This window comes from Pelobates fuscus, chromosome 6, assembly GCF_036172605.1.
Source record: "Pelobates fuscus isolate aPelFus1 chromosome 6, aPelFus1.pri, whole genome shotgun sequence".
NCBI lineage: Eukaryota > Metazoa > Chordata > Amphibia > Anura > Pelobatidae > Pelobates > Pelobates fuscus.
The window spans coordinates 251,734,033-252,013,648 of NC_086322.1; the positions used below are offsets into that span (position 1 = coordinate 251,734,033).

Genomic DNA, 279,616 nt, shown 5'->3' on the forward strand with positions numbered 1-279,616 from the left:
ATTGCATGTTTAGCCTGATAGGAAAAGCTAAGCTTTCTGATTGATTACATGTCACTTCGCTCCAGAGATTCTAGTCTTTAAGACTATACAAACACACATCAGAATTTTCTTCTAAGTGCTCAATGGGAGACGACTGCCACTTTCACAAATACAATTATTTTACGAAAAAAATCTCACTACCTACCCACTTTAACAAACCTCATGGGCGATGGCTTTTATAAATAATCTATTTGTAGTAGTTTGCATAAAAATTGAAGTCTTATTGCTAAAAAGCAAATTACTTAGTCTCATATTTAACAACAGTACTTAGTACGGAAGGCAACTTAAAAATAAAAAGAACATTGTATGGAAAACCATCACATTTCTGTGAGATATTTATACTGTGAGGGGAAAAAGTATTTGATCCCCTGCTGATTTTGAACATTTGCCCACTGACAAAGAAATGATCAGTCTATAATTTTAATGGCATGTGTATTTTAACAGTGAGAGACAGAATAATTTTTTTTTTTTAAATCCAGAAAAACGCATGTCAAAAAAGTTATACATTGATTTGCATGTCTATAAGTAAAATAAGTATTTGACCCCTTCGACTTACTTGGTGGCAAAACCCTTGTTGGCAATCAGAGAAACATCTCAGGAGGGATTTTGTCCCACTCCTCTTTGCAGATCCTCTCCAAGCTATTAAGGTTTCGAGGCTGACGTTTGGCAATTTGAACCTTCAGCTCCCTCCACAGATTTTCTATGGGATTATGGACTGGAGACTAGCTAGGCCACTCCAGGACCTTAATGTGCTTCTTCTTGAGCTGCTCCATTGTTGCCGTGGCTGTGTGTTTTGGGCCATTGTCATGCTGGAATGCCCATCCACGACACATTTTCAATGCCATGGCTGAGGGAAGGAGGTTCTCACCCAAGATTCGACAGTAGATAGCCCCGTCCATCGTCCCTTTGATGCGGTGCAGTTGTCCTGTCCCCTTAGCAGAAAAACACCCCAAAGCATAATGTTTCCACCTCCATGTTAGATAATGGGGATGGTGTTCTTGGGGTCATAGGCAGCATTCCTCCTCCTCCTCCAAACACGGCAAGTTGAGTTGATGCCAAAGAGCTCGATTTTGGTCTCATCTGACCACAAAATTTTCTCCCTGTTCTCCTCTGAATCATTCAGATGTTTATTGACAAACTTCAAATGGGCCTGTACATGTGCTTACTTGAGCAGGGGAACCTTGCCCGTACTGCAGGTTTTCAGTCCTTCACGGCGTAGTTTGTTACCAATTGCTTCTTGGCGACTATGGTCCCAGCTGCCTTGAGATCATTAACAAGATCCTCCCATGTAGTGCTGGGCTGATTCCTCACCATTCTCATGATCATTGAAACTCCACGAGGTGAGATCTTGCATGGAGTACCAGACCAAGGGAGACTGACAGTTATTTTGAGTTTCTTCCATTTGCGAATAACCGCACCAACTGTTTTCACCTTCTCACCAAGCTGCTTGGCGATGGTCTTGTAGCCCATTCCAGCCTTGTGTAGGTCTACAATTTTGTCCCTGACATCCTTGGACAGCTCTTTGGTCTTGGCCATGGTGGAGAGTTTGGAATCTGATTGATTGCTTCTGTGGACAGGTGTCTTTTATACAGTTAACGAGCTGAGATTAGGAGCACTCCCTTTAAGAGAGTGCTCCTAATATCAGCTTGTTACCTATATAAAAGACACCTGGGAGCCAGAAATCTTGCTGACTGATAGGGGATCAAATACTTATTTCACTCATTGATATGCAAATCAAATTATAACTTTTTTGACATGCATTTTCTGGATTTTTTTTGTTTTTTTGTTATTCTGTCTCTCACTGTTAAAATACACCTACCATTAAAATTATAGACTTATCATTCTTTGTCAGTGGACAAACGTTCAAAATCAAATACTTTTTTCCCTCACTGTATATCACACACAGTCATTGGAAAAATAAAGTACACCCTGTTTGAATGCTATGGTTTTACAGATCAAGACAATCACAATCATCTGTTTTTTTTAGCAGGTTTTAAAATAAGGTAAATTCAACATAAAAAAAAACACATAACATATTACACCGTGTCATGATTTATTTAACAAAAATAAAGCCAAAATTGAGAAGCTATGTGTGATAATCCAAGTACACCTTATGATTCAATAGCTTTTTAGAACCACCTTTAGCAGCAATAACTTGAAGTAATTATTTATTTTCTGTATGTTTATTTTCTGTATGACTTAATCAGTCTATCACATCATTGTGGAGGAATTTTGGCCCACTCTTCTTTACAAAGTTGCTTCAGTACACTGAGGTTTGCGGATGTATGTTTATGCACAGCTCTCTTAAGATCCTGCCACGGGTTGAGGTCTGGACCTTAACTGAGCCATTGCAACAGCTTGATTCTTTTCTTTTATAGCCATTCTGTTGTTGTTTTGCTGGTGTCCTTGGGATCATTGTCCTGTTGCACGACCAAATTTTGCTCAGACCTTTGGTTGAATTTGCTGCGACGTCCACTCTTGGGAAGATTGGCAACGGTCTTGAATTTTTTCCACTTTTTAATAATCTTTCCAACTCTAGAATGATTGACTTTAAATTGTTTAGAAATGACCTTATAACCCTTCCCAATTTGATGGGCAACAATTGCTTCTCTAAGATCATTGCTGATGTCTTTCCTCCTGGGCATTGTGTTAACACACACTTGAATGCTCCAGACCAGCACACTGCAAAACCTTTGGCTTTTATAGAGGTGGCCACACTTGATGATGATTAATTAATCAAGTGCATTTGATTATCATCACCAGTCTGCTAATTAGCCTCTTAATTTCAATGGAAGCATTACAGGTGTACTTTGTTTTTCACACATGGCTTCTCCATTTTGGCTTCATGACATCTGAGGTTGTATTTACCTACATTTTAAGACCTGCTAAGGAACAGATTATTGTAACTATGTTCTGATATGTAAAACCATAGAATTCAAAAAGGATTGACTTTATTTTTCCAATGACTGCATACAAGGTAGTATACTTTGTAAAGGCCGGTGCTACTCCGCAATGAATATAAGCCAGCTTTGTATGATAGCACTCCAAGGACTTCTGGTAGTAGTTAAAAATAAAACCTTTTATTTAATGTTTGCACAAAATAAAAATATCGACGTTTCAGTTCACACAGTGAACTTTCATCAGGATAAACCAACAACATTGACCACAGTGAATATGCTGTATAACCAAATAGTATTGTATGAAAAAATTTTTTTTACATAAGTTATATGTAATTTTCTATTTCCTTCTCTTTCCCATCATTTGAAATTTATTAAATTTGCCTTTTCAAACCCTTCTCTGCTAACATTGCCGTTATTTATTGTCCCTCTGGCTCCCCTTCCTTGACCACTTTGCTGCCTGGCTACCCTACTTCCTCTCTTCTAATATTCCATCACTAATTCTCGGGGACTTCAATAATCCCATTAACCCATCTTTGACCTCAGCAGCTTCTAAACTACTTTCAATTACTTCCTCCATCGGTCTATCGCACCCTGGAACAAAGGCAGGACGCAACCTTTATAGCACACAATGAGGTAACCAGCCACGTGAACAACCTCACCACGCAGCTGATTGCAGCAGAAACAGCCCTGGAAGACTTAGCCAACCGCTCCCACAGAAACAATATCAGGCTGAGAGGCCTACCAGAAAAGGAGGGTGAGGGAAGCCTGTCCGACACAGTAATGGTGATCCTGAAGCCCCTCGCACCAGACATCCCAGACAACCAGTGGCATCTTGACCGGGTTCATAGAGCCCTGGGCACAAGGAAAGCAGATGCCAAACAGCCGAGAGATATCATCATGCGCTTCCAACACTTCCAGACAAAAGAAACCATAATGAAGCTCAGCAGGGAAGGCCCCATCACCTACAAAGGGGCGACTATCCTCCTCTTTCAAGACCTGGTCCCAGCGACACTCCAGAGGCGCAGGGAATGGCGACCGATCACAGACATCCTCAGGAATCACAATATAAAATATGCCTGGGGACACCCCTTCAAGCTCATAGCGTTTAAGGACGGCAGACCGAAGATACTATCACCTGAGGGGAATGCAGCGGCCTTTCTTCAGACATCCAGGCCCCGCCAGGCCTGCAATGGCAGACAGCAAATCCAGCGGACCTGCAGCTGCTAACCAGGGAGTGGTACACAGCGGGAGAGTAAAGACACGAACCGCAGTGCAGACACACCGAACAGTTTTCAATGGACCACCTCGCATAGACAGACAAACCCGAAAGGGATAGATATACGGGGTCGCTATGGGCAAGTATAGATCCCCCCCCCTAGATGCAACACGTAAGAAGCTCGGGTTAACCCAAAAAAGGAGAGAAAAACTTGTATAATACCAACAGTCTAAAGCACAAAAACAAACAAACAAAAAAATAACAATTAATGCCAATTTAAAAAAAAAATAAAAAAATTATAAAATAAAAATAATAATAAAAAAAGAGGAGGAAAGCTTAAGCAGGGGGCAACAACACTACGTTTCCAACCTGAGGAGGCAAAACGCCACTAGGGCACTAGATTCAAGATAGCTTTGGGTGGGAGGACCGGGAAGAGCCCCAGAGACACGGGGGGGGGCAGATCCACGAACTGTCCCGACCTACCAAATGCGGAGGTACCGAATCAGGACACATGCATAACGGGGCAGGGAGGATAATTGCGCACGATCCGACTTTGGGCGACTCCTGGGTACAGGGAAGCCTGATAGAACAGTCCCTAAGAACCCGCCGGATTGACAAAGTCAAAGCCTCCTAGGAGACACATTGGCCGACGGGCAAGACAGCCAGGGCACAGGGACAATCTCGCAGGCGTGCTCACGCATTAACCATAGGGCCACAGACTGGAGAGAAATATGGGACGCGAATAAAGCTCTCAGTGTGTGTCACCCAACAAGAGCAGGCCTACAAGACCATGCTGAGATGGTATACAACCCCGGTAAAATTATACCGTATGCAAAAAAAACACAAACAGACGACTTGTGCTGGAGAGGCTGCGGACATAAAGGGACGTACATCCATATGTGCTGGGACTGCCCGAAAGCACAGACCTTCTGGAGGGAAATTGGGAACCTACTTGATAAGGTATTCCACAGGAAAGTAAAAGTAGACCCATGGGTGTTTCTGCTCTCTAGAACACTAGACGATTGGCCGACGAAGGAACAAAACTCTTACACAAAATCACGCTCGCGGCCAGACTTACCATGGCACAGGCGTGGCTTAAACCAGCAATCCCCCAGGTAAACACAGTAATCCACAAAATACAAGACATACAGGTTATGGATCACCTCACGGCACTAGTGAGAGGCAACATGAAAACCTATGAAAAAATCTGGGAACTATGGATGGCTGGGGGTTGGGGGATATAAAAGGAGAACACACTAGGGCCACCCCGCAGACCCAATACCCCAAGCTGACACCAAGAGAACCTCCCACCACGGCGCTCCAAACTCCACCATGGGGACCCCCCCCCCTCTATCCTACTACCTCCCCCTCTTTCCCCCGACACACCCTAACACCGTTGCTGGAGGACAGACCATGTCTATCCATCCACAACCACAAGAGGTCATGGTCCTTACACATCGGGCCACTCCGCAACTTTCGAAGTTTCCTAATTCAGTAATCTGACTCCGGAGTAAGATTTTAGCCATCAGACATGACTCTCTTAGTATGTTGTTAATATGTTTTACTATGTTTCTACTATGTTATTTTTATGAAATGTATAAATAATGACACCAAATAGCAAATGTATGCAGCCTGAGTAACTACATGCAAACCGAAAACGCGATATAGTCAGATGCAAACTGAAACATGATCTGTTTACAAACCAATGTCGACTGATGAATATACCATGTAACATATGCTTTAACACACCAGTATACAATAATGTCATACCAAAAATAAAGATTTTTTTTTAAAAAAAAGGGTCTCTCAGAGACTATACTAGATGAGATAGCCGCTAAAGAATTACCAAAGAGTCTTAACGAATTTATTACATTTGTCATGCATATTGATAATAGGTTAAGACTCAGAGAAGTCACCAGAAGCAAGACCAGACGTACGGTTATGTCCCTAGCACCTCGATTCTCTAAACCTGTTTTGTCTAACCTCCCTGTACAGTCTGAACCCAAACCTATGCAGTTGGGGGTCACTAGACTGTCGGAGGCTGAAAAACAGTATAGGAGAAGGGAGGGATTATGCCTATATTGCGGTAGAAAGGGACATATGATAACTAATTGCCCAGTGCGTCCAGAAAACTTCCGCACCTAAGAGCCTTAAGGGGACAGATCTTAGGTGTGATGGAGTTGTCCTCTAACAAAAACAAAAGTAGATTCCTCCTTGAGTATCTATTTCCATTGATAACAAGTTTTCTTGCAGTGCCCTAATGGACTCAGGTGCTGCTGGAAATTTTACTGATGTCCAGTTTATTAGGGGTAATGAGATACCAGTCAGGGAGAGAACTACGCCGCTAGCTGTAGAGGCTATTGATGGTAGACCACTCACACAACCACTTATAACCCACAAAACTGACCCTATTACGATCTCTATTGGGGCCTCCCATAGGGAGTAGATGACGTTTCAGGTTATTACTTCTCCATCATGTCCTATCATATTAGGGCTTCCGTGGCTGAGTAAGCACAATCCCTATATTGACTGGGCTAATGGGGAGATATTAAAATGGGGTAAAGAGTGTATGGGGAGATGTATAAAACCAGTACTAAAGAGATTGGGTACTATTGACCTTCCCATACAATACCGAGAACTTCAGGAGGTGTTTAACAAGGCTAAATCCAATGTATTGCCTCCCCACAGAGCATATGACTGTGCCATTAACCTGTTTCCAGGCGCTATGCCACCTAAGGGGGCAGTTTATGCCTTATCTCTCCAGGAGAGTAAAATAATGGAGGAATACATCAAAGAATCCTTGAGCAAAGGGCACATAACAAAGTCATCCTCACCAGCTGGCCATTACCCTCTGGTTTAAAAGCCATTCAAAGGTTTATTGTTTTTGCCAACTATTACAAAAGATTCATCAAGGGATTTTCTTCTGTAATAGCCCCATCACTCGCAAAGGGGTTAGTAGCACGGTATGGTCCATAGAGGCTGTGAATGCTTTTGAGACAAAGATTTGCCTCTGCGGACATACTAAAACATCCCGACACCAGTAAACCTTTTATATTGGAGGTTGATGCATCCAAGACAGGGGTAGGGGCTGTTCTCTCTCAGAGAGAAAGCCAGGGAGCACCATTGCATCATTGTGGCTACTTCTCCAGAAAGATGTCTCCTGCTGAGCGCAAATACGATATTGGCAATAGAGAACTATTGGCCATTATTCTTGCCCTCAAAAACCTGGCATATATAGGGGATGCCAAATGTTTGTCTTCCAGACAGGCTAGATGGTCACTGTTCCTTTCACGTTTTAACTTCCTCATTACTTATAGACCTGGTTCTAAAAATACCAAGGCTGATGCCTTTTCCAGGCAATTTGATAATGAGTCAGCTCCGGAACAGGTGACATCGCCGATTATTCCACCAGAGTTATTATTGCTACTACTGCCCTCTCACTGTCTTCTCCACTGCTTGGCACCATACTGGAGGCCCTGCCTCAGGCGCCCAGTGGTAAACCGTGTGATAAACTGTTCGTTCCCCTATGTGAAAGGATTAATATCATGAAAGTGTTCCATGACAATATAACTGCTGGACACCCGGGCATCAATAAGTCCACTGCCGCGATCACTAGATCATTTTGGTGGGATTCACTCAGGAAAGATGTAAAGGAGTATGTGCAGGCATGTTCTGTGTGTGCAGTTTCTAAGGTGACTCATGCACTTCCTTGTAGCCTGTTGCAACCTCTTCCTGTTCCTGAGATTCCATGGTCCCACTTATCCATGGACTTTATTGTTGAGCTTCCTAGCTCTGCTGGGTTCACTACTATTCTCATGGTTGTAGACCGATTTTCTAAGATGTCTCACTTCATTCCTCTCAAGAAGTTGCCATCTTCGCAAGAATTGGTCTTAATTTTCATACGTGAAATTGTCCGTTTGCATGGCATCCCTCACAATATTGTGTCTGATAGGGGCTCTCAGATTGTGTCCAGGTTCTGGAGGGCGTTCAGTAAACAATTGGGGATTGATCTCTACTTCTCCTCCTCCTACCATCCACAGACCAATGGTACAGCTGAGAGGGCTAACCAGTCATTAGAAGTTTATTTGCGTTGTTTTATTAATAGCACACAGGACAATTGGTCAGAACTACTCCCGTGGGCCGAGTTCGCTAGAAACAATGAAGTTCATGACTCCTCTGGGCACAGTCCATTTTTTTGTCAATAATGGTAGGCATCCTACGGTTCTCCCTGCGGTATTTTCTGATACTGCCATTCCTGCTCTGGATGAGCATCTGGCCTCCATTCGGGATACCTGGGTTAATGTTCAAACTGCTCTAGGGGCTGCTGCTGAACGCTTCAAACATTTTGCTGATAAGCGTAGGAGTGCCAACCCGGTGTACCAAGTGGGAACCGGGTTTGGTTGTCATCTCGCAACATCAAGCTTAAGGTCCCTAGCATGAAGTTTGCCCCCAGATTCCTTGGTCCCTATAAAGTGCTTCGTAGGATCAATCCAGTGTCTTACTCTCTGGCTCTTCGTGCATCTTTAAGGTTTCCCAACACTTTTCATGTGTCCTTACTCAAACCTCTTGTCTGCAATAGATATACTGTTCCTTGTGTTCCTTTGTGGTTGTCCGAGAGCGCGTTCCTGTTTATAGTTTTCAACCTGTTTTTTTTTTTACTTAGGCTTTGTTTATTGACTTCTCTATATTCTGGTATCCTGACTCCTGGCTTTCCTCAACGCTGCGTCCCTTTCTGTGTTCCCTGACCTCGGCTAGTATTTTGACTATTCTAAGTACGTTAAATCCGGCCATTCTAAGGACCGGTAGTACGTTACTTATTTGTCATCCGTGCTATACAGTTCTACGTGCTGGATCATACAGTAATCCTGACATCCTCCCCCTCTAACTCTCGTCTCATATCCCTGCTCCCTTTTTCGTCAAAGCTTCTGGAAAGACTTTACCCGTGTGTTTCACTTCCAACTCTCTCCTTGACCCTCTTCAATCTGGCTTCCGCCCTCATCACTCTACTGAGACTGCTCCTATCAAAGTTACTAACGACCTAGTCACAGCTAAATCCAAAGGCCACTACTCCATACTAATTCTTCTTGACCTCTCTGCTGCCTTTGACACCGTTGATCATGCTCTCCTTCAAACTCTTCAATCACTCTGTCTCTGTCCTCTTGTGGTTTTCCTCTTATCTCTCCCAAAACTCATTCAGCGTCTCCTTCTCTAATGACACCTCCTCCCCTCGTCCTGTCTCAGTTGGAGACCCTCAAGTCTCTGGCCTTGGTCCCCTTCTATTTTTTTGTTATACTGCCTCTCTTGGCAAACTCATTACCTCTTTTGGATTCCACTACCACCTGTACGCTGATGACACCCAGATATATCTCTCCTCCAGAGGCGGCTCTAGACTTTATGAGGCCTTAGGCGAAACGCAAACATGAGGCCCCACTAACAAAAAAGTGTCACATATACACATTGACGCACTGTCTACCTGTGTATGTGCCTGAGAGTGTGTCTGACAGAGAGTATCCTTGTGTGTGCGAATGTATGTCTCTGTGAGCATGTTTGTGTTTTTGTCTGAGACCCTATGTGTATGGGGTAGCTGATGGTGAGAGGGAGCGGGGGGTGTGATGGTGAGAGGGAGTGGACGGTGATGGTGAAAGGGAGCGGGGGGTTGATGGTAATGTGAGAGGGAGCAGGGGGTGATAGTAATGTGAGAGTGAGAGGGGGTGATAGTAATGTGAGAGTGAGAGGGGGTAATGTGAGAGTGAGGGGGTTAATGTGAGAGTGAGGGGGTTAATGTGAGAGTGAGAGGGGGTAATGTGAGAGTGAGAGGGGGTAATGTGAGAGTGAGAGGGGGTAATGTGAGAGTGAGAGGGGGTAATGTGAGAGTGAGAGGGGGTAATGTGAGAGTGAGAGGGGGTAATGTGAGAGTGAGAGGGGGTAATGTGAGAGTGAGAGGGGGTAATGTGAGAGTGAGAGGGGGGTAATGTGAGAGTGAGAGGGGGGTAATGTGAGAGTGGGGCGCGTAATGTAAGAGTGGGGGGGTAATGTGAGAGTGGGGGGGGGGTAATGTGAGAGTGGGGGGGGTAATGTGAGAGGGGGGGGGTAATGTGAGAGTGAGAGGGGGTAATGTGAGAGTGAGAAGGGGGTGATGTGAGAAGGAGGGGGTGATGGTGAGTGGGGGGAAGCTGAGGGTGGTGACGGAGGGTTATGCTGAGGGTGGTGATGCTGAGGGTGGTGGGGGGTAATGCTGAGGGTGGTGAGGGGTGATGCTGAGGGTGGTGATGCTGAGGGTGGCGGGGGTGATGCTGAGGGGGGTGATGCTGAAGGTGGTGGGGGGAGTGATGCTGAGGGGTGGTGAAGCTGAGGGTGGGGTGAGGCTGAGGGTGGTGGGGGGTGAGGCTGAGGGTGAAGGGGTAATGGTGAGGGTGGTGGGGGTGAGGCTGAGGGTGGGCGGGGGTGAAGCTGAGGGTGGTGGGGGGTGAAGCTGAGGGTGGTGGGGGGTGAAGCTGAGGGTGGTGGGGGGTGATGGTGGTGGGGTGATGGTGACGGTGGTGGTGGGTGTAGCTGAGGGTGGTGGGGGTGAGGCTGAGGGTGGTGGGGGTGATGGTGGTGGGGGTGATGGTGGTGGGGGTTAAGCTGAGGGTGGTGGGGGGTGAGGCTGAGGGTGGTGATGGTGGATGATGGTGGTAGGGAATGAGGCTGAGGTTGGTGGGGGGTGATGGTGACGGTGGTGGGGGGGTGAAGCTGAGGGTGGTGGTGGGTGTAGCTGAGGGTGGTGGGGGTGAGGCTGAGGGTGGTGGGGGTGATGGTAGGGAGGGGTGATGGTGAGGGTGGTGGGGGTGATGGTGGTGGGTGGTGAGGCTGAGGGTGGTGGGGGTGAGGCTGAGGGTGGAGAGATGGTGGTGGGGGTGAGGCTGAGGGTGGGGTGATGGTGGTGGGGTGAGGCTGAGGGTGGTGGGGGGTGAGGCTGAGGGTGGTGATGGTGGGGGGGAATGAGGCTGAGGTTGGTGGGGGTGATGGTGGTGGGGGGGTGAAGCTGATGGTGGTGGTGGGTGTACCTGAGGGTGGTGGGGGTGATGGTGGTGGGGGTGAGGCTGAGGGTGGTGGGGTTGATGGTGGTGGGGGGTGAAGCTGAGGGTGGTGATGGTGGTGGGGGGTGAGGCTGAGGGTGGTGGGGGGTGATGGTGAGGGTGGGGGTGAGGCTGATGGTGGTGGGGGGTGAAGCTGAGGGTGGTGGGGGTGATGGTGGTGGGGGTGAGGCTGATGGTGGTGGGGGGTGAGGCTGAGGGTGGTGGGGGGTGAGGCTGAGGGTGGTGGGGGGTGAGGCTGAGGGTGGTGGGGGTGATGGTGGTGGGGGTGAGGCTGAGGGTGGTGATGGTGGTGGTGAGGCTGAGGGTGGGGTGGTGGGGGTGAGGCTGAGGGTGGTGGGGGTTGAAGCTGAGGGTGGTGGGGGGTGATGGTGATGGGGGGTGAAGCTGAGGGTGGTGGGGGGTGATGGTGGTGGTGTGAAGCTGAGGGTGGTGGGGGTGAGGCTGAGGGTGTTGGGGGGGTGAAGCTGAGGGTGTTGGGGGTGATGGTGGTGGGGGGTGAAGCTAAGGGTGGTGGGGGTGATGGTGGTGGGTGAGCCTACCTTTCCCTGGTGGTCCGGTGGCCCCTGCTCCCGGTCTGCAGCTCCACAGAGCTGCAGACCGTGTAATCTCGCGAGATTCAGAGCGTTGCCGAGGTAACCCGCGGCAACGCTCTGATTGGCCAATTCTCGCGAGTCACATGGTCTGCAGCTCTGCACACTGCGGAGCTGCAGACCAGTGTCTGCGGTGGCCGGCCTGGCAGCAAGGAGGGGCCTCGCACCCGGCGGCATACTGGGCAAGCCGCCGGGCCCCCTCCTGGTGTCAGGTCCTCGGTCACTGACCGAGGACCTGACACACTCTGCCAACAGGCGGTTTAGGCGGCCGCGAGGCCCCAGCCAGCGCGAGGCCTTAGGCGGCCGCCTAAACCGCCTAATTAGAGAGCCGCCTCTGCTCTCCTCCCCAGACCTCTCCCCTGCCGTCACTGCTTGCCTATCTTCCATCTATGACTGGATGTCCTCCTGCTTTCTGAAACACAATCTCTCTAAAACTGAGCTCTTTGTCTTTCCTCCTCCTAATACAGATCCTCCTCTTTCGCTCTCCCTTCAAGTTAGTGGTATCCACTTAAGTCCATCCTTGCAAGCGCGCTGTCTTGGATTCATACGGGACTCCGGCCTCAACTTTGAGCCTCACATCCAGTATGTAAAATTCCATCTTAAAAACATAGCCTGCATCCGGCCCTTTCTTACGCAAGATGCTACCAAGGAGCTTGTCCATGCTCTAGTAATTTCCCGCATGGATTATTGTAACCCTCTCCTGATTGGTCTTCCCAAAAGCCGTGTTGCCCCTCTACAGTCTGTAATAAATGCTGCCGCCAGACTGATTTTCCTCTGTAGTCGGTCCTCTCACACCTCACCCCTCTGTAAGTCCTTACATTGACTTCCTGTATCCTATAGGAGTCAATTCAAAGTATTAACCCATACCTATAAAGCACAGAACAATTCTAGCCCCTCTTATCGCTTCACAGATCCAGAGGTATGCCCCTTCTCAGTCTCTCCGCTGCTCGCACCCGTATGGCCAACTTTTCGCTTGCAGGACTTCTCGCGGACGGCTTTCTTCCTATGGAATAGCCTGCCTACCACCATCAGACTCTCCCCTAGTCTTCAATCATTTAAGAAGTGCCTTAAAACCCATCTCTTTAGGAAAGCTTATGGCCTCCCAGACTAACCTCTACCTCACATACATGTCTCTTGCTCTTTCCTAAAGGGCAGCACTCTACTCTCTCCTACTGCTCTGCTTCACTCCCACCTTATTTGATTGCTATTTCCTGTCCTAATGTGTTTTATACTCCACCTCCTATAGAGTGTAAGCTTGTTTGAGCAGGGCCCTCTTAGACCTATCATTCCTATAAGTTTTCTTGTAATTGTCCTATTTATAGTTAAACCCCCCTCTGATAATAATGTAAAGCGCTACGGAATCTCTTGGCGCTATATAAATGGAGATAATATATGATGGTGTAATTTCCAGAGAAGTGACAGTAACCCTTTAAATCTGATATAATATACCTGCCTGAATATCAAAACATAAGATTCCATTGGAAGAAGAAGACAAAGAAAAACGAAATCCTCAGTAAATAGAAGAACAGTGAAAATGTGGGCCATTATATGTGGAGTTTATGCTCTAGTGAGCTCGGATACCACTGAAAATTGGATCAACTTGATTCTGTTGGGTGTTTAGTAAATAGGGTGCTGTGTTGGTTAGGCAAACAAGTGAAATTGTAAAAAATCTGTATAGTTTTGCTTTTTTTTTTTAAATCTGGTCTCATCTAGTTTAACCTAGTAAATTTTAACTTGAGTAGATTTGACAAAGCTTTGAAACTGTACAACTTGTATTTCAAGTTGTGGAGTAAAGATTGGAATCTTCTATATATTAATTTTATAGTCCACTTAGTGGCATATAATTACAGCAGGTCATTTGGACCATGCCGATATAGTTTGAGTTAATTTATTTCACTCTAGAAACATTTTAGGACCGTTTAGATGTGAAAACACACACACACGCAAATGATACAATTTAATGAAGGCAACACACACCAGTTTATATCAATAATATTTAATGTTACAAATGCCAATTGTGTGAGAAGGCCAATGTCTGAAAGTATGATTACCTCCAAACATGTCACAAAATAAGCAATGGTATATATACATACACACACACAATACTTGGGCAACGTACTAACCATCAATAGCTTGTAAGCGCCCTAGTGCTTATCTATAGGTACCTTGAAAGAGAGTAGTAGTGGAACTTTCTTAGCATACAAAGGCAATAATAATGTTCAACATTTCTGTCCAACAGACTTTCCTATAATGCACAGCAAGTGGAGGTTTAAATAAAGGCAGAATTACAAATTATGTTGTCACCAGTGGAGATTAAGTGCAGTTATTGTGGAGGTCTGTTGTCCTCTGCACACAACCTGGTTCATAAAACTGTGAATCAGGTTGTGTATAGAGTGATAGCTGCTGCAACATGACTCCTATCACCTTATCTTATGCTATAAATTGAAGTTGGGGAATGGGTTACGCATCCTATTAACCTCAAGCAAAAAGGTGGAACCTCTTCCTGGTGAGTGAGGAATCGGTCTGTATCTGCACACAAACACTCAGTGATGGGGAGGATGGGACACTAACTCCATTAGAAAGAATAGCATATCTAAAGATACAATCAAGCAAAAATAAAAATAATTATATATGTGTGTGTGTATATATATATATATATATACACATACACACACATATATATAATTATTTCAGTGTGTGTGTGTGTGTAATAAATAGCCCAATGGGTTTATTTCTAGCACTCCTAGGGGAAACTTATTAAGAGTACAGATTCAAAACACTGGGATGCTCCAGTGATAAAGCCGGTGAAATGTGGTGAAGTAATGTACTCACTACTTCCAGAAAATGCTATGCTGTAATGTAAGAAGTTCTGTCCCAGTAAATAGTTTGTAGGGCAAAATGGTACTCCCATATTCTCTGTTTATGGCTCCAGTGTTTCTCTTCATAGAAGTGCAGTGTGTCATTCTGAAACATTAACATATTACATCTGTCTGCTAACAAATAAGGCAACTTTATACTCACCATCAAGTCCCATGAGGGTTTTCTTTCAAGGTACATTGTATAAAAATAGTCTACAGGGTATGCATTATTACTCGAAACAAATACAATACTCCTGCCCCCTGGAAGGAAACCTATGAAACCACTTATTCGGTCATGCACTGCGAGGAACACAAATACAGGTGCCTGAAACTAAATCTGAAAGTGAGGTCTGGATAAATTGAATTTTTCAAGCTTGAGAACATTGGAGAGGTGTAATGGATATTTTTCATCAAGCCATAAGTGTTGTAACATGGCTGTTTCTGGTCAATGGTACAGATTCCTAACAGGACAACACGTGGCCACGTAAGTTTTAGACGGCAACTCCTTACTTAGAAGTATTCAGGATAAAGACTAGAGAAGTGAACTTCGGTCTGGAACTAATTCGGTCAAACAGTTTGAGAGGATATCAGTCTACTTATGGCAAATGTTCTGGCTCCAGCTTTGCATCAGTACAGTTCAGTAGAGTTCTTTGACTTTCTGGATTTAGAAAGAACCTAGCATCCATTTTTTTTATTGGTGGGCACCTGGCTTCCGTCCCATGTTTTCCCTCCCACCCTACTTTATTTATCCTGGGTTCCCCATGAGATATAATCTGGGCGGGTGGCTGCATGATATTCATCAATTAGTTGTTGCACTATCTCCCTGGAGTTGTCCAACTCATCAAAGTTGTCCTTGAATATATCTTCCTTGCGGAACTGCTCCAGAAAAGCCTCACGCTTACGCAGCTTGTCATACTGTCGGCAGGTCCTCTCGAATAGCTGAAACGTAGAGAAAAGACACTAGTTGGTAAGCATTAAATAAATCATGATGTACGTCAGTAAGAAAATATAACAAGCATCCTAACGAAAATATAGAACTACCAGCTCAGGCATTTAATCAGCAGTGCCAAGCTCCTGGCACTGCGGGGGTTAAACCCGGTATGACCAGTACAGCATGCAAAGTAAAAACAAAACTAGTGAAAACTGTTAAAGATTAAACCGCATAATCAATAGTCAACTTTTAATTAGCTATTCAGGTGTGCAAACGTTTACAGTTGAAAAGGTTTCTTCAAAAGTAGAAAAAAAAAAAAACAACATTAGAGGACAGTGTAATACAAGTCTGCAGCCATAAACAGAGGTGGACATTCCGTTTTGGAAAAAGATCAATAAAGAACAGACTGTTATGATGTTATGGAGGAAAAAAACCCTAAGGGGTTAAATAAAGGATTTTCAACACTATTCTAGGCTATGTGCCTAACGGTTAGTTTGTCAGATTTTGAAAATTTGCAACAAACGGAGTTCTGATGTGCCAGATTATACTTTGTGTTGTTTTATCTGGTCTTGTATAATCAAGATGACTGCATTTTACTTATTGCTCAGTGACTGATAGCTTACTGGAACAATGCTGAACCAGGTCCAATAAGATCCTGCAAGTTTGAACTAGAGGCCCTGACTACAAGAACAGGGAATGAAGCCAGACTCTATTAAGTTCAAGTATTCACAACAAATCTTTCAGTTTGGGGCAAAGGTGGTTAAGAAAGAAGAGAGACAGAAAAAAAAAAAAAAAGCAAGCTAACAAAAAATACATTTGAAAATTTGCCTTAAAAATGGCTAATAATTAGGGCAGCATTACAAGTGTGTGTTCTCATAGAGAAATCAATCTAATAAACTATGTAAAGCGATATATAAAGTGAAAACATAGATTATTAAGATGGCCTTCTCTGACTAAACTGTATTTCATAGACTAGAAATACAGTTTAGTTAGAGAAGGCAATTTTCTTCTTATATAGCAATAGATGCATCAATTGCTATACAAGAAGAAAAGGAGAGAAAAAAAGGCAGGATATTTTTATTTCCTAAGTATAAGTCATCCATGCTATATTACACGCAAATAAAGAACTGTAAGGAAGACATTGATAAACCTGTCATTACCATCACTGGGCTCATTTAGTCAATCCCTTAAGTACCAAACCTCTGGAATAAAAGGGAATCATGACATGTCACACATGTCATGTGTCCTTAAGGGGTTAATACATATCTGTTAGATGGACATATTATATATTACTCTAACTGCAGAACAAGATCTCAAATTAACAGATTGAAAATTCTAAAAATACTATCTTGAGGCAGTTGCACCATCTAGTGTCCAATTAAAGAAATACAATTAAAAATAAAGGTTGGGAGTTAAAAGGACACTATAGTCACCAGAACAACTACAGTTTATTGAAATTGATTTGTTCTGGTGAATAGAATCATTACCTTTAGGCTTCTGGCTGTAAACACTGTCTTTTCAGAGAAAATGCAGTGTTTACATTGCAGCCTATTGATAACTTCACTGGCCACTCCTCAGATGGATGTTAGAGATCCTTCCTGGGTCATGGCTGCCTAAAATGCATCCAAACATTCAGTGTCTCCCCCCTCTGAATGCAGACACTGAACTTTCCACATAGAGATTCATTGATTCAGTTAATCTCTATGAGGAGATGCTGATTGGCCGGGGCTGTGTTTGAATCATGCTGGCTCTGCCCCTGATCTGCCTCCTTGACAGTCTCAGCCAATCCTATGAGGAAGCACTGTGATAGGATCAGGCTACCACTTCTGACGATGTCAGCAGACTGCTTTTTTTATTTTTTTGAGGCAACAGCATGCAGATCTACAGCTTCTGGCTTGAATACAGTAAGATGTTGCTATATTTAGGGAGGCATGAGGGGCCCAGGGGGACTAGATGGTGGTTTTAACACTATAGGGTCAGGAATACATGTTTGTGTTCCTGACCCTATAGTGATCCTTTAAATGAGCCAAACACAAAGTGATTATTATTGCCATTTATATAGCGCCAACAGATTCCGTAGTGCTTGACACTATTATAAGAGGGGTATTTAACCATAAATAGGACAACTACAAAAAAAAACTTACAGGAACGATAGGTTGAAGAGGACCCTGCTCAAACGAGCTTACAGTCTATTGGAGGTGGGGTACAAAACACAATAGGGGAAGGCATATTTTACTCTCATAATGCATGTTCCCCTATTTTACACACATCCATACATATATATTTCTCAAATACTGAATTGCAACAATCTGCATATCATAATGCTAAACTTTTTGTGCTACAGATTTCTTTTAGAAAGGTCAGTTTTTATGCAGTCTTACTGGAAATGTCATAGAAAAAAAGGGCGCATTGGAGGCACAACCGGAACATGCATTTTACAGCAGTAATGCTGCCGTAAAGTCCATCATTTATACGAAATACAGATTAAGGAACAGCGCACACACTGCAAATGTCAGACAGACTATGAGTAAAATAACTCCATTGCTCATAATCTTTTATAACAAAAGTTGCTCTCTCTCTTTTGTTTGATATTTCCTTAATATTTACTTTACAAAAGACTCCCGCAGCTCACATAAGCAAATCACCTAGGTGAGCTACTAGCTTAAGTAGACATGGAAGTACATACCGAGGAGATGTTTGTATGATTGGCCATCATTAGCCCACTGACTCTGTGTGCAGATGGGAGGTAGGGAGATTTTCTGGATAGAGCAACCTGTATACTTGCAGGACCCCATGGAATAAAGTTAGCCAGCTTCCTCTCTCTGATCCTTTGCAGGCTCTTGTGTACCTAGAAAGAGAATATAAATATTCAGTAAATCCAGTACAATTCATGAAGGAATTTGGCTCAATCTTACGGTTTTAAAATATTTTACCAATAACATGTTTTCACATGGCGAAATTTTTATTACTCATCATACTATAGTGGACAAATGGAAAAATTCCATCTTAGATTATGGTGACGTGAACTTTGCAGCATATAAAATACAGACATTTATACTGACAAAAGAATATTCTAGAATAGCATTTTCAGGAACTGCATAATTTACAAGAATGGTACATTATACAGAATGCACTGTGCAGACCTGATTCAGGGACACTTAAATATACAAAATGTGTACAAACAGATAAAACGGGATTCCGCTGTATATTCTACAATATAGCATTACCAATGTATACTGAAGTAATTGTCAAACATCACAGAAGATGACAGTTATACATGGCACTCACAAGATGCGGTGTATACAATCGCCTTAAAGATAAATATGCACCTGTGTTGGATCCACTTCGCCTTGGATGATGTTTAGTATAGCTATGTAGCAGTGGTTTGTTTGACGGTCTCGGCCCGTGGACACCATAACATTTTTGGGCTGCAATAATCTCCTCATGACGTCCAGAACTGTGGTCTTGCGCACACTGGCCACCTAAAAAAAACAGCAAACATTATTAGGAGTTTTCACATTGAATGTTTAAAGGCTTAGCAAAATTTTGCTACTATGCCAAAAAGTGAAACAGTAAGATTTTGTAGTTTCAAACAAAGGCACTTCACTTCCAAACCATGGAAAATACAAGTTTCCAACCCACAAATCAACTAGAAGAAACACTCTGGTCGTCCGTATACCCAAGTGCATTTGATAGTTTTTCCATTTCATATACATATTATGTTTTTCTTCCTGTTTAAATCTTTCTAGTTACGCTGAAAAAAAAAAAAAAAAACCTAAAAAGGTAAAGAGCAAAGAGAACAATCGAAAATAAAAAAAGAGGTCAATGATTGGCTGTGGTGCAAAGTTATGCCAGCAACTCAGAAAGACAGCCACTAAAACACAGGTTTCATTAGAAACCAAAGAAAGGCACAAGAGGGGAGGGGGAAACTGAAGAAGGGCACAGGTGGGGGAAACTGAAGAAGGACACAGGTGGGGGAAACTGAAGAAGGACACAGGTGGGGGAAACTGAAGAAGGACACAGGTGGGGGAAACTGAAGAAGGACACAGGTGGGGAGGGTGGGACTGAAGAAGGGCACAGGCGGGATAAACTGAAGAAGGGTGGGGAGGGTGGGACTGAAGAAGGGCACATGGGGGGTGGTGGAACGGAAGAGGGGTGCAGGAGGGGAGGGTGGAACTGAAGAGGGCACAGGAGGGGAGAGGGAAACTGAAAAAGGGCATGGGAGAGGAGGGGCAAGTGAAGAAAGGCCCAAGAGGGTAGAGGGAAATTGAATAAGTGCACAGAAGGGTAAGGGGAGGGGGGGGGGGGGAGAAACAGAGGAAGGGCAGAGGAGAGGGGGACGACAAAGGAAGGGCGCAGGAGAGGAGAGGACGACGACAAAGGAAGGGCACAGGAGAGGAGAGGACGACGACAAAGGAATGGCACAGGAGAGGAGAGGGGGACAGAGGAATGGCACAGGAGAGGAGAGGGGGACAGAGGAATGGCACAGGAGAGAGGGGGACAGAGGAATGGCACAGGAGAGAGGGGGACAGAGGAATGGCACAGGAGAGGAGAGGGGGACAGAGGAAGGGCACAGGAGAGGAGAGGGGGACAGAGGAAGGGCACAGGAGAGGAGAGGGGGGACATAGGAAGGGCACAGGAGAGGAGAGGGGGACATAGGAAGGGCACAGGAGAGGAGAGGGGACATAGGAAGGGCACAGGAGAGGGGGAACATAGGAAGGGCACAGGAGAGGGGGGGAGAGGAAGGGCACAGGAGAGGGGGGGTAAGAGGAAGGGCACAGGAGAGGGGGGAAAGAGGAAGGGCACAGGAGAGGGGGGAAAGAGGAAGGGCACAGGAGAGGGGGCACAAAGAGGGGCCGAGGGGGCACAAAGATACACACAGAGGGGCCGAGGGGCCACAAAGATACACACAGAGGGGCCGAGGGGCCACAAAGATACACACAGAGGGGCCGAGGGGCCACAAAGATACACACAGAGGGACTGACAGGGCACAAAGTTACACACAGAGGGGCCGACGGGTCACAAAGTTACACACAGAGGGGATGAGGGGGCACAAAGGGACAAACAGAGGGGATGAGAGGGCACAAAGGGACAAACAGAGGGGCTGGGGGAAGAGACACGCAGAGGGGAAGTGTGAAAAAAAGATATGCAGAAAGGAAGTGGAAAAAGAGACACACAAAGGTGTTGGGGGAGAAACAGATGCACAAAGGGACTGAGGGAAGAAAGAGGCATGCCAACCAGCCACGCCAATTACAATTGCCAACCACAGCCAGCCATCTGATACAAACACAAAGATAAAGCACCGCGCTTACATCATCAGTAGCTTAGTATCCAACAGCTCAAAATACATAGTAAAAACAAAGAGAACGTTATCTGCACTCTTGCCAAAATCCCTATGTACATTTAAACAAAATGGAGGCTCTTTAGTTTTATTCCAATGGCCATTTGAATATAAGCTCACCTGCCGTGGCAAGGCAAGCCCCAAAAGGTGCACATCGCCAACTAATGCTGCCACCCCTATCCCAGACAAATGTATTATTTTTTTTCACCCTTCTCTTCTCCCCCTCTACTTCTCCTCCTACATGCCTCCCTCTTCCTACCTCCTCTACACACCTGCTCTTCTCCCCCTTAATTCTACCCTCTAACTAAGCAGGCTCTCTTCATTCGGTTGGGGGCCTGCCGGGCGTGTTGGCCGGAGAGAGACAGGACCGCTGGATTCAGGATTTTCTTTTCTTTCTTAACAAGCATAAAACGTGATAGGCACTGAATTACACACTGTTGGCGTCATATGGTGTACACTGCTGTCACACACAAGAGACCAGCGATTACGTAAGCCACAACCCCATACCTCCAACAATACGTATTCAAAGTAATGCACATTGCTAACCCCTCCAAAGATTTACATGGTTACATATTGCATTTCATGCCACACGCATTGCTTGTATGTTGCTCTTCTGAAGGCAACTCGAAATGCTAAACCATTTCCAGCACCTCTTCGAAATGTCACATTTGGGAAACTTTGTTTTCGATATTAATTGACTAATTATTGTTGTTTGTAATGATTCACCCATAATCTGTTTCCCCACTATCTGAGCCTTCTATATACCAAGGTTCACTACTGTATAACTGTGACATGACTTACTCTATTGCTCAAGTTGATACTGACATTGAAAACACTAAAAGTAAAAGATAAAAAAAAAAAAAAAAGAACACGTCTGTATTCATTCCTAATGCGATTGTGTTCCTTTAAAAGGAACATGGATCACTACTTTGATACAACTGTATCTTTCATAGGCTTTAACTTTGAATGAGACAGTTATTTCAATCTGCAGGCACAAAAAAAAAAAATTTCCCACCCAAGGATCAATCTACCCAAATCCTCAGTTACTGGAGAATCTTCCCTACCTAGGACCTGACACATGTAACCTTCACACAGATATTGTGTAGCTCTATCTGTAGATACCTACAACATATAGCATGTTGCCTCTTACTATTTCCCTGAGCACATCGTGTACCCTGTACCTATAGGGTTCTTTTTATTATTCTAGTCCCCTAGCAATTCTATAATTAGATTTTCTCTATGCAAGTCACCTACTTACACTGACCAGATTACCATAGTATCATTTGAATAGTGATTAGACATGCTGTTTTTTTCAGTTGCCAACCTATTTTTATTTCTTTATTTTTTCAAATTCTTTATTTTGGGTGTGCAAAATATAGTTTACAACGGAGCGAGTAGAGCCACAACAGCATCTGCCCACCCGGAACATTGACATAGGTTCATTAACATTAGCGCTTTGTTGTGTTTTTTTTTTTTTTATACGACAAAATAAACATTTAACATAACATCTACAGCTACTAAGGAAGCTCATAGAAGAGTGAAACACGTTTAGCTTGATTTTGGACTTTTATACTTGGACTTTTCTTACTTTATTTGTTTTTTATAGATCAAGTATTGTTTTTATTTTAATTATATACACCAATAAATTACTTTTTAATATCTATTCATACAAGTCCAAAAAGTCCTTTCTAGCCTCCAGAAACAAAATTAGCATACTGCCAATCAACCTCCGGGAATCCAAGGCTCTGCTTAAGGTGAGCACAACCATTATCACCAATATTATATCCAAAGGGGTGTGTTGCTGCCTTAAAAGCAAAAAGGAGTTACTTACGTATCCAATACCATATAGGCTCCAGCCCATGTGAGTGGTTCTAGCCATTTGTTACTATCACTCACCTTTATTCTGTAAACCATCTGCACTATATTTACTTTTTGCTGTTTGGTATGTACATTCGTATATATATTTTCAAGATTGTCACTGTACTGGAGAGGTGAGTGTACCCCCTTACCATTTATACCTATTATAGCGCTCCACCTGTAGGTATATAGTCTATACCTCTCTTTTCTGGAATAACATCGTTCAAGTGGTCTACAAACTTGCAGGTAATGTGGAGAAAGGACACCCCCACTCGCACCTGCAACTATACCTGCACCACGGCGGCACCCAGAGGCATGCAGAACGCAGCTAGGGATCGGTGGAGCAACCTGCTCAAGTCTGCTGGCACCCAATTACCGAGGGACTGTGCCTCACCTCCTGAGGGCATCAGCTGAGTGAGCTAAACGCAACCTCTACAGCGACACTTGTGCTACTACTTTTGCTTTGTTGTAGCCTGTAAACTTAATTACATACAATGTGTGCTGAAGCCAAATTTAATCCCACTAGTGGCAATAATAGTCTGATAATCCCATCATGCCTTAAACGCTGCTGAGGTTACCTTCCGCTGCAAACCCCACTAGTACATAGAACAAGCCTTATAGCTACTAGTCACCATTTCCATGCACCGTGCCACATTCATTTTCACTTTCATTATAATTCATCCTTGCTAGGCACCATACCCTGCTATCTCCTATCATAATTATAAAAAATTGTGCAGTACCTCAGACAGGCATAATGTAATCTTGTTAATATTCACTCATGTCTTACTATGCAATGTCTTGATTACTCTGTGAATTCTGCTATGCACATCAAAAATAAAGAATTACAAAAAACAAAAAATCACTTTGTTTATACAGCCCTAGTCACACCTCCCTGCATTTGACTTACATAGCCGTTCTAAACACTTCCTGCAAAGTGAAATCTTATGTTTAAACATACTTTATTGTACAGTCTGTTTAATTTATAATTCATCTCCTGCACGGTTAATAGCCTGCTAGACCTTGTAGGATCCTCCTGTGTGTGACTAAACTTAAATTTAGAGAGCAGGAGATAACTTCTAAAGCAAGTTAACATCTGATTGAAAACCATGTTTTCATACAGGCTGTGTCAGTCACAGCCAGAGGCAGTGTGGCTAGGACAGAAACAAGAGCGATTTAACTCTTAAATGGCAGGGAATCGAGCAGTGATAGTGCAAGGGCATGATCCATACATCAAAACTGCCTCATTAAGCTAAACTTGTTTTGCTGGCAATATTGTCCCGTTAATGTTAACCCCAACTCAAACCCATTTAAAGTATAATTGGATTGAGGGTTTGGTATTTCAAAATGCATGACCTTAAATTTATCTGTATTGAATCTCATCTGCTACTTACTTGCCTAGACCCCCAAATGCATCCATATCCCTCTGTACAGAAATTATATTATGTTCAGACTGTATTATCTTACCTAGCTTTGTGTTATTTGCAAACAGACAAATGTCTTTTCTCCTCATAATACTGATCCCCTCTTACATTGGCTTCCTGTATCCTATAAGAGTCAATTCAAGGTACTAAACCACACCTATAAAGCACTGACCAATTGTAGCCCCTCCTATATTTCTTCATTGATCCGCAGGTATGCCCCTTCTCGGTCTCTCCGCTTTGCCCATGACCTTCTTCTGTCTGCGGCTCGCACCCGTGCAGCCAACTCACGCTTGCAGGACTTCTTGTGGGTGGCTCCTTTTCTTTGGAATAGCCTGCCTACGACCATCAAGCTCTCCACTAGTCTTCAATAATTTAAAAAGTGCCTCAAAACCCATCTCTTTAGGAAAGCTTATGGCCTCCCAGAGTAACCTCTCTCTCAAATACCTGTCCCTTGCTCTTTCCTAAAGGGCAGCACTCTATTCTCTCCTCCAGCTCTGCTTTACTCCACCTTGTTTGAATGCTACCTCCTGCCCTGTGCAGCTGCTCGCTGACAGGCCTTGTCCAAGAGTCACTAATGGCCTGACTGCTCTGCAGTGCATTCGTAAGCGGAGACACAACCGACACAGAAGCAAACCTCTTCGTAGCTCCTCACGTTACCCTCTGAGGTAACAACCAACGTGTTTCAGGAGAGGTGAAGTCGGTCCTTGCGTGTGTCTGGAGGGGAAGAAGCGAGCAACACAAACATCAGCCTGTAGACATGCTTGCAGAGGACTGCCTTGCAGATTTCCTGTGCTTCAGGAGTCGGTTGAACGTTTACTTACCTCCCCCTGTAGACGTCATGCCTAAGTTACCAGACCTACTAGACACCCATATATGCTACCTTACCTGAATATGCATATGGTTATGTGTTTTAACTTTTGATTCATCTTTTTATCTTTACTTTTACTCTACTATACTCACCTTAGCCTTAGAATGGCGATGTTGGTGCCAGTGGTATATTAACCTATTCTTGCCTAGTAAATGTGTTATACTACGTTAGCTGTTTCTATAATTAATGCACAAGTTTTATAGCACATATCGGACCACTCCTGTACTAACAAAATAATCTAAACAGTCAGTTCAGATTATTCAGCCTACTGTTCTTGAATTCTCTATCCTGACATATCTATAGAGAGCATGTTCAAAGTCTTAACTATATCATCCCATCCATCCGTACCACTACATGTCTGCCTAGCTCAATTGTTAATTATTCAAACAATAAAAAAATGCAGAATCTTGGAATGCCACACTGTTTTATGTCATGATTAAGCTTGTTGATGCAGTTGTGGCAAGGCAAGCTTGTATTGTTATATGTGCACAATAGAAGTGAAGAATTTTAAAAATAAATACAAAAAATAGTAATGGCCAATCTTGGCATCGCACATGTTTGTGAAGTATGTTTGCAATGTTCAACTACCCTACAGAATGGCTCAGCATTACATGAAATGTAAGATCCCAATCACCTGCAATTTCGAAGTTAGCCATCACTGCCTTACACTTATAAATACAATATGAAACAGCAAAAAGAGCACACTTAAAAACCAGGGGGGGGGGGGGGAAGAAAGAAAGGAAAAAAATTCGAAAACTTAAAGACTACATAGATCTAGCAGATCAGAAACTGAAGCACACAGAGGTACCCGCTTATAATCCATGAGGCTCTTAGATCTGCTTCTCCTGGGAATATCCTTTGTGAAGGCAAAACGTAAAATAAAACATTGCATAAATCATCAACCATCCATAAACACTGAACTTGTTGGTAAATCCTGACAGTTTCATAAAAGGTCTTAAAGTGTATGCTTGCTGCAAAAAAACTATAAGCAATGTTTGGAGCACTGGCAGAAGCAACATCTGACAAAGAAAAAAAAATGTATGCTTTTGGCTGTGGAGTTGCAACTCTGTCATGTTTCATTGCCCCAATTCAAAATAAATCGCTATATAGTCGATATACCTCAAATGAAAACACACATGCATTGAATTATGCATTTTTTTCCATTGGAGGTATATATAAAAATAGCTTGCAAAAGCTGCCGTTCTCTTGTCTGCTGCCTGTGCAAACCCACCTCTTCCCCAGACTTTCTGTTGTCCAATTCCCTATGAATGAGAAGTCTTTGCAAGGCAGGTAATCTCCGGTGTGTGGAGGGATATGTCAGAGGGCCATAGGAAAATCTGCATACTGATCAACCAGTAAAGACTTTGTCAATTTCATATAAGGAAATGCAGAATAATTGTTAATTTCATCTTGGTGAATATCAGAATATTGTGCAAACTTGGCATTTGGACTTTTTCCTTGTGCAGTCACATCCACCTCTCCTTGACAGAAGCCTGCTAATAACATGTACTGGTTCCTACATTGTCTGCATAATGTCAGGCATTTGGTTTTAGAAAATGCACATTAGTCCTTCCTCTTGTCCCTCACTTGGTAAAGCAAATTAAAATAAATAAAAAAAAAAAGCACAAATACAAGTGAAAATGTGAAATGTTAACCCTCCTACACATTTTGTTTGGGTGTGTATGGCAAATCACGCAGGCATGCAAGCCAATTAAACTAAGGTGCAAGTGTTTTTTTTTTTTTGTAAATATATTTTTATTGTCATTTTCATATATTCAATGTGAGACTCGCAGGTCTCAAGCGTTGTAAACAATATATAAATCGAGACTCGCAGGTCTCTTTGAGGTAAGCAAACAAAGCACAACGTGTGCTATAAAGTATAGGTTGGAAGTGGAGCACGCAGGCCCCCGACAGTGGTGGACACGCAGGTCCTATCAAAAGTGAACCTTGGTTAGGTTTTTGGTAAAACATTCGTGCGTCCCTCTGGGTTTAACTGCATATTAGGTTAACCCTAGTAGTTGTCATAGTGTTTAAATACAAAACGAATGTATCTGCGGTTCATAGGGTGAGGGGGTTAGGTAACCAAATGTTCAAAACATCTCTCAGTCATTGTAGGTGAGCTTTGTGTGTCTGCGTGGCTGCCTGAGCCGTCGTGCAGTGATCATACGTGACTCTGTGTTGTCGGGGCAGTTGCCTACGGCCTTAATGGAGGATGTGGGAATTGTTAGAGGGGGGGGGGGAAGCAGGGGATGGGGGGGGATTCTGAGGGTGGGAGGGGTATGAGGCTCCGTGGTAGGTTGGGTGGGTGGGGTGGTAGAGTCAGTCCGTCCCGTCGTGTGAGTCTCCCGTCTCCAGATGAGTGGTGAAGTCTGTCTGTATTGTGGTTACTATCCAGTGCGTCCAGGTCTCCATATATTTCCCAGTGGTATTGGTGGCTCCTGAGTGGAGTTCTTCTATAGCCCTGAGGTCCTCCATTTGGTTGAACCAGGCTTTTAGGGGTGGGGGTCTGTCCTGTCTCCAGTATTGAGGGATGATCTGCTTTGCTACGTTGAGGATCCTAATTGTCAGGGATTTTTTATACCTAGATCTGGGTGTTGTCGTGTGGTGTAACAGCATCGCCGCTGGGTCCAGCGGAGGTGGTGCATCTGACAACCTTGACAAGATATCGTGAATAGACTTCCAGAATGGTGTTATCTTACGGCAGTCCCACCATAGATGTAGTGTGGTGCCTGTAGCCTCTCCACATCTCCAACACAGGTCGGAGTGTGAGGGGTCTATGGCATGTAATCTGTGTGGTGTGCGGTACCAATGGCTCAATAGTTTAAATGCCGTCTCTTGCGTCTTCGAAAAGGTGGAGCAGTGGTGTGTTAGATAGCAAATTTTGTCCCATTCTGTCTCTGTAAATGTCTTCCCCAGGATCGTTTCCCATGTTCCCTTAAAGGCTGGAGTCTCTGTGGGGGTCTCCCTCTGTAGCAGTGAGTACAGGATTGATATGCTGTGGGGAAGGGGGTCAGGTTGGATACAGTAGTCCTCGAAGGTGGTCGGTTCCCTAGCGTGGTTCTGTCCTCCGGGCAGTGAGTTAATGTAATTCGAAAGTTGTTTGTATTTAAAAGTTTGCATGAATGTGGGGTGTGTGCGTTCCGTCAGTTGTGTGAGTGTTTTCCGTCCGTTATGTGTGTGTATGTGGTGTAGTCTGGGGATTGGGTTATGTATGAGGTCTCTAAAGGCCTTTGGGTCCAGCCCGGGTGGAAAGTCTCGGTCATGGATAAGTGGTAGCAAGGGTGAGGGGTGTCGGGTGAGGCCATGTACCCGGGACGCTCTGTGCCATACCCGTAGGGTATGTTGCGCCAGAGAGGAGCATCCCCGACCCAGGCCCCCTCCGGAGCACCATGGTAGGGTCGACACCGGCCCCGCTGTCTCAGTCTCTTCCACCGTTTTCCACTGTTTGTGGACGTTGGTCTTGGTCCAGTCTAGGACCCTCCGCAGGTGGCCAGCCGTGTAATATAGGTAGAAGTCGGGGATGGCCAGCCCCCCCCTCTCCTTGGGTAGAGTGAGGGTCTGGTACTTGAGACGTGGTCTTTTCCCGTTCCATATGTACACGCTAGTCAGTGTGCGTAAGGCGGTGAAGAATCTTTTAGGGATTGTTATGGGGAGTGTCTGGAATAGGTAGAGTAATCGTGGGAGAAGGTTCATTTTAATTACCTGAACCCTTCCCAGCCACGATATATGTGGGTGAGACCATTCGGCTAGTTCCCTTTTGAAAGTGTTCAGTATAGGGGGGAAGTTTTCTCTGTATATGTCTTCTTTCTGTCTGGTTAACCATGTGCCTAGGTAACGTATTTTGTGTTCTGCCCATTGGAATGGGAAGCTGGAGCGGATGGGGGTAATTCTGTTGTCAGGTAAGTCTACATTCAGTATGTGGGATTTGGAGTAATTTATTCTGAGGTTGGAGATGTGTCCGAATGTCTTGAAGGATTGCAGGATGTTGGGGAGAGATATCTCCGGTTTCGTAACGTAAAAGAGGAGATCATCCGCGTATGCGGCCACTTTGTGATGTGTGTCTCTTGTGCGTATGCCCGTTATGTCGTGGTGTTCTCTGATGGCTATCATAAAGGGTTCCAGGGCAAGGACGAAGAGCAGCGGGGAAAGTGGGCAACCCTGACGGGTGCCGTTGTGTATCGGGAATTCTTCCGTCAGTGCCCCGTTTACTATGACATGAGCCGTGGGCCCATCATACATGGCTGTGATCCAGTCCTGCATGTGGGGTCCCAGACCTATTTGGCCCAGGATCTGGAATAGGTAATCCCATCCCACTCTGTCGAAGGCCTTCTCCGCGTCCGTGGACAGAAGGAGAAGGCCTCCGGCGTCGCAGGTCTTGTTGTGCATAAGGGCAAGGGTTCGGATGGTATTGTCTCGCGCTTCACGGTCTGTGACAAAACCGACTTGGTCGGGGTGCACTAGTGTGGGAATGTGTGGCTGCAGGCGACCGGCAAGCATCTTCGCCATCAATTTAATGTCACAGTTGATGAGGGAGATGGGCCTGTAGTTCCCGCAGTGCTCCGCGTCCTTGCCCTCCTTTGGAATGATAGTAATGTGCGCTGTCAACGCCTGTTTGGGGAAATGGTGACCTTCTCCAATCGAGTTAAAGGAGGCCAGCATGGGTTGGTATAATTTGTCTGCGAAGTGCTTGTAGTAGCAAAGAGGCAGGCCGTCGGGGCCCGGACTCTTGCCAGGTTTAGTTCCTTTAATCGCCCTCGACAGTTCCTCAACTGAGAAAGGTTCATCGAGCTGGTCGGCCACCTGTTGGTCTAGTACGGGTAGTTTATGGGTCGTCAGATATTGTCGGATGGAGTCTTTTAGGTGGGCGGCCGCCGTCTCCGACTTCGGTCGGGGAAGCGAGTAGAGTTCTGAGTAGTAAGTCTTTATCGTTTGCATGATTTCGGATGGTAGGCGGCGCGTCACTCCCTGTTTGTCTCGTATTTTATTGATGTAAGTCATTTGGCGTCGTTTCGCCAGCATCCTGGCTAAGAGCTTGCCGCTCTTATTGCCGTGTAGGGAGAAAAAGGCTCTATGTCTGAGGGCTTCTCTATGGTGTTTGGACTGGATCAGGAAGGTCAGGTCTCGTCGCAGTTGTAGGAGTTGTGTGTGAAGGGCCGGGGATTGGTTTTGTTTGTGGAGCGTGTCGTGTTGATGTATGTCTGTTATGAGTTCCGTGATTCGGGCTTCCCGTTGTTTCTTGAGTTCTGCGCCCTTTTGTATGAAGTGTCCCCGTATGACGCTTTTGTGTGCTTCCCATCTAATTGTCGGTGAGGTGTCCTCTGGTGCGTTGTCCTGAAAGTATTCGGTCAAAACTCTGTCAAAGTGCGTGGTCATGTCTTGGCGTGATAGTAGGTATTCGTTCAGTCTCCATTTGGTCATTGCGGGTCTAAGGAGCGGGGATCGGAGGGTGATAAGGACTGGAGCGTGGTCTGACCAGGTCGCTACTCCAATCTTTGCGTCTCGTATTAAGGAGAGGTGGTAGTGTGTGGTGAGAAAGTAGTCTATGCGAGTGTATGTCCGGTGGGGGTGGGAGTAGAATGTATAGTCCCGTTCGTCCGGGTGGTGTGCCCTCCAGCAGTCAATTAGTCTGTGTCTATTCAGTAGGGAGGTTATTGCTCTAAGGTGTTGTCTGGGGAGGTGGGAGGTGCCCGTGGAGCTGTCCCAGGTTGGGTCTATGGCAACGTTTAAGTCGCCCCCTATTATGAGGACCCCCTCTGTGAAAGCGTGAAGCTTCCGCAGAGTGCTTTTAAGGTAGTGGTGGTGTTTGTAGTTTGGTGCGTACAAAGTGGCAAAGGTGTAGAGGTGGTCGGATATTGTGCCTTTTACAAAAAGGAATCTCCCTTCCCTGTCGGTCATGTTTGCCTTCTCCACAAACGGTATTTTCTTATTAAATAGTATCGCCACCCCCCTGGATTTTCCTTCGTGGAAGTCACTGTAGTATCCTGTTGGGAAGTGATGGTTAGTCAGCTTGGGCCTGTCCCCATCTCTAAAGTGGGTCTCCTGTATCATCACTACAGATGCTTTCTGCGAGTGGAAGTCCCGCAGTGCCCCAGACCTCTTCTCCGGTTTGTTAAGCCCTTTGGCGTTTATGGAGAGGACAGTGAGGTCGCACGGCAGTAGTGGTCTGTCGGTCATCGTGGGATGTGTGTACTTGTCTGTGTCGGGTCCGGTCAGTGTGTGTAGTGGGTCAGTAGGGTCGTCCGGTTGAGGAGGGGAAGGAGGGAGGGGGATGGGGGGGGGGGAGGACAGGTATGGGGCGGGAAGGGAAAGGGGATCTAGGCGGGGAAACTATGTACAGTGAACCAAGCAGCCACTCGGTGGTGGCTGTTTAAGGGTCGAGCGTCGGGGGACAAGGAGTGGTGGGGTCCACCAGTGGTCCACCAAGTCCCGTCCACCTGTCTGTGGGCGCTCTCTTCCTATTGGGGAAAACGGAGGAGGTCGAGGGTCTCCGTGTGAGTCCCGCCCGGGAATCCCGGGGTTGTGTGGCCTCCCGTGCCCTCACACCCCTGGCTCTCGTGTGTCGGGTCTCACCTGGAACCTCCAGCCCCCCTACGGCTTCAAGTGTATGTGGTGGGTGAGTGGGTGTTAGATTCATCCTCGTCCTAAACTCGCATTGGCCTGAGGCCCTCAGTGGGTAGGGTTTGTTTCTTTGGGCGTTTGGTATTGGTGTGGCGTGTGGCCCGGTGGGTAGATCAGTGAGCATCAACAAACAATAATAGTTGAAATAACATATTAAGCAATTATAACAGTTTAAATGAACTTATTAGACAAGCATATATTGAACAGTTTATCTACCTAAGAAAAAGTCCCGTTTCCCCATTCCTCAGGATTGGTTTCGGTTTTCCCATGCAACTCTACGGGTGTAAGTCCTATTCTGTTCCCTTGTTTTGTGAGGAGGTTAGGACAGTATGCGACTCTCATGGTGTGGGTGGGAGGGGGTACCCCGTTCGTGATTTTAGCGGTTGTCGGGGGTGGGTTCAGATTCCAAGTTAGCATACTTTAGCGTCTCGCACCCATCCCTAGTTCGAGGTAGGCCCTGTACTCGTCCTCCGCCCTCTGGTTTTGGTGTTGAGTTAACTCCCCTGTTGCTATCGAGAAGGGGGGTCGTGCCCCGGGTGAACCGCACCAGCATCGGCCCCCGCCTCTGCTCCCCCACCGGTTCCTTGCAGGGCGGTATCACCTCCGCGGCGCGGTCCAGCCAGGGACGCCCCCCTCGCCCCTCCGCTAGGGGGGGTTCGCTAAAGTCGTCTCAGGACGTGTGTCTGGGCTAGGGGGTAGTGATGGTGGGCCGGTTAAGATTTGCTCGGGTGTGAGCTACCTGTCTCTATCTCTAGCGGGGTCCTAGGCTGTTACAGGGCGAACCTTCTGGTGTTAGTGTTGAATTAATTCCCCTGTTGCTGTCCAGGAGGGGGGTCGTGCCCCGGGTGTGCCGCACCTGCATCGGCCCCCACCTCTGCTCCCCCACCGGTTCCTCGCAGGGCGGTGTCGCCTCTGCGGTACGGTCCAGCCCGGGACGTCCCCCTCACCCCTCCACCAGGGGGGGGGGTTCGTTAAAGTCGACTTAGGTCGTGCGTCTGGACTAGGGGGTGGTGATGGTGGGCCGGTTAAGGCTTACTCGGGTGTGAGCTACCTGTCTCACACGGAATTGTATCTCTAGCGGGGTCCCAGGCTGCCTCCGGGCATGTAGCTTCCCTCCCCCCATCCCCCCCCCCCCGCCCCCCCCCCCCCCCTCCCCCCCTCCCCCCCCTCCCCCCTCCCCCCTCCCCCCCCCCCTCCCCCCTCCCCCCCCTCCCCCCTCCCCCCCCCCCTCCCCCCTCCCCCCCCCCGTTACTTGTTGTAATGAATCAAGTGGAGTCTAGTGGAACAAAAGGGAAAAGTCTCGTATGTGGTGCATGGGTGGTCTTAGTCTCTGAGTTCATGGAGCGTAGTAAATACTTGCAGTTAGGATCAGAGGTAGAAATGTCTCTCGGCTTAAGAGGTTGCTCCTGATTGGCGTATGGTCTGGGCTCTGGTTCTCCGTTGTCTGCGGGTTGTGAGACCGTTCCTGGGTGGAGGGAGTAGAATGACATCGGGTCTGGCCATGTGAGCTGAATAGGCGGTAGTTGCAGTTCAGTAGTCAGGTCTGCTAGGTCCTCTGGGGTTCTCACCACAAATAAGCCGTTGGGAGTGGAAGCTTGTAGTCCTGAGGGATAAGTCCATCGGTAGCGTATTTTGTTAGATTGTAGGACACGAGTCAGGGGTTTAAGTGTCCTTCTGTAGGCCAGAGTTGCTGGCGACAGGTCAGGGTACAGTTGTAGGGGTGTGCCGTTCAACAGGACCCGGTCTGATTCTCGGGCCTGTCTCAGGATGTCCTCCTTTAGTTGGTAGCTCGCTAGGCAGCAGATTGTGTCTCTGGGAGGGGACTCCGGGGGGCCCCTAGGTCTCAGGGCCCTGTGTGCCCGCACAAATTCGATGTGCGTGGTTTCAGGCCTTCCAAGGAGCCTGTTGAATAGCCCCATTAGTGTTACGCGGATCGGGGTAGTTTGATCCAGTTCTTCCGGGATCCCCCTCACCCTGATATTTTGTCTGCGTCCCCTATTATCTAGGTCTTCGAGGTGTAGGGCCATCTGGCGTAGTTGTGCCTCATGTACCTTCAGGGTATTTGTAGTGGCGTTTTGTGTGGCAGTCAGATGGTCACTATCCGCTTCCAGCTGGGATACCTTTTGGTGCAGGCCCTGTAGTTCTTCTCGGAGGGAGTGGAGCTCTGCCGTGATGGAGTTTCGGAGCTCAGAGTTCGCCTCCTTGAGGTCTGCCTTGGTTGGTAGTGCCCGGATTAAAGTCACCCAGTCCGGTGTATGCTCTGGGTGGGGGTTGGTGTCGGTGATGTCCGTGCAGGGATCTGCGGTTGGGGAATGAGGGCGCGAGGCCCACGAGGTCCCGGAATCCGTCGAGGCCTGCGAAGCCAGGTCCGCCGGGGTTTTCAGGTATTTGTGCAGTGTGGACGCCGGGGTGCCCTTGGTTGTGTCTGCGGGCTTACCAGCGTGTGATGAGCGATGTGTTTTGCCCATTTTGTATTTGTAGGGAGTGGATGGACGAGGATTTAAGATAAGCCTGCGGGGAGCTCTCAGATTAAGCTGCCATTCCTCTCGGCCTCCAAGCCACGCCCCCGCAAGTGTTTTTTTGTTTTGTTTTTTTTTAAGGGGGAGGAGGGTATGTGCATGTGTAATTTGTGTGCAAACTCTGTATTCTTTTAGTTTAATGTTAAATTATGCATTACTAAAATGGAGAAAAAAAAAAACTGCCCTGGAAAGACTCCTAAAACACCTGCAGTTTAGTTTTCTATTTAATAGTGAAGGCAGAGTCTCGAGCCTCCACTCTGCACCAGTTTAGTTCATGGACGCACGCAGTGAAGAAAGTCAAACAGATGGGTTTTACAGCAGCCGCAGGTAAAACCTAAATCGTAATTTGATTTTTCTGGAAAAGAATGGTCAAGAGGAAGGATAGAACAAAACCAAAACACGAATAATTGCAGTTGGTCCCTTTAAACATTCCACCTATGTAAGCAAGTCTCATGCACTTGTGCGAATACACATTGCTTCTTATCATATACATGCACTACAAACGAATAAGGTCATTATGTGATTACTTACGGATTGGTCAGTTGTCAGGGGTGTATATCCAGTCATTAGAAAGTGCAGACGAGGTGTGGGGATTAAGGATGCAATAAGACCAATCAGGTCGTTGTTCATGTAGCCTGGGTATCTTAACGTAGTGGTGCTAGCGGACATAATAGTGGACACCTGACAAAGAAAACTGCATTGTTAAAACACAAAGACCGTAAATAATGGTTCAAAAATGCTATGCAAGAGGACTTCTAACATCCCTGTAATCCCCATAGGAAAGCATTAAATAATGCTTTCCTAAGGGGAAATCCTAATGTGAGTGCAGCCATTGCCGCACATGCGCATTAGGTCTCTCACACCGATGGGAGAGAAGGCAGGCCTGAGCCAGCACCGAGGGACATCAACACTGGACCCAGGTAAGTGACAGAAGGGGTGTTTAAACCATTCTGCACCGTGCGGAGGGCCTTGACAGAGGGGGAAGCTGAAGTGCCAGAGCAACTACAGAGTGAATAGAGCAAGAACTGAAATATTCTGTCAATGATAGTGAGCTTCGCATTTGAAAATCTTACAGGGTAATTTAACCAACCTGAAAAAAATCTACAACAATTGGTGGGTACGTTTGTTGTCCAGTTTAAAATTAGTGCTATGCAAAGTATACAAAGTATAGGATATAATATTTACAAAGCACTGATTGATTTAAAAAAAAAAAATAACACACACACACACACACACGTTCGGGTGGGGGCTCTAATTAAAAGTGCAAATGAAGGGTTGTACATGCCATTGTCTACCCTTCAAATTGTAATTAAGTCCCACCAAACGCCCATGAGGAGACAAGACAACCTCCTTATCTCTCCTCATCCAAATAATCAGATGCCTTCTTTCCTTTAAATCTTTTTTTATTCGGCTCAAAAAAGGCACACAAAAAAAAAATCCTGAAGCAACTAATGAAATAAAAAAAAAAAAAAAAAGGCACAAATTACAAAAAAGGATAATAAAATAAAAAAAAAATGATGGATGAGAGAAAAAAGAAAAAAAAAAAAAAATAGGAACTCAAAAGATTTATGTGAGCCCATCAAGGGCTCTGCACAGAATGAGTATATAAAGACTTTCCCATGCTTCGAATGCACAGTCAGCGCTCAGATTGGAAGGTTTGTAAACCAACGTGCTCCGACAGGCAAGTTTCACTTCTTTTGAGACTTGCCATGAGCCTCACTCGCCCATTATTTCACAGGCCCCCTTCCTTCCCATGGCTGCCTAGTCTCTAATTATTTTATGTTTAATTAGTGTGCCCCCACCTGCCACATGGCAGAGGTAGAATAAGGAAGGTCTACAAACTCCCTTGCAGAAATATGGGGGGGTCATATTGACAACCATTGGCTCCCCCCCCCTCCTGCCGCCCCACCACATTTGAATGTGCCAGTGGTGAGCAAAAGTGCGACTATTTAAGGTGGAATCTCACAATTTGTTTTATATTCACCACAGCTTGATGTAGTAGTTATGGTGCCAATAGTGCTCGGACACCGTTCCATGGTAAGTAGTCAAAGTGTTTAAGTACAGTTTGACAACTTACCTGGGCCCAGCCAGGTGCCTGCATTTAGTCATGGCTTGCAGGAGCATCCAGATTGCTGTGTAGAGCAAAGCTGAGCCATGCAGCTGAGCCCTCTCAGCCAATGAGCGTGGTCTTGCATCAGACTACTTACTATGGGACAGCGCCACAACATTCCTGGCACCAAAAACACTACAGCAGACTGTAGTGCTTATGCTGCTTGGAGTATTCCTTTAATGGGAGACTTGTTTTCTGAGAAACTGTGAAAAGAGCAGAGCCCTTGTTTACCGAGAAACAATTAATGTAGCAAACTGGATTACTGGTATTTGTACATGAAGTACTGCATATCGAATGTTATTTGTCAACATTTATACAATTACAAGCTTACCAACTGGTTAATCTGAGAGAAGGATGGATTTTGTATGTGAAGTCTGTCAGTAGCAATTCTATTCAGAGCCGTGTTATCTAAAACAACCTTGAAAAGACAGAAATAAAAATGAAATGGCAGATATTAGAAATCAGTACATTAAATGCCAAAAACACAAAAGCTCGGCCACAAAGTGTTCCCTTACCACACAATCTGCATTCTGTGTCAGCCGCTTAAGCGTTAGAAGTGAATTGTAAGGCTGCACCACCACATCACTCATTTCATCTTGATTTGGGAACACCGAGTACGTCTGCACCAGTTTCTTTGGGTATCTGGTTTATACATAAAGAAGTTGCTATGTTAAAGAGCAAATGTAGTGGTGTACAATATTGGTATACAAGATTTTTGGATATCATAACCCAAAGAAAATCATAACTCAGCAACTTCCAAAATGAAATCCTTGGTAAATTACTATGCAAATAATTTTAAGACAGCGTCACAGTGAACCATTCGCTAGACAGAAGGGGTTTATTCACTAAACAGTGAATTGAGCTGACATTCTTCAGTTCAGTCTTCAATTCATTGTTTAGGAAATAAACCCCAGAGAGTTGTAGCAATTAGTCTAAATTTAACAGAGAGCAAGTTAAGAAATAGATCTCACATTCTGCAGATGTGGAATTTTTCCATTCCCACCCACCATATGTGCTATTTTGTTCTTTATTTTGCACGCCGGGTGTCATGTCACCACATCTTAAACCTACATCAGAGATTTGCCAGAGATTTATTTACGTTTAACGAAAGCCTTTAATATTGTTCATCACCAAAGATTACAAAACAAATAAATAAAACGGGATTAAAAGAAAATCTTCAGATTGAAAACTGGATTAACCCCTTAAGGACACATGACATGTGTGACATGTCATGATTCCCTTTTATTCCAGAAGTTTGGTCCTTAAGGGGTTAAAGAATGCGGTGCCTTGTTAACAATGAAAAAAAAAGTCAAATTAGTGAAAAAATGTTAAGCTTAGTAAAAAATACCAAATTGTTGTAACCCACGAAGAGGAAAAATAAAAATGCCAAAAATAAATGTATAACCAGCCATTCTTCTCTTTATATAATATCCATATTAATATTCAAACATACAAATAACAGCAGATCAGCAGCAAAAGAAACATCAAAGTGCTTACTGTGCATAGGTGGGTGGGGAGACATACCATTTGCCAAGTGAAACTGTTTCACATTATGTAACTGAAGAAAGTGCAGAGTACTACAAAATTAGGATGTGATATGGAATAACATTTGAACAGAGGCTAAAAAGACTGAAAATGTTAACAATGAGAGAAAATAAAAATAAAAAAAGTCTAAAGGGATATAACTTTATTTAGACACTTGCCATTTATTCTTTCCAAAATGTAGGATCCCAACCTAGAACCTGACAATGTACTTGTGGGCCTTCTCTTCAGGTGGAAGCTCCTGCAACGATCTCAACTAAGAATGGTTTGATAACTTACCCATGGTTCTCCAGGTGCCTACCACCCCTCCTGTTCAGACAGATGCCCCCTGCACTGAGCTACGCCCTGCAGTGCAGGACTGCGCTCACTGGCTGAGAGTACTCAGCAGTTGTCAATAAGCACATGTAACTAAAAATATGCAGCAGCTACTACAAAATCAATATGGAGTAACATGTGAAGATGGGCTATAATGGCTGAAAATTTTTCACAGTGAAAAAGTGTGTATAACATTACATATACCTGTCATTTAATCTTTCCAAAAGGTAGGATCCTAATCCAGAACCTGTTCCTCCAGCTATCGAATGGCATAGAACAAATCCCTGTTAAAAATAGAAGCACTCAAGTTGAGGATTAAAATGGAATTATATCATATTTATGAATGGTCAATCAATATACCACACTTTGGCAGAGTGTCTCATTGTAAAGTAACTGTTGAAAAATAGAAATACCAACCCTGCATCTACATCAGCTGCCTCTCTTAGAATCACATCGAAAGTTATTCACTAAAGTGTCAGTCTTTGGGTATTCAAAGGGAATTTTTAATTTTAGGCCAAAATAACTCATCGTAATAGCTGGATGGAGAATTATTCCAGTTTGGCCTGATGTTAGCAATTCACTTTATTAATTAACCCTTACTGGTTTAAGAAGGGCTTTCAACCAGTCAAAAAAAGCCCACTCGTCTGATACCTCACAAACACCACAAGTCACAGACCTCCACTCACTGTAGTATGATAGGGTATTTTCTGAATTTAAAAATGGTCAATTTGCAGTGTATTTTTCTTTGTTCTTTATCTTCTGAATAATTGCTCTGACTGCATGGATTCCACATACTGAACTTAGATTTAAAATGGACATCCTAAAGGCTAAAATGATATCACCTTATTAAAGTGATTTTGCATGTGAAAAACGTCCCGAATCTGAGAAACTACACCACTTACATTTTGCAATTTTTACACCTACTATTGACTGTCAGATATGTCAGTCCCACCAGGAACTTTGTACTAAACTAGATCCCAAAAAATTCATTTGACTCCACTGTGTTTGTTCAATGATTCTCTGTTAGAAGTGTTGGACGCAGAGCACCTCTATGAGAAACATTAGACTGGTGGATTTTAGCGATTGCCTTGCATTTTTGTTTAAATTAAAAGTGCTCTTTAAATGCAAACCCTACCTGCCTGAAAGACTCAAAGGCTAAAAGGGTTCATTACCTCAAGACTGTCGCTTCCATCTGCCTCGCGGTCAATAATATCAAAGATATCTTCATGGATTTTTTCACCCTACATGATGAAGATAGTGACATGTCAGTGACACATTTCCAAATCACAAAAGTTGCAGAATATGAATTAAGGGTAACAAACTAATAATAATAAAAATGCATAAAAAATTTAATACATAAAAATGTATAAACAAAAGCACAACCAAAACACGAACCATAGTTCCCAAAATGGGTTCTGTAATTCTGCATGGACCACCAAAGTTGGGAACACCACCTGATGGATACTTTTACCAATAAACACAAATGTTTTATAGCGTTCTGAATCTGAACCTTGCCTCTCCTATTCTACAGTACAATACAATTTTGTTGGCTACTGTACCTGCATGCAATTTTGCAGATCCCTTTCAGCACCTCCCTCTATAGCCAGCAGTTTCCAGTAACATTTGAACAAGCCATTGGGAAGCACAGGAATAGTGTCTTTAAATTGTAGGTCAACTAATAGATTTAATAAGTAGAAAATGGTTAATTAAACTACATTTCCAGACATCCCTGGTCTGTGCAGAACTGAGGCTGTACACAGTTTTGAGTTTAAATTCATGTTGCCCCAAAGAAATCCACTTGGTGTCTGCATTTGTTCGGATCATCACTGTCAAAGGTTCCAAAGCAAAGATGAATATCGCTGCCTTGTTCTATATGTGATAGGGATTGGGTTACATAAAAATCCTGTGTTAGAGACTTTGGCACTTGGGTTGCTATATAGTGCTTTATATGCTGATAAAGTCTGACAAAAGCTACATTTAAGGACTGCTTGGAGGAGAGACCAGTGGAGACTGACGAAAGCCTTTTCAGTGTCAAGTGCTAATAGCATGCTGCTTTCTTTTTGTCCATGCATGCTGTTTAGTAAAAATCCATCCTTCTTTATATCGTCTGTGCTTGGTCTACTTCTGATGAAGCCTACTTGGTCAGTATGTATAATGTTAGGGAGGATGGAAACAAATCTATTTGCGATTAATTTAGCAAAAAGTCTCAGCTTAATAAGGACATTGGTGTAAAGTTTGGGCACTTTGTTGTGGATTTTCCTGGTTTGTACAGAGCTACAACAATGGTCAGAGCGTAGAGAAGCATCAGCGATTGCAGACGGAAATACTTTAAAACTATCTGAGGAGACGGTATGGAGGAGAACCTTTTATAAAGTATTAGGTTTGTGAAACCGTCTGGTGCGTTATTGGAAGGCAGAGACGCAATGCTCTTATCGATTTGTGCTGGTGTAATAAGGACTTCCACTTTCTCACACGGAGCCAGTGATAAACTAGGTAGGGTGATGCGGGACAAAAATTCATTGCAGTTGCGGATGGTTGGTGTATAGATGAATCCCCTTTTAGGTTATATAGGGTGCTATAGAATTTAGCACATTCGTTGCAGATGTCCTGTGGTTTATTGATTATTTTTGCCCTGTATCAGAGAGTAAATAGCGTATTTTTGTTTGTGAATTTTTTCTTGTAGGTTGGCTGAAAGAAGTTTATTCACTTTATTACTATGAGTAAAGTATCTAGTTTCAGTTTATGTATTATTTATCTCATTTAACTTTGTTTTCAGGAAAGCTACGTGTGGATTTCGAGTGTCTAAGGGTGCAAGAAAGTGAGCTGTGGTAGTATCACCTAAATTTTTAAGGAGTATTGGCATGTCCTTTTTAGATATTACGCTCTGCTTATAAACTGCCCTCTCATAACTGCTTTATAAGCTTGTATTGCACAGTATCATTGGTTTTTAGATCATAACATTGAATTCTTCAAGTTCTTTCTGTGTTTGGGATATGAAGGTATTTTTATTCAACAATGTGTCATTAAGTCTCCATGGGTTGCAGGCTTTAAATTTGAATTGGGAGGTTTGGTGGTGCGATTTTGCAACGGCACAGATAAGGCAGCGTTGCTGGCTGCACTTAAGGGGACTTCTCCATACACATTTAAAAAATATGGCTCTTGCATTCTATGCAGAGCTCTTAGGGGATACCCTGCAATGGAGAAGATCAATGCGGCCTTTCATCACTGCTCCAGGACCGCGGCCTCCGCTACAGATGGTGCTCACCGTTGACTCTACAAGTCCACAAGGTTAATATCTCTGCAAATTATCAAACTACGGCAAACTTAACAAGATTATGAATCTACCCTTGGGGTCTGCTATTTTTTTTTATAATTCGAATGCAACTGATCGATGGATGAGGAATGAAAGTCCTTTCGATTTATATTTATAAAATATTTTACCAGGAAAGATACACTGAGATTTCTATGTAGCCCTTGACGAGTGTTTCTTGTATATGGAGTATGTCAGCTGCCATTTTCTGTGCATTTATGTGTAATGTGTCTTTTTTTTTTTTTTTTGGCAGTGCACATAATAACATACATGCCTTCAGTGCCACGACAGCAGCAGCAAGCATAATAAAACAAAGTTAAACATAGGCATGACATTTGAGGTAACTGCACATTTTTAGACGTTTTAGAGATCAAGAGTAATACATAGATGTGTAGGACAGTGCCGAGGCATATATGATTTCTACAATCTATAGACAAGTATATAAGTGTAAAGAAATCACCACAATAAATAATATATAAGTGACAAAATATATACTTATCTCAGTATTTCAAATGAGACAGCCTCCCAGGTCATCACCCAGATCGGATGACCTTTACACAGCAAAATATAGAACAACAGGAATATTTGGGATACGGCTGAGAAATCTATAATTGAAAAATAAAAGTGTACATAGTGTAAATCTACATAAAGTAATTAGTAAGTGATCATGAAATGCACTCACGAGATGTAGATGAAAATATAGCATTTCAAAGGTGCCTCCCCCCGGTAGTAATGGGGGGCTGATGCCTTTCTCCACTTGCTCCAGACAATAGATGAGAAAAACAGGACTTCCAGGTGGTGGAAAAGATAAAACAATTTATTAAGGATGAAAAAAATCACCCAGCAATAAAAATAGAAATACAGGCTTTAAAAAGAGGTCCTACGCGTTTCGTTCACAAATTGGAACTTCCTCAGGGACCAAATGAATTAAAATTACATGTAGAAATCACAGAAATGAAAAAATACAGCCTACTCCCACCCTCCCACCAGTCCTGTTTTATAGGGCTAGCCCCTGAGTTAATTGATGATCATCTGGGCGTTCTCCTTTCTTTCCTCCCTCATTGGTGGAACAATGGGTCATCTCCAGCTGATTTCTTTCAGTATTAGTTGAATTTCCCGGGTTCTGTATCGGCCGAAAACCGGAACCAGAAGTGGACCTTCACTTCCGCGTTCCACTGAATCATGCGTTCCAGCAGTGGAATTCAAAGAGGTTAGGATATATAATGGTGTGGCCATCTAGTGGTCGCCAGAAGAACAGTCCCAGAGAATAGGATTTTTAAATAAATATGAATCTAACAAGAAAAAACATAATGATATCGGCAGCAAAAAGTGGAAAATAGATTTATGCAACATACATCGCTTATACACCATGAAAATCAGTACAAAACACAATTCATATATAATTTCATATTGGAATATATAAATTTGAGAGAATAGTACTACATCTATGTAGATAATATTTGCTAAAGTGCCCTGTTTGTGCTCAAATATATTAGATTTTGTTTAGGATTGTTTAAAGTTATAAGATATACAATTTGAACAATAATATATGTGAATTTGGAAGATAATATTGGTGATATACATATCTACCCTCAGGATACTCTTTATATATAAACGTGTATTAGTCCCAGTGAGACACCTTTAATTGGGAAATAAAAAAATAAAAAATAGTGATGATAACGGATATCTCCTTATTTAAGGAAATATATGTAGAGTTATAATGTAGGGGCTTAAATCAGATGCCCCCTAGATATCAATACAGATTTAATAAGAATAGCCCAGAGATATACTATATATAAATGAAAAACATATTGAATGCATCTACCTTAAGTGTGTCTTTCACACTAATAATATGTCCTTAACTAGATAGTTAGGACAAATTATGGATTAAGAGAGATAAACAGATATTAATCTATGAACCACAAAACCACTGTACTTTATAGGAAACAGATAAGATCTATGTCTACGTTCAATCCCATAGGCTCTAATGTTTGTAGTTGATGAATCCAAAAGGTTTCCCTTTGGGATAAGTTCTTGATCCTATCGCCCCCACGCCAATGGGGCATGACTCTCTCAATACCCATACATCTGAACTGTTTCCATGAAAAGGAAGGGCATGTACTGCAATGAGCAGAGACCGAATGGGTGGTTAACCCCTTCCTGATGTTATTCAGGTGCTCAAGAATACGAACTTTCAAGATTCTCGTAGTAAGACCCACATACTGTCTGCCACACGGACACTGCAGTAAATAAACCACAAAGTCCGTGTGGCAGCTGATATCTGATTTGATGTGGTATATCCTCCCAGTGGTGTAACTGGAAAAGGTGTCAGATCTCACAATGGACACAGTTCTGCAAGCTTTGCATACATTACATCCCCTGCAAGATCCCGTATTGGTGTTGATAAGGGAAGTTTTAATAGTGTAGCTAGGGGCCAGCATATTCTTCAAATTCTGATTCTTTTTAAAGATCACTTGGGGGTGTTGGGATAGATGTTTTCCCAGCACTGGATCTTGCAATAATATTGACCAATGATTTTGTATTCCCTTTTTAATCTTCCTATGGTCAGTGTTGTATTGAGTAAGAAAAGCAGATCTAAATCGATTATCTGTAGTGTCAGGGGTGAGTTTGTCCTCCAATAACTTATTCCTTTTAGTTTGTGTTAGATGACGAATTTCTTTTTCCAAGGCATTTCTCTTATATCCCTTTTCTAATAATTTCCTTTTAATGTGGTGTGATTGGGTATGAAAATCATGATCATGTGAACAATTGCGTCTGAGTCTTGTGAATTGACTCTTGGCTATCCCATTGAGCCACGGCTTATGGTGACAGTTATCCTGATGTACAAAACCATTGCCGTCTGTTGGCTTGAAATAGCATTTGGTGCGTATCTGACCAGCTTCACTGAACAATGTAAGATCCAGAAAATGTATTATGTCTTTACTCCAAACTGGGGTAAAGACCAGATTATATTGATTAGAATTCAAAAATTCAACAAACTCAAAAAATAAGCAAGAAGACCCCTTCCAAATAATAATCACATCGTCGATATAATGCCGCCAGAGCACCAGGTTTTCCCTCCAGCTATGCCCAGGCCTACCTTGGACGTCACATCCCTATATACAATTATTAGTCATTCATTAGGGCTAGAAGCGATTGATCACTTCATGGCCCAAGATCCCGATTTACCACAGGACCTAAAAACTTTTATTTTATTTGCTGTTAAATTTATTTTAGAGCACAATTATTTCTTTTTTAATGGTAATTTTTATTTACAGATCACGGGGAACGCCATGGGCACCAGGTTTGCCCCCAGTTATGCCAACACCTATGTTCGCAGATGGGAAGAGCTATTTGTGTGGTCTGGGCATAGCTGGAGGGAAAACCTGGTGCTCTGGCGGCGTTATATCGACGATGTGATTATTATTTGGAAGGGGTCTTCTTGCTTATTTTTTGAGTTTGTTGAATTTTTGAATTCTAATCAATATAATCTGGTCTTTACCCCAGTTTGGAGTAAAGACATAATAAATTTTCTGGATCTTACATTGTTCAGTGAAGCTGGTCAGATACGCACCAAATGCTATTTCAAGCCAACAGACGGCAATGGTTTTGTACATCAGGATAGCTGTCACCATAAGCCGTGGCTCAATGGGATAACCAAGAGTCAATTCACAAGACTCAGACGCAATTGTTCACATGATCATGATTTTCATACCCAATCACACCACATTAAAAGGAAATTATTAGAAAAGGGATATAAGAGAAATGCCTTGGAAAAAGAAATTCGTCATCTAACACAAACTAAAAGGAATAAGTTATTGGAGGACAAACTCACCCCTGACACTACAGATAATCGATTTAGATCTGCTTTTCTTACTCAATACAACACTGACCATAGGAAGATTAAAAAGGGAATACAAAATCATTGGTCAATATTATTGCAAGATCCAGTGCTGGGAAAACATCTATCCCAACACCCCCAAGTGATCTTTAAAAAGAATCCGAATTTGAAGAATATGCTGGCCCCTAGCTACGCTATTAAAACTTCCCTTATCAACACCAATACGGGATCTTGCAGGGGATGTAATGTATGCAAAGCTTGCAGAACTGTGTCCATTGTAAGATCTGACACCTTTTCCAGTTACACCACTGGGAGGATATACCACATCAAATCAGATATCAGCTGCCACACGGACTTTGTGGTTTATTTACTGCAGTGTCCGTGTGGCAGACAGTATGTGGGTCGTACTACGAGAATCTTGAAAGTTCGTATTCTTGAGCACCTGAATAACATTAGGAAGGGGTTAACCACCCATTCGGTCTCTGCTCATTGCAGTACATGCCCTTCCTTTTCATGGAAACAGTTCAGATGTATGGGTATTGAGAGAGTCATGCCCCATTGGCGTGGGGGCGATAGGATCAAGAACTTATCCCAAAGGGAAACCTTTTGGATTCATCAACTACAAACATTAGAGCCTATGGGATTGAACGTAGACATAGATCTTATCTGTTTCCTATAAAGTACAGTGGTTTTGTGGTTCATAGATTAATATCTGTTTATCTCTCTTAATCCATAATTTGTCCTAACTATCTAGTTAAGGACATATTATTAGTGTGAAAGACACACTTAAGGTAGATGCATTCAATATGTTTTTCATTTATATATAGTATATCTCTGGGCTATTCTTATTAAATCTGTATTAAATCTGTATTGATATCTAGGGGGCATCTGATTTAAGCCCCTACATTATAACTCTACATATATTTCCTTAAATAAGGAGATATCCGTTATCATCACTATTTTTTATTTTTTTATTTCCCAATTAAAGGTGTCTCACTGGGACTAATACACGTTTATATATAAAGAGTATCCTGAGGGTAGATATGTATATCACCAATATTATCTTCCAAATTCACATATATTATTGTTCAAATTGTATATCTTATAACTTTAAACAATCCTAAACAAAATCTAAAATATTTGAGCACAAACAGGGCACTTTAGCAAATATTATCTACATAGATGTAGTACTATTCTCTCAAATTTATATATTCCAATATGAAATTATATATGAATTGTGTTTTGTACTGATTTTCATGGTGTATAAGCGATGTATGTTGCATAAATCTATTTTCCACTTTTTGCTGCCGATATCATTATGTTTTTTCTTGTTAGATTCATATTTATTTAAAAATCCTATTCTCTGGGACTGTTCTTCTGGCGACCACTAGATGGCCACACCATTATATATCCTAACCTCTTTGAATTCCACTGCTGGAACGCATGATTCAGTGGAACGCGGAAGTGAAGGTCCACTTCCGGTTCTCGGCCGATACAGAACCCGGGAAATTCAACTAATACTGAAAGAAATCAGCTGGAGATGACCCATTGTTCTACCAATGAGGGAGGAAAGAAAGGAGAACGCCCAGATGATCATCAATTAACTCAGGGGCTAGCCCTATAAAACAGGACTGGTGGGAGGGTGGGAGTAGGCTGTATTTTTTCATTTCTGTGATTTCTACATGTAATTTTAATTCATTTGGTCCCTGAGGAAGTTCCAATTTGTGAACGAAACGCGTAGGACCTCTTTTTAAAGCCTGTATTTCTATTTTTATTGCTGGGTGATTTTTTTCATCCTTAATAAATTGTTTTATCTTTTCCACCACCTGGAAGTCCTGTTTTTCTCATCTATTGTCTGGAGCAAGTGGAGAAAGGCATCAGCCCCCCATTACTACCGGGGGAGGCACCTTTGAAACGCTATCTTTTCATCTACATCTCGTGAGTGCATTTCATGATCACTTACTAATTACTTTATGTAGATTTACACTATGTACACTTTTATTTTTCAATTATAGATTTCTCAGCCGTATCCCAAATATTCCTGTTGTTCTATATATGATTTCTATCAAGATCAATTTCAAGTGAGTGACTATATGCTGTCCTAAAAAGGTGTCAGCTATAGATGGCATTTCTAAGAGAGTTACAGGTTGTGTCTATATGCCTAAAACACTGTTGAAAGGTAAGGTAACCACTGGGCACAAACCATTAACAAAATTAGCTGAAACTAACTAAACATGAATGCACATATAAATTGTAGGCTGCCAGGATTGAGATGCCATGTCCAGCATTGTTCACCCCACTCCACACGCTGGCCATGAGTAAAAGTCCCCGATGTTGCCAGCAATCTTCTTTCCTCTCCCTGTCAGCAGACAGTGCAGGCTCTGTGGGGTGTGCTGCTCCAGCTCCACATAAACTTGACACCATACTTTAGTGGGAGCTATTGCCCAGTGTCCGTGGCTTTCCCCTGAGTGAATGTCACAGTCACTGGCTCTCAGGTTGTCCATATTCTGGGCTTCCCTCTAAAATGTCTTTTGCTGGTCTGTACGTGACTCCAATGTATCCACCAGCCCTGGTGTTTCTCAAGAGTTACAAGCTGCTTCTTGGATCACCTGTGCGTCAGGAGTGGTAAGGTCGCTGGTTCGACTGGCAGGTCGCTGCCAGAACTTCTGGCAGATAGCGTTGAATTTTGTCTCAAATGCTTTCTTCCAGTTCTGATCCCCTGTGTGCCCTTGGTCTTGCAGAGGTTCCAGCTTGGCGGCCATCTTGGTTGCAACACGCGGCTTTTAAGGCGCCAGGGAAGTAAGATTTTATTGTGGTCTAATGCTGACCCAGTGGAGACTGGGATGACCCCCGCCAGTCCAAAGGGGGTGAGATTGACGTGGCTGCAAGAGGTAGGCTTCGAGATGCGTTTGCGGCTTCGGGAGATCGGCCGCTTCTCCCTTCCGCCAACACTGCGGTCCCAGTAGGCCTCAAGAACGAATAGGTTGCTGCTCGGCTAGGCGTCCCTTTCCAGACGTGTTTAACTTCATAAATGGATGCTGCTTATTTGCTTGCGGTTTTGGACCTCCCGGAGCGTATTTAACCCTTAGGTTTGGTACATTTTTGTTTGGTTCGCCGGGAGCTCCAGAGTTATATGTCCGGCCATGTTGGATGTCAGGCCCCGCCCCTGTGTAACCTGCCTTTAAGGTTTTTTAGTTTTTTGTTAAAGGTTGGTGTGTTTAAGATAAATAACCCAAAAACCACAAGATGAGCATCGATGTTGCAAACATAAGCTTTGGTTTGGTTAAATCTCTTTAAAATTCACTACTTTGGGGGGCGGGGCTTGACCGCCATGAGGAGAAGTCGCAGGCACCCAGAGCTCCCACCAAACGGCGGACTTAGTGCTTCCCTGGTCATAACCCACCTAAGTTAAACGGGTCCTTCGCCCATCCACACCACGGAGCATCAGCGGGAATGAGACAGGGGCACTGCGGACACCCCGGAGGCGCTAGCCATGGCAGGTCCGACATGCGGCCTAGCGGTTGATGCGGGGCTGGGGATGCGGCCGGTCCTCCAGTCCCGAAGTCCTGCAGACGCAGAACCTCCCCCCCTTAGGACCGTTGGGGGTCATCACGGTCCACCAGGGTAATTCTGCAGGCCCGAGTGTTGGTACGAGAGCCCCATTGGACGGGCGCGGTTGGAGACGACGGCACCCTGCTCACCAAACATGGCGGCGGACAGCGTCAAAATCACCACTCACGCTGACCAGCAAACCCTCGAGGAGTACACAAGATGGCAGCCTTTTCTGTTGTCCTGCAATCATCAAGGGAAGCCGGACTGTACACATCCTGCAAGCTTGGGCAGAGTAACGCGAGGACCCACAGATGCATCGCCGACCCACAACCACTGTCACACCAAGAGGCTCACTGTCAGGTGGATAGACAAATAAGCTGCGGCAAGAACACAGCGGAGAACTCACCCAGCGCCCTAGCGATTGACAGCAGACCTGACACCCAGGCACAACAACTCAGAGGCTGAAGGGGTTATCCCTCATCTCTAGTGGGACTCCTAACTACTAAGACTGTAGTGCCTCCAGCAATCTCACTCCTGGGGACTCTGTACTATTATCACCTGGGTGATCTGTTCTACTAGGTAGTATACTAGGTCTTAGCTTGCTCACAGGTCACCTTCAAAGCCAGAGTACTTATATTGTTAATTTTAATCAGCCTGTCCAGAGTTACCAGCCATCTACTAACTTGTTAAAAGCATGACAATTTTTATTTTGTTCTCTTAACGCATACAGTGCATATTTTGACTAGGCATACTCCACGCATCTTGTTAATATGACGCAACTAATGTACGACTTAACATAAACTGACATACTCAGCATCAGCATGTGAATCATTTAAAAATGAAAAATGCTTAGTTTAACCCATCTACTTTAACTATAAAATGTGCAGTAATGTTTAAAACAGCCATGACAATCTACAATATGTATTCTTGTTTGTGCTGCCGTGGCACACCATGCATGTTTGTAATCCCCTGCACGCTATAAATAAAGAATTAAAAAAAAAAAAAAAATTCACTACTTTGATGGACTATTTTTACCTGTGAAAAACCACTGGCCCAGTTGTTCCCAGCTCCTCCTCCATGTTCAGACAGATAAATGTTTTCCGGGTTGTAGAGATTGGCATATGGAGAATTTAAAATGGAATGGATAACCCGAGGTTCCAAGTCCAAAAGTACAGCTCGCGGAATGTAATGCTCATCATCAGCCTAAAACCATATAATAAAAAGAGATAAACTATTAATCTGCATAATAGCAAAAGGGAAAAGTTAAAGGGACAAGGAAAGCACCCCACCACTGCAGCCTGTTGTAATGTTTCGAAAAACTGGTGAGTACAAGTGCTCAATATCTATAATTGGCAGCAAATCATCAACAAGGGGTAGTTAAGAGGGTCTTTTGGGCTTGTTTTCAGGATGGAGTAGGTATATGTGAAAAAAGACAAAATAGGAAATCCAATAGTATCTACAAACAATTGGTATTGATGGAGGAAAATAGCCTACTTACGTCACCCAGAGCAATGTCCTGCTCTGGTATGAAGAACTTGAGGGCAGAGGAGAATTTGTTTTTACTTGTATAGTTGTTGTTTCCAGCTTTTTATTTAATAAGCCTGCTATTTTATACATCATCACCTGTGGAATACATCCTTCATACAGCCCTCAGCATCCTTCCGGTTCCAGCACATATCTCTAGGTGGGGATTGTTCCACCTCAAGTTCTTCATACCAGAGCTGGACATTGCTCTGGGTGACGTAAGTAGGATATCTTCCTCCATCAATACCAATTGTTCGTATATACTATACAATTGGATATCCGATTTTGTCTTTTTTTCAAATACATCTACTCCATCCTGAAAACAAGCTCCAAAGACCCTCCACTTATATCCAAAGACGGGGATTATTCCGTCCAGGCCTTCATAATAGAGCTGAAACAGCTCTAAAAAGTGTGAGTGTGCACTTTTGCCCATTTGTACTCCCTTCACAAACATCTACTGTACTGCACCATAATCTGTTTCTTGCTTTGTACTTATAGATTCATTTACTAAGAATATAATCTGTATTGTATGTATATATAATCTTAAGCGCTGATCACCTCCTGTCTGTTATGTTTACTGTTGTAATGTTTATAATACTAGTAGGCTACAAGCACTGTATACCAGTTCTGTGCTAACCGGTTTTTGAGCAGTTGAACACAGAGCTAGGGGACACTGTTTGTAGCATTATAACTACAAAAGGCTGTAGTGGTTATGGTGCTTATATTGCACCATCAACTCCCAGAAGGCAGTCTGTTTAAACTAGCATGTGCATTGGACAAGGAAAGTCAAAAGTCATGCACCCTCCAAATGCCTGTATGTTATTTAATGTTAAATTAACGTCATCATTATTTGACAGTTAAGAGTCTTATGAGCACTTCTTTTTTGACATTTCACTCACACTACATCTATTACATATTGTGGTTGCACTAAACAGAAAAAGTGAATTACAAAATGTAGGCAACAATACTTGATCTCGAATAAAAAATTCCAACTCGGCTATAGTCAAAACCTGGCTGCTTTAACATAAATCATGCACTTAAAGTATTTGTCTCAATACAATTCACCACCTAGTGCAAAACCATATATCTAAATTCACACGACGTCAGGAAAGAAGTAGGCAATTATTTTTGACTTATGAGTTTTCCTGCTTCCATAAAAGCATTAAAAAAATCATCCAAATGATTGGAATAACACAAGGCAACTGTTTTGAGGCCATTTTTCCATGAAATACGCAAACAAGTAAAAGCTAAAATTATATTAAGATCTATACAGAGACACATGTGAGTAACTTGCCAAGAGCTAATGGCTGCAGAGCAGACGCGTTTAAGCTCCACGCGAACCCATCTCAGCGTTGGCCTTTGGACACCAACTCAAGCTCTCACTGCCAGCACCCCGACAAATTAAGGCCTGTAGACATAGCAGCCCGCACCTAGGTCCTTAACTGCAATACCAGAGGGGTGAGAGTGCACCCTGGGTCCAGGGCTGGTATAACCATGAGCATGCTGAATGCCATTTTGACAACTCAGAGGGGAGAGAAACCCTTAACCAGCTTACCACACGCTTCCGAGTAGCAGGTCCACCGTGAATTAAGTACTTCGTTAAAAGTAGGCCAAGCCCTCACTCCATTACAGACACAAGGCCTAACTCAATCACGAAGAGGTTTCCCCCTCTCAAGTGAATCTGCTCATTACCAGCTAGCCCTGACTAATTACATCTTTGGCACAACATCGAAGGAAGCCACTGTGGTTAGTCCAATATATCACACTGGAACATGGCTGTGCCTACATACCAGATCACCTACTCAACATAGCTCTGTTGTGATAAGTCTAGCCGGTTAGACTGTACATACTTTGTCCTTTTTATACTTTACGTTCTATTTTGTGACGAATATCACAATAACATGCTATTATACTACCCATATTCCTCTTATGAGGATTCCTAAACAACAAGAGATACCAATACAAATTCCATGGAAGATCACAAAATACCCTACTATAGGCGCAATGATATAAAAGCTATTGGCTCAACGTTGGATGCTTGAGACTTTGAAGGAATTGCCTATACCCACACTTCGCTACTCACCCAATAAGGGAGAAATGTGTAGAACCCTGAAGGAATAAAACAAAAACACAATCAAATCTACTTAATTATATTTTATAAAAGTTCTTCTTACCTGATAAAAAAACACATCTTTACGATCTGTTCCTTCGGTTGCAAACTCCTCAACAATCCCTTCTGGACTGATTCCATGCTCGGCACAGAGTTGCTTCCAGAATTCAAACCCAACTGTATGGAAACAGTGGACCATGAGGTTAAAGGATATTAGAAAACAAAGGTAGTTGTGAATAGTAGCTTAAAGCGGCTCTGCCACTATCTGAGGTCTCTGAATAATTTGTGCATGCGCATGAGTACAACACTGAGGTGTTTCTCAAAGGCAGAGCTTTTTGTCAGTAGTGACAACTAAGGGTAAGGCCGTCACTATTAAAAAAAAGGTTGCTGTGCCTTTTTATCAAGCATGGGAAAAATATCAAGTATTTTTTTTTTATACAACGGTTTCTGTACTCTTACTGACATGTTATAAATATATATTTACAACATTAGTGTGTCCCTGGTACCATCTAGATCTCAGTCAAACAAATGGTTTTCCACAGAGAAGCGGTGACTGTTCTACTCTGCATTAATGGCACCAATATGATTCTCCTCAAAGAGCAGTATTACAATACAAGGTGAGACTTCCTTGTGAATGTGAAGATTGTCTGATTGAGAGCCACTCGAGGTACACAAACTGACAAATGTAATTATTAGCCTCCGGTGACTGCATCTACGCACCAAGACCATTATAATAATCTGTAGTTGTTTTGGTGTTAATGGGATTATTTAATAAAGAGAGATTTGTCAGGAATTATATATGTATTTTACATTTACAGCCAAAGTAGCCAAACCGGAAGAATTCTCCATCAACTATGCTTCCAAGTTCCAATTAGACTACTTTAGCCTTAAATTTATTTTGAATTCCCGACAATTCTCACTATAGCAAAAAACTCTGTCAGAGGATACAAATGTGTTTCCTAACGCTATAATGTATTTCACTTGCGTTTTATTTTCATCCCACGTCATACTTCAATTCTTTCTCTCTGCGGCTGGCCCCGCCACTTTGGCTGAGAAAAGTTTGAAGACCTAAGCCAAACTAAATCTTTCCTATAGAAAAGCATTGGGATACTAATACGCATGCACGGCAAAATGCAGTGCCTCACCAGATAGTCTCTATCTAACATCTGATTGAAATAGCTGAGTTTCCCTCTGCTAATTCTGTGGAAGCACCTCTAGTGGTTGACAGCATGACAAACAAGAGGGACATGGCACCCATAACACTTCACTTAGATTAAATGGTCTGTGTCCCTATAGTGTAGCTTTAATATCTATTCCCTTATGATATTTGGTGAAAGTAAATAAAACAGGTGAGGATCAATCAACATGTGCAAATGAACTACCCATGAATTGCACTGGGATCAACATGGAGCCCGTCCAAACATTATCCATGTTGGCTGCATATTGAAAGCTTAACTATTCAATCCTCCACCTGTTGTCAAAACAGCACAGACAAATATAACTCCATCCGGGACTATAAACTGCCAATGATGAACAATACGTTTGTGAAGAAAGGATGTACTCAGCTTAAATTATAAATAAGGAGTCTAAATTGCAGATATCATAGAGACACCCATTGTACCAGAACAGGTGTAGACTGTCTGAATAAAGGAACACACGCTTAACAGGAATATCAAAAGGAAATTTAGGCTAACAGATCCCAACTGTATAGATGAGCAGCTGTTTTGAGAGAATATTTTTCATCAACTCTTGTTCTGGCATTGGCAACATAACTAACTGCATATGGAAATACTGCTATGTCTACCTGCCTCTGCTTGCTTTGTGTTCAAAACAAAACAGAAAGTAGGGGTAAGACAAACATAGAACTTTGGCAGTACAATTGTATGAATGGGTTGATCTTGTTGCTATGCACTAAGAGCAAGGCAATCAAATTAAGCCTGTTTTGCTTGCATTGTTTTGCCAAGGAGAAATTATTATTTCCTTGTTAGTAGGCTTGCCTTAGATATGCAGTTGATGTACTACAGTAAATTTAAAGTGTTTTAATCTGCCCATTATTTCAATGGGAAGATCATGTTTCCAAATCCTGTACTGCATGATTGGTTACATCATCTGTGCATTATTCTCCATAACACACTGTTTGACTGACAGCAGAGCAGTATAATGGTGAGATTACTTGGAGAAAGGTTACTGTCAGCGGGTACCTCCATTGTAATGCAGCCATCTCACTAATATTGCCAGACAGTGACTGAAGTAATGGTGGCACCTCCTATCAGAGGATGGTACGGTACAGTCATATGTGTGTGTGTGTGTGTGTGTGTGTGTGTGTGTGTGTGTGTGTGTGTGTGTGTGTATGTATGTATGTATGTATGTATGTATGTATGTATGTATATATATATATATATATATATATATATATATATATATAGTCATGCTATCAGTGAATTACTATTGCATTTAATTTTATTTTTCACACCTCACTATATTTGTTAAAGGGACACTCCAGGCACCCAGACCACTTCTGCCCATTGGAGTGGTCTTAGTGCCAACTCCCACTACTTTTAACCCTGCAACTGTAATTATTGCAGTTTTTTTTTATAAACTGCAATAATTACATTGCAGGGTTAACTCCTCCTCTAGTGGCTGTCTACAACGCTGTGTGAGGACCTCCAGAGTCGCTCAATTCCCCATAGGAAAGCACTGAAAATCTTTTTCAATGCTTTCCTATGGGGAGACCTAATGCGCGTGCGCGGCATTGCCGCGCATGCACATTATGTTTCCTCAGCCGGCGGGTGGGATCAGTCTCGCATCCTGCTTTGCTCTTAAGTAACATCTGACTTTTCCTGTTGGAGAAGACAGGATGCTGTCCATGCTCCCACGTCGGTTGTCAAATGGTGCTAAAATGTTTTTACGTTTTACCATGGGACTGCGCCAGGGCACTCCTGGTACCATAACCACTACAAAAAAAGAGCAATGTTTAATGTGTTCAGAACTTGATGGACATATACACAAACATATTAAGATACAATGTAAACACATAGTATACAGACATACATCATATATATAATTTTGTTACAGTACACACAATACATAAATCATACATTCTGCAAGACAGGAAATCTACATCACATGATTGACACGAGCACCCCTTTATAAGTATACAAAGCACACGAGTGATACATACACTAAATAGTGCATGTATGGCTCACTGTGTAATATAAATGGAAGATGCAGAATGAGATTAAACACATATAATCCCGGCATACTGACTCTGATTGCCGCACTGGCCGAGCTGCAGGGTGATGATCTCCCGAGGCATGGCTGTCTCTGCCGGGTTACCTCTCCCGCCTCACCGGCCGCGCTCTGTCACCAAAACAGCGAACGACGTCACTGTACGGAAACCTGGGCCGCCATGTTCGGCCCGCGGCACGTGACTACCATTGGAACCCCTTAGGCATGCGAGTGACGTCATCGTACGGAATTCACAGCCAGTCCCCACTTCTCCGCCTACTTCGCAACCGCCGGTGTGAGTGGGAGGGGCTTCTGCCTTTCTGACGTCACATGAAAGAAGCCCATCTGTGATAAATTGAATAGTATTTTATCGGTTTCCACAGGAGGAGACTTTCCATTCGGTTATCCGTACATTACAACTCCGCCTGTGGTGGTTTGTTTACGTTAGTGAAAGTGCTCATTGTGAGCGGAGCAGGCTGTTAGAACTTCGCTGATTGGTTCCCTCACGGCGGACGTGATTCGGAGCGGCGTTTCTGATTGGCTCCCGTGTGGAAAGCCCCTGCAGTGAGAGGATTGGGAGAAAGAAACACAAACAGACTGCCTGGTCTCCTGTGCAGGGGGTCGCCATGATGCTGGCTGACAGCTGAGCGCATGCGCACTCTGTACCCGGAGAGGCTGGGAACGAGCAGCACCGTCCCTGTCTCTACCATAGACACACAAACACACACAGTGCCCACCGGGCTCAGCGGACTCCCGGCCTTAGAGCTCTGCCCCTGACGTCACTGGTCCCAGTGTTACCCCAATGGTGAGAGCCTGGTGAGTGCGGATCAGTAGCAGCCGGCGGCGGGGGGGCACCGAGGGGAACATGGCACAGAGAGCAGAGGAGGAGAACAGCTCCGGGCTGAGGAGCAGGAGGAGCGGGACCCGCTCACTGGCCGCCCGGGAGAGGGACGAGCAGGTCCGGGCCGTGCAGGACACCTTGCTGCAGAGACTGGGCAGCTACGAGCCGGTGCTGAGCTACCTGCAGGCGGTGCTGGTGTGGGAGAGGCCTCGGCACAGTGCTCTGCTCCATCTGGGCCTCAATGCTGCCTTCTGGTGAGATCTGGGGGAATATTTCTTCTGGTATTGGGGGATACTGAGAGGGGCAGCATGCGGTGTTAGAGTGCTCCTGGCATGGTGGTCTTGGAAGGGGCAGCATATAAGGTGTATAAGCATTGGATGTGTGAAAGGGCAGGTAGAGTGGTTCAGGCAGGGGCAGTAAGAGATACTTGAAAGGGGTAACATGGGATGCTTGAAAGGGGCATGTAGAGTGGTCCAAGCAGGGGAAGCATTGGATGTTTGAAAGGGGCTACAATGGGTAGACATGGTTGGTGGTCTTGGAAGGGGCAGGGGACATCAGTGTGCTGCTATCACTTCTAGTCTTTGGCACTCAAGCTGCTGTGAACGATGTTTTCCACTATGAGCATGGTGGGAAACTGAATCTATATGCACTTGTAATGCAAACATCAGCCACGTTAAGGTCTCTGACCCCAGTATTTGTGGTGATGGGCTGTCAATGCAAGAGGTGTGACCAGGCACATGATTCTGGACAACTGGTGTGACAGTCTCACACAGGCTGAGCAAATCGCATTGACATGTTACACTGAGCTGTGTCAAGTAAAGGGTTACACCTGTAATTTCTGCATTGCATAAACAGAATCCGTGAAGTGTGAGGTTGATGAAATGGAGGCAATCTTTAAGTCACCTGTTTTGCCCTAAAAATATAAATTACAGACAATCACGCTTCAGCACTAGGGTAGACAATCTTAAAGGACCACTATAGTGTCAGGAAAACACTATAGTGTCCTTAGGTATCCCCCACCCTCAGGGCCTCCTTCCCTTTAAAAAAAAAAAAACCTTCAGCCACTTAAAGGGACACTCCAGGCACCCAGACCACTTCTGCTCATTGGAGTGGTCTGGGTGCCAACTCCCACTACCCTTAACCCTGCAAGTGTAATTATTGCAGTTTTTCATAAACTGCAATAATTACCTTGCAGGGTTAACTCCACCTCTAGTGACTGTCTATTAGACAGCCACTAGAGGTCACTTCCTGGGTTCTAAGCGTCGCTGGACGTCCTCACACTGTGTGAGGACCTCCAGCGTCGCTCAAAACCCCATAGGAAAGCATTGAAATGATTTTTCAATGCTTTCCTATGGGGAGACGTAATGCGCATGCGCGGCAATTCTGCGCATTAGGTCTCCTCGGCCGGTGGGCGAGATTAGTCTCACCCACCGGCCGACGTAATCACAAGGAGGAGCGTCGCAGAGGCGGAGACAGCGGCGAGGGACATCGCCGCTGTCCCAGGTAAGTGACTGAAGGGGTTTTCACCCCTTCAGTACCTGGGGATTGGTGGGAGGGAGAGGGACCCTCCAGTGCCAGAAAAACGGATAGTTTTTCTGGCACTGGAGTTTCCCTTTAACTTTATCCAGTGCCGGGCTATCTTGGCGCTGATGACCTCTCTGTGGCGGAACCAGCCTCGCCACTGGGCATTGGAGAAGACTGACTGCCAGCCTTCTGCAATGTGACTATGGCCCCTGGGATGTATTGCCTGCTCTCCTGTACTGCTGAGGTTTGCTACCAACTAGTTGGATTTGGCTATGGAGCTTGTCTAGTGCCCTCTGTTGGTAGCAACAGCAATATGCACTACCTGAATAGCAAGACTGGTTCATTTGCATATTGCTCTTCAGGCATGTGAGATATTTTCTGTTAATTATTGTCTCCCCCACCTCTTTTAAAATATGCCATTGTTGCCTGCTATGATTTGACTGTTTGTAATTTTATTGAATTTTCACAGCAATGTTAATGTAACGACCATATGGTAGAGTCCCAAGGAAAATAAAGTTTTAGACAGTTCTTCTTCACCCTCAATCTAGAGTCACAAGGGATTGCTATGTTCTGCATACTCCCTTGAGCTTTAATCACTTAGCTCTTTTAAGAGCTTGTTCCTGATACGCTCTCCTGGAGGAGAGGTCTTCCCCACACGGTCCTGGAGGACAGAAGCTGATCCGGGGTGGACAGAAGATGTCGAGACTCCAGTTAAGCTACGGCGGTTGTGGAGTCTGTGGTTGTTGTGGTGTCCGGTGTGGTGCTTGTGGTCCTCGGTGCAGGCTACAGCCACTAGAGGCTGGATTAACCCTGCAATGTAAACATAGCAGTTTCTCTGAAACTGTTATGTTTACAGCTGCAGGGTTAAAACCTTGGGGATCTGGCACACAGAACACATCATTGAGCTGAAGTGGTCTGGGTGACTATAGTGGTATTTTCAGCACTACATTATGCTCTTACAGCGATAGTGCTGGCAAAGCATTTTGAGTGTCCAGTACATTCTCATAACGAAAAAAAGACACATTAAAAGATAGAACATCATGAAATTGTACGCTGTGTTCTCACTTTTGAAAAATATTCTAGGCTTTGCTGTCTTTACACCAATAAAACACAAAACCTAAACATTTTGTGTTTATAATTGTTTTTGTTAAAGTTTTTTTTACACTTTATAATATTTGATATTGATGTGTAAATAGTCACTAGCATTTTAGGGACATTTTACTTTATATTGTTATGCAAATAAACATACCTGGCATACAGTTTGCATCTATGCATTTCAAGTAATAAGGCATAAAGCAGTCTCAAACCATGTACATACTGTTATTTCCAGATGTCCAGGCTTGATCTTCAACTGCAACATTCTTTTTCCAAAGTATCTTTTGACAAACATATTGAAGGGGGGGGGGGGGGGGAGGCTTGGTTTAGCCTAGCTAACCGATGTATTAAAGAGACCTATTCATCAGACTGGTTTTCTTGCAATTTTTGTCTCCTCATACTTCCTATACTATTATATATTGTATACAAGTCTTGTGAATCATTGTTAGTTGTTAAAGATGTTGCAGCATAAGGCACTGTATTGCTTATATTTAGCTTTAACGTTGTTGAGTAAAAAGAGTAAACATTATTTTTGGGCATACAAAATGGCCTCATGTCCTCGCCTATATTAAATTCTCACGTTCAAATTCTTTAGCTTTAGTTGGTGCAAAACTGCGAGTGATGTATCTGATCTGTTTTATTTGTGTGTGTGTTTATGTATGGATAAAGTCTCACTCTGCTGCGCTCCTACAGTTTGACTCTCTCCTCTGCAAAAGAAAACTACTTCATTACACTTATGTTCACACTCTCCCACGAACCCAAACGCCTATTTCACACTTTTAACTCTCTTCTTCGCCCTGTTGCAAATCCTCATTCAAACTTGACTGCCACAAACTTTGCAACTCACTTCACTGAGAAGATTTCTACAATCAGGGTAGAGATCTATTTCTCTCCTTCCCCTACCAATACTTTCCCCAAACCCACTCCCTCCACTGTTCTATGCCCATTAGCACCTGATACTGCAGAAGAGGTCTCTGCTTTGCTCCGGTCCTCCCTCCCCACCACCAATTCCCTTGACCATATTCTCTTGTATCTCATCTGCACTCTGTCTCCTCTTGCTCTGCCTCTTACTATAACATTCAATCTCTCCTTCTCCTCTGGCATATTTCCTTCACCCTTCAAACATGCAACTGTAACCCTGATTATGAAAGCCCAACCTTGACCTTAAGAACCCATCTAACTACATCCCTATCTCGCTGCTGCGTTTGCCTCCAGATTTTTGAGAGAGTTGTGTATCTGAGACTGACAGACATCCTTGAATCCAACTCTCTGCTTGACCCACTCCAGTATAGAGTCCACACTCGTCACTCTGTCGAAGCGGCTGTGAACATATCCGGTGATTTAATCGCTGCTAAATCTTGTGGTCACTATTTGATTCTAATTCTTCTTGACCTTTCTGTTGCTTTTGACACCGTTGATCATCAACAGCTTCTTCTCTTCCTCTATATCTCGGTCCTCTCGGTCTTTGAGATACTGCTCCTCCACCTCAGTGTTTTTGTTTTTTTTATCTCTGGCTCTTCTCGCCAACCTCTCTGTTGGTGTTCCCCAAGGTTCTGTCTTGGTCCCCTGCTGTTCTTGATCTAGACTGTCTCCCTTGACTTCCAATATAATTTCTATGCAGATGACACACAAGTCTATCTGTCCTCTCTTGATCTCTCGACGCCCCTCTTGAACGGCTTCCTGTGGAACTCCCTTCCCTTCTCCGTCAGACTCTCACCCAGTCTTAATTTCTTTAAAAAAAAAATACAAAAAATTTTATTCACTTTTTCAGGAAAGCATATCAATTAAACTAATAACCGCTTTCCCTTCCCGCACCCTGATTCCTCTCTTGCAACTATCATAAAAATAAAATAAAAATAAAAAACAAAGCACTAAGCCCTTAGTGAATCTAGATTTCTACCTTCTTGGTTCACTATACCCCACTGCCTCTTCCTGTGCGTCCAACTTGTCTGGTCACATAGACTTGTTTGTTAGTCCACCCATTGTACAGCGCTGCGGAATTTTTTAGCTTTATAAGTAATAATATATATATATATATATATATATATATATATATATTGTGTGTGTAAAAAAAAAAAAAAAAAACATAACATTTGTATCTTGTAATACTTTTTTTTTATTGGACTACCGTATTTTTCGCTCCATAAGACGCACTTTTTCCCCCTCAAAAGTGAGGGGAAATGTCTGTGCGTCTTATGGAGCGAATGTGAAGCTTTACTTACCTGTCTTGTAGCGTGGGCCGGCAGCACAGCGCGCACCGCGGTACAGGAACTTCAATTTCATGTTCCGGTTTCCGGCGGGACTGAAAGGAAGTGTGCACTCAGTGTGCGCACTTCCTTTCAGTCCCGCCGGAAACCGGAACCTGAAATTGAAGTTCCAGTACCGCGGTGCGCGCTGTAAGGCCAGCCCACGCTACAAGACAGGTAAGTAATTATGGAACAAGGGGAGGAGGACAGTATGGGAGAGGAGAGAAGACTATGGGAGAGAGGAGAAGACGAGGAGGGGGAGAAGACGAGGAGGGGGAGAAGACTATGGGAGAGGAGGGGGAGAAGACTATGGGAGAGGAGGGGGAGAAGACTATGGGAGAGGAGGGGGAGAAGACTATGGGAGAGGAGGGGGAGAAGACTATGGGAGAGGAGGGGGAGAAGACTATGGGAGAGGAGGGGGAGAAGACTATGGGAGAGGAGGGGGAGAAGACTATGGGAGAGGAGGGGGAGAAGACTATATGGGAGAGGAGGGGGAGAAGACTATATGGGAGAGGAGGGGGAGAAGACTATATGGGAGAGGAGGGGGAGAAGACTATATGGGAGAGGGGGGGGGAGAAGACTATATGGGAGGGGGGGGGGAGAAGACTATATGGGAGGGGGGGGGGAGAAGACTATATGGGAGGGGGGGGGGGAGAAGACTATATGGGGGGGGGAGAAGACTATATGGGAGAGGGGGGGGAGAAGACTATATGGGAGAGGGGGGGGGAGAAGACTATATGGGAGAGGGGGGGGGAGAAGACTATATGGGAGAGGGGGGGGGAGAAGACTATATGGGAGAGGGGGGGGGAGAAGACTATATGGGAGAGGGGGGGGGAGAAGACTATATGGGAGAGGGGGGGGGAGAAGACTATATGGGGGGGGGGAGAAGACTATATGGGAGAGGGGGGGGAGAAGACTATATGGGAGAGGGGGGGGAGAAGACTATATGGGAGAGGGGGGGAGAAGACTATATGGGAGAGGGGGGGGAGAAGACTATATGGGAGAGGGGGGGGGAGAAGACTATATGGGAGAGGGGGGGGAGAAGACTATATGGGAGAGGGGGGGGAGAAGACTATATGGGAGAGGGGGGGGAGAAGACTATATGGGAGAGGGGGGGGGAGAAGACTATATGGGAGAGGGGGGGGGAGAAGACTATATGGGAGAGGGGGGGGGAGAAGACTATATGGGAGAGGGGGGGGGAGAAGACTATATGGGAGAGGGGGGGGGAGAAGACTATATGGGAGAGGGGGGGGGAGAAGACTATATGGGAGAGGGGGGGGGAGAAGACTATATGGGAGAGGGGGGGGAGAAGACTATATGGGAGAGGGGGGGGAGAAGACTATATGGGAGAGGGGGGGGAGAAGACTATATGGGAGAGGGGGGGGGGAGAAGACTATATGGGAGAGGGGGGGGGGAGAAGACTATATGGGAGAGGGGGGGGGGAGAAGACTATATGGGAGAGGGGGGGGGGGAGAAGACTATATGGGAGAGGGGGGGGGGAGAAGACTATATGGGAGAGGGGGGGGAGAAGACTATATGGGAGAGGGGGGGGGGAGAAGACTATATGGGAGAGGGGGGGGGAGAAGACTATATGGGAGAGGGGGGGGGGAGAAGACTATATGGGAGAGGGGGGGGGGAGAAGACTATATGGGAGAGGGGGGGGGAGAAGACTATATGGGAGAGGGGGGGGGAGAAGACTATATGGGAGAGGGGGGGGGGAGAAGACTATATGGGAGAGAGGAGAACACTATGGGACAGGGGAGAAAAAAAAATATTCTGAACAAACTGTCCCATAGTAAGAAACACTATGGGACAGTTTGTTCAGAATCTTTTTTTTTTTTCTGGGTTTCTTCCTCTAAAAACTAGGTGCGTCTAATGGTGTGGTGCGTCTTATGGAGCGAAAAATACGGTAACAGAACTTTTTAATGACAAGCTTTCAGGAGAACCTCCCTTTCTCAAGTCTAAAGCATTTTTGAGCAAGACGACACAGAATTCAAAGATGAGTTGTGATACAAGAGGTTAAAGCGTGATGAGTGCACTTAACCCACAGGTTTGATAGAAAATAGACACCATTCTTGCAGAGGGTTGTAAATATCTTGGGTGGAGAGAGAGGGGGGAAAAAACAAGCAAATACTAGTGCAGAAGATGGTGCTAGAAGGGGGGAGTGAAAATAAAGACATAATAATTATATTAAGAATGCATGAATTCCCATCCAAGAGTTACAGGGTATGCATGAAGGCCTATATCCAGCTTACACATACTCACACACATGTACATATACACAAGTAGGGTATACACACTACACAAGTACATACAACAATATAAATATAAATACAACCAAATGCTGAAATATATGTACACCTACACATACATAGACCCATATATATGTATACATACATGCATGTATAGAAACACTTTATACATACACACACACAAATATATATATATTATATTATATATATATATATACCCATACACATATACATACATGCACATGGACTCATACACAAATATAAATGCACAGTCACATATATAAACATACATGCATAAGAGTATGGGAAAGCATAGGTCTACACATAGTACTTTGTATATTGCTAGAATAAACATATTGGAATGCATTTTAAAATGTTGATAAATTACAACAGTAAGATAATGCTGGGGGAGTGTTCATGTAAAGTGTTTCTTAGTGGGACAGGAAACCCAAATCAATATTTAGTCCTCTATTCTTGCTGTTAAACAATTTGATCATTCTGGCTTCAAAAGTTTTTCTTTCTTGGGTATTTTTTAAAAACCCCCTTTCAGTACTTTGATTTTTAGGTCCTTCATTGAGTGGCCAGGCTGGGTAAAGTGGTGTCCCACAGGAGTGCAGTACAATCCTTCTTTGTGGTGTTTAATGGAGTGTCTGTGCATTTTCTTTCTGCCATTTAATTGCTGGGTGGCTTCCCCTATGTAGCATTCTAGGTGACATTTGGTGCATTGAATCATGTACCACATTGCTGGATGTGTACGAGTATGAACCTTTAATGCTGTAGGTTTCATTGTTCCTTAGTACTAGGATGGGGAACCTTCGGCTCTCCAGATGTTTTGGACTACACCTCCCATGATGATTTGCCAGCATTATGTGTGTAAGAGCATTATGGGGGATGTAGTCCACAACATCTGGAGAGCCGAAGGTTGCCTATCCCTGCTTTAGTAGCATGTTGTGTATGCAAGGGGCAGATGTGGGCAATGTTTTTACGGTGGAATTGATGATTAGGCAATAGACGGGATTTGAGATGTGAAGGTGAGGCCAGAATCAAAGACCAAGGCAGCGTGCTTGGAAGGACAGGCTGATGTAAATACAATCAACATGCAGGGACAAGGGGATAAGTATTACGAGGTGGTAAAATAAGCCCAATTTTAGAAAGATTGGAAGCGGAAGGACATCTAATCAGAGACACACCAGTGACACATTGTAGGTCAGCGGACGAGAGATCAGAGGAGGTGTTTATCTGGTTGTCATTGGCCAACAGGTGTTCGCAGAATCCAAAAGAATAATACATTTGCCAAGAGAGACAGTATAAAGAGAAAACAGAATTGGGACCAAGGGACTCCAACCATGACAGAATGAGGGGACTCCAACCATGACAGAATGAGGGGAGAAGGTGTTACTAGAAGGAGACATTGAAGGACTGTTGGGAGAGGTGAGATGAGTACCACAAAAGGATAGTAACACAAAGGCTAATGGTGGGAGAGTGTGATCAGCAGTTTCAAAGGCAGCAGAAAGATTTAGAAAATTAGTATGTAAGTAGGCATTAGTGGCCTTTGGATTTAGCCGCAATTAGATTATTAGTTACTTTAATCAGAGCAGTCTCAGTAGAATGAAGGGGGCTGACGACAGATTGAAGAGGGTCGAGGAGGGAGTTTTAGTATTGAGAGCAATGATTTGTTCTTTGCATAAGTGAAATTGGTGTGATTTTATTATTTAATGTTGGAGAATAGAACACATGGCTGATAGGCGAATGTATTCTGCATGCCATCATATCGGACTTTGACATCTTTATTATCAACCTTTGCACACGTCATGTGATTATTAAATGTGGTAAATAATTTCCCTTTAATGTATGAAATAATAATGTAGGTTTGTGACACCAAATATGCCATTACTTCTTTATATAGATTGCACAAGGAACACACAATTATTTGCATTTTAAACCTAGCAACATGTGCTGTATGTTTAAAAAGTATTTCCACAATCTTAGAAATGTGTATTGTATGGTTTTGTATTTCTGTGGTCTGTTGTCTACAATGACCACTGAATGAAATGCGAAAACGTTCATGTTCACAGACCCTCCAGAAGCTGTGTCAGGCTAAATGAACACTACATTGTTAGGAATATGCATTTGCATTCCTAACACTATAGTACCCTAATCACCGTTTTACGTGACCAGGCCCCCATTGCCAGGTTTAGGAAGGTGGTTTTACTTTCTTTTTCTCTCACAGCACTTATCTCTGGTGTTCCACACCTTTATGGCTGAAATGATCTCTGCCAATCCAATTCTTCAGAGGCTAGTGTGCTTGCGCTGCAAAATGCTGTGCCAATAAGATGGTGTCTCAGAGAGGCAGGTTAACCCTACACCAATGTTTTCAGCTGCAGGATTGGTGGGGCAGAGCACCCAGACTACTTCACTGAGATGAAGTGGTCTCTGTGCCTGTAGTGTTTCTTTTAACCCAAGATTCTCCACAATCTGTCCCTCCAGATCTGGAAGGATAGAGTTTGGAGAACCTTGCTTAACACCAGCAATCGTCAGGGCCTCCCCCCTTACCTTTATTGAAAAAGACACGCACCATAACAATTTGTTTATTGCGTAGATGATGATGCTAGATATCACTTGTGCCTTTATATTTGCACACAATTCCCCTCCTCCTCCCCAGGTCAAAGAGGACAAAGCCACAGTTACTCGTTTGATCATACAAAATTATATTTTCACTACTTTTTCTTATTATTTGCTGCATATTGTTTTAGGAACCAACCGTTATGGGTTTATAGAGGTAGCTTATTAACATTTTGTAAACTATATAAAGTTATGAATACAGACAGGAATGTCTCTGAAAAAGCTAGCTGTAAAGCAATCAGGATGTGCAGACTCTGGGGGATCTATAATGTTTCACATGATTGCACTGGTGTGTTTTACTTCTGCTGATGCAGAATTTTTACATGTGGAGTTAGTTGGTAATGATGTTTAGAAGCGATGCCTCAAGCACTGCATCAGTACTGTAAGATTGTTGCCATACCGATTGACATGACTCTTTCCCAGAAATCACTGCAACAGTATTTGCTCTTCCATTTAGCAGACAGTGAAAGTCAATTGCTTTTAAAATGTTTACCTTTGAAATCATTTTAATATTTAAATAGACTCCTTCCCATATTGAAAATCCATGTGAGAGGGTTGGTGTGTGTGTGTAGAGTGTCTTATTCTTCTCTCATTAAGGGGGTCATGCTCTCCACAAAACATAGGTATAACGAACTAGATTATGCCAGCAAAACTGTCAAGTGTGCATTAAGTCATACTTACCTGAAGATTCTTCATTAATCGAACAAGATGGCATCGTGAAATGGATGACAGCACCTGCAGCCTTATGTCACACTGCTTGCACTCGTTTCTTGCCAAGAATGTTGACTCAGTGTTAGAATATGTGAAAAAACTTCATATACACTTGTTACCTCTTTACTGATATCAGTGTATGTGTATTAAGGCCAGAGTAGCCAAATTGACTCTTCCAGCTGGAATTTTTTCAGTTTGGCTATTTTGACCTCTTTGAAATCATCTTGAATTCTCACTTTAGTGAATAACCCTGTATGTTAACACACACACAAAAAAAGAGCGAAACCATACTATTAGTATATGATAGGATCCTTTGTCCATATACATGCTCTTTGGATCAGAGTGTGTTTGATAGTTGGTCACTCTGGTCTTCCCTGATTCAGTGCAGGGAGTGAAGCAGGGAATATCATGGAGACTGTCAGTTTGCGAACACTATCTGACCCAAGGTACATGTGTATGGCGTAAAGAAACAATTCACTGTCCAAATAGCAAAAACAATAAAAATCACTATCTAGTAGATATACATGCATATAGTCACTGGAGGTATATCTTGAGAAAATTAGCAAAAGCTCCAGTTCTTATGAACTGCAGACTTGGCAAGCCCTTTTCTCTTCACAGGGAAGTAACCACTTAGAGGACTCTCATTAGCTCAGGGGATTTCATTATAAAAGTGCCTTTGAAATGGGATTCTCCTAACGCATAAAAAAATGGGTGTGGAGTGGTCCTTTAAAGAAACACTCCTCTGCCAATATTGTGGGGAGGGGAGACTAAAAATAACTGTTTAGTAGATACACACCAGTATATGCATGCATTTTCATGTATTTTTTCATTGGGGGTATTTCTTAAAACAGTTTGCAAAAGCTACAGTTTGTACATTCCTTTTTTTTTTCCCTGAAGAGACTTATATTCTCTTCATGGGGAAATACCCAATCAGAGGCTTCTTACTGAAAAGCCTCTAAAGGGCTCACTCTGTGGACAAGCGACATCCTGATGTGAGGTCTGGACGCTGGTCTGAGGTATGCATGGGGGAAGTTCGAGGTGCCCTCAAGTAGAGCGTACCTGTCCCTTCTATTAATTCAGGGGTGCTAATGGAAGCAGTAAGAATACTCCCCTGTCTGTTTGATGGGGGGAGGGGGGTAATAATTTATTTAGAAAATAAATGGCTAATAATAATAAAAATCGGCACTTTCATAAAGTGTCATTATTATAGAATACACCTCACCCATGAAGTGCTTTATGGGTGTGGAGTGGTCCTTTAAGGATTCTGTCATACACTAAAGGTAGTGATGAGTTTGTTTTTTTTTGTTGTTTTTTTTTAAGTGAAGTATATTTCAAAAGTTGATGAAAGGATTATTTATTTTATTAAAAATATATTTCCCTAGAGCTAAACACTTTCTAACTGCTGCTGGAACAATTCTACAGCTACTGACTTTTTTTTTCTATTTTTCTCCCTTCTGACAGTTCTGACACATGTTTAAATCTCTTATTACCTTCTCCTTAACACTGTAGGCAACATTGATTAGCTAGGTCTCTGACGCAATTTGGAATGCTTTTGAGAACATTGGATGCTAGATGCATTTTAATTTTTATATATATATATATATATCATAAAAAACAGTTACACCTAACTACCTGCATGTGTCCTGTCTGTTGATAAATTATATGTATTATTATTATTATTATTATTATTATTATTATTGATATAGCGCCAACTAATTCCACAGCGCTTTACAATATTATGAAAGGGGGAAATTTTACAATAAATGAGACATTTACGCAATGACACCGGAACAATTGGTAGAAGAGGATCCTGCTCAAACAAGCTTACAGTCTAGAGGAGGTGAGGTACAAAAACATAATAGGGCAGCAAGGGTGACAGCCACCAAACAAGGTGGGAAAATGGCAGAGCTGGAGGTGAGATTGGAGTGTGACTATTCAGGAGAGGTAGAGACAGATATGGTTAAGTATAGATGGGTTACTCGGGGGGTGAGGGGGGGCATAAGAATTTCTGAACTTTGTGTTTTGAGGAACTTCTTAAACAATTGAAGACTAGGGGAGAGTCTTTTGGGGGTAGGCAGGCTGTTCCAAAGGAAGGGAGCCGCTCACGAGAAGTCCTGCAAGTGCAAGTTAGCAGTAAGGGTGCGAGCAGCAGACAGGTGAAGGTCACCGGCAGAGCGGAGAGACCGAGAAGGGGCATATCTATGAATCAGTGAAGAAATGTAACAGAGGCTAGAGTTGTTTAAATCTTTAGGGTTAGTATTTTGAATTGACACCTATAGGACACAGGAAACCAGTGTAAAGTTCAACAGAAGGACGTGGTATGGGAGGAGCGACAGGTGAGAGTATCTAACCACCCTGTTATTTTACACCAGGTTTTCATTGGTCGGAGGTGCAAAAGATGCCAAAAAGAGACTAGTAGTATGTTCCACATTTGAGCGACTACCCAAGAGTACAACCTTTTAGAGCAAGGGTTCCCAAACCAAGTCCTAAAGTACCCCCTACCAGGCCAGGATTTTTCTTTCTAAAAACACCTTGGACACAAATCCCTAAATTTCAGAGTGTTAAGGGGTACTTGAGGACTGGGTTGGAAACCACTGTTTTAGAGGAAGTTCACAAAGGTCCCCTTCCTCCCATTATCTGCTCTTACACCATATCCAAAATCCAAGTTAAAGTCTATAATATTGCACCTCCTGTTTCGGTCTTTTTTTCCCCTTAACATTGCAATCGGAGTTGGCCCTTGTGACGGACTACCTGGTACCCCAACTATGTGTACCTACGCCAAGCATGCTTCCTAGATATCACCTGGATGCCTGTAAGGGCTTCAGCCCCCAACTGCCTCAGCTTGGCTGGGGTCTCTCCATAGCTTCCTTCCCTGGAACAGGGTCCTGGGTACAGCCCCAAGTGATTATGCTCTCCTGCGGAGGGTATAGCTGTATAGTTTGTCCACCCAAACACTAGTCGAGAACTGCTTTATTCAGGCAAGGCACACAGAATTTATACGCAGACCCCCAGCATTAGGTCTCCATTGTATTTCACATAACCCCGCCCAGGCGTCTCTATGTCCAGGAGATAATTGAGTTGATAACCAGTGTTTTTACTCACCTTTTTTCCTGCTTGTCTCTCCGCTGCTGGCTCCACTTCCATGGCTGAGTTAATAAATCTTGACGATCTCAGCCAATCCAATGCTTCTCCCCCCCTTATAGGAAAGCATTGAGAGACTATTGTGCATGCGTGGCAAAACACACCAATCAACATCTCCTCATAGAGATGCATTGAATCAACGCATCCCTGTGGGCATCATTCAGTGCCTCCATGCAGAGCATGGAGACACTGAATGTAGGTGGTGTACATTGTGCAACACTTGGCCAGAAAGTGCCTCTAGAGGCCGCCTGAGTGACTGAAACTAGAGGTGTTACTAGGCAGCAATGTAAACATTGTCTTTTGTCTGAAAATACAGTGTTTAAATTGACAAACGTGCACAGACAAGTCCCTTTAAGAATTGGATGTTTGACAGTGGAAAACCTGGCTCCTAACTTTTTTAGCTGGCTCCTATATTCGAAGCAAATTTGTCAAGCCTTGGCCTAGATAAAATAAAAAAATAAAAAAACAGGCCAGCTTAATATAATTGTTCTGGTGAGTATAGTCGGTCCCTACAAGCCTTTTGCTGTAAACACTGCCTTAGAAAAGGCAGTGTTTATATTGCTGCCTAGGGACACTTCCAGTGGCAGTCACTCAGAACGGCACTGACGTGGCTTTCTCACATGTTTTGAGATTTGTGAGCCTCTTCAGCCCCTGAGGTGACCGGCTGCCTGAGATTGTAGGCGAGCAGCCGGCTCACGCAGGGCTGAGGTGGGCAGGCATGCGGACGTCCAGCTCATTGAGTGCTGATGGATGGAGGCAGGCAGCTGCATGAGCGCGGTGGCGAGGGAGGGAGCTGTAATCTCCCTGCTCTGCTCCCTCGCGCGCCTTCCAATAATGCCGGGCGCCGGAATGTGATGTAATTCTGGCACAGCATCACTAAACAGCGCTTTAGGGAGCAGAGAGATACCAGCAGCCCCACTGGACCCCATGGAAAGCTGATCCACTCCAGTTCTCTCAAAGGTAGGTGTGTGTGTGTGTGTGAGACAAATCATTCAAAGGGTCTGTGTCTGTCAGTGAATGTTTAGGTGACCTTCCCCCCCCTCCAATCACAGGGAAAGGTGTTTTTACTCACCCTTTTCCCAAGCTCAGCTGGTGACGCCACGGCTGGCCCCACCTCCATGGCTGAGATCATCAATCTTGACGATCTTAGCCAATCAAATGCTTCCCCATAGAAAAACATTGGGAGACTATTGCACATGCGTGGCAAAACGCCATGCTGCGCAATCAACTTCTCATAGAGATGCATTAAGTCAATGCATCCCTATTGCACCAGGTCGCTATGGCGACTAGAAATTTCGCCCTGGCGCCTGGGATTTGTCAGCCCTTTACTGACCGTGCAAACAATGGGTCCGGCCGGCTCATGGAGCATTGTAGCTGGCCAGCCGCCCGCCCTGAGAAGCATGGAGGCAGTAGCTCGGGCAGCTACAAGGGAGCAGTAATCTACCTGCTGCTTCCTCCTGCTATATAGTGGAGCCAGGATATGACATCATTCTGGCCCCGGCATCACTACAGACAGTGCGAGTGAGCAGAGAGGAGTTGCAGGTAGATTACTGCTCCCTCGCATGCAGAATGAGAGAGCAGCCTCACTGGACCCCAGGCAAAGATCCACTCAGCTCTCCCAAAGGTAGGCAAGCTGGGTGGATTAAAATTAAAAATATAAATTTGTGACAGCGTGAGAAAATTTTTCTGTGACTGTGTGTGTCAGTGTATGTTTGCCTCTGTCAGTGTGTGTGTGTGTGTGTGTGTGTGTATGTCTGTCAGTGTGTGCCTGTCAGATTGTGTGTGTATCCCTTGAAGAATTGTATTTTTGACGTTGAAAATTCTGGCTCCTAGATTTCATGCGAATTTAACGAGCCCTGTCATATGCACCATCTATAGGCAAAGAAAGTAAATTACACGCTAATATTTTTCTTGTATACTTTTAAACTCTGACCATCTTATTAATTGTATAATTAAACTATATACAGCAAAATACAGTACAAAAAAATTTATAATTTGGTATCAAACAGGACTATGTGTTCACTTGAGCTGCCTCCTTCATGGTTTAAGAAACAGGCTGTCTTACCCAGAGTCAGATTATTCTCACGAAGAAGCCTCTGTGCTCTTGCCACAGGCACGGCTTTCCAATGCTTCTAAGTTGGGAAAAGCACATGTGCTCTAGCCCAGCGTGCCTCTTACTTCCGTTAGCTCTGTGGCAAAGTAGCTGTAGTAGTGTCACGCTCAGACATGCTGCACAACGTTCAGAATAAACTCTGGTCTTATCTGCAAAGAAAGTACGTAGGGGGATGCAAGGGTGCTTAAGTAGAGTACGCCTGCCACTTCCGTTGGCTCAGGCGAGCTAATGGAAGCTGGAAGAAACCTCCCTGACTGTTTAACAACCAGGGTGTATTTCATTGTTTATGAAAGCATTGATTTCTCATAAAAATTGGTACTTTATAAAGTGCCTTTTTAATGGGATACTCCTTTATGGGTGTGGAGTGGTCCTTAAGTATTTAAGCCTCTCTTCTCGAACTAACATGTTACTTACTTTTTGTGGGTGTGGGATAAAACTTATGGACACCGTGCACATGAATATGAATTATGTTGCCTTTTACAAGAATCTGCGTTCGTGTCAATATGTTCATATCACCTTTTAATTTTCCGGAAAAATCACGAGATATTTTTCTACAATATGTAAAAATTTTAAATGGTTAATATATTGTATTTAAAACTGGCATGCAATATGTCTGAATAAAAAAAAAAAAAAGGGCCATGTAAGGGGTGGGGGGGGGGGGAGAGACATACCTATGTGAAAATATAAAGTTAAAGGTCAACTTTAATTTCATACATATTATACCGTTATTCCTGCATGTAGCAGTCTGTAGTAGATCTCCATTTTAGAACAATACATTGATTTTAAAAGTACACAATTTCTTCTTCAGGTTTTTTGCCCTGACCTCTCTTCGAATATTATTTCTGGTTGCATTTGGATTGATGATTATCATTTGTGTGGACCAGTGGAAGAACAAAATATGGCCTGAACTTGGAGGTAAGAGTCTAGAGAAGAATGCATGTATAGTGCAAAGTTTGATAATTACTTTGTCATTTAAAGGGACGCTGTAGGCGCTAACTGCTTCATCCAATTGAAGTGGTTATAATGTCTAGAGTTCCATGGCAGTATACTTCCATTCAGCATTAAACTGTTTTAATGCTAAACAGGAGTTCCTAGTAACTCATCCCCTCTTTTCTGCTTGGGCTAATTAGGATGCATTAACCTAAGCAGCCATGGGTGGCTGTGATTGGTTGGTTGAGTGTGTTAGCTGACCACACTCAGCCTGTCACAGTGCCATTGCAGGTATGAATCGGTACGGCTACAAGGAAATGTGTAATCTATGCCTTAGCAGGGTGCCGCTGTGCATCCTTCCAATCTCAAAGGAAATTCTGAAGGGTGTTACGGAGAGAGTAACTCATTAACATTGTGTACGTGCAACTAGATGACATGCTGGTGTGTTTGGCTGCAGATAAACCAATAGGGACTCCTTTAGTTTAAATAAGCAGAACTGAGCTGTTCTGAATGTGCGCTAAATTACTCAGTCGCAAATATCCCGGGGTTGCTGAAAATAGTGCTTTAACAAAAATAAGCATGTTGAATAACATAATGCATTGCCTCATGTTACATGTATGATTCTAGGAGATATTTCCCAGTGTCCTTCTAATCGCTAATAGAGTAAAATATTGCAAAAAAAATGTTTTTCTTTCATAATCCACTGACTCTTCACTTTTTCATCCCTTTAGCTGCAAGACCCAATGAGCTGGATAATGAAAGGTAAAAAAAAATCTGTACAGTTCATCTTGAAGTGTGATCTACTGCTTGGCATCTTTGCTGCCAGAGATGTTTAAAATCCATTTCGGGAAAAAAAACATTGCTGGTAGAGCTTTTTTCTTTGTCTTATTTGCTGTTTTTGGTTAGCTAAAGAGTTAGATATTCACTAAAAAGTCTGATTGGCCCCATGTTGTATGGAGCAAACCATTCCATTTTGACATCTGTCTGAATTTTGCATAGAAGACTCAGCCTGAATCAACACTGAAATCTAGGCCTGGATTTAGATTGGTTTAAAACCGTTGACGCTATGAGGGTTATTAATGTCCAGAGATTGCTAGGCAGCCAACAACATTAAAAAGGTAAAAAGAAATAAACAAGCCTATGGGGATCAATAAGACCCTCATATTAAGGTAAGGGAGGTTTTAAACTTTCTTATTCCCACACCCGCCATCTGGTAGGTAGGGGCACAATGATAAATAATTAAAATGAATGACTAGACACCCAGACACCAAGATTTTTACAAATCTGTCTGTTTTTTATTTTATTTTTTAAATATATTTTGAAGCATTGCATTGCATAGTAAGTAGTTTAATTTGTCATTTTTGTATTTTTGTGTCTGAAAATAAGATGTACAAAAAAAGACTTCTGATGCCAAGTATATATTTTGACATGTCATGATTACCTTTTATTCCAGAAGTTTGGTCCTTAAGGGGTTACATTTATATTAATAGGGCTAAATGGTAGGTAGGGGTAATTTAATTTAAAGGGTGGCTATAGGCTTTGGGAACCCTGGCCCCCTCCCTAGGTCCACTCCCTTCCGTGAAAGAGATGGACAGTGACTTGACCATCCATCATTATTTAAAATCCTCAACCTGATGACCACTGGTGGGGAAGTTCTTTGTCATTGCCTTGCCCCCCGTGTTATTGTACAGAAGCATTCTCCATGGGATGGGGCATTTTATAATATCTGGCCAACAATGGCTGACCTCTTGCTAGTTTTTGATCAGGGCTGGTGGAAGCTTAAGGATGTTAAAAACCTCCTTTATAGTAACATGGAGGTCATTATTGACAAACATAGCCCCATAGGCTTTTTAAAATGTATTTATTTATTTATATATATTTTTTTATGTGGCGACTGGCTAACAAGTATTGGCTAGCCGCCAAAAGTTAACCCTTAAATAGTTAATAGTTAACCCTTAAATAGTTATTAAATAAGCAAATAGTTATTCAAATAGTTATTTACTTGCAAAAAGCAATTGATCAACAGCAAAAACAAATGTGTGAAAGGCTGAACTTGATGGACACATGTCTCTTTTAAGCTATGTAACAATAATTTTCAAATGTGCCTCCTGCCGAATACATTCTTTAAAAAAAAAAAAAAAAAACCTGAGATTTGCATCCGTGGCGATTGCTGCAATTCCAGTCAGAACAAATTCCAACTGAATTTGGCATAAGTAGATATGAGAATTGCCATTCCAGTTGTACTTCTGCCATTTTCACTGAATTTTGTGCATTTGGACAAAATCCGGCGTTTAGTTAATAACCCTGTTAATATGGTCTTATATCTGAACAAAACTAGCCTCCATACTGTTTTTGCTTGTCATATTCACAATAGTAAAAAAAATAGTCCAAAGCATTACTACGTATGATAAAGTTACTTTTGTCCAGCTGGGACAACATGAATTGGCTGGACTATTCTAAACCCAGTACTCTAAGCCAATCAGTGTTCTCTAGGTTGGGCACAAGAAGAATTGATTTATATCAAACTTAAACCGTTTGATATTAAAATGAGGATGGCACCAGGGGAGTCTATGAAACCTAATCACTACAGCTTGCTTTTGTGGTGCAAATGTGGATAACCGTACTCTTACTGGATTTTTACTTGTTTATAAAAAAATAAATTAACTAAGGTGTTTCCTACCACAATATACCTTATGTGTATTGGCCTGATTCAAACAGACAGTGGATGCACCTACAGGTGTTTTCTTTGATTTTTTTTTTTCCAAATGTTTCTTACAGCTGGGGCTTTGTACACCCAAGACTGCTCAGTGTCCCAGAGTTGTGTCATTATGCTGCTGAAGCCTGGGTTACCTTTATTAGCTTTCTTCATAACCTCCTCTTCTTCAAGACTGAAAACCCTGGCAAGGTAATGTGCTTAAATGTTATTGAAATATGTGAATTGCTTCCTGTTTGAAGTCAAACTCATGATAATCAGCAAGTAACAACCTTCAGATGAGGCTTTCTTTAAAACAATGTTCTGTATAAATTATGTTGCAATCTCTAAGACAATACATGCTCTATTTGGTCATATTTTTAAAATTGTTTTCAATTGTACCATATGAGTAAATATGTTTAAATTGGTTTTATGCAGGAGAACACAATGTTTTATTTAAAATGTACTGATAACACCAAATAAATAGGGGAGGTGATCTAAAAAAAAATAAAAATAATCTAAAAATATATAGTGATGTAAAAAAAATAGCACTCTTTTGCTCTACTAATTACTACTCTATTTTGCTGACGCAAGCACATAAGCACATACACTGATTCTGATATGATTTTTTTTTCTGAAAAACACTGAATAATTCTGTTTTCTTAAAAGGACACTACAGTCACCAAAACAACTTTAGCTTAATTAAGCTGTTTGGGTGTATAGATCATGGAGTTAAATCACTTTTGTTTGTGTTCATGCAGCTCTTGGCATACCTCCCCTGTCTGAAACTCACACATCCGTTTTATCTCTTGCTCTGTAAAGTACACTTTAGTCTCACATGGGAGGCTCCTGTAAGGTTTAGAAGGCTATTAACAGAGCGGGAGATAAGACGTTCTAAATTAAGCAGACTGTGCAATAAAGGAAGTATAAACATTAGATGACTCTTTACAGGAAGTGTTTAGGAAGGCTGTGCAAGGTAAATGCAGGGAGGTGTGACAAGACTGTATAAACAAAGTGATTTAACTTGTAAATGACAGAAAATTGCACTGTAGGTGCATGAGCTATACAGCAAAACTGCTTCATTAAACTAACATTGTTTTGGTGACTATAGTGCCCCTTTATGGGTACAGTAGCAAGCAGTTTTAGATAAAATTGTCTTCTTTATTTGTTTCCTTTTGGTTTATGAGTATTTAATCTTAATGGTTCATCCATTTATTTACTTGGAGAAAACTCAGATTATGAATTATAAATGTATTAATTTGATGAACCACATCTGTGCTCTCTGCCCACCCGCAGTTCTGTCTCTTAATTTGCGGATTCCTGACTTTCCTGACTGTGCTTGGTGGATACATTCCTGGTCTTGTGCTGTCATACCTGCTGTGTAAGTGAATCTCATTATTTTTGTAATGGAAGCAGTCAGAATAAAAATAAAATGTTACATTTATTAATAAGGCGTAATTGGTTGTTTTGTTAGACTTTTATTTTGTAAAACTGTACATTACAAACTAAAATAGTCAACCAGTAAAATATTACGTGGACATTCTCATATCTTTACTTTTTGACAGAAATATTTCCTGAATAATATCAACAGGAAATTCTATTAAAAATGCCTTAAAACACACCCACCACAATGTATTCCATATTTAAATATACCCAAATGTGTACACACACACCTATACCTCACATTTAGCTGCATCATTCGTTTCTGTTTACTGATATCAGGGAAGGTTCTGTTTGCCTTTGTGCACATAATTAATTTTATCAGTTTCTTTTCAGTCAAAGCACCATCACCACTACGTTGCACGGTAGCGGTTATGGTGCAAGGATTCTCTTGGCACTATGGGTGAGAGTGAAATCACTGATAGTTCGATGGTTTGAGCTGGTAATCACAGCCATTCTACTCCCATTTATCTAAAGCAACAACTCCCCTTCTGCAACAGATATATCCATTTTGTCCTTATTTGGACCGAATTTATTGGCTGAGGGCTTTAGGTGTGTCAAGGGCTGCATAAACAAAGTGATTTCACTCCTAAATGACATAGAATTGAGCAGTAAAACTATGGGAGCATTATCTATACACCAAAAACTGCCAAAACCTGATGCTCTTAGCCAATATGTTTTGCCCAAACATAGGCTGCATTGTTTTTACTAAGTGCCAGTGGGAACCATGTAAGAGTCGAAGACAGTTTAACACTTACCCAAGGGATGGTGCCAAGGGACAAATGACATCATAACCACCACAGCTCACTGTAGTGGTTATGATGCTTAGACTATCCATTTGTTCAAGAAGATGTGTATTAAATTGCTATTTAAGTGCATTTGTCACATGCGTAGACAAAATGCCTGAATGTTCGGTCATTTTTTCCCCCCACTCTATTATAAGCCTATAATATAACTCATTGTGCAGTGCATTGGTCCGTGCATGGTATAATTTACATGTCAAAAGAGAATGAATGAGGAGCACACCTCATAAAAAGTAACAACATTTTATAAGATAAATCTATTTCCATACATTAATATACACATATTTGCATGCTGCCGAATGGATAAATAAACAAGAGTAAAACACTATACATAAATTAAAGCCACAACAGATGCAATGAACACACAGAAAAAATAAATAATAAAGGTGTTCATAACAGTCTGAATGCATACCAAAAAAAAAGACCTGATAAATAAAAAAAAAACCTGTTTGAGAGGCAACGGATACCAAACCAATAAAAAAAAAAAAATTGACTGCAAGGGAGCATGACAAAGGCAGTCTTGCCGAATCCTTGGTATTGCAGCCATTTGTTTTTGCTCTGTTATCCCTTGCCTCTCTCACTGTTTTCCTGTGTTATCTTTCTTTTATTTATTTAGACAGTTTTGAACACTTGTATTGTTCAATTCTTTCACCATTATTTCTGATTGTTTTTGTGTTTCCTTCTTTGAATTTTTGTGTTCATTGTATATGTTATGGCTTTAATTTATGTATAGTGTATTGCTCTTGTTTATTTATCCATTCGGCAACATGCAAATATGTGTACAATAATGTATGAATGTAGATTTATCTAATAACAATGTTGTTACTTTTTATGGGGTGTGCTTCTAATTCATTCTCTACAGATTGTTTTAACAGACTATATTGAGAATAGAGGCAATAAATGTGCACTCTGTCTCTTTATTATTTTGGTTTCAGATGTTTTTGTTTTACTTATAGTGTGCCCTCCCTTTTAATTATCCTTCTTCAATAATTGACATCTCAAACCATTTCATGTTATGTATGTGTACTGCAAGTGGAGTCCAACTAAATTGGGCAAGTTAATGTTCAATATTACTGTATTTAAGAGACCTTATATTTTTACTCAAATAACCAACATTATTCTGTTGATAACTAAATGGAAAAAATGAAATTAAATAAAAATGAAACTGTTACTAACAAAATAATTTTTGAAACCGACAGAAAATAAATTGAATTCTTAAACTGAACAGGAAAATAGTATTAAAATACAATACTTTTGAAAACTATAATCACCTGACATTTGCATATTTAGGATATAAGGAGGTGACAAACTGTAATGCATATATGATGTTTATTCATTAAACCACTAATTGACAAGGAATTTTATATTCTAGGGCAAAATAACAAATTTAAACAGTGTTGTAAATGTGACTATTTTGTCTTAAAAATTTACATTTCCTTGTTATTTCACCAGAGTTTCTGGTTCAATAAATAAACCTGTATAGTTCATGTTAACATAAGAACAATTTAATGTCAAGTGACAAACTCTAGAATATGTTTTGTTTACCTTCAATTGTCCTTTACATGTATTTTACATGGTGAAAGATGGCGTAAATTTTAATTCTGTATTCAACAGTGCTATTTATCCTGCTCTGGCCATTGGCAATATATCACCGTTTGGGCCAGAGAGTCTACCAAAAGCTGGAGCCAGCCCTGCAGAGGCTCGACTTCAGTGTCCGTGGTTACATGATGGCCAGACAGAAGGAGAGAGAAAGTAGGTTTTTATTATTTATTGTTTTAGACCACACTTTGTACAGTCATCTCACTGTGGCATATCTTAAAGAGACATTCCAGGTGCCAATACAACTGTAATGCATTTAATAGATTTTGGACTCATTAATATGTTGTATTTTTGTGCACCCTCAAATATTTATAGTTTTTACACAAGAAAAATAAATGTTTTGCAGAATTTTGCACCATAAGCCTGCCTCCTTAGCCATGCCCCTCATGCCAAAAATATGTCTTTATGCACACAGGCTTAGATTCAACAGCACTGAGTGAGATGCTTTTAATTCACAACCTGTTATCAGACGGTCAGTAGAACTACAAACAGTAGTGATATCCTTAGTATATGCCTCACTGGTAGTCCTCTGCTTCTAACGCACTTTTTTGATTAGGAAGTCTTTTTTAGAGTGAGGGGGTGTGGTAGAGAGGCAGGCTTATGGTGCAACATTCTACAAAACCTATAAAGATTTGAGCATGTAAAATAATACAGCATATTTTATAGTGTGTGTGTGTATATATATTGTGTGTTCGTGTTCTGAAATAAGAGGATTAATCTCATAAGAGCAGGCATTAGGTTGCTAGGATAGGACCTGCCAGGAAAGCTAAATTAGGTGCTTATTTCCTAAAAGTCTTGAGTGTAAAGGAAAACAGTTTAACATCCACCGGGCTCAAATGGACTTGTAAGCTAAACTTTACAACACACAGAACAGGATAGCTGTTGCATTTGCATTCTGTTTAAAACCAACGAGATGAAATCTAAATCAGCTTGTGAATCTACTTTTGTTTTTTCCTCTCTACCTGTAGTGCATGGCCGTGCCCTTCCTTCTAATGAAGCCAGTGATAGTGAAGAGGAGCTTGCGGCATTTTGTCCAACAGTAAGCCTATATCTACCTCTCCTAAGCTAAAAGTATATGCATGCTTTTGACTTACTAGTGATATGGAAGACTATTCAACTGTGAATTGTAGATTATGCTAACATAGTGTACCTATAATATTAATTTTAGTAATGACAGCAGGCAAATATTTGCATAACTCTTTACTGAAACTCCCAGCAGCACAGATCATAACAACCAATCAAAAAACACTTCAATGTTATACAAAACGACCTGTCACACACATCACTTCCTCTTTCTTTGTTGCAAACTAATAAAGTTCAAATTTCCGAAAGTCCAAACATAACAAAAATCAATGAATCCAAACTGTAGACAACTTGATCCCCCTCAGATGGCGACAGACAATAGAGTCCTGCCCCACCGGAATACCTTGAAGGGGAACATGAGCCGCTGAAATAGCCCAACGCACCATGTTAATCGACCGGTACGAGCGATCCATAGAAAAAATATGGGACATATAGTTCAGGACGGAAGTAATAGGTGCTGTAAAGGGATCTGAGTCCCTCTCCAAACACCAATTACTCCACATATTCCAAGCAGACCTATAGCATTGTCTGGTGCCCATAAATCCCATAAAAGTTCCCTATATGCCTGCGATAAGCCGTGGACCGACCAGGCTCCCCGGAAAGTGTCCAAGCCACGAATTCCAGCTTCCGTTCCAACACCAGTGGGTGTGGTTCTCCTCGAGGCCCCTTCAGCAGAAATGGGAACAACGGCAGGAGAAAAGGGTGATCGTGAGAGTTCCAGAAGGTCCGGAAAACACACTTAATTCTGCCAGAGGGGAGTTATTAGGAAAAGAGACACTTCATGAAGGCGTATGTAGTGGACCACTCGTGTCAGCACTGAGAAAGGTGGGAAAGCATAGGCTCCCTCATCCGGCCAAATTTGCAGGAAAGTGTCCACTGCTTTGCAATCCGGATCCGGTAGCCAGCCGAAGAACCTCGGGAGTTGTTTGTTTGTTCTGGAAGCAAACAGATCCACGTGTAGCGGTCCCCTGAGGTCCATCAGTGTGCGGAAAGTTGAGACATCCAGGCGCCAGGCGCTGTTGTCTCACCAGTGGCGTGAAAACCAGTCCGCCATAAGGTTGGTGATCCCCAGGAGGTATTCTGCCTGTAGTGTGATAATGCGGGCAAGGCAAGATTTGTATATGTCTTTTGCCGCCTCCGTCAAGGATCGGAATCTGACTCCGCCCAGGCAGTTGATGTATTGGGACGCCGAGATGTTGTCCATGTGGAGCAGGATGCAACAGTCGGAAAGTCCCTTGGCCAGGCTGCATACTGCGAACGATCCAGTGATCAGTTCCAAGCAGTTTATGTGTAAACCGGTCTGTTCTTCCAACCAGGGGCCACCTGTGGAGTTAGTTGCACAATGGGCTCCCCAACCTCAAAGGCTGGCGTCTGATTCTACTATGAAGTCCGGTGGCGGTCCAGATATTGCTCGGCCGTTCAAGGCTTGCATGTGGAGTAGCCAACGAAGTTCTGTCCGCACCTCTCCCTATAGGGCGTATGAGTGACCCAGACACAAATATTTTGCTTTCAGCCATTGCATAGCTCTGTAGTGCAGAGGCCACGGAAATATTGCCTGGATCGAGGAGGATAGAAGACCTATTATCTGGGCGAGGAGTCGGAGAGGAACCGGATCCATGCGGAGAATCCGACGAATCTCCTAGACTTTTGCCTGTTCACCATGAAGCCCAAAGACTCCCGAAAGTGAACGACAATGTTCGTCTGTGAGCGCAGTCTGGATACTGCGTAGGAGAAGATCAGCAGGTCGTCCATGTAGACAAGGCAACGGATGCCCCTGGATCGGAAATGGGCCATAACCGGAGCTGAACTGAGGATGAAAGGGAGGCACGTTAATTGACACGACCAACGACTCCATAGGAACCTTATAAAGCAACAACCCGCAGATGCCACGTGTACCGAAAGATACGCGTCCTTGAGATCGAGGAGGGTGAACCAATTGTTGGCCAGCAGGAGATCCTGGAGTAGCTGTATTCCTTCCATTTTGAAATGTAGATAGACGACATAGTCGTTGAGCCGATGGAGGTTGATTACTTTTTTCAGACCAGAAAGATGTTGCTGTAGAAGCCCCACTCGTCCTTTTCTTGGTACTCTCTTCGAGGGGTTCACCAAAGTTGTACATCAAAGCTGTACCTCTGTGATCAGCAACAAAACAGGTGTACACAGCATGTGGGATAGTTCTACATGGTGTGGTAATTGTATCTCCAGACAATCATAAAGGGACGTGGGATATCCCTGTAGGGAATATGCAGAACACCTGTGACGCTAGCTGGGGGCTCACCCCAGGTGGTGTGCCATGAGAGCCAGAGGACACCCACATATGGCAACTCATGCAATCAGAATGGCACAGTACATATGGTTGTTAGGCTCAATATATTCCCACATAACAATTACATTCCAGTGTATGTCAGTCTGTTGTCATCAAACCGCATGGATCAGCCCAGCATGTATTTGTAATAACTTGTAGTAGGTACCTTGACTGTGGATGAGAAATCAGCACTGCAGTCTCCAGTGGTGAGTGTGGAGCCTCAGGTACAGCTTGAAGGTAAGTATATTTAGTCCAGATCGCAGTAATACCGATCTGGAGTGAAAAAATAAATGGCTGACGTAAATCGCGCAGCACTCGCGAGATTCAAGATGGCCGCCGTGCGCGCAACAATCATCAAGACCCGCCGTTTTGCAGGGCCCGCCTGTTGTGGTAGAATCGCGCTGAGCATGCCCACCACCCACACACACACTCAGCTTGCCCCAAAGGAGTAGAAACAGGCGCTGAAAAGAGCATGATCGCGGCGCCGACGGTTGCGATCCGTGCGAGGGGCCAGGACAGTCCCAGGGTCTGGGAGAGAGGGAGTAGGCCCCAAGGAGAGTTGAGCAAAGCAAGTCCAAAAGGGGAAATCGAATTAGCAGAACGGTAGTGGGGACAAGTTAACAGAGCATACAAGGTAAATATATATAAATCCTGACACAGAATCACAGAATAAATCAAACCATTAGCAGTAAATGGTCACAAGGACAAAAAAGTCTGACCTGTGTGCTGTAGCAGCAAAGAAAGAGAAAGTGATGTATGTGACCGGTCCTTTTGTATAACATTGAAGTGTTTTTTGATTGGTTGTTCTCTTATGATCTGTGCTGCTGGGAGTTTCAGTAAAGAGTTATGCAAATGTTCGCCTCCTGTCATGTGATAAAATTCCATTCCTATTCTAGTCTCAGTCACAAGATGAGTATCAGGTGACCTTAATGTTGCCATTGTAACATTTATGTTCTTTTGTTGGTGCGTTCTTTTTGTAGATATTAAGCGAAAGCGAGGTTCCCTTTCCCTTTGCGCTATGGCGATTTATATGCCCTGTCCCTATACTCTGACAAATGTAAAGAATGTGGTTTGTGACATTTATCAATATTTACATCTGTCAGTTAGAATGCCTCTAGTATCTGTTAGACAGCCACTAGACCCACTTCCTCATTGAACTTTCAATAATTGAGCTGAATGCTCTTAATACCTCTCAAAGGGCATTGTTTGCTGCCCTTTTATTAAAACTGATTATCTCAGAAGAGTAGGAGTAGCTGCCACAGCAAACCAAAGTTGGCACTGGATAAAAAGTAAGTTTAACTTATATTTTTTTACAGGGCCAATGAGGGGCATAAACTAATGGGGCACAGAGAATTAATGAATAGTATCAGTGTTCCTTTTAACACAGCTCTGTCTAACTGACCGGTTTGGGGAGCAAGCTTATAGCTGCAGCGATTTTTAAAAATTGCTGTAGTTTTAACCCACTCTCAGATGAACATCACCCAAAGCTGCGATGTTACTTAAAAGGAACCTTTGAAAATAATAATTCTTTGAAAGAAATAAATAAAACCACAATCAGATATATTAAAGAAAATCAGCATTACATAGATAAGTTACCTTTTAAAAATATATTTATTGAGAGAACATCTAAATAATGTTCATTTATTTTACAGCTGGATGATTCAATGGTTGCTAAAGAATTGACTATTTCCGACTCGGAACATTCAGATGCAGAAGTTTCCTACACAGAAAATGGAACATTTAACCTATCCAGAGGCCAAACACCACTTACAGAAGGCTCTGAAGGTACACTAAAAATACATTTTGTTTATTTTTTTTTTCTTATTTTGCTTCCTATTTATGGTTAGCTAGATGTCCATGTATCTTTCAACTGATTTATTGTGTCCCTTCACGTAATGCCATGATAAAGTGCAAAAATGACCTGGAGATGCCAATAATGCCAATTTGAGTTCTGTGTGCCAACTTGGGTACCTTCACCAATAAAAAACATAAAATGGGCCATTCGTGGAAAAGAAAAATAATGTTAAATTAATACTAGACATTGTATTGACCTGGAGGGATAGCATACCCATAAGACAGACACTCTGTAATACAATCATGTATTCCTATCCTTTTAGAGGTTTTATTTCTATATTATTATATTATTGTCCTTAGCATGCAGAAAAGGCAGTGTTTACAATTGTCACCTGCACATAGTCTTTTTGTACTATAACTACTACATTAAGCTGTAGTGGTTCTGATATTTAGAGTGTCCTTTTAGAATAAATAACGAACAATAGGTACTCTATATGTTCCAAGATCTCTATCCATTGAATATATCATTTATCATAAAATATAGTGTCACATAATATTGTTACCTGGTAAAGTAGATTTTTATTTGTATGCATCTTCCCTTTAACAATGCCATGCTACACAGTCAATGCTTGATGTACTAATGTAACCCTCTGCTCTTACATATACTCTGCTTATTCTCCAATGTGACTGGCCCAATCCTATTCAATGATGCTGCCATACTTCATTGCAATCATAGCATGTCTCCGATGTATTGTTTGGACAGATGGATACTCTGACCACAACCTGTTGTGTGGACGTTCTGTCATCTGTTGCTCAAACGAACCTCCAGCAATATTGCAATTTACATGTTGTCGTTAATTTTAAGGATGGTCTTAGCTGGTGCCTGAATTACTAGCACACAAAAATAGGTCCTGCTTTCAAACTCACACTACTCCTGGGTGTCAGCAATGACCATAGTATACAGCAGCCCCAATACATACAATAAAAAAAAAAAAGTTACATGCGCACTATTCCAAATCCCTGTGCATATTTATATAAATTGGCCATTAGATGTAAACCCACCTGCCATGTCATGAATTACTGCATACTATTTCTTATGTGTCTTTATTGCTTATGCTGATTTTTAATTGCCATAACATAAGGTAAATGTATTGAATTGTAAAGCATACAGGTTTTTAAAAAGTAAACACAAATTGCATTATCTGAATGTTATTTCTCTTGTTCATTCTAATTTTCACTAGATCTGGATCGCCATAGTGACCCTGAAGAATCTTTTGCTCGTGACCTCCCTGATTTCCCATCCATTAATCCTGAAGCTTTGGGGATAGATGATGAGGATGACACCAGCATTGGAATACCAAGTACAGCAAAGCACCCACGCTTGTCTTCCACACAACTGTACGATGAGCAGGAATCAGATATGTCTTTGGGTGGTTTCCCAGGAGCTCAACAGATTACAGACAACATCGCTGGCTTGGTAACCAGAGGGATGATACAACTGGCATTGGCAGGTGCTACCCAGCAAGCCTCCACTTTTTTGGATAATCCAAGAGCCAAAACATATCAGAGAAACTCAAGCTCTGAACTGGACACTGATGCAGAAGCTGATGACTTTGAGCTACTGGATCAATCAGAGTTGAGCCAGATGGACCCAGTAAACCAACGTGGCCATCAGTGATTATGGATGACATGAAAAGGATAGTGCCTGCCACTTCCTGATTATGATTATCTCAAAAACAAACAAAAAACACATTTGATCACATCGTAGACCTGCATTGTCAAGCTGTGACTTCTTCTCAGTGTGCTCCTTTGTGAGGTTTCCATTTAATGCAGACCAACCCGGGCCGTCATTTTTATCACTGTGAAGTCTGGAGCTGTAGATTAGTGATTATAGAATGAAAGATACAGTATTTTAAAATTGATCCCTACTGGATAAATGGACTTGGTGCAATAGTGACTCCTCTTTTCCAACCCAGAAATTTAATGTGGGTTTTCCTTAACAGTCTGAATCCACCCCTCCATCCCTCCCCCTAAACTACATTTATAAAAACTACTTCTGGGTTGGTATTACTAGTAAAGGTTTTTAATATGTGGTGTCTGATGACTTGGTTGTGGGGGGGCACACATTCCATCTAAAATAAGGTGTTTACTTAAGTACTCTGGCTTCACGTTCAATCCAGAGATGGCTCTTCATGTTATGGGCTAACCCTTAATTAAATCTGTGTCTACAATCAATTTAAAGTCGTAGTTAAGTGTTACTCTTCCCATGGGTTGGTAATGTAGCTGTGAAGTGGGTTAGATGAGAGTGTGGTGGTACCCCAATTGCTTGTGGCTTTGAATTTTCTTCTTTCTGGGGTACAAATTGGACTTTGTTGTGTTAATGTACAGTGAAGCATTTCTCATGGCAACCTTTTATTCTATCGTCTCCTCTTCTTCTCTGGTTTACCCATTATTTCTGTCTCGACAAAAGCACTTTTAATTTTGAATACATTTTGATCTACATTGTTTGTGACTGCTTTTTTTTTTTTTTTAAATAACAACATAAAAGATAAGTGAACTACACTAAATTACAAACTTCAAAACTGCTGCTACCCTTGCAGAGGTGAATAATAGCCTAAAAATATTATGTCTTTTTTTTTTTTATACCTACTTATACCCTACAGCAGTGCTCCTTAACCCTCTACTCAAGGAACACCTAACAATCCAGGATTTAGGGATTTACCCAGGTTGTCTAATGGGTTTTAAAAAAAATAAATAAAAATAAAAACACCCAGATGTTGCTGAACTACAACTCCCATAATTCTTTCAATGAAACAGCCAGGGAATCATGGGAGTTGTAGTTCAGCAACATCTGGGGAGCCGCAGGTTGGACAGTCCTGCTCTGTGTGGGGGGGGGGGGGGGGGTTCTGAATACCTTAGACACACCTGGTAATCCCTAAATTCTGGACTGTTAAGTGTTCATTGAGGAGAGGATGTGGTAGCACTGCACCACAGGACATGGCATTTATTTCATTTTATGAATGCAAACTTTAGGCAGCAGCAACATAAAGGAAAGCTATTTTTTTTGTAAGTTTAAATGAAGATTGTGGTACATGGCACTCTAAGATACTCCTAATGTGTTGCTTGTGCCACAGGATAAGGTTCCAGTTCCACCGAACCCCCTTGTATATAATCAAACGAAATAATCCTTATCACTCAGCAATGTCAACATAGGCTGGTTCATTGTGACATGCAACGTTTCCATACTAAATTTGTCTTGATCAAGCCGTAATTCAAAGCTTTAGAATGCGTTCTATAGATTCATGCCATATGCTTACATCAGTTAGAGGACAACAATTAGGAAAATCATGGTGGTTAACCCTATAATCCCCAAATTACATCAAGTGACAATCTTATATATAATATACTTTATCACAATTTCCTTGTTCAAATATACAAATTCTTAATACCATGTGTACTCTTTTCCACATATGAGCTAAAATATTACATGATTAAATGCCTTATCACCACACAGTTTGCTATTCCACATCTTAAAAAGTATTTAAAGGGATAGTGTATCTTAAATTCACTTAAGGTAATAACATACCATATAGTTAAAATAACCTATCCCTTTATATACTTGTTTTTAAGATGTGGAATAGCATATTGTGTGGTGATAGTGAAGGCATTTAATAACTGAATATTGTAGATCATACGTGGCAATGAGTACACATGTTTAAATGTATATAAGATTGTGGACATAGTCCTTGCCTACTCCAAATATATGAAAGTATAGCCAGGTACAATATGGTAGGGAGAATGGACATTGTAATTGAGCAAACTTTGCATTGTCAGCAAGGTCTGCCCTTCTGTTAGGCAAGAAAAGGAGTCAATGAGGGGCGTCTTTAACTGCTCTTCTGGGCGTACCTATCTCATGTGAGACTAAACATGATGCAGCCTGGGCCATGATTTAGATTATGTTAGCAGGCCACAGCAATGTATGCTACCTGGCAATAAAACTGTTGACCTTTGCCTGTAATCCACCACAAAGTCTGTCCTGCTACTTACAGTTAGCCCCTCCTCCCCTCCCCCCATCCCGAATATGTAGTGGGCAAGTAACCAGTGTAAGGGAGCATCATTTGCTTGCTCCTGCCTTGTGCATGGGAGCATAGCAAGAAGTATGGTGGCTGGGACAGGCAGGGTAGCCAATAACCTATTGACAGCCAGAAATAGGAAAACAATGCAAGGGTGCACACATCTGGTCAACTGATGGTTACGAGTGTATATTGGTCAGTGAGTATGAGTGTGTGGCCATTGAGTGTAAATTTATATAGGGGATTCAGTTAGTATTAGTGTGTATGGGTAACTGAGTATATGTGTTTGTGCATGTACATGGGTCTGCACAAAAGAAAGTTCTAATTAAAAGAAAAAAATGTGACACTATAGTTACCAGAACCTCTACAGCTTAAAGTTGTGGTTCTGATGTCTATAACCTGTCCCTGCAGGCCTTGTGTTGTAAACGCTAGGTTAATATTTATATGTATGCACTGTATATACTATAAGCAGAATATAATTTGTGGTGGTTTGTGTGATGTAACACTGTGGGCGGAGTATATTGGGCAGCAAACATTGTTTTGCCTAGGGCGGCAAATCTCCTTGCACCGGCCCTGTTAGCAAGAATACCCGATATTTATCACATAAGATAAGTGTTTCTTTACTTTTATGAAGAAGGATTTGACGATTAAATTTTAATAGATTAAGTCTGGTAAGTCAAGTAGTCTTTACGCCAGCCGAAGAAGAAACTCTCTTGTAGGCTTTGATATTGCTCATTAGGGATACCAATTAATAGTGATTATTTTATTTGCTGACCCTAATTGTATAAAAAGACTCCACATCACTGCCTTATGAGCTTGCCAACTACTGTCGTGGGAGGTATCTTCTGAAGTATTGATGCAAAAGAAATCTTGTATAGCAAATCTAGTTTGGTGTGTATCGATTGGTCATTTAAGGAGTCATTAAAGTGGCAAGTTCCAGGTCAGAAAATCCAAACAGAATGTGGTAGAGAGAGGTCGGTTATCCAACCACATGACGGTGCAAGTGGCTGTTTCAGTCACTGATTGTAAGGTTTGGCTGTCTACACAACACATGTATTCTAGAATATGGACTGGGGAGAAATATGTAGGGTGTAATGTTCTCCGTAAAGATTGAATTGTAGTAGAAGTTGGCATGGTTTCATGATGAGAGTTTCAGAGTTTTAATGGGTTATCTGACATTCCAGAACATGTGTCCATCCATAGCAGAGTCAAAGATGCAATTAAAGTCCCCACATACCATCCAATTTCTGGAAACCTCTCTCCAGGAAAGCAATCTGATTTTTGTTTGAGTATAGATATTCATAATAGTTATAGGTAAAAAGTTGAGGAGGCTGGTTAAAATTAGAATGCTTCCCTCACGATCAGAATACCATTTGGAGAGAGAGAAGATTCAGTCTTTATGGACTAAGATAGAAATTCCCTTGGATTCAGTTAAGGAATGTGAATTAAAACCCACAGGAAACTTTAAAAAATGTGTTTATTGATGGCATGCGATTGTGATGGCTTTTTTCTGTAAATCCTTAAAATAATTGGTGTCGTTTGAGTGGGATATTTAACCTTTAACATTAAGGGAAAACATTTAAAATTTGCTGGCCATGAAATCTGAAACTTGTGGTAGTTTGCAGAGGAGTTATATAGATAATCTGGACCCACAGTTTTTTGGGAATTGGATATGTCCACATCCAGCCTCTCTTGAGAGGAATGTGAAGGTGACTGGAGATACTAAGGTTGTGAAATGGATAGGAGGGAGGTGACAGAAGAAAGGATAGTAAGGAGTAGAGATGAGAGAGAACATCAGGGAAAAAAAAACAAATATATATATATATATGTGTGTGTGTATATAACAATATCAAAATTCAGAAGGACTATGCGGTTAGTAACCCTGACAGGTGAGTGTAATCGCTTAGCCGACTAGGTGCATGTACCAGATATAAATGGAAACACCACACTCTGCAATGGGGGCGACATGAGAGGCTCGGAAGTAGCCCTTGAAAGAAAGCAATCAACCTAAAAACACATAGTATATACTGTAGAACAGTCAAACCACTAGCTGACCTTAATGTGGACCTGTGGTATAACATGGAGACAATTAAACACTATTACATCCATTCGGTATGAAGGTAGATAAACCGGGGTTTAGTATGTAAAACATGTGAATTATGACTTTTCATTACGTTTTCATTTTATTTATTTTTTTGCTTTGGTTTAAGTTCAGGTTTGAAAAGACACAATTTTGAATATAATCTACTACCCTGAGTAATAGGCAGCTATGCCCAGAGATACCCCAATTATTGTGAACATGCAACTTTGTCAGTCACACTTTTTAAAACATAATTGCTGTTTAATATAGTATACTAGTAGGTGAATTGACACTACAGGTATACAAAGTCAATGTGACATGGTTTCTTACACAAAGGTATGGAAAGTGATTACAGTGGCCTAAATGCCACAAAAAGGAAATGGTGGTGGTCATTGTGATCCTTTCTGATATTATTTATTTATAAAATATTTTACTAGGAAAGATACACTGCGATTTCTCTCGTTTTCAAGTATGTTCTGGGTCCACAAAACATTGCATTGATACATTAGGGTACAATAAAATACAAAATCAATATTAATACACAATATATAAAAAAATTAACATAGAATATGTAGGAAATATATAATCAACCATAACACGTGCATTCTGTTTTGAGGTATTTAGAGTTGGATCTCTTAAAGGACTTTAGGCTTGGGGAAGATTTTAAAGTGTGCGGGAGGTTGTTCCACAATTGCGGTGCTCTATAGGAGGAGGAGGAGGAGGATCGGGCCGCTTTCTTTTTGTATTGAGGTAGACTAAATAAAGTGCTGGTACTGGATCGGAGGTTATAAGAGGTGGGAACAGCCGAGGAGAGCATTCTGCTCAGGTATGGTGAGAGTTTCCCAGAAAAGCTCTTAAACACCAGGCTGAAAAGATAAAGGGTGCGTCTGGATTCCAACGACAGCCAGTTTTGTTCTTTTAGCATGTCACATATATAGGGTAAAGATATGTACATTGCAGTTCACTTATTGAGTAGGGCATAACCGACAGTACGGGTATGGCCTAAAGCCCCTGGCCCTTATTATGGAGGAATGGTGATTTAAAAAACACAAAAAAAATAAAAAATAACTGAAGGTACTTATGCCTAATATGTAAGGAGTACTGCACTGTCAGAGCCCCCTAACAGGTATGAGAGCAGCATGGATCCACTGTGTAATGTGAAACAGGCAAGCACTGATAGTCACTTGGCAGATGACACTCCGGACCAATCTGAGGATATCTTTACTGGCTATGTGCTTGGTTCTGGATACCGATGTTCCATGTAGGCAGCAACTTCAGCTCCTCTTCTGGGGATTTGATAGCTCTTATTACTACGTTGGGAAGCCCCACCAATATGCAATATCATGGATCGCAGAAGACTTATGAATGGGCCGAACTCTCACCTGCGAGCCATCGTCACTGAGGATAAGTCCAGGTGTATGGAGAGGCGAGTATAAGGAGTGGAAAACTGTTTCCACTCTTCAGACATGTGGGTTGGCTTCAAGTGAATATAGTGGATGCGTACTATGATGTCTCTTGGTGTGCCAGGCAGTCGTGGAAGATGGTGCGTCTTGTCAATGAGCCAGTCAAGTGTGGCAGATACAGGTCTAGATTCTGGAAGAACGACCTATGCTGGCAGCTCATTAGAGCCTAAAAAGTCAAGCATACCTCTAATGCGTACATTGTTCCTCCGAAATCAGTCTTCCAAGCCTGTAAGTTTCCTCAAAAAGATTTTTTTTTTCCCCTATATTTTCTTGAGCTGCCCATTATGTCACACTCCTTTCATTCATCTAGGACTGGCTTCCCCAAACTCCGGGCCTCTAGATGTTGCTGAACTACAACTCCCATGATTCTATGAATGAAATAGGCTGAGAATCATGGGAGTTGCAGTTCAGCAACATCTGGAGAGCCGGAGTTCTAGGAGGTCTCAAGCTAGGCAAAGTAAACCTTTCTTGGGGAGTTAGTGACATTAAGTTTAATGGAATTTTGAGTGTCCCTGGACAAGATCACCAAGGGGAAAAAAGAAACCTAAAACCAACTATTACACAGCCTGTGATAATCTTCCCCTTGTGCGAAGGGCCATGTGTCTGCAGGGGCCCGGCGCTGTGGCGCTTTAACAGCGCAACCAGCTCCGGGCAGGAGGTGGAGGAGGCCAGGCTGGGAGAGACTGGAGCCACTTGGAGGGAGCAAAGAGTTGGAGGTGCAGGCTGCAAGAGCCAGCTCCTAACTCCCAACATCCTCGGCAAGCGGCCTGAATACAAGGTTAGCCAACCTCCAGCACCTAAAAGGTAAGAAAACTGGAGGTTGGCTATAAAAGTGTATGTTTCGACCTGTATGTCTATCAGTGTGTTTTGTGTATCTGTATGTCTGTCCGTGTTCATGTGATAGGTGCTAAAAACCGAAAGGCAGCCCAATGTAGCTTAGCCTATTTAATTTTGGCCCCTACCTATTACCAAGTTGTGCAGGTCTGCTCTAGAGCAGGGGTTTCCAACCCAATCCTCAAGTATCCCCTACCAGTCCAGGATTTAGGGATTACCCTGTTGTGTCTAACATGTTTTTGTTTTTTTTCCTTCTAAAATCACTTTAGACACAACTGGATAATTCCTAAATCCTGGACTGTTAGTAGGTACTTGAGGACTGGGTTGGAAACCACTGCTCTAGAGGTTACAGACCTGAGAGAGAATGCAATGAATCTAGCAATTGGAAAGGAGGTCAGTCCTTCAGAGGAGTAAGACAGATTTCCTCAGGATCATTTAGGGCAGAGATAGGCAACCTTCGGCACTCCAGATGCTGTGGACAACATCCACCATAATGCTCTTACACCCATCATTAAAGCATCATGGGAGGTGTAGTCCAAAACATCTTGAGTGCCGAAGGTTGCCTATGCCTTAATTAGGGTATCAGGCAGAGTCTTCTGAAGGTCCTAAAAGTATGAGGGTGTCTCCACAAGGTCTGGAAGACCTAGGCAACGATCAATAAAGAAAGTTGGGTTCTGTCTATTTTAAAAGACAGGTACAGAATAGAAAAAAAGTTTACCAAGAGTAAATTACTTTATGAGATTAAAAATGCCAAAGAGATTTAAAAAATGTTTTCCCATATTGTGCAGGGACATTCTCCCACTCTCCATACCATGGATGCTATTGTTGCCCAATAGCTAAAAGGCCCCACCATATACAATAATTTGGCATTGGGTGAAGGCTTAAATCCAATAATAGGGGGTGGGGGTTAAGAATAGGTTTATAATTGCAAGTCCAAAACCTCCCCCTGGATTATTGTGGAGTGTCCACCTGCTGGCCACTGTGGCCTGTCGAACATCCATTATTGGATTTATGCAGTGGAGTGGAGTTTTTTCTATGAGTCAGTTTCTTTACATGCTAAGGCATAATCCTTCCACTAAAATAAATGTCTTAATGATGAGATCTTCTATTATAGCCATGACATGCGCTGCATCTTTTCCTCTCTGCATTAAGTAGCGCAGCGTAGCGCTCAAAGTCATTGCAACTGTTACAGCACCTGCTTTCCTTGTTGGATAAATGCAGAAGCTTCTTTTAGATGTTGTACGGCTGGTTTGTACTTTTCAGCAGCAAACCTTTATAAAAATAATATATTAATGGGCTGTAAGACGTGATTAGCACATACAGGCGGAAGTCAAATTTGTATCCGTCAATGAGAAGTGATGTACGACAATACCAGGAGCTATTCTTTTGTGCTTTGTAATCCAAGGAACAGGATGCCTGGAAATAATAATAAAAACTCAGAGGATTCTTTTAGGACATGTGGTAATGTTCTCTTGCCTTACACAGGCATAGCCGTCCAGTTATAGCTTTAGCTTGAAAACCTCACAACTGTTGTTTTCTGTAAACACACAGGATACAGGGGTGATCACCTTGGTGCCCTTTCTCCTTGCAGTAAGAGGTCTTCCCATTCTTATTCTGTTTTCTAGCCACGATATCTGTGTAAAAAAATAAATAAAATAATTTGCTGCTGATCTGTTAGTTTCCTGTTCAGTCTTGTGCTAAACAGTGCAATAACTTAGAAATTAGGTAGTTTGCGAAATTATCATGCAGCTCCTCTGCCACTTTAACTCTTACAGGTTTAACCCCTTAGTGACCAGACCACTTTTCAATTTTCTTACCATTACGGACCAGAGCTGTTTTTACATTTCTGCAGTGTTTGTGTTTAGCTGTAATTTGCCTCTAACTCATTTACTGTACCCACACATATTCTATACCGCTTTTCTCGCCATCAAACAGTCTTTCTAAAGATACTATTTTCATTGTATAATTTACTATAAAAATGTAAGAAATATAAAGAAACATTTTTTAAAAACACGCCTTTTCTAACTTTGACCCCCAAAATCTGTTACACATCTATAACCGCCAATAAACACCCGTGCTAAATAGTTTCTAAATTGTGTCCTGAGTTTAGAAATGCCCAATGTTAACATGTTCTTAGCTTTTTTTTGCACATTATACGGCAATAAGTACAAGTAGCACTTTGCTATTTCCAAACCATTTTTTACCAGAATTACATTGTAACACTTATATCTGTCAGGAATCCCTGAATAACCCTTCACATTTATATCTTTTTTTAAAAGAAGACAACCTAAGGTATTAAACTTGGGGTATTTTGACTTTTTTCTGACTTGATTCATGATTTTTTGGACACACATAGTAATTTAAGAATACATTTACTGAGAACTTTAAGGGTTACTGCCAATGAACACCCCAATATGTGTTCAGCAACATCTCCTGAGTACATTGATACCACCCATGTATAGGTGTGTCGGGTTCTCTGAGGGCTAAAAGACATTATTTGGATGGTGCACATTCCAGTTTTCCAACTTGGAATTTTCACAGCTGGTCATTTTTGAAGCCGGGACGTGGTTACTGGTACGTCCGAGGTCGGGAAGGGGTTAATCACTAAGTGTAAATTAAAATATGAGTTTCAGTGATTTAGTGAATGTTTTTCCACATTGGTTTAGCATTTTTAAATTAACTTATTATAGAACAAGAGCTGTTTTTTCAGTATGGACCTTGGAAATTACATATCCATCTCCAATCCAACGCCAAATTTTCTACAAGCCAGATTTGAGAAAGGGCTGAAACAACACCCTGGATGTCCAAATGTCAGCACTTTCTGCTCTCACATGTGTAAGATGGGCTCTTAATTAGGACTTTGTTCATTTTATGAGAGCTATTTTGAAGATCAGACTCCCAGTGAAATGATTCACTATGAGATTCACCATTGGTTCTGCAGTGTCTCATGGACATCCCATTTGGACCTCTGGAGCAGATTCCAATCAATATTCTGTTGGAAAGTGGTCCTTCTTAGAGCCCTAACAAACTTGTGCAGATTCTTTGAAATTCAAGCTCCATTCACTTAATTCCATTTAGGTTGAGCAGTGTCTAGTCAAGTTCCAGATTTCAAACACGAAGGTGATTTCTTCCTAACACATCAATCAAGAGATTATCCTTCCAGCATTGTTTATTCACTTAACTTTGGACAATAGATAGCTGGGACAATCAGCACTTGGTTAGAGATCTCTACTTCTATTGAGTCTTGTGTTTTTCTCCTGCACTCAGGTCTGAGGTAAAGCTGTATCTCATATTTTTTTAGTAGCCTGGTTGTCTCTGCGATCTCCAGTGCCTGTAAATCCAGGAATTGTTACGTTACAGCAGTCGTTAAGGCACATTCTACCACGGCTCTTTCCTCTTCAAGGGCGTCTGCAGCTGTGGATTTTCCTGGAGTAAAACTGCAGAGCAGGCACGTGATCCTCTAAAGACAGCTTTATACAACATTACTGTCTGAATGTGGTGGCTGCTGCAGATGATGAATGTGGACGTGGAGTTCTTTAGGCAACTTTTTCTTAATTGCCCTCATTAAACATTTTTTGGCAGTTAACTTCTTGACTCCTAATTTGAGATATATATATATATATATATATATATATATATATATATATCAATCATTTTTTATGTTTTTGCCATCCCTTGTTCTGTATCTTGGGTATTACCCATTGTAATACTGCCATGGATACAGCCAGGAATGTGGAAAATGTACTCAAACTTACTGTAATTCTAATTTCCAGATTATAGGCCAGGCAGCGTTATGGTCCTTCCCTTTTTCTTGGGAGGAGCTTGGTACTAGACAGGAGAGAATGAGAAGGGGGGATAGCTTTATTAATTTGGTTTAATTGCCTTTCTAATTGGTGACGTAGGCAAGATATACATACTTTGTAATCCTGCCATGGCCTATGACTGGGAATAGAAAATTACAGTTACTATGAATATATTATCCATAATATTTAACAATAAATTTGTTTGAGCAGGTTCCTGTTTAACCTCTTTTTCATGTTAAATCCCCTTGTAAAAGTGTTAGCGTTATACAAATGCCAATAATAATGAAGAAAAATATAATATAGGGTTGCTCACACAGAATCTCCCTTGTTTGTTCCAAATCTACACTTTATCCAATGACCAGTAACCAACCAGTCCTAACTCCTCCACCCAATAGGAAAATTAAACTGCTGTTGTTTAGGCATATTTAATTCACGATTGTAGTTTAGTTGATAAAAAAGCAAGAATGAAACCACTAAACTGTCTAATAGAAGCAGCAGGTACATTTCTATTAGTTTATTAAATCACTTTTTATAGGATTTTTTTTCATGAACAAATACTGCTGACACATTGGATTAATATTATGGTTAATAGGAGTGAAATGGTCCATTTTAGGGTTTTGAATTATGGGAGACATGGCTAATATTTTATTTTAGGGTTAGGCTAGTGTATACAGTGGTTACATTTTAGAATTTGGGTCATAGGCAACGCTTTAAGAATCAGCTTCAGTTGGCGAGGTTGCATACCTCCCAACATTTCAAAAGAACAAACAGAACACTTTTAGTTTAGGGTGTAGGGGGTTGACAAAATGTGTCAACGGGCAAAGTTTCCTCAACAAAATTCGACATGTTTAAGATTAAGGAAGGTCCTGTAGTTTAACAGATTATTTTATAGACCCCTATTTTGTATTCTTCTGTAAGAGTACACAGCAGACTTGATTACTGGAAAGTGAAACAAGTGATGAAGATAACTGAGTTTCAACATGCCTCCCACCTCACATATTCCCACAAGTGACCTTCGGCCAGGAACTGAGTAGAAGCCCAAATAGATAAGAATTCATTATTAGAAGAGTCTCTAAAAACAAGATTTATAATAATAACCTAGGGTCCCAGTGGTTATATTCTTCTGTAAGGGTGTCAGCAAATTTCACATAACATACGGTTTGGTGTTTTTCTGGGGGTGGTGAGGGGGGGAACATGAGCATCTAATCTAAGGGCTTTACTTGTATTCTCTTATAACATGTTAAATAATACGGGTTGATCGGTACAGAGTACTTATAATCATTATTAATGCATTAAAAAAAAATAAAAAATCTACCTCAGAATCATATAAAGCCGCCATTACCTGAAAACCAAACTGTCACTGGCTGCTCCTTGTGTTTGCGTATCTAGCCTCGTTTTCGAACTGAAAACTTTTGATTGGTTGTTTAAGGTCTTGTTTGCGTTTCACGCCTCTGTGTGGCTGTCTCATCATGAAGCGTGAGGGAGACTGCGCTCTGTGATTGGCTGATGAACCAGGTGGCGGGAGATTGCTCTGTCTTACCCCCCCATATCTCACTGTACCCGAACATCGCAAAGACATGAGCAAATCCAAGGATGCGGCTGGTGAGTCTCTCACATCTCTCGTGGGTGGGACACAACTAGGTCTTCTTTATATGAAATAAAAACGATATAATTAATTTTTATTTTAGATTATGTGTAAATAATAATAATAATAGATTGCATGTCTGTTATTGGATGTAATTAAACCCAGTTGAATGGACCTGTTAGGCAAAGTCCATACATTGTCCAGATCCATTATGTTTCCCAGACAAGAAGAGAGAGTAGTCCTACAGTGTGTAGGCTTCATAGACTGCAGCAGTGGAATCAGTCACCAAGAGGAACTGATCTCAGTACTGCAGCATATGAATGTTGCATACAGTGGGGCAGCACTTTTCATTAGACCCACACCAGCATTACATATACAATTATGGTGGAGCTGGCAATCGGTAACATTTACATCAAATCTGCACGAATAAATTTATCCCTCAAATTGAAATTTTGAAAAATTGAGAAGGGGGGGGGGGGGGGGGGGGGGGGGGGGGGAAGTTGAATGTTATTTTGCCTACAATCTGCAGTTCTCAACAGTATGTGGGTCCTTAAATAAACCCCTGTGTGTGTTTGTCACTAGTGACAACTTGGGGGATAAGGCTCTGTCTATGGAGGGTCTCGTGGGATCCTCCATAGACCTCATTGTTGTATTGCAGGATCCTTCATAGACCTCGCATTGGCTTCTGGCAGCTGGAGCACCAGGGTCTCAATAGAACCGGTAGGAAGAAGATGTCGACACTCGCGAGGGACAGGTTCAAGTATAACTCACGTTCCCAGCAGGTCAAAGACCTAAGATTGTGACAGTCACTTTAAAGCAGGTTTCCCCAAACTTCGATCCTCCAGATGGTGCTGATCTACCACTCCCATGATTCTATGAATGAAATAGATAAGCTGAGAATCATGGGAGTTGTAGTTCTGCAACATGTGGAGGGCCGGAGTTTTGGGAAGCCTGCTTTAACCCCTTAAGGACACATGACATGTGTGACATGTCATGATTCCCTTTTATTCCAGAAGTTTGGTCCTTAAGGGGTTAAAAGGAAACTGCAGGCACCCAGACCACTTCAGCCTATTGAAGTTGTCTGGGTGCCAACTCCCATCACCCTTAACCCTGCAAGTGTAATTATTGCAGTTTTTATAAACTGCAATAATTACCTTGCAGTGTTAAGTCCTCCTCTAGTGGCTCTCTACCAGACAGGCACTACAGGGACTTCCAGCTTCTTAGACAACTTTTGGTCGTCTAAACGACGCTGGACGTCCTCACGTTGTGCATGAGGACCTCCAGTTTCGTCGACATCCCCATAGGAAAGCAATGAATAATTGCCGCGCATGCGCATTAGGTCTCCCCTGCCTGTGGGCGAAATCCTGACCCAGCGCTGAGGAACATTGGCGCTGGATTCAGGTAAGTATCTGAAGAGGTTTTAACCCCTTAAGGACTGAGCCAAATGTACACGTTTTGATCAAAATAAAACGTAAACAAAACTTGGAATTTTACAAAATGTCTGTTCAACTGTAATTCACCTCTTTTATATTAAGTGCACCCACACTTATTATATATCATTTTATTCAGGAGAAATAGGGCTTTCATTTAACATCAACTATTTAGCTATGAAACATAATTTAATATGAAAAATTTATTTTAAAAATGTGAGTAATTAAGCCTTTCATTTTTTTTTTTAGTTCTGCATGACATTTTAACTGTGAATGTCATAATACTTGTTTGCTTTTACTGCAATTAAATACACATTTGTATTCAGCGATGTCTCACGTGTAAAACGGTACACCCTATGTACAGGATTTATGGTGTTTTGGGAAGTTACAGGGTCAAATATAGCATGTTACATTTTTCGTTTTTTTCACATTGAAATTCGCCAGAGTAATTATGTTGCCTTTGAGACCGTATGGTAGCCCAGGAATGAGAATTACCCCCATGATGGCATACCATTTGCAATAGTAGACAACCCAAGGTATTGCAAATGGGGTATGTCCAGTCTTTTTAGTAGCCACTTAGTCACAAACTGGCAAATGTTAGCGTTAATATTTGTTTCTGTGTGAAAAATGCAAAAAAACTAATTTGAATTCCAATAAAATTGTGTATAAAAGTTGGTTGCAGTTTGTCCCTTTTTGTTAGTTTACATATTGTACATTGGTATAAATATAATGTAACTAAAAGTTTTGGGGTTTTTTCCCCCCATTTATTTATTTTGTACAGCTGGAAACATTATTCTAAAATATCTAAATGACCAAAATAGACCTTACAGCACTCAAGATGTTTTTAGTAACCTGCAGCGGGAGCATGGCCTGGGAAAAACAGTGAGTAAAAATTATTTTAACCCCTTAGTGACCGCGGACGTATCAGGTACATCTGACAAAAAAAAAACTGTCACTATGGTTACTTATCAGGTACATCCACGGGGAATTAGAGCACTGGAAGCGATCATGATCGCTTCCAGCAGCTCTAATGGTATTGCAGCGATGGGTCAAGGCACTCAGTAAATATTTTTTTTTTTTTTTTTTTTTTAAATAATTTTAAACTTTTTTTTTTTTATTTAACCCCTGCCCTTGCTCCCTCTCCTCCCCATGTACTTACTGATCGCTGCCGTTCCCCAGCCGGCGACCGGTCTTCTTCTTAGGAGGGACTGTCTGGGCTGTCCAACTGTTAAAAAAAAAAAAAAAAAAATGAAATGTCTAATATTATATCATTCTCCATGCGTTCTGTCAATATGTGCATGTATACAAATGGACAACAAATCTTATTCACAGACCATCTCTGTATTCCAGGCTGTGGTCAAAGCAATGGAGCTACTTGCTCAGCAAGGAAAGATCAAAGAGAAGGTTTATGGAAAACAGAAAATTTACTTTGCAGATCAGGTAATGAGAGGATGAGGGCCAAGGCTCCTGTGTGTGTTGCAGTGTTTTTTTGTGTGTGTGTTTGTGTTTTTACAAAGGCCTACAACTTGTGGAACCCACTGTAAATGCCATGCAATTTTCAGGAGCAGTTTCCTAGTGTGAGTGATTCAGAGCTCAAGGATCTTGATTCCAAAATCACAGAACTCTCCAGCAAGCTGCAGAGTTCTCAGCAGAGTTCTCGCCAGCTGGAGTCAGGTATAAAAGCCACATCGACTTTTCACATTTCTAAATCTCTTGCCTTAATAACATTAAGCATACAGTTGAAGCATGTGTTTGTTTGTTTTCCTCTCCCCTTTGCCTGCCTTATTCACCCCAGTAAGCTCTTAAGTAGCGTTTGCATGGGGTGAGGAAACGAGAAAATGACAGTTCCTTTTTACAAAATATACTGTTCTACAACTCTTTTTTATAATGCTTTGGAATCGGTTTGGATCAATCACATCTTAACTGATCCTACAAAATAAGTTCTCAATACATTATGCACCTTTTGAGAAATATATGCTAGCTATCATTGTTATTCCTGATAAGGCCAATTATGTTTGTGTGTCCCACCCTTCTAGAGTTGAAGGATTTGGCAAGCTCCATGACCACCGAAGAGATGATGAAAGAAATGGCACAGCTAAAAGAAGAATGTGCCAGGTACCAGGAAAAACTGGTTAAAATAAAATCTGCCACCAACCATGTGACTCCAGAGGAGAAGGAGAAGGTAGGAGTATATCTTTTAGTTTAATTATCAATCTTAGAAATTAATTTTCATAACAGTGGAATAGGCACACAAATCATTTAGATAATCCCTGAAAGCAAACTGGTTGACAATGAGATTACAGATTTGTCTAATTTTCCCTATGGATAGAGGCAGTACTCACATGTGGGGTTCCAGCCACGTCTTCACAGGACAAGCAGAGCATTGTAATCCAAACCTCTTTAAAATGAGAGACCTCCTCCAGTTTTTACCCCCTATTGTATAAAACTACTTATCCCCACATGAGCCCCCATTTCTGCCTGTCCACTGATGCAGAGAAGGCCTTTGATAGTGTAAACTAGGAGTTACTGTTTGCTATTTTTATGTGTTTGGGACTAGGACCACAATTATGTAGGTGGCTTCGAGCCATATACAAAGATCACTCTGCTCGGATCTGCTTTTGCCTTCTAACCCTTTTTAAACACCATCAGAAACAATCCCAACATATATGGACTCTTAGTTGGGAACAGATGCCACAAAATTGCTGATACACAATGACTATTTTACGTTACACTTCCAGAGGTTCAGATCCTGAATATAATTGCATAGTTTCAGCTGTACAACGTCTTATCCCACCTAAATATGAATTATTCAAAGTCTACTGTCCAAAATGTCTCCCTTTTGGAGTTGCGCCCTTCCTTGATCTTTTGGGGTTTCCCCTTGCAATGGTCAGATTCTGCCATTAAATACCTGGTGGTATGAATATCAGAGCTAACAGAGACTCTCTACCATTTGAACTTCTTTCCAAAACTTACATTGTTTCATAGGGACCTTGACAACTAGGAGCTGCCATACCTCTCCCAACTTGGTAGGATTAGGGTAGTAAAAATGAATCTTATCCCCCATCTCCAGCATTTCTTCTTGCCGTTGCCTATAGCAATTCCTGGTACTTTATTCTCAACCTTGCTCTCTCCTCATTTCGTATACCTGGAGTAAGAGTAAACCCAAGCATAAATTCTTGCAGCTCAACTTGCCATAGCCCATGGGAGGTTAGGTGGTCCTACATTTTAAGATGTTTTACCAAGCTGACAACCTCTTGCAGTTGGTTGATAGAGCACTGGGAAGTCGCTGGAATTTACATATTCTCTTATTGAAGCCACCCTGTCCATTTGGCACCAGACTTAGAGGCTTCAGACCTGACCACCCTGTTCCCCCAGTCACTTCCTCAGGTTAGACACATGCTCAAATCAGATGAATATATTGTAGTAAACTCACTAATTGCTCTGAACCCACTTTCGTGAAACTGTTTAATTACCAACAGGTAACAAACTACCTTCTTAATCATCATTCCACATGCCCATGTCTTGACATCCTTCATGGGACTGTGCCTGGAGCAACACCCGATGGAACATGGAAATTACTTTCTATGTGGCACTCTCCAGCAACAGATTGGATGTCCTGCCCCTCACCCCCTTTCAAACTCTTATCACAATGGTACTCCATCCTGCAGATGCTACAATCAATGGATCCTTCCTGGGATGGAGGATTTTGAATATGCCAGACAGTCCTGAACACCATCTGCCACATATAGTGGGACTGCACTAAGATAAAACCATTTTTACAGAAGGAGTCATGACCTGCTTGAAACGTTTTTTTGATCAGCCTGCCTTCCTGCTGCATCACATTACGACTGAGGCCTCTGCCTATAAGAGAGCACAGTTCGACTACTGCAAAACAACTTATTCCTCTGTTCTGGAGATGACCGCAGCCATCTTCAGTGCAACTTTGATTTACCAGGATGAAGGAATTCATGGCAATGTAGGAATGATATTTGGCACCTTAGGCCGCACCCAGACATATACTAAGATTTGGACCCAATGTCTAGTGACGACCGCATCCGATGACTTTTTCAGACAACCTAAGTACTTGACTGACATACTGTTAACCAAACGTTCAAAATGTATTATACAACCATTCGATTCTGGTATCCCCTTATATCATTCCCCTCCCAGAAGCCTAAAAGCATCCAGATTCGCTCAGACAATACTAGAGCCATAGCCTATCTAGGCTATCGGTGGAACAAAGTCTTACTCCACCTTTGCAAGTTAATCATGGATTGGGTGAATAGGCATTTCACTGCTATTTCAGCAGTTCTGAAAAAAAGACTATAAATATAAGATGCCCTTACCAGAAATTATTTAAAATAAACGGACTGGTCGCTGTCTCCTGACATCTGCAATCATTAGCAAAGTAATTTGGGACTCCTTCCTACAATGGATCTTAGGGCTCCATTAGAAAACTGGAAAGTTGGACTTTTTGCTTCAATCAACGAAGCAGACCACCAAAATTCTGTTTGTGGTCTCAGACCAGTGGAATTTCAGTAGCTTATATTTTTTCTCCTTGGTCTCTGATCTTGAGAGTCTTCCGAAAAACAAGACTAGAGAATGCATCGGTAATGGCGATCTTTCACGTCTGGCTTCGCCAAGTTTGGTTTTCAGATCTAAAGAAAAGGAACTTATATGAAACTCCCAGTACGATCTAATTCCACTTTCAATAATAGGGACTTTACAACTTATAGCCTGTTCTCTGAGCAGCAGATTCTACAAGCAAGAGGCTTAGATTCAGGGATGGTGAACATTATGTTGAAAGCTAAGAAAGATTCTATGGGAAGTTTACTTGAGAATATTTGGAGAAGATTTTTTTTTTTTTGTGCAAATCTATTGATCCTCTGAGCATCCATTACAAACATGGTACTATTCCTACAGCTGGGTTTTAAGAAGGGGTAAGAGACTGGGAGAATTTCAAACTATATCTAACAAATTTCAATACATGTTTTTCCACATGGAAAGGATGGTCTTGAGACTACATCCAAAATTTGGACCTAAAGGTCATTAATCTAAACAAAGAAATTATCTTGCCTACTTTCTGCAGGAAAACAGATATTTCATAGATTAGATGCTACAATTCTATTTAGACAGAAAAAAAAAAAAAAAATTCTAAAACTACTCTACCCAGAAAAAAATCCTTGCCATATACTTCAGTCTGTTGGGATCCTCCTGGTCACCTATATGCATGCTTCACCCAAGCAAATTTGTAAGCTACTTGCACATTTTCATGAAGCATGATCATCTAGACATACCTGCCTCAGAAGATTCTAATATTGGGTGCAAAATGTTGAAAGCTGTTGTGAAGACCTGACACACCATTTTGATTATGTAGCTTGTTGTGAAGACCTGACACACCATTTTGATTATGTAGCTTGTTTAATCCCCATGTGTAAAACTGTCTCTGTCTGTAGGGAAAAGGCATACATTTTACTTACCACAATTTCCCCCCATAGGATTAGAGGCAGTACTTTGATGCTTCTGTAGAACTGGAGCTTGTGTGGGGAGAAGTAGTTTTATACCATAGGGGGTATAAGCGTTGTGTTTCAGTGCAGCCCAGATCCGAAATCTTCCTACCCCCCCCCTACACACCCATTGCTTAACCTGCATGTAATATGCAAAAGGCAGTAGATTAGGGAGTATTAGATTTTAAAGGGCCACCTTCACTTACCAAGATTGTTCATGTTTACTTACCCCCCTATCTTTATCAAATGTATATTGAGGTGTGAAAATATTCTAATTAATTGTAGAACTCCATATACATTTATCCTACAACTGGGCACCTCCATCTTAAGTCTTTGTCAATCATTGTTACAAACTCTGTCTTTTGAAGCTGGCAGTCCCCAATTATCCTGATGTGCAGTGTTTCCCCGACTTTGCCTTTTTTGAATTGGAATTTTCTAAACCTTCAGTAAATTAAAAAAAAAAAAAAGAGCATCTCATGAAAAGGTCAACTTGCGTTATAGTTGATTTTTCTGATTTATTTTTTCAATTTATGTAAATTCCAGAGAAGTGTCATCTTTCACATTAACCTTTTGTGATTTATTTATTTTTCCTGATACTACAGCAATGGTGAATTTAGTTGCCCATCTTTTGTTTTCCATGCAGGTGTATAGTGAAAGGAAGCAATTTGGTAAGGAATGGAGAAAAAGAAAACGAATGGTAAGATTTTATTGGTTATTGACTTATTTGTTATGATTTTGAATTCATTAAAGATTTTGACGGTTTAGTTAATGAAGACACCACATAGGAATGCATAGTCAAGGCCTAATGGTGAGGAAGGCATAATGTGTGCACGACTGTTGCTGCACATTTGAGTTTTCCCCATGCTGATGTCTGGTGACTAGGAGCCCAATCCAGCGACGAGGGTAAACTGTGCTTGAATCAGGTAAGTGTTTGTTTTAAAGGGTTATTTAACCTTTTCATGGATGGCAGAGTTGGAGTACAGAGGGAGAGGGACACTACTGTTAGGAATACAGTTTTGTATTCCTAACACTAGTGTTCCTTTAAATGATTATATATTAGGGGAAAGTCTGATGGGGGAGGCAGACTGTTCCACCAGAATTGAGCTGCCCATGTGAAGTCCTTTAAGCGCACGTTAGCAGTACGGATGAAAGCAGCAGACAGGAGAAGGTCAAAGCGGAGTGGCATAGAAGGTGTTTACCTATGGATTGGTGCAAACATTTAGCTGCAGTAGAGTTGTTGAGAGCTTTGTAGGTAAGAGTTACTATTTTGACTGAATTAAGAGAAAAATAAGTGGCAGTTATTAACTGTCCCATGACTGTATGGTTTCTGGAGAGACCAATTAGGAGAGAATTACAGTAGTCGTGAGAAATTACAGGTGCATGCACCAGCTCATTAATAAAATAGCTTAAGGCAATGTTTTTCAAGGTGCAATTGGAAGGATTTGGCAACAGATTAGATACGAGGTGTAATGGTGAGGTAAAAATCAAAGATAACACCAAGGCAGTGAGCAGGCTGATGCTCGTGAAGGAGGAGGATTACTATTATGAGGCTATAAGAAGCTCGGTTTTAGACATGGTGAGTTTTAGAAAGCAGGAGGACCTGCATTTGTAGATGGTAGAGAGACAACTGGAGGCTCTGTCTAGGAATGTGAGATCAGGGAGAAGAGGTATATCTGATTGTCAATTGAATCCATTAGAATTAATAAGTTTGCCAAGTTTCATAGTATAGAGAAAGACCAAAGGGGACTGAGAACAGAGGCGTAGGGAACTCCAACAGAGAACGCATGAAGGGAGAAGGCTATGCTAGAAAAGGAGACGCTGAAGGATCCCTGGGAGAACTAAGATGAGAACAAAGTGTCACAATGCCCAAGGGAGTGAGGAGTTTGGAGAAGTAGAATATGTTCGACATTGTCAAAGGCAACAATTGTGTGGCATAGTGGCTTTTGGATTTAGCTGCAATTAGGTCATTAATTAGTTTAGTCAGAGCTGTCTCCATAGTATAGAAAAGGCAGAAGCTAGATTGAAGAGGGTCAAGGAGGACTTTGAGAAAGTGACACTGTTCCATATTGTTGTAGAAGCATTGTAGAGAAAGGGAGCAGAGATATGGGGGATGAGGAGTCAAGAGATGTACCTCTTTGAAAAAAAAAAACCACAACAGTAGCATGTTTGGGGAGTGGGGACAATGCCAGAAGAGAGCGAGCAGTTGGACATGTGCGTTAAGGATGGGAGAAGACAAGGGGAGAAAGATCTGATAATGTTAGTGGGAATGGGATCAATGTGGGGTGAGAGGGACGGAGAAGTGTAGATACCTTTATATTTGGTAGCTGGGGGACAAGGCCTTAAAGGTCAGAAGCACAGTCCAAGTCAGATTGAGAGGGGGGAGAATTATTTCCTTAATGGATTGATATTATCCATAAAATAGTGTGCAACGTTCAGCTGTACAGTTAGCATGGGGAGTGACCACAGCAGGGCGTAGCAGATAGTTGAAGGAATCAAAGAGATACCTTGGATTGAGAGAGAGCGAGAGAGAGAGAGAGAGAGAGAGAAGAAAAGTAGCATGAATATGTAATGGAGAAGATCATTGACACGGTGCGAGACTTCCTCCAGAGTATTTTTATAGGTAGTGGCATGGTTGAAGGCATATCCAGCTTGAGTTATATGATTTGAATGGACCTGCATTGTCAAGGGCAGAAGTGAGGGTGATGCACAAGGAGAATGTAGGGATGGATTAGAGTTGAGAGTGGAGTTTAGCTGACAGTTTCTGAAGTTCAAGAGAATTAAAGTTTTTTCCTATGTTGGGGAGGATTAGGCTGAAGCTATTGGGTGAAGGGGCTCTTGAGAACAAAAGATAAGGGTGCTGATCTGAGAGAGGAAATGGAGTGGGTTATGGGTACTGCTAGCTACATGTGTGGGAGAAGTAGCCCACTTGGATAGTCTGCGAGAACAAGAAATACGTTTTGAGGCTACAGAGATCCGAGGTGGGTTCATTGAAATGTTGAGGTCCCCAAAAATTATGGGTGTGGATTTAACCCCTTCAGGATGGAGTCAATAGTACACGTTCTGATCAAAACAAAACCTGGAATTTGCGCTATAGGTCTGTTCAACTGTAATTCACCTCTTTCATATTAAGTGCACCCACACTTATTATATCTCATTTTGTTCAGGAAAAACAGGGCTTTAATTTCATATGAACTATTCATATATGAAACATAACTTATTATGAATAAAATAAAAAAGGTGAGAAATTAAGATTTGAAAAAAAAATTGTAGTTCTGTCTGACATTTTAGCGGTAAATGTCATGATATTCGCTTTTCTGCAATAAAATGCACATATTTGTATTCAGCAATGTCTCACGAGTAAATCAGTACCCCCCATTAGCAGGTTTTATGGTGTTTTGAAAAGTTACAGGGCTAAATATAGCACATTCCCTTTTTAAATTTTTTAGCCACTTAGTCACAAACACTGGCCAAAGTTAGCGTTCATTTTTTGTTTTGTGTGTGAAAAAAGTAAAAAACTAATATTTGGCCAGTGGTTGTGACTAAGTGGCTACTAAAAATGACTGGACATACCCCATTTGCAATACCTTAGGTTGTCTACGTTTGCAAATGGTATGCCATCATGGGGGTAATTCACATTCCTGGGCTACCATAAGGTCTCAAAGGCAACATTACCAAACTGGCAAATTTCAATGTGAAAAAAATGAAATGCAAGCCTTATATTTTACTCTCTAACTTTCCAAAACACCATAAAACCTGAACATGGGGGGTACTGTTATACTTGGGAGACTTCACTGAACACAAACATAAATGTTTCAAAACGGTAAAACGTATTACAACAATAATAGCGTTAGTAAAAGTGCCGTTCGTGTGTGAAAAATGCAAAACACTTCACTTTTACTGAAAATATCATCATTGTAATACGATTTATCATTTTGAAACACTCATTTTTTTTGTGTTCAGCGAAGTCTCCCGAGTAAAACAGTACCCCCCCCCCCTCCCCCCCATGAACAGGTTTTATGGTGTCTTTTGGTGTACATTCTCTGCACTGTCTGCCTGGGTTGTCAGGCACGTCAATCAAATTTTCAAGTAAATCACATAATTATGTTAAAAGATTACTTAAATATACACGTATAATTTTTTTTTCCATAGATATATTTAAATTCTACGTGTACACTTATGTAGTTATTTATGTAATTATATATATTTATTTGTGGTTATTTGTATTTTATAGATTGTCATTCTAAGTGTATTTTGTTACCAATATATATTAATAGCAAAATACAGTTGGAATGAAATTACATATATGTGTGTGTGTGTATATATAATTTTTTTATATATATATATATATATATATATATATATATATAATATTATTTATTTTTTATTTAATTATTGTAATTATACGTGTATATAAAATATATATCATGTAACGTCATTCTAAGTGTATTTTAATACATATATATATATATATATAATATATATATTAACATTAAAATACACTACTATGATGTGATATATATCTTTGAGAGCGATCACATGGCCCCTGGGGGCCTCATTTGCTGGGGGTGGGCTGTCAGGCAGTCATCCCGAAGAGGTTTGCGGCGGAGGTAAGTAGATCCTGGCTCCTGGGGGCTTAAACCGTTACAACGCAACGGCTTTAAAGCCCATTTAAATGGGGACGACCTAGAACGCCGTAACTGTGTTAAGGGGATAATAACTGGACCACTGTACCTAGACCACTTCATTAAGTTGAAGTAGCCTGGGTAACTATTGTGGTTCATTGGCCGTCTGGATTGATTGGTACCTAGTAAGCAGTCACTGAGTGAAATTTCAGAGACCTGAGTCCCACACCTATGCCATATGTTCGCATTTCCTTTCCTATATTATTACTCAGTTTCTTTGAAATGCACATAAATTGTTAACAGACCTAGGGCATTTACATTGCTAAACCCAATAGTGATAATTGTGTTCTAATACCCCATGGTCTAAGTACCTGTTAATGGTGTGAGGGAGGAACTTGATGCCTTTTTTTAATGTATGTATTTATTTATTCCCCCTCCCCCCAAGGCAACAGAGATATTTGACGCTATTCTTGAAGGATATCCAAAGAGCAAGAAACAATTCTTTGTAAGTGAATTGACCATGTTTTAGCTTTCTGTTTGTCTTTTGTTCTTTTATCTTCACATCCTCTGTATTACACACGAATTGCATTTTTAGGAGCTATATCTCACTGAGAGATTAATGTATGTTTCATATTTAATGGGAAATTTTCACTTCCCAGAATTTTATATTCTATTTACTTATTCCCTATTTCAAGGAACACTCCAAGCACTATAACAACTACAGATTGCTGTGGTTAGCTGTTCTAGAACATTTTGACTTCTTACCAGGGGTCTATTATGGGCTGATCTTCATCACATAAGCCAGAGAGACTGAAGTTCTGTCTGAGTTTAAATATAGCTGACACACTCAACTCTCTGTAGTGGTTATGATGCTTGGAGTGTTCCTTTAACAAGGTCTGAGAATTGAGGAATAATTAGCTATACTTACCGTAATTTTCTTTTCCTGCTGCTATGCATGGCAGCATGACAATAGGGTTAGCTCTGCCTACTTGGCTGTTTAGGATAGAAAAATAAAGCTATAAATACCCCTCATACTATATAAGCTTTCAAATCTTAATTCCAAGTTTCTAAAAAAAAATAATGTAGGGATGCAATGCATATATCCAGGAAAAGAAAGTTACAGTACGTATGGCAAAGTTTTCCTTAATTCTCATACCTTGTTGAAGAAACACGCCAATCATCATAACCGCTGCTTAGAGTGTCATATGGGCTTAATCTAACCAAGCTAATCATCTGATAGGAGGGATATAGAAACAAACAATTAATACGTCTTCAAACTCAGAAATCTGTTAAAAGGAATAACATCCTCTGAATTAATGGAACTTTCCTAAATGGACAATAAGGTTCTTCTCACAGAGTGTCCAAACCGTGCGATAGGTGAGCTGAGAACAAAACTTATCCGTTGCAACTATCCAGTGCACTCAAAAATAGCGAGACCATGACTGTGCAAACGGCAGGACTGCAGATCCACAACAGACATGCTCACTTACCAGCTTTAGAAATGGCAAATCACAATGGAAACTGGAGCTCTACAACACCCAGGAATACTTCAATCACCCACTCTTGGGATAGACCATAACCCTCAGTTATACAGACATGGAAGAAAACCAAGTTAGGAAATTAATAAGCAAAAATGTTATGACATGGAAATCCTCCCTCTCATTGTCTAATGCAGGAGGCACCCAAAACTTGAATTTAATAGAAAGAATGGGAGAAGAGTTAGAAAAAAAACATCAAAATACTATAATATATAATAATTTGCGATTTTATACAAACATAAGGACATAAAAGTTAGGAGTTTCTGAAGGTCAGCTTAGCGGACTGAATGCCTGATGGAAGACTTGAGTCTTTAGCTTTTTTTTTTTTTTAATTTTAAAGTCTGTAAGGACGGTGCCTCTCTGATTGCGCACAGTAAAGAGTTCCAGAAGGTTGGGGCAGCGTGGCTGAATGTCATGAAACCTGAGTCTTTCTTTATTCTTGGCACTGACCGGAAGGATTTGCTGGTTGACTGAAGTGAACGGGATGGAGTGTAGGGTATCAGGAGCTCTTTCAGGTACTGTGGGCCTTGATTGTTTAAGGCTTTGAAGGTTAGCAGGCCAATTTTAAAATATGTTCGCCATTTAATTGGAAGCCAATGCAGGAGTGGAGATCAGGTGTTATGTGGCAGGAGCGAGTTTGATTGGTCAGTAGTCTGGCTGCTGCATTTTGTACAGTCTGAAGGTGATTGAGTTCTTTTTCTGGGAGGCCCAAGTAAAGTACATTGCAGTAATCTTGCCAAGAGTATACAAATGCATGGATTCATGTTGGCATATCATCCGGTGGAATTAAGTGTTGTATCCTGGCTATGTTTTTCAGATTAAAGTAGGCGGATTTGATCACAGAGGAAATCTACTGTTTATATAGTCCAGAGTCCATAAGCACTCCGAGGTTTCGTACCTTTTGATGAACGAACGATTTCAGAGCCTCCAAGTTCCAGGCTTGGGTGATCATGGGTATTTTTTGTTGCCCGGGGTCCCCTCACCAAGAGTAAACTGTTTTGTCTGGGTTCACTTTAAGCCAACTAGCATTCATCCATTCTATGAGGTCTGCTAAGCAACTGTTGATGCAGCATGTTGGATCTGTGGTGTGTGGAGCAAAGGAGAAGTAGCGTTGTTGTCATCCGTGTAACAATGATACCTTAGGCCATGTCGCCTAATGATGTCCCCCAGTCGTAGCAAGTAAATTGCGAATAGCATGGGAGACAAGATGGATCCTTGTGGAACTCCGCAGGCCAGTTCTGTTGGTGCTGATGAGCTTGATCCTGATGTTACTCTCTGTGATCTACCAGTGAGGAAAGATTTTAACCAGTTAAGGACTGTGCCTCCTAGACCACTGATGTGCTGCAAGCGCTCTATTAAAATCCTATATTCAATGGTGTCAAATGCAGCTGAGAGATCCAAGAGGATTAGGATGGAGTAATCACCTTTGTCTTTTGACATAAGGCGATCATTTAGCACTCGGACTAGCGCTGTTTTCGTGCTGTGGTGGCATCTGAAACATGACTGGAAAGGATCAGTGATGTTCAAGCTTGATAGATGGACCTCCAGTTGAGTTGCTACTACTTTTAAAATTATTTTACCCAGAAATGGTTGGATACTGGTCTGTAATCAGCCATGCAGTCTGGGTCTAATAAAGGTTTCTTCAGGAGTGGTTTTACCACAGCTTCTTTTAGAGGATCTGGGAAGTCTCCCGTTTTTAGTGAACACGGCACCATTTTTGTGACAGCTGGGGCGAGTGTTTCAATGCATGCGGATATAAGCTGAGTTGGAGCAGGGTCTAAGTCACATGAAGTAGGGTATAACTTTTTTTTTTTTTTTTAATTCTTTATTTTTTCGTGCAAGAGTTAATATTACAAGCTTTCATGCTTTGCCACAACAGCAGTAGCATGTACCAGATTAAAACAAGATTTTACAATTGTGGCACAGGATACAGTTGCACATTTTTTTTAAGATAGTCAAGAAGGATTAAACGTTAGGGAAAGGTAGGAGTAGATAAACATGCTAAGACATCGCTTTATAGATTTGAGTCGAGAACAAATGGTTCAGTGCTTAGTGTGTTAAGACATAGTAAAAAGGAAACAGAACAGGTCTGATATACTACCAATAGTTAATACATAAGATAGGAGCAGTGGGTAAACTAATGGCATGCTTAATAAACTTGGGTCTTGTAAAATTTCGTTCTGTGACGTGATACAGGTGAAAAGGCTAGACAAAGTTTAGACCCGCTTACAGTTGTAATCAACATTAGCTAGTGTAGGCTGCTTAGAAAAATTTAACATATTTTCCCCACAATTTAGGCAGATTTAAATAGTCCAGCATGCATATGTGAGAGTTCAATTGGGGCACAGTTGGCTGTGTGACATCGGGTACCATGCCTGGTTTTGATTCCTGTTCCTCCTGGAGGACAGCCGATGCCTTGTTGGGACTGAAGTAGTCGGTGCGGCTGGTGTATTCTCATGCTGGGTGCAGGGCAGGTTCTCTGCTGTGAGGATCCAAGAGGGATTTGGGCGATGGCTTGTTTGCTTCTCCCTGTGCAGAGAAGCTCCCCGTGCAGTGGTGGTTGCGAGCTGCTGAAGCTTGTGCGTGAATTTTCGTTTCCCTGCCCTGAGGAGGGAGGAAATACCGGAACCCCGCTGGATGCTTCTGAGGGTGGCTTAACGAAGGTGGGTGGCTTGTTGGGGTTCGAGGGTGCCTGTGGGTGGAATGCTGCAGTAAGAATCTGTGCTGCAGGTGTTTGCGGTCTTCTCGATGGACTGCCGCTGCGGGTAAGAAGTCTGTGCAGGCCCTGGTCTTAGCATTATCCCACGTGGCCTCCGCCATCTTGGCGTCAGAGCTTGTAGTGCGGCTCTTGGCGGCCTAGCTGTTTTGCCTTGTTGGTTTTGCGGATCTTGAGGGTGGGGACCGGGATCACCCCCCCGGTCCATAGGGGGGGGTATGGGGCCGGTTCCCTGCGGGCCTGACTTTGAGCGCTGGACGGCAGGCGGCAGGGCAGCGGCCGTCCGCCCCGCTCACCGCCGGAGTAGGCCTCGGTAATGTCAGTGAGGGATCCTCTTCTAGGGGACTGGAGTCCGTTCGGCCAGCCTCACCCTAGGTCCAGGGCTTTCTGCCCGCTGAGGGCCCCCGTTGCCGGATGGTTTTGGGCCAGGATACATGTTTTTTTAAGCCTATTTAGACTTAGGCTGCAGGAGCTGGTCGCACTGTCGACCATCCAGCTCGGCGGTCCGGCCCCGCCCCCCGTAGGGTATAACTTTTGCATGGTTATTTTAACTCCCTCTATATCCACATTTGTAAAAGTGGACCATAAACTGGGGCAATCTGGCATTCCATTGTAGTGGTTCTGGTGTGTTACAGTTTGACCTGCTGTGATAGAGGCTCGGATTGAGGAAATCCTGTCTCTGAAGAAGATCGCAAATGCTTCACACTTATCTTGAGAGAAGTTGGTGGGGATATGCATGCCTGCTGGTTTGCAGAGCCTTTCTACCGTGCAAAACATTTGCCTGGGTCTATTGTGGGATTGTGCAATTTCACGTGATAAAAATTAAGATTTATTCTGAGTTATCTTGAATTGATATTTATTTAGATGTTTGGTAAGAGCATCTTTATCCTCTTGATCATGTCTCCTGCACCACTTTCTTTCGAGTTTACAGCCTGTTCCATTCATTTCTCTGATGGTGCTATCAAACCACCTTGCATTGTTGTAGGTTTTGACAGTGCATAAGCCTGTTGGTGCAATGATTTCTAGGATCTTTCATGGTTTTGTTGTAGAGTCGGACTAAGGAGCTGGAGTCTTCACAGGTGTCCATTAGTTCACTTGGATCCATATATGATGTTACATCCAATGGCGTCACCCCTTTTAATGAGCAGTGTTTGACCAGGTTCTGAGGCTGGGTTCTGGGTGATTGTGATACAATGGAGAAGTGAATGAAGTGGTGATCTGACGAAACAACTGGATTTACAGTTACTGGTGACACTTCTAGTCCAGACTGGAGTACTAGATCAAGTGTATGACTTCTTCTGTGGGTGGAAGTGGCGACGATTTGTGTGAAGCCACCCATCAAGCTGAGGAGATCCTGCCCAAGCAGGGATACGGTATTATCAATCTAAGTGTTGAAGTCTCCCAATATAAGCCATCTGGGGTGTTCAAGGATTAAGCCAGCCAAAAGGTCTGAGAGTCCCTGAAAACAAATCTTCCCATCTCCTGGGGGTCTGTATATTAACAGTATCTGGAATCCTCTATCTAATGAGAGGCTGGCAGCTACGCATTCAAAAGATTGGGGTTTGGATGTGGGTGGACTGATATTGGTCTGGGATTTAAAGGACCACTCTAGTGCCAGGAAAACAGGGAAATAAGGGTTAATCCTAGAGGGACCTGGCACCCAGACCACCTCATTAAGCTGAAGTGGTCTGGGTGCCTAGAGTGGTCCTTTAAGGATGATTTCACAGAGATCATAAATCCACTTCCTTTGCTATCTTGTCTCGGGCGGTGGAACAGGAATTTCCTGGAATAGCTGCCTGTAGAATTGGCCCTGCATTTTCATCTAGCCATGATTCTGTAATGCATGCTAATTTACATGTTTCAATAAGGTCAGCAATAATAGCTCTTGTTTCTTATTGATCTGGCATTGCACATGATTGATCTGATGTGACAGTCTTGGGATTCTCTGCCACGACAGCCCCTGTGAGTCCCTTTGAAGATGTCAAGTGATTTTAGGGTAACCACTGGCGAGGAATTGAGTGCAGCGACCGCTTTTTGGGGGTCTCGGGAATACAGATATGATGTAGTATCGCTGATCATTGCCTCAGCAGTAAAGGAGTTAAAATTGCTTCTAGTTTTGTAGCGATGTTAGCAGTGGGGGCAGGTTACATTGCTTTGCTCTTTAGGATTCAGGAGTGAGGTGTGAGATTTTGCACTTCAGGCTGCATTGCAGATAACCGATAAGAGAGCATGCATGCAGGTCAGATTGCAGGAGTTCAAAACCAATGTGTTTTTGTGAATAGTTTTCAACAATTAGTTTTCTTGATGTTTAGAAATGAAATCTGAGCATTGCTGAATGGATGATCAAATCCAAAACCCAATTTACACTGGGGGGTGAGTCGGTTTTTAGTTTAAATGTACCTTGTTTGTGGTGGTCAGCTGAAGGTATCTCTTCCTGGCAGTAAGATGGTCCAGTGGAAGTATATTTCAATCCGTTGTGTATCAGTTTAGTAATGCCATCTGCTCAATTTCGGTAAATCCAGTTGTTTGATATGTGGAGTCGATATTGGTTCTTGAAATATTTGTGATGAATTATGAGTGTAAGGAGGTTAAAATTAAGATAGTTCCTGGAGAGGTCAGCAGCCTGAGTAAAGGGTGGCAGCTAGCAGGTGGGCCTGAAGATAAACCTAATTACTTGATGTCAACTATCCAAAATTATTATTATTATTAATATATATATATATATATTATATACACACACACACGCACGCGATACTTGAAAAATTAGAACATTGTGCAAAAGTTCATTTATTTCAGTAATGCAACGTAAAAGGGGAAACTAATATTTGAGATAAGACTCATTACATGCAAAGCAAGAAAGTTCAAACCGTGATTTGTCATAAGTGCGATGATTATGGCTTACAGCTCATGCACCTTTTTCTTACACATAACTTTCTATTAATTTGCTTTGATACAGCACTTAGGGAACATCCAATTTCCTTCGCAATTACCTTTTTGAGGCTTCCCCTCCTTATGGATGGTTTTCTGCACAACTGTCAGGTCAGCCGTCTTCCCCATTAATGATTCCTACGGAACCAGACTAAGAGACCATTTAAAGGCTCAGAAACCCTTTGCAGGTGTTATGGCTTACTTAGCTGATTAGAGTGGGACACTGTGAGCCTAGAGTATTGCACCTTTTCACAATATTCTAATTTACTGAGATTGTAAATTTGGAGTTTTCATGAGATGTAAGCCATAATCATCGCACTTATGACAAATCACGGCTTGAACTTTCTTGCGTTGCATGTAATGCGTCTATCTCATATATTAGTTTCCCCTTTTACGTTGCATTACTGAAATAAATGAACTTTTGCACAATATTCAAATTTTTCAAGTATCACCTGTATATCTCTGAAAACAGGAGACTAAGTAATCTAACCTGTGTGTTGAGTTCAATATACAGGGAGCACATGTAAATGGGTTGTAGAGTTAGGTCACAGAACTACAGGGAGTGAGGGGATCAGATGAAACAAAGATAGATTCAAACCTCGGACCACCTATATCCGCAAGCTTTAATAAACAACTGGGACAGGCTGACTGTTATATTTAGCTATGTTTCCATAATGCTTCTTTATAACTAAACACCTAAATAACAGTTTAGGGAATATACCCATAATAATACTATTATTCACATTTATATAGCACCAACATATTAAACCGCTTTTTTTCAATTGTAGAGGTGGAGAACTCAAACAAGTTTACAAAATGTGAGGATTTTGCAGTAGGCAGATACAATGTTGCCCAGGGACACCTATTGGTGATATGGTCTGAGTGGCATTGAAACCTGGGTCTCCCAGTTCTAAGGCCATGACATTACTGTTCTAACCAGCCAATATATACATTTGTATATATTACGTGTGACCCTTAAACACTCCTAAGTATGAGTGAGTGCATCTAATGGAAACACCCTTACATTGTGTAATGATTACCCAAATTTCAGATCTGTCGGGTTAGGGAGGGTCTATAAACTTGTAGCAGTTTGGAGGCCAAGTCATAGGTTAGTGTGTAAGCGGTCTGTTGCTGATCTTTGCACTATTTGTTTGTTTATATTTATATATAAACATTTTACAGGAAGAAGTTGGGGTGGAAACAGACGAAGATTACAACGTGACTATACCAGATGTGTGACATACTGACAGTTCGTCCTACAAGAGTTGACTATCTCCACTTTTGAATGTTGTAAAATATTTTGTACAGAGAGGTTAAGTGAAACCAAAGCAGACCATGGACCTGTGGTTTTTATCATTTCCATGACCATTTTGAAAGAAATCCAGAGAAGTTCATTTCTTCTTCTGTTTAAGACTTTTTTTTGCTATGAAGATTCCAACCCATCTGGAAACACACTGAATTCAAGAGTTCCTTAATTGTTTAATCAATTTTCAACAGGGCTACTAAAATGTACAACACTCACGTACACACTTGTTATGTATCCATGACATGCTTGATTTTTAAAATCAAAAAGCAATTAAGATTTGAAATCAAAAGTAAGTAAAGTATTCCCTGCTTGAAATGTTTAGATAATAGACCAATGTACAGATGGAAAATGTGGTTTGACTGAATATTTTTACCATAAAATGACTTTGGATGAATGGATTAATTATATTGGTTTGATGTAGTCGTCACACTACCACCAGAAGCTGTTTAAATTAAAAGCTTGTTGCCCTGGAGTAAATGAAGCAGGTACCCACCCCCAAATTACAGAGTTGGCAACCTACAATACCTAGATTGCCCTTTAAACTAAATCCATACACGAGATTTTAATTTGGCCAATGTCTTCTGAAGATCAGTATCTCCCATTACAGGAACAGGGAATCTTACACGAACAAGAGACTTTGTACTGAGTTTAGTTTTGTGTTGACTGTATATATTCTCTGTAAATTTTGTACTAATCTAAACTGATTGTAAAATAAATGTTGCCTGTTGCTGCTCTAATTGAAGCATGCCTAACAATACCTCTGTACAAATAGATATGTGTTGCAAAGCACCACAGAAATGGGTTTAGGCTCTAAGCTGTAAACCGAAAAAAAACTAAAACCGTTGCACTGGAAAGTTGTTTTTTTTTCCCAATTTTAGCCTAAATTTTGCAATTCAAATTTCAGTTTTGCCCAACTCACTATTCACACCAATTTAATTCAAATGTTTTGAATACAATGAAAATACATTGAGTAAATAATTTTATTGAAAAATTCCGTACATACAAAAGCCAGAATTTTTCACTTTTTGAATAACCTTGCTTGTATAAGTCATAAGCACCATCTGTGTAATACACGTTGAGCTGAAAGAGTGCATGTATTTGCTTTCATGAGATGCACATTCGCCTTTTCAGAATAAATCCACTGCAGAACGGACGTAAAGAAACAGCAGGGTTCAGACCGTCGCCAAGATTTTATATTTCAAAAGAAAAGCAACATTTATTTGTGTTGAATATACAAGCAGTGTTTATGTCGCCACTCGTGTTTATTTTTGCATTTAAAGTTTTTTTTACTTAAATCCTTTAGGACTGTGGACGTACTAGGTATGTCTGACAAAAATATAGCTTACCCGATTGCTGCTGTTCCCCCGCCGGTGATCGGTGTTGTGCCCGGTCTGGGGGGACTGCCTGACAGTCCCCCTAGGCAAATTAGGCCCTGCGGGCCATGTGATCGTTTTGAAAGAGCGATCACATGGCTGCAATAGGCGTCCATAGTGCTGCCTGGCTAAACTGACAGGCAGTCTCCCTGCATCTGTAAAATAAAAAATAAATCAAAATATAATTGTGTGTGTGTGTATGTATGTATGTATGTGTATATATTATCATACGAAGTGTATTTTTATATTAATATAAAAATACACTTAGAATTAAATTACACACGTGTGTGTGTGTGTGTGTGAATAAATGTAAAAATTATATATACCGTATTTATTGGCGTGTAACACGCACTTTTTCTCCCTGAAAATAGGGGGCAAATGATGTGTGCGTGTTATACGCCGATATACATATTTTTTGCTCCATAAGACGCACTTTTTTTTCCCCTCAAAAGTGAGGGGGAAAGTCTGTGCGTCTTATGGAGCGAATGTGAAGGTTTACTTACCTGTCTTGAAGCGTGGGCCAGTGTTCAGCGCGCACCGCGGTACTGGAACTTCAATTTCAGGTTCCGGTTTCCGGCGGGACTGAAAGGAAGTGCGCACTCAGTGTGCACACTTCCTTTCAGTCCCGCCGGAACCTGAAATTTGTAAAGATGGTTTTTATTAGTAATATCAGTGGATATCAACAACATTGGGACTCGCAAGTCCCCTTTAGTATTTCTTATACTATGGTATGTGCACAACAGGTGCAGGAATAAGGTTTAGCAATGGTGAGTAAGCTGTTGGGCTCATCTGCCCTTATACTTGTCAATAATTTAGGATTCTGTTTGCCTTTAAGAGTACTCTACGTATCTGTAGGTAGCGTATTCCCTATAGCAAGTAATCAACCTTGAGACTCCTTAATCCCTTAAACCATAATATCCTATCTATCACTTATACCACCTGTGCGGTATTCAATTTCAACAGATGTGAGCAATTATTTGGGCTCGCAGGCCCGCATAGTTGTCGGACATTCAGGTCCCTCTTGGTATTTATTAACTGTTATGTGAGTATATTTCTCTGGTGTCGCGTGTGTGTCAGTATCTGTCTGTAGTGTGAACAGTCCGATCCCTCTCAGGTATTCTTCGGGGCGTCAGAGAGCTTGTGTATTGTGTCCCCGATTAGTCTTGTGGCAACCTATAGTCTGCTTAATAGTCTTTTCTTGTACCGCATTACTATTGTTAATCAGAGCGAATTTTGTCTGTGCCTCGTACTATCTGTGGGTTGTTAAGCAAGGTTGTTGTCCGCTGCGTCTATGTTTTACCTTAGGGCTGGTCTTTCGTATGTGTCGCACGATGTGTAGTGTGCAAGTTGAGTGTGTGATGTTGGTTAGCATGTTCGGTTTGCTGTCATCTTGTCGCTGGTGGGACGTTGTGAAATGTCACGTGTCTAGCTTGTCTCGTCTCCTTTCTTGTGTGTCGTGTGGTTCTAGGTGTTTTGTCTGTGCGTTCGTTCAGTGTCGCGGAACCTGAAATTTACGTTCCTGTACCGCGGTGCGCGCTGTGAAGCCGGCCCACGCTTCAAGACAGTAATTATGGGACACTATGGGAGGGGGGGGAGAATACTATGGAAAGGGGGGGGACACTATGGGAGGGGGGGGGGAATTTCCTTCTTAAAATGAGGTGCGTGTTATACGCCTATAAATACGGTACTTGTATATGCAATTTAATTATTCTAACTGTAAGTCCATAGAATAGCTAGCACTGTATTTAACCGTGTAACTTTCCATGACACCCTAAAACCTGTACTTGGGGGGGGGGGTACTATTTTACTCGGGAGACTTCGCTGAACACAAATATTAGTGTTTTAAAACGGTAAAACATATCACAGCGATGATATTGTCAGTGAAAATGAAGTTTGTTTGCATTTTTCCTACACAAATGGCACTTTCACTGATTATATCATTGTTGCAATAAGTTTTAATGTTTTGAAACACTAATATTTGTGTTCGGCAAAGTCTCCCAAGTATAACAGTACCCACCATGTACAGGTTTTAGCGTTTTTTTAAAGGTACAGGGTCCAATATAAGGCTTGATTTTTTTCCTTTTTACATTGAAATTTGCCAGATTGGTTATGTTGCCTTTGAGAGCGTATGGTAGCCCAGAAATGAGAATTACCCCCATGATGGCATACCATTTGCAAAAGTGGCTACTAAAAAAGACTGAACATACCCCATTTGCAATACCTTGGGTTGTCTACTTTTATTAAAAAAAAATTATATATATATACATACACACACATGAAAAGGTGTGTTTTTTTTGTTTTGTTTTTTTTAAATTTAAAATAATGGTATCTTTAGAAAGAACTATATATGGGTGGGTACAGTAAATGAGCAAGAGGAAAATTACAGCTAAACACAAACACAGCAGAAATGTAAAAACAGCCCTGGTCCTTAACCGTAACAAAATTGAAAAACGGTCTGGTCACTAAGGGGTTAATATATCTGTTTAGTTCCACTCGGTCAGGGGTAGGTAAACTTCGGCACTCCATGTGTTGTGAACCTATTCTTCCATAATGAATGCTTTTATACCCAGAATACTGGCAGAGCATCAGGGGAGATGTAGTGAACAACATCTGGAGTGTTGAAAGCTGCCTACCCCTGCACTAGGTGGGCAATACCTATGTAAAAGCTGTAATAGGTAGCTTTTGCTTTAAAGGGGTAGTCTAAGCATTATAACCCAATGCTCAATGGAGACATTCTTTACATTGCTGCAATTTTTAGCAGTAGTAAGCTACTAATGCCTTCAGGGTCCTTACACAAATACCTAGAAGCAAGATTAGACTGATTTTAATTTTTTCTATTTTTATCATATCTACTGTATGTGACAATATTTTTGTTTTTATACTAGCATTTCAGACACTGCAAAAATACTGTGTACTGTCTAAAGCTTTTCATTTACCAAATATCTTTATATAGGGTGATATGCATATATGCTAGCTATGCATCCCTTGCTTCAAATACACATTATACTAAAATTGTGCTTGATGTTTAAAGGATCACTATATAATCCTTAGGTCTCCCCCTCTTGCTGGGCTGACGGGGTTTAAACCCATTCAGCTACTTATCTTTATCCAGCGCTGGGCTCCCTTGGCGTTGGTGACCTCTCCTCCCCCTCCTACCTCAGCTCCTGAGTGGAGCCGAATGCGCGCTTTAAAAACGCCCATAGGAAAGCATTTGTCAATGCTTTCTTATGGACGTTCTGCATGCTCAATGCGATTTTTGCATTGAGCGTCGGGGAAGCACCGCTAGCGGCTGTCAGGCAGACCACTACTAGAGGCTGGATTAACCCTGCAATGTAAACATAGCAGTTTCTCTGAAACTGCTATGTTTACAGCTGCATGGTTAAAACCTATAGTGGTCCTTTAAGGGATTAAAGCAGAACTTCTCCTTCACCATTAGGTGCATTATTTTTGTCCACATTTAGACATAATTCATTGGCTGAAACTGACGCACTCAACCAATGGCTTCCGTCCAAACATGGACAGAATTGATATTGCTAATCCATTACTACTTGAGCAGTAATTGAAGAGGTACTGGGTTATGGACACCTGGGAACTCAGATGGGTGTTAAACAGTTTAACTGTTTAGTTTGATTTTAAACTGTGATATGGCACCCCTCAATGCAGTGGCCAGGTTGCTTGGAAAGGCTTTTAAGTTAGCGTATCACTTTCTTCAAACATATACACGGTCAATTTTAGCGCAATATGAAAAAAGGACAAACTTAAATCAACCCTCCTTGCGTTGCCTTCCTCTAGTAGATAAGGGGTGAAACATCTACTTGTCAGTAATTGACTCTCCTTGCATTATAGATTCACAGTCTTATGCGTAAGCATTTTTCAGTGCTTGAGGGGGAAGGGAAAAAAACATATATATCCCCTTTAAACGGACTTTGCAGTGGGCCCAGATCCTTTAATTACTATATATTTACACATGAAAGCAAGCTATAAAGTTTGTTAGACTCGCTGTCCCTTTTTATTAACTTGACATATATGTGTTTCCAAAATTCATTGGTTAGCACAGGAATGCAGATTAAACAGGAGAAGGCACAAGTATGTGAGCACTAATCAGGTGGGCTCCACTCTTTACCATTAATACAGACAGAAACCCAGGCAATCTGGTTCTATCAAATGCAGTTTCTTCAAACAGAAATGACGTTTTGACAAATCTTTATTAAGCTTGGTAAAGGCTCTTCTAAGGGTGAATAATGTTTGAAGAAACTCCTTTTGCTTGAACCAGGGTTCCTAGTTTGTATCGATTTTATTTGCTCAGATAAATTATTTCACTGACAAATCTTTTATAACATAGAACAGATTACATGAAAGTCAAAAAGGCATCCACAGTATATTCCTGAGCAGAATGATAGGAGTCACATATAAATGCAGCAGATTTCAAGGCGCTCTGTTTCACATATCAACCAAATCCATTGAATAAAATATTCTAGCAATTGTGTCTTACACACAAAGGTGTAGGCATAGGATAGAGAAGGAATCCATAATCATTCTACTATAACATTTTTAAACTTTATGCATAAACACCAATTCCCCGCCCCATATATATATATATATATATATATATATATATATCTTTTCTGGTGGTTCTGTTATTTGGAATGGGATTAAAACAAGGGCCAGCAACCTTATAAGACCACCCAGGATGCCATAGGGGGACGCAAAAAATGAGCATGTGTATCTGAGAGGGTGCATGTGTGGGTCAATGAGCATGAATTGATTCCTTTGAGATATATTTTTTGTCTTCTTTAAAATAATGTTGAGTTTTTTTATTTTTTTTTAATTTAAGTGGTTTCTAAGATTATGATTGTGTGTGTATATTTAAAAAGATGTCTATATACTATAAGCATTCTTTTATAAAGTAAACTTAGAATATATACACACATAATGCACAAAGACACCACGTACACAAAGATCAAATGTAACAAGTGCTTCATGTACCTACCCACAAAGCAGGTGCCTACTCTGCCAAAATATATGATTAAGGATGAGGGGTTTGTGTAGCAAGGGAGCTATGTACTTAACGTGCTTTTCCTGCACAGCTCCCTCATGTGCCCTATGACTCTCCCAGACATCATAAATAAATCTCTTGCATGAATGTGTGTCAGTGATTGCGTATGTGTTTAATAGTATAGATCCCTAATTTGGTATTCTTAAATATGGCAATCCCACAAAAGGATACTAAAATTAGGGAGTTTTCTACTAAACTACTGAAGGAGCAAGAGAAATTGTCTTTTCTTAATATTGATCTTTTAGTTGTTTAGTAGATAGCACCCTTAATTTGGTATCTTTCATTATGTATAGCTACCCCACATAATGATACCAAATCAGGAGGCCATCTACTATTCTTCATATTTTTTAGCTATGGTGTTCGACATTCATTTGCAGACATGTCATCTAGAAAAAGGTTGCTGACCCCTGCCTTAAACTGTAGTGGCATTTGTAAGAAGTCACATACACACACAATGTCAGATGTTCAAGGACAGCCCAACATATAGCTTTGTTAGATTAGAATATTAACTATAGATATTATTGGTTTGTGCTGATCTAAAGACAATTTCAGATTACAGAGTCACTTTAACAGGAATATTCAAACGTTCACTAACTATCAAGACAGAGCCTTCACCAATATGGGACAGTATATCTGCTTCTTTTTAATAATCCAAATGTTGTTTGAATAAAAAGCCCCTTTGGCTGTAGGCAAAACACAAAGACAAATATATACATCTTAAAAAGGCTTTAACTACTAATATTAAATAACACACAGTGATCAGAAGTATATTTCCAGGGAAATCTGTGCTGTTTTTGCGTCAATTATGAGAAGAAAAAAAAAAAGTTTCTTTACAGAAGTAGCAGAGAAATGACAAGGCCCATGTGGCACAAAGCGAGGTCCAAGAGCTGGCCAGTATATATTGATGAGAATCTCTATAATAGAGGAGATAACAGGCCTTGAGGAATGGCACCACTAAGCAGACACTGGCCATGTTTACTTATACTGCTCAGATGACAGGCAAATGCCCCATTTTATAATACAAATAACATCAGCTCTGCGTCACTTTAAAGTCATCTGTTTTGAGAGCCGCGGTATGTTGTGCTGGTAACTTCTTGAACGTAAGAGTCATTTCTTCCTAATAAAGCGGATGCTTTAACTGATGCAGAACTCTCATTACGATACCATGTAGTGTCTGATAAAAGAAATGAAAAATAGAAAATTAACAAATGTTACACAGATTGAAAAGTCATAAAAGATGACATATGTTTATCTCCTGCACAAAACATAATCTAAAATATTTGGCAACATTCTTGCACTGGGTTTTGCTTTGATGGAAAGTACAAAGTGGCCTATGCCACAGGACATTATTATTATTGCCATTTATAGAGTGCCAACCGATTCTGTAGCATATGCCAAGAGACCCAACATCATCTCTTTTGAAACAGCAAATGCAGTCTTTTTTAAAAGGCAGAAATGTAACGGGAGTCCATCTCTAAAAAGATTTACCCAAAAGCATGTATCGGCCTTCTATCATTACTATTCATGAAGCTACTGTAGCTCTATAAAACAAATTCAATGGAAAGCCGCAAGGTCTCAACTTGGCTTTTACTTTTCTGTTCCGTCATCATGGCAATACAATGTTCAAAAAGTATACCCCTAGGCTTTTACTGAGAAACAGTGAAGGGCTCTGTGGATGTGTGTTGTATACCTGTGGCTTGCAGTGTTCCTCGATCCAGCTAAAGACACATGCTGACAACTCCTGGAAACTATTTACAGAGATTGAGGCATTAAACGTCTGAAACAGTGAGTCCATGATACCCTGAAATACACTGAACTTCACTTGGTCGGACAACTGGTCAGTGCCTTCATTAGGGTTGCTCTGATGAGCCTTGACAATCTGTTCATAATTTCTGAAAGACAAGAATTATTAACAGGCATTACTGAGAAAATAAGCCTATCAAAAGCTACAACAGTGTTACAGAATCCAATCTGAGCATCAGTAAACTGGCCCATCTAATCTAGCTAGTTCATTCTAGTTTCCTGTTTCAGGACAGCAATGTGAATCCCAAGCTTTTAATTATTATTTTTTTTAACTCTTCCAATGTATTACTCTCCAACACAACTCCTTATTGACTATTCCCATAATTCTACAACTTCTGTAAAACATAAATCACGTTAAAACGCACCAGCAGCTTTCTTTGTATAGAAATGTACAACTTCAGTTAGAGGAGTCCCCGGTATAAATAGTCAAATCGTGTAACAACTGGCTTTCGACTTAGCGGTGTCCTGCTTGGCGCCTGCCACATCACCTACTGTTGGAGGCTCCTGCAACTAAGTTAAACTCGGCCATGCAGGGTTGCAGCTTGCATAAGAAATGAAAGCATATACATCCCGCACTACCTGTTGTAAATACTTTTGTTTGCTTATATATTTGTCCGCTCTCCCAACCCGAGCTCTGGGACTGCATTATCGTTTCAGGGTACCATAGCCCAAATGGCTGTTGTGACCAATTTCTCATGCTGTGAAACAATAAATACCACTTAACAGGGGCTGGGCACGGGGCCTATGCAGACACTGTCCTGATCTGGACCAGACGCCCTCCTACTACCCACTACTATGCAACGGTATATTCCTCAAATTGCATAATGGGCACCAGTGACCCGATGCAGCCCTAACGACCTAACACAGAGATCCAGCTTATCTATACATCTGGTCCACGGCTGCTGTCAGGTTTAATGCTCATGAAAAGTGCCCAGGCCAGGGACTAGCATAAACCCATAGTTCCCAATAGGATCTCACTATACTATCCCACCCAAGTTAGAGCTTGTTCTACACTACAGCAACACAGGATCGATATGCCTGGTCCTGTGTTTACTGCAAAGAGCGAATGATTCCTCTGTTACCTTTGTTATCTTCAATGTAATGCCATACTGTGAATGTCATGTTACACCATTCTATCACTTAATGTATGCCTGGAATTATCACAATAAAATAAAGAAATGAAATCAAATATCAATTGAACAGGAAGGATGATTTCCAACTCTGCTTCACTTAAACTCCAGAAAGCAAATTAGCCTTCCTGGGCAGTGACATAGTGTGTGTGTATATGTGTACTTAATACATGATCTTACGATTTCATTATCTTCAAGGCCATAACCTCTTTCCGTAATGTGGATACTTCCTCTTCCTGTTTCTTCTTCTCCTTGTGCAGAAACTGGATATAATCTATAGCTACGAAAGACAGATGAAAAATCTATTCTTAAGATTTGCCACATAAGCAAGTTCAAATGTGCAGCGACCCAGTGGGTGATCTAAGAAATTGAGGAAGAGAAATTGGTAGGAAGAGGGGGAGGTAGGCAAAAACTTACTCTTCTGCAGAACAACAGCCTTGCTCAGTTTTTGAGTTCCGATACAGCAGTCTTGCTGCTGGCAAGTTGGCACAATGGTCTGCAAGTCGTCATACCCTTTCTGAATAATAAGCAGAACAGTAAACCATTTGGTGAAATTAGTAAAAGTGACTTAATCGTATCAATATGAAGCATTTCATGGAATATCCGCAGTAAATTCATACAAATAAATAAAACCTTGATTACACTTGGTAAATCTGGAAAATATTCCACTTCCACCTCCTTCGTCCAACTCATTAGCCCAGAGAAGCTAGAGGTTACCTTTATTTGATCACAAGTGGTGCTGCAAGCGGGGTTCAACAAGCAATGGGACATAGACGCAGCAGTCTGTTACTTTATTTGAATCCTACTGTTCTGCTTTGTAGCACAACTCTGTTGTAATGTCAGCAATGTCATTATGTGCATCGCTTGCCACCACCTCTTCATAGCTCGCCAGTCCAGATTCAGAGGAAAGGAGCTTGTGCCAGCTTCCCTACCTGCAGCTCCATCAAACTCTATATTAGTCCTCAGCCTGCCACATAAATGACTGGCACTGATGGTCCATTATCAAAATTATGATTTCTCAGAAATGCTAAGTAAGGTGGACCTGTCATGATAGCAAATGTATACAAATTTTATTTAATTCAAAAACTCAATTTAAAAACATGGTCCCTCCACCTGTCAATCAAGCATTGGCACATACATCTGTGTGTTCATAATGGTGCAAAGGAAAACGAGTATCTGTCTGAATGATGTGGAGACCTTTCAAATGCTAAGGTATAAATTTATGAAAATTTCACAACAAAGTCAACTAGGCATACATAGACTTTGAGCTTCAAATCCCGGATTTTCTTAAATTCCTACCTTAATGGCATCCCTTCTTTTCTGCTCTGCTTGCGTGTGCGCCCGCCTGCGCCTATCTTTGTAGGCATCTTTCAGACTCTCCTGACGATAATCACTGTCCTCGTCATCTGAGGTTGGGGAACAAGCATTGTCGATCATGCAGCGTGCTACGGGCGAGGGGACACATACATGGATGCCATTGTCACACCCAGTAAAGTTGCACCATCCCTCACTTTATTTATGGAGTCTATGAAGTTATCCTTTAAACCAGTACATGTTTTCATTATTGGGCCAAAAATCCATATGATTTGTGTGTCATAGTAACACACAATAATAAAATGAGACAAAACAAAGCTCTATTCTAATGAACCACACCAGAAGGTTAGGATTTCTTTAAATACCTGGCAATCAATTTCACACAATATTGAAGAAGAAAAAAAAAAAGTACAATCAGGTCACTTTGCATTATTGCACATTGTCAACATGCACAGAGTACTCTCAGCTATAAGAGTGGCTCAGAATTGCAGCGTTTTTTACAAAATGCTGCAACAAAAACATCCCTTCAGAGCTGTCGATCAGGCAGCCAAAAATGTTTGGTTCTGGCTGCTTGATATAAATTTTGTCCAACTTGTGGACACAAGCTGCATACACAAACTTGGTAGGAGTTATTTTTCCTCCCTAGAGAAAGAGCCGAACTGCACATCGTGGCTCTGTAGATAGGGATGTAGAGCCTAGGTCACTAAACAATGAACGGAGCTATGTGTAAAGATACAGCAGCAATATTGAGTAACAAGCTAGATTAGACAGTTTTGAAAATAACAAGCTAAAATTCTAATAAAACAAAGATGCAGTCTTTACCTGTATTAGGGACTGAAGAGGCACTGGTTGAGCCAATGCTGTTTGCTCTGGACACTATACTACCCTTCCGCTCCATAGTATAACCTGTTAAAGAGAAAGAGATAGGTATGCAGGAAACTAATAGGGGCTATATATTAGTATTATCTAACACAATATCCTGTTTTGAATCGAAAACAGACGAAGAATAATTTTTTTGTGTTTGCACCAAGTCTGATTTGGCTAATTATTTTTCAACATTTTAGCATGTATATCATATGACTTTTGTCCAATCCAGTGCTTCTCATAGAGATGCATTTCAGCTATTGTCCCAATCCCCAATCCAATGCTTCTCACAGAGAAGCATTGCACATATACACAGCATCTGGTGCCTGTATACTTTGCAAACTGTCTTGGAACATCAAACACAATAAACTGCTCAATCTATTTTAGTCAAAAACCCCTTAATGCCTTAAAATTGCCATTAGTGGTGTGGAAATTGCAAATGTAAAAAAGTTTAGTCACTGGTTTAATTTGCAGTGCTGCACTGGCTGCACCTATGCCCCACAGTCACCTTATAAAGATGTAGTGATTTTTCTGCTTACACAGTCATTAACTATATAATGCATTGGAAAAAAAATTGGTCCATTCTGGTTTGGAGTTCATTTTTGTTCACATTTTTGGCAATAATAATGTGTACATAATTAGTGGAGCTTATGAAAAGTCATACAGTTTATTTTTGGTAGTTACAGGCCACAAAGTCAAGGAGTAAATACAATTTCAACGTGGAATGACTATAGATTTTGGTATGTTTGTCTTCTAAGCCATCACAGTAAATTTGTGTTTTGTTTTTTTAACATTCACAGATATAACCAGTCTGTGTTACACCAATGTGTATTTCATAAACCTGTTGTGTACTATTTCTGTACAAAACAACATATTTTATTTAGCTACATCTTCTGAATAAAAAATGCACTCAATTTATGCCTTTACAACTATACTGTGAAGCTACAATGCCATTTAAAAGACATGACTATTAAAGTTTTTACAGTTAGAATTTTGATAGATGGATTTGATGGGGCATTGTAGCTTATTGAGAATTCTATTTACTCAATAAATGCATACCATTTGTAAATGTAGCCACCAGTGGGTATGTCATATGTCATATGTCTATAGTTTGAGCCTTATAGTACATCCATTTGCACCATTTTCTTTTGAAGTTTATGGTGTTTTATTTTTTGCCTTTTTTTACGTTTTACATGCACAATTTAGCGGTTTATTTTGTAAACTTGTTGTGCTACTGTAATTGAAATCACTAAATAGTGTTCAGCTATATCTCTTGAATACAGAATGACTCGCTTTGCATACCCTTGTCAATTTTGTGTAACAATACCAGGCTTGATTAATAACCTGCACAGTATAGTTTTTTTTAGGGGGAGAGGGGTTTAAGTTGCAAATCTTTTAGGGTAGGACAACCATGATGGAAAAATTCTGTCATTGGTAGAAAGGGAGGGTTTAACCCCTTAAGGACACATGACATGTGTGACATGTCATGATTCCCTTTTATTCCAGAAGTTTGGTCCTTAAGGGGTTAAGGTAAACAATGCATGTTTACAAATAAAAAATAAGCTGGCTGAGGAAAAACAAGCAGTCTAATATTCCAAAACAAAATATATTTAGTGAGAAACGTTTCCAAGACTCACTGGTGCTTCAATTCACATTGTGGAGTGGTGTTATACACATAAGTATTGAATATGAATTAATACATTTCGTCTCTATCACTCACAGGCACAATCTGCATGTAGACCATTTCCTCACCCAATGTCTACTAACACCAACACCCTCAATTCACAGTAAGAGGTTCTGCTTTTTCGGTCACTTGTTCCATTAAGGATGCAAGGGTTACGCAGGGCCCCTGCTGACTGGAGATCTTTGCTGAAGGCCACAGCCCAACATATAAACTTAATTTTTGCTGAAAAGTAAGCCCACCAGCACTGTGCACACTTTCTACTCAAGCTTATAGGATTTATATTAAGGAGAGTCCACCAAGTAAGTTGTTATAGTGCCTATAATTAAAGGAACCCTAGTTTTATGGTTTATTATTATTGTTTCAGTATCCCTTGATGGTATTACTTTCCCCGTAATACAAACTTCATCGTATTCTGTCTCTCTAAGATAGAGAAAATAGAGAAACAGATTACACTGACATACACCTGACATAACAAAATTACATTGCCTTGAATTCCGTTATTTGAAACTGAAACGTTTCCAATTCTCCAAATGACATACATGAAATATTAGTTTGGAATATCAGATCTCCATATTTTGTGAAACACAAGAGTGCTCTGTGGTATCAGGCTTTGCCTGAAAAGTGCATGATATGGTTGCATTTGCATGCTGGTAAAATAAATCAATTAATAGCTCATAACTCCTTGCGGTCATTAATTGGTTTTATTTCAGCAGTATATGAATACTGCACATGACCAGGCCTGTGTTCCATGGTCAGCCTTAGAGTATGGCTTATTCATGTTATTCCCACAGGAATATGTTGACCCGATCTGACAAATTTTGATCAGTATCTACAATAGAAAGTAAAGGATAAATAACCTTCTGTCAGGACTTACCGGTTTCTGCCATATTGTCACTGTATGTATTCTCAGACTGATGGATCATACCGGTGAATAAAAAAAGAAAAACAGGAACGTTGATAAACATAAATAAATGTTAAATCAGACAGCAGACTGAGTGAAATCACATTCTGAGAATTCTATCAAATTCTGAGAATTCTAATAAATAACTGCTACTTAATACAGTAAAATTATACTATACTATGCCCTGTATTGGCAGTTTTTAACTGCCGGTAGTTTATGTAGCATATTCACATAAATATGTATTTTCCGCATACTTAACCCCTTAAGGACACATGACGTGTGTGACACGTCATGACTCCCTTTTATTTCAGAAGTTTGGTCCTTAAGGGGTTAAACATACTAATTTTTTGCTCTGATTAATTTTGTTATAGCTTCAAAATGTACATACCGTACATTGAAAAGTGCTTGATTAGACACATAAACAAGAAGTTAGTAACCCTGTTTAAATAAAGTTTTGTTTTATAATTCCTTATCAGGCATTAACAGCCGCACCACCCCCCACCTCTATGAACCTGCTAAATAAGCATTAACTTACCTGGAATCGACCACCAATCAAAGTTTTCCTCACTATTTTCCATACCCTTATCCAATGTCACTGCTTCTTTCTCTGTGGACCAATTAAATGCCTATCATTAAAAAAAGCATTTGATTGGACTTTTCTCACCAGCTCACAGCGCATGTGTGCACTCTGAACCATTGAGGGTGGGGGAGGAGGATAAATAAGGAAGGGAGGGAATTATTTAAAAAAAAAAAGAAAGAAAATAAGTGTCATTAGAGGGACACAGGGAGGGAGAGCAGAAAGGAAAGGGGATTAAAAGTTCAAATAAAAAAAGTGCAGTTTTTGCACAAAGACTCCTTGCTCCATGACCACTTCTAAAAGCAGAAGTGGTCATGATGGTTGAACTAACCCTTCAAAAAGGAAAAAAAAATTTTTTAAATACTAATAAATGCATATTTTTAATATTAACTTTGTTATTCAAGTGCATTTAAAAAAAATATATATATTCAATTTAGACTTTTCCCTGTCTGTTAGTCTGTCTAGCATCACCATATCCTAATTCTTTTCAGCAGGACCCTTTTACATAGTTTACATAGTTAGATAGCTGAAAAGAGACTTGCGTCCATCAAGTTCAGCCTTCCTCACACCTGTTTTTTGCTGTTGATCCAAAAGAGAAAAAAAAAAAAAAAAAAAAAAAAAAAAAAAACCCCAGTTTGAAGCACAATTTTGCAACAAGCTAGGACAAAAAATTCCTTATTGACCCCAGAATGGCAGTCAGATTTATCCTTGAATCAAGCAGTTATTACCCTACATTGAAAGATTATATCCTTGAATATTCTGTCTTTGCAAGTATGCATCTAGTAGCTGTTTGAACATCTGTATGGACTCTGATAAAACCCTTGATTGGTTGGGGTAATTTAACTGAACAGCGAATTGTGAAATCAAACTGCATTGGACTTAGAAATGTTATTTTTAATCATCTTTTGTTTTACGTACTGGAAAATATTGTATGTTAGAAAGAGGAATAGAACCTAGGATCTAGAACCTGGCAAGAAGGCTCTGTTAAAATTGCAATAATTGCAATTGTAGTTGCACCTGAAATCTTCATTGTATTTGTCATACAATTGCGCTATTGGTATATTTTTATGGTTTACATGTCAATGGACGATTCTCAAACTGCTGCCAACAGATCACATTAAAAGGAGACTGGAATCAATACCACTTGATCTTAATAAAGTGATTTTGGTGCAGAGATGCAGTCCCTTTTTTCGAACAATGTAAAACATTGCCATTTTAGAATATCCACAATGTTTACATTAGTCCAATAGCACGCATCTAAGTGGTATCAAACTGACAACCACTATGCGCTCTTCCTCATGAAGACCTCAGAAAATCGAAAATATTCATGTTTTGCGCCATAATGCTCCACGGGATGACACCGAACACATTAGATTCAATGCTTCTTAATGAGAAGGATCCGACTGGCAGAGTATGTTTGCCTCGCAGTCAGCAAGTGTTATTTAATATACTATAATGAAAAACTATTTATTTTTTAAATTAGTGGGGGTTTTTTTCTTTTTTTTTTAAATACATAGACATACCGGTATATAAACACACACAATATTGAATTAGTACATAATTTTGTACTGTACGGAAAGTGCACCATCTCATTACTAAATTACGACATTTAGGCTGTGAATATAGACTAACTACAGAATGTTTAGAAATAATTTATTTCTAAAATTTTGCCAGTAGGATTATAATTCACTGAAATATGGAGTTTAGTGAATAAAACCAAGCTGTATTGTGTTAACATTAATTCACTTTAGACAGCTTAGTTAGTGAAGAACATCTATATCTCTTGCAACAAAGCTAAAGTATTCTCCTCTAGCTTGGCAGGGGCTTAGGTGATTCTGATTTACATTACTATGTTATTATTTATATAGCGCCAACAAATTCCTTAATGGGTGGACGAACAGACATGTAGTTGTAACCAGACACGTTGGATGGACACACAGGAACAGAGGGGTTGAGGGCCCTGCTCAAACTGACCATGGCAATTTATATTATCATTTTATTATTTATATAACGCCAGCAAAATTCCGTAGCGCTGTACAATGGGTATATGTCATCAAATAACTGTTGTTACAATTTCCTATTAACTGTGGCAATAGCACAGAACGGAAAGTGTAGCACATATTTAAATGGACAGTATAAGCACCATAACCACTCCATCATAATGTCCCCGAACTGTATAACATGTAGGTTTTATAGTGATTTGAAAAAATAAAATATATATATATATATATATATATATATATATAGATAGATAGATAGAGAGAAATATGAAGGGGGAGGGTGCAGTAATGTAAACAATTGAAAGAATAATCTGAAGTTCTATTTTTTTAACACTGGACTGTTCTTTTAAAGCTATATTGATTAACAAGTATATAGATAAACAAACCTAAAAAATAAAGCTCTCCCTCCCCCTTAAGACTACAACCCCCATAATGCTTTGTCAGCCTTAAGCATCAAGGGATTTGTAGTTCTACAGCTGTTAAGCAATATATCTCTTGTCTCCCATGGTGTGAGGAGATACAGTGAGCAATACTTTCGCAATTACAGTGCATTAAATAGCACGATACGTGGAAGTATACGTAGAATCTTATGAAAGTAAAAAACGCAAATATAATAAAATAACCAGGTCAATATAGTGCAATAATAACAACAACTGTTAAATTGTTGGGGATGATGGGGATTTACGTCCTTAAATAAACAGTGAAAGGCCCTGTCTTCCTTATCAAACCCCGGCCTCCCCTAACTCCCCATGCCCCGGCCTGACTAATCGTCAGCATCCCCGAGCTGTCCTGTGAGGTCCCCCTTACTTTGCTCCATGAGTCCTCGGGTAGAGCAGACGCAGCTCCGGCTTCCGACATCCTTTTCCCAGGCTCTGAGAAGGCCTTAGGGTGGGCCAGCGAGAGGGCGCCCTCTAGTGTAGGGAGAGGGCAGGACAGAGCGATGAGGAAGAGGTCTGGCTCTGAGGAATAAATGTATTTTGCTGGCAGTATTGAGTATTCTAATGCTGGGAACGTTCTTAGTATTCATATTGTATATAAGCAGCTTACCTGTAAATTAGAGAGTGTTACAAAGTAGGAGCAACATTCTTATTATTTTTTGTTTGTTAGGAATGTGTAGATCCACCAATTTTTATTGAATGATATAACTGTGATATGCTGTAGGGAAGTACTATATGTTTCTGTGGAAAATAAATGAATCTCTGTAAGAACAAAATCAATGAATCAGTCAATAACTCCAAAGGGGCTGATATTCCAGTCTGTGTAATATAGATTCTGCACTATTATGTAACTATGAACTATGTAATATCATAGTATGTAATATCTTGGTATGTAATATCATAGTATGTAATATCTTAGTATGTAATATCTTGGTATGTAATATCATAGTATGTAATATCTTAGTATGTAATATCTTGGTATGTAATATCATAGTATGTAATATCTTGGTATGTAATATCTTAGTATGTAATATCATAGTATGTAATATCTTGGTATGTAATATCTTGGTATGTAATATCATAGTATGTAATATCTTGGTATGTAATATATTGGTATGTAATATCATAGTATGTAATATCTTGGTATGTAATATCATAGTATGTAATATCTTGGTATGTAATATATTGGTATGTAATATCATAGTATGTAATATCTTGGTATGTAATATCTTGGTATGTAATATCATAGTATGTAATATCTTAGTATGTAATATCTTGGTATGTAATATCATAGTATGTAATATCTTGGTATGTAATATCTTGGTATGTAATATCATAGTATGTAATATCTTGGTATGTAATATCTTGGTATGTAATATCATAGTATGTAATATCTTGGTATGTAATATCATAGTATGTAATATCTTAGTATGTAATATCATAGTATGTTATATCTTGGTATGTAATATATTGGTATGTAATATCATAGTATGTAATATCTTGGTATGTAATATCTTGGTATGTAATATCTTGGTATGTAATATCATAGTATGTAATATCTTAGTATGTAATATCATAGTATATAATATCTAAGTATGAAATATCTTGGTATGTAATATCTTGGTATGTAATATCATAGTATGTAATATCTTAGTATGTAATATCATAGTATGTAATATCTTGGTAGTGCACAACACAAGCACTAGAAAGATACAGGATAATATAGCTGCAAAGAAACTTCATGAGGAATAACTGTATACTGAAGCTCCCAGCCAGAGAGAGGCCAAATTATATTATAATCCTGCCCTAATGGCTGTAATTTGAGGTACGGATGGTTCCATGGTTAAGCAGACCCTTTCTGTTTGTTTTTGATACACATATTCCATGGTGTATCCTGCTATGGCTACAGATTTATATCTGCTTTCATTGACATACTAAGGGTGTTTGATGGGGTAGTCCAGTATGGGCAACTAGGAAGAATTGGGTACTATGTGGACAGTGCCCCCCCAGCTGCAATATGTCACTGGTTGTAATGTCTTCGGCTGCCTGTCTGCCAACTCCCACTGGATGTCTGAATACAGGTCAGTACAAACCGCTAGATTATAACTTGTTCATTAGCAGGAATATACAACAAACAAGAGATCATCCATTGACACTGGAAGTAATGTGTTTATGCTTACAGCAGAGAAAATGGTTATTTACAATGAGAAACATAAAGTTGAGGAATTATCTTTCAAATTCTGTAGATATGTATTTATATATTTAATTTTAAAGGCCTGGATGAATTTTTGGAAAAAAACTAATTTTCAAGGATATAAGTATATGAACAGGTTGTTGATCCAAGGTGAAACTGATCGCACTTATGGAGTGAATTAAGATTTTTTTTCCCCCTTTCTGTTGCATAATTGGTCATCAAATCAAATAGTTTATAGTATCCCTTTAACCCCCCCTCCTAATCCTGTAGCACCTCCCCCCGCACCCCCCACAACAATGCCACACTCATCCTATCGCACTAACCCAACCCTAATTCTGTCGCATTTACCTTCTCTCGCACTGTCACACTCGCCTCCCAGCCACATCGCACTCATCGTTTATCACTCTGTCATACTCACCTCTTTCAACATGCCACACTCACCCTATCACATTAACCCCTCCAATCCTGTTACAGTCATCCACCCCCAACCATGCCACACTAACACTGTCAAATAATCCTTCCCTAATCCTGTCACACTCTCCCACACCCATGCCACACTCACCCTGTCACCTAATCTGTCACACTCACCCCCTCACTCTGCCACACTATCCCTGTCACATTAACTCCCCTTAAAGGGACACGATAGGCACCCAGACCACTTCCAGAGAAATTGCAATGTTTACATTGCAGCATTAAGTCTGCCTCCAGTAACTGTTTACCAGACAGCCACTAGAGGAGCTTCCTGGATGTTAACAGATTTTTGATCCGCTAACTGAAGCTGGACGTATTCATGACATCCGGCGTCAGCTAATTCCCCAGGAAAGTATTGATTCAATGCTTTCCTATGGGGAGGCCTAATGCGCACAGCACTCACCTCGCATGCCCAGACATCCAGAGTCTCCCCCAGACATCCCAAGTTTTGCATGCGGCTCCCTGACACCCTCATATCATGTATAATATCCTGGAAATCACACACACAACCTGACATACAATGTATATCAGATTGTGTGTGTTGATTACCAGGATATCACACATGATTTGAGCCCCCTTTCCCTCATCCTAAGCAGGGGCTGGTGGGGTGCCGGCACTTTAAGAGCCGACTATTAGCTACTTCCTCCCTGCCTCACAGAGAGCCGCACAGGAGGACTGGAGGGAGGAGGCAGCATGGAGTCTGCAGAGCCACACAGCAACATGGAAGGAGAAGAGAGGCTGGAGTGAGCTGCCACTGCATGCTCACTCCCATCAGCCTCAGCCAGGACCAGAGCATCAAGCAAGCCACCCTCCAGGAGACAAAAGTAAGCTAACAGGAGTTTATCTAAATGTTTGTATCTGTGTGTGTGTATATCTGTATGTCAGTATGTGTATCTGTGTGTTTTTGTCAGTGTGTGTGTATCTGTCCGAGTGTGTATCTGTATGTCAATGTGTGTTTGTGTCAATGTGTATCTGTGTGTTTGTGTCAGTGTGTGTGTATCCCTATGTCAGTGTGTGTATCTGTGTGTTTGTGTCAGTGTGTATCTGTATGTAAGTGTATATCTGTGTGTTTGTGTCAGTGTATATCTGTATGTCAGTGTGTGTATCGGTGTGTTTGTGTCAGTGTGTATCTGTATTTCAGTGTGTGTATCTGTATCTATGTGTTTGTGTCCGTGTGTGTGTATCTGTATGTCAGTGTGTATCTGAGTGTTTGTGTCAGTGTGTGTGCATCTGTATGTCCGTGTATATCTGAGTGTTTGTGTCAGTGTGTGTGTATCTGTATGTCAGCGAGTGTGTCCGTGTGTATGTGCCAGTGTGCATATCTGAGTGTGTGTTTCAATGTGTGTATCTGTGTGTCAGTGTGTATCCAAGTGTGTATGTGCCAGTGCTTGTATCTGTGTGCCATGGTGTTCATACATGTTTGCGGGTTGTCTGTGTGGGGTGAGGGTGCGAACGCCTGGGGGTGAGGAGGGTGGCTCTGTAGCTGGTGAAACCACCTACCTGAAATGCATTTTTGCAAGTTGGGATGTCTGCATGCGCATTAGCGCCCGCTTGTCGATGGACATCGGAGGAGGTGGAGCCAAGTCCCAGCGCCGATGGACATGTTTTTAACCCTTTATTCACTGCTGCGTGGGGGGGGGGGAGGGGGAGGGGGAGGGGGAGAGAAGGCACTTATAGTATCTCTTTAATGCTATCACATTCATCTGCTCTCGCCCTGTCACACTCACTCTTCAAACCATGCCACATTCACCCAAACTATGAACAATAGTGCAATGGAAAATGGAAGGACAACCTCTAGAAGTGATCTCTGACTCTCCTGTCGCTCCGTTCTGCCTTAGACCTCTATGCCACTGGAATAAAAAACATTTCTTCAAGGCCAACATTAGCAAACATATAAATACATGGAGCATCCCTTTAATAAATACATATTTCACTTACTTGCTGGCTGCACTCAAAGAAAGAAGCCTTTAAGGGACACTGTGGGCACTCAGACCATTTCAGCTCATTGAAATGGTCTGGATGCAAACTCCCATCACCCTTAACCCTGCAGTGGTAATTATTGCAGTTTTTATAAAGAGGGACAGCCACTAGAGGGACTTCTGGAATTGAAACAGACTTTTGGTCCGTTATCTGACGCTGGACGTCCTCACGCTATGCATGAAGACCTCCAGCGTGAGATTTTCCCCATAGGAAAGCATTAAATGGCCTTTTGCAAACTTTTAATAAGCCACAAAAATAAGCTCTAAAAATAAAAAAATCTAAAACAATGACAACAAAAGCAAATTGAGGCATAGATTTCTCCCAGATACTGATGTTTTCCACCGTGGCCTATATGTAGCAGATATATACTGTCTTTGATATATCCAGAGCCGACATTTCTTCCTACATCTATTCAATGTAAGGCTGTACTGCAGTCAGGCTTTTTATAATAGGAGAACAAAGGTAAATCATTAAATCAGATCTGCAAATAGGCCCTTCTGTTGCTTAGCCAAGCACAACATTGTGGACTTTGAGGTCTTCAAACTGCGTATATTTCTTTCTTGGAAATAAAACAATAGAGGGATAGAAACTTAGTGTTCCTTGATTTGTCACTATTTCTATTTGAATTATCACCTTATCTGAGTCTTTTTTACTATACTTCGGTAAAGACAGTGCATTGTACAAATGACATACAAGGTCAGGAATACAACACTTAGATATTAAATATTTTTTTGAGAAACGAAGACATTACTGGATTATTTTCAGTAGTAGATTATTTAAAGGAACACATATTGTCCTGGAGTGGTTTAGGGGTCAAAAAAGTGTCCCTTCTTTCATACTTTTAAAAACCTGCCGATTTCAGTCAGGCAATTGTCCAGAGCAACTACCTTTCAAAAATTTCTCTGTGATGGATCAAGGTGCTGTTTTACGAAATAGCGCCCTCGGGGATGAGCTATCCAGGGATACAATATGTGTAGAGTTTACTATTAGAGATGTCCTGAACAGTTCGCCAGGAATTATTTGCCGGCGAACATAGCTTGTTTGCGGTCGCCGCGGCGGGCGAACATATGCGATGTTCGGTCCACCCCCTATTCGTCCTCATTGAGTAAACTTTGACCCTGTACCTCACAGTCAGCAGACACATTCCAGCCAATCAGCAACAGACCCTCCCTCCCAGACCCTCCCACCTCCATGACGAATAGGGGGCGGACCGAACATCGCATATGTTCGCCCGCCGTGGCGACCGCAAACAACCTATGTTCGCTGGCGAATAGTTCCAGGCGAACTGTTCGGGACATCTCTATTTACTATGTAAAAATGTATGTCTTTGGGGATATTTGGTTAAGGCGTCCTGTTGTCTGGAAGTTAATTAGATTAGCGCTACTTGATCTGCTTATCTCCCAGACGCAAAGGCGCCTGGGTGGGATCATCATTGTTCTAGTTAACGACCCACAACCAGGGGTCCATGTAAAATAAATATATGTGTTGAAACCTAATAAAGTATTCCTGTAATCACCCTTTCACATTTCATCTGGTGTTTGGGGAAAAGGCTATAGCAGGCTTCCCCAAACTCCGGCCCTCCAGATGTTTCTGAACTACAACTCCCATGATTTTCAGCCTATCTATTTCATTCATAGAATTATGGGAGTTCAGCAACATCTGGAGGGCCGGAGTTTGAGGAAGCCTGGGCTATAGTCACTTCAGCGCTTTCTTTTCCAGTGAGAAGGAACTTTGACGGTGTACTCAGTCAGAGTACTGGAGCTCCATCACACAAGCTGCATTAGGTAGTCTGTGATTGGACAGCCATTGATTGTCTGGTCTGGGTTAGAAGAGGAGGGATTGCAAAGGCTGCAGACGAGAGATCTGCAGCTTTACAGGTTGTTTTTAGATAGGAAAAAAATTATTATAATTAAATGCAAGCAAGTGTTCATTAGGGCTATATCTACTAAACAGTGTTTAGTTTTTATTTAGGTAGTGGAGTGTCCCTTTAAGTTTCAAATTCACTTTTAATTTCAGACAATTTTCATTTCTGTGAATAACCTTGGAAATATGAAGTAAAGTAAAAGTGCAGTGGACATATGTGTGCAATGAACTGAAGCCCCCTACTTTTTAATGACCGTACTCTGTATAAATGACCTTCCACTGTAGCTAACATTGCTCCTTTCACAGTTTGAAAACTCAATGATTTCAAGAGAATTCAGCAATTTATAAAGGTGCTAATTTGCTCTCAAAAAGACTGCCAAGAGTCTCCTGATTGCTTTGATTGCTTATGAAGCATCAGCTGCATAGTGTGGCAATTGCTGTGCATGTGCCATGCCTCACAATCATCTACGAGAAGCAATCTCCCAGTGTGCGGAATCAAGACCTTCTCATCACTGGATGAAAGGTTATTTAACCCCTTCTTTTTTTTAGAGAAAGGGAGGGGACAAAGCTGATACTCCCATGTTATAAATAAAAGTATGTATGTAAGGCAACATGAGCCAAATGGCTAATGATTTAGGTAAACTAGAAAAATGGTCAGAGTTGTGGCAACTGACATTTAATGTGGATAAGTGCAAAATAATGCATCTTGGACATAAAAACCCAAGGGCAGAGTACAGAATATTTGATAGAGTCCTAACCTCAACATCTGAGGAAAGGGATTTAGGGGTGATTATTTCTGATGACTTAAAGGTAGGCAGACAATGTAATAGAGCAGCAGGAAATGCTAGCAGAATGCTTGGTTGTATAGGGAGATGTATTAACAGTAGAAAGAGGGAAGTGCTGATGCCATTGTACAGAACACTGGTGAGACCTCACTTGGAGTATTGTACGCAGTACTGGAGACCGTATCTTCAGAAGGATATGATACCTTAGAGAGAGTTCAGAGAAGGGCTACTGGTTCATGGATTGCAGGATAAAACTTACCAGGAACGTTTAAAGGATCTTAACATGTATAGCTTGGAGTAAAGACGAGACAGGGGGGATATTATAGAAACATTTAAATACATTAACTCCTTAAGGACCAAACTTCTGGAATAAAAGGGAATCATGACATGTCACACATGTCATGTGTCCTTAAGGGGTTAAGGGAATCAACACCGTAAAGGAGGAGACTATATTTAAAATAAACAAAACTACCACAACAAGAGGATATAGTCTTAAATTAGAGGGGCAAAGGTTTAAAAATAATATCCGGAAGTATTACTTTACTGAGAGGGTAGTGGATGCATGGAATAGCCTTCCAGCTGAAGTGGTAGAGGTTAACACAGTAAAGTAGTTAAAGCATCTGTGGGAGAGGCATAAGGCTATCCTAACTATAAGATAAGGCCAGGTACTAATGAAAGGTTTTTTTGTTTTTTTTTAAATTGGGCAGATTAGATGGGCCGAATGGTTCTTATCTGCCGTCCAGGGCCGGCGCTACCATTAAGGCGGACTAGGCAGCCGCCAGGAGCGCCGGCTCCCGTAATGCTGCAGCCGCCCGAGCGCTCTGTAGAGCGCCTCAGGCGGCTGCAGCTTCGCCCGGGCTGGTGCGTCCATGAGGGCGCACCGCCCGGGCGCAGCATGAAGAGAGGAGCTGACAGGAGGGAAGCGCTCCCTCCTGTCACTCCCTCACTGTAGCGTGGCTGAGCCCTGTATGATCCGCCGGTACAGGGAGCATTTGTCTCCTGTACCCGGACGGACTAACAGGAAGTGAACACTGAGTGTTCACTTCCTTTTAGTCCGGCCGGGTACAGGAAACAAAAGCTCCCTGTACCCGCGGACAGTACAGAGCTCGGCCACGCTACAACATAGGTAGGGGAGGGTGGGGGGAATAAAGGGAGGGGGGGGAGAAATAAATGGAGAGGGAGGGGGTGGGAAATAAATGGAGGGGGGGAATAAATGGAGAGGGAGGGAGGGGGGCAGGAGAAATAAATGGAGAGGGAGGGAGGGGGGGAAATAAATGGAGAGGGAGGTGGAGGAGAAATACATGGAGAGAGAGGGGGGAGGAGAAATACATGGAGAGAGAGGGGGGAGGAGAAATAAATGGACAGGGAGGGGGGAGAAATAAATGGACAGGGAGGGGGAGAAATAAATGGACAGGGAGGGGGGGAAATAAATGGAGAGGGAGGGAGGGGGGGCAGGAGAAATAAATGGAGAGGGAGGGAGGGGGGGGAATAAATGGAGAGGGAGGGGGGAGGAGAAATAAATGGAGAGAGAGGGGGGAGGAGAAATACATGGAGAGGGAGGGGGGGAGAAATACATGGAGAGGGAGGGGGGGAGAAATAAATGGAGAGGGGGGGAGAAATAAATGGACAGGGAGGGGGGAGAAATAAATGGACGGGGGGAATAAATTGACAGGGAGAATCAATGGACAGGGAGGGGGAGAAGAGAGGGACAAGAGGGGGAGAAGAGAGGGACAAGAGGGGGGAGAAGAGAGGGACAAGGGGGGGAGAAGAGAGGGACAAGGGGGGGAAGAGAGGGACAAGGGGGGGAGAAGAGAGGGACAAGGGGGAGAAGAGAGGGACAAGGGGGGGAGAAGGAGGGACAAGGGGGGGAGAGAAGAGAGGGACAAGGGGGGGAGAGAAGAGAGTGACGAGGGGGGAGAGAGAAGAGAGTGACGAGGGAGGGAGAGGGGGAGAAGAGAGTGACGAGGGAGGGAGAGGGGGAGAAGAGAGTGACAAGGGAGGGGGGAGAGATTGACATCCATCACACACACACAATGCACCCCTTGCACACAGAAAAACACACAATGCATTACACACACAGACACACACACACAAGCAATTAAACCCTTACATACAATGCATCCCTTACACACACAGAAACACACAATGCATTCCTTACACACACTCAATGCACCCCTTACAGACGCACACACTGCATCCCGTACATACACAGAAACACACATTGCAGCCCTTACACATACAAACACAGATTCACACAATGCATTCCTTACACATATCAGGACATCCCCTACTCCTGTTAACAAACTATTTGGTGGAACATGAAGGTGGACCCTGGGGCCCAGACCATGAGCTGTGTAAAGGGCCTTTAAAAAAATGGAGCTGCCTCCCGTTCTCCCAGAACACAAACAGCCTCCAGAGAGCCAGTTCAACACCAGACGAGTGGAGCCAGACTGCAGCTAGAGCCCATCACCATCCTCATCTGGTTGTAAGTAGGCAATCTAGTATATTATTCGTGGCACTAATCTCTAATTTACCTCACATTAAAGGGACACTTTAGTCCCCAGAACCACTGCAGCTTAATGTAGTGGTTTTGGTGTCTATAGCCTGTCCCTGCAGGCCTTTTAATGTAAACACGGCGGCACTGCAGCACTTGCGTTAGTTAACATGGGGCATTGTGATGTCATATGGGGGGGGGTGGCAAACTTTACTTTTGCCTAGGGCGGCAAAAATCCTTGCACCGGCCCTGCCACCGTCACATTCTATATGTCTATATGAACTTATACAGTATTTATGATAAATGTGTGGAGAAAAATGTCCAATTAAATAGTTAGTTTGAATGGCTGCAAATGGTGAATGGGCATCACTTTAATTTTGTTCATTCTATGCATTTTGCTTGCACATTTAGATACTAATTAGTTACTGCTTTCTCCTTGTGGCAATATTAAGTATATCCACCAGGGGTCAGTATGTATTTGTATACAAAATGGTAACTAAACTTCAGATAACTGCTGTGCAGATTTTATATCAATAGCTAGCTAGTGCTTCAGGAGGAACAGTTTGCTAATCAAATCCAGCTTTACAACTAAAGATTTGAATGCATGTACTGGCAAGAAATAAGCAGAAACAATATACCTGCTGCACTGCCAGGTGCCACCATCTTTCCCAGATGCCTAGTTAGAGTATTTTGTTGGCCGGTGCACGGAGAATCTTACGCACTGGGGGCTCTAGGGGAGGCTTATAACTGAGACGTTGAATAAAAGTTCAAGGTTTTCTCAGCACATGTGTTTTAGTCTATCTTTGATTAAAATGAATATTGTAGTGTCAGGAATAAACATATGTATTTCTGACACTATAGGTCTAAATAGCTGTTTAGCCCCCCCCCCGATTCTCCATTACCTCTGGTTAAAAAGGTGATTTACTGACCTTTTTCCAGCGCCACGAGCTGGCTCCGCCCCCTTGCCTGAGATCGTGACACTAACAGGAAAGCATTGGTAGGCTATCGCGCATGCATGGCCAGAAACTGCTCTGCACCAGTCAGCATCTCCTCATAGAGATTCATTGACTCAATGCCTCTATATGTGGAAAGTTCAGCGCCTCCATGCAGAGCTTAAAGACAACCCCAGGAAGTATCTCTTGTGTCCGTCTGACTGCCACTGAGGGTGTCCCTAGGCAGTAATGGAAGCACTGCCTTTTCTTTGAAAAAGCAGCGTTGACATGAGAAAGCCTGCAGCGTGACTATACACACCAGAACAACTATATAAAGCTATAGTTGTTCTGGTGAGTATAGTGTCCATTAAAAACATTATTATAAGTTTATCTTCTAAAGATTCCTGTAGTGCAAGCATGTCAAAAGCGCGGACCACAATGGACATCTTTGCGGCCCAGCGAGCCGCAAGTGCATGCTTAGTGTTAAAGCAGAGTGGGCACCTGCTTTCCCCACATTGCAGGTGCCTACTCTGCTAAAATTTACCCGGCAGGGGAGGAGGGCCAGCGAGGGAGCTCAGACTTCCTGCTCCTCACTGCTCCCTCACGCGCGCTGTCTGTAGTGAAGCCGGGCGCCGGAATATGTTGTCATATTCCGGCACCCGGCATCACTAAACTGCGCGCGAGGAAGCAGTGAAGAGAAGGAAGGAGATCTCCAGGTAGAAGATCCCACATCAGCTCCCAAAGGTAGGGAGCAATAAAGAAAATGATGTGAGTGTGTCTGTCAGTGAGTGTGTGTGTCTGTGTCTGTCAGTGAGTGTGTGTGTCTGTCAGTGTGTGTGTGTATATTGGTCAGTGTTGCATTGGATGCGACTGGACAGTGGAGTACCTGAAGGTGCATGGAGGCACGCAACGCCACATCACATTCTGACGTGACATCGACATACTCCACCTTCACAGGATTTCAAAAAGTAGCGGGAGGATCAGATTTGACACAGAGTGCTACGACACCATTTGGGGTATACCAGAGGCCGGACTCCGGAGTTGCATACTGGCAGCGGCAATGTGAGTGGAGTCTGCATGCTGGCTAGAGGGGGGTGCTGGGATTTAGTAGAGGGGGCGGGGGTGCTGTGGGTTTTTTTTATACTATATTTTTCAAAATAATTTTCTATGAAAATGTAAGTTTTTATTTTTTTTGCGGCCCACATAAACTTAAACCTTGTTTATGTGACCCGTGCTAGACTTTGAGTTTGACATGCTTGCTGTAGTGCATTGGTAAGTGATCAAATTTATAGGGTTGCCACATGGCCGGTATTTTACTGGCATAGCCATTATTTGAGGCTGACTAACCGGTGCCAGTATTGAAAACATACCAACAATGCAAAGGCTGGTATTTTTCTCTGACTAAACTGTGGGAGAGTGGGGAGAGAAATGATATATCCAACTTTTTATACATGACAGGTACACACATTTCTATACACACACAATGACACACACAACACCACTCAGTATACACACAATGAAAAACAATGTGGCACAAGACACAGTATGCAAATACTGCTATATACACAGTTATAGACACAATAACACACTATTATCATAACAACAAGTAGCAGTAGCACGTCATCACGTACAGCGTTATTTATACAGAGAGAATTGCAGGAAATTAAAATTTAAGGCCAAATTAGGCTAAATGAAAACTGTGATGAGTTGGAGAATTTTTCTGATTTGCAGGTTTGAGATTCATTTTTAATTCACCTTGAAATTCTGGTAATTCACTTTAGTGAATAACTGTAAAAGCGGTCCATTATCACTGCCCAGTAGGAAACACCAAATTCCATATAAATTATATGTTGTCTTTCTGTTAGCTGAAATAATGCAAAAAGGTCATTGTATGTACGGCATGTTGCCAGGGTGATTAAAATGTCTGAGGAAGAAACAGGGGGATTTATAGATTGCAGTAGTTTGGTGTCACATGGTCTGTGAGAACCATTATCACTTTGGCCAGTGGAGTGTCCCTTCAGATTCCAAATACAAAAAAATAAACAAAAATCACTGTTTATGACATATACCCCCAATGAAAACCTGCTTGTATTTATTTATGTATTATTTTTAAAAAATAGCTACAAAAGCTGCAGATCTCTTATCTGAAGCCTTTGCAAACACTCCCTTGTAACCCAGCCCAGACTTTCTGTAGCCCAGAAAACGTTCACATCGAGCCGGAGTATCCAGGTACTGCCAGCTGGGGTTACCTATATTCGCTCTGGAACTCCGGCTCGGCCCTGTACTTCTTCTTGCCTCTTCACTTTATCCTTGTCTTGTCACTTTATCCTTCGGTTATCCCCTACTTACCGATGGCCCAAGAGGGCGGTTCTTGGAGGAAAGTTACTACTTCTCAGGACGAACAATCACACCCTATAACCAAGAGGGAGCTTCTTTGCATCAAGGAGATAGAGCTCCTGCTGAATCACCGGAATTAACTCTGGAACTATTTTTGGGCGGTCGGTTGAAACTTTGAGCGTGTGACTTTTAGGCAATATCTCATGGATCCGAGCGCTATTTTCACAGAATGGGTGCTTGAATCAGACCTTTACGGGGATGTATAATATGTGGGTGTATGATACTGTTTCAGTGTGTAGCCTCTGTATCTGGTAAATAAGTATTTTAACCAAGAGCTGACTAATTTATCTAATCTTGGTGGGCTTACCCTGTCGCAAATGGGGGTCTGTGAACCTGTGGGTTTCCCAATAAAACCAGTTGTTTTACCATTTATCAAGTCTCGACTGATATTTGGGTATGCAAGAGCTATAACACTATTGCCTTGTGGAATCTGGGAGAGAACTTGGATGGAGGTACCACTCTGGGTACAGGCGCTCTGTTGCAATATGACATTCTATTACATTATCTGTGTATCTCTTTTACTATTACTGTACTGCTTACATTCCTGGCTGAACCTAACCGAGGAGAGCACAGATCAGCCAGGCAAAGAGGCCTGGGACTTGCTCAATGAAAAGAGAACACCCTGAAACTGTTACTGGTTGGCCGTCTGCCTGTGCTGCAGGTTTTTAGGTGTATGTGTGTGACTTTGTGTGCCTGTCTGTGTCTGTTTATGCCTACCTGTGCCTGTCTGTATTTATCTGTCTGTGCCTTTCTGTGTGTGTGTGTGTGTGTGTGTGCCTGTGTATGCATGTCTGTATGTGTCTGTTGTCTGTGTGTGCTCCTGTGTGTATGTCTGCAAATATATAGGGATATAGTTTGGTAGTAACTGACTTACATATTTTGCCAAAGTATACAACTTAAATTATTAAGAATGAAAAAGAAAATAAAAAACAAAACATAATAGTTACCTTTTTGGTTGTGTAAAAAGTATGTAAGTGGCAGTTACTTTTTAAAGCATAGAACATTTTTATTCTTATTTTTTGTTTGTTAGTTTTTTTTTATTGTTATTGCATTATCTATATCACGCTTTAAAAGGTTTAGTCATTTTCAGACTTGCCCTTTAATTTCCTTGCAATAATTAATTAACTTGTGAGTGAGAGGAGTAAGCTGGACAAGCAGAAGAGATAACATGTTTTCCTGCTTTCCTTGTTTTTAGTGGAAAAAGAACAATTTGTTTTGTGAACTGAACAGGGCAATATCATGTTTACCTAAACCAGTCCAAGCATAAGGAGATTATATAAATTGCACTGAACCTTAGCTATATTTAAAAAGGGCCTCTAAAATATATTAGTTAGGAGTGACAGCAAGGATGATGTATATATTACAAAAATATTGTTATTTAAAGGGAAACAGACATTGGAAACTGAGTGTTTAAATGCCAGTACCACAGGGCTTCTTTTAATTGTTGGAATGCTTGTTCACTATCCGGAGACCATACTACTTGTCAGGGAAGGTTCTTCCTAGGATGCTGAGGGGCTTAGCTATGGAGCTATAGTTAGGGACACATTTTTGATAATAGCCTGCTGTACCCAAGAAGGTCATAACTTGGGCCTTAGAGACAGTAGCCAATTGTCAACCCACCTCACTATCTTGGCCGGTTCCGGCAGCTGCTTCCCGCAACCCAGCTGGTGACCTAAATACTGTATGTCTGCCAACCCTATGTGGCATTTGTTCAGCGAGGGAAAATATTTGAAAGGTTATTAAGGGATAATATTCAAGAATTCCTTGAGAAGAGCATGGTTATCAGCAAAAATCAGCACGGTTTTATGAAGCACAGGTCATGCCAAACTAACTTGATTGCGTTCTACGAAGAAGTAAGTAGAAGTATAGATCAGGGTGTTGCAGTGGATGTGATCTATTTGGATTTTGCCAAGGCATTTGATACATTTCCACACAATAGATTAGTGTTCAAACTCAAGGAAATCGGTCTAGATTAAAATGCTTGTTCTTGGATAGAACATTGGCTTAAAAACAGAGTACAAAGAGTTGTCATTAATGGTACATTTTCAAGCTGGACAGAGGTGGCAAGTGGTGTCCCTCAAGGGTCTGTTCTGGGACCCCTTCTATTTAACATGTTTATAAATGATCTTGAAGACAGCGTTGAAAGTCATGTTTCAGTGTTTGCAGATGACACAAAACTCTGTAAAATAATACAATGTGAGCAAGATATTACTTTGCTGCAGAGGGATTTAGATAGACTGGGGAACTGGGCACTCAACTGGCAGATGAAATTTAATGTTGAAAAATGCAAAGTTATGCACTTCGGCGTAAAGAATACACAAGCAACGTATACCCTTAATGGAAGCGAATTAGGGATAACAACACACAAAAAGGACTTGGGAATTGTTATAGACCACAAACTATGCAACAATATGCAATGTCAATCAGCAGTGGCCAAGGCCAGTAAGGTATTGTCATGCATGAAAAAGGGCATTCATTCTCGGGACGAGAATATCATTTTGCCTCTTTATAAATCATTGGTAAGACCACATATTGAATATGCTGTGCAATTTTGGGCACCTGTTCTAAAGAAGGATATTATGGCACTAGAAAAAGTGCAGAGGCGGGCTACAAAATTAATAAAAGGAATGGAACATATCAGCTATGAAGAAAGGTAAACAAATTTAAACCTATTTAGTTTAGAAAAACGTCACCTGAGAGGGGATATGATAACATTATACAAATATATTCGGGGCCAATACAAACCATTGTGTGGAAATCTATTCACAAACCGGACTCTACATAGGACACGAGGTCATGCGTTTAGACTGGAAGAAAGAAGATTTCATCTAAGGCAAAGGAAAGGTTTTTTTTACTGTAAGAACAATAAGGATGTGGAATTCTCCGCCTGAAGAAGTGTTTTTTTATCAGAGTCCATACAGATGTTCAAACAGCTACTAGATGCATACTTGCAAAAACAGAATATTCAAGGATATAATCTTTCAATGTAGGGTAATAACTGCTTGATCCAAGGATAAATGTGACTGCCATTCTGGGGTCAAGAAGGACATTTTTTCCTAGCTTGTTGCAAAATTGTGCTTCAAACTGGGTTTTTTGCCTTCTTTTGAATCAACAGCAAAAAACAAATGTGAGGAAGGCTGAACTTGATTGACGCAAGTCTCTTTTCAGCTATGTAACTATGTAACTATGTAGCTTCAGGGTCATGTCAGCATTCTTGTCCCTTTTTCAGCACCTCACTTATGTGCTCTAAGTGTTCATCCCAAGTGGAGCTGAAAACCACAATGTCATCCTGGTATTCACGGGTATAATCCTGGAGGCCATCAAGGAGCCGTGTCCACCATCCGTTGGATGGTGGCTGGGGTGTTCTTCATCCCAAACGGTATGACCCTGAATTGATACAGGCCAAACAGGGTAATGAAGGCCGACTTCAGCATGGCTTCCTCGGTTAGTGGAATCTGCCAATAGCCCTTACATAGGTCTACAGTAGTGAGATATTTTCCCCCGGCCATGCGATTTAACAGTTTAACTACCTGAGGCATGGAGTAGGCATCTGATACCGTTTTATCATTCAACCTCCGGTAGTCTACGCAAAAGCTGGTGGTTCTGTCCTGCTTTGGCACCAGCCGGGAAAACCCACTGTCTAAGGCTTCAATAAACCCCAAACAGAGCATCTCCTGGATCTCTTCCGGAATGCGGTAGGGGGTTGTCCTAGGGTGAGCCAGAGTGACATATTCAGGTAGGTAAGTGCTCGCTTGGCCTTTAGCAGCTGATGGATCTAAGCTCACTCCTGGGACACTAATTCTTCCCCAAACAAGGACCAAGATTTTCAAAATTCTCAGTTTCAGAGGCACAGATGGCTGTTATCTCCTCTGCCCTTTCCCATCCACGCATGTTCACATGTGAACATGCTTTATATTATCTCATCTTTGCACTGGGCCACCACATAGCACTTCTGTTCCACCACCCGGTAAGGGCCCTGCCAGACAGCCTGCAGCTTAACATTCAGGAAAAGATCCACATCAGGGCATCAGCCACTGTCTGCGTGATATTGCTCAGTGCGACCGCCCCTGGGTACCTAGTAGAACTGTGGTGAGCATATATATATTTTCGGAGGGACTAGGCTTGGCTAGGTGGCCTATCAAGTCTACAGCAACCCAGTTAAATGGCTTCTCCATGATGGGCAGGGGGTGAAGTTTAGCCTTGTGGCGTTCTCTTCCCTACCCACTGACAGGTTTCGCTGGTCTGACAATATTGTATGATGTCTTTAGAGACACCGGACCAGAAAAAGTTTTGAGTTAGCTATGTTTGGTGTGGTTGACTCCAAGGTGCCCTGACAAGGGAATATCATAAGCTATTTTCAGTAGTACTCAGCGGTACTGCCGTGAAATCAGTAGTTTCTTAATTAGGGTCAGTGCTGTCCCTGCTGTAATTTTCACCCGGTACAACAGGCCTTAATGCCATGAAAATCCCCCTCTAAACATCCTTGACTGGTCCTTGCTCTATCCCTGGGTCCTCTCCAACTTCCCTCCAAAACTCTGTTGGCGTATCCCAAGAAAGAGGGCTACTTACAGTCAAGGAGGGGACATGATGTTCTACCAGGGTCTTGGAGTGCGAACCAGCTTCAGCAGCGGGAGCTTGATGCCTGGTTGTTATGGCATATGACTCCTCAGTCAGTGTGTTAATGAACGCCCAAGTAAGCTAGCCCAACTCATTGCCCGGTAGCCAGCAGGTTCTTCATCACTCCGACTTTGATGTCCCCAGTTTAAATGTATTTGTCGGTGGACAGCCGGTATACAGCTTGCCCAGCTACCTGGACAGCCACTGATCTCCCAGTCTTTTCGGTGTCCGTGATGAAATGTTGCTTACCAAGGTGAGGGTGGCTCCTGGGTCCCATAGTCCCTGGGCCATCTTACTGTTAATCCATTCTGCTTATTGATGATGCTGTTGATTGTCTGGGGTGGCTTGCACAGGGTTGGCCTTGTGGAGAGTCTCCAATATCTCCTCGGTAAACTGTGGCGTTGGTCAGATCCGGGAAAGTAGTGAAGCTGGTGCCATCGCTATATGGTAGTAGTGTGCAGCTGTCTGAGGAACTGGTGGAGGGCCAGGCTGGATCCACTGAGCACAATCTTCCCATTGCAGGCATTCCCTTTGTACAAGTCCATATTCCCAGCAGACGTGACATTGTGGGCCAACTGGAGGAGTGGAACATGAAGTGGCAGGACCCAGGGGAACTCCTCTGCATTATGAGCCTGGTGGCCCAGGGTTAACAATGGCTTGACGGAACTGTATTTTAGGTACTGGCCGTTGATGTCACCGAGCATCTTGGTACTCATCGGCCAGTTGTGCTACCTCGTTACGGTGATCGACCGACAGTCCCGTACCCACTCTTGGACTTCTGGATTTAGTTGTAGAACTGCTCTAGTAGTAACAGCTGCATCATATCCTTCAGGATGGTGATTTGGCAACATGGAACCAATTAGTAGATGCTTGGTGCAACCTGCAGGCCCACTCGGCATACAAGTCCTTGTCACCCCTGTTTAGATCTTGGAATCGCCTGCCGAATGCCTTCCATGTGATGGCATATCGGACCAGAAGTACCTCCTTGACCTGATCAAAGTTGTTTAGATCAATGTCTGGGACGGCTTGTTAAGCCCATGCGACACGTACCGACAGCTTCTCGGCTAGGATAGAGACCCAATCTGCTGGGTCTGTATAGTGCGAGGTAAACTGCCTTCCAAAATATTGCAGATACCCAACAAGGTCCCCCTCTGTTTTGATGAATGGTTTAAAAGCGCCATACTGGATTTTCTTCTTCCCTGGCTGTACTATCAGGGAAGCCGGCGCCACTCCCCCTAAATGCTTCATCTCCGCTAGCTGGACCTGGTGTTCCCTATTCCACTCCTCTTGCATGCAGGCCCTCAACTCAGCCCTGGTAGTCTGGACAATCTCCTCTGATGCCTGTGAAACATAGAACGCTAGCCGTGTTTTTACCTCCCTCTGAAACTCTGTTTCCCCCAGGACGAGTTGGATGACGCCATGTTCACTCTGTCACACTTTGTCAGTTCAGCAACAAAGGTAGCTTTTGACTTGTTGCTGGCTACCTGCCCTGTCGCTTCCAGCAGTTCTTTTAACACGCAGCAGTTCAGCGATCCATCCACCTTGCTTGCAGCACTCAGTGCTCCCAAAAGACGGAATATCTTACTTCTGCCACCAGATGTAACAGTGCCCAGTACTCTAGCTGAGTACCTCCATTAAAAGTTCCCCCTGACTGGAGAATAAAGCGCTAAAGTGAATATAGCTCTTTACCCAAACACATGTTTATTGTCACCAAGCACACATAGTTATAGGGACAATATCGACAAGGGGTCATTAACCATGGCAATATGTTTCTTCCCTGGTGTCGCTATGATTTATGGATAATTCAGTTAACTATACTGACTTCATTAACTTCCAGACAACAAGGTGGCATACAATAATACATTAAAAACATATGTTTCCATAATAATACATTAGTGAATTATATACCCTGATTCGTCGACTTTCCCATCTCCCCTCCAAATTGCACTCACCTGGGTAACTACGCAGGGACGATCGTAAGTTGCTCTGGGCAGCCGCCTTGTTCGACTGGAAGAGTCGAGGCTAAACTCATAGAGTAGTCCCAGGGCTTCAAATCAAGTTTAATACACGGCGGGCCAAAATTCGGAGTTGGATTTTACAGGTTACAAACGATGTAAAGATGTTTCCATATAAAATACAGTAGGTGCATTAACTAAAAAACCATAGACCACCCTCAACACCTAAATTATGCTATTTGCAGCCAATAAATAGCCAGAGAAAACTATGAATTTATTCATCAACTCAACATCTCTGACTAAGCTCATTTACATTTGACTGGCTCCATCGATAAGCAAAACAGTTGTTTCTGGGGTATAGAAAATCCTAGGAAAATTCATCAGCGCTAATTACACCTTACCAAATGCACTGTCTGGTGCAGGGTGACCTCACAGGAAGTTATTGGGACCTACTTCTTCAAAACTGCTTTGACAGTTATTGGTGTGAGATATCAGGTTATTATTGAAATTTGAATACGTCCTGTAGTGGACATTTGTCCTAAAATGTGGTTTCAACAGGATGGGGCTACTGATCATACAGTCAGGGCCAAAATGGACCTCCTGAGACAACTGTGAGCAAACCATGCACATTTAAACAGCTCAAAGAGAATATCTGTGCAGAAATTCGAGCACTAGTGCCTCAAACATTAACTAATGTTATGAACAATGCAATCGAAAGAGCCAACTCTGTGAGATGACAAATGAAGCTCATTTAAAATATGTCATCTGCCTTACCTAGTCAAACAAATCTCCATACATTAAGCATGCATGCATGCAATATCATTGAAATTGGTTCATTAATAAAAACGTTATTGACTTCTCAAACCCTACTCTGAATTTTGGCCTACCCTGTATAAAGACATACCACGACTTTTTCCTATCTTTTTATCCTTCCTAAATAATGAATAGCCATTTAAAATAATAGCCTAATTAAGTGTTTCATTCTATCAAATATCAGTAATCCCAATTATATTATACTTCTCCTTGTGTGCTAATATCTCAAGATCCCCCATTTTCTTACACAAGCTTCTACCGCAATGCTTTTTGTAAGCTTCTTTAATTGAAAAATGGGTGAAATGCACCTGAGGGAAAAATAAAAAAAACTCATCATGACTGTAATTATTTTTATTCTGCTTGATAGGTTGTTGTTTTTTTTTTGTAAATAAATAAATAAAAATAAACTTTGCCCCATGAAGGGACACTCTGAGCACTAAAACCACTACATATTATTTGTGAAGGAGCTCCTGTCCTCCGACTGAGGACCTCCACCAAGTCAGCTTCCTAGCTGACACAGGGGACTGTGGAGCGCTTCAATTCCAGTCCCCGAAAATTGACTGGGGTCTCTCAGGTACTCTTCTACCCAACCAGTCTTTAGCTCTCTTCTTCCAGGCAGGTATCGTCCTATGTGCCGTTACCTCTTCAGCTTATTTCCCAGGCAGGTATTCACACCTCTGCCTACACTGTGAATAGCTTCTGCCTTTATAAAGGCACTTGTGGCTCTCAAGCCTAGCTCACTTTTTTAATTGTCTCGGGCTATAGGGATCATGCAACCAGCCAACAGGTCCAAAGACTCTGTTACTGGGATTCCTAAAAATCCACACAGGACACACAGTTCTAAAAGGAAAAGGAACTAGCATGCAATTCTTTATTTTTTAACAAGGACTAGCCTTTGGGGATTGGTCTGTAAACATGTAGTGACAAACATTTACAATTAAAATATATAGAATTATAATTAAAGGGACACTATAGGCACCCAAACCACTTCAGCTCATTGAAGTGATCTGGGTGCAATATCCCAGGTCCCTCAACCCTGAGCAGGTAATAATTGCAGTTTTTAAGAAACTGCAATAATTACCTGCTAAGGTTAACTCCACCTTTAGTGGCTGTCTGCCTGACTAGAGGGACTTCCGGGCTGTTAGGCGACTTTTGGTCGCCTAACTGACGCTCTATGTACTCACACTATGCATGGGGATGTCCAGCGTCACCCATAACCCCGTAGGAAAGCATTGAATACAATTAATTTAACTAAGTCTAATCGATCCCCAGAAGAAAAGGAATTAAGGGTATTAGCTGCGAATACTGAATAAAAAATATTAACCCCTAACACACACACACACACACAAATTATTTTACTTATATACAAAGAATAGTATGCATAGAAACAGTCTCTGCGCAACCCCATCCATCATAATGGACAAGGAAATGTTAATGCTACTTTCTTTGATCTTCATTTATAAGTTTATACTGTATCTTGTACAAAAGATCTCGCAATATACAGAATGAGAGAGATATGCATCCATTCGAAAAATATTCTAAGAATCGTTTGAGAGCAAACTGCATTTTTGCCCACACTCTGGAACTATAGCCTGTGAGTTCTGTTCAACTGGTAAATTGCTCCTGCTAACGCCTGATCGAACCAGTTCCACTAAAGACAGGGCCGGCGCTACCATTAAGGCGAATAAGGCATTCGCCTGGGGCGCCGGCCTCTAGGGGGCGCAAACCGAGAGGTTTCCCGGTGGGCTGCCCTGCTGTAGCTGTCTGGGAATGCTGTGCTGGGTGAGCGGCTCCTTAGCCACCCCCCAGCGCAGCCACTCACCTGCTGGGCTCCCTCTGCAGCCGATTACCTTCTCGGGCAGTGGGGTTTGCGGTAACCCCATCCCCCGAGCAGAGCACTGTGCTTCCTGCAGGCAGGGGGAGCCTGTGAACACCGGAAGCATGGTGAAGGGAGCAGGAAGCAGGCTGTGCTCACAGTGCACGGCTCTCCTGCTCCCCCAGGAGAAAGAGCAGCATCCTGGATCCTGCAGCCTGGACCTCTTCTCTTCACAGTACCCAGGTATGTCATGGTTAAGGTGGATTTCTTATTGTGTGCATGTTTGTAAATGGGGGAGTGTGTAAATTGTTTTTTTTGTGTGTGTAAATAAAGTGTGACTTTATGTAAAGTTTGTGTTTGAGTGACAGTATGTGTGTTAATGAGTGTGTAAGTGACATTGTGTGTTAGTGTGTGCAAGTGACTGTGTGTGTGTTAGGGAGAGTGTGCAAGTGACTGTTTGTGTGTGTGTGTGTTAAGGAGAGTGTGCAAGTGACTCTGTGTGTGTGTGTGTTAAGGAGAGTGTGCAAGTGACTGTGTGTGTGTTAAGGAGAGTGTGCAAGTGACTATGTGTGTGTGTGTGTGTGTGTGTGTTAGGGAGAGTGTGCAAGTGACTGTGTGTGTGTGTGTTAGTCAGAATGTGCAAGTGACACTGTTAGTGAGTATGTGTTAGGGAGAGTGTGCAAGTGACACTGAGTGGTGTTAGAGTGTGTAACTGACAATGTGTATGCCAGTGAGAGTGTGTATAAGTGAGAGTATGTAGGTGACACTGTGTGTGTTAGTGAGCGTGTGCAAGTGGCACTGTGTAGGTAAGTGAGAATGTGTAAGTTAGTTAGAATGTGTAAGTGTGTATGCCAGTGAGAGTGTGTATTAGTGAGATTGTGTAAGTGACACTGCAAAGGTAAGTATTGCAATTTTTAAGAAACTTCAATAATTACCATTCAGGGTTAACTCTTCTAGTGGCTATGCACGGGGACGTCCAGTCACGGAAATACCACTGCAAGCGTGGCCAATGAGGAGCGAAGGCGGAACCAAGCCAGCACAAAAGACTGCTGGACCCAGGTAAGTGACAGAATGTGTTTTAACCCCTGCTGCACCACGAGGGGAGATGCGCTTGATGGAGGGGGAAGCTATAGTGCCAGGATAACAAGTTCTACTCCGTGTGCTTCTTTCCCTAAATGTATATTTAGTGTAATTCAGAGTTTAGTGAATAAGCCTTTGAGGGAATGTAGCTGCGTTCATAAGGAGGGCGTCAAAATTTATTCTTGCCTAGGGCGGCAAGAATCCTTGCACCGGCCCTGACTAAAGATTAAGGAGGTTATCCTCCTTGATCTGGGTATTTCTGGTTCCATGCAGAGAACTTCAGTAAAGGAAAGGATTTTTTTTTTTTTCGTTTAATATTGCCATTAAGCTTTTCTCTGTTACCTGAAGTCACTAATTTATAAGTCATACGTCTTAAGAACCTTAACATGGTTTCAAGGAGAAATGTAATATGGCCCTTCTAGTTCGTCACTGAACAAAGGACAAACATTTTGTTCTATGGCATTTTTGGACATACAGTCTGTCTCATTGTCTCGATCCCTTTTTTTTTGTAATTTTATTCAGCTACTGGACAAATAGCTACATAAAACGAAGAGCATTCTGTGGTCTTTTACAAAAATAAAAACGCCTTCAGTAGAAATCTGCAGTCAGCACATATTCACAATGTATTCAACATGTCTCTCTAAATACTTTAATGAATAGTTTATGGTACAGTGAAATCTCCTGTTATTGGGTCTCAAGAACACAGTGCTTTAAAATAGTAATTTTTAAAGGTTATTGTAGCTATCAGCCCACTCCTTTGCTTAAACAGGTCACAATGGGCATTATACCTCTCTCTGAGTATTCCAGTACCATTAATATCTTAAATGGGCACAGCTGAAGTTTCTGGGTAGTCTAGGTCCTCTAGGTCCCTTTTTCAGCAGAGGATGTGTGGCATATATAGTCAAGTTATTAGGTGCTACTAATAACTTGACTATATATGGAACTACTCAATAAACTTATAATAGTGCCATACAGCCGGTTCTGTCGATTTTTCCTGGCTAATCATAGTAGCATATACAAATGGGAATGGGTTAGCTCCGCCCCTTACAGCCGATAGGACAGAAAAAAACACCAAAGACTTTAAAAGGAGGCTTCGGTCCTAAGGTCCTCAGTCTTTTTCCAGCCCTTAGGATGGAAGCATTTTGCTCTCTCAACTTATGGATATATATATATATATATATATATATATATATTTATATATATATTTATTTATTTTTTCCTTATCTTTATTACAACGGTTCCTTTATATTTGCTGTGGTGCCATTATACTATGGTGCCTTTATATTGTGGTGTTATTATACTATGGTGTCTTTATATTGTGGTGTTATTATACTATGGTGTCTTTATATTGTGGTGTTATTATACTATGGTGTCTTTATATTGTGGTGTTATTATACTATGGTGTCTTTATATTGTGGTACTTTTATATTGAAACCTGTGTTGGGAAGTTCTCACATAGCAGTGTATATAATACAAAGTCCTACTTTTTACCTGTTAGAGGCAGGATTTAGGCTTATAGCTGCAGGAATATCCACAAACTGCAGTTATAAGCCTGTCTTAACAGATTAGTCCACACCACAACCTTTGACATGAGGCAGTCATAAGTTATGGTGCTTGTAGTGTAGGCACATGACTTGTTATCATTCTGTGATATCATTTGCAATGCCACTTGTTTCTGTTCCTGCCAAGACAGCAAGATACCTCTTACCAGCACCACAAGTCATGCCAGAAGATAACTTGCCCATCAGGATTGCTCTTGGACTAGTATATAGTATAGAAAAAGAAAAATAGGGTGATTTTCTCATTACAATGGAGCTCATGGGTTGAACAACATATGTTGTTGTTTTTTTTATATTTGTCAAAAGACATGTATATAAAAATAAAAGGAGTTAAATAATAATTTATATTAACAAGAGGTTCTTTAGTGTAATATACTAAATTGGAAATTGTGGAGAATTTACATGGACATTTTGCCATATTTCCCTTCAAGAACTCAAAAACGCCATTTTGCAACCATCGATAGCGATGGAATGTGTGCAGGCGAAGAACTAGAGTGTATGTAGCTAATAATGCTACTGCCCTGGCCCACAGAAGCAGAGCAGACGTATGATCATCTCAGGACAGTGTTACATTGTAGATCCGTGTTCTACCGTATTGTAGCATGTAGAATTACAAGAGGGAATTGGAACAGCTGTGCTAGTTCATGAAGAGTGCTGGAGAACAAGTTGAAACTATACAAATACCAATAATAGGGCATGTGTAAAATGTGTTCAGTTACTCTGTCTCATCTGGCTTCAGCAAGCTGCTAGGCTGTCTGATGGGATTAGGTAATGTACCTAGCAAGCCATTGTAAGATGTTGAGCTAGCACAGTGGGAGGTGGGACTGCGTCAACAATGTCACATTCTGCCAGCTTAAAGTAAAATGGTCATGGAGGCCCATGGTATAGCAAGAACTGGATCTGACCATTCCCCACTGTAATTACTGTACCTGCATACACCTCCCTGTATTATGCAAACAAATGTCATGTCTGTAAATGTAGAAAAGCTGTGTGCTCATACAATAAACCAGTTCATTGGAGTTCGCTTTTAAATGAAGAAGCTTCCTGGTCTCTTTCTGTGTTGAAATTATCTACAGTCTTCTATAGTGCAATCGCTCATAGGATACTCATTAGCAGTTTTTAGTTAGACAGACTATCCTGTAATAAACAGATCAACTCTGCAGTGTATTCTGCTTTGCCGGGGGATTAGACACCCAAGTACCAGTCCTAGCGCTAAGGGTAGAAGTTCGCCAAGCGAGCTAGCAGAAGTTCCAGAAGGTGATACAAGGTCCGATCGATTACACCTTCGGTGACAGACATCAAGACAGTATCAATTCAAACTGAAATCGCCAGCGAAAAAGAGATACTGCATTCGCTAGTGGGAAAATTACAGGCTAATGCAAAGAATCTTATGGGCGATACTAGGCCTGAACTAGTATCATCAAGGCTGTATCATGACAATCAGAGTTTAATTAATTAATTAAATCCAAATGGCAAAACTCAGGGTCAATAAACTCCAATTTTGCTTTAGTTACAGCTTAGCCATTTCATATTTAATTTCCTAAAATTTGACCCTTGACCGTACTCACGAGCAGAATACCATGAACCATGCATGGTTATGTACCAAAGTGAGAATTTTTAAGTAAATTTTGAAATATAAAGGTCAAAATTACTGAACAGAGCTGGAAAAATTCTCTAAGCCAGCTGTGCTTTCAGTTCGGATACTGTGACCTTGAATTTTAAATCACACTTCGTAAATAACCCTGTTAGAGTACAATTTGTCACTCTCCACGGACGGTCATGTTGTAACAGGGGTCATTATTTCATGCAGCCAGTTTCTTTCGTTGTTGTACGGATTATGGTTCTAGGAGGCTATGGGTTTAGATCCTCTATTTAGGAAATAGGAGTAGGTGATGTATAGAGTCCCACAAGGGGAAACTAACATCAGGAGAGCTCCACTGTATAAGAAATGAGGAAGGGAGGCCCTACCTTTAATTAATCTAAGGATAAAAAGGGATATGCAAACAAAAAGTATAACTTGAGAAAAAAGGGAGATCTACTAAACGGTGCCCAGGGGATCAATTGTCTGGCGTACTAACTAGCATCTAAGTTACAGTTCCCCTAATGTCTGTCTAACGGGAAGGTAGTGTAAACGAGGTTAGGGAGAGAGAAAAGGCACAGGGACCAGGTAACTCTCCCTACTAAAGTTATAAATAAATAAATAAATAAACACCTACAAATCAATAACCATAGTGGTAACAAAAATAGAAAAGTGCTACCAAGTGCAGAGATTTAAAAAAAAAAAAAAGCTGGGAAATTTCAACACTTAACACCTATATTTCAAAAAACATTATTTCTAGAGGACTGAGGGTTCAGGTACCCCCAGCTAAAAATATAGATTTAGAGGGATTTAATGAAGAATGTGAGGAAGCAGCAGCTAAATGTTCTGCAACTTTCAGGACTATCATTTGTAAATACGAAACACAACGACTAACTACTATTCACTATTCAAAAAGAGACAGACACTACAATAGAAGAGGTACAGAAGTTTAAAAGTGACCCACAGTTTGAGAATTTGGAAGTGAAACTCAAAAATAACCTAGATAGATTTTCACACCAAATTAAGACAAAAGAAACATCAAAAATTTCTGAGGGACACTTCAGATTTTGAGTCTGGACGAGTATACCGCTCATTCAAAAAGAGAGTGAGGGTAGACACAGGCCATTGTAGCACCTCAGAGTACCATTCACTGACACGATAGGAGGAACCACACTGAATACATCCACTAACACAACCAACGTGAACACTAACCCAACACCATTACAAAAAATGTGGATGGTGAGAGCACTCAACAGAACTTTACCCTTTTAACAAATGTAAAAATACACACCACTCTTGTATATCTGAAAACAAGAACAAGAAATATATAGGGTAATAATGTAGCAGCTAAATAAATTTAAAATCTGCAAATGGTTGAACTCACATGGTCATGAGCCACTTTAACAAGCTGGCTCAGACTAACAGCATATCAAATCAGCGTTTGTATATTGATACTCCAAGTTGGCTCTGTGGTCCTTGATCCTTATTGCTTCAATTACTCCAGGATGCAAGAAGTGATGAAACAAAAATTTATTGGACACACTATAGGTGCCTAAACATAAGTAAATTAAAACAAACAGTCTTATTGTAAAAAGTCCTTATGTCCAGAGGGCTTTTTACAAAAAGAGTGTTTGTTTTTATTTACTTATGTTTAGGCACCTATAGTGTGTCCAATAAATATTTGTTTCATCACTTCTTGCATCCTGGAGTAATTGAAGCAACAAGGATCAAGGACCACAGAGAGGAGCCAACACCAAACAGGCAGGTGAATTCCAGGGTCCGAAGAGACAATCACAAAGGAACAGGGGCCAACGGAAACACAGCTACTAAAGTCCAAATCCCTTCAAGTTGTTAACCTATCCTCACTTACCCTGACAAACATTCAGATACAGACTCTCACGAAAGGTTTACCATTTGTCCCGGTACCACAATTTAACAAATGTATTTGGACAAAGGATTTACATCTCTCTGCCCGAAAATTGGCTCTCCAGAAGTACCACTGTATAAGAAAGGAACATAAAGCTCAAAGCCTGGGTCTTAGAGTTAATGATCTAGATTGTCTAGATACATTAGTGGAACTTCTCAACTTTGGTGAGGTATTAGAACCAAATATCATACCAAATAATAACCTTAGACCTAAAAGCAAATTTACCCCACAAATTAAGGAATATAAGAACATTTTTTTTTTTTTTTTTAGAGATGGTCTGCAGGGACATTACATCTATGGATGAAAGGGTTCTTGAATATAGATCTAATGGTAACCTCACCAAAAAAGAAAGAAATAACTTAATGGTACCAGAAGAAGCCATCTTATGTAGCCTGGATGTAGAGGCATTATATAGCTCCATCCCCCATAAATTGTGGATTAAGAGCGTTAGATCCACTCTTCAGAAAACACTTAATGCCCCACCAGCATACATAGACTTTATCTTTGATATCCTTAAATTTATCTTGACCAAGAATGTCTTTTTATTTAATGGTAAAGTATACCAACAAGTTAGGGGGAATGCCATGGGGACTTCATGCGCACCCTCCTATGCCAACATATACTTGGGCACCTGGGAGACATACATTGAAACGGACCAGACTTTATCGTTCGTGATAACATTTATTTTTGGAAAAGGTACATTGATTATGTCTTTGTTATTTGGCTGGGATCTTCTGAGTTCATGACGTTTGTAACTCTCTTAACCCCTTAAGGACCAAACTTCTGGAATAAAAGGGAATCATGACATGTCACACATGTCATGTGTCCTTAAGGGGTTTTAAACACTAATGAATTCAACTTGAAATTCATAAGCGAAGTGGGGGGTGGAATCTTTGCTTCCTAGACCTTACTGTTTCCATACAAACAAGCAGGGGCGGACTGACCGGTCGGGCACTTCGGACATGGTCCGAGGGCCCGGCCGGGAGGGGGGCCCGCCATCAGGGGGCCCGGCGCCCCTTTAAATGCTGCAGCCGCCTGAGCGCTCTCCTAAGAGCGCTCAGGCGGCTGCAGCTTCTCACCTCCCCTCCCCTGTAGCGTGGCTGAGCGGCTTTCCGGTCCGCGGTGCCCGGCCGGAGTGATAGGAAGGTGCACACTGTGCACCTTCCTGTCAGTCCGGCCGGGTACAGGAAACCGAAACTTCTGTTCCGCGGAACAGAAGTTTCTGTTTCCTGTACCCGGCCGGACTGACAGGAAGGTGCACAGTGTGCACCTTCCTATCACTCCGGCCGGGCACCGCGGACCGGAAAGCCGCTCGGCCACGCTACAGGGGAGGGGGTAAAAAGAGAGAGGGAGGGGGAGGGGGGTTAAGAGAGAGGGAGGGTGGGGGTTAAGAGAGAGGGAGGGTGGGGGTTAAGAGAGAGGGAGGGTGGGGGTTAAAAGAGAGAGGGAGGGTGGGGGTTAAAAGAGAGAGGGAGGGGGGGCTAAAAGAGAGAGGGAGGGGGGGTTAAAAGAGAGAGGGGGGTTAAAGAGAGAGGGGGGTAAAAGAGAGAGGGGGGGTTAAAAGAGAGAGGGAGGGGGGGGTAAAAGAGAGAGGGGGGGTTAAAAGAGAGAGGGAGGGTTAAAAGAGAGGGGGGGGTTAAAAGAGAGGGGGGTTTAAAAGAGAGAGGGAGGGTGGGGGTTAAAAGAGGGAGGGGGGTTAAAAGAGAGAGGGGGGTGTTAAAAGAGAGAGGGAGGGGGGGTTAAAAGAGAGAGGGAGGGGGGGTTAAAAGAGAGAGAGAGGGGGATTAAAAGAGAGAGGGAGGGGGGTTAAAAGAGAGAGGGGGGGTTAAAAGAGAGAGGGAGGGGGGGTTAAAAGAGAGAGGTGGGGGTTGAAAGAGAGAGGGGGTTAAAAGAGAGAGGGGGGTTAAAAGAGAGAGGGGGTAAAAAGAGAGAGGGGGGTTAAAAGAGAGAGGGGGTAAAAAGAGAGAGGGAGGGGGGTAAAAAGAGAGAGGGAGGGGGGTAAGAAGAGAGAGGGAGGGGGGTAAGAAGAGAGGGAGGGGGGGTAAGAAGAGAGGGAGGGGGTTAAGAAGAGAGGGAGGGGGGTAAGAAGAGAGGGAGGGAGGGTAAAAAGAGGGGATGGGGAGTAAGAAGAGAGGGGCGGAGTAAGAAGGGGGTAAGAAGAGGGGGAGGGGGTAAGAAGAGGGGGAGGGGGAGTAAGAGGAGGGCAATTGCCCCCTTCCCTGTCCGCAGGCACCGTGCGGGCAGCCGGCAGGGGAGGGAGGAAGAGAGGACCCAGGAGCTCAGCCTGCAGCTCCTCTGGGTCCTTCTTGCGCGAGCACAAATCGTTGCCGCGGTTACCACGGCAACGTTACGGCTCTTGCGAGAGTAAACTCTAGCCCTGGAGCTACGGGCTAGAGTTCACACTCAACACTGTGACCACCAGGTATTCCTGGTGGTCGCAGTGGTGAGAGTGAACTCTAGCCCAATAAACACACTGCCCCCACACACCATACACATTCACACACTGCCCCCCATACACACACACTGCCCCCACACAGACCATACACATTTACACACATTGCCTCACACACACACACACACACATACACTGCCCACCCATACACACACAGCCCCCCATACTAACATTGCCACACACATACACAGCCCCCTCGTACACACATTGCCCCACACACCCTACACATTCACACACTACACCCCCTCACACACACTGAACCTTTCACACACACACTGCACCCCTTACACATTGCACCACTGCTCCTATACCCTACTACAGCCTCATATCCCATCAGACCCCAGGTAAGTTGTTAAACTGTTCTTAAACGGTTTGACTACTTACTCTAGGAGGGGGGCCCTCCTGGCACCATAACGACTACACAGAGCAGTAGTGGTTATTGTGCATGGATTATTTCTTTAAATAATCCACGAGTGCCCCAGTAGCCAGCAAGCCAGCCAGCCCACAGGCCGGCCAGCCAGCCAGCCAGCCCACAGGCTGGCCAATAGCCAGCCAGCCAGCCCACAGGCCACCAGTTAGGCTTAAAACTAGCAAGCCACAGCCTGCCAGCCAGCAAGCCACAGCCTGCCAGCCGCAGCCAGCAAGCCCACAGCCTGCCGGCAGTAGCCAGCAAGCCCACAGCCTGCCAGCAAGCCCACAGCCTGCCAGCCGCAGCCAGTAAGCCCACAGCCTTCCAGCAAGCCCACAGACTGCCAGCCAGCAACTGTAATTAAGGTAAGAGGAGCCAACTTGGCCTAGGTATCAGCGAGCTATGTTGTGTTGCTATATTGTGAATAGGAACCAGAGTGTTGGAGAGACCCCCCTCCAGGCCCCATTAGACTCCATTGTAGTCTCTAATGGGACCTGGAGGAAATTCTTTCTAACACACTCTCTAAAGGACACTGAGATAGCCTCTGCTAGAATGCTCCCCCCCTCCATGGCCCATTAGCCCTCAATTGTAGTCTCTACTGGGGCCTGGAGGCGACTGTTTCCAGCAGGGACACTGAGATGGCCTCTGTTAGAAAGACCCCCTTCCAAGCCTATTAGACTCCATTGTAGTCTCTAATAGGGCCTGGAGGGTATTCTTTCTAACACACTCTCTAAAGGACACTGAGATAGCCTCTGCTAGAAAGACCCCCCTCCATGGCCCATTAGCCCTCAATTGTAGTCTCTACTGGGGCCTTGAAGGGATTATTGCACTTTTGTTCCTTGTGTCTAAAGATTGTGTAGGGTGTGGCTGGAGGCGGTGCATGGAGGCGGGACATGGGTGGCGCTTGCTGCGGAGTATGGGTGGGGCCTGTAAGGGGGCCCTTGATTTATTTTGCCCGGGGGCCCTGAGGGTTCTCAGTCCGCCCCTGCAAACAAGTGGATACATTTCAACCACCCTGTACCAAAAACAAACAGCCTCTAATGGCCTTCTGAATTGGACTAGCCACCACCCACCAAAACTGAAGGCCGGAATCCCTGTTGGCCAATATCTGCGCTTACGTAGAAATTGCTCTTCCATGGATGACTTTAAAATAGAGGCCTGGGATCTCCGGAAATCCTTTAGGGAAAAAGGTTACCCTAATCGGGTTCGGGTACTTAGCGATCACATAAGGGACACAGGACCTTCCACAATTCGATGCATAGCATCGTATGATGCAGGCTGATCCAACATGATAAATACGCTTAAAAGATTTTGGCCAATACTTACTTCGGATCCCCATATTAGGAAGGTTATAAAATCATTCCCCTCAGTGACAGCACGCAAGGGCAGAAATTTGAAAGACATGATAGTCCCTAGCTATTTGGCCCCCTTAAATAAACCCCTCAAACAATATCTACCGAGGGGTACATACAAGTGTGGCCACTGTAGTGCATGTCCCCATGTTGCTAAACAGACCAAGTCTTTTACAGACAGCAGTGATTCTGAGGAATTCTTAGCAAAATCTTTCTTTAACTGCCGTACTGAAGTGCTAGTATCCCTCCTGTTATGTTCATGTGGTTTGAAGTACGTAGGCATAAGGTTTCGCCCCTTCAAGGTTCGGATAAGAGTACACGTTAACTCCGTAAGGAGACCATTAGAGATACCAATTTCACGACATCTAAAAACTCACCATTCTAATTCTGCTACTAAAATTAGATTCATTGGTATTGAATCAGTCCCCCAACCTCCACGTAAAGGAAATTGGGACCAAAAACTACGGCAGAGAGAATCGTATTGGATTTACAAACTCAACATGTTATCCCCAACAAGGTTAAATGGGGGATTCTCTTTTTCAGCTTTTTTGTAATACTTTCTTCATTAAAGGGGCTTAAACAACACTGAGGAACTTCCTTTCTAAGCTCCCTACCGTACTATTTGTAAATTTGTAGATATGTAAATATGACACTTTTTATATGAACATGAACGGCCACTTTATTTTCATTTTGTTCAATTTGCCATTCAAGCCAAGATACTGTCTGCCCTATTTTATACATCCTGCTTGGGGTTTACTTCCCCTGATTGGATGATTATTTCCCTATGTTTATAGGCATTATTCAATCCATAAGACAGGTCCCTTTACTGTACATTTAATGTACCCTGACCTGACTGGCATATGTGAGACCTTGTGTGGCAATTTTTTGACCGTACAATTGATGGGACAGCCTATGCAATAGATGCCCATACCGGATGGGACTCTGTGCAGCTCTCACAATGTTGTGAGCACTGCCGAGATGCTATTCCCCGCACACCAGTCGGTTCCACTCCATAATACAGTGGACGTTCCAGTCACACTATGAAGTGCGCTTTGGGAATACTTTAAGCCCACCTCACATATTCAGCCATCATGTCCACATATGACAGGGACAAATCAGCGATATAGGGAGGCAGGGTTGTGCCCCGACGCTTTCCCTCTTGGCTGTAAAGCTCACGTAACATTCTGTTATGAAACAAACGCCAATACCAGATGGTGTGTCCCGCTCCGCCTGGCTCCCTCTATACATCACCTACTCCTATTTCCTACTTATTTTGGAGGGTTACCCCCACATTGGAGCTCCCTATTAGGTGGTTACAGTGGTGCAGCTCATGAGCCCTTGACTTGTATCAGGACTCCTGACCTGCTTGTGACATGATAATTCGTATCTTTCACCAATTAATTATCCATCCAGAATATTTTTATGAATTTAGCAGGATGACACAGGACTCCCCTTGTAGCAGTTACAGGTATAGCCTACTTGAGCCATAAGTACTACAATAAGCCGTAATAGCCACATAGTTTGACAATTGAAAAGTAATTGAAACACTCTAAACTGGAAACTCTCCAGGATTATGTTACATAACCTTATGTGGATTGAAGTATACACTACGGAGAGTGGTTATATAATGTATACATATACCCCACAGCTTGTGCAAGCTCTTCACAAAATAGAAAACCGAAAGTTATATTTTATCTTTAGTACTTGGTCTTACGCTTTAAGCTTTTTTTTTTATGTATTTTGCTCCCTTTTGCTACATAATCATTCAAACCTGCAAATTATTTTTGCAACCCACTGCTGTGCTGCCTGACCTTTTAATGTCCCTGACTAGAAGTGCATTTGCTTAACTCAAATTTCAGAACATTCCTTGGAAGAATTACAGCAAGCTGTTACAGTCTGGAGGCTCTACTAACATCTTGCCAGAACACTAAGGTTTTGGCAGTCTGCATTTTTTTTTCTGTGTAAAAGCCTCAGTTCTAATTACAGCTTTCTATTCAAAAAAAAGTTTTAATCTTCTGTAGAGGAGGCCTTGTCCTCCAAGAATACATCAAGGAGGTGGTAAAGATTTCAGTTAATAATAATTAGACATGTGCATTAGTTGCACTATTGCTTAAAGTGACACACAGCTCATTGAAGTGGTCAGGGTGCAGTGCCCCAGGTCCCTTAACCCTGCAGTGGTAATTATTGCAATTTAATAAATCGCAATAATTACCTGTGTGACGAAAGTAACCTAATCACTGGCTTTTATAGGGCCGGTTTGCCAGCCTCCTACCCTGTGATTATGGCCTTGTGACAAACTGAACCTCGTCAAGGGTTCTTGGAGGGAGCTGCTGGCCAGCCTATTGCCTCAGGACTATGGGCCCTGCAATATACATTTCCCAATGCACTTTCAAAGGCTCTGTTCATGTAAAGTATGTATTTTTGTACTTCATACAGAGGGACCAACTGTTAGCCCTAATGCTCTGGAACTGTTTTGGGCATGGGACCATGTGCACGGTGGGTCCAAAATAGGACTTCCAGAAAAATTCCTGAACCCCTGTTCTGATCTGGATATGTTGTTCACCCAGATCAGGGCTATCAGGGTATGTGTTGTGTGATAATTACGTTAATACATGATCTGCCTTAATTCTATCACAGGCAGAGGGGAGGGATTGTGTGCTGTATGGGGGAGTGTCAGGCATTGTTTCTATTGTTTTGTACAATTCGTGTCCTGTGGGGGTTCCTCTGGCCTGAAAAGTTGTATAAAAATCCAACCTGTATCATTAAACTCTCAGATCAGCTGAGCTGTACCTTGATGAAGTTTCAGCTCATGTTTGGGGGATTGGAGAACTACACTCTGGGGATTGCTATAATCACTATACTCCCCTGAGTATAATCACTAAGCTTTTGTAAGAGCTGTTCCAGCTTGACTCCCTGGAACAAAAGAGGGTCACCCACTGGAACCTGAAGCCTTGTAAGTCCAGGGTGGATAGGAGACAGCGAAACCACAACCAAGCTGCAGCGGTTCGTGGAGTTTGCAGTGGTTATGGTGCTCCAGCACAGTGCTTATGTTAAGTCAGTACAAGGAAGCAGCGATTGACAGGTACCTGGTCGGGGTGCAGTCGGTCCGTCACAACCTGCAAGGGTTAGTTCCACCTCTAATAGTGGTCTTCTAGACAGCCACTAGAGGGACCTCCAAGTGGAGACCTTTGGTTGAATAACTGAAACTGGACATCCTCACGCTATGCATGAGGACATCCAGCGTCACCCAAAACCCTATATAAAAAGCATTATACAATGCTTTCCTAAAAGGTAAGTCCGAATGCGATCGCAGTACTCTCTGCGAATGCGCATTAGGCCCCCCCAGCCAGCTGATGCCGGCAGGGGAGGAGTGTAGGCTTAGTCCAAACCAGCACCAAGGAACATCAGTGCTGGACTCGAGTAAATGATTATATAAAAAAAAAAGTTTTAGAACCCCTTCCGTACCACAGGAGGGGGTTGGGGGGCAATATAGAGAGCCATAGTGCCAGGAAAATAACTTCATCTGGTACTAAAGATTTGTCAGCATAGAACCTTTTATTTTAAACTAATTAAAAACAACCAATAGAAGTGTTTATGCCTGATCGATTCATTAAAGGGCAAGTCCAACAGGGAGAGGTCTACTAAATCTGTTTAGTATATTTGCTATATTGCAGTGTGCAAAGTAATTAGCCTGCCAAGAGTCTATGAGAGAGTTTATTAGTTTAGTGCATGAAGATTTTAAACCACGATTAACACATCCCCCCCTCCCTTTATAAAGCTATACTGTACTTTATATCCTGGAATTCCCACTCCATAGGTTTAGGAGTACCAATCACATTGTCTACTACGATTAACAATGCTGCAAAATTCACATTTTATTCTAAATTGTAATTGTCAGGAACCAGATTGAATTCAACTGAACTTTCTAATTTTAGACACAAATAGCCAAACTGAAAACGTAACAGATCAGGGATTCCCCCCACCCCTCCAGTTTTGCCATTTGGTCTTAAAATGCAAAGTTCACTTTGGTGAACAACTCAGATGTGACACTTTCTGGTCCCTGCAAATTGTATCCTCCAAGTTTGGCAAATAAATCAAACATTTCAGTGCTCCTTGAAATGACAGTCTGCTTTTAAAAATAATGTTTTTATTTTTTTAACTAAAAATTAGTATCTTCTAAAACACGTATGCACATAAATTAGAAATGAAGTGTTTCAAAAGGTAATTTTTAAATAAATATAAAAATAAAGTGGTTTTGTATGACAGTTGAACCATGATCTGCAATATTAGAGACATGACATTTAAAAAAAAAAAAATCCAAGATTTTATAAATAAGTTCACTGAGTTCCAGATATACATAAATAATCTGTGGAATGTGCAAAACTCTGGGGCAGTCCATCAGATGCATGGGACGGTATAGGTCCAACGATGCCACTTATAAATGGTTTCATAGGACCCAAAACCAGTTATTTCAAAGTTCAGATTGCAGTTATTGTACTGCTCGCCGCTTTGCAGCCCGCAACGGGATGTTTTGCCGTCCGTATGTCCTTGCTGCTTGGTTCTCAAACGCAAGAACCATTTGCTTGGCCACTTCATCAAAGAAGACCGTTGCCAGATGAGAATGGAGAAGGGATTTGAATTCAAAGGAAACCTGAAAAATAAAAAGCATTACAAAAAAAGGTTTACAGGGGATAATAAAGTAGAGGTTTAGAAAGTTTCTAATTATGCTAGAGGACTAAAAAGAGGCACTTCCCCAACAAGTGTATAAAACTACAAGCCCCACGAGTCACAGCCAGCAATCACAGAAGCAAGGCTGGCAGAGAAATATCAAGTTCTAGATTTTAAAAAAAATAATAATTTAACCCATTATTTGGAGCAACACTGGCTTCTGAAAAGAAAGCCCAACAAACAATTTGACATCTACCACTGCCTCTGCACATACGCATTCTTTATCTACTTAAAATATGCCAAGTAGGTCAGTTCTCAAACCTAGGGGGGGTCACCAAAAGAGCCCAGCTGTGTTGGACCCAACTGCCCATCTATACCCCTAGATCAGTGGTTCCCAAACCAGTCAAGGTTTTGTCAGCATCTCCATTGGAACAATAAAAAGGACATTTATAAATCCAGGACTGTTGGTGGGCCATGAGGACTGTTTGGGAACCACTGCGCTAAAGCTAGATTATTGAGTGCCAAGCCTACAGAAGAAACAATATAACAAAATGGTGATTGTGAAACATAAAAAAAAAAAAAAAAAAAAAACCAGATACTTACATAAAACTCAAGGGTGCAAGTGTCAGGTCGTCCAGACAAGCCTGGGCTAAACCGCCACACCGTCTCCAGGTGACTGAAAAGTTTTCCATCATTGCACACAGCCTGTATTGGATTAAATAAATACCCGGTAAATTGAGTGTGTAAACATGCTTCAATATTGTGTAGTGGACAGGTTGTTCATCAGATCAATATAGGTTAACAGTAAAACAGCTTGGACACTCCCTCCCCCATATCAAAAAAGGGAATTAAGCAACGTCAGCACAGTATATACTTAATGCAGGTAGCTGCCTACGGCCAGATTAGCAGAATTAGCCATTGCCAAGTAACAAAATCACTGATCTGTGATATTAAATTCACTGTGTGCAATTCTAGAATTTTATTTCCTTTTACTAACAGTCATGTGCCTTACAATGAACCACTCCTTTTCAGGTGGCAGTGCTGCAAAGATCCAGGAAACCCAAAGTTCACCAATTGATCTTTGTACCTGAAAAGGGAGCGGAATTAACAGGCCAGTTAGCAACAAGCTCTTACTTGCGTCAGCCAGACGTTAAATACGTCTGTGTACTCAAACCACTTCCAACTCACCAGGTCTCAGCCCCAAGGGCTGCGTGTTTAACTTGCACTTTGCATGGTGTTAAATATCTTCTGGCAAACAAGGTCAGACCTACTAACTCTTTGGTTTCCAGAAATCTAATGTAGTGCATGGTTAGTAAAACACTGCACTACAGGGAAAGAGGTGTATAAAACTATGCAGACTATTGAATGTGAAAAAGAAGTTGCATATTAAGACAGACTTTTCACTAAAGAGACAAAATTGTGAGAGGAGGCCCATAGTGGAGAATTCAGTGTGTCTGCAGAACAGTGTGTTGGGGGTGGGGAGGTTCTGTCCTGTCCTATAAGACAGTATACTTTCTGTACCATAACCTTTGCAATAATGCAGATTTTAATGCTCAGAAGTTTCAAAGACGAATATATAATGGGGGGTTAACTTTAAGCTTGATGGACCTTTTAAGAGTTGACAAATATACTTCAAGGTTTCCAGATTAGAGAATATCGAGCACTCGGGAAATCAGACCCAGATTGCCAGTGTAAGTGGAGTTCACAAGCACTCGATATTCTCGAATCTGGAAACCTTGAAGTATATTCTTCAGGTCTTTTCCCTGACATGATCTCCACTTAGGAAAATGTTTTGGATATGGAGAGATCATAGATAGGACAATTTATGATCTAAAAAATACTCTGAATGCATTGTAGCTTTCTGTGTTCTTCATTCTATTCTTTTTCAACACCAATAAACCCCATCCAATATAACTAAACTATTAAAGAAGGTGCTTCTAACATTCAGATCTAGTAAAAAGGTACTATTTACAGATATATGCAGGAGAACTTGGCAAAAAATGCTCATGTAGCAGTTGTAACTGCTACACTGCACATCCACAATGGAACTAACACTACCTTGACTTTGGAGATTACTTATAAGACCTTGAAAGAGACACTCCACTGCCCAAATAAAAACCATTAGGTAGATATAACCCAAATGAAAATCTGTTGAAAGTGTCTTCATTGGGGGAGGGGGAATATCCATGAACAAATGGGAAAAGTTGCAAATCTCTGGTCTGCCTCTTTGCAAGCCATACTCTTCTTCCCCCAGAAGAGACTTTGTGGCTGTCCAATCAAAGGCTTTCCAATGCAGCACAAGAGAGGTCTTTGCAAGGCAGGTGTACTGGGCAATTGAAGTCTCTTGAGTTTAACTCTATACCAGGGTGTAACAAGCCCTGTTGTCTGATTAACAGCAACAGGAATAATGGGAGGGAAGAAAAAAAAAAAAACACACAAAGGGGCTGTAATATTTACATATATAAATACTGCAAACCCTAAAGTTTGTTGATGTAATTTAAGACCATGTAGGGGCAAGGATAGGCCTATACTAAACCTTTCATGGAATTTGCAAATTATGAAACTGGCATGTGATTGCCTCAATGGACAGGTGCCAGCACCTCATGTGACTGGTCTGGTGGACCAAGCACGCTGGCTGCTGCTTGGCTGCCATTCAACAGGTTTTTATTTTCTACTGTGATTGTGTAGAGCACAGTCCTAATAGCCAGAATGCCTTTTCAGGGAAACTTAGTGGGGGGTTGTGCTGACGTTTACCAGATTGGAGATAAACTAAATGACTGTCTTTTCAAGGACACTTTCAGTTCATTTTGAATGTCTTATTAGACTGCTTATTCATAGACCTACACTAGTGCTACTTACTAAAGCAGTCATGTGCCATTTTTTGTACATTACGGATTTCAGCAATATCTAGGGGTCCAGCATGAGATGCCAAGCCTATAGTTGTTAATTACATTTACTACAATACTGTGGGTTGTCTTGCATGTATTTTTTTGCCACACAATAAAACAAAAGATTAAAAAAAAAAAAACCTAAAAGATCAACTTGCAAGAACATTACAATTCACAATTACTCTCCAAATTCAATGGACACTCACCCGAATCTGATGTTGAGGTATTACAGAGATTTTAGAGACATATCTCTCCACAATGGGAGGAAATCCCACCTCCAGCTCAGCTTTTGTAACTTCTTTGTGAGTAGACAGGACTTTTGAACTTTTACACCAAGGTACAAAGAACTTGTAATTCTCCACACTGGCCACTATATCAAACATTTGCTCTATGGAATATCTGGAAAAAATGAAATAAATTTAGTCAGAACAAATTATTTATGGGGTGCTCAATCAATGAATTGGTCGCATTTCATACATCAACTACCCCCACCCCAATACCTATATGCATACCACCAATAAAGAATTCACTAAATTTTGAGAAATCCAAAAGGACAAAATTGGAGACTAAAATAGCCTGACCACAACAGAATTTCGTTCCCCAGAGTTATTATGGCCTCAATTACTATTTGAGTTTCAATACACTATAATTCAAGGAATTTAAAATACATTATTTACTGTGTTCTCAGTGATATAAGAAGTTCTGAGAAAGAGAAAGAACAGACTGATTGAGAAGAGACAGCTCAGGAGGGGGGGGGGCCCCATCTGCTCCCAGAACTAGACATATATGGTCTTAAGTGTCGTTTTAAGTACCAAGCATTTCCTGAGTCCAAGTTAGCCAATTTTAATATAGGATATCTAATATGCCACCAATAAGCTTGAACCTTGGAATCAAAGTAAATTATATCACATCAGTAGGAATGCAAGAAATTATCCACAAATAATCCCAACAGGTTACTCACCCTAAAACTTTTGATTCCGAGTAGTCCATGCGCTTGTTCCCAATAAATGGTGCGGCAAGGTTCAAAAATGACCGCGTTTGCATCTGGATATGTGACGGATGAGGTAGCTTTGTACAGTGCGAGGCCAGAATGCCACAGGAGTTAATATGGCTGAAAAAGACAAGTGACAAAATTATTAATATTTCACATTCTTATACACTTTGTATCATCTACAAAGATGCAGAAAAATCCAGTCAATTTCCATACAAATTGTTCCAACTTTATACAATTTAGTAACCATGCTTCTCGGCACAGGGGGGGGGAAATTCAGAGATATCTGCAATAAATTGGACTTGTGCGGCCACTCAAATAGATTTAAACTGTAAATACTGGAGAGATATGTGACCTTGAGGTAACTACACCTCATGGAGGACAGTGTTTGACAGATACTGTGTCACCATGAAAGCCTGACATGCCATTGTCTCTGAAGCAGATATATTTGAATCAGTGCACTACTTTAGAAGATTGTCATCCAGATGTTTTGCAGATGACAATACCTTTTATCTTGCCCAACACATATAAGCATTTCAAACTCATTATGTGCCTTCTGATGGGGCCATTTCCTGCATACAATGAGAATTGACCAACCACAATTACAGGTTGCCAAACTACAGTACGTCACACCTTCTGCTCTGGATAGACTAGTTTGCAGTAATTGCCCTGATGCAATTAACATTAGGATTACTGCCTTATTGGAATTTGGTTAATACAAACCAGTTCTTCCATTCACAATGTTGTTACCCACAGTCACAGCCCTTGCTAGCAGCTCCAATATCAGTAATTAGTAGTATGTTACAGTTAGTCTGTAACAGTAATAAAACCTACAGGACAAGGCATGCACGTCACATAGTTTCACTGGCATGCAATATAGGCACGCAAGGAGTTAATCCTACAAAGCTGCTAAATAGAGGAAGTATTTGAGGAGGCATTTCCAAGAAGACCATGTCCGAAGAATGTTCTCTCTCAAAGTATGAGTCACCATTTCGTGACCATATTTCCAACCCAAAAAGGCATTGTTTTCAGACTTCCTAGATTATAAAAAAAACCAAAAAAAAAAACCACACATTCGGGTATCTGCCCGGATGCGTGAACAGAACTACAGTACAGCGTTTTGCAAGATCTCCATTTTAAAAAAAAAAAAAAATTGTTAGCACAGCCAGAATGGAACACTGAGGAAAGAACGCACATTGTGTATTTTACCCTCACCCCGTGTCACTTCGTACTTTAAAAAGGGACAGTGTGTGTTACCTCACAGTTTACATTTTTCAAGGATTTCTTATGAAAAGGTGTGCATTAGAGGCAATTTATAGCACACCTACCTCCAGGTGAACGGTGGCAATGCCATCCTTAACTATTAAGATAGTGACAGAACATCCTTGCATTCGATCCAAATGTTGACTTAACAAGAACAGTCTTATGGTTTTTCATGGCAATTGAGACTTTTGCCCAATAATTATGTTTCATGCAATAACTGTCACACATTTTAAGGGGGGAGGGGGAGGAGGAAACAGATTATCCTTAAATCTAAACTAGGTATTTCATGATAAATAACTAATAAAAAAAGTTACAACTACCCTAGTTAAAAATCAAGTTTAATATAATTATATAAGCAATTTTATAGCACCAACACATTCCATGGCGCATGTCATGTGTCTTGGAGGAATGAACACATGAAATACAAACAATTGTAGTTATTTCACATGCTATTTTTTGCATTTGTTATTAGCCAATTTTTACAATATCTGTGCACTAGCAAATTTATTTTTCTGCAATATCGAAAAAGTAAAGTGGTACATTTACAAAATTACATGCCAGACAATCTAACACCAATTACTGCACAGACAAAGATTACAACAAAATCATGTACTCTGGCCAAGCAGACATTTCTGGTGTAGATAAAAAGGAGCTGGCCTTGATAGTACAAAGAATAAAGGTTTACATTTCCCCCAGACTGGGCCTCTTCGATATCACGAGTTTTACAAAAAAAAAAAAAAAAAAGGGAGGTTTCTCAATCCCAGTAACCCATTATGCAGCCTTCCTTCCCCTCCCATAAAGTGGGTTCACTCTAAAAGCGTTTTTAAATAACCCCTTCCCCCTTGCAGGGTTAACTGGTAATGGAACGCTAGTCACGAATTTAACAAGTATTTAAAGTTTGTTTAAGAGAATCCACAGCTCCTATACACATATGGTTTATATAGATCAAGGTTTAAAAGAGATTAAAACAACCCTAGCTCACTCAATGGAGGGCCAATTAACCGTCACATGCGGATAGTATGCACGAGTCAGACACCAGGCATTTAATCAATTTAAAAAGGAATCCCAGGGAAACCACCTTGAGTAGCTCGGATCCCTCCAGTAGTAAAACGTCTACAGGTCATCAGCAAGAAAATTCATATTGGAAGGCATATTGGGTCTGGCAACCTAGGTTTCTTTTTACCCCCTTTTAATACCCATCAGGGTATTTCACCAACATTCTAAGATCTAACCAAAGACCACCAACTATGAATTGCCTGGGGATTAGAACTGAAATTCAAATTTCAAGCTAAAATAGACAAATGTTGGGTTTAACCCCAATTACACATGTATTATAAAGTGCTACGTTGTACTTTAAAATAAAGCTTTTTTTTTTTAAATAAATACAATTTCGAGATTACCTGCAAATGAATGAAAATAACCAAAAGTATTATGATAATCCTTATCTGAGCTGGGACAAGAGAACAAAGCCAGGATTTGGCCAGAGACAGGGTTTCCAGTAGAATTAAAAAAAAAAAAAAAAAAAAATGTATTATTAATAGTATTCTCCTTACCGGATTGCTTGGTGCTGATTCTTCATTCTCCCTAATACTGCCCGGGCAGGCCGGCTCTCGGCTTCCACTAGAGCCCGGAGAAGGGCAGATGATGCATTTCTCCCGCAATGAGCTGCCATGGTAACGGTATGAACAGAGCTGCTCCTTCTCAACCGGCTTCTCGAGTAATGAACCGGCTTTTGGCAAGGCGCTCTCACTTTACACAGTCAGGGGGAGGAGTTACTACTGAATGGAATGGGCGGGGCGTTCTAAGGTTCCACGCGCGTTCCTCCAACGTTCTATATAGTAACCTGAACTTTAACTGTGCGTCATTCAGAGAGAGAGGATTGAATGGGGGGTGGGTCTGGGCAATCAGCAGACATTTTAATACTCCACAGGATATCTTACACACTATGGGCCCAGCCCTGCATTCGCAGTCTATTCCTGCAGAGCTATTCATTAGAGCGAGGCAGTGAATGCCCTTTTTCTGTCAGAGATTCAAATTGGATGTAAAGCACAGAACTTATGTAAATGAATTAGCCTCCAGGTGTAATCAGACTAGCATTAAAATACACATTTCAAATATTGTGTGCAGACTCCCCTAGGTGAGGGGTCTACTTACATTGTGGCACCTGAGGGTCGAGTGAACACCTGCCATTAGCTTAAAGGGACAGTCTGGGCACCAATGCGACCTGAATGCATTTGATTTCATCTTCATTAAAAATAGGCTATTTTTGTGTGCATAATCATATCTGTTTATTTTTTAAACTGTGCAGTATGCCTCATAGACTCAGCTCATGACAAGAAATACTTATTTTTTTAGTGTATATATATATATATATGCACACAATTAAACCCCCAACAGCAATGAGATAATTGCGTTTAAAGCTGCACTTCCGCTCCCCCTGAAAAATGACTATTTTATAAAGGCAGAATCTTAATGAAATACTCATTTTGACTTAGTTAGAATTTCACTGAAATTCCAACCCAGTCAACAGATTTAAAGAGACAAAGTACTTTTCTGGAGGCAGAGGGCATGGCTAACGTATCCTTATAATAGAGCATTCTGCAAATCATTTCATTTTTTTCTGAGCAAAAAGTAAAGATTTGAGCATGCACAAATACAGCTGAACCTGTCAAATAAATTAGTTTTATTGGTACCCAGAGTGTCCCTTTAAGCAAATGTTCCATTCATTTTATTTAATGAACGGAACTACTTCCAAGTGTTGCAGTACAAGTCACATAAACATCTGTTGGGCAGAGATTTATGAGATATGTAACACTAAAAACATTCGGTGCATTGATTGGCTGACAGATTGGCTGACATACTTCCTGGTTTGTTTTGATAAGAGATCACTGCAGGGTTGTGAATCCTTGGGAGCTTCAGAATGATTAACCCCTTAAGGACACATGACGTGTGTGACACGTCATGATTCCCTTTTATTCCAGAAATTTGGTCCTTAAGGGGTTAAAGGAATACTCAAAGCACCATGACACTTCCCTGATTTGAAGTGGCCATGGTGCCTGGAGTTTGTATGTGTAAAGTTTTGCTACAAAACACTACATACACATACAGAGCCCCTCTGCTGCCAGAGGTGCAACTCCACCTAAGGCCACATCATTAAAGGGACACTGCAGGCACCCAGACCACTTCTGCTCATTGGAGTGGTCTGGGTGCCAACTCCCACTACCCTTAACCCTGCAAGTGTAATTATTGCAGTTTTTCATAAACTGCAATAATTACATTGCAGGGTTAACTCCACCTCTAGTGCTAGAGCGTCGCTGGACGTTCTCACGCTGTGTGAGGACCTCCAGCGTCGCTCTATTCCCCATAGGAAAGCATTGAAATGATTTTTCAATGCTTTCCTATTGGGAGACGTAATGCGCATGCGCGGCATTTCCGCGCATGCGCATTAGGTCTCCTCGGCCGGTGGGCGAGATTAGTCTCGCCCACCGGCCGACGTAATCCCAAGGAGGAGCGTCGCGGAGGCGGAGACAGCGGCGAGGGACATCGCCGCTGTCCCAGGTAAGTCACTGAAGGGGTTTTCACCCCTTGGGGGATTGGGGGGTGGGAGGGAGAGGGACCCTCCAGTGCCAGAAAAACGGATCGTTTTTCTGGCACTGGAGTTTCCCTTTAAGGGAATCATTAGCCAGCCTGGGGTAAGAGTTCCGGGTGGCTGGTGTGAATTTTGTGCAAATTTTATATCTGACACCAGCATGCATTATGCATAGCATGCTGGAGCCAGACAGCCAATGGCGGCATGGTCTCCCCCTCAGCCTACATTCTTTGACATCTGTCCCCTTCTGGTGATGGGGTGTGAAACCAGCCAAGGAGAAGCAAATGGCCTAATCACTGGAACGGAGGTGAGTTTTAGCTATATTATTTTCTTTTGAGGGAATGGGGAGGCAGTATAGGATTACTCTGACCAAAGACAGTATTTTCCTAAAACACTGTATTTTGATTAGATGAACCATTTAATTAATATTTTTTGCATATTTTGTAATGCATTATCAATGCACTGGAATGTCAGCATGGAAGAAGGGGTTTGAGCAACTGAGCTAATGTATGCTTTGCCATGGGTGCACACAGTGGTGTATCCTGGTTTTGTGCTGCCCTAGGCAGGACAAAACTCAGGCGCCCCCCCCGCGCGCCACCCCCATCCAACCTTTACCCCGACCCGCATTCTAAATACACACACACACATTCACTGACAGATATGCATACACTAGCTAACAGAAACACACACTCGCTAACAGAAACACACACACACACTAACAGACACACTCACACTCAGTAACAGACAAACACACTCACTAACAGACACACACTAACAGACACACACTCACTCACTAGCAGACACAAACTAGCAGACACACACACACTCACTAACATACACACACACTCACAGGCAAACACACACACTAACAGACACACACACTCAGACACACACACACACACTCACTAACAGACACACACACTAACAGAAACACACTAACAGAAACACACTAACAGACACAGACACACACACTAACAGACACACACACACTAACAGACACACACACACACACACTAACAGACACACACACACTCACTAACAGACACACACTCACACTCACTAACAGACACACACACTCACTAACAGACACACACACACTCACTAACAGACACACACACACACTCACTAACACACACACACTCACACTCGGCGGATGATCGGAGGATAGGTTATCTGGAAGTCGGGGTAGTTGGAAAAAGGCTAGCAGACAAAAATAAGGCTAACAGACAGACACACACACACACACACACACTCACTGACACACACATACTTGCTGACAGACACACACACACACACTCACTGACAGACACACTGACACAGACACACACATACTCACTGACAGACACACACATACTCACTAACAGACACGCACATACTTGCTGACAGACACACACACTGACTGACAGATACATACATACTCACTGACCGACACACACATACTCACTGACAGACACACACACACTCACTGACAGACAGACACATACTTGCTGACAGACAGACACACTGACAGACAGACACACACATACTCACTGACCGACACACACATACTCACTAACAGACACACACTCACTCACTAACAGACACACACACACTCGCACTCACTAACAGACACACACACACTCGCACTCACTAACAGACACACACTCACACTCACTAACAGACACACACACACACACACTCACTAACAGACACACACTCACACTCACTAACAGACACACACTCACACTTACACTAACAGACACACACACACTCACTAACAGACACACACACTCACACTCACTAACAGACACACACTCACACTAACAGACACACACACTCACTCACTAACAGACACACACACTCACACTCACTAACAGACACACACACACTCACTAACAGACACACACACACACACACTCACTAACAGACACACACACACTCACTAACAGACACACACACACACACACTCACTAACAGACACACACACACTCACTAACAGACACACACACACTCACATTAGCACTTTTTTTTTTTTTACTTTAAACCCCCAGCCTCCTTACCTTTGGGAATGCTGGGGGGGGGGTCATCTTTCTCCCTGGTGGTCCAGTGGCTGCTAGGCGGTCGGGCGGCACTGGTGGGCGGCTGGCGAGGGAGCTCTTCCTCTGAGCTGTCTGCTCAGCTCCCTCGCGCGCCGCACAGTGAGGCTGGGAGGCGGAGCCGGAATATGACGTCATATTCCGTCTCCCAGCCTCACTCTGCTGTGCGAGGGAGCATATCTGTTAGCCGCAAGGCTAACAAGACATTTGCCTTGGGCATTTGGGGGCGGCTTTTTTTGCCGCCCCCTGGAAAATGCCGCCCAAGGCAAATGCCTTGTTTGCCTCACGGCTAATACGCCCCTGGGTGCACAAGGATCTAAATCAGGTTGCATAGGTTCCCCTGTATCACTGTGGTCTCAGGTGTGCTGATAGAATTTTGCATTTGTTCTACCGAGTAAAAGATAACATTGATGGAAATTCATAAAGGCTTATGGCTCTCAAAATCCATACTGTATAAGATGGGTAAGTGTCAAATATTAGGGTTTATTAAAAACCCAATTACAAATATAGGCTAACTGATAGTGTGACTACAACTGAGTTGATTACTTTTTCCAAAATCAGCTATTTTAAAAAAATTTAAATGCATTTTTTAGTGAGTGTCAGACAAACATTAATGCAAAACATTTAGGTTTGAGTACAATTAAATCAGTTATTTTTATTTCATTTTAGAATTCAGTTTTCAATTTTTTACAATTTGCTGTTTAGTGAATAAACCCCAATTAGCCTCTGAGGTCACTTTCTACATTGCTCTATCAATGCACAGAGCTTACCTGAGGTCACATTCCACACATTGTTAAACCAATCTGATATCCTTGGACTTTGAAGCTTAACCACTCTCACTATAGGGTCAGATTTCCTTTTCCTTCTTGGACCCAAGTAGAGAGCTTTGCTTTAAGCTTGCCAAATGATTGCAGTCCAATAGTTGCTTCAGGAAGTCTTATATAGCCATGGACAACTGTTGGCAAGATATTGCATTTTTTTTTTCCGGGCTGGAGTAGGTTCCTAAGTACATTGCTCCTAAATTCAGAAATATCTCAAATTTGAGGTATTTTGATCCGTCAGTTATAGCACAAGCTCCTATGATTTTACTGTGTGATAAAGTAATGATCAATAAATATTGCTTATATGCACCGAATAGATAAAAACACAAATGTAAAATACCATCAAAATCAGGGTTGCCCAAAAGGTAGATCCCCAGATGTTTTAAAAGTGCAGCTTCCATGATTAGTGATGTCGCGAACATAAAATTTTCCGTTCGCAAATGGCGAACGGGAATTTCCGCAAATGTTCGCGAACCGGGCGAACCGCCATAGACTTCAATGGGCAGGCGAATTTTAAAACCCACAGGGACTCTTTCTGGCCACAATAGTGATGGAAAAGTTGTTTCAAGGGGACTAACACCTGGACTGTGGCATGCCGGAGGGGGATCCATGGCAAAACTCCCATGGAAAATTACATAGTTGATGCAGAGTCTGGTTTTAATCCATAAAGGGCATAAATCACCTAACATTCCTAAATTGTTTGGAATAACGTGCTTTAAAACATCAGGTATGATGTTGTATCGATCAGGTAGTGTAAGGGTTACGCCCGCTTCACAGTGACAGACCAAACTCCCTGTTTAACGCACCGCAAACAACCGCAAACAGTCCATTTGCACAACCGCAAACTCCCCATTTGCACAAGGTTGGATACCAAGCTAGCCATGTCCCGTTCCTTGTCCTCACTGATGTCATTGAAGGTCTCTTCCTCAACCCTGCCACGTACAATCGCATCGATTTTAGGAACCGGGAGATGGAAAAAGATGCTTGGTTGGTCCTCCTACTTCAAATTTGGGGCACTGCGCGTGTAATCTAATGTGCCACCAGATAGGAGTGGTGTGTTAAGTAGTACTATTCTTATCAGTTTAATCCCTGTTACGTCCCCTATCAGGGGACGTGTATATGGCATCGATTTTAGGAACCGGGAGATGGAAAAAGATGCTTGGTTGGTCCTCCTACTTCAAATTTGGGGCACTGCACGTGTAATCTAATGTGCCACCAGATAGGAGTGGTGTGTTAAGTAGTCCCCCTCATCAGGCCTTTTTTAGTCGAATGTATTGCCAAAAATGTTGTAACATGGCTTTAAATTCTTCTTCATTAGTAAACATCTAAATTTACTGGGACTGTAAAATAAATTAAGTAAATATCATGATGAATATGGTGATAAATATTATTCCTTCCCACCGATAGGTCAAAAACTGCACTGATGTTGCCACATATAATTCCGTCAACATGTTGAGTTAATTTCAGCAATTTGGCATAAAATTAGTTTAACCAGATCCAAAACAATGTGTCTCTGTTGCAAATCTCATGCAAAATACTTATAAATGTGACATAAATCACCTAAAGTGTCATAAAAGTATTTGATTATGTTCAGGTTAAGCAAATACTCGTATGAAACAAAAAGAGAGATAAATATACATAAATATTATTTAAGATCCTTGAAAGACTTGTGTATGTGAGATTGACAGACTTTCTTGAGTCCAATTCTTTGCTCGACTCACTTCAGTCTGGTTTCCGCGTTCAGCATTCTGTGGAAACGGCTCTGACCAAAGTATCAAACGTTCTACTTGCAGCAAAATCTCATGGTCACTACTCTATCCTAATTCTACTTGACCTTTACGCTGCTTGTGGCAAAACTAGCCACTTCATTGTGCAAAAACTGTATTAATTTGTTTATTTCAATGGGCAAAGACTATGTGCATTCTTTTAATTTGACTTCACGAACAGAACAGGGATATACTGTTCGTGAAGTCGAATAAAATACTGAATGGAGGACCATACAAGGGAGTCGTGTGTCTACAATTAAGAACTGGCAACATAGGGAAACCGCAAACACCTAATGGTTGAATGGGTGGTTGCCGTTCGTATGAACGAACACGTGGCGGCGGCCATCTTGGCGTATGAACGCCCTGCGGTGTTTGGTCGTTGAGTGCATGGAACTAAAATCGGCTACTCGACCTTGCGAACACCACTGGACTTCCATACTGTTTGTGCAGATAATTCCATTCGTCCGAACTGAGCGGCGTTCGTCTAAATTAAAACATCGACCGTCAAACACACGACTACCCAGTTATAGATGTGTATGTTCGTCTGTTAATTCGTATGAACTCCCGAAAGAAGACTGGTCAAAGTCTGCAATTGCCTAGAACTGTTTCGGAACTTCACCTCGTTGCTGACCGGTCCATAACTTCACTCGACTGGCTTCTCTATTCTAACGAACAGATCTGAGCGGTATTTCAACAGATTTATTCAGTAATTGTCTTTTGTGGAGTTCGGATAAGTATTATACGAATTATGATATTTTAACCAATATCGTGTAATTTTCTGTACGGAGAGATAATTTGATTAAAGCTGTGCCCTTACGCAATTATCTCTCCAGTACAGAAAAGGGTTATGGGAAATGTTACTGTACACTCAGTTTTCCACAAGGTCCACCAGGGAAAAACCCCAGGAATGTCATTAAGGAAACTCCTTGCATGGGGATTTGTATAAAACCGGCTGTGGTTCAATAAAAGTTCAGTTGACTCCCAAAACTGTGTGTCGTCCAATTGTTGGGGAATGGGATTGGAATTACTACACTACTCTTTATTTATATGCTGACTACGTCTACCAGCGGAGATATTGCAGTTTACACTTCTACTCCGCTACACTGCTTTTGATACTGTTGATCATCAACAGCTTCTTCTCATCCTCCATAATCTTGGTCTATGAGATATTGCTCTCTCCTGGTGCTCCTCCTACCTCATCCAGCGCCCTTTTAGCGTTTCTTTCTCTGGCTTTGCCTCTTACTCACAACCTCTCTCTGTTGGTGTCCCCCAAGGTTCAGTCCTTGATCTCCTACTGTTCTCGATCTATACTGCCTCCCTTGGTAAACTCATCAGGTCCTAGGCTTCCAATATCACTTCTATGCAGATGACACGCAAATCTATCTGTCCTGCCCTGATCTCTCCCTGCCCCTCTTGACTAGTGTCTGACTGCCTCTCTGCTATTTCTAACTGGATGGCTACCCACTTCCTTAAACTTAACTTGTCCAAAACAGAACTTCTGGTCTTTCCTCCCTTAAGTGTTGCTACTCCTGTTTCTGTCTCTTAAACATTGCGAGCATCCGCCCCTACTTAACGCCAGATGCGGCTTAGGTGCTGGTCCATGCCACTGTCCTCTCTCTCTCTCTCTCTCTCTCTCCTTGCCTACTGCAATCCACTTCTCACTGGTCTTACATGCTCCCAACTTGCTCCATTGCAGTCTATATTGAATGGGGCAGCAAGGCTCATCTTCCTGTCCGCCCTCACCTCCCACGCCTCACCCTTCTGTCAGTCCCTGCATTGGCTTCCCGTAAGATATAGGGCTCAATATAAAATTCTGGTTCTTGTTTTCAAATCTCTACATAATGCTACTCCCACCTATGTATTCTCCCTAATACACAATTATGTCCCGCTTACACCCCTATGCTCTGCTGAAGACCTGCGTCTATCCTCTGTTCGTACTCCCACCTCTGATGCTCGTATTCAAGACTTCTCTAGAGCTGCACCGTTCTTGTGGAACTCCCTTCCCTTTTCCATTAGATGCTCACCCAGTCTCCATTCCTTCAAAAAATCATTAAAAACTCGCTTTTTCACAAAAGCTGTTAAACTGTTAATGGCTCCAAAAAAACGCACTGCTTTTGATACTGTTGATCATCAACAGCATTAGGCCTTTCCCATCAAAAACCCACACTAAGTCTTCATTGAATACTGTTCTACCAATCTACTTCCCTCATACTTCCCTTACCTTTTGTGTCACTTTACCCCACTCCCTCGAGCATGTAAGCTCATTGAGCAGGGCCCTCAACCCTTCTGTTTCTGTGTGTCAAACTTGTCTGGTTACAATTACATGTTTGTTAGTCCACCCATTGTAAAGCGCTACGGAATTTGTTGGCGCTATATAAATATAATTATAATAACGAACTATTACATGTATATACACAATGGACAAACACTTACAAAAGCACAACCAAAATTGTGCTAATAGCTCTTTGCCCAAAGGCCACTTACCTCCAATCAGTCTTTATCTCTTCTCCTTGGCTGGTTTGACTGATTGGAGATAAGTGTTCACTGGGAAAATGCACTATTAACACACTTTTGGTTGTGCTTTTCTTTTGTGAGTGTCTGTCCATTGCATAGACATTTTTTTGTTTATTATTAAATACTATACTACATTTGCACATATATTTTCTCTCTCTCTTTGTTTCAAATGCTGAATCTTAAAGGGACCCTGTAGGCTACCAGACCACTTCAGTTCATGGGTGCTGTGTCCTTTTTGCACTTAGTGCTGCAATGTAAAATACAGCAGTTCCAGAAAATCGGTAATCTTTACATTGCAGCTGTAAGTCTGCCTCTAGTCGCTGTCTCCTGGATCGAAAAAGTACCTTTGGTCCAGTATCTGACGCACTGCACGAGGACCTCCAGCGTGAAATTTTCCCCACAGGAAATCATTGCTTCATTGCTTTCCTATGGGAGGGGGGTCTAGTGCGTGCGCATTAGTGCCTGTTCATCGCGGGCCATCGGAGAGGGTAGTCCGTCGTCCCAGCGCCGAGGGACATTGGTGCTGGGATCAGGTGAATAAACTTTATTTAACCCTTTTTTCGCTAGGGAGGGAGAGGTGCGGGGGAGCGTCAGTGCCAGGAATACAGCTTTGTATTCCTGGCACTATAATATCCCTTTAAGGTACTCAAATACCTTTCTTGATGAACTGACACTGATTAATGGTGATTTATTTCACATTTATTTGTATTTTGCACACAATTTGCACCAGACACACCTTATTTTTGAACTGTTTGCACTATATATTTAATTGAAAGAGGCCATTCAAGCTAATTGGCAGCCTTTTACAAATACACTTTAATCACTGTTGCACTTTATCAGTATACATATGAAATTTGTTTATAAAATAAAATTAGTTCATATTTGATAAATATTATTATTCTCAAAACCTTTATAAAAACTAAGCGTGCAAGAAGAACAGCTAATTAAACAAATCCAAAGATAAACCACAGAATAGGTGTGTCATTGTCTTTAAATTAGCTATTTTGTAATCACCTAATTAAAATCAGTTGTAGTGGTAATTATGTATATGCAGCAATTTGCATCATGTCTACATACAAATAAGCAGATTTCATTAAAGGGTTGGAGCCACACTGCAAGCGTTTCCAGTGAAACAGAGAGTGTGTGTGCAGACTAAGCTCCACTATGTTAATATCATGAACTCAAGTAACCTGTTACATAAAAGGAACATTCTGAAATCTCATTCCAATAGAAGCTGTGGAATACCATCTCATTGGCTGCTGCAGCCACTGCCTCTTTTCAGCAGCCAATCCGACTGCAAGCATAGGTTTCCTCCTCGCTATAGCCACCTGATATATGATGAAAGCAGGTCTTGTGCTTAATGATGCAAAAGAACAGTCAATAAAATTGAAACATACCAGTAAAATAACTTTTGCCAGATATCAATGACTATTAAAGGACAGAGACAAGTTCACAGCTTGTGTTAAAAAATTCCAGTGATCCAGTATGTTTCTGACTGCTAAAATGTTCATCACTATGCTTTTAAGTAGCATTGAATAAATTTACCAATATAAGAGGGCGTTTTCATTTTGTCGTTGCATATGACAAACTGACCACTGATCAATTTTTTTTATTTTTTGCTTATTGCCGATTTTCGAAATTAAATTCATTTGCGGGGAGTTTCTATCACTTTTCAGTCTCACCCCAACTTTTGTAATGCTAAGGGTAATCATCTCAGAGAGAGTTCCAAAACTGCATCACGTTTAGTGCCAGACGGCTGGGGAATGTTCTAAACTTCCAAAGAGCCTCAGGACACATGGAAGGTCTAATCACACATAAATAAGATCCAGTTGCTACAACAAAGGAAAGTTGTATTCCTAACACTATAGTGCCCTGTGCCCCCTCTCTTTGCAAAACCCCACTGTGGCTCATAAATGATTAAATTACCGGTACCCTTTATTCACTTACTCAATTCCAGTGCCGATTCACGCTCCTTTTCTGATGCCAACTGATAGGGGGACCTAATGCATATGCGCAGTGAGTGCCGCACGCACATTAGGCCTTTCCCATCAAAAAGCATTGATTCCTATGGGATTTTCAGTGATGCAGCGCATGACATCATCCACAGAGCCAAACACCGTGAAACTCCAGGTAGCGCCTTTAGTGGCTGTCTGGTAGTTTCTCAAAAACTGCAATGTTTTACATATCAAGAGGACTAAGTGAGACTGGGACACTACACCAAGACCACTTCAATGAGATGAAGTGGTCTGGTTGTCTATGATGTCCCTTTAAGCAGTAAAGCCCCGTTTTGGGAGTTTCACAGCACAGTCTTAAATACCCTTTTTTTGTGTTTAGTTTTTTTGTGTGATACACTGACACTGAAAATGGTGCAGTGGAACCTGGCTCAAGTTTTTTCCTAAAGACGATTGGTTTGGTGGGAGAGGGGATTCTTTGGCCTTCTGGCCACCATCTGTCTTTTAGTCCTGCAGGGCGCTTTCCTGTATAGAAGATGTAATGTACGGAGCAGCCAGAACACAATAGTTGCAAGACCTGACCCTATTGTCTGGTCTTGGCAGGTCATGGAATAAAACAATAGTAGGACCCTTAAATCCTCAAGACAGGGTGCTCCAAAAGTGTGGACTGGGTTATCCATAATAACAGTTGAATAAAGAAAAAGAACACACAGTGTAGAGAAAAAAAAAATTGTTACATAAAAAAGAAGCTGGAAAAAGACTAATGTCCATCAAGTTTATCCTTTCATATTGGTCTTAAACAAGTGTCTGGGATAGGCAAGTTGCAATGGAACTAGAAGAAGAAGCAGTAAGGGAGATAGGTGTATATATATTTGGCTTTTAGATACAGATAAGTAGAAACAGATACTCCTTATTTATACAGTGGGACATAAGATACTACTGAGTATTTAGGGCTTTCTATATGACTGTATAATATGATTTAAACAGTCATGGATGGTGTAATAAACTACATGGAAGTGTAAAAATATGTTTTAGTACCCCTAGGTTGGAAGCTATTACATTCCTGACTTTTGTTTCACAAATGTCGCTACCAATCAACGTGCACATGCTCTCACAATTTGTGATAGTGCTCTTCAAACATATCAATCTAATCATAACTAAGTCAGTAAGAATATGTGTTATGTATAAGTTTCAAATAATACAGATGAATAATAAATGTATCCAGGTTGAAGGGAAATAAAATTAGACTGTTTAATTTGACAACTCCACTTCTGTTCCTAAATAAAGCAGCACCATTCATATGAGGATTTTTTCCCCAAGAAATATTAAAAAAGATTTTCACTTTAAGAAAAGTTCTAAAATATTCCACATGATTTAACAAATTCTCCCGCTGCATTTACCATGCATATTAAAGGAATGCTAACGTGGTCAACTAGCATATTAAAATAACACTATTTAGGACCACATAGGACCACTTAGATTGCAGTAAAAATGTGTTTAACCCCTTAAGGACTGAGCCAAATGTACAAGTTGTGAACAAAACAAAACGTAAAAAAACCTGGCATTTGTGCTATATGTCTGTTCAACCGTAACTCACCTCTTTCATATTAAATGCAGCCCCCCCCCCCCTTATTATATACATGTCAGGCCTTAAGCCTCCCGATGTCTCCTCATACTTACGGGTTTGACGGAGCTTAGCCACACCCCCATTGCCGCGGTCTGCTATTTAATGCGACCGCACCAGCTGATAGACGCTGGATTATTGAAACGCGTACCGCGCCAAACTCACCGGCTCACATACCTCGCTGAGACGACCACTCGCTACTAGACCGGACTGGAGGAATATTCAAGTCCCCAACATCTCTCCTCATCACAGACAGCTACCAGCACTCTCGGCAACCATTCACTGAAGCAACCGCCTCTGAGGAGAGCTGGGGACACAATCCCTCTACTTCTAGAAGTTAAGTAATTTACAGTCTCTGAGTTAAGAGCTAACAATGCTAAAGTCTGCTATCAAGTTCTCCAGCAAGCCTGCTACAGCTTTCCTCAAATCAAGTATTATTCAAGTTCAGCTGTACCTGTCTTGCTACAGATAATCTTATTTCTTCATACTAAAGTCTGCTATCAAGTTGTCCAGCAATCCTGCTACAGCTTTCCTCAATTCAAGTATTATTCAAGTTCAGCTGTACCTGTCTTGCTACAGATAATCTTATTTCTTCATACTATTAGGAGAAAGAGATCAAATTAAGGCCCCTAAATATGGAGACTTACGTACCCCTAAGCCACAGATTCAAGAAAATGACATTAAAAAAAACCCCATAAGAACAGAAAGAAGGGCAAGATCGGATGAATATTTAACTGCTCAAAGTAAAATACATAAAAATACAAGAAGGTTATCGTACATACCTATTTCCAACCCTAGGATTTTTGGAACCAGAGGAACAGAGTAAAACACAAATCTCAATATCAACAAAAATCTCCACAAAAAAGAAGGAGGAGCATAGAGGAAGGGGAGCTAGAGGAGGAGTGGATTTTCAGAGGAGGAAAAAGAGACAAGCGGAACCATTAGATAAGAAAGCAACGGAGATACAAGCAGGAATTTTTAATTTAACTCCACATGTTCTTAAATCCCCTCAAATCAAACTACTACAGAAGGGCCTTAAATTTGCACCAACTAAAAGCTTAAACAAATTCAACACATATGTTGATCTCAATAGATTCAAAAGAACGTTATGTTTAAAAAAATTCTTTCAAAAGAATCCCATCATGACTAATTTTGAAAATTCTCAAGACAATTACAAACATACTAATCTAAAAGAAAAATCTAAATTTTACCCTAAGAATTTGATATCAAGCGAAATGGTAACTTTTGAAAAAATGGTATTAAAGGATCTCAACAAAATTAAGAAACCCAATAAATATCAGCAGAATCTCACCAAAAAAGAACGTATGGCCCTAAACAAATTCCAGAAAGACAATTCAATAGTCATTAAACCAGCGGATAAGGGGGGGGGGGGGGTAGTCCTCATGACATTGGAGAACTATAACAAAGAATCTCAGAGATTATTGGACGATGATAACACATATAAACAATTAAAAGTAGACCCACTAAAGAATTAAAAGAAAAATTCCATAAGTACCTAGAGAAGGGTTATAAAAAAGGTATTCTAAACCAAAAAGAATTTAATTATTTAAAAATAGATTTCCCAAAAATTCCGGTACTATACCATCTACCTAAGGTCCATAAAAATCCCACCCAACCCCCGGGAAGACCTATAGTTTCAGGCATTGGATCTATATCATGTAGACTTTCCGAATATATAGATCGATGCCTGCAACCTTTGGTACAACGTACACCTAGTTATTTAAAAGATACAGGTGACATTTTGAGGCATATAAATCAACTAGTGTGGACAGGGCCGCCATCAGGGGGTGACAACCGTGACAGTTGTCACGGGCCCGGCGGCCCTGGGGGGCCCGGACTGCTCTGGCAGTCCTGGGCCCCACTTTCCTTCCCTGCACACATAGATAGCGAATATCGCTATCTATGTGTGCAGCCGCGGGCCCCCGGCTCCCTGTTACCGCAGAGGGGGCCCAGGCAGCACACAGCTTCTTCTCTCTTGTAATAACTCTCGCGAGACCCGGTTGCCATGGCAACGCTCCGCGGGTCTCGCGAGAGTTATTGGAACAGAGGAGAGAAGAGAAGCTGTGTGCTGCCTGGGCCACCAGGGATCATGGAATCTCCCCCCTCCCTGGACAAGGTAAGCAGGGAGGGGGCAGAAACCATTTAATTAAATAAAAAAATTATGTAAAAAATTTCCCCCCGTCTTCTGAGTCCCACCGGGTGGTCCATGCACTTAGGGCCACCCGGAGGGCTTGTATCAGCAGGGGCCCGGTCGGGCGCTCTTTCCCCCCACGACCGGGCCCCTTGCTTTCCGGCAGCCGGCTGGGAGGGAGTGAGGATGGGGGATCCTCACTCCCATCATCCTCAGGCACCACACTGGACCCCATAGAATCCACCCTCCAGCAAAAGGCAGGAAACTGGAGGGTGGGTTTAAAAATGTACATTTTACATGTGTGTCAGTATGTCTGTGTGTCAGTATGTCTGTGTGTCAGTATGTCTGTGTGTCAGTATGTCTGTTTGTCTGTGTGTCAATATATCTGTCTGTGTGTCTGTATATGTCTGTTTGTCTGTGTGTCAGTATGTCTGTTTGTCTGTGTGTCAGTATGTCTGTTTGTCTGTGTGTCAGTATGTCTGTTTGTCTGTGTGTCTGTGTGTCAGTATGTCTGTTTGTCTGTGTGTCAATATATCTGTGTGTGTCAGTAGGTCTGTCTGTGTGTCAAAATATTTGTGTGTGTGTCAGTATGTCTATGTGTGTGTGTCAGTATGTCTGTCAGTGCATGTGCATGCATGTGTCAGTCTCTGTATGTGTCTGTGTGTGTCAGTATATGTGCCTGGATGTGTGTCAGTATTTCTCAGTGTATATGGGTGTCAGTGTGTCTGTCAGTGTGTGTGTGTGTGTGTGTGTGTGTGTGTCAGTATCTCGGTCAGTGTATGTGCCTGTGTGTGGGTGTCAGTATTTCTGTCAGTGTATGTGTGTCAGTATGTTGATCAGTGTGTGTGTCAGTATGTCTGTATATAAGCCTGTGTGTCTGTCAGTACGTCTACCAGTGTATGTGTCTGTGTGTGTCAATATATGTACCTGTGTGTCAGTATGTCTGTCAGTGTATGTGCCTGCTTATCTGTATGTAGTCAGTGTATGTATCTGTGTATCTGCTTGTGTGTCAGACTATGTACCTGTGCATCTGAGCCGCAGCTTTATATACAAATACACCCCTCCATTCAAACTTCAACACTGCATACAAGCACACTCCTACATTCAAAAACAAACACTACACATAAATGCACACTTTCATTCAAACTCCAGTACCACATACAAACACATTAACACAAACATACTTCATACAAACACATGCTTACATTCAAACACACAAAACAGTGCTAAATACAACCCTGCAAGCATGGGAAATTGGTAGAGCCCCACCTGTCAAAGCATTGTTAGAGTTGCACGACAGATGGGGTTCTACCTTTAGTCCAATCTTGCAATTGGGTGTCCCAATAAAATTCATTCTATTTAATGCCGCCACTGTATTGGGATGGATGCCGTGATTGCATACCAGGGAGTGAGGGGCGACGGCGGCAGGGCCCAGGGGGCCCAAGCAAGCGGGTCCAGTCGTTATTAAAGACGGCCCTGCACACACACACTGCATACACTAACACAACACACACTGCATACACTAATACAACACACTCTGCATACACTGACACAACACACTCTGCATACACTGACACAACACACTCTGCATACACTGACACAACACACTCTGCATACACTGACACAAGACACACTCTGCATACACTGACACAAGACACACTCTGCAAACACTGACACAACACACACTCTGCAAACACTGACACAACACACACTGCATACACGAATACAACACACACACACTGCATACACTAACACACACTGCATACACTAACACACACACACTGCATACACTAACACACACACACTGCATACACTAATACAATACACACACTGCATTCACTAATACAACATGCACTCTGCATACACTACACACTAACACACTCACTGCATCCACTATACTGACACACACTCTGCATTCACTACACTAACACACACTCTGCATCCGCTACACACTAACACACTCTCTGCATTCACTACACATTAACACTCTGCATTCACTACACTAACACACACTCTGCATCCGCTACACATTAACACACACTCTGCATCCGCTACACATTAACACACACTCTGCATTCACTACAAATTTACACACACTACATTCATTACACTGACACACTCTGCATTCACTACACCCTAACACACACTCTGCATTTATTACACCCTAACACACACTCTGCATTTATTACACCCTAACACACACTCTGCATTTATTACACACTAACACACACTCTGTACACACACTACATCCACCATAAATTTAAACACTCTGCATTCACTATACACAGACACTGCGTCTAATACACACACTACATCCACTACAGACACTGCATCCACTAAACACATTTCATATAGTACATACAAACACTACATCCACTACACAAACACACACTACATCCACTACTCAAACACACTCTATGTTCACTATACACACTGCATCCGCTACACAAACACACACTCTGCATTCACTGCACAAACAGTATCTAATACACACAAACACTACATCCATTACACACATTCTAATTTACTTCCACCATACACACCACATTCAGTCCTGCATCATTGTCAGCGAACTAGGTAGGGCGTGGGCGGGCCCGGGAGGGGGGGGGGGGGGAGGGGGCAGACCTTGTGCTTTGTCAGGGGCCCCAAAATTTCTGATGGCAGCCCTGAGTGTGGAATGAAAATTGTTTCCTAGTAACCGCAGACGTTAGTTCCCTCTACACCATTATTGAACATGATAGAGGTTGCACTGCCACAAGACATTTTTTAGAGCAATCTAATGATTTCTCAATTGATCAAATTAATTTTATTATGGAAGGGATCCTTCTAATTTTGACAAGCAATTATTTTTGGTACGATGGCAACTTTTATCTCCAGGCATGTGGAACGGCGATGGGAACGAGATTCGCGCCTAGCTATGCCAATTTATTTATGGCATACTGGGAGCTCCAGTTTGTCCATTATGGGGCCGGCTGGGCAGCGGGTCTCGTTACCTATCGCCGTTATATAGATGATCTATTCTTTATTTGGGAAGGCACGGAGGAATCTTTGACTAGTTTTATAAATTCACTTAACTCCAATAATTGGGGTATCATTTTATCCACAGATATTAGTAAACTTAAAGTAAATTTTTTGGATCTTAATATTTATGTAGAAGACAATAAGATAAAAACAAGCACCCATTTTAAACGGGTAGATGTTAATAGTTTTATTTACACCACAAGCTGTCATTTTACACCCTGGTTAAAGGGAATCCCTAAATCACAATTTATTAGAATTAAAAGAAATTCCGGGGGCGGGGCCTGGCCGCCGGCCGGATCAGACACGCTTGGTCTGAGCTCCTGCCTCGGTGCCGGGAAATCGGAGCTAACGGCGGGCCATGGGCACACATCAACCTGCTACCACAAGCATCAAAATACCAAAGCGATGGCGATGCCAGGGACACCCGAGGGGACCCCTAAGGGCACCAAAGTCACCCGATCGAGGCCTGAGGCCTACGGGCTTGAGCTCGGGTGAGACGGCCGCTCACCCAGTTCTCTGGCCGGTGGCCTGCCACCCCCCCCCCTCTGGGCCGGGGGGGTCATCCCGGTCCCCACAGGCAACCACCACCGCGCACAGCTACATCTCCACTCTGGCCTGAGAACAGTGAAACCATGCGTACCAAGATGGCTGACCAGCAGATGTCTGGCACGGTCTGGCTGATACCTCGAGCCTGAGAACTACCGCGGATCCCCCGCCTAGCATACCAGGTGACATCCGTGCTAACCATGGTGGTGGTAGAGGGAGAGTGGGGGAAGGCCAGACCCCCCCTGGGCACACACCATCAAATAACGAGGCTGGCACACTTAATGGGCCCACCTGGGCTGAAGACCGCCGGGGTTGGAACCCCAGAGCACCGACCGCTTATGCTGATTATCCGATGCCGCAAGCGGTGACCAACAACAAGGACACACAGCAGCCCCCCACAGGGGAAGAACTCGGCCTCCCACGTGAGTTACCCGGTTCGCGGACCTGAGGTGCAGGCCTTCACACACAAGCCTGGGGCTGTAGGGGGGAATTGGCCAGACCCTGCCCCACATAGCCGCATTTTCCCACACACCTAAACCAGAGATGTGACACGGGCTGGGCTGGAACTTACCACCCCACAACGTACCTGCACAAGGCACTGTGACCCACTAGCACAGCAGCACCACGCCAGCCTGCATGTCTCACCTGAGGTACCAAGATGACCCCCACCTGCGAAAACCACCACCTGCCGATTCCTAGCAAGCTGGGACAGCCTGTAACATCCACCCTGGCAATGGGACTCTATGGGACATATACTGATAGGTTCAGACTTGCTTGGATCTGAGCCAGTCCGGGCATAATTATTCCCATGTTACAGCAGAGAAACAATATATGAGTTTACTGTCAGCATTCTATGTCTCATAACATGCATGTCTATATTAAGCTTTTTGCAGCGCAGGAGGTCAGATAAGCATGCTATGTAGTTCCATGGGCGAACCGAAAGCAAGCTAACATGCCAGCATGTACTGATCTTCTCAGTACACTCTCACCCCTACCTAAGCTCACCCGCAGCATTGTTATTTCATTTTATGTCAGTGATTGTTATTACGCAGCTAAGCATTTACAGCACAACTAACTGAGAGAAATGTACTATCTTTTGCTAGCCTTAGCACTTAATGATTGTTAAACGTATGCTGATTCTGATTGCAGTCTATATGCCAGACAACCCTCAGTGAAACAAACCGTAACCCTACATACACCGGTGTTTATGCTCCATTTGCTAAAAATGCCAGTATTAGCGACGAATATAGCGGGAACACCACTTGCTTAAGCTCATCAATCTACCATTATCATTTAAAAAATTGTGCATGCATTACAGCTGCCATATGTGAAATGTATGTTGATTTGCGCACGTGACTGCTATTGTGGCACCACGGCACATCTGTGAATTCTTGCACACAAAAATAAAGAATTAAAAAAAAAAAAAAGAAATTCCACTGAGGAAGTAGAATTCATTAAACAGGCACAAAAATTGGAAAATAATTTCCTTGAAAAAGGTTATAAACAAGATGTTTTGTCAAATGCACTTAACGAAGTATCAATAATAAAAAGAGATAACTTATTGAAGAATACAAAAAAGAATAAGATAGAATCTAATGCCACAATACCAATTATTTGTAATTATAGCCATGGAAATGATCAATTCAGAAGAATAATTAATAAGCATTGGCCAATTCTAAGGGAAGACCCTGCTCTAACCGTCATTCTGCCAGAAAAACCTAAACTAATCTTTAGAGGAGCTCCCAATATGAAAAAATTACTAGTGAGAAATCACATTCGAAAAGATTGCAATATAAAACCGATTGACTGTAGAAAAGGTTTCTTTGGATGTGGTATATGCCTAGCATGTAAGAATACTGGAAATAAGAAAAGACACATAGAAAATTTCAATAATGCAAAAAACAATGAGGAGTTCCACATAAAAAGTTTAATTACTTGTTACTCTAAAAATGTCATTTATATGTTGGAATGTCCATGCGGCCTAAAATATGTAGGCCGTACGAAACGTAACTTACATACAAGGGTAGAGGAACATGTTAGGAACATCAAGAAAGGATATGAGGGACATAGTATTTCTAACCATTTCAAGATTTCCCATAATAGTAATCCTAAGGGACTGTCTTTTATAGGTATTTATAAAGTTTTAGGAAATTGGAGGGGGGGGATTCCAACCAAATTTTAGGCCAACAGGAAATGAGATGGATGTTCAACCTTGGTACTCTACAACCCAATGGTTTGAACATTGATTTCGAATTATGCCATTTTCTTTAAATCTATACCAAAGTGTAATTTCACATCATTAAATTAGGGCACCATTTAAAATGGAGGATGGAGATGGTTGGCAATATCACTTAGTGATGTCACTTCCGCCAACCATTTACACCATTGGATATTTAAAATTATGTTACCATTTAAAATGGAGGATGGAGATGGTTGGCAATATTATTTAGTGATGTCACTTCCGCCAACCATTCACATCATTTGATATATAAAATCATGTTACCATTTAAAATGGAGGATGGAGATGGTTGGCAATATCACTTAGTGATGTCACTTCCGCCAACCATTCACACCATTGGATATATAAAATCATGTTACCTTTTAAAATGGAGGATGGAGATGGTTGGAAATATCACTCAGTGATGTCACTTCCGCCAACCATTCACACCATTGGATATATAAAATCATGTTACCATTTAAAATGGAGGATGGAGATGGTTGGCAATATCACTTAGTGATGTCACTTCCGCCAACCATTCACACCATTGGATATACAAAATCATGTTACCATTTAAAATGGAGGATGGAGATGGTTGGCAATATCACTTAGTGATGTCACTTCCGCCAACCATTCACACCATTGGATATATAAAATCATGTTACCATTTAAAATGGAGGATGGAGATGGTTGGCAATATCACTTAGTGATGTCACTTCCGCCAACCATTCACACCATTGGATATTTAAAATTATGTCACTACCAATGAACATTACGTAACTAAACATCACTGATGATTGACAATTTTGTCAACAAATGGAAATTCTCTACCACAGATGTTTTCTCTTGTAACATATAATGTAGAGCGTAACCTGTTTTCCAATTTGTGATTAATTCCACACCATGTGACTTCAAGAGGAGGATCCACAAGGACTTTCAAACATTTAAAAAGAAGGATTCCTGAGGCTATCATGCAGCTACTGAGGAAGCTCATAGAGTGAAACGTGTTTAGCTGATTATTCTGGACTTTTTATTGGACTTTTATTGGATCTTTTTACTTTCTAAGTACCCATTTATTTTGTTTTTAATGTATTAACAATAAATGTTATTTACTATTTTATACTTTAGTCCAAAGTCCTTTATAGCCATCAGGAACTCCATTGGGGAGAGTGCTATTCCCCCTCTAAAGTAGCACATTGTTTATCAACCTCAGAGCCGGGATTTCAGGGCTCTGCAGAAGGTGAGCACAACTATTTATATTTCAAAATACCATTATAGTATGTGCAATTCTACACAGTTGTTTTTCTGCTTTTCTTCTCGTTGTATACTCCTGGAGGGACACTACCTGGGATAAAGGGGTGTGTTGCTGCCCTAAAAGCATAAAGGATCCTTTTACGGAGCCAATACCATATAGGCTCCTGTCCATGTGAGTGGTTTCCGTCATTACTTACTACCAATTATCCATTTTGGAACATCTGCACTATATTTTTGTTTCTCTTGTTTCCTTTTATATGTACATTCAAGTTTTTCAAGACTGTCACTGTACCAAAGGGGTGAGTAAACCCCTCTACTGTTTAGAGCGCTCCACTTGTTTGGTATAATTTGTATACCTTATTTCTGTATATTTGTTTTTTATTGTGGGTAAGGGGTATTCCACTTTTAGTGTTGAGCAGCTTTTACATTTTGGGCACTGTAAAGAAACACTTTCTATCTCTTTATTGAGGTAGTTTTCTCTATTTTGATCAAGTATTATTCAAGTTCAGCTGTACCTGTCTTGCTACAGATAATCTTATTTCTTCATACTAAAGTCTGCTATCAAGTTGTCCAGCAATCCTGCTACAGCTTTCCTCAAATCAAGTATTATTCAAGTTCAGCTGTACCTGTCTTGCTACAGATAATCTTATTTCTTCATACTAAAGTCTGCTATCAAGTTGTCCAGCAATCCTGCTACAGCTTTCCTCAAATCAAGTATTATTCAAGTTCAGCTGTACCTGTCTTGCTACAGATAATCTTATTTCTTCATACTAAAGTCTGCTATCAAGTTGTTCAGCAAACCTGCTACAGCATCCATCAAAACAAGTACTATTTAAGTTTTGCTGCACCATTCTTGCTACTGATTATTCCAATGTATATAATCTCTTATAATTTGAACTGTTAACAAGAATAACGGACTCTAATGAATTCTGAACCTTATCAATGCTAAATGAAACAAACTGTTTATTATTTAAAGAAACAGTAACTGTAATTCTGGAACTGAAGTCTCAGTTCCATCTAAGTGTCTTAATAAAAGATCAAAGTCCTAAGAAATCTGCAGTTGTGTTACACATCATTTACTGTGAACGTGACAGAATAATCCAGCCTTTGTAATGGAACCAGCAGATTTCGATTCTAAAGTAATTTTGCTGAATCAACGAGTCGATTCACTTAACCAAGGTGTGCAAGACCTGCAGGTTACAAATGAAAGAATTCTCACTTATGTCAGAGACTTACAAACGCATTCTCCTCATACTGTTCTGCACTCAACTAGCGATCCTGCTGTATGTAACCCTGAAAAATTTTATGGTGATCGTTCCAAATATAGGGAGTTTTTTAATTCCTGCAAATTATTGATTGCTTTAAAACCTAGATCTTATCCCACAGAAAGATCTAAGGTTTTTTCAGTTATCTCATTTCTGAGAGGTGAACCTATGTCCTGGGCCCATTCCTTTTTGGACAATGATGACCCCATCTTAGATTCACTGGAGGAATTCTTTAAAGCCATGTTTCTTCTCTATGAAGATCCATACAAACAAAATACTGCTGAATTAACAATTAGAACCTTGCTGCAAAAACATAGACCCGTTGAAGATTATATCGCTGAGTTTAAAAGATGGGCAGTAGAAACGCAATGGAATGACATCGCATTGCGCAACCAATTTCGAATCGGCTTATCTGAAGCTGTAAAGGATGAACTATCTAGAATAGAACTCCCTACTACTTTGAATGCTCTGATTCATCTATCGATCAGCATTGACAGAAGGCTTAGAGAAAGAAAGGCCGAAAAGGCTCTCTCAACTTCAACTGGGAAAAAATCATTTCATCCTCCAAAGCCTTCTGACAACTCATCCTTACCAACCGAACCTATGGATATAGGGGTAATAAGAAGTCCCCTCACTCCTGAAGAGAAAAATCGAAGACGTATATTAAACCTCTGCATGTATTGTGCCTCTCAAGTTCATTTGGTCTCTGATTGCCCTTTATTGAAACGGATAAAGGGCAGTAGGCAGACTCATGCCTCTTCCATCCTAAGTGCAAATGTCCCCTATCATTCTCATATTACAGTGGGACAATAAAAGAATTATGACCAAGGCTGTCATCGATTCCGGTGCAAATGGAGTGTTCATCGACCCAGCCTTTGTAACAAAGAATAAAATTCCTTGTATTCGTAAAAGAACTTCTGTTCCTGTTAGAGTGATTGACGGGTCCCTCATCTCATCGGGACCAATACTTCATGAAACCATCCCTCTAAAAGTAACCACCAATCATACTCATACTGAAAATCTTATATTTGATGTTATCCCATCACCGTTTTTTCCTATTATACTAGGGATCAACTGGTTAAGGAACCACAACCCTCAAATCTCTTGGTCCCCCTTTTCTCTTACCTTTAACTCCGATTATTGCAAGGAAACATGCTTGCAACATATTCCAATCCTTCAGCCTACTAAAGAACCAGCTATAACCTCTTGTTATTCGGACACCGAAGTGGAACCTCCTCCTCATACAGTCGTTGGGACCAGGGCCGGCCTTAGGGGTGTGCGAGCTGTGCGGCCGCACAGGGCGCCATGGAGCAGGGGGCGCCGTGCGGCCGCACAGCCGATTAAAAAAAATAATTTAAATTTGCAGCGGGGGCGGAGCTTACCGTGCGGCGGGGGCGGAGCTAAAAGCGCCGGAAAACGGCTGCAGGGGAAGCAGGAAGGAGTCCCTGCTTCCCCACCAAACAGTCACCAGGAGCTGCACTGCCTCAACAATGAACTCCACAGGTAACTGTGTGATTGTCAGGTGAGTGTGACTCTCTGCCTGTGTGTATGACTGTCTGCCTCTGTGTGTCTGTGTGTATGACTGCCTGTGTGTGTGTGTGTGTGTGTATGACTGTCTGCCTCTGTGTGTATGACTGTGTGTGTGTCTGTGTGTATTACTGTCTGCCTCTGTGTGTGTCTGTGTGTATTACTGTCTGTGTGTCTGTGTGTATGACTGACTGTCTGCCTGTGTGTGTCTGTGTGTATGACTGTCTGCGTGTGTGTGTATGACTGTCTGCCTCTGTGTGTATGACTGTGTGTGTGTCTGTGTGTATTACTGTCTGCCTCTGTGTGTGTCTGTGTGTATTACTGTCTGTGTGTGTCTGTGTGTATGACTGACTGTCTGCCTGTGTGTGTCTGTGTGTGTCTGTGTGTGTCTGTGTGTGTCTGTGTGTGTCTGTGTGTGTCTGTGTGTGTGTGTGTGTGTGTGTGTGTGACTGTCTGCCTGTGTGTGTGTGTATGACTGTCTGCTTGTGTGTGTGTGGATGTCTTCCTGTGTGTGTATGGCCGTCTGACTCTGTGTGTGTGTGTGTGTGTGTGTCACATACAACCAATACACGCATATCACACACTGTTAATATACCCATTACAAATATCACACATAGCATACATATCACACACAGTCATCACACGTACTATTACATACACAGACAACACAAACATAACAGCATACATGGATGACGGGGGGGGGGCGCTGTGAAGATTTTTCGCACAGGGCGTCTAAATGCCTAAGGCCGGCCCTGGTTGGGACTTTATCTTCCCTTCTCGACGACATAAAAGGACTCAGTAAAGATACTCTTAATCTTCCTACATCAGTTAAACTATCGAAGAAAGACGGCCTCTACTATTTCAAGGACCGAATTTATGTACCTCCTGCTTTCAGAAATCAAGTGCTCAATTTTATTCATTATTCTAATCTGGCAGATCATCCAGGTATAAAAAAGACCCTTGAATTGTCCAAGAGATATTATTGGTGGCCTCATCAAGACAAAACCGTTAAATCATATGTTAAAACCTGTTCAATCTGCCAAAGATCTAAACAAGGACCTCAGTACCTAAGTAGTCAATTATTGAACCTACCGATTCTCGGAAAACCTTGGCAATCCATTTCTATGCACTTCTTGGTGGATCTTCCCCCTTCTCAATAGCATACCACCATTCTAGTGGTAGTGGACCGCTTCACGAAAATGTCCCATTTTATCCCTTTAAAGATGTTACCCTCATCCTCTGAACTTTCAAAATTATTTCTTGACAATATTGTAAAACTTCATGGACTGCCTGACGAAATCATTTCAGACCGAGGGACTCAGTTTACCTCCAAATTCTGGAACGCATTATGTGCTTCTCTTCATATCCAACGTAAACTGACATCCGCATATCATCCCCAAACTGATGGACAAACTGAAGGAGTCAACCAATGCTTAGAGCAATATCTACGATGTTATTGTTCTCACTTACAAGATGATTGGATTACCTGGTTGCCCATGGCAGAATTCGTATACAACAACTCCTATCATACTAATAGCAAGATGACTCCATTTTTCTCCAACTATGGATTTCATCCCTCCTTGTTTCCTGCTCAAACAAATCTTTCGTCTAATTCTTCTGTTTCGAATCAAATCTCACATATGTCATCCTTATTCAAATTTTTACATGAACTTTTGGAATTTGCATCATCCACTCAAAGAAAATTTTTTGATATTAAAGAAAACTCTTCCCCCGATTATGGGATTGGGGATCTTGTCTGGCTTTCCTCAAAGGACATTTTCATAAATCGGCCATCTAAGAAGTTAAGTTCCCTTTTTCATGGTCCATTTCCAATTAAGTCAATAATCAACTGTAATGTTGTTGAATTGAAGCTTCCATCTACTTTGAAAATTCATCCTGTTTTCCATGTATCCTTACTTAAAACTCATCATCCTCCTTTCCATGGAGCTGTAACTACTTCTCCTGATCCTGTTTTAGTCCAGGGTGAAGAAGAATACAAGATTCAGAAAATTCTTGATTCAAGGGTTCATCGTGGCTCTTTACAATACCTCATTAGATGGAAGGGATATGGAATTGATGAAGATACTTGGGAAAACTCCTCTGGAATCCATGCTGATAAATTGATTTCTGCTTTTCATAGACGCTACCCTTCTAAACCATGTTGAGATAGCACCCTGAGGTTGCTCATTAAGGTGGGGGTACTGTCAGGCCTTAAGCCTCCCGATGTCTCCTCATACTTCCGGGTTTGACGGAGCTTAGCCGCACCCCCATTGCCGCGGTCTGCTATTTAATGCGACCGCACCAGCTGATAGACGCTGGATTATTGAAACGCGTACCGCGCCAAACTCACCGGCTCACATACCTCGCTGAGACGACCACTCGCTACTAGACCGGACTGGAGGAATATTCAAGTCCCCAACATCTCTCCTCATCACAGACAGCTACCAGCACTCTCGGCAACCATTCACTGAAGCAACCGCCTCTGAGGAGAGCTGGGGACACAATCCCTCTACTTCTAGAAGTTAAGTAATTTACAGTCTCTGAGTTAAGAGCTAACAATGCTAAAGCTTTATTTCAACTTACTAAAGTCTGCTATCAAGTTGTCCAGCAATCCTGCTACAGCTTTCCTCAAATCAAGTATTATTCAAGTTCAGCTGTACCTGTCTTGCTACAGATAATCTTATTTCTTCATACTAAAGTCTGCTATCAAGTTGTCCAGCAATCCTGCTACAGCTTTCCTCAAATCAAGTATTATTCAAGTTCAGCTGTACCTGTCTTGCTACAGATAATCTTATTTCTTCATACTAAAGTCTGCTATCAAGTTGTCCAGCAATCCTGCTACAGCTTTCCTCAAATCAAGTATTATTCAAGTTCAGCTGTACCTGTCTTGCTACAGATAATCTTATTTCTTCATACTAAAGTCTGCTATCAAGTTGTCCAGCAATCCTGCTACAGCTTTCCTCAAATCAAGTATTATTCAAGTTCAGCTGTACCTGTCTTGCTACAGATAATCTTATTTCTTCATACTAAAGTCTGCTATCAAGTTGTTCAGCAAACCTGCTACAGCATCCATCAAAACAAGTACTATTTAAGTTTTGCTGCACCATTCTTGCTACTGATTATTCCAATGTATATAATCTCTTATAATTTGAACTGTTAACAAGAATAACGGACTCTAATGAATTCTGAACCTTATCAATGCTAAATGAAACAAACTGTTTATTATTTAAAGAAACAGTAACTGTAATTCTGGAACTGAAGTCTCAGTTCCATCTAAGTGTCTTAATAAAAGATCAAAGTCCTAAGAAATCTGCAGTTGTGTTCCACATCATTTACTGTGAACGTGACAATATAATTGTATTCAGGGGAAACAGGGCTTTCATTTAATATCAAATATTTAGCTATGAATCATAATTTAATATGAAAAATTTTGTTTTTTTTTAGTTCTACATGACATTTTAACTGTCAATGTCATAATACTGTTTGCTTTTACTGCAATAAAATACACATATTTGTATTCAGCAAAGTCTCACGTGTAAAACAGTACCCCCTATGTACAGGTTTTATGGTGTTTTGGGAAGTTACAGGGTCAAATATAGCACGTTACATTTGAAATTGAAATTCGCCAGATTGGTTACGTTGCCTTTGAGACTGTATAGTAGCCCAGGAATTAAATTTACACCCATAATGGCATACCATTTGCAATAGTAGACAACCCAAGGTATTGCAAATGGGGTATGTCCAGTCTTTTTTAGTAGCCATTTGGTCACAAACACTGGCCAAAGTTAGCGTTAGTATTTGTTTGTGTGTGAAAAATGCAAAAACTGCCAATTTTGGCCAGTGTTTGTGACTAAGTGGCTACTAAAAAAGACTGGACATACCCCATTTGCAATACCTTGGGTTGTCTACTATTGCAAATGGTATGCCATCATAGGGGTAATTTTCATTCTTGGGTTACCATAGGGTCACAAAGGCAACCTAAGCAATCTGGCGAATTTTAATGTGAAAAAAATGAATGAAACACAAGCCTTATATTTGACGCTGTAACTTTTGAAAACACCATAAAACCTGTACATGAGGGGTACTGTTGTACTCGGGAGACTTCGCTGAACACAAATATTTGTGTTTTAAAACAGTAAAAAGTATTGCAGCAATAATATCGTCCGTGTAAGTGCTGTTTGTGCGTGAAAAATGCAAAAAACTTCACTTTTACTGGCGATATCATCGTTGTAATACATTTTACTGTTTTGAAACACTAATATTTGTGTTCAGCGAAGTCTCCCGAGTAAAACAGTACCCCCCATGTACAGGTTTTATGGTGTCTTGGAAAGTTATAGGGTTAAATATAGCACGTTAGCAAATTAAATTATATATAATAATAACAATAATTATATATATCTTTAATCAGTATCAGTCTACGTGTAATTTGAAATTAATATATATATATATATATATATATATATATAATTATATATATATATTAATAGTAAAATACACCTAGAAAATGTTTGTGTGTGTATGTATATGTGTATATATATATATATACTTAGATCATGGCCACCGGATGAGCCCCCTCCTTCAGGGGCCCGGTCAGCGCTGTGGCCGCGGTATAGCGCGACCGGGCCCCTTTAAAAAATAAAAATAAACCAGCCGCAAGTGCTGCTGGGAGGAAGTGGTCACTTCCTCCCAGCACACTCCGCACGGGAGGAGCGCGCGCAAGTGAAGGAGTCGTGCCGACTCCCATCATCCCCAGCCACCCTCCTGCAAAGGTAAGAGACAGGAGGGTGGCTAGAAAATGAGCACTGTGTATGTCTGTCTGTATGTCTGTCTATGTATGTGTCTGTCTGTAAGTCTGTGTATGTATGTATGTCTGTATACATGTATGTGTGTGTATGTATGTATGTGTCTGTCTGTGTATGTCTATGTATGTATGTATGCATGTATGTGTATGTCTATGTATGTCTGTATGTATGTCTGTGGATGTATTTCGATGTATGTATGTCTATGTATGTGTCTGTATGTATGTATGTATGTGTCTGTCTGTCTGTATATGTATGTATGTCTATGTATGTCTATGTATGTATGTATATCTATGTATGTATGTATGTATGTATGTGTATGTCTATGTATGTATGTATGTGTATGTCTATGTATGTGTCTGTATATATGTATGTATGCATGTATGTATGTCTGTCTGTGTATGTGTATGTATGTATGTCTGTGTATGTATTCATGTCTGTCTGTATGCATGTATGTATGTCTATGTATGTGTCTGTCTGTAAGTATGTGTATGTATGTCTGTATGTATGTATACATGTATGTGTCTGTCTGTCTGTGTCTGTATGTCTGTGTGTCTGTATGTATGTATGTCTGTATTCATGTATGTCTATGTCTGTATGCATGTGTGTATGTCTGTATGCATGCATGTATGTCTGTGTATGTATGTCTGTATGTATGTGTATGCCTGACTGTCTGTATGTATGTATGTCTATGTATGTCTGTCTGGATGCATGCATGCATGTATGTATGTCTATGTCTGTCTGTCTGACTGCATGTATGTCTATGTATGTATGTCTGTCTGTCTGTCTGTCTGTGTGTGTGTATGTATATGCGTGTGTATGTATGTCTGTATGTCAGTATGAATGTATGTCTGCATATCATTATGAACGTATGTCTGTGTGTATGGATGTCTGTATGCATGTATGTCTGTCAGTAGGTCTGTATGTATGAATGTATGTCTGTATGTCATGAATGTATGTGTGTATGGATGTCAGTGTCTGTATGTCTGTATGTATGAATGTGTGTATGTATGTATGTATGTCGGTGTCTGTATGTATGTATGTGTCTTTATGTCTTCATGCATGTGTGTCTGTATGTATGTTAGTATGTGTCTGTCTTTTACTATGTATGCCTGTGTGTATGTGTCAGTATGTGTGTGTCAGTATGTATGCCTGTATTCATGTATGTCTGTTTCCGTATGTGTGTCTGTTATTATGTATCTGTGTCCTTTTGTATCAGTGTGTGTGTTTGTGTCTGTGTATGTATTCCTGTGGGCGGTATTTGGAGGTGGACCCAGTGGGCGGTATTTGGAGGCGGGCCCCTGGGGGCCCAGACCCTGAGCTGAGTTAGGGGCCCCAAAATTTCTGGTGGCGGCCCTGCATATATATATAATATATATATATATATGATCTAAGTATATAATATTTTTTTTTTACACTGATTTAACTTTTTTTTTAATTTGATTTCAGCCAGCAGGGGGACTAACTGTCATTACAGTTAGTCCCCCTGCTGGCAATGCCTGAGCCAGCTATCCCGGCCATGTGATTGTGAGGTCCTCGCAAGGACCTCACTCTCACATGGCGGGGGGGGGGCTGCTGGACAGCGGACGTGCCGCGGGGGCTCCCTGGGAGTCCCCTAAACCGAGATCGCTGGCGTGGGATCGCCGGCGACCGGGTAAGTAAAAAAAAAGAGGGGGGAGTAAAAAAAAACATGGGGAGGGAGGTAGGGGGGTAGTAAAAAGAACATAAGGAGGGGGTGGAGTAAAAAAACATAGGGAGGGGGAGTAAAAAAAAAAGAACATAGGGAGGGGGAGTAAAAAAAACATGGAGGCAGAGGGGGGAGTAAAAAAAACATGGGGAGGGAGGGAGGGGGGTAGTAAAAAGAACATAAGGAGGGGGTCGAGTAAAAAAACATAGGGAGGGGGAGTAAAAAAAAAAAAAGAACATAGGGAGGGGGAGTAAAAAAAACAGGGAGGCAGAGGGGGGAGTAAAAAAAACAGGGAGGCAGAGGGGGGAGTAAAAAAACATGGGGAGGGAGGGGGTAGTAAAACGAACATAAGGAGGGGGTGGAGTAAAAAAACAGAGGGAGGGGGAGTAAAAAAAAAGAACATAGGGAGGGGGAGTAAAAAAAACAGGGAGGCAGAGGGGGGAGTAAAAAAACATGGGGAGGGAGGGAGGGGGGTAGTAAAAAGAACATAAGGAGGGGGTGGAGTAAAAAAAACATAGGGAGGGGGAGTAAAAAAAAGAACATAGGGAGGGGGAGTAAAAAACAGGGAGGCAGAGGGGGGAGTAAAAAAAACATGGGGAGGGGGAGTAAAAAAAACATAGGGAGGGGGAGGGGGAGTAAAAAAAACATAGGGGGAGTAAAAAAACAGAGAGGGGGAGGGGGAGTAAAAAACATGGGGGAGTAAAAAGGACACAGGGAGGGGGGAGTAAGAAGGACACAGGGAGGGTGGGAGGGGAGTAAGAAGAACATAGGGAGGGGGAAGGGGGAGTAATAAGAAGAACACAGGGAGGGGGAGGAGTAAGAAGAACACAGGGAGGGGGAGGAGTAAGAAGAACACAGGGAGGGGGGAGTAAGAAGAACACAGGGAGGGGGGGAGTAAGAAGAACACAGGGAGGGGGGAGGAGTATGAAGAACACAGCGAGGGGGGGAGGAGTAAGAAGAACACAGGGAGGGGGGGAAGAGTAAGAAGAACACAGGGAGGGGGGGAAGGAGTAAGAAGAACACAGGGAGGGGGGAAGGAGTAAGAAGAACACAGGGAGGGGGGAGGAGTAAGAAGAACACAGGGAGGGGGGAGGAGTATGAAGAACACAGCGAGGGGGGAAGGAGTAAGAAGAACACAGGGAGGGGGGAAGGAGTAAGAAGAACACAGGGAGGGGGGAAGGAGTAAGAAGAACACAGGGAGGGGGGAAGGAGTAAGAAGAACACAGGGAGGGGGGAAGGAGTAAAAAAAACATGGGGAGGGGGAGTAAAAAAAACAGGGAGGGGGGAGTAAAAAACATAGGGGAGGGGGAGAGGGAGTAAAAAAAACATAGGGAGGGGGAGGGGGAGTAAAAAAAAACATAGGGGGAGTAAAAAAACAGAGAGGGGGAGGGGGAGTAAAAAACATGGGGGAGTAAAAAGGACACAGGGAGGGGGGAGTAAGAAGGACACAGGGAGGGTGGGAGGGGAGTAAGAAGAACATAGGGAGGGGGAAGGGGGAGTAATAAGAAGAACACAGGGAGGGGGAGGAGTAAGAAGAACACAGGGAGGGGGAGGAGTAAGAAGAACACAGGGAGGGGGGAAGGAGTAAGAAGAACACAGGGAGGGGGAGGAGTAAGAAGAACACAGGGAGGGGGAGGAGTAAGAAGAACACAGGGAGGGGGGAGTAAGAAGAACACAGGGAGGGGGAGGAGTAAGAAGAACACAGGGAGGGGGAGGAGTAAGAAGAACACAGGGAGGGGGGGAAGGAGTAAGAAGAACACAGGGAGGGGGGGAAGGAGTAAGAAGAACACAGGGAGGGGGGAAGGAGTAAGAAGAACACAGGGAGGGGGGAAGGAGTAAGAAGAACACAGGGAGGGGGAGGAGTAAGAAGAACACAGGGAGGGGGGTGAGGAGAAGCGGAGATGAGGAGAACAGGGGGGGGGGAGGGTGAGAAGAGACTGGTAGGGGAGGGTGGGGGGAGAGGAAAGACCACCAAGAGGCAGGGCAGATCTCTAAGGGACAGAAGAGAGCTCTCTAGGACAGGGGGCAGGACTCTTTCACACTAAGTGCACAGCAGTTATAGATAATTTGCACATGTTTGTGAGAACTGAAAAACGTGTATGTATGTATGTATGTATGAATGTGTGTGTGTGTTTTTAGTATGTTGGGATTTAGTTATTGTGCACTTTTTTTTATTTATATTTGATTTTATGGTACAGTGGTGTTTTTTGAAAATGTTCAATTGTGAAAAATTTTCACATTTTATGCACATTATATACAACAGCAGTATTTGCACTGTAAACCTTTTTTATTTATATAAAGTGTCAGTGAACTTAAACTGTATGGCTATGATGTGGTTCCTGTAGGCTTTGCGTATGTGTGGGGAGTGTTGGGGGGGCCTCCATGTCCATTTTGCTTGGGGCCCCCAAATCCCTTCAAACGGCCCTGCGTGTTACTAGGCAGAAATGTAAATACTGCCTTTTCTCTGAAGTGCTTAGCATGCAGGGACATGGTATAGACACCAGAACCATTACATTAAGCTGTAGTGATACCGGAGAAACTGACGGAAGCAAAGCACAGAGAGATGGACACAGGTTTCTTCAGGAAGGAAGAGATTCTTTATTGGATCACCGATCGGGACTCAGAGGGACTAATGTCACCAAAATACAGCAAGTTCTGAGCCCCGGACAATAGTGCAGGCTCCTTATATAGGCACATAACTCCTCCCATATTAAGCTCCACCCGCACATTCTCTTGACCAATCAATACAAATAAGAATTAACTTCCTGCTTGACCGCATGGCTTGTCCAGCACAATGGAGGAGGGGAATACTACATCCTGTATTCTTGCACATGCTCCGTACACTACTGATCGTATCTTGCCTCGTGCAACCAACTGATCGATACGTCAGCATATGCACGTACACATGCCATGTGGTAATCTCGGCCTACTAAATTTATTTTTACCGAGATTCCACCACATTCCCCCCTTTGATGCCTCTTGATATTTCACAATTACTTGAGGCATCACTTAACCTTAGTTTGCATACACCGCAAGTTACCTTGAACCAGACCAGACTTATCTTATGATGTGAATCTTCAACACTCATCTTCCTGCATTGGTTCTCCCTGATCTAGAGCCTTATATTTATAAATTGCCATTATCTGTGCAGCAGCCTTCCTCTCTGCTATATTTTCTATCAGGCTTTGCACAGACCTAACTACTAAGGGTATAAGACACGGCAGGAGTAGACACAACATTAAAATCAGTAGGACTCCACCTACCACTGCCTTAAGCCCTCCAAACCACTCATACCAGCTACCAAACCAACTACTTGGATTATACCCTTTCCATACCTGAGTAGGCACATGCGCTAGTTTAACCATATGGCTAGTAAGCTCAGCTATTGCTTGCCCTTCATCATCTATTTGAAGACAGCAATTGCTCAGGTTAAACTTCCCACATACACCTCCCTCTACTGCCAAAAGGTAATCCAAGGCTAATCTATTTTGGTAGACTGCTGTCCTCATCCTGGTATTATGCTTCGCTAGAAGATTGAGCGCTTGTGATGTCTCGTTAGTAATGATCTCAACCACCGCCTGTAATCGTATAATACGGTTGAGCATATAAATAGGGGTTCTATAACCAAAAGTACCATCCTCTGCCCACGTGGCTGGCCCATAATAATCTATAATACGCTGGGGAGGCCATTCATTATCTTCCCAGGCGCCTCTATGGGTCCCCTTTTCTTCCTATGATTCACATCATACACTTTAACACCTAAAGTCTCACCTGTTTCAATAGGTAACAAGAAGAAGGATGGTTTGAGCATACCCAACACACATGCCCCTTCCCAGTCCTGTGGCAACTCCGAATAGGCTTTCTTACCACAGATCCAGTACAAATTTGCTGGGGCTCTCCAGGTAGATGTGATGGATAGATCAAACCACACATCCTTTAAATTGGCGTATCTAGCAAACGGGTTAGATGGTTCTGAGACATTTGAAGCCGACCACCAAGTTGTATTCTTTGTATCATCATCATAAGCTTTTTGCCCTAGACAAGTTAATTCTCCTACAGAAGTATTATACATCATTCCTTTCCTTGCTATGCAAACATAACCTATGATGGAGGTCTTTAATCTCCACTCAGATTTACCTCTAACACTCATCTGATAATCGGCTTGTGAAGATATTAATTGGTCAACTGCCTCAGAACCGGACATTACCTCCTTTGCTTCCCAAGGCCATTGGTCTCCCATGTTAGTACCTCCACACACATAGCAGTTGGTAACATTAAGACTACCGGCAATACTTTCGGCTAAATCAATGAACAGGTTTTTAGCATTATGGGGGATCTTATTATCTATACTCATCTCTTCATAAAAGGAATGGTATACTTGATGAGTTTGGGAGGATACCGTATCAGTCTCTATCCCTATAAACAATACTGTCCCAGGATCTAAACCCGTCCCATATATTTGAAACCCAAATAAATTTCCATACTTGTCTAAGAACTTGTCGGGGTTATTTATAAGTATATGGACTGGGTTGCATTCCATAGACTTACAATATGGGCTGGTTGGCAACTTAGTCACTATCATGTCCTTGTCTGCTGTCTGTCCCCAAGTTGCCCACCCCACACAAGACCAATATGGGCAAAAGTTATAGTCTCTATTTGGGCATCTAGGACTCACATATTTATTTTTACTACTGGGACAAATATATTTATCGTTAGACCCATACGTCCTCTCCCATCTAAGATCCCCACATACATTCCACGGCTTTCTACCACTTGATATCGCCTTACACGCATCAAATAGCAGAACACCCGAAGAATGTACGGATTCTAATACTGTCTTGTTAATTAGGGTCCCCTGAGGATCTCCATTCCTGAGAGTCAACCAAATTGTACGAGGTTGATACTCTGGACTGAAGCACTTAGGTTCTCCTACTCCTAAATGGCACACACTATATTCTATATTTAGGTATCTACATCTTGATACATCTCCTTTACACTCGTATTGTGAATGCCAAATTAGGGTTTGGGAAATATGGTTACCTGTTCTTGTAGTCTTAATGCATACCTCACAGCTAGGAGTGTCGGTACCTCTACCTTCCTGAATATAAAAATACGCATAAATAAACATTATCATAAACACATCTTTCGTCGTCATCCTCAGTCTTCGTCCGTGCGAAGGCACCTCAGCTTCCAGGATGTAAGGGCTGCAGGGAATGGAGTTCTGCTCGTCTTCACAGGAGTCCCTTCGAGACTTTCCTGGCTTATATACTATACGTCGGTGGGTGGACAGGCTTTATTATGGCCCTCTCACTCACGTACCAAATCTCTAAAAACAATAACATTTTGTAATCCACAAAGTTCCTCGTTACTCCGACTGAGTCGTGCGTTTTAACCGGATCTTGCAGGGATTCTCTGGATCTGCTGTAACTTGCCAAGAATCGACTGCTGCTGGTTTAACCCTGGAGTGATGTATCCACGGAGTCACTTCGGCTACTTTTATCGCTGTAGGGGTAGACAAAAGAACAACATAAGGACCTCTCCACTTGGGCCCTAACGGTACATTATTCCACTCTTTAATCCACACTTGGTCTCCTGGGTGGTAACTATGAACTGGGGGATAAATATTCACAGGTAATCTATCTTGTACCCATTTCTGTACCTCCTCCATAGTCTTACCCAACTCTACAACCTGCTGCCGGGTAATTCCTTCTCCCAACTGACTCAAATCCCCCCTTAAGTTACCAAGTACGGGAGGTGGTCGCCCATACATGATTTCAAAAGGAGAGAGACCCATCCTTCTGGTAGGGGTACTGCGGATTCGCAATAGAGCTATGGGTAAGAGAACGTTCCACTTAAGTTGGGTTTCCTGACACATTTTAGCCAACTGATTCTTAATAGTTCTATTCATTCTCTCTACCTTACCAGAACTCTGGGGTCTATATGCCGTTTGAAGCCTCCACTTTATACCAAGCATATGAGTCAGTTGTTGTAGGCACTGATGAACAAAAGCTGGACCATTGTCCGATCCTATAGAGCAGGGTAGTCCATATCAGGGTTTTATTTCTCGTAGCAGGAATCTCACAACTTCTCCTGCTTTCTCTGTACGAGTAGGACATGCTTCTACCCAGCCTGAATAGGTACACACAATTACCAGCAGGTAACGATGTCCACCCGATTTAGGCATCACTGTATAGTCTATTTGTAAATCGGACATGGGGAGTCCCCCCATAAACTGGACTCCTGGTGGCTTTACTGGTCCTTGCCTTGCATTATTTTTAGCACACGTTACACATCTTCGTACAATGGCCTGAGTCAAGTTGGACAATCTTGGTATGTAGAAATGTTTTCTGAGAGATTCCTCTGTGCTGTCTCTCCCAGAATGTGTCCCGTTGTGATAATTTTGGACAATTTCTACCGCTAGTGATGCTGGAATGACTATTCTTCCATCTTCTAACTGATACCATTTGTTCTCCAAATACTTTCCAGATTCAGTCTTTAACCACTCCTCTTCTTGAGCTGTATAAACTGGAGTCCATTGAGACAGTGGAGTTGGTATCAGAGCAGCTATATGCTCCACATATTCTTGTCTTCCTGATTCAGCGGCACGCTTAGCTGCACTATCTGCCATCCGATTTCCTTTGGTTACATCACCATCTCCTCTCAGATGCGCTCGACAATGAATAATACCGACTTCTTTCGGCTCCCACACTGCTTCCAATAGTTGTAGGATTTCAGCTGCATACTTGATTTCTTTGCCTTCTGAATTCAATAGTCCTCTTTCTTTATACAAAGCTCCGTGGGCATGAGTGGTTAAAAACGCATACTTGGAGTCTGTGTAGATGTTCACTCTTAAACCTTCAGCCAATTGTAACGCTCGTGTCAGTGCTATCAATTCTGCCTTTTGTGCTGATGTTCCTTTCGCCAGTGGCCGAGCTTCTATCACCTTGTCTATTGTTGTTACTGCATATCCTGCATAGTGGATCCCTTCTTTCACATAACTACTGCCGTCGGTGTAATATTGAACATCGGGGTTCTGGATGGGAAAATCACGAAGATCTGGTCTACTTGAAAATACTTCATCCATTACTTCCAAACAATCATGTTGACTTTCAGTAGGTTGTGGCAAAAGGGTAGCTGGATTTAAGGTGTTTACAGTCTCTAAATGCACTCTTGGGTTTTCACACAACATTGCTTGATTTCCTTTGTAATCCAACAACGTCTGTACTGCATGTGGGACTCGTACATAAAGTTCTTGACCCAGAGTGAGTTTATCGGCTTCAGCTACTAGCAGGGCGGCTGCAGCTACGGCTCTTAGACAAGGTGGAAGTCCGCTGGCCACTGCATCCAGTTGCTTAGACATGTAGGCAACAGGTCTTTGCCATGATCCCAAGTACTGTGTCAATACTCCCACAGCCATTCTTCTTTGCTCATGTACATACAGGTAGAATGGTCGTGTGTGATCAGGTAGACCTAATGCTGGGGCACTCATCAAAGCCTTCTTCACATCTTCAAATGCCGTTTGCTGTTCTTGAATCCATAAGAAGGGGTCGTGCTCTGTACCTTTGATAGCTGCATACAGAGGTTTTGCCAGTATCGCGTAGCTGGGAATCCATATCCTACAGAAGCCTGCTGCCCCCAAGAATTCTCGCACTTGTCTTCTATTCTTGGGTATCGGTATTTGGCACACAGCTTCTTTTCTCTCTGGCCCCATAATTCTTTGACCTTCAGAGATATGGAATCCCAGATATTTGACAGTTGGCAAACACAACTGAGCCTTCTTTCTAGACACCTTGTATCCTGCCTTCCAGAGAATGTGTAGTAGATCGTGCGTTGCTTGCTGACATATTTCCTTTGTAACTGCTGCTATCAACAAGTCATCTACATACTGTAACAATACACACTCTCCTGGGATGGACTCGAAATCCAGTAGATCTTGACTTAGGGCTGAACCAAATAGGGTAGGTGAATTTTTAAACCCTTGGGGCAGTCTTGTCCAGGTCATTTGGCGTTTTGAGCCCGTTACAGCGTTTTCCCATTGGAAAGCGAAGATACATTGACTTTCTGCGGCAATTCGGAGGCAAAAGAAGGCATCTTTGAGGTCTAAGACTGTAAAGTAAGTAGCCCCGCCCGGAATTAAAGCAAGCAGGTTATATGGATTGGGTACAACTGGATGTATACTAACAACCGCATCATTTACTGCTCTCAAGTCCTGCACAGGTCGATACTCATCTGTACCGGGCTTTTGAACAGGCAGCAATGGGGTGTTCCAGGGGGAAGTACAGAATTTTAGGATACCATACCGTATGAACTTATCCAGATAAGATTGGATGTTCTTCTTAGCCTTCTGCGGGATGTGATATTGTCTTAGGCTCACTGGATAAACCCCAAGTTTTAGTTCAATTTTAATAGGTGGAATATTGCGGGCCAGTCCTGGTGGGTTGTTCTCTGCCCAAACTCCTGGTATGTTGAATAAGGATTCATCACTCCTAGGGTTTTGGCTAGTCAACGCTGTATAAAGTCGCCACTCTTCTTCCTTTGGTACGGATAATGTCATAATACCTGAAGGTCCATTAAACTTTAAGGATGTTGTTCCATTTGGTAGGAACGTAATCTGCGCTTGTAACATAGATAGCATATCACGTCCCAGCAATTGGACTGGACATTCAGGCATATAAAGGAATTGATGTTTTACTACGTGGCCTCCCAATGTACAGAGTCGACTTTTAAGAACCGGTTTTTCAGCACTTCTTCCAGTTGCTCCTATTACAGTAATAGTCCTTCCAGATGGAGGAGCAACTAGATTAGTCACCACTGAATGTTCAGCACCAGTGTCGATCATGAACGCACTCCTTTTCCCCCCTATTGATACATCGACCATAGGCTCCGCTCGACCAAGGGGGATGGAGCCCGGTCGGTATCAATAGTCCTCCATGACCGTGTCAGCCAATCCTACAAAGTCCCTACCTTCTCTATCGCGGGACCTTTGCGCTGCTGGAAAATACCTATCTTCCCTAACACTTCCTCTGTTCCCATTACTCCCTCTATTACCATTACTCCCTCCGGGGCCTCCTCTACCTCTCGCTCTGCCTCTAAAGTTTCCATAACCTGTCCTAGGTCTGTCTCTCTCACACTGTTCTCTTCGCGGACACTCATTTCTCCAATGCCCTTCTTCCCTACAGTATGCGCACTGGTTTCTACTTAGAGGTTCCTCATTCCACTTACTATCGCCTCTATCTGGGCCCCGTCTATCTACGCCTGCGATCGCTACCGCTAGCATATCTGCCTTTCTACGCATCTTGCGCTCTTCCTCTTTCTTACTTTCTGTTTCCCTGTTCATGTATACTTTATTCGCTACCTCCATTAGCTGGGTGATAGACATACCTGCAAACCCTTCTAACTTCTGTAGCTTGCGCTTAATATCTCCGTAAGCTTGGCTGACAAAGGCGGAGTTCACCATTCGGGAATTATCTGCGTCTTCCGGATTAAAGGGGGTATACAAGCGGTATGCCTCCAATAATCGGTCATAAAAGACACTGGGCGCTTCATCACTTTTCTGAATCACCTCAACTGTCTTCGACATATTAATGGCTTTCTTTCCTCCGGCTTTCATGCCAGCAATTATAGCGTCTCTATAGGCTCTGAGTTGAACCATATCAGCACCATTTACATTCCAGTCGGGATCGGTGTTAGGATAATGTGTTGCGGCCCATGCTGCTGGATTGGCTTGATTCAAAGCACGGGCTCTATCCTCTAGCGCTTTAATGGCCGCTTGATTAATCATTGTCCTTTCCTCATTGTTAAACAAAGTCATTAATAACTGCTGGCAATCAGCCCATGTCGGGTTATGTGTCTGAACTATCGAGGTGAACAGATCGGTCATAGCTTGTGGTTTCTCAGTATACGAGGAATTGTGGGTCTTCCAATTCAAGAGATCGGTAGTCGTGAACGGGACATATACGAAGACTGGGTCAGCATGTGCCATTTGACCTGCGGCATCGATATAGGCTGACCCGGGATTCAGACGAAGAGGCATCTGATAATGTTTTAATTGTTGGGTACCGGTCAGTTGTCGGGTTAGTATGGGGCTACGTAGAGGGGCGTCAGTTAGAGGTTCCGGTCGGGGGGTAATAAAGCATGAGGATGTGGGAGCTTGGTTTTGGGAAAAATTAGTAAATAAAACACTTCGAGCCGAGCTAGAAGAAGCTTGACCGGAAGTCTGAAGTGGCGCCAAATCAGGATATTCAGATCTAATGAGGGTTGGTTCTGGTTCCGGAAGGGGAGATTTAGTACGAGAGGGGGTGGATTCTGTACTGGAGGAGGAAGCGGAAGTGGATGGGGGCAATGGGGGAAGGGGTGCAGGACTTCCTGCATTCGCGTCACTTCCTCTTAAAGGAAAGTAAGGGGGCGGCAAAGGGATCTCGGACTCAGGGGGCGTGTCCAAAATGGGCCTAACACCAGTCCTAGTGGACAAACAAGTCCTAGCCACCATGAGGCGACATTGCTCCTCGTGGCATGTCTGAATCCATTTTGGCGAGTCATTTACGGCCTGTCTCCAACAATCAATATAAGGAAACTGCCCGTAAAGTTCAGGCCTACCCGATACAGCCACGTGTAAGCGCTGTACCAGAGTTGGATCCAAACTGCCACGTGGCGGCCATGCCGCAACCAAAGTAGGCCACTCCCTAGTACACAAAGTGACCAAACGTACAGGAGACATTTTAACCCCAAAATCACATGTTTTGAATCCCTTTTTAAAATTCTTCACCATACAACCTAAGGGATCCGGAATCGTTGACTCCGACGCGCCCATACTTATCAATGGAACGTCGTTGACAACGAATACTATGCACGCGTACTATTCAACAGTCACACCCGTTTCCTCTGGCAACAGCACCACGTGGTACGGTTACCAAGTGAAACATACACAATAACACAATAAACACTCAGGGAATTCCCGTACACACACAGCTGTTACACCAGTCACTAGATAATCAATATTATGCCCTTTGGCGAAACTATACAGTCACCCACGCTATAATTCTCTATATATGAATTACCCGTCTATAACACACCCCAGTAACATCGTCTTTTACAAATAGCGGTTACAGTACGGTTAGCATAGGTCAAAGCACAATTTAAGGTCACAATACAATTATTAGTGGTTATGGTGTTAAACATGCAATAGACGACAATGATTAGTACTTATATACAGTGTCAGTAAATATACAGGGTTATGGTACCGTGCACTATGATACAGCAACACACTATTAACACTCTCTCTAGACGGCTGAGCTTGCGCTATCTAACAAGATATACACTTTACTAAACAATCTTTATCACATTTACAATTCCCAACTAAACTATTGGCCAGTACCTTGAATGGACTACCTAAAACTATCTACATCCGTTTTGGTTAGCCACACTGCCCAAGCACCACATATAGCGAGCTAGAGGACCGAATTTACACAGACGCCTCTTAGTCGATTACTATCAAAAATCTAGTGGGTTCCAAATTTACACGCCTTCCCACTTAGCCAAGATAGGTTGAGAGCTAGCGAACCGAATTTACACAGACGCCGCTTAGTCTCCCGGTCCCTCCGACCTAGCGAACAAAATATACACCCTAGAACGCTAGTCTAGACAAGACACCGGTGTCCGGCTAGGGCTATTTACACCAGAACCCTGCCTGACTAACAAAATCAAACGGTCTGACTAAAGAGCGTTCGATCGAGCGGTGCGCCTTTGCTCCTTCCCTCCGACAGAGGGGGCAGATTCCATACACAAATAACCCCTTATGGGCCTACCGCACAATCGGTATACCCCTAGTGGGTCTGCCGTCTAAAACAGCAGTTGTCTTACCTCCTCGTTCCTGAACCTGAGTTCACACTCATCGACGGGGACACCCCAGCACTTCTTACGTAGAGGCCGATGATCTCCTGGACAACAGACCAGTGGCGCCGAGACGAAGGGAGGTCCACGCAGAAGTTCAGGGGTGCAGCCGTAGAGAACGTGGGTAAAGATAGACCGTCTCACGCCTCTGCCTCTCAGCTACCGTTGAACGATGAGCTTCCCGGCCAATGCACCAAATGATACCGGAGAAACTGACGGAAGCAAAGCACATAGAGATGGACACAGGTTTCTTCAGGAAGGAAGAGATTCTTTATTGGATCACCGATCGGGACTCAGAGGGACTAATGTCACCAAAATACAGCAAGTTCTGAGCCCCGGACAATAGTGCAGGCTCCTTATATAGGCACATAACTCCTCCCATATTAAGCTCCACCCGCACATTCTCTTGACCAATCAATACAAATAAGAATTAACTTCCTGCTTGACCGCATGGCTTGTCCAGCACAATGGAGGAGGGGAATACTACATCCTGTATTCTTGCACATGCTCCGTACACTTCTGATCGTATCTTGCCTCGTGCAACCAACTGATCGATACGTCAGCATATGCACGTACACATGCCACGTGGTAATCTCGGCCTACTAAATTTATTTTTACCGAGATTCCACCACAGTAGTGGTACTGGTGACTATAGTGTCTCTTTAAGTAACAGAAATAGCCTGATTTGAAATGTGTCACTGTTTTAACACAGTGTCATTTTTTGCTGAGATATAGGTCACTTAGGAGGCGAATATAACACATGACTCAGCTAAGCCATGAAGACTTTGGATGCTAAGTGGAAATGTAAGACAGCAGAGCATCTGCACGGGTTAGAGGTGGAATTTCAAAAAGGTTCCCAGCAAAGAAAATGAATGAAGAACGAGAATCCAAAATTCAGAATATGAAGGTCAGAGGTCATAACTCAACCTAGGATGTCATTTGAATTGCCTTGAAGAAATTCCAAGTTTGCTGGATGCTTTCAAATCAACGTATGACATTGGAAACGTTTCAGACATTTTAAAATGTCAAGCATAATTTTAGCTGAAATTATGCAAATATTGAATTTTGCTTTACTAACATCACTCTTTTAAATGATGCCATTAAGTCTAAATGCATACCTCCCAGGTGTTCTTATTTGTCCTACGTTGGGCCCAAATTCCTCTGTCCCTCTTTTCTATCCCAATGTTTCAATTTTTCTATGGACTTAATATTGCTGGTGTTTCTGAGTATATAACAGAGCTTCACAGCAACAATACTCTTAAAGGACCACTATAGGCACCCAGACCACTTCAGCTTAATGAAGTGGTCTGGGTGCCAGGTCCAGCTAGGATTAACCCTTTCTTCTATAAACATAGCAGCTTCAGAGAAACTGCTATGTTTATAATAGGGTTAATCCAGTCTCTGGTGGCTGTCTCATTGACAGCCGCTAGAGGCGCTTCCGCGCTTCTCACTGTGATTTTCACAGGGAGAAGATGCCAGCGTCCATAGGAAAGCATTGAGAATGCTTTCCTATGGACTGGCTGAATGCGTGCGCGGCTCATGCCGCGCATGCGCATTCAGCCGATGACGACGAGAAGGAGGAGGAGAGTTCCCTGCCGGGCGCTGGAAAAAGAGGTAAATTTAACCCCTTCCACCCCCTAGAGCCCGGCGGGAGGGGGGCCCTGAGGGTGGGGGGGACCTAGAGACCCTATATAGCCAGGAAAACGAGTATGTTTTCCTGGCACTATAGTGGTCCTTTAAACGACAATAAATGTGTTTAGAAATAAGTCAGTATAAATATGATATATTGTCATTGCTCTAAGTGGCATTTTTCTTTGCATAAATTGTTATTAACCACCTAACATTTCTCAAAACAGCCTGGTTCTGGCTACACCCATAATATTAAATATTAAAGTGCACCTATTTTTCCATGTGAAATGTTGGGTGGTATGTTAGTGGGATGTAGTATTGAGAGATATTTTGAGTAATTGGAATTTAGGAATTACCACCAACAAATTTCAGCCAGAAGGAGAGTGATGAGAGTCATGCCCCTACCATTTGCACCATCCCCCCTCCACCCTAAGCCTACTTAAAGGCACCCAGACCACTTAATCTCAATGAAGTGGTCTGCAGTTAAAAACATTGCCATTCTGCAGGGTTTACATGCTTCTCATGGCTGTCATACTGATAGCCCCTAGAGGTGTTTTCATAAAATAGCAGAGTAAAACTCTGCTACTTTAATCAGATGGTCCCATCTGATTGGCACAGCTGCACTAACCATCGCATAGGCTGAGATAAAAGATGACAATGATCTCAACCAAAGAGGCAGAGCTTCAGCAAGGAGACCGGCATTAAGAGGATGAAAAGGTAAATAAAATAGATTTTTTAACCTTGGCAGCACTTGCCCAGTCATCTAAATAGTGATGACCAAAACATATTTGTATTCCTAACGCTATATAGTGTTTCTTTAATGCTACTGTAATTACATGGGTTTAGCGAAGTGTACACTACTGCAGCAAACATTATTACAGCCATGTTTATGTCTATTGTGAAGGAATAGCCCCATCACTTTTGGCTCCTTTCGCGGAAATGGATTCATGTTTATTTTTCTTTCGTTTATTCGGTTCGGTTCCTGAACAAGCACCACTCCAGAAACCCATTAGAATGTGGAACGTTCAGTATCCTGTATGAAAACCACAGCAGAGACCGGCTGTTGCCACAACTTCCCTGGAACTATTTTGGGCTTCGACCTCGTGGCAGACCTGTCAAAACTTCCCCACGATGGCGATCTAAAATTACCGAACGGATCTGGGTCATTTTTGGATATGTTGTTCCCTTGTATTTTGGGGTGGCTAAGAATTGTTATATTTTTATGTTCCTGAGAGATAATGTAATTATCAATGTGTATTCGGATAATTATCGCTCAGGCACAGAGGATCCTGGGAGGGATTTCCGCTTCATTTTTATATAAGAAACCCCATGTTGGGGCTTTTGCATAAAAGGCCATGTGTGGCCCTGAATAAAACAGTCTTCTCCCAGCATTAAGCCTTGGCTCATGTGTGGGGGGTGATGCAACACCGGCAATATTACAACTCTTGAATTACTGGCATTATATCATTGGTAAAAAGACATCCGTGGTGTTGATACATTGGCAGGCCGCCACATCTATAAACACTGCTACAATGTCCTTTCTTAAGCTGTTGGTAAAAGTTGGAAAAGGAAATCGAGGCCAAAACATGGACTTGGTAGAGCCGAAACCTTTTACAATCTACTGACGTAGAAAAAAACTGTTGGTTTAAATTGGGTCAATCCCAACTCTATAACAACTAATTACCGCAACACCTCATTTGAACAGCTCTACTCCCTTCCACTCACAGTGACTTGCACAATCCTGGTCTAGAACAATGTGCTTCTTTGCTGATAAGACTAACACCAAGAAAGTACAATATCATGTGATATGAGTATATTCCCTTCCATTTACTAACTTAAAATATGTCATCACTGAAAAAATTGTTTAGACTGGTAAGACATTTATCGTATCCATTTTCCAGGGTACAGCTGCAAATTGTGAAACTTCACAAAAATTTAAAGTATTCATTTCATTTTTTTTAGATTGTATAGATATACAGCTCAAATAATTTATTACAGGGAGTATGGTATGTAGGGTACATGTTGCGAGATCAGAAACCAATGGATTCAAAAGTTAAAAGATTTGAACTTGGCACGCAAGTGAGACACTCTCAAATGGTAATGAGTGCAGGACTGATCGTACAATGCAAAGCCAAAACACACACACAATCAGGAGGATATTAACAAGGTCTTTAGCAGGGAATATAATATGTAATTTTATTAAAGACATGGAGGCTCCTATTATGCTGCAGTCTTTCTTTAATTCCCTCAGCAGCAAAGAAATAGCAAATGCAAATCAATAGAAACAACAGGTATAAACATCACAATGACAATATCCGCCTAGTATCATCAACATCCAATCAGCGACATCCTTATTCTATAGTAGGCGGAACATAGATGACCACTTCCTCTTTCTTTGCTGCTCCCTCAGTTAAGTACGGTTTTACTAACTGTGGGATTTTTATTTCATTGTGATTATTGTGATTTGTCATGATATTACCTTAGTGACTAATACATTGATTGCTGGTCCTTTTTTTTGTGCTATTTTATATGTTTGTTTATTGTGCTTTACAGTAATATTATTATGTAAACTGAATTCCCTCCCCCCCCTCTTTTCCCTATTGGGGTTTCTCTTTCCACTCCCTTTTGTCCCTCTGGGACTTTGGCAGACCTTTTGGGGGTTTCTCCTACCGCCACTGTGCTTGGTTCCCCCCTTGTTTGCAACCTACTTGCTCTCTGCTCCATTTCTCTGAGCTGTCTGTTCGGCTGCGCATTCGTGTTCCTGACGGAACATGTTTGGCGGCCATCTTGGAATTCGGTGGTTTGCTGTGTTCGCGTTCATGTGAAACGCATTTAGCAACTTATTCTCACTATTCCAGTTGCTTCGGCAGTCAGAAGTCCTCGCTGCCTTACTTGTTCGCACAGACACTGCGTTCGGCTCCCAATCGCACAACCCAGCACTGTTAAACCCAATCGCGGTGAACATTTTTTCCTGCGTTTTTTTTCTCTAGACCACCCCCCTTCTTCCCTTATCGGAGTTGGTGACCAGTATTAGTTAGTAGTCGGACGGCTCTCTGTTTGCTCCAGCTCTTCTCTCTACTATAAGTGCATTTGTGAGTAATTCTTTCTACTTTTCTGAGGGTTACTTAACCCTGGGATTTTAGTCAGTTCTCTGTCGGTATTTTATTTTATTTTATAATTATTATTATTGTTATTTTTAATTAGTATTAATTACTATTACTAATTATTATTATTAATTTATTATTAATAATTTTGTATCCTACCCTATATCACTATGCAATCTTCTAGAGATGTGCCTTCACCCTCTGGGTCTCAAATTGAACCCCAAGTTCCCTTGGGACTCCCCACTGTAATTTCTGGGGATGAAGCCGAATTCCCAACTTCTGAGGAAACTCAGGTGATCATGGACACCACAGTGTCTAAGTCCATGTCCAAGGCCCTGGCACCTGCCATGGACATTATGTCATCATCTATTTCAAAATCCTTTATGCAGGCCTTGTTACAGGCCCAACTGTCGGTCCCTGCGGCCTCTCTGCCGGCTCTGCCTACCTCTCAACCTCCACGCCCTGACCGCAAGGCCTCGGCTAAAACCAAGCACTTTAAAACTAAGCAGTTTAAAACCTGTCATAGATGGCATGATTATGGAACCACTGCGCAAGAGACCCACTAGCCGGGCAAAAGTATCTAGACATTGGAAATGGGCAAAAACCCTGAGTCGGATCTCAGTGAAGATGAGAAGACCTTGATTCGGATTATAAATTTGAGGAGGATAATACCACATAAATGCCACTGATACCTCTGGCACTGAGATATCTCACCCAGCAATATCCAAGGAAGGTAAAATACTCGACCCACAGGATGAACCTCTGTTTGACCCTGATGATTTACACCACCTCCGCTCGGCCCAATGGTCGCCAGCCGAACATGTGGCACGCTATATTGCTACCAGGTCCGCAAGCTTCGTGATAAGGCGACCGGTAATAAATAGCGGGTGGAATGCCCACGTCCTACTGTACCAGACGATGTATGCAAGATGCCTCAGGTCGACCCCAAGATTGTCCAATTCTTGGGCAAAACGGGGTGGAGACCCAAGAAGGGTTTGGACTTTTCCTTGCGCAACTGCCAGGAAAAAGTTTTAGATATTTTGGGTCCAGCGACCAAGATCTTCGAGGCTGTAGAAGAATCTTTGGCTCAGGACAATGTATTAGATCATCTCGCCATTAGAGGTTGGATACAGAGGTTGATCTGCTTGATTGGCAATGCAAACACTGTGTTTGCCATAGAGCGTCGTAAATCAATCCTCTTAAAAATTTTATCAAAACTAGTTAATCTGGCAATTACAGAGCCAGGTGCTCAGGCAAAAGGCTTCTTGTTCCTGTTCCTTTTGTGAAAGACCTGGGATTAGTAGAGGTTCACAAGTCCGAACCGAGGCTCCTACATGGAGAGACACCCCTTTCAAGAACAGAGGTCGACACCGACCTTTTTCCCACAACGAGGAAGACCCTGGATGTCAAAAGGCACACAAGGCACTCCTTTGGGACGACGTCCTTATGGTAAGGTACTACAATCACCTTTCTTCCCTATTAGTAGTGGGGGGCAGATTCACTCATTTTTCACATGTCTGCGCTCTTATTACTTCAGATGCGTGGGTACTCAGGGCTGTCAATGGTTACCAGATAGATTTTGTGTCCCTTCCTACCCAACGTTGTCCCCCCATGGAGATTGTTTGTTTTTCCCCCACTCGATATGACCCTCGTTTCTGAAGAGATACAAGAATTGTCACACAAAGGTGCCATCCATGAAGTCCCAATGCAGACCCCAGCTTTCGTGAGCAATTTGTTTCTAGTTCTCAAGAAAGGGGGGGGGGGGGGGAGGTCCGCCCCATGATCAATTTGAAACAGCTAAATGCTTATGTGACATACCATCATTTCAAGATGGAAGGCATTCATTGCCTGAGAGATTTACTCCAACCATCAGATTGGATGGTCAAGCTAGACCTACAAGATGCATACCTCACAGTACCCAGACGTTCATCAAGATTTCCTGCAATTCACGTGGCAGGGAAGGAAATGGCGGTTCCACTGCCTTTCCTGCGGCCTATCTTCTGCTTCTTGGTGCTTCACCAAGCTCATGAAGCCGGTCATCGCTCTCCTCCGCAGTCATGGGATCCGTCTCATCCTTTATCTAGACGATATCCTTCTGCTATCCCAGTCAGTCCCCCATACTCATATCGGTTGGACCTTGCTACAAAACCTGGGCTTCATTATAAATTGGGAAAAGTCCATACTCAGTCCCACGCAACAGACAGAGTTTCTGGGTCTTCTAGTAGACTCCTCTTTGCAGACCCTACACCTGCCTATGTCAAAACTGAAGAACATCAAAAAGGAAATTTGACACATTCTTGCAACTCCACAATTTTCTCAAACATCTGGCCCATGTGATCATGCTCCTGGCTACCTCCATTCAAGCCATATTCCGTGGCCCCTTTAACCCCTTAAGGACCAAACTTCTGGAATAAAAGGGAATCATGACATGTCAGACATGTCATGTGTCCTTAAGGGGTTAATACAGAGCTCTACAACGTCTACAAGCATCCTACCTCAGAGGCGGCGCCTCATATGAGGATATCATGACATTGGATGCGGAGGCGAAGGAGGAACTCCTCTGGTGGCTCCTTCATATGGAGGCGTGGAATGGCATGGCCATTTTCGGTTTGAATCCAGACGTGGTCATAGAATCCGACACGAGTCTGTACGGCCGAGGTGCGCGCTGCCGAGATATCTCCACAGGCAGAAGATGGTCGGAACTGGAATCAATGTTACATACACCCTGTTCCAAATTATTATGCAAATTATATTTTTTCTCATATTTTCTCATATTTTTACCTAAATAATTGATGTAAATAACAGTCAGCATAATTCTCGTGTTATCAACTATTAAGAATTCAATTCAAATTTTATTGAACAAACCTCCTAATGATAAGAGTATTTTTTTTAAACATAGAAAACTTACAATGCACTGTTCCAAATTATTGTGCACAGTAAGTTTCAAAACACTTTATAGGTTGTAAAAAACTGAAAATTGTCATTTGTTGTGTTTGCAGCATATTTACTGAAATCAAAAGTTATTTCAGTTAAACTTATAACAACATTTTAACTTTTTAAACATTTTAACAGGTCACGTTACATTTTAACATAGGACCCCTTATTTGATAGCAGCTTCACAAGTCTTGCATCCATTGAACTTATGAGTTTTTGGACAGTTTCTGCTTGAATTTGTTTGCAAGATGTCAGAATAGCCTCCCAGAGCTGCCGTTTGGATGTAAACTGCCTCCCACCCTCATAGATCTTTTGCTTGAGGATGCTCCAAAGGTTCTCAATAGGATTGGGGAGGATGGAGGCCACACCATGACTTTCTCTCCTTTTATCCCCATAGCAGCCATTGATGCAGAGGTATTCTTTGCAGCATGAGATGGTGCATTGTCATGCATGAAGATGATTTTATTACAGAAAGCATAGTTCTTCCTTCTGTACCAGGGAAGAAACTGGTCAGTCAGAAACTCCACATACTTTGCAGAGGTCATCTTTACACCTTCGAGGACCCTAAAGGGGCCGACCAGCTCTCTTCCCATGATTCCGGACCAAAACATGACTCCACCACCGCCTTGCTGACATCACAGCCTTGTTGGAACAGGGTGGCCGTCCACCAACCATCCACTACTCCATCCATCTGGACCATCCAGGGTTGCACGGCACTCATCAGTGAACAGGACTGTTTGAAAATTAGTCTTCATGTATTTTTCTGCCCAATGCAGCCGTTTCTGCTTGTGAGCATTGGTTAGTGGTGGCCGAATAGAAGGTTTATGCACAGTTGCAAGACTCTGGAGGACTCTACACCTTGATGTCCGTGGGACTCCAGAGGCACCAGCAGCTTCAAATATCTGTTTGCTGCTATGTAATGGTATTTTAGCAGCTGCTCTCTTGATCCGATGCATGGATCTGGCAGAAATCTTTCTCAATGTGCCTTTATCTGCACGAACCTGTCTGTGCTCTGAATCAGCCACAAATCTCTTAATAGTGCGATGATCACGTGTCCGAGGTTGTTTTCAGTGATCAAAAGAGCCCTGAGAGACAATGCCATCCATGAGTTAAACTGAAAAACAAAATATTTAATCTTTGTGACACTTAAATAGAATTTGCAGAATAATTTGGAACAGGGTGTATAAATTGCCTCAAACTCCTAGCAGGATCCTTTGCGATCCGCAGTCTGTCTCTGACTCTATCCCAGTGTTCTATTCTACTGAAGATGGACAACATCTCAGCTGTCAGTTATATCAATCATCTCAGAGACACAAAATCCAAATCCTGGCGAATTTGGCCTGAGATTTCTGGATATTTTGTCTTCAACACAATATTACAGTCAGGGCGGAATACGTCTATCCAACATTATGGCGGATCCAACATCTTCAAGATTCCACCGACTGGCACCTCGATCCCCAAATCTTTCAGTGCTTTTGGGATCTTTAGGGTCCCTTGGACGTAGACTTGTTGGCTTTTTGCTTGAATACACAGCTTCCAAATTTTTTCAGTTGGAGGCCCCCTTGTGGCCGTCACAACCTTGGTTCCCACCTCTCCTGGAGATGGCGGTAGACCGCCCCCGTTTTCTCCCGCATTTCCAATCTCTCCTACGGGACCCGGATGGGATCCTCCACCCCTTGATTCAATGGGACCTGATGGAATACACCCAAAGTTATTTAAAAAGAGCTTAGTGGTGTACTAGCAAAACCATTAACAGATTTCTTTAACCCCTTAAGGACACATGACGTGTGTGACACGTCATGATTCCCTTTTATTCCAGAAGTTTGGTCCTTAAGGGGTTAACCAATCATTGTTAACAGGAGTAGTCCCAGAAGATTGGAAGTTAGCGAATGTTGTGCCCATTCACAAGAAAGGTAGTAGGGAGGAGTCGGGCAAAATAATAGATCAGGGTGTTGCAGTAGACATTGCTTATCTAGATTTCAGTAAGGCCTTTGACACTGTTGCACATAGAAGGCTTATCAGTAAACGTAAATCTTTAAGTTTGGATTCCAATAGTGTTGAAAGGGTAAGGCAGTGGCTGAGTGACAGGCAACAGAGGGTTGTAGTCAATGGAGTATAATCGAAGCAAGGTCTAATTACCAGTGGGGTACCTTAGGGATCTGTACTTGGACCCATTCTCTTTAATATTTTTATTAGTGATATTGTAGAAGGTTTTGATGGTAAGGTATGTCTTTTTGCTGATGATACTAAGATATGTAACAGGGTTGATGTTCCAGGAGGGATAAGCCAACTGGCAAATGATTTAGGTAAACTAGAAAATGGTCAGAGTTGTGACAACTGACATTTAATGTGGATAAGTGCTAGATAATGCATCTTGGATGTAAAAACCGAAGGGCAGAATACAGAATATTTGATAGAGTCCTAACCTCAACATCTGAGGAAAGGGATTTAGGGGTGATTATTTCTGATGACTTAAAGGTAGGCAGACAATGTAATAGAGCAGCAGGAAATGCTATCAGAATGCTTGGTTGTATAGGGAGAGGTATTAGCAGTAGAAAGAGGGACGTGCTCATGCCATTGTACAGAACACTGGTGAGACCTCACTTGGAGTATTGTAGGCAGTACTGGAGACCTTATCTCCAGAAGGATTTTGATACTTTACAGCATGGGTCCTCAAACTCCGGCCCCCCAGATGTTGCTGAACTACAACTCCCATGATTCTTTGAATTACATAGATAGCCAGAGAATCATGGGAGTTGTAGTTCAGCAACATCTGGGGGGCCAGAGTTTGAGGATCCATGCTTTAGAGAGAGTTCAGAGAAGGGCTATTAAACTGGTTCATGGATTGCAGGACATAACTTACAAGGAAAGGTTAAAGGAACTTAACATGTATAGCTTGGAGGAAAGACGAGACAGTGGGTATATGATAGAAACATTTAAATACATAAAGGGAATCAACACAGTAAAGGAGGAGACTATATTTAAAGAAAAACTACCACATCAAGAGGACATAAATTAGAGGGGCAAAGGTTTAAATATAATATCAGGTATTACTTTACTGCGAGGGTAGTGGATGCATGGAATAGCCTTCCAGCTGAAGTGGTAGATTTTAACACAATAAAGGAGTTTAAGCATGCGTGGGATATGCATAAGGATATCCTAACTATAAGATAAGGCCAGGGACTAATGAAAGTACCGGTATTTTAAAAATTGGGCAGATTAGATGGGCCGAATGGTTCTTATCTGCTGTCACATTTTATGTTTCTATGTCTACAGTACATCTAGCTAAACTGGTGAGGGGAAGAGCACAAAACAAAAATAATTTTTTAGGGAGTAATCGAAGGGTCTTTTTTGGGGCATGGCTCTGGAGCTCCATCAGCCCTTATGTTACTCCGGTCCTGGACGTCTGCAGAGGAATCCTCTGAGGTACGGTTACGGTTGGTGTTGGGGTTAGAGGTAGGATTAGGTGTCACTAAATCGCATACCTAGTAAGTAAGGAAAGAGGCATGTCAAAGTTCAGGCAGTCTCTCAAACTCCTGGTAAAGATATACATGTGGAGAATCTTTGTGCACAAGAACAGTAGCATAATACAATTATGGCGTCTTTACAGTAGAGGGGCAACGATGGTCTGTGAAATCACCCATAAAAAAAAAGTATAATCCACAGATTTGAAAGAGATTGATGCTCTTAGTTAAATAGACTGGGGTATGTACTTTCTACAAATATATAATTTTTTTCAGCAGTTTTGTCATCTGCGACACCTATTAAAGGGACACTGTAGGAACTTTAACAACTTCATCATTATCTGTATCTGCAGCACCTAGCAGATCCCAGGTAAGATGTCAAACAGTATGACTTCTTACAAGGGAGGAGGGGGAGTGCAAGGGCATGCCTGGTACCATAACCACTACAGTGGGATGTAGTGGTTATGTTGCTTGCAATGTTCCTTAAAACAGTACTGTCATATCTGAGTTTTTAGGAAAGATAGTATCTTTATGAAATACCTATTAAGTGTTAATCGTAAAGAGGTTGCATGTTCCTTTAAAGTAGCACTATCATTTTGAGTTGTTGGGATAGATAGTATCTTTATGAAATACTTTTATAAATTGCATTAGAATTTTACAGAAATGATCTCTTAGTCTCCACTAGCATTTCCCAAGCAGTACACTTGCAAAAAGATCAATTAAAATCTGCATCTGACAGGCTGGCTTGCATAATATCAGAAGTGAAGTCCATGTCCCTGATCAAGGTTTGTTGGCCTCTTTCCCCTGCTGATTGCAGCAGCTGTGAAAACATTCTGCAGTCTAAATTCAACCTAGGAGATAACGTTCTGTAGATAGTATAATTATGTGAATGTTAATATTGCAATGTTCCAAATTAGAACACCATTTAAGTGGATTTGTCCGAAAGATTTAAAGTGGGTCCAGTGGCCACAGGGTGCAAGGGAGGGGAGTTTTACTTAGCCCAGACTTTCCCTTGTGGCTGCTGCATCTTCATGCTGCTGTCCTATTCGGCTCCTGATGATTCAGTTGCCAGGAGCCACATCACTGTTTTACTGTTGCGCATGCGCAAGAGTAAAATACTAAGGTCTATGGAAGATCCTGCGAGACCCTCCATAGATTGAGCCCATCCATAATTTGTGATGGCTGCTGGTATTGGATAAAGGTTAACGGCAAAGCTCTGCCTTTTTGTCGGCCTCAGGATTTACCATAAGAAAACGTTGTCCCTACTTTGTTTTGTGATATTTATGTATTGCTTTAGAATTTCAATGAAATAATAACAGCATTGATTATCAACACCCAGTACTCACAAGCAACCAAGCCCTGCAGAAAAGCCTAAACAGAGGCATCATTTGACCTCAGCAGCCTCTAAACTACTTTCAATTACTTCCTCCCTCGGGCTATCACAGTGGGCTAATTCACCCACCCATGCAGCTGGCAATACCCTCGACCTCATTTTCTCTTATGCATGTACAGTATCTAATATCTGCAACACTCCATTTCCCCTCTCTGATCACCACCTCTTATCGTTTGCTCTCAAGTACCCCCTCACCCAGCAACCTCAGCCTAACATCCCTCAACTCCGGAAGATCCTTCATTCTAACAGACCTCCAGCACCTGTCAGCTGATATTGATTCACAACTGCTATCCATCCCTTCCCTCTCCTGTCCATCACTGGCCATCTCCACATATAACACTACCCTCACCTCTGCCTTGAATGCTGCAGCCCCGCTCCAAACATGCACGTCGAGGAGAACACGCCCCCAACCATGGCATACTAAGTCTCGCTACCTGCAAAGATGCTCCTGGAGGAAGTCTCATACGCAGGCAGACTATCTCCATTATAGATTCATATTGTGTTCATACAGCGCAGCCCTTGACCTCGCCAAACAGTCATACTTTTCCTCCCTTTTTATTAGTTCATGCTCCAGGCGTCTCTTTAACTCTCTTCTTCGCCCTGCTGCGGCCACCCCCAAAACTAACCTTACAACCAATAGCTGTAAGTATCCACTACTCCATACTTATTCGTCTTGAGCTCTCTGCTGCCTTTGACACTGTTGATCATGCTCTCCTTCTTCAAACTCTTCAATCACTCGGTCTCTGTGACTCTGTCCTCTCGTGGTTTTCCTCTTATCTCTCCCAGCGCTCATTCAGCGTCTCCTTTTCTAATGATACCTCCTCCCCTCGTCCTATCCCGGTTGGAGTCCCTCAAGGCTCTGTCGTACCAGCTGTATGCTGATGACACCCAGATATATCTCTCCTCCCCGGACCTCTCCCCTGCCATCTTGCAACGTGTCACTGTTTTCCTTTCTTCCATCTCTGACTGGATGTCCTCCCGCTTTCTGAAACTCAATCTCTCTAAAACTGAGGTCCTTGTCTTCCTAAAACTGATCCTCCTCTTTCGCTCTTCCTTCAAGTTAGTGGTATCCACATAAGTCCATCCTTGCAAGCACACTGTCTTAGCGTCATACTTGATTCTGACCTCACATCAAGTATGTTGCCAAATCCTGTCGATTCCATCTTAAAAACATAGCTACCAAGGAGCTTGACTATGCTCTAGTAATTTCCTGCATGGATTATTGTAACCCTCTCCTAATTGGTCTTCCCAAAAGCCGTATTGCCCCGCTACAGTCTGTAATGAATGCCGCCGCCAGGCTGATTTTCCTCTCTAGTTGGTCCTCTCACACCTTACCCCTCTGTCAGTCCTTACATTGGCTTCCTGTATCCTATAGGAGTCAATTCAAAGTGCTAACTCATACCTATAAAGTACTAAACAATTCTAGCCCCTCTTATATCTCTCCACTCTACCCGTGACCTTCTCCTGTCCACTGCTCGCACCTGGACGGCCAACTCACGTTTGCAGAACTTCTCGCGGGCGGCTCCCTTCCTATAGAATACCCTGCCTACCGCCACCATACTTTCCCCTAGTCTTTAATTGTTTAAGAAGTGCCTTAAAACTTAAGAAGTGCCTCTTCAGGAAAGCTTATAGCCTCCTAGAGTAATCTCTACCTCACATACCTGTCTTTTGCTCTCTCCTAAAGGGCAGCACTTTACTCTCTGCTTCATTCTCACCTTATTTGATTGCTATTTCCTGTCCTAATGTGTTTTATACCACATCTCCTATAGACTGTAAGCTCGTTTGAGCAGGGTCCTCTTCAACCTATCGTTCCTGTAAGTTTTCTTGTAATTGTCCTATTTATAGTTAAATCCCCCTCTCATAATATTGTAAAGCGCTACGGAATCTGTTGGCACTATATAAATGGCAATAATAATAATGATAATAACGGCAGTTTTTATGGTTTACTCTTTCAGGATCTTGTTTTTTCCCCATTTTTTTAGAGCACGCTCTGCCCACTCTCCTTGTCCTTTCCCTTTTGTACATCTCCCTGATTTGTGCACAGCCTCTCCGCACTTCTACTACCCTTCTTTTGTTCACCTTTACCCTCTTCCCTGTGTCACTTCAGTTTTGGCTGTGTTCATTGCACAAGTGCCTTGGCCTCCCTTTGATCCTATTTCTGGTAGCTCATGAGTTATTATTATTTTTTTTTTATACTGCAATTGCTAGAGGGACGTCTAGTGGTCATTTTAGGCTAAAGTGTTTTTTTTTCCCTTTACGGAGTGGCGCACATACCGTGGTTGCAGGGGTTGCAGTTGCGACCGGGCCCGTCACCCCAGGGGGCCCGGCCGCCCTGTGGACCCCTGTGACCAGGTGCCCGTCTCCATGTATTGAATTTCCAGGAGGCCCCCGGTCAGCGCTGCGGCACTTTAACAGTGCAACCGGCGACATCACAGCTGGGAGGAAGTGACTGCCCCACTCCTTCCAGCTATCAGCGAGAGGACGCGCAGGAGGAAGGAGATGGAGTCAGAGTGGGAACTCTGACTCCCACTAGCGTGAACCACCACTGTACCCCAGGGAAAGTCATCCTCCTGCACCTAAAAGGTTGGAAACAGGAGGGTGAAAAACATTTTGTATATGTGTGTTTTTGTTTGTATGTATGTGTATGTGTTTGTGTGTCTGTCTGTCTGTGTATGTGTGTGTCTTGGTAAGTTATGTGTGTCTGTGTGTGTGTGTGTGTGTGTGTGTGTGTGTATGTATGTGCCTGTCTGTATGTATGTGTCTGTCTGTTTGTATGTATGTGTGGCTGTCTGTATGCCTGTCTGTCTGTATGTATGTGTGCCTGTCTGTCTGTATGTATGTATGTGTGCCTGTCTGTCTGTCTGTATGTGTGCCTGTCTGTGTCTGTCTTCTGTGTATTTGTGTATGTATGTGTCTCTGTGTGTGTGTATGTATGTGTGTGTGTCTGTATGTATGTATGTGTGTCTGTCTGTCTGTCTGTCAGGGGGGCATATGGCATTACCATTTGACTTGTCCCAAACATACATTCTCAGGTCTACAGCTGTATAATCTGGAATTAAACATTAGAGATACATAGTGTAATGCAATTATGTCATAGAAAGATGTCATGCTGGTAATTTGCACTCACAAAATGTTGCGCATAAAAATTGCCTTGAGGGTGCCTTCCATGATAGTAATGGTGTATCGGAAGAACCTCTACCCAACAAGTAGTTAAATTCAGGACCCAAAAGAAGTTGGGAATCAAGGTAGATACAAAAACTATTTATTTGAATGACGAATGATGATAAATAAAACAAATAAATCAATGCCAAGATAGGCCCAGTCCTATGCATTTTCTTATTCAAGAACTTTTTCAGGGACATTTCTTAATAAAACACAATCAAATGCAGCCTGATTCCCTCCCCCGCAAACATTCCCATTCCCAAGGACCATCCCATAAGGCCATTGGTGGTTAAATGGGCGTCTACTCTACTCTCCGGGGATTTATTCATTAACCAATTGCACTGTCCCAATTGGTTTCCTCCTTCGGCTCCACCTGCAAGTGGTTAGTGTCAATGTCCTAATGCTGTGTCCATTCGCGTAAGCGTTGCAAGACGCACTTCAATGCGTTTCAGGAACATCATATCCTTTTGCATTCCACCTGATTTCACACATGCGTTCTAGTGATGTCAATTAGTTATTCCTCTTCGGTCCCATGATCTGGAACTTGGAGAACATCCGGATCTTAAATAGTCCACTACAAAATATAACCATTGGGCCCTAGAAACATCCAGTAGTATATATTTAGATATAACAAAAAAAAATCTGAAATTATAATACTATACAGTGCACTATAATCATAAAGTACTATAAATCCATAAACTGCACATAACTTATTAAAGCGCATATTAAAGATATTTATGTCTTTTTAAAAAATCATGTTTATTATCCTCATTTATCGTTGCTTTTCCACAGAATGGACATAAACTCTGCACATCACAAAACCCCTGCATTTTTTGGCTCCGTAAACCCTTTTGAGAAAGATTTACACAACCTCCTTTGGGCAGAATGCCGAAAAGGTTGATGTTGAAGTCAACTGCACCTTTAGCCAAGATCCTTTATATGTTTGATGTGCTCTTGGTATTGCTACCCCACTGAACCCACGCTGCATCCGTGAATGTAAACACATCATTAAATAAAGCTGAAGCCTTATTAAAAAAGGTATTTTGAAAAAATGCACAGAGGAGTCGTTTTTATGGGCTGAATGGCAGTGGTGCTGTCCAGCCAGCCAATTTTGGACACCTAGTTCCTTCAACGCTTAACCAGTTTTCACCTCTCAAAGAGGATCTGACCCAGAATGGGTAAGTCAAATTCCTCTTAAGTCTTCTTCCCAAATAAAGACTGCAGGTCATCTCTTTCTTTTTTTTCAGAATTGGAAAGATATTTAGCTGGATGAGTTAATCCTACATACTGTCTGGGATTATGTCATCAAATTTAATTTCCATTCTGTTTAGTTCTAAGCACTTGGTCGATTTTATGCTAATCAATGACAGTAGTGTCTCACAGACGATGAACACAATGGACTCTCCTCCAAGAGTTCTATTCGGGTAGCTACTTATCCAGATAGTTTCTTTATCAATATTTTTCTGGTTAAGAAAAAGACTGGGGACTTTTGGCTTGTGATCAATCTGTGAGAACTCAACTCCTTTGTTACATATTGATACTTCAAGACGGAGGGTATACATCTTCTTTGGGATCTGCTTCAAATGGGCAATTGGTTTCACGTGTCTGGATCTCAAGGAGGCTTACCTCTTGGTGCCCATCCATCACTACCACTGCCAGTTTCTTTGGAGAGATCTGGAATGGAAAGTCCCTTGCCTACCTTTTGATTTTAGCTTGGCTCCTTGGAGTCTCACCAAGCTGATCAAGTCAGTCATGGCTCATCTTCAGTTGAGAGGAGTAGGTTGTAACACCTACCTCAACAGCATCCTCTGTACAAGATTTCTTTCTTCAAATTTCTTGAAATTGTCAATCTCGACAAATCCTCTTTGCATCCATTTCAAAACCATTCACTTTTTTGGATTTAAGCTAGAGTTTCTCTCTAGCATTCTAGAGCTTTCTTTGTTGAAGATCAAATGAATCAAGCAGGAAATTTGTCAAGTCCTGTGACCCAATTCAATATTTCTTAAGTCTTTTGGAAAGGATTGTAAGCCTGCGTCTTCTTCAATTCACTGCACTCTTTATTATTCTAAAGGCAGAACATCTATATATCTCTCCCCTCTTACAACCAATTCATTATCTTACCAGGGGAAAGTCTGAGAGTTGTGTTGGTGTCTTCTTCACATGCAGGCATGGAACGGTTGAGCTATTTTTGGTCAACTTCTGGATTTCATAGTAGAATCAGATGCCCATGCATGGACCACTATGCAGAAGGAGTCTAGTCGAGGGACAAGGCCTCACTATATTTAAACTGGTTGGTCAAACTGTGGATGGCAAAAGAATCTGCGATGAGCTACAAAGAATTATCCAACTGTTGAATAGTGCAGTGGCAGAATGTTCTAAATTATAGAACACATATGGTCCTGCCATGTAAGAGTGCAGAAAGGTGGGTTCTTGTTCCACTAGCCATACAATACATCACCAGTGTAGGGTCCTGCATTCTGGATTTAAATGGCGTACTCCATCCAACAGATTAAAATTGTCCTTTATATATAAAAAAAAACTATATTTGGATAGAATATGCATGGGGGGAGGGGGAGGGGCAGGGGGGGGTTACAAAGTAGAGGGACGCTGATGCTTTTTATGCTGTGCGAGGCACTTTGTTAACTCTGCAGGACCCGATGCTGGCTATGTATTGCAATTGTACAACTGTTGCATTTTTCTACCTGTTCAGGACATCAACTGCCTGGGAGGCACTCCTTCCAGGATTCTTTCAGGTCTTACCAAAGACATATAATTTTCAGTTATAACTTTCAGTTGAACTTCTCTTTTCAGGCCAAATCTGTCAACAGATTCCTTTTCAAGTTTTCGAGACATTAGTGATAAACCAGTGATTGGTGATGTTGGATCATCTGATATTCAATCAGCTTTCACCTTTCTATTTGGATATTTATGCATCCTGTCTCAACTGCCAGATGGAGACGTTCTTCATTTGGCTTTCGGATTACTTATGGGCACTCAAGAGACGTGTCTCCTAGGTAAGTACAGTGCAAGTGTATCATTAGATCCGCCTGTACTTAACTCTTTCCAAGTGAAGTCTTCTGCAAATGTACAGATAAATATATATATATATACTTGTGTCGTGATGACCATTGCAATGCATTGGCGTGTCACAAATGCTGCATTTGTCATATGTGACTAAATATGCATTGTGTTATTGTGATACCATAAGTAGCATGGGCTGGAAAAAGAGCATACATTCTCTTGTGTTGGACCTTTCTACAGTTTTTCGATTTTGTCAGTTTAAAAAATTACCTGCAGAGATAAGAAATATAGTTTTTTTAATGTATACAATTTCTAGCCGTTTTGTAACCACAATGTATAGAAAAAATCCACTTTTGTTAGAACTCTTACCAAAGTGGTCATAAAAGGTTAGTTTTTTATGGATTGGACGATTGGGGCTTGTCCCCCCTCTCCCCCTTCCCTCCCCCCCTGCCCCCTGGGACGCCAGAACAGCAGGGGATATCACACCTCCTTGGGGCAGGGGGTTGGGGGGGGGCTGGGTGGCGGGACGGGGGGGACTTGCTCCACCGGAGGGCACGGACACTGGCAAGCCATGCCATCAGGGGACCCTGTATTCCTTGCCGGCCTCACAAACCCTAGGGACACCTCTGACAGCTACATGTGGCGGGGTGGTCCTGGGGAGACGGAAGGGGAAAAAGAACACACACAAAAAAACAAAAAAAAAAAAAAAACACCACTACAACACTTCACTCTAGAAAAAGGGGCGGGGGGCCCAGTGAGGTGACCAACACTCCAGGGACACCTCATAACAGAGACGCCAAGCCACAAGGGTCACACTTACACATTAGTCACTCTGCGGGACGCTACGCCCCCGCCCCACGCATCACTGGGGGACCAAAATAGACGGACACACAGCGAGGACACCCCACCAGCGGCACCAAGAGAAGTAATACCGCACACCATAAAGGCTGGGCTGACAACATGAGGGGCTGGGGGACAGGGCCAGATGGGAAACTGACAAACGTGGACACCTCACTATACTCTAAGTCACTACGGGGGACACGCTTAACAAAAACGCAAAGCAGGGGCGTCACGGGGAATCACACAGGAGGGCTTATATACACTCAAGGAGAGGGCCTAGAGATGTGTTAGTTCAGACGAGGGTCCATGCCTCTGCGCATTGTACCCACAATAGATGGGCGAACAGCGCTGACGCATGTGCTCCACAGAAGTCTGGCAAATAGTAAGACCAGACGGTTATTTTGTTTGATTTCATATGTTATGTTCACTATTTTCTGTTCTTCCTTCCTTTCCTCCCCCCTCACGGAGATCGGAGAATCCTGCGCCAGAAGGACACTCGGGATAGAGCAGAGGCAACCCTCAGGAGGGTGAAAGTGAGACCTAGCAGCGAAAAAAGAGCAGAGACACGACCCCGTAAGTTGTACAAATCGCACTCTATACACACACCACCATGCCCATTCGTATCACCTCCCTAAACGTCAAGGGACTAAACGCCCCCAAAAAGCGTAGGTTACTATTTAGAGAACTCAAAAGGCTGAGCCCAGACATAGCCTTCCTCCAAGAAACTCACCTACCCAAGACTTTAGGGCTACCCCTCCGAGACCACATATATAACACGAACTACGAAGCCAGGACACACTCCAAACGCAATGGCGTAGCGATACTGATACATAAGAGATGCCCTATACGGGTCACAAGCATTGAACCCGATCCAGACGAACGATACATAATTATCTCGGGAACGCTGTTCGCGCACACCATCCACTTAGTTAATCTATACGCACCCAACGACCCCACCAGAGACTTCTGGACAACCATAACAGACAAACTGGCAGCTTTGCAACACGGAATAGTCATAACTGGCGGCGACTTTAACGCAGCCCCGTGCCCAGCTGCAGACCGGGGGAATATCCAGGGCCTGCCGCGCTCACACGGCAGGGGCCGACAAGACAAACTATTACACGACTTCATACGCGCGACAGGACTGACAGACATCTGGAGGGCCCAACATCCCAGTGAAGTAGACTACACGTTCTACTCTGCACCCCACGAATCATACTCTCGAATAGACCTTTTCCTAGTAAATGACCAGGCCATCCCAAAAATTGCAAAATCCTCAGTGGGCTCCATTACCTGGTCAGACCATGCAGACATAACCATAGAAATAGACGGCCTCTGCACCAGGACCCCATGGACCCAGAAATTAAACACCTCCCTATTAGACCTAGACATCAAAGAGACCATCCGCAAAGAGATAGATGAATACTTCCAGTTTAACTCAACACAAGACCTAACACCCGCGACCATATGGGCCGCACACAAAACGGTAATCAGAGGGGCCCTCATCAGGGAAGCCATCCGTAAAAAGAAACAAAAAACACAACAACTAAAATCCCCACTTCTAGCCCTCCACACGCATGAACAGCGACACAAAACGAACCCTACACCTGACGGTTTGCTGGCCCTACAAACCACCCGGCGCCACCTCAAAGAGACGCTACTGGACGACGTAGCCAGGACGTGGTCCAGGAGAACATTCTATGAACAAGCTAACAAAATGCATACACTCCTGGCCCGCACACTACGCCCACGACCAAAGCAAACACACATCACCACAATTAGGGACCACAACGGCCAACCCAAAACGACACCAACAGATATAGCACGAATTTTCACAGACTTCTACAGGGCCTTATACAACCATACCCCTACAGATACCACTGACGGAACAGACCCGACGGAAGCCATACAACAGTACTTAAACAGATTGAACCTCCCAAAATTGAACCAGCCAGCTATAGCATCTTTGGGTGAAGAAATTTCAATAGATGAAATTAACAAGGCGATCTCCCAACTAAAGGGACACAAGGCCCCGGGCCCCGACGGCTTTGAAGGGAGCTACTACAAAACATACAGGGAGGAACTACTTCCCCACCTAGCCAAATGGTGTAACCACCTGATGCAGGGAGGGCCCCCCGACCCAGACATTTCCACAGCCCGTATAGCAGGAGCGTTTTAGCTGCAAGGCAAACAAGGCATTTGCCTTGGGCGGCATTTTCCAGGGGGCGGCAAAAAACGCCACCCCCAAATGCCTAGGGCAAATGCCTTGTTAGCCTTGCGGCTAACTGGGCTGCCGGTCGGGCTGATGGTCTGGGCGGGTGGGCAGCTGGCGAGGGAGCTCTTCCTCTGAGCTCTCTGCTCAGCTCCCTCGCGCGCCGCAGAGTGAGGCTGGGAGCCGGAATATGACGTCATCTTCCGGCTCCCAGCCTCACTCTGCGGCGCATGAGGGAGCTGAGCAGAGAGCTCAGAGGAAGAGCTCCCTCGCCAGCCGCCCGCCAGCCGCCTACCCGCCAGCACGCCCGGCCGTCAGCCACTGGACCACCAGGGAGAAAGAGACCCCCCCCCTGCATTCCCAAAGGTAAGGAGGCTGGGGGGTAGGTTAAAATAAAAAAATATATAGATATATGTTAATGTGTGTGTGTGTGTGTGTGTGTGTCTGACTGTGTGTGTGCCTGACTGTGTGTGTGTGTGTTAGTGTGTGTGTCTGACTGTGTGTGTGTGTGTCTCACTGTGTGTGTGTCTGACTGTGTGTGTGTCTGACTGTGTGTATGTGTCTGTTAGTGTGTGTGTGTCTGACTGTGTGTGTGTGAGACTGTGTGTGTGTCTGTTAGTGTGTGTGTGTGTCTGACTGTGTGTGTGTGTGTGTGTCTGACTGTGTGTGTGTGTGTCTCACTGAGTGTGTGTCTGACTGTGTGTGTGTGTCTGACTGTGTGTATGTGTCTGTTAGTGTGTGTGTGTGTGTGTGACTGTGTGTGTGTGTGTGACTGTGTGTGTCTGACTGTGTGTGTGTGACTGTGTGTCTGACTGTGTGTGTGTGTCTGTTAATGCGTGTGTCTGTTAGTGTGTGTGTGTCTGACTGTGTGTGTGTCTCTGTGTGTGTGTCTGTTAGTGAGTGTGTGTGTGTGTCTGCTAGTGAGTGTGTATGTGTCTGACTGTGTGTGTGTCTGTTAGTGTGAGTGTGTTTGCCTGTGAGTGTGTGTGTCTGTGTATGCATATTTGTCAGTGAATGTGTGTGTGTGTGTGTATTTAGAAGGCAGGACGGGGGGGAAGGCTTGGGTGGGGGTGGCACGGGGGGGGGAAAGGCGTCTGAGTTTTGTCCTGCCTAGGGCAGCACAAAACCAGGATACACCACTGCCGTATAGTACTGATTCCAAAACCAGGGAAAGACATAACCTACCCAGAACACTACAGACCTATATCACTAATAAACCATGACGTCAAAATTCTAGCAAAGATCCTAGCGGAACGACTGTCCCCACAACTGACACACCTAATACATTTAGATCAGGTAGGATTTATTCCAGGACGACAATTATTCGAAAATACCCGATGCAACATTGACTTAATCTGGACACAGACTACCACACACACACCCCATCCCTTATGCTCTCGCTAGACACCGAAAAGGCATTTGACAGGGTGAAATGGAAGTACCTGTTTGAACTCTTGAGACACCTCAGATTCCCTGAGACATACATAGCGACAGTCCAAGCCATGTACACTGACGTCAAAGCATATATCCGTATCCCGGGAGCACAGACAACCCCCTTCCCATTGCACAACGGTACACGGCAGGGGTGCCCGCTCTCCCCCCTCCTCTTTGTGCTCACATTAGAAACCCTACTACAAGCAATCCGCTCTAACCAGGCTATCCAGGGAATAGAGGTAGGCGGCCAGACTTACAAAGTCTTCGGATACGCCGATGACGTACTAATCACCCTCACAAATCCAAAAGACTCAATGAGAACCCTGACCCAAGAACTGACGGAATATGGCAAACTCTCAGGTTACAAGGTAAACCTGGCCAAATCCACGGCGCTCCCAATAGCTGTCACACCCACAGACGTGACATACATACGAGAACACTACCGAATACCAATAGCAAACGCAGCCATAAAATACCTGGGGATACAGCTCACCGCAGACCCCACACACCTATACAGAGCCAACTACATCCCCCTCCTCAAAACTCTTAGCGCGGACAAATGGATAGACAAGCCCCTGTCGTGGATAGGAAGGGTCCACACGATTAAGATGAATATACTACCTAGACTCCTCTTCCTCTTCCAGGCACTGCCCATCCATGTCTCAAAATCTGACCTGGCCCCTCTACAAAAGACTATAGGAGACTTTATATGGCAGCGCAAACGACACAGGGTGTCCAGGAATGTTTTGTATAGACCCAAGGAAGGGGGAGGATTGGGCCTGCCCCATCTCCACAACTACTACCTCGCGGCCCAGATAGCCCAGATTGCCATGTGGCACTCAGCACCGGGGGACCGTCGATGGGCAGACCTGGAGGCAGGCATTATGGGAGCAGACCTACCCCAATTTTATATCTGGCTACCGAAGGAACACAGGGCCCTAATATGCACCCAATGCCCCGCAATCCTGAATTCCATAAAAGTGTGGGACGCCACAGGAACAAAACACAAACTAACCACCTCCCTCTCCCCAATGATGCCAATCCTGAGAAACAGGGCTTTCCCACCAGGTATGCGCGCCAGAGATTTTAAAAACAGAGAGGGCGGGCCTACAGCGGGCAATCCACCTGTATGAGGGTGACCAGGTACTGTCATTCGAAGCCCTGGCAGAACAGACAAGGCTAACACCCTCAGATTTCTTTCGATACATACAGATCAGGGATTTCGCACAACACAGCCTAGCAAAAACTGCAGCACGGACTACACCAACGGGCTTCGAGAAAATGTGCCTAAAAGAAAACCCCCGAAAGGGCTCATATCATCACTTTATGCACACCTTAGCTCCAATAACACTGATTGGGGGGAACTACACTACACGACCCAATGGGAATCAGATCTGGGAGAGGTCCTGGAGGGCACAGATTGGAGAGACATATGGGAGGCAAATAAGGCCACCTCGATATGTGTTACACAACAGGAACAGGCTTACAAGACCATGTTTAGATGGTATACCACCCCAGTGAAGCTATACCACATGCGCAAAATTCCCGATGACCTCTGCTGGAGAGGATGCGGACATAAAGGGACGTACAAGCACATGTGGTGGGACTGCCCGAAGGCACAGGCCTTTTGGAGAGAAGTAGGGCACCTCTTAGACAAAGTGTTCTAGAGAAGGGTAGGCGTAGACCCATGTGTGTGCCTGTTGTCCAGACCAATGGACGACTGGACAGGAGGGGAACAAAAACTCCTCCGTAAAATCACCCTGGCAGCTAGACTCACCATGGCACAGGCATGGCTTAAACCCGAAATCCCCCAGATCCAAACGGTGATACACAAAATAAGAGACATCCACGTCATGGACCACCTCACGGCAATTGTGAGGGGTACTATGAAAACATATGAAAAGGTTTGGGAACCCTGGAAGGCCACTGATAGAAAATACTGAGACTAGAACAGTGTAAGCCAGTGTAATCCAGATGAAACTCCGATCTCCGTCAGAGGATCCCCTTTCCCTTCCCTTCCCTCTCTTTCCTTTACTCCCCCCTCTTTTCTTTAAGAGTTAATTCGAAACTCCTTGGTGGACGGAGACGAAGATATAACGTACAATGAATGTGCAGTGTCTATGGTTGATTAGTATATAACACTGTTCAAATGCATGACATGTTACCTGGCTTCTGCGCAAGCCAAGATGCTACTGAGCTATCACTTTGTGTGCCAAGATGAAAAAAATAAAGAATTATAAAAAAATAAAAATAAAAGGTTAGTTTAAGGTTTTCTAATTTCACTATGCGGTCATTCATTTGATTCTTGCACGTGGTGCCTGAGCGCCACCTGCAGGATACAGTTTTGCCTGCACTGCAGACCTTTTACTGTACTTGGAAATTACCAAAGTGATTTTCAAATTTGTCAATCTTTCTTTTATTGAGGTATAAAGTTGTAAGGGTACAGAATGAAGAAGGGGAGATGATAAAGATACATACAAGTTGGGATTAGTACAGCACAATATATATCATCTCTGAAAATCGTCAGCCTGTTTTTTTATTGAGTAAATAGATTCATGGCATGCACGTAACTGTATTGTAAAATTAATAAAATAAAACTGGAGCTATGCTTGTTAACAATACAATTAGTGTGAAAGAAAGATGCTAGTTGCTAGAACATGCTAGTGCAGTTAAACTATTGAGCAATTGTGTGCTTAGAGACATGTGAAGCTGCTGCGCCTTGACTGTGAGTAGACATAGAGAGATCAGTGCCTTACGAAAGCTGGTAATGTCTTAACTACCTTTCCTATAGTCCGTGTGTGATGATATGGCATGCTAGGTGTCGTGGGTGTGGGTAAATGCATAGGTATTGTGTTGCGTTTGCGGGTACGTGACGGCTGTCTGCCAGCCCCAGGTCGTTATGAAGGCCTGCACCAGCTGTCCACTGACTCAGTGTCTCGGTGAGGCTGGGTCTTCCCTCTGTCGGGCGCCTTGGGGAGCTTGAGTGTTCTGCCGCCTGTGGTGGCCAAGCCTCCGGCGGTGTGGTTGGTGCCTTGAAGATTTACGCCGGGTGGTCTTCGGCCTGGAAAAGCATTCAGGACGGCCATTGGTAGCAGCCTCTGTAAAGTACAAGAGGCTCTGGGTGGTCGGACGCTTCGTGCAAATCCCGCTCCTCTGCCTTTGTGGGGGAGATTTTGGAAGATGTTCTCTTGTGGTTCTCTGCCCAGGTGAGCTAGCTGTGTGCGGTTAAATGTTCAGCGGGAGGTTGTGCCTGTTGGGGCCCCTTTCACCCCCTCTCCTGCTTGCACCTGTTTGTTCTTACACTCCCCTGTAGTCACTTCCAGCATCTCCCAGAAACGGGCAAATAATTTGTCGAGGTGCAGCAGCATGCGATCCAGCGTGGCACACCCATCTGGATTGGTCTGCCGTGTGTCACTGGTAGAGGGAGTATCCGCCATTTTGCGAAGGGTCACTGGTTGACAGGCACCCACAGGCTTAGTCGTTCGCTGGCTGCAAGGTATGTAGGGTTGCCTGGTGTGGACCGGTCCAAGGGCAGGGAGGTGCTTCCCAGGGTGCCCAGCTGTTATTTATGAGCCCGGAGAGCGGCCGTCTCTCCTTGTCTCAGCCTTGTGTAGGCCGCAACCTCGATCCGTCGGCGTTAGGGCTCGGGAAAGGCACCGTCTGGTGCAGCAACTTCTCCTGGGTTGAGTGATATCGGTTGCCGTCTTTAAGCGTCGATTTTGGGGCTGGAACACCCTGGTTTGTGTCCCCAGACGTGGGAGCTCGTGCTGAGCACGTCTGGTCCACTTGGCTACTAGGCACCGCCCCCCATGATTTTCAAATTTAAGGCCAAGTTAGCCGAAGTGAAAGCATAACTGTCTCAGAGAATGTTTCCAGTTTAGATATTTTGAACTTAAATTCACTTTAAATTTATTAAATAACCAGTAAGAGTATTATTTCTAGTCACTAGATTAGACAAATATTAATGAATCCAAATTTTAGATTTTTTTTCAAAAACAAGTCACCATGTCAATAAAACAAATTAAAAAACAATGACCTCTTGAATTAATTTTGGATGTAATTTGGGAAAGATTTGGTTCCAAACAGATTTAGAAATCAGTTATATGTCTATCCAATCCTTTTTTAGATGTGATTGATGTTAGGGGACTGACAAATGTGTGGTCCATCATATCAAAATGAGATGGGGTACACAACAAACGTTACCTACAAAAACAGGTCTGGTGGAAAACCGTTTTCCACATGGTATCATACTCCCTTCTGTAAAGTCATTACTAATTCCCACTCCCTTCTGTCGTTCTATGCTCATTCGCACCCACTACAGTGGAAGAGGTCTCTGCTCTGCTCCGGTCCTCCCGTCCCACCACCTGTTCCCTGGATCCTAATCTCTCGTATCTCATCCGCACTCTGTTGTCTCCTTCTCTTGCTCTCCCTCTCCTCTGCCACATTTCCTTCACCCTTCAAACATGCAACCGTAACCCCGATTCTGAAAAAGTCCAACCTTGAGCCTAACTCCCCATCCAAATACCACCCTATCTTGCTGCTGCTGCTTGACTCCATGATCCTTGAAAGAGTTGTGAATAACAGAACTGACAGGTTTCCTTGAATCTAACTCGACGTGCTCCAGTCTAGATTCCACACTCGTCACGTTTTTTTAAATGGCTGTGACCAAAGTATTACCTTAACACTTAAGTGCTGCTACTCCCATGTTCCCTCCCTCCCTCCATGTCAACCGTGATACCATCAGCTCTATCTTGCAGGCTCGCTGCCTAGGTGTTCTCTCTGATTCCGACCTCTCCTTCATCCCTCATATCCAGTTAATCGCCAAATCCTGTCACTTCCATATCAAAAACATAGCATGTAACCAGGACGCAACTAATGTGCTGGCCCACACCGCTATCCTCTCTCGCCTTGACTACTGCAATTCGCTTTTCAGTGGTCTTACGTGTTCCCAACTTGCCTCGTTACAGTCTATAATGAATTCGGCGGTGAGTCTCATCTTCCTGTCCGCTTGCACCTCTCACCTTTGTCAATCCCTACAGTGGCTTGCCATTAGATATATGGCACAATTTAACATTCTAGTACTTATTTACAAATCTCTACATAATGCTGCTCAAACCTACATATCCTTCCTAATACACAAGCATGTCCCGCCCAGGTGACTGCGTCTATCATCTGTTCACGTCTCGCAATTTTCCTTCATAAGTCCATGCACAAGCCTGAGGAATCACGAGATATCTTTTTTGTTTGTTTGTTTTATTTTACCTTCGATAGCTATGCAGTTGTACAGCTTTGTATGCATGTGCAAACGCCAAATTACAGTAATAATTACTTATGGGTTACAGAAGGGAAGAAAAGTCGTGTTAGAGTAACATCGCATACATCTGCCGATGGCATGTTTGCCTTCTATAGGGCTTTAACTTCATGCATATTACAGTACATATAAACAAACAGTAGAACAGTGAAATGTTTTCTTATTGTGTTCTGTAAGAATAAGGGGGTAAGCATTCCTCTGGAAAAGTATTGGCTCTCCATCAGAGAGTTGGCCCATTTGACCTACATTGGTATGTATTTTTTGTCTTAGATGGGTATCTCTTTGCTACCTGAGATGTGGTCCTATCGTGTGTTTTGTATTGGGAGAGGTATGGAGGGTTGTCCAGAGATGGGTATGCCCGACGGAGTAAAAAAAGACGCAGCCGCACGATGGCAGTTGGGGATCCACACAGCCCCTCCCTAAACCTGTGCGGCCAGGCATGTGGTACATGGCCGGGGGAAGCGCCCGAGAGGTCCGGTCGGCCGCTAGGCAGGGGTGTCCAGGGGCTCTGTTGGCACGAAGATGTGTTGTCTGTGGTGTTCCGTTCACCACCCCAATACCCTCCTATGTCAGCGTTTCGCCACGGTTCCCACATCTTGTCGTGTTTCTGTAGGGACCCCTAGTGATTGCAGTCAACCTATCCATGAGACGTGTCCTTTATTTTATGTATCACTACGGAGACATGCAGGGCGCTTGGCTGTAGACAGGTCTGTGCCAGGGCTCTACATGCTGCAAGGGTTGTTTTCTGTAGGAGTTTCTGCTCTAGTCTCACCCAGTCGTCTAATGATCTGGACAGTAAGAAGTCCCAGGGGTCTAGCTCTATCCTGCATTGAAATACTTGTGCCAAGAGGTTGCTTACCTCCTGCCAGAAAGCCTTTATGACTGGGCATTTCCACCACATGTGGAGATATGTTCCTTTGACCCTGCAGTTCCTCCAACAGTGGTCATCGGGTGTCTGCTGCATGCGGTGGAGCTGTACCGGTGTTGTGTACCATCAGAACATGGTTTTATATGCCTGCTCTTGTACTGTTGTGCAAATTGAGGCTGTGTTGTTGGCTTCCTGCCACTCTACTCCTTCAAGTTTTTCGCCTAAGTCTGCTTCCCATTGGTCTACGTACGTGAGTGTTCCCCATTCAGTAGTGGTGGAGGCTATGTGTGTGTAGATGGATGAAATCATTTTCCTGTGTATGTTTTCCTTCAGGCACATGTTTTCTAGTTGGGTAATGGTTTTGGTAGTCAATTCCTTTATGTGGGGTTGAGAAAATCTTTAAGTTGTATGTACCGAAAGAGGTCTCCGGTTGTAAGGGTCGCCCTCTCTTTTAGTTTGTCAAAGGTGTTTAAGCGGTCTCCGTTAGTTGTGTGGTCAACCCCTCTGTTCCTGTGAGTCAAATTCATCTGGTCACATATACTTGTTTGTTAGTCTACCCATTGTACATCAAAGCGGAATTTGTTGGCGCTTTCTAAATAATAATAACCTGGACAACATATAGAAGGCATTTTACTCTCACTCTGGACACGATGATCAGATGATGCAAAAAACGTGAACTTTTCCATTGGAATGCCCCCTCATTTTCACTACTCTTTTTTTCTCTCATCTTCCTTCATGTCATGGTTCCATTATTTTTATATTGCCAAAAATGGCTATTAAAGTAGCCGTTGTCCTGTATGAAAGGGATTTAATCTCACAGGGTTATTCAATTAAAATAACACTACACGCACCATAACCACTACAACTTACCTTTCTCCCCAGGGCACATCTATTCTTGTCCAGCAGGATAAACGGAATGTCTCCATATAGCTAAGCCTGAATGATGCAGGTTCGCAGTCAATGTCTGAGTGTGCTCAGCCAATGAGCATAGCCCTGCTTAGCTTTGTAGAACCTGAAGCAGCATTAGGCCACAGGCACATAGGGGGACCCAGATAAATTGTACTAATTGTACTAAACCAGTTACATAGTTACATAGCTGAAAAGAGACTTGCGTCCATCAAGTTCAGCCTTCCTCACATATGCTTTTGCTGTTGATCCAAAAGATGGCAAAAAACCCAGTCTGAAGCGCTTCCAATTTTGCAACAAACTAGGAAAAAATTCCTTCTTGACCCCAAAATAGCAGTCAGATGTCTCCTTGGATTAAGCAGCTATTACCCCACTAATTAGACATTGTATCCCTGTATGTTATGTTTTTGCAAGTATTTATCCAATTGCAGTTTAAACATCTGTATAGACTCTGACAAAACCACCTCTTCAGGCAAATAATTCCATATCCTTATTGCTCTTACTGTAAAAAAAACCTTTTCTTTGCCTTAGATGAAATCTCCTTTCTTCCAGCCTAAATGTGTGACCTCGTGTCCTATGTATAGCCCTGTTTATGAATAGATTTCCAGATAATGGTTTGTACTGGCTCCGAATATATTTGTATAATGTTATCATATCCCCTCTCAAGCGCCTTTTTTCCAAACTAAAGAGATTTAATTTTTTTAACCTTTCTTCATAACTAAAATGCTCCATTCCTTTTATCAATTTTGTAGCTCGTCTCTGCACTTTTTCTAGTGCCATGATATCTTTCTTTAGAACAGGTGCCCAAAATTGCACAGAATATTCAAGGTGTGGTCTTACCAGCGATTTATAAAGAGGCAAAATTATATTTTCATCTCGAGAATTTATGCCCCTATTTATACATGACAAAACCTTACTGGCCTTAGCAACGGCAGATTGACATTGCATATTGCTACCTAATTTGTTGTCTATAACAATTCCCAAATCCTTCTCGTGTGTGGTTATCTTTAGTTCACTACCATTTAGGGTGTACATTGCTTGTGCATTCTTTTTTTTTTTAATTCTTTATTTTTATTGTGCAGGTATGTACATAGCTTTCTCAAGGCGCCACAACAGCGTGTTCATACAGTTGCATGCAGGCTAGGTAGCGGCATGAATTTGTGCACATTTTTTTTTGTATATAACCAAGCTTAACTTAATGAGTAGCCCGTGAGGGTGAAACAGCCTGTAAAGTATGCTTATGGTGCAGGAAGATCATATGTGTTACTTCAGTGTCAGTACAGGCTGAGATATATACTAAGCATAAACAAATTAAATAATAATAACCGGTGGAACATAATTGGTAAATTACTGAGTTGCTATAAATTACCGCTGTTTATCATAGCACATTTGTTATGGGTAAAGATGAAAGAAAAATATATAAGTGAGGTGTTCGTCAGGGCTTGTACAAAGGAGGTTAGCTGAGCTTGTTAACTGACTATGTGTAAAAGATTAACTTGTAACCGTTTGTCTTAACAGTAACTGAATGTCCCTGGGGAGACAATTACACCATGAGAACAATGAAAATGATTAAACCTCATCTATGCCTGGGGATGTGGCTATATATGATTAGGAAACATAGCGCCAATAGTCCAGGCAAGGGTTGGTACATGTCAGTCAGTGGAGTTGAGGCAAGGCAGTAACTGAAATGTATACCACAGGTAGTACATTGTTGGGAGTTCACCCTATGCCCCGACTTGGCTTCCGACCTCCTTGGTTAGGGAAAGTCTTGAGCGGGCCACCCAGTTTAGCCCTGGCCCTATTACGTGAGGGGGCTTTCCCTGGTACCTACGACACTACGTGAGTCCCAGTGGTAGGCAGCTGCGGCATCCTCTTGTGTGTCGTCCAGTGTAGCTTGGTCTGGATGCCTTTGAGCTGTGAGTGAGCTCTCTTGATCTGGCCACTTGTTTTACGGTTTCGTTTGCAGATGCCGGGTCTGGGATAGTCCCCAGGGCGAGCATCATTGTGTCGCGGTGTGGTCTCACTGTTGCGGTTGCTCCGCCCGGTGGGTGGTTGTGCTCTGCTGCTCTGAGTCGGGTGTGTAGGGTATCCCCCGTTTTCTCTTTCTCCGCTGGATCTGCCGTGGCCTTGTCTGGCCTGTTCTCGAAGCCATGGAGGTGATGCTGTCGTGGGGAGAGGTAGACCGCTGTGGCGTTGCTTCTTTTTCGACTCCGGTTTCCAGCCTCTCCTGCAATCTTCTCCAAAAGACTGAACAGGTGATCAATTCGGGCCGGCACGCTGTCGCATAGCAGTTGTGGTTCATTGTGGCACACTTGTGCCATTTCCTCGCGGGCAGCCGCCATCTTAGATAGGTGCTGTGGCCCTGTGCCTGCGGCTTGTGTTCCCCTGGGTCTGGAGCTTGAGTGAAGATTCCACCGTGGTGGACCGGGATAAACCCCACCGGTCCGGGGGGGAGGGGAGGGGAGGGGAAAGGGGACAGCTGTGTGCAGCAATCGCTGTCTCTCCTCAGCTCAGCGTGGTGTAGGCCGCAAGCCTCGTTTTGGGGAGTCCAGTGTCAGACAAGCTTGTGTGGGGTATCCCCTGGTGCATCAAAGCCTAATTAGTAGGGTTCTGTCAGTTTGGGTCCATATTTCTTGGTTGGCCTGCGATTATATCACGATTTGTGTGATCTGGCCCAGGAGCTCTTACAGAGTATGTCTGCTCGGCTCCACAGCTAGAATCCGCCCCCCATTGCTTGTGCATTCTTAACCCCGAAGTGCATAACTTTGCATTTTTCTACGTTAAATTTAATCTGCCATTTTAGTGCCCAGTCCCCCAATCTATCCAAATCCCTCTGCAGCAAGGCAATATCCTGCTCACATTTTATTACTTTACAAAGTTTTGTGTCATCTGCAAACACTGATACATGGCTTTCAATGCCCATTTCAAGATCATTTATAAATATGTTAAATAGAAGCGGTCCCAAAACAGAACCCTGAGGGACACCACTTACCACTTTTGTCCAGCTTGAAAATTTACCATTTATGACAACTCGTTGTACTCTATCCTTAAGCCAATGTTCTACCCAAGAACAAGAATATTCATCTAGACCAATTTCTTTTAGTTTGAAGACTAACCTATTGTGAGGAACCGTATCATATGCCTTGGCAAAATCCAAGTAGATCACATCCACTGCAACACCCTGATCTATATTTCTTTTTTTTTTATTCTTTTTTTATTCCAGTACAAGACATCACAAGCAATACACGTACAATAACACAGGATACTTAATCAACAAGCGAGTATACTGAAATCATTACATGTAATAACAGCAAAAGGAGTGAACTGGTCTGAACTCCAAAAGCTCGCGATCATAGTGTAGCGGAGAGCTGATTTCTCGCAGCTATTCTCCACTTTAGATCCAAGGAAGGCTCAGGAACAAGTCATTAGTAAATCCACAGCAGAGTTTCCAGCAGGTAAAACGTTACAGAAATATCCCCACAGCACTCCCAATAACTGGACGACACACAGTTTCAGGAGTAGAACTGACTATCGTTTATTCCAAGGTTTCTTATAAAGCCTGCTCCCATGCAAGGGAGGGAACTACAGTAATTATGACAGTAACCAATGCAGTGCTTGTTACCTCCCACACATCTCCTCCCCTCAGAGAGCGTCATAATCCCCTTAACTTGTACAGTACTTTACCCCAAACTTGGATGTACCCCTAAACCATCACATATCCTTAATATTAGGGTACCGCTAGGTAGCCCTGATCTGGGTGAATATAATATCCAAAATTCACCCAGATCGGACCAGTGGTTCGGCAGTTACAGGAAGGTGAAGTTTGACCGACCGCACACGAGTTGGTATCCGAAAAGGGTTCCATGAGAATGGGCCCTGCGGTCGGTCTCCGTTCGGCAGTTAAAACAGACATTTATAACTGCCATCCATACTTTAATTCCCCTAGATAGTGATTCCCTCATTCGGTACTTTGTAACTACCGAATGGGGATTCGTTAACTCTCTCCGTTCGGCAGTTACGGAGCTCTGGAGGTCTCAGCGGTGTTTGGTTGTTTGAGTGTCCGATTTGAGTTCCAGACACTCGACGACAAAACACCGCTGAGATTTTCATGCGTAAGATGGCCGCCGCCACGTGTACGCATGCCGAATGGCGGCCACCCAGACACACTGTTAATGAGCCGGTTAACTTGCGGCTTGGAGAGAATGTGAACCTTAATTGCTGGCACACTTCTCTCCGGGGTGGTCTCTCCGTTCGGTAGTTTCCAGAAGTATATAGTACGGATGGAAACTACCGAATGACATACAATTCACATATTACATAGGCGAATAGCAATTTCAACATAGGTAAAAATATAACAATTACAGTCACACAGGCATTTTGCAGGACAGGCTTACTGCGTTCCGCTACACTGCTCCCCCTTGCCCACAAGCCGGCATACACAGTCTGATCCCACACGGATCGGCTTGGGGATGACCGGGGTGCTCACGGATTATTTCTCCAGATCAGTTTGTCGTGACAACCCGTCGGCGTTCCCATTTTGCTTACCCGGGCGGTATTGAATGTTAAAGTCAAAGGGCTGCAGCGCCAAACTCCAGCGCAGCAGCCTGGCATTGTCCCCAGCCACCCGGTTCAGCCAGACCAACGGGTTGTGATCCGTGAGCAAAGAAAAAGCCTGTCCATACAAATAGGGTTGTAATTTCTTCAAGGCCCACACCACAGCCAGGCATTCCTTCTCGATGGCGGCGTAGCTTACTTCCCGAGGTAAAAGTTTGCGACTGATGTAAGCCACGGGGTGTTCTGCGCCATCGGCCCCGACTTGGCTCAGTACTGCCCCCAATCCAAACATAGAAGCGTCTGTGTGAACAAGAAAACGTTTAGTTGGATTGGGAGCGGCCAAGACAGGGGCATTAACAAGTGCATCTTTCAAGTGTTGGAATGCCTGCTCACACTCCGGGGTCCAGGTTACTTGGCGGGGAAGGTTTTTACGTGTCAGGTCAGTGAGGGGTTTGGCCAGGGCACTATAATTGGGCACAAACTTCCGGTAATACCCTGCTGTCCCTAGGAAGGCTAACACCTGGGTTTTAGTTTTCGGGGTAGGCCACTGTGCTACTGCCTCTACTTTGGCTGGTTCCGGTTTTTGTTTACCACAGCCCACTCTGTGGCCCAGGTACTGTACCTCAGCCATCCCAATGCTACATTTCGCTGGTTTTAAGGTCAAGCCAGCTTCCCTGATCCTGTCTAGAACCGCTCCTATATGGGCCAAGTGTTCCTGCCAGGTATCGCTAAATATGGCAATATCATCGAGATACGCGCAGGTATAGTCTTGGAACCCATCTAGGAGGCGGTCCACCATCCGTTGGAAGGTAGCCGGCGCGTTTTTCATCCCAAACGGCATGACCTTAAATTGGTACAAGCCGAATGGGGTGACAAAGGCGGACTTAGGGATGGCGTCCGGGGCCAAGGGAATCTGCCAATACCCTTTACACAAATCAATAGTGGTAAGGTATTGACCCCTGGCCATCCGGTCTAGTAACTCATCTATCCTAGGCATCGGGTATGCGTCGGATACGGTTTTCTCATTCAATCTCCTGTAGTCCACGCAAAAACGGGTCGTGCCGTCCCGCTTTGGTACGAGGACTACTGGAGAGGCCCAGGGGCTATCGGAGGGCTCAATGACTCCTAACTGAATCATCTCTTCAATTTCCTTGCGCATATTCTCCCGTACCGCTTCAGGGATGCGGTACGGAGTCTGGCGCATGGGAAGTTGGCCAGGGGTTTCTACTCGGTGGGTAGCCAGAGGGGTGTATCCAGGTACATTAGAAAAGGTCTCCTGCTTTTCTTGCAGTAGTTGTTGTACCTCGATACGCTCCTGTGGGCTTAACCAATCCCCCAGTACAACTGCTCCTAAATCCCCAGCCATCTGTCCGTCCTCTAACAGATCGGGGAGGGGTAGGCTGTCGCCTTCTTCAGAGGTGGGGGCGCAGATAGCTGTCACCTCCTCTGATCGCTCTTGGTAAGGCTTCAGCATGTTCACATGGATCATGCGTCGCCCCCCATTCCCTGCGCAGTGGCCAATTATATACGTGGTGTCACACCGTTGCTCTACCACCTTATAAGGGCCTTGCCAGGCGGCCTGTAGCTTATCGTGTCGGACAGGTTTTAAAATTAAAACTTTCTGTCCGACCTGAAAGCTACGGTCCCTGGCGCCTCTATCGTACCAGGTGCGCTGACGCGTCTGAGCGGCCTGTAGGTTTTCCTTTACCGTCTTTGTGAGAGCTTCCAGGCGATCTCGGAGGGCCAACACATATGGTACAATAGGGGTGCCGTCAGCGCTACGGTCTCCCTCCCAGTGTTCTCTAATCAAGTCCAGGGGTCCCCTTACTCTCCTCCCGAATAGCAGTTCAAAGGGAGAAAATCCCGTAGATTCTTGCGGCACCTCCCTGTAAGCAAACAGTAAGTGCGGCAGGAATTTTTCCCAGTCTCGGTGGGTCTCTGCGAAGGTTCGGAGCATCTGTTTTAAGGTGCCATTGAACCGTTCGCAGAGCCCATTAGTCTGGGGGTGGTACGGGGCACTAATGATGGGCTTAATCTTACAGAACTTCCAGAGCTGTTGGGTGACCTCTGCCGTGAACTGAGTGCCCTGATCCGAGATGATCTCCCTGGGTAACCCCATCCGGGAGAAAATCTGCATCAGCGCCTCAGCCACCGTCTCTGCATGGATATTAGTTAAGGCTACCGCCTCGGGGTAGCGAGTGGCGTAGTCCACTACGGTCAAAATGTACCGTTTGCCTGATGGGCTAGGCTTCCGGAAGGGGCCTACAATGTCTACTGCAACCCTATGAAAGGGTTCCTCAATTATGGGTAGGGGGTGCAGCTTTGCCTTACGCTTATCCCCCCTCTTTCCTACCCTCTGGCACGTATCACAGGTGTTACAATACCTGCGCACCTCCTGGCTAATCCCTGGCCAGAAGAAACTTTGGGTCAGCCGATATCTGGTACGGCTGACCCCCAAATGTCCGGATAGCGGAATATCGTGCGCTATCCGGAGTAATTCGGTTCGGTACCTCTGCGGTACCACGAGCTGTCTTGCAGTTATGGGTTCTGACCCAGCTATCTCTTTACTTGTTTCCCGGTATAATAACTGCCTGTCCCATACAAATCTTTCCCCCTCCGCCCCAGGTTGGATAGAGGTGACCTTGTCTCGATATACTTGTAAGGTAGGGTCAGTGATCACCTCGGCTACAAACTCGTCAGGAGGGGCCCACGGCATACAGTCTAGGGAAGGGGAGGAATCTCTTACCTGGACCTCCGGCAGTGCGTTGTTGTTGTGCTGGGTGCGGGCCTGTTGCCTGGTGACTACTGGGTGTGCTTCCTCAGTAGTTTGTGGTTCAAAGGCGGAGGTGAGTTTGCCCAGATCATTCCCTAGGACCACCTCAGCAGGTAATTGCGGCATTAGTCCCACTTCCACATTCCCAAACCCCGCACCCCAATGCAAATGTACCCGGGCTGTGTCTAGCCGATACACGGCTCCCCCTGCAACCCTGACAGCCACAGTCTTATTCAGTTTGGCTTTGTCCGAAACCAAATGACTTTGCACCAGGGTGATGGTGGCTCCCGAGTCTCTGAGCCCCTGCATAGGCTTCCCTTCGAGATATACGGTCTGCCTATGGTGCTGTCGATTATCCGCCTGTGCTTGTAAGGGATTGGCCTCATGCAGCACTTCCCATTGTTCCACAGTCGTAACTGGAACGGCAGAGCTGTAGGGAAGTGGTACCTCATCTTGGTAGTGATGCGCGGCTGCTCTCGGTGGTGGTGGTGGAGGCCCTGGTCGGATCCAGGTGTTGCGGTCTCTAGACTGTGGACACTCTCGTTGGAAATGTCCCCACTTCTGGCATCGGTGGCATTGCACAGAAGCAGGTGTGCGGTATCTCTGCTGTGCTGCTGCTGGTGCTGGTGGAGGGAGTTGTCTTGGTGGGGGTTGAGGGTTAGGAGAGAAGGAATTCCCCCCTAGTGGCCGCATGGCAGGTTTGGTACTCACTGCCTTGGTCTGTCTGCGAGCGTCCATAAAATCATCTGCCTTTTTGGCAGCCTCGGTGAGGGTGGTGGGGTTGCGATCCCTCACCCATTCCTGTAGTTCTGAGGATATCCCCTCATAAAACTGCTCCAACAGCAGCATTTGTAACAAGTCCTCCATGGACCGCGCTTTACTGGACTGCATCCACCCAAGAGCTGCCCTTTCTAGTCGGCAAGCCCACTCTGCGTGCGAATCTTTGTCCGCCTTTTTCAATTCCCTGAAGCGCCTCCGGTATGCCTCTGCTGTTATTGCATACCGGGCCAGGATAATTTCTTTTACCCGGTTATAGTTCCTAATTTCAATATCAGGCACAGTGCGGTAAGCTTCAGCTGCCCTTCCTGACAGCCGTCCTGCTAATATGGGTACCCACTCTTCCCTTGGTATGTTATGCAGCGTACACAGTCTCTCAAAGTCTTGGAGGAAGGCATCTATATCCTCCTCTGCTTCCACATACGTTTTAAAAGCTTGATAGGGAATTTTGGGCTTACCCTCTTGTGTCACAGCTCCTGCTGCACTTCTTTCCGGTGTTTGTGGTCTCCTATTTCTCATCACAAACTCCTGCACCTCTGTCATTGTTTTAGAGATGATCTCTGTTGGTGGGTTTTCCCCATAAAAGGCCAGTCTGAATTGTAAGTGCCTTTGGAACTCCTCCTGTTCTGTTTCAGGTCTTTGTTCCGTGGCCTGGACCTCTTCTGCTCTGTACTCTGCCATTACTTCGGTGATAAGCGTTGCTTTGGATTTGCTGCTGGCAGAAACACCTTTCGCTTCCAGAAGGTCTTTCAATGTGGTTCTCTTTAGCGTAGAAAGGTCAATCTCCATTAATCCTTGTTCCTCTGTGAGTCTGGATCCCAGCGCTGCCAACCAATGTAGCGGAGAGCTGATTTCTCGCAGCTATTCTCCACTTTAGATCCAAGGAAGGCTCAGGAACAAGTCATTAGTAAATCCACAGCAGAGTTTCCAGCAGGTAAAACGTTACAGAAATATCCCCACAGCACTCCCAATAACTGGACGACACACAGTTTCAGGAGTAGAACTGACTATCGTTTATTCCAAGGTTTCTTATAAAGCCTGCTCCCATGCAAGGGAGGGAACTACAGTAATTATGACAGTAACCAATGCAGTGCTTGTTACCTCCCACACATCTCCTCCCCTCAGAGAGCGTCATAATCCCCTTAACTTGTACAGTACTTTACCCCAAACTTGGATGTACCCCTAAACCATCACATATCCTTAATATTAGGGTACCGCTAGGTAGCCCTGATCTGGGTGAATATAATATCCAAAATTCACCCAGATCGGACCAGTGGTTCGGCAGTTACAGGAAGGTGAAGTTTGACCGACCGCACACGAGTTGGTATCCGAAAAGGGTTCCATGAGAATGGGCCCTGCGGTCGGTCTCCGTTCGGCAGTTAAAACAGACATTTATAACTGCCATCCATACTTTAATTCCCCTAGATAGTGATTCCCTCATTCGGTACTTTGTAACTACCGAATGGGGATTCGTTAACTCTCTCCGTTCGGCAGTTACGGAGCTCTGGAGGTCTCAGCGGTGTTTGGTTGTTTGAGTGTCCGATTTGAGTTCCAGACACTCGACGACAAAACACCGCTGAGATTTTCATGCGTAAGATGGCCGCCGCCACGTGTACGCATGCCGAATGGCGGCCACCCAGACACACTGTTAATGAGCCGGTTAACTTGCGGCTTGGAGAGAATGTGAACCTTAATTGCTGGCACACTTCTCTCCGGGGTGGTCTCTCCGTTCGGTAGTTTCCAGAAGTATATAGTACGGATGGAAACTACCGAATGACATACAATTCACATATTACATAGGCGAATAGCAATTTCAACATAGGTAAAAATATAACAATTACAGTCACACAGGCATTTTGCAGGACAGGCTTACTGCGTTCCGCTACACATAGACTACCATTGACATGTTTATCTCCAATTTACCACGTATATCATAACTCCCTGGGAGCTTGGATGTCCCGCCTGGTGTTTAATAGTATATAAAACAGTAATCAGATAACATGTGAGTAAGGACGAACACTCATCGCAGAAATAAGGGAAAGAGCAGCACGACAGAGCTTAGTACGCCATTGGACTACCTTTCCCATGATTCAATCGACATACATGAATAGTTCCGTTGTGCGCGGTCTAACCAATAAAATAAAGAACTGAGATACAGGAAAAGAGAGAAAGATTTAGAGGTAGCGCCCCGATAGGCCGAGGCAATAGAGAAGAGGATAGAGGGTTGAGGGGAGGGGGGGGAACCGAGGAGTGGAGGCCCGTAAAGAGGCTTCGTGGGGGCTAGGTTACCCGTTCGCCACGATCGCCCATAGGGGCAAGTAATACCTCGCCCCATGGGTTGGATCGGGACAGTACAATTCGCCACCTAGCTCAAAGGTCCCTTAGAGGAGTCTGGACGCCCCATTCAGTCCCGCCCGTCTCAAATCGCTTACAGTGCTATTTATCCAGGGGCACCAAACTTTGTCAAATTTCTTCATTGTCCCCCTCACCTGCGCCGTCAGTTTATCCATCAGAAAAGTGTCTTTTATTTTTTGTTTTACCATCGCTATCGTAGGGGTTTCCCCCTGTAGCCATACCTGCGCCAGGGCTCTTCTAGCCGACAGATTTATCTTGTGGACAAGGGTTTGTTCCACGTTTGTCCAACCGTCCATGGATCTGGACAACAGAAACACCCATGGGTCTAACCTCCCTACCGAAAACTTCCCTCTGCAAAGCAGCGATCCTTTTCCAATAGGCCTGTGCCTCCAGGCACTCCCACCACATGTGTATATACGTGCCCTTGCGGCCGCAGCCTCTCCAGCAGAGGTCCGTCGGGTTTTTACCCATTCGGTGCAGTGTCACTGGGGTGGTATACCACCGAAATAATGTCTTATAGGATTGTTCCTGCAACGAGACGCATACCGAAGATTTTGCCGCGGCTTCCCATATCTCTTGCCATTCTATTCCTTCCAATACCTTGTTAAGGTCTGCCTCCCACCTATTTGTATATGTGATATCTCCCCATTCTAATGTGCGTGTGCTCAAGTGGGAATACAAGCATGAAATTAGGCCATTAGGGAACATCCTTTCGAAGAACATTAATTGTGTCAATGCGGCCGCTTTGATCCGGGGGCATCGGGCAAAATCTCTAAGCTGCAAATACCGGAAGTAATCGAAGGGGCGCAATGGAGCTCTGCCCTTTAGTGCATCAAATGTGATAAAGGAGCCGCTTTCAAACAATTCGCACAGTCGTTGCAGTCCCAAATTTTCTATACCCTTAAAATCTCGGGGACACATGCCCGGGAGGAACGCTTTATTTCGTAAGAATGGGGTCATGGGCGACGGGTCAGAGGCCAGTCCATATTTAAGGGCTGCGGCGTCCCAAACCTTGAGGGAGGTACATATCGCCGGGCATACTGCTTGATCTATTGGTCGGTGTTCCTTAGGAATCCACATAAGGAACTGTGGCCCATCATGGAGGATTCCAGATCCACCCACCTCCTCTCACCTGGGGGAGAGTGCCACAGTGCGATTTGAGCCAATTGAGCCGCCACGTAGTAAAAATAAAGGTTTGGGAGGCCAAGGCCTCCCCTGTCCTTTGCCCTATACAGGACATTACGGGAAATCCTTTGCCTTTTATTCTGCCAAATAAACCTGCCTATAGCTTGTTGAAGCCGGCCTAAGGCGGACTTGCTCAGGTGGACCGGTAGAGCCTGGAACAAAAAAAGTATCCTAGGCAACACATTAATTTTTACTGAATGTATCCTTCCGATCCACGAGATCGGCTTGTCCACCCAATTCTCCATGTTGGTTATCAACTGTCTAATCAGTGGGATATAATTTTGCCGATAGAGTTGAGAGGGGTCCGCCGTCAACCAAATTCCCAAGTATTTGATCTGGTCTTTCTCTATGCGCAAGTGATAGGTCCTCCCGATATACGCTGCGTCTTCATCCGTCATACCTATGGGGATCGCGCTCGATTTATGCAAGTTGACTTCATAGCCCGCCACCTCGCCGTATGCTGTCAGAATCCTAGTCAGAGCTGCCATGGAGGTCTTCGGGTCCGTTAACGTTAACAAAACGTCATCTGCGAAACCAGAGATAATATATTTTGCGTCTCCCACAGAGATACCCTTAACATCTGGTGCTTCTCGTATGGCTTGCATGAGGGGTTCCAGCGAAAGTACGAATAGCAGTGGCGAGAGAGGGCAACCTTGCCTCGTACCATTGCTCAGGTGGAACGGTTCGATTCGCGCTCCTGAAATCTGAATCTGTGCCCTGACGTTTGAGTATATAGTATATATATAATCGTGATTGATCAGAGAAATAGGGCGATAGTTCTCCGGCACCGAGTCATCTTTTCCAGGCTTGGGCAATAGAACAATATTTGCCCTATCAGGCGTCCCCCTGTCCATCACTTCGTTAAACCAGGGTTCCAAGTGAGGCAGAAGTTCTTCACGGAAGGTTTTATAATAGCTCCCAGTAAAGCAGTCAGGTCCAGGTGCCTTGTTGCTTTACAAGGCGGAAATTGCTGCATCAATTTCTTCGGCCGTAATAAGGCTTCCCAGGGCTTCCGAGACCGCTGTCTCTAGTTTGGGGAGTTGTAATCGAGAGAGGAATCTCCGAATACCCTCCAATTCCCGACCTGTGTCTATGGTATCGTCCGACGAGTGGTTATAAAGTTTGGCGTAATAATCCGTAAACACTTTGGCTATTTCCGTGGGGTTCGTCTGGTAGACGCCTGCTGCATTCTTGATCCTCGTAATGTGCGTGCCCCGTTGCCGCGGTCGAAGGGACCTTGCTAACAAGGTATCCATTTTGTTCGCCTTCTCATAGAAGGTGCATTTTGACCATATCATAGCTCTTGCGGTGTCATCTAGGAGCGTTTCTTTGATAGAGTTCCATATGTTCTGCGTCGATATCAAATTGGCAGGTGTGGGGTCCGATTTATGCCTCTGTTCCGCCGTTCTTAACGCTTCTAGTAATGAGGACAATAGTTGAGATTTACGTTGCTTCCTCAATGTCGCTTCCCTGATCAGTATACCCCTAACGACAGTCTTATGGGCTGCCCACATCGTAGCTTTCGTAACTCCTGACTCTGCTTCCCTAGCAAAATATTCCGTTCCGTACAAATGGTCTCCACGATAGCTGGGTCTTGAAGTAGGGATGTATTCAGCCTCCATGACCAAGGGGTCGCCGCGCTCAATTTGTCCAGGGTAAGGGAGACATCCGCATGATCCGACCAGGTTATGGACCACACCCTGGATTCCGATACCTTGGGAACAGTTAGGGAATTCACGAGGAAAAGATCTATCCTTGAATACGTATTGTGCGGTGGTGAGTAAAACGTATAATCAGTATCGTCCGGATGTTGAGCCCTCCATATATCTATCAGACCAGAATGTTGTATGAAAGTGTGCAATAATTTATCTTGCCCACCCCGTCTGTGCGATCTTGGGGCTCCCCTACACGGCCCCCTGTCTATAGCCGGGGACGGTGCTGCATTAAAATCCCCCCCGACAATAATTATACCGTGTGGCAGCGAGTTGACTATGCGAGTTAGTTCTGACCAGAAGTCTCTGGACGGATCGTTTGGAGCGTAGAGATTAAGGACATGTATAGTGTGGGAGTGTAAGGACCCTGATCCCAAAATATAGCGGCCGCCTGGATCCGCACTGACCTTGCTAACCCTGATTGGGCATCTATGATGTATAAGAATAGCTACCCCATTCCTCTTATTGAGAGCCCTGGCCTCGAACGAGGTCCGGAATGTATGATCCTTAAGGGCAAACTTTGCTGATTTCATGCGCTTCAGTTCCCGAAACATGAGCCGTCTCTTTTTAGGGGCATTTAGGCCCTTAACATTAAGGGACATTAGTTTCACAGGCATGTCTCACCCTGTAAGATATCGCTATAGTGAATCTTACCGTCGTGACCTTTTGTAGCCGTAATACTGAGGGCGCCCCTCGACTCCCCCCCCAGAGGAGATATATGAGGGATAAAGGCAGTGGGAAGAGGAATAAGAAAAAGTTTAAAGGAGAAGAAGAAAGTGAAACTAAACATTTTGTACAAAAATTGCCTGGTCTTACCTATAGCCAGGCGTATTTGGGGTAGATGTCCCGTCACTCCCAGAACGAATAAAAGGCTCTGGGACGCTAGGGACATGGACCAGCCAATAAAGGCACTACTTGAGTGCCATCTGAAGCTGAATAGAAGAACACATTGTAACCTGCGCAACCATTTAGGGTATGAAGGGCAGACATAATAGAGTTTACGAGTCAGGGTGTCTAATAGCTTACATTCCATTATACACATCTAGAAAATACAGTAATTTTTTTTGGTTTTTTTTTAGAATTTGTACATAATAAAGCGAGTCTAACAGCAGGAAATAGAGAACCCGTTGCTTATAATATGTACGAATGGTGCATACAAGTGAATATTAAGGCAACGCGCAGGAGTAAACAGGGGCGGATGGCCACCGGTGTGGAGGGGCGTCCCCCAAGGCCAGTTTATACACTAAGGCCGGGTATAGGAGAGCCAAGGGGCAGGGAGGGGAAGGCCACTCCACACCATCCTACCGAGGGAAACCCAGGCGCTACCCTGCGGCTCCGACCCAGATACCCACCCTCCCCCTCCCACGGGAGGACGAGAGAGCGAGCCCCAGCTACCGGGGTCACCGCAGGGCCGAACCGTTGCAGCTACCAAAAACAGTCCCCCCTCCCAGCAGCAAGAATCCCACGATAGGCCTCACCCCGTTGTTGCGCTGCCCAGTTATCCCGGGTGTCGAGTTTGGCATCTCCGGGTTCGGGTATGTTACCCCAGTGTAGTGGACTGACTTGTGACAGGTTTGTAGCACCGCAGCTTGAGATGATCAATAGATTGTGTGCTCGTCGGCAGGAGCTCATACAGAGCGTGTCCTGTCAGCTCGCTGGCTAGGCTCCGCCCCCCATTCTTTCCTTTTTATTTAAGTATCTTTTACTAAGTATCATGATGGGAGTCCGCAGGAATTTTTCCAGGGGGTGGCATAATTATAATGACATCCATGCTTGGCCCCTTTTTGCAAGGCCAGACTGTGGATACAAAGCAGCCCTGGAAAAAAAAATGTATGCCAGCCCCATAAGTCATTGTGCCATGGGGAGGGGGAGAGAGTGAGTGTGTGTGTGTGTATATATATATATATATATATATATATACATACACACACACAAAATGTATATATATATATATATATATATATATATATATATATATTGGTATGTTTCTTTTTCTAATTCAAAATATGGGTTCTGTTTGTGTAAAAAATGTAATTATACAATAAGCATACTCACATGCAGACATAGACAATCTCACTGACACAAGCTCATTGATACACAGCTCACAGCCAATCTCATTGACATAAAAACACACGCTCACTGATATACACACGAATAAGCTCACTGACAGACAAAGACAAGCTTACTGGTACACACACTTGGTACACACTCTGACGCACACAGACAAATTGGTACACAAACACAAACTCACTACAGACAAGCCTTCTGTCACAGACACACATGCTCACTACAGCCAAGTTTACTGACACACACGTGTTCCCTACAGACAAGCTCACAGACACACACATATCCTCACTACAGACAAGCTCATTTACACACATACACATGCTTACTACAGACTAGCTCACTGACACACATATGGTCACTACAGAAAAGCTCACGGACACACATGCTCACTACAGAAAAGCTCACTGACATACATGCTCACCGACACGCACAAGCTCACTTAGACAAGCTCACTGACAAATATACTCATGCTCACTAGACACACTCACTGAAAACACACATGCTCACTACAAACTTACTGACACACACACATACCCACTTACAGACAAGCTCACTGACACCCTTCTTCACTACAGACTACAGAAAAGCTCACTTACACTTAAGCTCAGTGACACACCTGCTCCCTACAGAAAAAGCTCACTGACACACACACAAGCTTACTACAAACTCACTGACACACACACATGCAAGCTTGCTCACTAGCATGCACACACATACACAATCATGGGCTGAAGCCTACCTGTCACAGAAGGCTGTGGGAGACTGGGAGGTGAAATCTCCATTTTCTGGCATCTTCCTTCCGGTGAGGTCAGCAGCATGAGTGTTGGGGCAAGGCTTGTGTGGGGGACGATACTTGCATGGGGTAGGCGGAGCATAGAGGCATAGACTTGCAGGGGGTTAGGGAGGGAGCCTCACAGTGTTCCCTCCGGCCCCCTGGCAGCCTAAATACGGCCGCACCAGCCCTCAGCACCCCCCTCCATCTTTCCATCGGACTGACACAAGCTGTCACAGTCCGAGGGAAAATTATTTAAAAGGCACATTAGGGCTTCCTGCTCGCCCCAGGTGCTGCGGTATCCTGGTCGGCCTGTCCAGCCCTACCTGTGGGGATAAGGCAAGTTGAAAAATCCATGTTTATGTATTTCAACGGACTCTCTCCACCTACCCTCTCCCCAAGCAATTTAGGAAAAACCATTGTCATGCATATATAAAATGTATAGTGAAGACAAACATATAACAACCTTCTTGTCCACATTATACACACGTAGAAAAGGAAACAGTTTTTCCCAAACCGAACAGTTCAAATGGAAACAGTTTTTAACATTCTTTCCCATAAGATATAAATCAAAGAAAGGAAATACCTCTGTTTAGTTGGGTTTTTGTTTGCCAACAGTTCTGGTCAGCTAAGCTAATTCCTAGTCACAAAACAAATAATAATTAAACAGCTCAACGTTTTTCTTACGATTCACACGGTTTCACACTCTTTCTGTGTCTGTGATCAGCAGTCTAATATCAGCAAGCTAAATAGGGCTGGGCAGTGGTAATTAAGTAGCAGCAGAAACTGCTACACCTAGAATCAGTGAAAATGTGCACTTTCCATATGTACTTCCCTTAATTAACTAAGATATGCAAAATACTTCTCTGCATTACTGTCTCACTACAAAATGTCTAGACGTCTTGCTTTAATGAGGTATGTGACGGGAGAAGTTCCAGTCACAAAATGTGGTATAAACAGTCTGTAATAGCCAACAATCCAGAAAGGCTCTAAACTGGTTCTTTTAAATTTGCTGAGGCCAATTCTGTATGGCTCCTACTTTGTTAAGCTGGGGTTTCATTAACCCTCTCCCAAAAACGTAACCCAGCTACTTGCCCTCTGCCAAACCAATAAAACGCGTAGAAGGATTAGTTGTTCGCTCAGCCTTTCTGAAGGTAACCAACACAGCATCTACCTTCTGCAGATGTGAGTCCCAGCCTGAGCTGTGAATTATGATATCATTAAGTTATACTGCTGCATACTAGTCGCTGAAAAGAGGCTGAAGCTCCATGAAGGCCAATGGGCATCACCATATATTGAAACAAGCCACCTGGAACCGCAAAGTCAGTTTTCTCTTTAGCACACTGTTAGAGGTATCTGCCAATATCATTTAGTCAAATCCAGAGCATAAGCATCAATTTACTAACTTAATTCAGGCTTCTAAAGTCAGTCAGAACTGAATGAAGCTATTTGGCTTGGGCACCAAAACAATGGGACTAGGAGGGTGCGCGTGATGACGTAGACAGCGGAGTGACGTTGCGGGTGCGCGAGGAGGGCGGCTGAGCGGGAAGAGAGAGAGAGCGCTGCAGAGGCTTCGGTACAGGGGTGGTCGGAACGGCTCAGAAATGCCGGCTCGACGAACGCTAATCATCTGAACAGACAAGTGGGATACCGGCGGCTTACTGAACCAGCTTACTGAACCGGCGGCATACTGAATCACTGGCTGGCTGGACACTGGATGGTACCAGTGGGTTTTCGGGAGGTTGTGCAGCACTGGCAAACCCAGCTCAAGTACTGGCGGGAAAAAAAAACAAAAAAAAACGATGGTGCCGATGGAGGTCGCAAGTATTTTTAATTAATATTATTGCAATAACTACAATAACACTTGTCACCATATAATTGTTTGGCAATTTGGCAATAATTGTTTGGTTACCTGCTGTACCGCAAAAGGAATAGGTTTTTTTTTAGTATATTTGCATATCATTCAAGATTAGATATGGGGGGTTGTTAGATACTGCTAAGTCTCTTTTTATAGTTTCAGCAATACAAGGCTTAACTAGCAACTGGCAATTTAGACAGGTTAAAAAAAAAAAAAAAGTTCCCTCTTTTTTCTTTTAAGCAACACACACTCCTAAACATTGGATAAATTAATTTTGGATGATTAGCAAAATAATCAGTATAAAGCCTCTATAAGCTTTTATAAGCTTCTATAAGCCTCTCCAGACCCCACCAGATCGAACCAGCGACACCTGGGGTAATACGCGGAAAACAGATAACGGGGATAGAATATTCCACGATATAATTGGGAATGCAGTAGTATCAACCTGAGCTAATATTGAGCTAACATTGAGCTAATACTGAGCTAATACTCCCCAGAATTAAACATCTCTATACAGATCCTTTTATCTGGGTACTATACCTTGGATGAATTTGGATGATTAGAAAACAATTAGCATAAAGCCTCTATAAGCTTCTATCAGCCTTTCCAGACTACCCAGACGAACCAGTGACACCTGGGGTAATAGCGGAAAACATATAACGTGGTTAGAATATTCCACGACACAACCGGGAATGCAGCAGAATTAATTTGAGCTAATACTGAGTTAATACTGAGCTAACATTCTCAAGAATTTAAACCTCTATTTAGATCCTTCTACCAGGACTCTATACTTAAGGAGGGGAAAAAAAAAAAAATCCCCTGAAAATGGGTCCAAAAAAAGAGAAAATAACGGAACTGGAGAAAAATAAAACATCAAATATAAATACCCTCTTTTCACCAAAAATAAACGTCCCTTCTCGGAAAGATCAAAGACGATCAATATCTCAAGAGGATTCCCTGATGAAGAAAGTCCGATATAAAAAACTTCAAGAAGGAAAATACATGAATATAGTAATATTTCCAGACTTGTCACAAGCCACTAGGAACAACCGCAAACGATTTAGGGATATGACCACTACATTGAGGAATCATAATATTCCCTATAGGTGGGGGTTCCCCACTAAGCTTCTTATTACGTATAAGGAGAAAATAATCGTGGCTAAGAACCCAACAGAGGAGCTAGATAAATTGGGTATCCAGATTGGACTATGTACAGATATGTAAATAAGGAAAACATTTTTTAACATGTATGAAGCACTTTGATACAACTAGTGAAGAACTGAAAACATAAGATGATTCTAAGAAGACCCATTATGAACCCCCTCAAATCTCTGAAAAGCGGGTACCAAAGTGACCTCCACAGTATATGAGCAATAAATTAACAATCATATCCTCCTACTCTGGAAAGCGGGTACCAAAGTGACTTCCACAGTAAATGAGAAATAAACTAACAATCATTCCCTCCTACTATGGAAAGCGGGTATCACAGTGACTTCCACATTAAATGTGAAATAAATTAACAATTATATCCTCCTACTAAGGATATAGCTGTACAATAAGAATGGAAGGAGACACTATATACCTCCTCATATCTGGGAAGATTAACAAATGGAAAATTGCTATCCCATAAAGAGGGATGTCTCCCACCAAGATATCATCTCAATATTCAGAGAACCATCATGGGCAAGGCACAATGGGATGAGGAGTTTAAAGAGGAAAGTGGGTACTAAGGGGAATTTAATAGAATATGAGAATTAAAACAACAAACATATCCCCCTCCCAAGGAAATAGATGTGTAATAAGCAAAATTCGCAGGAGTTATTTATACCTCCTTATAGCAGGACTGATGGACATACGGAAGATTGCTAACCCATTATTTGGTACGCCTCCATCAGATCCCAATCTAATACGTAGAGAACTATCCCGGTTAAAGAATTATGGGATAAGAATTTTAAAGGGGAATCCGGGAGATAACTTCTCGTAACTATAGAGGGGACATAATAATAATTAAGGTAGCTAGGGGCAGGGAAGGGTGGAAAAAAAAAAAAAATATATACACACAAACAATAAAAATCTAAAGTTATAAGCACTAATAAAATATACAATCAGTAGATACAACTCACAATATAAATGAATGCAGAGAGGAAATGTATATATATTTGAGAAATTTACACACTAAAAAGCATCGAAAGAGATGACAGGATAAAATGATATCAGAAATAGGAATACTCACCATAGAATGATTTAAAAACGATTATACACTAAAATAAACCACTCACTCGGGGTTGTAAAGATTAGGGTAGGGGGAATCTTTTTTATATATGGTTATTCCTTTACAGTCTTATATAGGTAGGAGAGATTAAAATTGAATATTAGTCCCCGCCAAATAAGAAGGGGGCAAGAATACCGTTCATCCTAAAAAAAAAAAAAAAAAAAAAAAAAACACATCTAAAGAAATAGAGATGTCTGAAAAGATCTGTTCACATAAGCATAAAGGGAGGGGGTAGAGGAAGATGACTATTAATAATATCAGTAGGATAAGGGAGGAAATTACGTGAGTTGTCCCAATTCTACGCAGGAAGGACTGGGGATAAAATATAATATGTTCTCTCACTCGCTCTAGGTCCCTCACCGCGCCAGCAACAGTATCTAGCTAAGTAATTTGTTTTTTTATTTTTGGATATTTTAGTTTGGATTCATATTTTTCTTTAGCTAGGAATTTGCTTAGCATTAGTCTAGGCATGGATTCAAATGGTATGAAAGTGTTAGAATGTATGATTGAGCGATGTCGGTTCGGGAGCGGGGTGGCGGCCTGGGTCGCTCCTGATAAGAACATAGCACCTATCGTAATTCATGACGATTAAGGTGCTCTCAATAAACTCCCAGGGCTTAAATTCACCACAGAAAAGGGGTTGTCTGTATAACTCATTAATAAAAGGAAAGATAGATATCTGTTTTACACAAGAGACACACTGGAAAGAGGGAGACAAACAAAGATGGAGATTTGCAAAATTTCCACTTGTTTTCGACTCCAGACCAGATAAAAAATAAGAAGAGAGGGGTCGCTATAATGATTGCTGCACGTTTAAAATTTGAATTGATACTAGAACAAAAGGATACTGAAGGCAGATATATCATAATTATCTGTAAGATTAATGACATACAGTATACATTAGTAAATATCTACGCCCCAAACGTATACTCCCAAAAAATTTTCAGGAAGGTTTTTTCAAGAATTCTTAAAATTCAAAAAGGAAGATTGATAATAGCGGGTGATATGAATGTGGCCCCAGATGATAAACTAGACAGAACAAAAAAACAGATAATAAATAACAAAAACCAAGGGGACAGGAAGAAAATTAAAAAATTCCAAGCTCTTATGTCAGAATTTAATTATTATGACATATGGAGGGTGCATCACCCCAGAGAAAGAGACTATTCGTATTTTTCAAAGGTTCACAAGGTTTATTCTAGAATTGATTTATTTATCACAGATGCATATAATTTAAGAACGTTTGTAAATTCTAAGATAGAAGTTATTACATGGTCAGATCATGCCCCAATAACCTTGGAGATAACTGAGGAAAACAAATGGGTAAATAGACCTCAATGGAGATTAGATGAAGGTATATTGAAATCTGAAGAGAATAATAAATTCTTGCAATCCAAAATCGACGAATTTTTTAGAAATAATGACAATGGGGAGGTAAATACGGGTACTCTATGGTGCACCTTCAAATGTTATATAAGAGGAGTCTTAATCAAAATGGGGATTAGACAAAAGCGTAAGATGGGTAAACCACTACAAGATTTATATATTTCCTTGGCACTACTAGAACAGGAGAACAAACAGAAGGTAACAGAATATAATACACAAAAAATAAATGATCTCCAAGAAGAAATAAAAAAGAGAATAGAAATTAAAACATCTAATGCTATATTGAAATTAAATCAAACATGGTATTACACAGATAATAGAGTTGGGAAAGTTTTTTCAAATAAATTAAAACCTAAGAAAAACCTATCTCTAATAAAGAAAATAGTGGTAGGAGATAAGGTTTGTCTGTCTCCTGAATCAATCAGTGATGCCTTTGAAGAATATTATAAATCATTATATAATCTGAATACTCCTAAGGTATCTACATCTGATATCAGAGACTTTCTGAAGAATATTAAACTCCCAAAGGTGGATAATATAATTCTAGAAGAGTTGAACGCTCCCATAACTAACGAAGAGATAGAGAAGAATATTAAAGAATTAAAAACAGGCAAAGCTCCAGGCCCAGATGGGTTTACCCCATTGTTTTTTAGGAAATTTGGGGGATCGGTTCTTAATATATTAAATAAACTATTCAATGGTATCTCTAATAATACGAATTTTCCTAAAGAAATGTTACAAACTAATATAATTCCAATTCCTAAGGCTGGTAAGGACCCGAATTATGTTAGTAACTACCGTCCGATCTCGTTAATAAACATCGATATTAAGATATATTCAAAGATTCTGGCGGAAAGACTGAAATATGTTATACATACTTTAATTCATTTAGATCAAACAGGCTTCGTGCCTAAAAGGAGCGGAAGCGATAACATACGTAAAATAATGAACTTATTTCAAAAAACAAGTAGAACCAAAGTCCCTGCAGTTTTTGCTGCCTTAGACGCCGAGAAGGCTTTCGATAGAGTAAGATGGGAATTTATGTCGGAAGTTTTAATAACTCTAGGTATACAAGATATTTTCCACGATCGAATAATGAGCCTATATAAATCACCATCGGCAAAAGTGTGTGGGGGGGGACTGAACTCCAAAGGATTTATGATAAATAACGGGACGAGACAGGGATGCCCACTGGCCCCAATGCTATATATTCTCTCTATTGAACCATTGGCTGCAATGATCAGACAAACAAAAGAGATACAGGGAATTAATATTGCAGCTTTAGAGCATAAAATCTCTCTTTATGCGGATGATGTAATCCTCACATTATCTTCACCTAACTCATCTATCCCCGCAGTTATTTCATGTATCGAACAATATAGCCTTTTTTCAAATTATAAAATTAACTTGACCAAATCTCTTGTTTTGCACAATAACATCTCAGAATCAGATCTTATTACTTTAAAAGAGAAGTATAAATTTAAATGGTCAACTGAACATATTGAATATTTGGGAGTCAGATTGGGATTTAAATGGAATAAAATTATTGAGATAAATTATCTACCTCTTCTTCAGGATATAAAAAACATTTTATCCATATGGAAACCTTTATATATCTCATGGATGGGAAGAATAAGTGTTATCAAAGATTATATACTACCTAAACTCGAATATTTAATGAGATCGATCCCAATGAGGATACCAAAAAAAATATTGATTGAGTTTCACGAAACCTTCCTGAAATTCGTTTGGGGATCTAAAAAGCCAAGAACATCATATAAGACGTTATGTAGGACACAAAATGAGGGTGGGGTATCCTTTCCAGATTTAATAATGAGACATGACGCAATTATGATTATGCATCTAATTAACTCAAAGCATAAAGACTTGGAACAGAATCCCTGGGTAAATACTGAAAGAATACCAAAAAATTTAGATCCAATTGCTCTAATCTGGCTGGATAAAACTGCTTTTAAGAAATTAAATGTACAAAATAATATTCTGACAGAACTATATAACTATATGAACTACCTAAAAAAAAGATATAAAATCGAAAATAATATCTCCGCTTCCGCCCCAATAGAAGTATTGAAGGGATATATAAATGATATAGATCTGAGTAAATGGAAACAGGAAGGATACAAAGTTATAGGTGATTTTTTCATGGATAATAACATAAAGACCTTTCAAGAAATTTATGAAGTAAACTCTCTTTTAAAACCCGAGTTTCTAACGTACCAGAAAATAAGAAACATTTTGAAAAATAAACGAGTTGAAGAAGATCTCTTTGACAAAATTGTTTCTATAAATGGGAAAGATAAGCTAATATCAAAAATAAACAAAATATTATATGAATATATACCCAGGAATAAAATCAGTACGTGGGAACTAGAAATAAATAAAGAGTTCAGTGTAGAAGAATGGGCAAAGGCACTTACTCTAACCAAAAAAACAATACACAACATCATTATTTATGAGAATTATATTAAGATTTTACACCGGTGGTACATGGTACCAGCAAAACTCTTTAAATTCCAAAATGGCGCTAGTGATATATGTTGGCGATGTAATGGGACCACGGGTACACATTTACATATCTGGTGGGACTGCCCAAAGTTACAACCAGTGAAAAACAAACTGGACTTAGTACTGGGTAGAATCTATGGAATGAATATTAGATTAACGTCTCACTCATTCCTATTTCATTTGGAGCTACCAGATAGTAATACCTACTCTAATAGATTGACAATACATATATTAATGGCAGCAAAGATATGCCTAGCTAGGAGATGGAAAACAAGTATAATTCCATCATGGAAGGAGATACAAGCACAGATAAACTTCCAAAAAACAATGGAAAAAGCAGTGTATGCTAATTTAGGGAAAAAACAGGAGTATCATAGTATATGGAATCCTTGGGAGATGGTTTTGGATAACTCAGGGGTGGCCTAGAAGGCGGCCCCCCCTCCCCCCGACATCGCTCAAGAATGGATGAATGTGATGAAAGACGTGAAGTTGAGGTGAATTGCTGCTACGTCACCACGTACAATTATATAATTGATAATAATAAAAAGAATGAAAAGATAAAACTGGTTAACAAATGATGATAGGGTATCTGATATTAAGCATTCCACCATAACAATCTAATATGTATCAAATACCATTATCTGATGTTAAAAAAAAAAAAAACAAAAAAAACAATGGGACTAGACCAATTACTATGCATCAGCACACAGTGTGTGCTAGCGAAGGATGTAATGAGCTTCTTCTCTTGCAGGCAGTGCAGTGAGCACACCTGCAAGAAGAAACCTGTGGGACAGTGTGCATGCAGACAGTCAAAATAACTGGCTCTTTGTTACATTCTCCCCTCTCTGTTTCTTCTACTCCCTTTTCTCCATCCCTACACTCTGTGCAGCACTCTTGGACATGGAGATGGCTCTAGAGGTGAGATGACTCACTTGGACTCAATGCTCTCTATCAGAAGAAGTTGGTTGCTGGCTTGCAGCACGTGTCCAAGATTCAACAATGTCTCTACGAGAAGCACTTGATTGGAAATCGGCCGTGGAATTGGTGAGGTGAAACAACGTGATGTTGGAGTAGGCCTTTTGGAGACACTGGCCCGGTGCTGGATTAAGGATAAATTTTAACTTTACTATACAGTACTGATTTTTAAACTAAATAAAAAAAAAGACAGGCGTGGGACCTCCAGGCAAAATATCTTCCTTTAATTCTCCTGGATCCCAACAATTGTGAAAAAGTATCAAAAAGCCTTTACAGACTAAAGCCTGAAAGCACAAACAAATGTTAACACACCCATGTCTGCACCAAAGACACTTTGCAAACATGAGAGCAAATGTTCTATTTAAAGGAACACTATAGTCACCAGAACAACCACAGCACTGCCATTCAGTGTCTCCACCCTCTGCATGGAGACACAGAACTTTCCTCATAGATATGCATAGAATTAATTAATCTCTATAAGCATATGCTGTTTGGCTTGTGCTGGCTCTGCCCCGATCTTCCTCCTTGACAGTTTTGGCCAATCCAATGCTTTCATATGAGAAAGCACTGTGATTGGTATTGAGCAACACTTCTGATTATGTCAGCCACTCAGGCAGATCAGGGGCAGAGTCAACAGCAGCCGACTGGAGTAAAGGTAAGATTATACTATATTTAGTAGGAGGGCAAGCAGAGTCAGGGGGGGTAGATGGTGTTTTTAACACTAAAGGGTCAGCAATATATGTTTGTGTTCCTGACCCTACAGTGCTCCTTTAAGGCATGAAATAAAATAAATACAAAGTACAATTAAAATTTTCACATGAATATAATATACTGAGAATCTGTCAGTATTTAAAGTGTGAAAGATGCTGTATAAGGAAATCTATTTATGTAAACTGTATGACAATGACATGAAGATTATTTCTCAATTGCTGCCATGGCTTGCAAGGGGATAAATATA

The 279,616-nt window shown here is 42.6% G+C and overlaps 5 protein-coding genes across 7 annotated transcripts; 2 read left to right on the forward strand and 3 right to left on the reverse strand.

The window, feature by feature from the left end:
* Positions 1–13,804: 13,804 nt before the first annotated feature.
* TUBG1 (tubulin gamma 1) lies at positions 13,805–55,966 on the reverse strand. Its single transcript, XM_063458934.1, has 11 exons — positions 55,809–55,966; positions 52,606–52,718; positions 49,943–50,110; positions 39,377–39,445; positions 38,409–38,488; positions 36,863–36,989; positions 36,679–36,765; positions 34,769–34,918; positions 18,943–19,095; positions 18,300–18,461; positions 13,805–15,621 (listed from the first exon to the last, which is right to left on the reverse strand). Exons 1-11 carry the CDS (start codon positions 55,855–55,857, stop codon positions 15,424–15,426), a joined length of 1,356 nt encoding a protein of 451 aa, XP_063315004.1. The 5' UTR covers positions 55,858–55,966; the 3' UTR covers positions 13,805–15,423.
* A 334-nt stretch (positions 55,967–56,300) lies between these two features.
* RETREG3 (reticulophagy regulator family member 3) lies at positions 56,301–87,465 on the forward strand. Its single transcript, XM_063458936.1, has 9 exons — positions 56,301–56,864; positions 73,123–73,229; positions 73,976–74,006; positions 76,023–76,149; positions 77,233–77,317; positions 79,794–79,931; positions 80,747–80,817; positions 84,819–84,951; positions 86,202–87,465. Exons 1-9 carry the CDS (start codon positions 56,635–56,637, stop codon positions 86,636–86,638), a joined length of 1,359 nt encoding a protein of 452 aa, XP_063315006.1. The 5' UTR covers positions 56,301–56,634; the 3' UTR covers positions 86,639–87,465.
* An 11,274-nt stretch (positions 87,466–98,739) lies between these two features.
* PSMC3IP (PSMC3 interacting protein) lies at positions 98,740–119,241 on the forward strand. The gene is made up of 8 exons (XM_063425402.1): positions 98,740–98,815; positions 101,010–101,110; positions 101,579–101,668; positions 101,791–101,902; positions 102,265–102,410; positions 106,379–106,432; positions 110,803–110,862; positions 118,722–119,241. The coding sequence occupies exons 1-8, from the start codon at positions 98,791–98,793 to the stop codon at positions 118,776–118,778; spliced, it is 645 nt and encodes a 214-aa protein (XP_063281472.1). The 5' UTR covers positions 98,740–98,790; the 3' UTR covers positions 118,779–119,241.
* Positions 119,242–124,202: 4,961 nt separating this feature from the next.
* MLX (MAX dimerization protein MLX) lies at positions 124,203–136,458 on the reverse strand. 3 transcript variants are annotated; one of them, XM_063458939.1, is made up of 9 exons: positions 136,355–136,413; positions 133,506–133,596; positions 132,944–132,980; positions 130,344–130,427; positions 129,507–129,652; positions 128,625–128,724; positions 128,388–128,487; positions 126,965–127,166; positions 124,203–126,448 (listed from the first exon to the last, which is right to left on the reverse strand). In XM_063458939.1, exons 3-9 carry the CDS (start codon positions 132,954–132,956, stop codon positions 126,392–126,394), a joined length of 702 nt encoding a protein of 233 aa, XP_063315009.1. In that variant the 5' UTR covers positions 132,957–132,980; positions 133,506–133,596; positions 136,355–136,413; the 3' UTR covers positions 124,203–126,391. The 3 variants fall into 3 exon arrangements, with proteins under 3 accessions (XP_063315009.1, XP_063315007.1, XP_063315008.1); XM_063458937.1 differs by lacking the exon at positions 133,506–133,596 and having other exon boundaries at positions 136,355–136,458; XM_063458938.1 differs by lacking the exon at positions 133,506–133,596 and having other exon boundaries at positions 129,507–129,613; positions 136,355–136,457.
* Positions 136,459–172,854: 36,396 nt separating this feature from the next.
* On the reverse strand, positions 172,855–180,228 carry LOC134565755 (coenzyme Q-binding protein COQ10 homolog B, mitochondrial-like). Its single transcript, XM_063425403.1, has 5 exons — positions 180,023–180,228; positions 177,177–177,326; positions 176,422–176,614; positions 173,931–174,032; positions 172,855–173,310 (listed from the first exon to the last, which is right to left on the reverse strand). The coding sequence occupies exons 1-5, from the start codon at positions 180,139–180,141 to the stop codon at positions 173,149–173,151; spliced, it is 726 nt and encodes a 241-aa protein (XP_063281473.1). The 5' UTR covers positions 180,142–180,228; the 3' UTR covers positions 172,855–173,148.
* Between the last annotated feature and the right edge of the window lie 99,388 nt (positions 180,229–279,616).

Coding starts and splice junctions, on each gene's coding strand:
- PSMC3IP (XM_063425402.1), top strand. CDS start 98,791: ATGAGCAAATCCAAGGATGCGGCTG. Junction 98,816..101,009: donor CAAATCCAAGGATGCGGCTG/GTGAGTCTCTCA, acceptor TATTTTGTACAG/CTGGAAACATTATTCTAAAA. Junction 101,903..102,264: donor TTCTCGCCAGCTGGAGTCAG/GTATAAAAGCCA, acceptor CCACCCTTCTAG/AGTTGAAGGATTTGGCAAGC.
- MLX (XM_063458937.1), bottom strand. CDS start 136,405: ATGTCGGAAGCCGGAGCTGCGTCTGCTCTACCCGAGGACTCATGGAGC. Junction 132,981..136,354: donor CCGAGGACTCATGGAGCAAA/GTAAGGGGGACC, acceptor ATGATCCATCAG/TCTGAGAATACATACAGTGA. Junction 127,167..128,387: donor GCCTTGAAGATAATGAAATC/GTAAGATCATGT, acceptor CTTGTCTTTCAG/AAATTATGAACAGATTGTCA.
- LOC134565755 (XM_063425403.1), bottom strand. CDS start 180,141: ATGGCAGCTCATTGCGGGAGAAATGCATCATCTGCCCTTCTCCGGGCT. Junction 176,615..177,176: donor TCGGAATCAAAAGTTTTAGG/GTGAGTAACCTG, acceptor CATTTTTTCCAG/ATATTCCATAGAGCAAATGT. Junction 173,311..173,930: donor CTTGCACCCTTGAGTTTTAT/GTAAGTATCTGG, acceptor TTTATTTTTCAG/GTTTCCTTTGAATTCAAATC.
- TUBG1 (XM_063458934.1), bottom strand. CDS start 55,857: ATGCCTCGGGAGATCATCACCCTGCAGCTCGGCCAGTGCGGCAATCAG. Junction 34,919..36,678: donor TCTCTCAGATTAACCAGTTG/GTAAGCTTGTAA, acceptor TTTCTTTGTCAG/GTGTCCACTATTATGTCCGC. Junction 15,622..18,299: donor ATCATACAAACATCTCCTCG/GTATGTACTTCC, acceptor TCTACGTTTCAG/CTATTCGAGAGGACCTGCCG.
- RETREG3 (XM_063458936.1), top strand. CDS start 56,635: ATGGCACAGAGAGCAGAGGAGGAGAACAGCTCCGGGCTGAGGAGCAGG. Junction 73,230..73,975: donor AATATGGCCTGAACTTGGAG/GTAAGAGTCTAG, acceptor TCATCCCTTTAG/CTGCAAGACCCAATGAGCTG. Junction 74,007..76,022: donor AATGAGCTGGATAATGAAAG/GTAAAAAAAAAT, acceptor TGTTTCTTACAG/CTGGGGCTTTGTACACCCAA.